The 288,358-nt window shown below is 39.7% G+C and overlaps 1 protein-coding gene and 1 non-coding gene across 10 annotated transcripts; one reads left to right on the top strand and one right to left on the bottom strand.

Moving 5' to 3' along the window:
* Positions 1-63,145: 63,145 nt before the first annotated feature.
* MITF (melanocyte inducing transcription factor) lies at positions 63,146-287,370 on the bottom strand. Of its 9 annotated transcripts, XM_060022891.1 has the most exons (11): positions 287,141-287,251; positions 163,411-163,495; positions 151,319-151,568; positions 94,942-95,169; positions 93,817-93,900; positions 91,607-91,702; positions 84,083-84,200; positions 81,305-81,379; positions 75,735-75,810; positions 72,048-72,195; positions 63,146-67,070 (listed from the first exon to the last, which is right to left on the bottom strand). In XM_060022891.1, exons 2-11 carry the CDS (start codon positions 163,464-163,466, stop codon positions 66,669-66,671), a joined length of 1,533 nt encoding a protein of 510 aa, XP_059878874.1. In that variant the 5' UTR covers positions 163,467-163,495; positions 287,141-287,251; the 3' UTR covers positions 63,146-66,668. The 9 variants fall into 9 exon arrangements, with proteins under 9 accessions (XP_059878874.1, XP_059878868.1, XP_059878870.1 ...); XM_060022885.1 differs by lacking the exon at positions 163,411-163,495 and having other exon boundaries at positions 287,141-287,370; XM_060022887.1 differs by lacking the exon at positions 163,411-163,495 and having other exon boundaries at positions 81,305-81,361; positions 287,141-287,370.
* Positions 188,774-188,880, top strand: LOC132433027 (U6 spliceosomal RNA). Its single transcript, XR_009521068.1, has one exon. It is a non-coding gene; the product is annotated as a U6 spliceosomal RNA (small nuclear RNA).
* Positions 287,371-288,358: the final 988 nt, after the last annotated feature.

Here is a 288,358-nt window from a genome sequence, read left to right as displayed (position 1 = left end):
ATACATGTATATACATATGTATATATACATATATATACACAGCACAAAAATACTTCATTGTTTGTGTGTACATAATTTACTTAGTCAATACCTCACTGCAAATATTTTATTTCCAATCTTTCATTAAAGTAAACAATGCTACTCTGAACATCTTCATTGTTAAGTCCTAGGTACCTCTTGAATTATGTTGTTAAATTGGTAGAAGAGGAATTGGAAGTCAAAGTGTAGTTCATATAGTCGTTGCCCTCCAAGAGATTTTTACTGGAAGGCAAAATTCAAGTTCACCTTTACACTTGCTCTTTTACCTTCTCTAACAACCTGATTCTACTCCTGAAAGTCATGCCCACTGCCATTTCTGGTGAGCAGGATTGTTTTCAATGACAGCAATTACTTTATGCACAGGAGATATGCCACAGACTGTCCAAAACATCCTATATTAAAGAGACTGCCAGGTTTTGATTCAACCAACTGAGTACTGATCACTGAATTACCATTCACGTAAAAGTTCACAGAGACAGACCCATAGCAAATCTGATTCAGCCACGAGAGGAGCCCTAATTAGCAGTTTGTCATTCCTTCAAACTAACCTCCTAACCTCATCCAACTGTCTATGTGTCAATTCAATTTACATAAGTAATTAATTTGTTAAATGTTGTCCCAAAGCACCACGTTCAGGTCTCCTCTTTCTGATGGGTTCTCAGCAAACACTCATGGAGATGGACATTATTTGAAGTTTCCGACCTTTCTTTTGTTGTCCCTATTGTCAAGAATTTGGTCTTTATTTTTCTTCTGAGAACTGCTCGGCTGAACTAGAAGATATCGGAAGTGGTTTCGCCAACCTGATCCAAGACACATGAGGGTCCCAACGGGGGAAAATTCAGAAATAACTACACTGTGTTTTTTAAAAGTCATTACAGCAGACTATGTTTGTGCCTGGGAATATATGCCATTTATACAAAATATTTCTAATCAAGTGAAAAGGGTTCCGCAAATGTGAAAAGCACCCCATAGTTCAATAATCTGGACCATGATATCACAGTGCTGCAGTTCTTCTCTCTGGCCACTAGGGTGTCATTTTTCTGCTCCAAAAGGCAATTGGCTAGATGGGGCCTCTAGCCTATAATACCCCCCTCCAAGTGTGAATTTATTCTTTCCCGCCTTGCTAGCAATTTTTACTTTTCCAGCTTGTCACGTAGAATCTTGCAAGTCTCCCTGGAAGGTGACTCATATTTAAATATGAACGGGGCAGCTGGCTTCTGTTATCTTAAAGGGTTACATTATGTCATTGCACATTTTCAGCTGGGGTAAAAACAAACTGTGCTCTTTCCACATATCATTCCAGTAATATATATTTGTATAAGATCACAGGGACTTATAAGCTGTCTGAAATTTTTCCAGCTCTAAAAATTAAGACCAAGGTACTCGGTTTCTTAAGAATTCAGCAACAACAACTAAAAACCTCCGTTTATTACTCGTCGCGCTGTTTAGGATTATTTCTTAAAAGAAAATGATGATGATGATGACGATGACAACTATGATATCGACAAGAACAATGGTAATAAAGGTTAACTTGTGTTGATATTCACCACACACCTGGTGCTGTGCCAACAGCCTTCCCTGTAGTCTTCACTACACTCCAAAGAAAGAGATACTCTGAGTGTTCCCAACTTTCAGATAACGACTCTAAGGGCTTAATGGGAAAAGGTCAAAGAATTAGAAAATGGAAGAGGCAGGCTGTGAAAGTAGCCAATTTTAACTCCAAAGCTTGTATTCTTAACCATTAAGATATGCATTCATCCTCATGTCTTAGTAAATAATCTTCTAAGGTTCTGGTAAGCAAATCTTAAATTTTCCTCAGGATGTACATCCTCCAGGAAACCTTTCCCGGCCACCCAAGGCTAGACGGGATGTCCTGAACTCTCCTACCACATGCACAAGGCCTCTATGAGACCAGGCAGCACACTGTGTTTACCAACCTGTCACTCCTGCCCCCACAATGGAGTGAAAAGTCCTTGGGGACACCAACTTCATCTCTTCTAAGGGCACCCAGTACTGGTAGGCACTTGGTAGGTGTTTGGTCGAAGAATGAGCATATCAGCAAATGAATTCTACCTCCTTTATCATAGAGCAGCCAAGTGGAATTTCAGCCCTACATTCCTCTAATATTTTCCAATCATCCTCCATGAAATTTATCTCACTGGAAAGTTATCCCCAAACCTGCTTCCTTCCAAAGAATGGCAGGCACTGGAGCTGGACTACCTGGGTTAGAGTACGAGGCCATCACTCCCTTGATGTAGAGCTAAGGTTTAACCCTCTTGGGTCTGTATCCTTAGCAGTGAAATGGGTTCTAAAACAGCACCTAATCTACACTACAGAGCCGGGAGGTGGTTTAAACATCAAAACACAGGTACTGTGATTAGAATACTGACCGACACAGAGCAAAAACTTAGTATACGCTAAGTACAGTAGTAACAGCAATAGTATTACTAGCTGTAGTTGTAGGTATAGGAGCACTAGTATTAGCAGGAAAAGTACTCCCTGAAAAAACTGAGCATGAGGAATCAAGGAGGAAAGATGAGGACACAGCCTCACTTTTTATTTTTTTTTTTTTTTTTTTTTTTTTTTTTTTTTTTTTTTTTTTTTTTTTTACCGTACGCGGGCCTCTCACTGTCGCGGCCTCTCCCGTTGCGGAGCACAGGCTCCAGACGCGCAGGCTCAGCGGCCATGGCTCACCGGCTCAGCCGCTCCGCGGCACGTGGGATCCTCCCGGACCGGGGCACGAACCCGTGTTCCCTGCATCGGCAGGCGGACTCTCAACCACTGCGCCACCAGGGAAGCCCCAGCCTCACTTTTTAAAAGTTTATATGCTATGTGGTGCTTTCCCTGTAAAGGACATAGCTATCTCATCAAAAACGTATCTTCTGGGCTTCCCTGGTGGTGCAGTGGTTGAGAGTCCGCCTGCCGATGCAGGGGACGCACGTTCGTGCCCTGGTCCGAGAAGATCCCACATGCCGCGGAGCTGGGCTCGTGAGCCATGGCCGCTGAGCCTGCGCATCCGGAGCCTGTGCTCCGCAGCGGGACAGGCCACAGCAGTGAGAGTCCCGTGTACCGCAAAACAAAAACAAAAACAAAACAAAACAAAAGTATCTTCTTTAAACATTCCCCCAAACCAGTTACAAAATAATAATTCTTATGTGCCAACGACTATGTTAAACATGTATGTGCGTTACGTAATTTAATCTCCATAACAACGTTTCAAGGTAAGTCCTGTTAACCTCAGTTACAGATGAGGAAGTAAAGATTCAGAGAAGTAACAGTCATCTGCCCAGAACCACACAGCTGGTAAGTTATCACACCAGGAATATGAGTTTGAATTTCTTTATTTACGTGACGGCCTGTCCCTTCCACTAGACTGAAAGCACTATGGGGCAACAGACCACAACTTCTGTTCATTGTTATAGTCACAGCCCATTGCATAATAGCAATAGGGCATTTTGGGATGTGTGGGGGGAAAAAAAAATGAATGAATAAATGGATGAATAAATCCAGAGCCTAAACTCTTAACCAAAGTGTGCCTCTTAGTTATCTGAGATGAATGACATTTTTGTATAACACATTACTAGCAAAATTAGAGGCTGGCCCAGAAATTTTATAATAATGATAATAATAATAATGCTTATTGAGTACCTACTATATTCATTGTTCCTTTGCTAAAGGCCTTGTAAAGGTCTTGCTAATCCTTACAGCAATCCACAAGGTAGATATTATTATCTCTATTTTACCGATATTTGATTACCCAGTTATGCAGGAATTTAAAGCAGGTCTTTTCCTGAAGCCCAAGGCTTTCCACTTTGGGATCTCAACTCTGAAACAGGAACAAAGACAGGTGTGTGCTCTGTTTACTCTCAAAGAGACACACGAGATTCAAGCCAGCCAAACCCCAGTAGTTAAAAGAAGCTTCATAACTCCATTGACTGTGCCCGAGAAGAATCGTCCATGATGCCAGATCACTCTAGGTGGCCTGTGTGTGCAGAACTTTATTTTGTCCCCTACTAGTATATTTCACAGGGTTGAAGGCACACTCAGAGTTGTGGACCTTCTGCTGTCTGCGTCCTTCAGGGAACAGGTATACAGATTTGTACTTTGACTTCTGACCACTAGCAGTGACTTTATTCCAGCACCTGATGCTCAGTTTTAAGTTCCTGTAGCCTCATGCCTCTGCCAAATGTTACACCAAGCAATGGATTTGCTTATACATATCAATAAATTCCTGCAAAACCTTTCCACTTCTCTGCTACTGACCAAACCTGAAGTGCCTTCTCACTTCTGCTACACGCTCCAAATAATACCATCTGATGAATAAAGACAAGAATCAATGAATCCATTCATTCACTTTCTTAACAACTACTCACTGAGTGCCTACTGTGCATCATGCATGGTCATTTTTGTAAAAAGCCAAAGGAGGCACCAAATAAAATCAATGGCAATGACTGCTATTGCTGTTGACTCTCTTCATCCTTCTTTTGCATATTGACAGAATAATGGTCCCCCAAAGATGTCTACATCCAAATCCTCAGAACCTGTGAATATATTACCTAGCCTGAGAAAAGGGACTTTGCAGATGTTAATCACCTTGAGGTGGGGTATGAGCTTGAATCATCCGGAGGAGCCCAACCTAGTCACATGAGTCAACAGAGCCCTTTCCTGCTAAGGCGACAGGCAGAGGAAGATGTGACTATGGAAGAAAAGGCAGAGGGATGCAACATGGCTGGCTTTGACGATGGAAGAAGGGACCATGAGTCAAGGAATGCCAGCGAGAGGCCTCTAGAAGCTGGAAAAGCCAAGGAAACAAATGACCAGCTACAGCCTGCCAACACCTTCATTTTAGCTCAGTGAGACCTAGAATGGTAACATAATAAATTTATATTGTTTGTATGTGATACTTCGTTACAAAAAGCAATAGGAAACTGATACACACAGCAACCGAAAAAGAAACAGCTCTCCTAGGCTTCCAAATAGCAGGGAAACCTGCTGTACAGCACAGGGAGCTCAGCTCAGTGCTCTGTGATGACCTAGATGGGTGGGACGTGGTGGGGGGGGAGGTCCAATAGGGAGGGGATATATGTATACCTATAGATGATCCACTTCATTGTACAGCAGAAACTGACACAACATTGTAAAGTGATTATACTCCAATAAAAAAAATTTTTTTAAGTATATCAAGGGTAAATATCAACTTTTGTGCCTAAAAGCTGTAAAGTACAAGAACGTAATGAATAATAAAATAAATATTAGCACTGGATATACTTGATACCAGCTGCAAAAATTCCTATTGCACGTATCACATTGCAAATCTTCCAAAATCAATACGCAACACTAGTGGATTAAAATGTGCTCTCTCACCAACTGGGTTAGATGGTCATTCCTTATACCCAGTCAGCAGAACTCCAAACTGCTCACCAAAAAGATATGCAGCAATCACTTGATTTTCATTTTTTCACTTCAAATATTTTCATTGGTTACATTCACCTGTAAATCTGTTCTTTCCAAAAAAAAAAAAAAAAAAGTGTTTTCCACTCAGATCATTTCATCCACCAGAAGAGGAAAGGAAAAAAGGATTGGAGCTGTGCCAAAGAACAAAAAAGTTAATTTTCTTGCCAGTGGAGGATCTTGTTAAAATGAAACATCTTTCCCATGAAATGGATGCTAACACAACACAACATAATACTAATAAAGCCTTTTCATAATATTTTTCCTAAAGATTACTTGCATTTTAAAAATTGCCTTTTCTATCGCCCCCAAGTGATGCTTAAAAAGATACATCACTTCTGAACAAGTGTTACTTTTTCCTTGCATTTCTGGTTAACTTACATATGCTTTTGTGAAGTTATCTTTCAACAAAAAAACTTACCAAAAGAAAAGATCCTTTAGAGCTAAAAGGAATAATTTGTAGGATTTAAAGAAGGGCTAATGAAGCCCCACATTTTTCCAAGATAACACACATGCATGGCAGACCCATACTTGTGCTTAACAACTGGGGATAAAAAGGACTTGTGTTTAACATTTCACAAACAATATATTCATTTTATGTGTATTTAATACCTGCAATTTTAAACGCAGGCTTCTAAATATTCACTAGTCACTTCATAATGAAAATTGAATGCATCATGCTTTTGGATCTTGGGGGCGGAGGGATGTATAAATTTTTAAGGAAATATGTATCTGCTCTTTCCTCCCTCAAGAAAAAGGAGGGTGGATAAAGAAAGCATTGATGGTGTCAGGGTGTGGAACCGCTGGTGAGCAGGTGTGTGCTGTTGAAGGGGCCTCTGGTGAATTGAAAGCTTTTAAAAGAGATTGATTCTCTTGCCTAACTAGTTATTTCAAACATGCTTTTAAAGGTATTAATTACTTTACGGAAAAGAGTTTCCATTTGCTTCTAAATTGTTTCTTTGGGTGATTCTTTGCTGGCAAAAATGTCTGGGGTAGAAGTTAACAATCTGTCACCATAATTTGCAGTATAACATTTAAATGTTATACTTAAAATTACAGAAAATATTTGTGTCATTCAAATTATATGTAAAATATATTTATAATATATTCAAAATATATTTAAAATTTTATAAAATATTTAAAATTATTTGTTTTATATGAAAAATTATACATTTATATGTAAAGCAGTTACATGTATTATTCTATACATACATAAATATATGTAAATGCTAGATGAACATCTCTTAAAAGAACTTCGGTTTTTGTTTTATTCATACATAGATGCATATTCTACATAAATCTATGAAAACTTCTACTACTTAGTTTATCTTGCAGGATTCTGTAAATTAAAATAAGACATTAATTGGCATTTTCGCTACCTTCAGTACCTGTCCCCAGTGCTACAAAGTTGTTTATTCAAGGATTTTTCAGTTTAATCTGCTGAAGGTATTTAAGTCTGCATCAAAACAGCATCTTTGGCCCCAAATATTTTAAAATGCATCGAATCTAGTACCACAAGGGTAGACACCACTGTAATTAAGTCCTCAGGAGGTTAAGCATGATTCCATACCTCCTTGTGACTTAACTCTTAGGTTTTAGCAGCCTGGGGCATCCAGGTTCGCATGAAAAATATTTTTGCAGCCCCTCAGGTACATTATATTCTCCAAGTGCAAAAGGAAACTTTCCAGTGACAAGAGGCCATTTTGCCAATTTGCTGCCCAGAACACAGACTAATGAGTCACAGACAGCAGAGAAAAGAAATTTAACACTCCTGGCATTAATGAGTCGGGTAAGGATTAGTCATTTTAAACGATCCTTAGTAATGCCATAAAGCAACAAAATAACACTTTGAAAAAAAAAACCCGCAGGCTCCTTGATGTTTGAGCAACTTTAACCCAGCACCTACCAAAATTTGTAGAAATATATTCCCTATGCCATGATTTCTATACCTTTTTCCACGTAAACATTTTGAAACCAAAAAAGAATACGAAAGAAAGTAACCCTATCAATTGTGTTCACTCCTCTTAGATTTTTAATAATACTAACAGAAATTCACCATCACCTATCCAGAGTCTGAAAAGCTTCACTGCTAATGTGAAATATATAGATAAGTGAAACACGGAAGGAAAAAAATCGACATCAAAAATGCATATTTCATTGGCCCAAAATACATTTCAAGACACTGAATGAATATCTAATTGTTAAAACCAACACAAAAGACTGAAGCTTTCCTCTCAATGTTCCCAACAGGATAATGCAGTGTAACAGTTTATAAACACAAGCCAGGAATTAAAATTTAAAACTACCCCAGGTCAGAAATGAGACCACTTTATAATTAGAGAAAAAACTACTGGTCCCCAGTGGAGATTAAGAAGGAGATGGTTTCTGAAAATGTACATAAGAGCGACAAAAATAAACAACTTCCACAGTCTGGTGGCACAATTCTGTTCCCTTGTGATGGAAACACAAAAAGGAGTCTCTAACAAGCTCCAAAAATATGTGGATGTGTATTTTAAGGAAAATTTAGCTTTCCAGACAACTATGTTTTTCTGCTGGAAATAATTAACTAACATAAAAATGATACACGGGTGTGTGTTAAAAGGACATTTAAGTGAAACAGGTTGAAGGGCTTCATAAATTTACCAAAGATTAAACTAAAGCTGGATGTGTAAGAGGCAGTGATAAAACAATCTGGGGCGGCTCCTTCTTGAAGCAAAGATGGTTTGGGCTTTAGCAGGAGCCAGGCTTGCATAGCTAATCAGTGGCATGACCAGCCCAGACTCCAAAGCAGGAGTCCCGGTCAGCCCCTTGCAATCCATATACGCTCAAAACTCGTTACGTTGGATATGCCTTGTTCTTGACCTAAATGCAATAGAAATTCTTCCTTGGGGTGCATGATATACATGAAAAAGTACAACTTCTTTTTAAAACACCATTAGAATATTTCATTGTGTGTGGACATACACTCTCGTTACTCCTAAATGCTATTCTATTGAGTACAGTTTATATTCACTGGCAAAGCGAAATCTCCAGGGAAGCCAGAGAGGGGAATGCAATTTCTGGTAATAACAGCTCACAACAGTGAATACTATCCACTTATCCCCACAATTTCCAGCTATTTTGGACTCCTTTCTGAATTAACCTTTCATATCAAAAGGAGCAATTCTGCACACAAGAGACTCCGGTACAATTTCATGCATAATTTATTCACTCAGTTCAACATTAAACGCACAGTCCTTGACTTTGTCAAGGTGGATTCTGTTGGCAGACTTCACAAGCAGCAAAACAGGAGAAATGAGATCTACAGCTCAACCTCTTCACCTATGCTGTCTGGTGAGAGATGGGGGGTGGGGACACGGGAAAGAGAAAAAGAAGGCAGGACTGTAACAGGCTGCGTTGTCATCTGGAGAATCACCGGCAAGCACACAGTATTTTCACATCAGTCAGCTCTCAAAGGTTTTGTTTTTTTTTTAAGTCCAGAAAAATTGAAACAAGTTTGAATTCTATTTCACCCACAGAAGTCTAGGGCAATTTGTTAACCTTCCCGACAATTCTACCATTCAAGGGAAACAATACTTTTGTCCTGAGTTGCTTAGTAGGCCTGTTGGAAGAAATGACTCAAAGCTGTTATTCAAACAAACCCACACATTAGCTTGAGGTCATATTAGGAGGGCTCGTTTTAGAAATTTAAATAACACAGACTTTCCAATGAGATCCCAAATCCCAGATGTGCACGCCCAAACTGGCCTTCGTTTTCTCTCTTCCACTACCCATTTGAACCCTCAAATGAGGGACGCGTGCAACCAGTTGTAAAAACCGAACCCTGATCCTCCATGAAACTGTTCCTTGGCCTTTTTAGTGTCAGCTGACGCTGAGGAGACAGAACATTCATTTGCTTTCCTTGAAAAGGCCCCTTCATTCAGAGCCATCCAACTACCGTCCGGATTAAAACCCACCGACTGCTCTAGTTCCCAGTCTCATGGATGACAAACTATTTTGTTCATCCTGTAACAGAGGGTTTTTCCCTGTCCCATGATTACTGTATTAGGACTTAACACATACCGGCAACTTTGCTATCATTATTGAATTTATTCCAACGAACGTCACCGCGAGATGGTGTTATTAACATCCACGAGTTGCAGAAACAGAAACTGAGGCTGAGATTCCGATCACTATGCGAACCACTTCCCCTGCAGGCCTCCCTTTGCCTCGAAAGGCAAACTGTGAAGCTAAAGCAATGACTGAATTTTAACACTGAAACAAACTAAGCGATTTCCCCAAATACGCTAGACGAAGTGAACTGCTCCCTAACTTCAGCACTTGCCCTTTAAAATGTGACGTCCCAGCAGCCAAGGCCCACTTTCCAAACCTGTGGATAATACGAGGCCTAGGAGTATACGAGACGCCCTTAGAAACTCCACAGAACGCTGGAAATTTTCACGCAGGACACTTGGCAAAAGTCTTTAAATTTCAACGTTCTTAGCCAGCTTCCCCCACAGGCTACTTTGAAGAAGCGCAAAGCACATAAATTGGAACCTTACCAAAACTGAGCCTTACTTTCTAATTTCCCTTTAAGTTTATTGCGAGACCATGAAAATTAAATACCTCTGGTACCGTCAAAGTAGCTCGCTGAGAGTTTAGCCGTGTTTCTCGGTTACCATTCAGCAGCCTTTTTATTGTCTCGAGATAGTTTCTGTATTGGAACCAAATCACTGAAATCTGTAAAAAATTCTGAGGTGCGGCAGGTTTTCTGTTTATGACCTTTTCCACCCCTGAGATGTTCGTGGATTCGCGTCCCGGCGAGAAGCTTAGAGGCGCCATTTTGCCGTGGATTCCACTGACCCGCCTCCCCAAGCCACCCGTGCAATTTGAGATGATTGGCAGGTGGGTGGGAATAGGCGGAGCCACGCCCAACGCTTTCCGCCCAACGCTTTCCACCCAACGTGAGAACGCAGCGGCTGGAGTCCCCGGTATTCCCGCCGCTCATCACCCTTGCTGCGCATGCCCAAGGGAATGTAATGTCCCTGTAATCTCAGATCCCTGGAACAGGACCTCATGCTTCCACGACAGCCAAGCCTCAAAGCTTCTAGAATTCGATTTATTAGAAGCCACACAGAGCTTTATCTCCTGATAGACACTCAGAAGAATGTCCGCTCCTTTGCTTCCCAGCCTCGTGACCTGAGGCACGTGTCTTAACCCTTCTTCACCTCAGTTTCCACATTAGGAAACCAGTGGAATAAAAGCTACTTTAGAGAACTGCTGTAGGAACTTAACCTGAAAATGATTTTAAGTTGCTTAACCCACTGCTTGGTACAAAAGTGTTCAGTGTTCATGGGTGAGATTTATTTGCTCTCCATGCATGATAACAATTTTTAATTTTAACCTTCACAACACATCTGGGAGGTAGTTGTTGTAATATCTGTCATACGCCTGTGGAATCAAAAGCCAGGAGTTAAGTTACATGTGTCAGTCAGTGTTGCTCAGCGGGTAAGTGGGGAGCTGGAATGTGACCATGTAGCTCTTTGACTTCAAGGCCCCAAAAGCTGAAATCACCATACTATGGTGCCACACTAATAAATATTGCTAAAAGGAGCTTTGCAAGAACTGACAAAGTACCAAGGAGGGACTTATAAATGGTCATAAATTTAACTTGCAACTAAATGTAATTTACTACTCTTTATTCTTGCATCATTTTTTGAAGCACCCCATAAAAGGGATGTCCAAAATCAGGCTCCTGGAAGGAGGCTGGTGCTTCACCAAGATCCCCTTTCTCAGCTGGTGCATGTGGCCACCAGCTGCTGGGAGGTCCACTGCAAAGGGCTATTTTGTGGCCTCTGCAAAAGAATCACCTTTGGCAGATGGAAGTCACTTCCCCCGAGACAGAGACTTACAGGAGGTGTTTTAGTCAGGATTCTCTGGAAAAGTAGAACAAATAGGCTGTGTGGTGTATGGAAGAAATTTATTATAAGGCATTGGCTCACACTGTTATAGAGTTAGCAAGTCCAGATCTGGAGTGTGAGCTGGAAGCCTGGAGACCCAGGAGAGCTGATGGTGCACATGAAGTCAAAGGCAGTCTGGTGGAGAATTCCTTCTCGCTTGGGAGTCCTTCAACTGATTGGACAAGGCCCACCCACAGTATGGAGGGCAATCTGCTTTACTCAAAATTCAGGGATTTAAATGTTAATCTCATCCAAAAACATTCTTGACCCATAAAATTAACCACTGCAGGAGGTTACCCCCAGGCCCTCCACTTTCAGATGGCCAGTGAGTGATATAGGATTCAAAGAGCCCAGGTAGGACATCTTTATGGACCAGACTGAGGCTAGATTTTACATGAGATCATATTCTTGCTTGGACTTTCCCCTTCCCTATTCAGCTTCCATCTCTCTCTCACAGGTTTGTCACAAGAAGATGTCCTTCAATAATCACATACAGGGGCTTCCCTGGTGGCACAGTGGTTGAGAGTCCGCCTGCCGATGCAGGGGACACGGGTTCGTGCCCTGGTCCGGGAAGATCCCACATGCCGCGGAGCGGCTAGGTCCGTGAGCCATGGCCGCTGAGCCTGCGCGTCAGGAGCCTGTGCTCCGCAATGGGAGAGGCCACAACAGTGAGAGGCCCGCGTACCGCAAAAAAAAAAAAAAAAAAAAAAAAAAAAAAAAAAATCACATACAACATAACCAAATCCCTGTCTCAGGCTTTGCTTCTGGGGAAACCATGCCAAGACAATCCCTATTAGCCCCTGATTAGCTCCTGAATCACTCCACACTTTTTCAATTTTACTCAACTCCTCTGCTTGTGTTTGTCTCACTCCACGTGTTCTCCTATTATGAATTGCGTTATTCTGACTCCACCTTCACCTGTCTGTTTGACAAATTGCCCCTACTCACTCAACCCCTTCACAAAATCTTCATCTCACTGTGGGGCCCCATGAATCCAAACTGAAAACCAGGGCTTAAGGAAATTTCATTTACTTATAAATTTCCATCACAGGTTTTTGGCATGTATTGGAACTGCAGTCATAATGAATGACAGTTACCTGGACCTTTGTTCTACAGCTGTATTTGAGGTCCAGGATGCCAGAATACCTTTTGGTATAAACTACCTTATGCTAAGACCCTAAGAAGTTTTTAAACTCCCCTTGATTGAGGTTAACAAGAAATTACCACAGATAAGAAACTTACCATATACCCATGATATATTGCCACTCAATAGCAAATTGGATTAGTATTTTAAACTGGCTAACTCATATCCTCTGACCTTTTTTCTCAACTGTAATAACCCTCAATACAGAGTGCCAGGTTATATAATCAAGCATCTTAATATGATAGTCAAATCCCTCCACACTTTGAGCTCCACAACTTTATTAACTTTACCTGACAAACCATCCTTCCACATCAAGATGGTGTCTTAATCTGTTTGGGCTGCTATAACAAAAATAATATAGATTGGGTGGCTTAAACATCGTTTATTTCTTGTAGTTCTGGAGCTGGGAATTCTGAGATCAAGTCACCAGCTGATTCAGTGTCTGGTGAGGACCAGTTTCTGGTTCCCAGGCAGCCATCTCCTCACTGTGTCTTCACATGGTGGAAGGGCTAGAGAGCTCTCTGGGGCACTAATAAGGGCACTAATACCATTCACAAGAGCTCCACCCACATGACCTAATCATCTCCCAAAGACCCCACTTTCAAATACTATCACATTGGGGCTTAGTTTTCAACATATAGAAGCATCATCATCCACCTGACCCAGCTAAAAAGCAGGGTGAAAACTTCAACTTCATCCTCTCCTTCAGCCTCCATGGAGTCACCAAGTCCCTTGAGTGAAGTGCTCTCACATCCTTCCAATCCATCCCCTCTTGCCCATTCACATCAGAGTCTCCCTTATTCATCCTCTTTCATTTTGACAGTTACAAGCATCTCCTAGCTGGTCTCCCTGCCTCCTGCCTCTCACCTCTGATCATTGTATCCCTGGAGATCATGTTCTCTGAGGTCATTTACAAGACTGAATCCCTCCTATGTATCAGAAGGCTTTTCATGAGTGATCCCAGCATACCTCTCTAGCCTCTCCCTGTTCCCAGAGTCCTCAGCCCCCATACTCTGACCTTCCCATCGTTCCCACACATCCTGCCACCTTCAGGCCCTCCAAGAATCACTCCAGGTCCTTGGTGATTTTACACCAGCTGCTCAATGTGCCCAGAAGGTAACTTGCCTCTTGGCCCACACTCACCCTCAACAAACTTCTACTCACATCATTCAACTCCCAGTCACATTCTGTCTTCATTTGGGTTCTAAAAGCAGAGCCTGAATTGAGCACTTGTATGCAGGTGATTTACTTGGAAATTATTCACAGAAAGCAGGAGAGCAGAGAGGGAAGACTGAGGAAGCAAAGGAAGCAAGGTTAATTAAGCTGCAGTATCAAGGTGGTTGCTATTGGCAATCTCAGGACTATTGAAAACCACAATGAATCCTTCTTAGAATTGTTCCTTTATTAAAGGTGGGGAGACTGGGGCTTTGATCTACTGGTTTTCCTTTCCCCAGCAGTGGGAGGTGGCCACTGGGAACGTTAACTACCTGGGCACTTCTGCACTCTACTTCCAGGTCCTGATGCTTCAGAAAAAAAAAAAAAAAAAAAACCTCAGGCAGCAAAGCTGGCCGGCACAGCTCACACCCTCAATGTGTGGGAACTCTCCACTGCCTGAGCAACGGAATCAGAGGTGGACAGAGGGGATAAAAGGCCCCCAGAGCATCTGCAACATCTTTTTTGCAAAGCTTTCCCCCGCTCCTCCAACGACAGGAATTCTTCAAAAGCCCTCTGTGTTTAGTCCTCACTGCAACACTTCTGGAGTTTATTGTGACTGGTTACTGCTCACTATCTTGCCCCCGTTAGGCTGTGAGCTCCCAGAGGGTATGTTCTCCTAGTAGAGAAGTTGCTCCATTCTAGAATTCCTCAAACATTTGTTAAATGAATCAATAACTAAAGCTTCTCCTAAGCCATTCCATGATCCTAAATGTCTAATTCTACATATTTTGAACACAGATAAAAAGATAAGCTACCACCTCATTAATAGGAAGTTTAAGATCTACAGCCCTGCTGTCAAACTATGACCAAATACTTTAGATTCAATTCAAAATGCTACAGTAAAGTTGTTTTCTTCCGGGCTTTTGTCATTTTAAAAGTAATAAGTAAAAGAGACAGAGAGCAAAATCCTCCAGGCTGAAGAAATTTAAAAATTTTATATAGATACTTTTTAAGTCACTAGTCAATACATCTTTATTATATTTTTAAATGTTGTTGCTATAAACTTAATCAATACCAAGTTGCCTTTAAAATAATTTAAGCAAGTAGCTATATTTTTCTCTATTCCAGGCTCATTCAAATGAACTCGAATGACTTTTTTTTCTGTACCCTTCTCCTCCTGTTTGCTTGATGCGCCCTGACATAAATTCAATACAAATATGGGTGGTTGTTCAGAGGGGCAGCCTAGAAATGTTAATAGGCTGATCACAATAACAGTCTCATCCTAATTCTGGGCAGCTCTCATCCCTAAAAGAATCATGCTCTCAAATTCCTATAAATTTAAAATAGAATTCCAGTGCCTTTGATTGAGCGTGCCAGTTTGCATTATTTTTCCATTTTATAAAACACATGGCTGGGGAAAATGTGCATTGCACCCAAAAATGTTCAATACACAACTCATAAATAATCCTTAAAAGTTGAATTATGATGTTGCTGTTGGCTTTTGGTAAAGTTAAACTTACCATTCAATACCTACTTGCTTAGCACATCCCATGCACTGGCATTGGGCTGGTAGATGTATTTATTATTAGGGACACAGAGCCATTCTGCCATGTCAAGCTCCAAAAGTCCACGGTGTTTTAATAGCTCATCATCAAACTCTCTTGGAACGTCAAGTAGGTTCCACTTAGCAAAGCTAACTGATATCCCACTAACAATGTGGGATACATTACATAACTCATTAATAGGAGGTTTAAGATCTACAGCCCTGCTGTCAAACTATTACATAACTAATACACCTAAAATAATTTTTTTCCCTTCAAAAATGTTTACCATCTGTTAAACCTGATAGCCACTACAATTTTAACCAAACTCTACACTTCGACTTACATTTCAGTTCTCACCTAGTCTTTTTTTTTTCCCGGAAGTATTTTACCCACTTCTGCATACGTATATACATATATATGTATATAGAATACATATACAAAAGATATATGTATGTATAAAATATGCATAACATAAAATTTATAATTTTAGCAATTTTAAGTGCACGCTTCAGTGGTATTACGTACATTCACAATGTTGAGCAGTCATCACCTCTATTTCCAGAATTTTTCCATCACCCCAAACAGAAACTCTGTACCCATTAAACAAAAACTATGCATTCCTGTCTCCCCTGGCCCCCGGTAACCTCTGTTCTATATACTTTCTGTGTCTATGGGTTTGCCTATTCCAGGTACCTCAGATAAATGGAATCACACAGTATTTGTCCTTTTGTATCTAGCTTATTTCACTTAGCATAATGTTTTCAAGGTTTATCTACATTATAGTATGTGACAGAATTGCTTTTGGGGGCTGAATAATATTGCATTTATGCATATGCTATATTTTGTTTATCCATTCATGTGTTGACAGATACTTGGGATGTATCCACCTTTTGGCTATTGGAACTAACACTGCTATGAGCACTGGTGTGTAGGTACCTTTTTGAGTTCCTGCTTTCAAGTCCTTTAGGTATACACCTAGGAGTGTAATTACTGGATCACATGGTACTTCTAGGCTAACCTTTTTGGAACTGCCAAATGTTTTCCATAGCAGCTGCACTATTTTACACTCTTACCATGAATGTTCTTGTTGTTGAGTTGTAGGAGTTCTTTATATAGTCAATATATTAATCCTTTATTAGATATATGATTTGCATATATATTTTGTGGATTGTCTTTTCACTCTCTTGATAATGTCCTTTGATGTTGAAAAGTTTTTAATCATGAAGGCCAACATATCTGTTTTCTTTTGTTGTAAGTGCTTCTGGGGTCACATCCAAGAAGTCATTGCCAAACACAAAGTCATGAAGACTTTCCCCTCTGTTTTCTTCTAAGAGTTTTATAGTTTTGGCTTTTAAATTTAGGTCTTTGATCCATTTTAAGTTAATTCTCGTATATGGTTTAAGGTAAGAGTCCAACACTTCATTCTTTTGCATTTGGATATCATTTTCCCAGCACCATATGAGATAAGACCATCCTTCGTCACTGAATGACTTTGTATCCTTGTCGAAAATCAATTAACCATATATGTGAGGGGGTCTCTTAAATGTAGTTTCAGTGAGTCAGTTGTGAATAATAACCACTGGAGAGCAATAATTCAATTAATTTCACACTCTGTAAAGAGCAACGATCTTCAACACTGCACAAAATGTGAGATTTTTAGTATAGCATTTTCCAACATTGCTTAGATTCCTTATTTTGAAAAAGTCAGAGACGATATACAAATACAATTATTATGTAGCTCCAGGTCTAAATATTTCATGCCACACACGAGCAAGAAAGGAGCATTTCCTCGCACTTTCACTTCAACGTAAGGACAGGTTTCACTGGATTCACCTGGTGCAGTGATCTCCCTCTCACAATGACTCAGGAATGAAGGTCTCAGTAGGAAGGTCTTTTAACCATACTGGATAATTTCACTAATGAACAAACCTGTTCTAGAATCTGTGGCTAGAAGTTACAAATGGCATTATCTTTCAAAAAGATGGGTCCTCACTTCTGCATTCATTGATAGCTGACTCTATAGCCCAGATGAATCCAATCCATCACTAATTAGCCAAGGGATTCTGTAAACATGCGCAGGTTCAGATTAAGTCATGCAATTCCCTGGACCCAGAATTAAAGTTAGAAAAGAAATGAAAGCATTTCAGCTATCTCAAATTTCATATTGAATATGGTGTTTTCCTTTGATCACCGTATCTGGCAACAAATATATGAACGAACAAAAACCATAAAAAGAAAAATTGTTATGAAAAGCAAAGAAAATAATCGAAGTAGTTCATGGCCAGGATTTCCTTAAGTGAAGAGACTATGAAGCCTGTGGCTCAAACAGGTACATGAAAAGATGCTCAACATTACCAATCATCAGGGAAATACAAATCAAAACCACAATAAGATACCACCACACATCTATTAAAATGGCTATTACCAAAGAGACAAGAGATCTGCATTGGTAAGGATTAAAGAAAAGGGAATCCTTGTGCAGGGTTGGTGAGAACATAAATTGGTAGCACCACTATGGAAATCATGTGGAGGTTCCCCCAAAACCAACAATAGAGCTACCAAAGGATCCAGCAATCCCACTTCTGGGTATACATTATAAGGAAATGAAATTACTAAATCAAAAAGATAGCTGCACTCTCATGTTTATTGCAGCACTATTCACAATAGCCCGACGTGGAAAGAAACTAAGTGTCCATCAGCAGATGAGGGGATAAAGAAAATGAGATATATATATATAAAAGAAGGAAATCCTGCCATTTGTGACAACAGGTATACACCTTGGGGGCATAATGCTATGTGAAATGAAAAAGCTGAACTCATGGAAACAGAAAGTAGAATGGTGGTTGCCAAGGCCTGGAGGTAGGGGAAATGGACAAATGTTGGTCAAAGGAAACAAACTTCCAATGATAAGAGGAATAAGTTCTGGGAATCTAATGTAGCACATGATGAATATAGTCAATAATACTGTATTATATACTTGAAAGTCGCTAATAGAGTAGATTTAAATGTTCTTACCACATACAAAAAATAATGTGAGGTGATGGAGACAATAACTAACCTCATGGTGGTAATCATTTTGCAATGTATTCCTGTATCAAATCATCAGGCTATACACCTTAAACTTACACAATGTAATATGTCAATGATATCTCAGTTATGCTGGGGTTGTGGGGGGAGAGAGAGAGAGAGAGAGAGAAAACAGCTCTTTAATAGTGCTTTGTGATTTGCTAGTGATTTGCTGGGGGAAGAGATACCAGGATGCCAAGTGTGGGTGGTAGGCGTAGAAAGCATGAAAAAAAGACTTTATTGTTTCTTTATAACATTTTTTTGCAATACTCTTATATGACCAACATCAACACATTAAAAAATTTTTAACTTTAATGCACTGACTGAAAACGTTTTTATTAAACATTTAAAACGTTTTATTAATAAAATGTTTAAAACATCATAAATGTAATAAAACATTTTTATTAAATGTGCATTGCAAAACAAAAGAAAAAATGAATAGAGTTTGTGCCATTATCCTTAGCTGACGTTTCTGAAACATATCTAAGAAGTTGGTAATACTGAGAAATATCATCGAGGGTTTTGGCATTAGACAAACACATGTTTGCTAGTCTATGGAGCCTACATAAAATACCCAATTCTTAGTTTCCTTGTTTGTAAAATGATGTTATTAATAACCACTTCATAGTAGTATTGTAAGAGGTAAATGAGGTAATAATGTAGAATCAGTAGAATGTGTAGCATGTGGTTAGAACTGAACAAATGTCGTTGCATTCTGAAAATATTAGTTATCTATCCTTAGGGAAATGGTGAGGCTATATATATATCTTCTCTGGTTATTCTGTAGAAAGTGTAGCAAATAATCACCCATCAGAACTAGCTGCTTTATACAGTCTCTGAAGGTGGCCGGCAGTATCCTTCCACCTTAAAAGAAATTGATAAAGACGGAAGCTAAAGTTAGAGGCTGGTTCCCAGTCCCTCAATCACTTAAGCTCCAAAAAGGAAAATCTTTTTTTTTTTTTTTTTTTGCGGTACGCGGGCCTCTCACTGTTGTGGCCTCTCCCGTTGCGGAGCACAGGCTCCGGACGCGCAGGCTCAGCGGCCATGGCTCACAGGCCCAGCCGCTCCGCGGCATGTGGGATCTTCCCGGACCGGGGCACGAACCCGTGTCCCCTTCATGGGCAGGCGGACTCCCAACCACTGTGCCACCAGGGAAGCCCCCAAAAGGAAAATCTTATTAGGACCATAAATAAATAATGTATTAAATGTAAAAAGAAAAGTTTGTAAAACACTTGACTCAGTATCTAAAACTAAGCACTCATAAGTAGTAATTTTTTTGTCTTATTCACATCTGTTCAAATTCATTGGCAAAAATATCAAATAAAACTATATTGTCATCCCATATCCCCTCTTACTGGCACTCACACAAGATAAATATTCTGTAGAGTATGAACCAAAATTAAGCTCATTTTAAAAGATTACTAAAATTGGGCTTCCCTGGTGGCGCAGTGGTTGAGAGTCCGCCTGCCCATGCAAGGGATGCGGGTTCGTGCCCCGGTCCGTGAGGATCCCACATGCCGCGGAGCGGCTGGGCCCGTGAGCCATGGCCGCTGAGCCTGCGCATCCGGAGCCTGTGCTCCGCAACCCAAGAGGTCACAGCAGAGAGAGGCCCGCGTACCGCAAAAAAAAAAAGAAAAAAAAGGAAACTCTGTCGTGTGGATGATATTTGGACCTACATTTCTTTCCTTGGAAAAATATTAGATAGCCTTATTTTGGATATGCCTAAAGAAGGACAATGATACTATCTAGAGAGGTTTCATTTCCAAGTATGGAGAAATGATTTGGTCACAGTTTTTGCTGTCTTTAGTACAAACAACACCACACTGACCAAAGGAATGACTTCTACCAAAACATTCCATTAAATCTTTCATCTTGCCTGCTCAAATTTAGGGTTGTTCCTTTCCCAACTAATGAATAACCAGACAATTTCTGGGCATGGATGTGACACAACTCTGTGGCACACACAGGAATTTTTCACCCACCCACATATCTTTGGCCAGAACAGGAATCTGCCAGCCACAAATTCTGCCAGTTAATCCCTCCCTCTGGCTGCAACCGTGGGAAAAACAGTCTTGGGAACACATCTCCTGCTCAAAATAAAGAGCTCAGAGTAAACACTACCTATACAAAAAGCACAAGACACATCATACCCACAAAGAGAGAGAGAGACAACTTCAGGTGAGAGATGTCAAAAAAAATTTTTTTAATTAAAAAATAAAAAAGCTTAACTCCCATGAAGGAAAGCATTAAATGGGTTTTAACTGAAAATGCAAAGCCATTTACATTTGCTTTGATATTGCCTAACTGTCTGCTGCAAAGGCCTTGAAATATCACCTATTTCAATATTACCTCCAAGTGAAAATGGTTTTAAGATGTCCTCTGTATTCTTTGCTGGGGACTGGAAAGAAATCACTGCATTACCTTGCATTTGCTCGGATAGTCATTAGCCTCAGACAGCACCATCATTTAAGAAATTTATCATCAGTGCTGTCCTTCGCACAATGTATTAGTGCCATACATTATAAAAGCACCTCACTCTGATGATGTATGGCTCCAAAGATGGCAACATCTGGAGACGAATGGGTCTAAGAATAGATTTGGTCTAAGAGAATAAATGTATAGATCCACCTTGGTAGTGTCAGTCTGAAATAAACCAGTATTTGTTGTTCCCAACCAACCCCTCAAACACTCATAACAATCTTTATAACTTCCCTGATTTTAAAAAAACAATTATTCATGACATTAAATTGATTTTTCATGACAAAGAAGGAAGGCTTCTAAAATTAGTGGGTTGGTACATTGAGGGATAACCTAGCCCAAGCTTGATGATAAATTTCATTCATGGCTTTCAGGAAAACTCGAATTTAGCCACCTCTCACTCACTTAAATTTTTCAGTAGATTCTCCAAAGGAGAGAGGGGAGATTAACGTCTGATGTCCTCAAGGGTATGAGAACAAAAATTGAGTTACAATTAATTCGTCTATACCAAATTCTAGCTTTCTACGTGGCTGATGATACATTTTTTTCAAAGTTCAATTCTCCCGTTTCCATTCCTCAAAGTCCAGAATGCTGTCCCCTCCATTACTCTGCCTAAATAGGACGCAAATATTTTAGCTAACTGCTGAAATAAATCATTATGAACATTCAAACTCAAAGAAAACGATGGCAAATGAAAATACCTAAATGGCTCAATCCACGCCTGCTAGAGTAACCTGCAGGGCCACAGACTTCTTTGTTAAAACGTGTTCGAAGTGCCCACTTTAAAAACTTCCCAGCACAGTTTGGAAACTGGTCCTGTTTGCCCATTTGAAGCACTGTGCCTCCAGGAATCAGTGTTAAAGCGATGCCCCAATCCAACTTGCTACTGAATCCCATCATTCAGTGATGCTTCCTTAACTGGAGTTCATCCATACTCCCTATGCTAAGAGAAAAAGAAAAGACTGAGAGGATACAGTTCCATGCATGTGGGCTCCCTGGTGGTGCAGTGATTAAGAATCCTCCTGCCAATGCAGGGGACACGGGTTCGATCCCTGCCCCGGGAAGATCCCACATGCCGCGGAGAAACTAAGCCCGTGCGCCACAGCTACTGAGCATGCGCTCTAGAGCCCGCAACAAGAGAAGCCACGACAATGAGAAGCCTGTGCACCGCAACGAAGAGCAGCCCTCCGCTCACCGCAACTAGAGAAAGCCCGCACGCAAAGACGAAGACCCAATGCAGCCGAAAATACACAGACAAATTAATTAATTTTTTTAAAAGTTCCATGTATGCACCATCTCACCATTATGTTCAATTAGTGTATTTCCTCCAACTATGTTAACATGCCAACCAGTTCAGAATCTTAGTGTGATTAACTTGGAAGAGTCCAGCTCCTTTGACTCCACGCCCAGCAACATGAATCTCGAAAGAGGGTCTCTCCACGTCTCTCAGCCTGCTGTAAGACTGTCTTATTAACTGGCCTTAACAAGCAAACTATTTTCCTCCTACAGGAAGGTGTCAGGGGGAGAAAAAACCTTAGTGTAGACCACTTGCCTGTGGTGATCAGGGACTTGATATGTTTTCCATGCTCCTGCACTCTGTCATCTTTTGTCTCTGCCAAGGCAATACCCTATGTTATTTCTGACAGATTTACTAAATCACCAGGAAATCTTGATTTTGGTGGGAAAGAAAAAGGCAAAAAGAAATACAGACAATTCAGAGAGACTAGAGAGAGAGTGGCAGAAGGGAAGAAGAAATGGATAAAAGCAATAAATTGCTCTGCCTCAAATTGGTTTATATTTAATGAGCTAACACCTATCTTAAATCAGAAGTCCTATTCTTAGAAGTTAAAAGAGAATCTATTCAATGCCTCGAGAGCAGCACTGAATATCATCTTCCAGTGACATTATTTCCTTTCGTGAAAGAGAGAACCTTGGCAAAATAAAATAGTTAATTAAGGAACATATCACTGTGTCACTGAATACTTTTCCAAAACTATTTCCTCCTTTTTCACTTTGATGAATTACTAAACTTTCACTGTTTGTCGTTTCCATTATACTAGTTTGTTCTCCTCTCTGTTTCCTGTTTTCTAAGTTCTTTTTGAGAACAGGATTTCTGATTCAAGACGGCTGTTAGCTTATTAAATACAAAAACAACTGAAGGCTCAGTATTAACATAAAACTCCATATTTATTCCAAGATCCCTTTCCTCCAGACCCTTTGAAGCAAGTATGCCTCAAAACCTTACGATGCCCACCAACCCTCAAAAACTATGGAGTTCAGCTGATTTTATTTTAAAATAACACGTCTCCTGCACCTAAGTGTAGATATTAGTCCATCATGTCCTCTGTGGGAAGCTCAAGGCCTGTTCCAGCCCCTCCTTCATCCCCTTCACCAAGAATGGGACAAGTTCATGACCACAAAAGACTTCAGGCCATCTTTCTCAAACCTCTGCCCACAACTGATCAAGCAAACCTGAGTCGTCAGATGTTCTTGAATTTATTGCCTCTCTTGCTCCTTTTCCTCTATATCTTTCTTTCTTTGCCATCAACGTTAAGATCCAAGATTTGCATGACATAGGGCAAAGCAGATGATTTGATTTAGGCTCTCATCTCTGGAAAACAAAACAGCCTGCCACTGGGACCAGTCTAAATGGCAAAGTTCTACACTGAGGTTTGGAGTCAAAGTCCCAGCCAACAAAAGAGCATTCTGATGCTTTCCTTTACCTCTTCCCCACATATATCTCTTGGGGACCTTGTGGAGAACAAGAGATTAGGACAAAGTAAAATTCAGCTGGGAGTGTAATGGCTGAGTGGTCCTCTGGCATCTGAGGCTTTACTGCTTTCTAGCTCTGTGCCTTTGGGCTAACATCCTATTTTCTCCTTTTTCCATTTCATTTGGTGGTATATGACAACTTGTGGATGAATATTTGCTAATTTTACTATTATTCTTGGGATGCTGGCCTAATATTTTCTAGCTTCTATTCTAATCAGAAAGGATATGTCTGCCTCATTTTTAATTTGAGGCAAATAGAGGTGGCTTTGAAAAACAAAGAAGATAAATCATTAAAACAATACAGCAAACTATTGTGCTTTGACCATGGTATATCAGTGAAAGTTGGACAATCATGCATTGTTTCCCTTAATCAGATACTTGTTTAATATTAAGCACCTAGTACATGTCTAAACTTTGCCAGTCACTGTCGGAATACGAAAGAGGTATGGGACCTGATTCGTTGAGTCAAAGAGCTGCAAATCTGGTGGAGGAAACAAGACAGACATAGAATAATGGAATTTGGACCTGTCAGTGATTGAAGCACATTTGAAACAAGGGACAGACTAGTGTGGGTGACAACAATTGGGAAGAGGATAGAAAAAAGGAGTTCGAACCAAGCCTGAATGGGAAGGTCAGACTGAGACAGGCAGAAGGAAAAAGTGTGGCATCCTAGAAGGAGGCCTCAATGTGAGTGGAGAGACAGAGACAGAACTGAGAATGGTGACAGCTGGAAATGGGGAGGAGACCTTGCTTCAAAAGACTGGAAATTATTTGGTAGTTTCCACTGAAATTAATAACATTTAAGGAGCCAGTTTCAGGAGAGAGATTACGAAATGAGTTGAGATTTTGCAAGTCTGATGTCATAGAGGATGTTTTAGATCCTAGTTGAATGCCACATTAAAAAGAGTTTGGATTCCTCCCCCCATTTTCTTAATCCAAGGCAATCATATGAAGATATCAGCCCAGCTTTTTCTTCACAAGAAATGTATCCATGCAATCTTTCCTCCATCTCCAGAATAAAAAATAAAGACTATTTTAAAATGACAGAAGCTATTCCATTTGAAAATGATGGTAGCTACCATTATGCTTAAAGATGAGAAAGTTAAACCAAGCTGAACTTTAAAACTCTTATAAGTCCTTTAACTGTGCACGAGATCACTCAGCATCCATGAATTCTTTAACAATATTATTGAGAAACACCCTGGGAAGACAAAGTGAAATGGTGAGATGCTGAAGTCCAAAGGGTACTTACTTCATCTGGTCAATTAGAATTCCCTTTGGAATTTATGCTGCAAGCCAGAGTACTACATAGATTTTGCAGTAAGAAATGAAATTAGTCTCATAAATGTTCCCAACTGAAAGACCAAAAATACAAAACAAAAAATGAAGACTATTGGAAATAACCAGTCGTCTATCTTCTGAGCTGGCTGTCTCACCACAGAGTTCCTTACTGAAATCGAATTATGTACATTTGGGGGCCAGTGGGGGACATCATGCTGTCATTTGAATCCTCTGAGTTTCTGTAGAGAATCGGTTTTGCAGAAAGCTTCGTATATTCCAGCCTCAACTCAAGGACAACAGATGACTGGAGGAACAGAATCTTTAAGGTTGGCAGAAACAAATGGCCCTTCTTGTTAATGTGTTGCTTTCCAGCAAGTACCACTTCTCAGTGGGCGACCTGAGACTCTGTCACCTACCATGATGGCTAAACATGTTTAGATCTCAAAGTCTTTCTTCTTGAGAGGGACTTCTTCCTTAAAAATGTTGATGAAGATTTCACAGGTTTCTTTAAAAATAATGATTAAAAAAGAAATACCTCCCAGGCTTTAACTATGCAGAGCAATAAGCCTCAGCTACAAGCAAGTTTTGGTTTTTGTTTTGTTTTGTTTTTTTGCAGCATGCGGGCCTCTCCCGTTGCAGAGCACAGGCTCCGGACGCGCAGGCTCAGCGGCCATGGCTCACGGGCCCAGCCGCTCCGTGGCATGTGAGATCTTCCCGGACCGGGGCACGAACCCGTGTCCCCTGTATCGGCAGGCGGACTCTCAACCACTGCACCACCAGGGAAGCCCCAAGCAAGTTTTTTAGGTCAAGATTTCTGCTTCCAAAAAAAACAGATTCGTAGAAATACATTTAAAAATCATATTTATTGAAGCAGGCTACAGGCCAATTACTCCAGTGGCTTGAAAACAATTCCAAAATAATGAAATATACAATAATGCTGATTTGTCCCCTGTTAATATCACCACAATCTGAGAAATCCTTTGAGACACTGCACCAAAAGTGATTTGCATCTTTAATGACAATTAATTACAGAAAATCAAAGGGAGGTTTTGAAAAGTAAAGAAAATATAATCAGGAATAGTATATATTCATTTGGCATTATTTAAATAAGCTATGTTTTTCTTAACAGCTCTTTTTTTTCTGGTTCTTTTAGTATTTTGCCACCTCTTTATTTTGTCACAGATGTTTTATTTTTTAAGTGGATAAATTTCATAGTTTTCATAGACTAACAATTTTAAATATAAGATAAACAAAAAGGCTACCTACTAAATGGGAGGAGATATTTGCAAATGCTATATCTGATAAGGAGTTAATATCCAAAATATACAAGAACTCATACAATATCAAAAAAAAAACCCACCCGGTTAGAAAATGGGCAGTGGATCTGAATAGACATTTTCCAAGGAAGATATACAGATGGCCAACAGGCACATGAAAAGACGCTCAACATCACTAATCATCAGGGAAATGCAAATCAAACTCACAATGAGGTACCACCTCACACCTGTTAGGACTGGTATCACTAAAAAGACAGCAATTAACAAGAGTTGGTAAGAATATGAAGAAAAGAGAAACCTTGTGCACTGTTGGTGAGATTGTTAATTAGTGCAGCCACTACAGAAAACAGTATAGAGAGTCCTTAAAAAACTAAAAATAGAACTACCATATGATCCAGCAATCCCACTTCTGGGTATTTATCTGAAGAAAACAAAAACACTAATTCGAAATATGTATCTCTATGTTCATTGCAGCGTTATTTACAATAGCCAAATTATGGAAGCAACCCAAGTGCCTGTCAATAGATGAATAGATTTTAAAATGCGATATATATATGTATACATTATATACACTACATATATTATATATATATAACGGAATATTACTCAAACACACACACACACAAGAAATCTTGTCGTTTGTAACAACATGGATGAACCTGGAGGGTATTACGCTAAGTGAACTACGTCAGACATAGGAAGACAAATACTGTATGATTTCACTTATATGTGGAATCTAAAAAACAAAAGAAATGAACAAACATAACAAAAGAGAAATATATTTATAGATACAGCAAATAAACAGGTGGGTACCAGAGGGAAAGAGGGTGGAAAGAGGAAAGAAATAGGTGAAGGAGATTAATAAGAGGTACAAACTTCCAGTTACAAAATCAATTACAGGTATGAAATGTACAGTGTAGGGAATAGAGTCAATAACTATATAATATTGTTTATGGTGACATATAGCAACTGGTGACATATAGCAACATACAGCACCACAACTGTCGTTGTGGTGATCATTTCAAAGTGTGTAGAAATTCCAAACCACTATGTTGTGAAACAGCAACTAACATAGTGTTGTAAGTCAATTATACTTCAAAAAACAAACAAACAAACTTATAGAAAAAGAGATCAGATATGTGGTTACCAGAGCTGGGGGCTGAGTTGAGGGGAGAATAGGAAGAAGGCGGTCAAAAAGTACAGACTTCCAATTACAAGATCAATAAGTACTAGGGATGTAATGTACAACATGATAAATATAATTAACACTTCTGTATATTATATTTGAAAATTGTTAAGAGAGTTAATCCCGAGAGTTCTCACCACAAGAAAAAAAAATATTTTCTATTCCTTTTGTTTTGTACCTATATGAGATGATGATGTTCACTAAACTCACTGTGATAGTCATTTCAGGATGTAAGTCAAATCATTAGGCTATATACCTTAAACTTATACAGTGCAGTATGTCAACTATATCTCAATAAAACTGAAAGAAAAAAGGTAAACAACTATAAAAAGAGCAAAAGATTCACAAGGCTGAAAGACAGAGGATATGCTAGCTTCTTTCTTGAAAAGTAAACATATCAAACAGAAGTAAATGAAAATTTAATACAAAAAATGCACATTTCGAACTGAAAACAAAAACTCACTATACTAACTATAAAAGCAGGAAATGTGTTTAGGTAGCCTCTTACTGAGTAAAGATTCCTCACATCCTTCCTTCCCTTCCCATCACTCCCCCCCCCCCCCGCCGCCCCACACCACACACACACACACAGGCAATTCTTTCCATGAACCGAAGATGCGGTGAAGAGAAAGGTCTCTAGTCATTTCCCATGAAAAACAAAATTCCCACTTTTAGCTCCCTCCTCGAAGCTAAGGCATCAGAATCTCCAGAATGCCCATGCTAAAATACAGATATTACCGCTGGGAGGGTAGAACACTTCACTCACCATTAACAACTCTTTCATAACTTGGTTCTGCTATTGTCTCCCTCTGTGGAACTGAGAAATTTCCATAAATGTTCTAAATCTGAATCCCTTCATTGGTAAACAATGGATATTTACACAACAATGCATGTTCCATACAGTCACTGGGGAGGTGATATGAAATGATGTCTGTAAAGGGTTTACTTTGCATCATGCCTCCTGAATTGTACAAGGGGCCCAGTAAACAGAAGCTGCTACTTCTCTGATGATTATGATTATTCCCATTAGCCAATGGGAAGGAGGGAGTCCCAAGCTGGCTCAGTCAGAGACATCGTTAGAAGGTGGAGAGAAATGCAAAGATGAAAGCAGTGGAAGAAGGGCAGTTTGAGGGCTCTCGGTTCCCCCACTACAGTGGGGGAAGGAAAAAGTCTAAGATAAACACCTCTTCCTGGTCAAGTTTGCCTGTAGACAGGCCTGACTGTTGACTCATTTGCCATCCCCACAGACGCCACAGTCTCCAGACCGGTGGGCAGGTGTCCTAGTCTGTTTGGGGTGCTAACAGAAATACAAGAGGCTGGGTGGCCTATAAGCAACGAAAATTTATTTTTCACAGTCCTGGAGGCTGGGAAGTCCAAGATCAAGGTGCTGGAAGATTCAGTGACTGATGAAAACCCACTTCCTGGTTCATAGACCTCCTTCTAGCTGTATCTTCAAATGGTGGAAAGGGCAAGGGCGCTCTTCTGGGGTCTCTTTTGTAAGTGCACCAATCCCATTCACGAGGGCTCTACCCTCATGATCCAAGCACCTCCCAAAGGCCCTACCTCCTCATACCACCATCTTGAGAATTAGGTTTAAACATAGGGATTTGTGGGGCACATAAACATCAGTCTAGAGCAGTGGAGCTATAGTAAAAGGAGACCTGTACAAATACAGAGCATCTGGATAATTTCAACTCCTTGGGCCATTTCCTGTGACATGTTAAAGTTGTACTCTTTCACCCAGGGTGCCGTTGAATCACCCTATTCCTGTTGAATTTTGTTTGCCTTTTTAATCTTTTAGCTCTTGATGGGAAAAAGAGTTGAGGGGACAGGAAGAAAGAGAAGGATAAAAGAATGAAGACAACTTTTAGACCCAAATGTTTTGTGCTTAGTGTTCACTTTTTCAAGATTCACCCAGGGATTCATCCCAGACTCACAGCTGGTGTTCAGCCCGGTACCTTGTGCTCCGCAGAAACACCAGCCTTTGGCTGTGATGGACAGAGTGCACTTTTGACTCTACCGTTACTTAAAGTCTTTGGATACTCTTTGCTTATAATCGAGGGGCCAAGTAAGAACTTCCTGACTTCCAGTTCCTGGACTTGAGGCAGCATTTCTTCACTGAGAGTGTTCCAAACTTTAATAATCATTATACAAGCTGTCAATCAGGGTAAGAAAGGCTACATCAAACAAAGCCAAACAGGTCCCTTACGGCAAGACTGCTTAGAGCCTTTAAAGTGCTCACAGAGAACAGAAATTCCCCAGAGAGGTACTTCCTTGAACGTTCAACACTTTTTGCACAGAGCATTTCACGGAATTAGCAGTCTCCTAAACATTTGGGGAAATGCTTGCAGAAGTCCCAAGATGGTTTTACATCCTGATTTGCGCTTTTTGTCTTAAATTACTTAGATTTGGTAACGCAACTTCATATTATCTACTTACAGGAGGAATTTAGAAACCCTATAACCATTCTTACATGATTAAGAATGCTGGTATGATGTTTAGGATGCAGGGCTCCAGATCTAAAGCCACAAGTCCTTGAGAGATACAGAGAGATGGACAACTCATACAAAATCATGCATTTCTGTGAAAGTCTTTTTCACAAACTCCACTGTAGACCCTTGAAGATTAAGGCCAGAAGTTACACTGGGACTTGGAAGAAAGTTAGGGTGATTGGTTCTGTCCCTAAACATATTCTCCCGAAGTGGTACCTTTCCAGACTCTGTGGAGAAGGTGATCACAGGTGGGTACCACTTCTGTGTGTTCTTTCCCACCACTATCCCACAGAGCAGAACTGATGCATCTAGATTTGGCTGGAAGGTGTGGGCTCAGGGAAAAGTTGTGGCTTTGCCTAGGTTGCTGGCTAACATATCAAAGAATAGAATAAATTTATGTCCTGAGGAATCAGGGAGCATGGTTCCCAGATGCAAGCAATTTCTCCAAAGTCTCCTCATGGTGGACAAGGGTTGATTTTGCCCACAATCCTCTCCTTCTTCAGTTATAAGAACGTGTTTTCTTTTCCTTTTAGATACCTCTGTATCTTGGGGGACAAGACACTCTAACACTATTGGAAAGCAGGTTACTTTAGCCAATATAGATTTCCTCTGTCCTGTGGATAAAATCTGGGGTCCCAGCCAACATGGGGACCTAAGAGTGGGAAGCTCTCCCTCCCCTCTGGAAAGAGTAGATGCCATGGGCCATAAGCCTGGGGAAAAGACCATCATTGCCATCAGAGCAGAGATGGCCTTCTTGCAACTGAAGCCAACACAGAGGAAAACAGACTTGGAAGATGAAAAAGTAATGATTCCTGATGACAATGTTAGGCCCCTTGGATGCAGCTATATCGCTGAAATATGGCCCCCTAAAGTTTCAGATTACAGAAGCAATAATGTCTCTTCTGCTTAAGCTAGTTTGAGTTGAGTTTCTAAAGCTTCAATAAGAAAGTGACTGAGTAATCCACTCCTATTCTTAAAAATTCATGCAGAATTTGCATTCTCCTTCATAATACATCATGTTTTTTTTTTTTTTTTATAAATTTATTTATTTAATTTTGGCTGCATCGGGTCTTCGTTGCTGCGCATGGGCTTTCTCTAGTTGCAGCGAGCGGGGGCTACTCTTCATTGAGGTGTGCGGGCTTCTCATTGTGGTGGCTTCTCTTGTTGCAGAGCACGGGCTCTAGGCGTGCGGGCTCAGTAGTTGTGGCTCGCAGGCTCTAGAGCGCAGGCTCAGTAGTTGTGGCGCACGGGCTTAGTTGCTCCGCAGCATGTGGGATCTTCCCGGACCAGGGCTCGAACCCGTGTCCCCTGCATTGCCAGGCGGACTCTCAACCACTGCACCACCAGGGAAGGCCCATCATGTTTATTTTAAAAGAAAAATATGTTAAATTATTTACCTTTGAGTAAAGTTGACTTTCCCAGAAGATGCGCCATGTTTATACAGTGTCTTCTTACCCCCTGGCCCACTGCTGAGGACCCCAGTTTTGGGTTGCCTGGTTGCGGAACAAAAACGCAGTAGTGCCTCCTTAGTTCTTTCAGTCTTAACTATCCTGAAGGCAAAGAAAGGAAAAGTCAAAGAAGATAAGTATTACATCCTAGTGAGGCTTAAGCATTGACTCCCAGCCTCCTTTGCCTGAAACCCCACTGACTGCAATATGGCAGAAGTTTACTGAGCCCTTGCCGTGTGCCACATGCTTTATATGTATTATCTTAGTTCTCATAACATTTGAGGTGGTTACAATTATTATCTCTAGTTTATAAATGAAAAAGTACTGAGATTCACTCAGGTTTAAAAACACTGTACAAGATTACAAACCTAAGAATGGAGCCAGAATCAAAACCTGGACAAATCTTCATCACCATCATCATCATCATCATATTATGTTCCAGGCACTGTTCAAGGGTTTGACAAAAATAACTCATCATTTAGATACTATTATCCTTTAATTAAAAATGGAGAGATGAAAGTTAACTGATTTGCTTAAAAAGTCACAGTGAATATGTTCCAAAACCAGATGGTCTTGCTCCAGAGTCTGCAGATTTGCCCAATGTACTATCTTCGTTACTTGGCCTGGATGAAAAGGAACAACAGTGCTTCCTTCCAAGGTAGGAGGCTCCAAGACCCTCATGCCATCTCACCCATGTAAGAAGCCAGAACTTCTAAGAAACCAAAACGATCATAACTTCCCATTGAAAACTAAAGGTGAGAAGCAGAAAACTTGCTACGCAAAACCCCAGCTGTCCCTATATCACACTCAAAGTTGTACCTTCTAAACTGTGGCCTGATACAGGCCTCTGAATTGACGGAGGCATAGCAAGCTCCTCTTGTGGGTAGAGTGGAAAGGGGCAAGGAGGTGTACTTGTTCCCAATTGCTTCTGTAACAAATTATCACTAACTTAGTGGCTTAAAACTACTCACATTTATTATCTCATAGTTCTGGAAGTCAGATATCTAAAATGGGTCAGTATGGCTGTGCTCCTTCTGGAGACTCTAGGCCAGAATCTATCTCCTTGCCTTTTCCAGCTTCTAGAGGCTGCCCGCATTCCTCGGCTTGCAGTCCCTTCCTCCATTTTCAAAGCCAGCGGTGTAGAATCTTCGAGTCACCTTGATTCACCTGCCTCTCACTTTCACTTGTAAAGACCCTTGTAATTACATTGGACCCACCTGGAGAATCCAGGCTAACATCTCAAGGTTCTTCATCACATTTGCTATGTAAGGGATCATATCCACAGGTTCCGGGGATTAGGACCTGGTTACCACAGTAGGCAGAGGAGGTTTCAGCATCCCCAGAGGCCAACAGACACTGCTTCTAGAAAATAATTTCAACTTCATGATGTCAGTGTTCAATCTAATCTCTCTACTCCAACTCTGGATTTGGGGTGGAACCAGCAGGCCCTGTGCTCAGTCTGGGAGGGAACTAAGACAAAGGGGTGGAGACAGTTCGCACAATGATCCCTGTCTCTTCTAGGCCAAAAGTCACATTGCCTTTTAACCCAGAGCATTGCCACTTACGGTTGCCAGGATGCAATCAGCTGCGGGAATTAAGTTCATCTGCTACATCCAGAATAAGTTTCCACAGGTCTCCCTTTAATAACTGTGTTTTTAAAGCACTATATGAATAGTGATTATTTCCTTGCTTAGGTCGGAGATCACTGTGCTTTCCACGCTTCATAATAGTAAGTGATTTATTTATTTGCTTGCTTTCTTGGATTCCCTCCCAGGTCATGTTGAAATGGGCATTATCAGATTTTCCCAGTCTTTGTTTTCTTTGCTATTAGAGAAATGGAACAGAAATACCCAGTTTTCTTTTCAGACACTTCTTAACCAATTGACTTCACTCCTATAATAAAAAAAAAAAAATTAAATCTATGTTCATTTCAGTCTTGCATACAATTCTGAGATCTTTTCCCTCCCTTGAATTTTGGATTAAATGAAAGCATTCATGGGCCAATTTAGGCTTTTGTTAAGATTACAGACAAATTATATACATTCTGAATGACTAACAGGAAAAAAAACAAAAACCAAAAAACTCTCCCTACCAATACATTGGGCTGGGGAGAAGAAAAACCCTACATTTAAGAATGCCATTGGGGCTTCCCTGGTGGCGCAGTGGTTGAGAGTCCACCTGCCGATGCAGGGGACACGGGTTCGTGCCCTGCTCCGGGAAGATCCCACACGCCGCGGAGCAGCTGGGCCTGTGAGCCATGGCCGCTAGGCCTGCGCATCCGGAGCCTGTGCTCTGCAGCAGGAGAGGCCACAACAGTGAGAGGCCCGCGTACCGCAAAAAAAAAAAAAAAAAAGAATGCCATTGGTTAGGGACTTCCTTGGTGGCGCAGTGGTTAAGAATCTGCCTGCCACTGCAGGGGACACTGGTTCGAGCCCTGCTTGGGGAAGATCCTACATGCCGCGGAACAACTAAGCCCGTGTGCCATAGCTACTGAGCCTGCGCGCTAGAGCCTGCGAGCCACAACTACTGAAGCCTGAGTGCCTAGACCCTGTGCTCCGCGACGAGAAGCCACCGCAAGTGAGAAGCCCACGCACCACAAAGAAAAGTAGCCCCCGCTCACTGCAACTAGAGAAAGCCCACGAGCAGCAACGAAGACCCAACGCAGACAAATAAATACATAAATAAATTAATTAATTAAATAAATTTTTAAAAAAAGAATGCCATTGGTTAGACCCTAACTGAAGGCACTTTTAAAACTTTGGTCAAATGCTTAGGTATTCAAAGGAAATCTGGAATGGAGTTTGCACGGAGAGCAAGGGAGAAGTGGGTTGCTCTTCCCATAAGAGAATGGGAGACTTGTTGGTTTTATTTTTTACCTTCTCAGAAAGCAGCTGTAGACAAGACATAAACAAATGAAAATAATGGTCTTTAAAGAAACTTTACAAAAACAGGTAATGGGCCCAAGTTAGCCTATGGGTCATAGTTTGCTAACCTCTGATCTAGTTCTTAAAGCCAATAAATTCACCCCCACTCCTGACATGTTTTTTTTCTTTTTCACTTGAGCTAACTCAAGTTGGGGTACTAAGTTAAACTGTATTTCAGTAAAGTTGGTTTCCTTTGTATTGCAATTAGAAACATTAATGTGAGGTGTCTTCGTCACACCTTCAAGGGATCTGAAACACAAAAATGGTTAAGAACCTCTGAGCAACACTTCGAAGTATAAAAACCAGTGCTCTGTATATACACCTCTCAGGAACCAGTTATTCCTGAGAGATTATATATGATGAAATTATAAATAGGTTATTAAAAGTTGGGAAGGTTTAACAGAAGCCATAAGACATGAGAATGACATCAATGAGGAAAGCATCCATCCTCTCCTTGGCGCTATGGTGAGGACATCAATAGAATCGGATGGGCCCAGAGCTGACCCCAAGTGGCACTTTTCATGATAAGGTACGATTTTATTCTAGTTGAGAGTCAGCGTGGGAGCAGGAACTCACATGGACCTTGTGAAGCACCGATGGGCTTGAATCCCACGCCCATCTCTAGGTAGCTCTGGGTCCTTGGACTACTTACTTGATCTCTGTGAGTGTCAGTTTCCATCTCTGTCAAACTGTATAGGGCTCGTAAGGATAACAAAAGAGAAAATGCAGTGGAGGAAGGGCAGGCACTCATTTGACGTCCTCTTGCTCCTCCTTTTGCTGTGTTTATTGGTTTCCTTTGGGTGACTATTTAAAGCGAGAGCCTGAAGCATTCCACGAAGGGGTAAGAGCACAGCTGCTCATTTCGCACTTCAGGTTTTTATTAAGCAAACAGATAAGACATTCTGTAATTGGCACGTGTTCTTCTTTTTGCCTAATGACACTAATCTGTTTTTATCTTAGTCATTTAACTGAGTTTCATGATTAGCACAGGCAAGGTTTTAGGGATTTAAATCATTTGTTTGATGTTTTCGCTTTTAGGCATGTTTGATTATTTATTAAAATCGATAAAATCAGCGGTGTCAACTAGTTATTAAAAGTATAATTCTTTTATTGGCTAATACCAGGAGGGCTGAAGCAAATGAAAAACTAAAGCATTACATGAATTCTTTATTATAAAGCCAAGCTTCTATAGGGGTGGCCTACATACTTTGCATTAACTGCAGCCTGTTTAGAACAAGTCTGTTCTATCTTTAGTCCATAAGGAAAGGACCAAGTGGGTAAGCATATGTGCAACTCGTGTTCTAATTTATGCTTTAAAATAAATACAAGTTTGAAAGAAGCAATGTGTTCTGGTCTTCAGAAAAGAAATATGAAATACTTGCCAAGGGAGAGTGGTGAATAGTATCCAAAGATGGCTCCCATCAATTCCTTCTCCCCGCATGCAGGCCATGTCACTCCAACCATCAAGAGGTGGATTCCATTTCCCCTCCCCTGAATCTGTACCTACCCTGTGATCTGCTTTGACCACTGGAATATGGTGGAAGTGACTCTTGCCAAGCTTTGTTCAAGGTCTTCAAGAGACCTTTAAGAGCCTCCACCTTTGATGTAGGAAGCCAGATGCCAAGCTCTAAAGATGCTGAGGCCAGAATACTAAATGATGGGACACCACATGGAGAGAGAAAGGACACATGGAGAAGCACAGAGAGGCAATGCCAGACAAGGAAGCAACATCTTCTTGTACCTTTTGGCCCAGTCCACCCCATATGGAAGAGAAGAATTGCTCAGATGAGCTCTACCAGAATTCCTGATGCAAATATTGCAAAACATAATTAATCATAATTGTTTTAAGCCACTAAGTTCTGAGTTACTCAGTTACCCAAAAATAGATAACTTAAATGAAGGCAGCAGGGATAAGGGAATGAATACAACTTTTGATGTAAGTGCTCAAAATAAAATATCTGGTTGAATGAGTGAGTTTCTGCTTACCTAGGATTATCTCAACCCTTGAAAGCTATTTCAAAAGGAAGAGCTCCTCTTCTGAAACATTGCTGGGAAGGGAGAGAAATGCCCAAAGTGTCACACAGTTGAGGAAAAGATGTCGGCCCAGGAGTTTGTTATCTGAAATCAGAATGACTGGCAAGAATGGTTGGTGGTATTAATAACGTGCTTGTCCATATAAAGAGTTAATTTATTAGTCATAGGCACCACTTAGATGGGTTTCTGTTTCTTTGTACGTGAACAGGAAGCAGATAAGTTACCCTAAGCATACGTCATACTTTAACCTCCGTTATGTGAATAATGCATCTCTTCATCTCCAGAAAAAAGAAAAAGGTGCTCCTAACCTTGTAAGAAATTAAGTACCTAAGAAAAGAAAGAGAAAGGTAGTAAATATATAATATATATGCAAATTAAAGCAATGTAATACTGTTATCACCTGTCAAACTGGCAAATTAAAAAAAAGTAATTCCCGATGAAGGCAAAATAAAGGTATTTTTATTCTAAAACACTAAAAGAATTTGTCACCAGCAGATACTCACTAAAGAATATATTAAAGAGGGTTCTTTAAATAGAAGAAAGATTATCCCAGATGAAACAACAAGATGGAGAAAAGAGTGAAAAGCAACAAAAACAGTAAATATGTGGATATGTCAAAATGTATATTAAATGTACAAAATAACACTAATGTTTCATTTGCTTTTGCAGCATATAAAATTAAAGCACACGATGTTACATTACTCAGGAGTGGATAAATAGCAGTAAAGTAGCTAACATTAAAGTCCTCAGATTATCCATAAAGAGGTTAAAAATACTAATATTTGACTTTGATAAGTCAAGGATGGATGTAATAACCATATAAATAATGAAAGAATATGAGTAAAACCTTCAAACTCCTAGAGAAAAATATGAGACATTCAAGAACTCTTTAGTTCAATTCATCCAAAGTAATACCAAAAAATAAAGGAAAAAGAAGAAAAAACAGGTTGGACAATAGAAAACATTCTGTAATATATCAGTAACTATATTAAATATAAATGTACTAAATGTTCCACTTAAATGACAAAGATCACTCAACTGGATTAAAAAACAAAATTGATTCCAAGCTGTTTACAAGGTATAAATATAATGGCTTGAAAGCAAAAGATTTTAAGGGAAAGAAAACGTTAGGCCATACAAACTAACAGAAAGGAAGCTATGAAATAACACAAAATAGATTTTAAGTAAAAAACCCTACTAGAGCTGAGGGGGCACAATTTAAATAATAAATATTTAACTCACCTGGAAAATATAACAATTCTAAATCACTATGTAACTGATGGGGCTTGGGGCAAGTTGCCTCAAAATATACCAAGGTGGCATATTGATTATTTTGAATTAAAGTTACTTAAGAAACAGCTGGTATAAGAAGAACCCTCTGACCCTCCTTTGTTCCCCTGAAAGCAGGAAACCAAGCTTCCATGGGAAGGTATCTTCCCTATTCTGGGAGGATGGAGGGCATCCTCATTGTCCTAGATGGGGAATTCAAGGCCAAGAAAGCTGTATAAACAGACTTTGTTAATTCTTCATTATTTTGCTATCTCAATCAAAAACCCCTTTGTTTTCACAAATCCTCACAAAACTTTGATTCTTGGTCTAAAAAGGTATACAGCCAGCCTGCTTCAGTCTTAGGTCCTATACCTATCAGGCCTCTGTACCTACAAAATTAAATTTGCTTTTCTCCTGTTAATCTATCTTACACAAACTTGATTATTATATCAGCTGAAAGAACCTAGAAGGGTAGAGGAACATTTCTGCTCTCCTACATACCCAACAACTGAACTTCAAAATATATGAAGCTAAAACTGACAGAATTATGAGAAGAAATAAACCCATAATCATCACAGGAAATTTTAACGTGTCTTTCTCTGTTAACTCACAGATCAAGTAAACAAAATCAGTAAGCATGTAGAAGGTTTGAACAGCACAATTAGCAAACTCAGTTTAAAGCAAGTACAAAGAATACTGCCCAAAACTAGAGAAGACATTCTTCAAAGACACACATAAATGTAACCACAATCAATCATGTACTGGTCCTTGAGACAAGTCCCAGCAAATTTCAAAGGGTTGAAACTACACAGAGTATGTTCTCTCACTACTTGCAATTAAAATAGAAATCAAAAACACAAAAAGTTAAGTAGAAAATCTCATATATTTGGAATTTAAGAAATATATTCAGTGGCCTCTATTTGCAGCTGGGATGGAATTGCTTGTTGAGAATAATCCTCTTCAAAAAACATCCCTAAAACCTGGGTAAAGAAATAATGATGAGTAAATGTAATTCTACCACCATAGGTGAGAAAATTATAAATGACTTGCTAGCTGGCTTTTCTTTGTTTATATTTATTTTCCCAGTTTCATAAATTCAGCAAGAATAACTTTTTCTAAATTCAATAAGAATTACCTTTTCACTTAGCAACCATAGAGAGTAATTACAAATAGAGTGTCACTACAGTTTTTCCATTATTTACATTCTCAATCAGTAGTTACAATAGAACAATTATTCTCATATGAGGGCCTTAGACGCTGTTTGATGTTATTAAAAGCGTACATATCCTTTGACCCAGCAGTTTCACTTACAGAAATTTATCTCCCAAAGCATATTCACACATCTGTCTAAACACAGATATACAAGAATATATATTGTGTATAGATGTATATTCTGAAGTATTTGTTGATGGAACACTAGAAATAATGTCCACTAACAGGGGATGGTCAAATAAATGGTGATGCATGGATATAAAAAAACATCTTTCAGGAATTAACAAAGAACGAGACAGGTCTATATATGCTGATGGACTGTATGCCTTGGATTAAAACTCTTTGGTTCAAGCAGCAGAAGTCAATTCTGGAGTACTCGAGCAAAAATGAAATGAACTGGAACATTAGGAGGTGGTCCACAGAATGGCCAGGAGGCTGGAGAACAGAAGAGGAACTGGCAACCCCAGACTACTCAGCACATCAGGTATCACTCCATCATCCTCTCTGGATGTTGGCAGTACCCTTCAAATAGTTTAATCCTTCAGTCACTCTGGTTGAGATTCACTCTAAAGAGAGAGAGAGAGCATGAGAGCATGGGTTGCATACCTCACCCTTGGCTACCAGAGGACAAAGGACTTCATTTACATTCCCACAAGGAGTGTGCCAAATGAGAAAGAGGTGATTCCACAAAATAAGGTCAGGGAGTTATTTGTAAGGGAGAAAGAATACTGTACAGTAAAAAAAAAAAAAAGTGTCCTCTACATAATGTTATAGGAATACAACAAAACATAAAAGTGTATGTATAGTAAGTCACCATTTGTATTTTTAAAAATGAGAGAATATATATTACATGTATATGTATAGAAGGTATTCTTAAAAACAAGCAAATGAACAAAACTAAAAACCTACTAGAAACAGCATAACACCTTTATCTTTCATTAGGCCTTCAGTTCCCTGAGAATAAGAACTGTGTCTGTCCCAGGCTGTATTTTCAACAACAAACATACGGGAGGCTCACAATAAAAAGTTGCAGAGTGAATAAAAGAATGTAGTTCTAAGGAAGAGAAGAGGAGACATAGGGGGAGAAAGAGAGAGAGACTGACTCTTCATACATTAATTTTTAAAAATCAAGTACCTGTAATCCTTTTACAATTAGAAAAGAGGGTAAAGAGAATTAGTAATTACTATATATATATATAATCTTTTTATTTGAAAATTCCTTATTCTAGGAAGTTTGGGAATTATTGTAATAAATGATCGGCCTCACCCCCTCTCCCCTGCACCATGTCATTGTGTGTGTGCCCAGAGAGACAGTCAAGCAGAAAAGGCTGCATTGTCCAGTGGAACAAACCAGCTTCAGCAGGGGAAGCTCCCTCGCGGCATGGCACACACTGCAACTCAGCTACTCCTGGGCCTCAGGAAAGAATGACTGTGGAAAGATAAATAGTCAAGGGTTATTTGGTCATCACACTGGAGCTCCAGCTCTTTAGAAGTCTGCACTGATAGCAAAAACATTGCTGAGTGTCTAAATAATTTGAATGATATTAGGAGGGAGACCCTGAAAAGAGGAAAACAATGGCTTGATGACAGCAAGCTGACAATGGAACAGAATTTTGTGGGCTGAGATGATTGTAGAGGCAAACAATGGTGATATTGTCCTTCTGGTGTTATTGTTGTGTGATGCTGTAATTTATGGATGAAGTGGGATTTCAAACAAAATAAACAGACTTGAATTTGTTAACTAATACAGTAAGCATAGAACATTCTGTTATGTGAGAAGAGAAATGGGAATGTTTTCTATACCCCTGCTATCTGCTAAACAGAAATATGTTTATATTTGGCATAAACTCTTGCTTTCCATTGTTTTTGCTAGCTTTTTGAGAATATCCTTTTTCATTTACTCCTGAAAACAGATATAAAGAGTGGGTGAAAGAGGAGTATGGTCAATATGTATCATTATACAATTATTTTTATCGTTCTAGAAGTTAAAAAAAGAGAGTATATTTCACCAGCCACAGAAAGCTCTTCTGTGAAAGTGTCAACTAATTTACTCTTTTCTTTGAAAATGTGATGCTTCTCTAATCGCAGATACTAAGGTGATGTGATGGCAATAACAACAATAACTATTTCTCTATCACAAATAGTTTATGATGTTCTGTTAAACAATTTAGTTCCAGTTACACATATAAAAGAGGAACCACTTCTCTCTAAACTATAAAAAGCAGGTTTATATCTCAGTAAGCATTGTCAGTGATACATTACTACTATTTGTGAAATTCTTGGATTAACCTTAGTAAACTGGACAGAGGGCAAATTATGCATCTTACACCTCAATGCTGGGAATAGTGCCTGACATGTAGTAAGGGGTAGATATTTGTTGAATGAGTAAATATTTGATTTTCCATGAGTAGGGTATTGCTCTAAGCTGGGGATACATCCCTCAAAGACAAAACTGAGCCTGAGACAAAATTCACAAAGATTATTTATTTATAAACTTGCAAGGGAACCTATCGGCTGTCACTTTCATTTCAGCAGGGATTCAAGGGTGTTAGAAAGGAGAGGAAGTTTTATAGCGCGAGAAAGGAAAGGCTAGGAGCCTCTGATGGGCAATGGTTCTACTAAGATGGGATTTTGGAAGCCAGGATGACTTTCTATATGTACATTTGGCAGCCCTGGGTTGGCCACCATGGGGCAAGCAAGCAAACTGGGGGTGCTCTTGAAATGGATGCTAGCAGCGGAGGATATTCCATGACAGTAATTTTCTGGAAACTGTGGTATTCAAAGGGGTGCACCGTTTACAGTAAAAATGATCACGATGGTCCTTTATGAGAAGCTGCCTGGGTCTTCTCTCTCTCATACACATAAAGAAACAAATTCTGTCTCTAAATTGGCAAAAACAAAAAACTCCTAAAAGATATAAAAATAAATAAGATGTCAAGTTCAAAATGGAAAATGCCACTACCGCCCCCAAATTCTAAACGCAATAAAAGTAAGAGTAATATCACTTCAACTGTTCCTGATAATTCATCTGATGTAAGCAAACTTGCATTTTTACTCAAGCCTTATTCAATCATAGATATGGTCTCAGGACAAAGATAAACAAATTTAATGTTTCACTGAAATCTGGATTATATCAGTGAAACATTTTCCTGCAGACTGTAGAGCCTGGTTTCCGTAGGTGTTACCATGTTTACCATGTAAAATAACCAAACATTATTTAGAAGTTAACTGCAAGGATTCACAACCTCTCAAATGGCTATGTCTTTATTAATTTATGAAACTGCCATCGGTGGGGACAGTACTAGTGACCATGTGAAATTTTAAGAAATTAAATAGACCTCTGGCTTGGTGCCCCCCAAAATGTCAGTCCCTGCACATTAAACCAGGCAAAAGATAAAAAGAATTCCATTATATCTATAATACAATCTTCTTATGGCTTTAGTACAAGTTTCTTCTCTGCTAACAGAAGTCCCTGCAGAAGGTTTAAACAATCCCAACAATTTCATTATGTGAGCATAGCTAAATCCAATAAAGTAAAAGGGCCTACAGAGCCTTCCCATATGCTCAATTCCAGACCCTTTCCTTCTCAGGGAGTCAGAGAACTCGGCTGGCTGGAAACTGATTCTATTCTGACTGCCCAGAGCACAAATCTTGCTTTGTTGACATCAATGCGAGCTCTCCTGAGGACACACAAAGAAGAGAGGAAGCTATTAGAATTTCTCGTGACCCTGCTCGGAGCCAAATCCAGCTTTGCTTAAATGAATGAAAATGCTTGTTACGTGGCCCAAGAAGCTACTTTGTCCATTTGAAAATTAATTAGACTGTAGCTAGATGAACAACCGTAAGATGCTTTCACAATGTTCGTAGATGGATGACCTTGGCTGAGTTCCCAATTTTAACAAGTTTACCCTAAAGCAAAAACACGGCCTTCTGGCTGAGCTAGTGCCTAGTTATAATGCTTTCCTGAGTGGTAGCACAATCCCACCAGGAAAGGAAGTTAAGAAGAAAGCAGTTAAAACTTTTACATGCAATTGGAATAGAAGATGTTCTTGAAGGAAATTTTTTGTCTCCAGGGGCCAATTTAGTTGCCCATGTCACAGCTGGACTGGGAGAAAATGTCAAAATCTTGTATATGTCATGATCCATTCTTGATTAAGACTCCTCAAGGGCACAGATTCTGTTGTTCCTTGTAGTGCTTTAAGTATAGAGGGACCACGGGGTTGGTAGATTGACTGAAAGAATAAAACACAGACCCACATATTAATCTGTTTTTCAAGTGTCAAGCTGATGGTGTTCCTGGATGGCTACGGATCACCTTTGGGTGTAAGATCCTGAGCCACTACACTCACAAAAAGACTAATAGTTACTTTAAAAAGTAACCTGCACATTGCTACATAGAGGCAGGTCCTTAATAAATATTAGGTATGACAATATAACTGATACTTAACTATCTGTAACATGGAGTTTAGGGCAGAGGTAATAGGAGTTGGACAGACTGTGTGGAAATAAAATTCCCCAATGTTCACAGCAGCACTATTTACAATAGCCAAGACATGGAAGCCACCCATCTGCCCATCAACAAGATTGGATTAAGAAGATATGACATATATATATATATATATATATATATATATATACACGCACACGCACGCACACACACACACACACACACACACACTGGAATATTACTCAGCCATAAAAAGAATGAAATACTGTCATTTGCAGCAACATGGATAGACCTAGAGAAAACTATGCTCAGTGAAATAAGTCAGACAGAAAAAGGCAAATACTATATGATATCACTTACATGTGGAATCTAAAAAATAGTACAAATGAATGTATACACAAAACAGTAACAGACTCAAAGACACAGAAAACAAACTTGTGTTTACCAAAGGGGAGGGGGTAAAATGGAGGGACAAACTACAGGTATGGGACTAACAGATACAAACTACTATATATAAAATAGACAAGCAACAAGGACAGAATGCATACCACAGGGAATTATACCCATTATCTTGCAATAACCTATAATGGAATATCATCTGCAAAAATACTGAATCGATATGCTATACATGTGAAACTAACACAACACTGTAAATCAACTATACTTCAATTTTTAAAAAATTCCAGAGACTACCAAAAGTAGAGAAATTTTGAAAAGGTTTCCCAAACCTCCATTTCTTTCTTGATAAAAAGTCTCAAAAGCTGACCCTGCTCCCATGATAGCCGACTGAGGCAAGGATAGACATCTGACTCCATTGCAGCCAGTTCATTGGTTGATGCTGACCAATTACATTCTTCCTCTGTCCTCACTTCAATCTCTTCTGCGTCTGCTTCCTCTTCCTGTGGCAAACAGTGGAGCATTCAAAGTCAGTAGAAGGAAAGAAATCATAAAGATCAGAGCAGAAATAAATGAAATAGAAACGAAGAAAACAATAGCAAAGATCAATACAACTAAAAGCTGGTTCTTTGAGAAGATAAATAAAATTGATAAACGCTTAGCCAGGCTCTTCAAAGAAAAAAGGGAGAGGACGCAAATCAATAAAACTAGAAATGAAAAAGCAGAAATCACAACTGACGCTGCAGAAATACAAAGGATTATAAGAGATTACTAGAAACAACTATATGCCAATAAAATGGACAACCACGAAGAAATGGACAAATTCTTGGAAAGGTACAATTTTCCAAGATTGAACCAGGAAGAATTAGAAAATATAAACAGACCTATCACAAGTAATGAAGTTAAAACCATAATTAAAAATCTTCCAACAAACAAAAGTCCAGGACCAGACGGCTTCACAGGCAAATTCTATCAAACATTTAAAGAGCTAACACCGATCTTTCTCAAACTCTTCCAAAAAATTGCAGAGGGAGAAACACTCCCAAATTCATTCTACAAAATCAGGTATCACCCTGATACCAAAACCAGAAAAAGATACCACAAAAAAAGAAAATTATACACCAATATCACTGATGAACATAGATGCAAAAATCCTCAATAAAATACTAGCAAACAGAATCCAACAGCACATTAAAAGAATCATACACCGTGATCAAGTGGGATTTATGCCAGGGATGCAAGGATTCTTCAGTATACACAAATCAATCAATGTGATACACCACATTAACAAATTAAGGAATAAAAACCATATGATCATCTCAATAGATGCAGAGAAAGCTTTTGACAAAATTCAACACCCATTTATGATAAAAACTCTCCAGAAAGTGGGTATAGAGGGAACCTACCTCAACATAATAAAGGCCATATATGACAAACCCACAGCAAGCCTCATACTCAATGGTGAAAAACTAAAATCATTTCCACTAAGATCAGGAAAAAGACAAGGATGTCCACTCTCACCACTCCTATTCAACATAGGTTTGGAAGTCCTAGCCATACCAATCAGAGAAGAAAAAGAAATAAAAGGAATAAAAATTGGAAAAGAAGTAAAACTGTCACTGTTTGCTGATGACATGATACTATACGTAGAAAATCCTAAAGATGCCACCAGAAAACTACTAGAACTAATCAATGAATTTGGTAAGGTTGCAGGATACAAAATTAATGTACAGAACTTTCTGGCATTTCTATACACCAACAATGAAAAATCAGAAAGAGAAATTAAGGAAACACTCCTATTTACCATTGCAACAAAAAGAATACAATACCTAGGAATAAACCTGCCTAAGGAGGCAAAAGATTTGTACTCAGAAAACTATAAAACACTGATGAAAGAAATCAAAGATGACATAAACAGGTGGAGAAATATACCATGTTCTTGGATTGGAAGAATCAATATTGTGAAAATGACTATACTACCCAAAGCAATCTACAGATTCAACACAATCCCTATCAAACTACCAATGGCATTCTTCACAGACATAGAACAAAAAATTTTACAGTTTGTATGGAAACACAAAAGACCCTGAACAGCCAAAGCAATCTTGAGAAAGAAAAATGGGGCTGGAGGAATCAGGCTCCCCGACTTCAAACTATACCACAAAGCTACAGTAATCAAGACAGTATGGTACTGGCACAAAAACAGAAATATAGATCAATGGTACAGGATAGAATGCCCAGAGATAAACCTACACACATATGGGCACCTAATTTATGACAAAGGAGGCAAGAACATACAATGGAGAAAAGACAGCCTCTTCAATAAGTGGTGCTGGGAAAACTGGACAGCTACATGTAAAAGAATGAAATTAGAATACTACCTAACACCATGCACAAAAATAAACTCCAAATGGATTAAAGACTTAAATGTAAGCCCAGACACTATAGAATCTTAGAGGAAAAGATAGGAAAAACACTCTTTGACATAAATCACAGCAAGATCTTTTTTGAACCACCACTTAGGGTAATGGAAATAAAAGCAAAAATAAACAAATGGGACTTAATTAAACTTAAAAGCTTTTGCACAGCAAAGGAAACCATAAACAAGACAAAAAGACAATTCTCCCTCAGAATGGGAGAAAATATGTGCAAATGAAACAACAGACAAAGGATTAATCTCCAAAATATACATACAGCTCATAGAGCTCAATACCAAAAAAACAAACAATCCAGTTTAAAAATGGGCAGAAGACCTAAATAGACATTTCACCAAGGAAGACATACAGATGGCCAAGAGGCACATGAAAAGATGCTCAACATCACTAATTATTAGAGAAATGCAAATCAAAACTACAATGAGGTATCACCTCAGGTCGGTCAGAATGGCCATTATCAAAAAAGCTAGAAACAATAAATGCTGGAAAGAGTGTGGTGAAAAGGGAAGCCTCCTGCACTGTTGGTGGGAATGTAAATTGACACAACCACTATGAAGAACAGTATGGAGGTTCCTTAAAAAACTAAAAATAGAACTACCATATGACCCAGCAATCCCACTACTGGGCATATACCCTGAGGAAACCATAATTCAAAAAGAGACATGTACCCCAGTGTTCACTGCAGCACTGTTTACAGTAGCCAGGACATGGAACCAATCTAAATGTCCATCGACAGATGAAAGGATAAAGAAGATGTGGCACATGTATACAATGGAATATTACTCAGCCATAAAAAGAAACAAAATTGAGTTATTTGTAGTGAGGTGGATAGATGTAGAGTCTGTCGTACAGAGTGAACTAAGTCAGAAAGAGAAAAACAAATACTGTATGCTAATGCATATATAGGGAATCTAAAAAAAAAAAAACAAAAAACCAAATGGTACTGATGAACTTAGTTGCAGGTCAGGAATAAAGATGTAGACATAGAGAATGGACTTGAGGACACGGGGTGGGAGGGGGAAGCTGGGCGAAGTGAGAGTAGCATTGACATATATATACTACCGAATGAAAAATAGTTGGCTGGTGGGAAGCAGCCGCATAGCACAAGGAGATCAGCTTGGTGCTTTGCGATGACCTAGAGGAGTGGGATAGGGAGGATGGGAGGGAGACGCAAGAGGGAGGGGATATGGGGACATGTGCATGCATAGGGCTGTTTCACTTTGTTTTGCAACAGAAACTAACATGGTATTGTGAAGCAATTATACTCCAATAACTATCTATTAAAAAAAGACTCTTTCCTGAAGCAAGTTATTATCTAATCAATGTTTGTGTATAAAATAAAGATACTGATTTATCCTTTAAAAAAAAAAAAAGGGTGACTAAACAGAGACAGGAGTTAGCCTGGGTGGAGGAGAAGAACTGTTTAGGTGTTGAGAGAAAGAGACAAGAGATCATGCTGCCAGCTTTAATTTCTTAAGATGTAGGAAAATTATAAAAACCTAAGAAGAAAAACAATGAAACAGGCCACCAGAACACTTAAGGAATCTTTCCTCTTGCCCACTCCCACCAAGAATTTATATAGTTTAAGTGTAGAGACATCTGCATATAAATGCACTTTTTGGGTTTTCCTAATGTAGCTAATTGTTTTAGGACAACTCTTCCTGCCTCCCCTAACTCCAGATCTCTTCTATGTCTTATATGACCTAATAGTTATCCATCATCATCCCTCCATACACTCCTCCCAAAAGAAAGTTATGTAGGTCTGGGCTCTGGAAAATCTAATACAGTCAGACATCTTTTGGTGGTGCAGTTCCATGGATGTCAGGGAATGGGTGACTCTGGTAAAGAGGGACATTAAATAACTCCTCTCAGTGCTGCATATGGAGGGAAAGGACTTGTGTTATCTCTACAAACCTGGTCAACAGGTTATCCATTGAATAGAGTTAGAGACATCACATTGTTTCCTCCCATGGAGTCACTTGGCTTCTCCAAGATGAAATATTTCCCAAGTTACATGACAGCACTGGCCACTTTTAGGTTATCTGGAACTCACAGGAGGTCACCCCTGCTAGCAAGGAGAGTAACTTGGTTTCCTTAAGGCTGGCTACTCTGGATTTGCCAAGATATCCTCTATCATTTCAATAAACTCCTCTGATAGGCTCACGTGTGTCAGATTCCATCCCCATGCTTTTTGCCAATAGTTTGAGTGTTTTTACCCTCCACCCAAACAACCAGAACTTTCACAGAATATCCAGCAAGTATCTAGAACTGTAGATGGCTTCAAGACCCTATGTTCTGTCTTTACTCTTCCATTTAGAGGAGAAATGACAGAAGGGATCATTTTCAGAAGGTGGATTGACCAACAAAGAACTCTGAGGAGACAACACAGAGCCCCCCAGGATGGCTAAAATGAGTCCTGTAATAAGCATGGGAGATTAAACAGAAAGCCTGATCTGACAAATATGCAAACAGACCCATCACAGGCAAATTTAAATGTTGAATATAAAAACACAAATCAATAGTAGTAATAATAGCAATTTGTATTTTCCCACGATGCTTTATAGTTTTCAAAGCACTTGCAAATACCTTATCATAGTTGAATCTCACAACAGGCAGTTTGCTATTACCACACCCAGACTGCAGATGAACAAACCGATCCTCCAAGAGTTTAAGGGACTTTGCTAGAAGAACAAAGCATAACTGTGGGTAAGAGCACACACTATAGAGGCAAAGAGACTTGAGTTGGAATTTTGATTCCCACTTTTTATTGGGTACATGGGAACTTGGACAAGTTGTTTAATCTCTGCATACCTCGATTTATTTATCCGTAAAATTGGAGCAATTTATAAATACAACAACTAAGCACTGTTCTAAAAGCTACAGATACATCAAATATTCTTCCAAAACTCCTGCAAGATAGAACCCCCATTTTACCGATAAGAAAACTGAGGCAAGTAAAGATTAAATCACTGGCCAGTGGGACTTCCCTGGAGGCACAGTGGTTAAGAATCCACCTGCCAATTCAGGGGACACAGGTTCCATCTCTGGTCCAGGAAGATCCCACATGCCGCAGAACAACTAAGCGCATGAGCCACAACTACTGAGCCCGCGCACCACAGCTACTGAAGCCCTCATGCCTAGAGCCCGTGCTCTGCAACAAGAGAAACCACTGCGATGAGAAGCCCGCGCACTGCAACGAAGAGTAGCCCCCGCTCGCTGCAACTAGAGAAAGCCTGTGCACAGTAACGAAGACCCAATGCAGCCAAAAATATAAATAAATAAATAAATAAATAAATTCATTCGTTCATTAAAAAAAAAAAGATTACACAACCAGCAAGCTGCAGAGGTGGGAATCACGCCCAGGCATGGCATCTCCTACCCATGCACCACCCTATCTATCCTCTGAACCTCTCTCATTAGCTGAGTGAAGAGTTAATGGCCTCACAAGACTATGCTGTGTCTGGTGTAGCAAGAGTTCAAAACGTGGCAGCCATTCATTCCTTTTCTTAAAAGAGCTTCTCTTGTTTATTGGCTGTCTTTCACCATAGAATGGAGGATCTCCAAGGGCAGAGGTGTCCATTTTGTCCATCGTGGTGGCCCCAGAACATAGAACAGTGCCTGGCACAAGATAGCGGCTCAGAAATTACTTGTTGAGTGAATGAACGAATAAACAATTGAAGGAATAAGGATCCCATTCAGAGGTCTTTGGGGGAGTTGAAGGAGGAAGGGGTCAGAGCCGAGCATGGGTTATTCCCTCTGAGCCTATTTTCAAAAGTGGGTGCATTCTCAACAACTTTAAAGAAATACTGTTAATATGAAAGTTAAGACTGATGAAAAGGCATCTCTGGAAGCAGAGAACAGTACACAGTTGAAACTTCAGAGGTCATACCTTGAGACAGATAGACAGGTAGGAGAGGGCTGTTTGGGGTACGTGTGCCCTTGGCACCTGCCGGTGGTACAAACTCTGCATCCCTCTGCCTGCCCCCTCCTCCAGGCTTATACACACCCCCAGCCCAGCCACTATTCTCCAGAGTTCCAGTGGACCAGTTTGGGAGCTGAATGGAACCTACGCCTCCTGACTCCTATCTCAGTTTTTATCACCCCTCGTGACCTCAAACGCCCCCGAAGGATTCCACAAATGGATGAGGATCCAAATGAAAGAACTAGATTGAACTTAGGCAGGAAAGTGAAAGTGTCCTTTAAATGCCAATAGGCACTGCCTTTGGCATAACAAAGGAGTTAAAACATAATTAAGATCTGAAGACTGATTACGGGAATGTGTATGATTATTTTTATTATTTTTCCTCTTTCTATCTTTGTGATAGGATGTGATCAACCTCGGCCATGCCCCGTTGCTTAGTAGCAGACAGTCAGAGTTTTAATTATATACTAAAATAAGCTAAAGAACAGAAGACTGCTTTATGTCTAATACGTATATATCAAGAAAGGCATATGACAGCATCTAAATTGCTTTAGTGCCTGATAAAGAGTGCCTCTGGTAGGGTTGTCATCAAAAGATCACGAATGGAGTAGGAAAGGATTATTAATAAAGCTGCTACTCTATTTATATGTCCTCCATTGTTTGTGATTCCTTGTTAGAAGCTAGAAATGAATTTTTATCTACCACTAATTTCATCATGGTTTTTTTTTTTCAGAGTCAGAGGGAAAAAAAAAAAAAACTTTTGTCAATTGCACTGCCAACCCTAGTCCTCCAAATAGAATTCTTTTCACTCCTCCAGATCTGCAATTCCCAAAATATTATATCTCACAATAAAAAATTAAAGAATTAGTCCATTCATTCTTTCAACATTCAACAAAGTCATGTACCAGCAGCAAACCCCAGAGGCATTCTCTGCCCTCATAGAGATTTAAGGTAAGGGAAAGATGATAAATAAGTAAAACAATGAAAAAATAATCACAGACTATAACAAGGGTTATAAAAGAAATAAAGTACATTACTTAGGATTATGTTTAGCTGCAAGTGACAGAAGATTCAAAATCATTTGGCTTTAACCAAGGCTGTGATTCAGCCCAGTAGGTACTGAGGTAGTTACAACAATTTTTTTAAATTGGCATCTATTCTGACTGATCAGTGCCTGATTCTCTTTGGTTGGTTCAGATTCATATGCTGGACAAGTTGTATATATGTTGAATATTGATTATGGTTTAAAAAGTTTATTTCTCTGTCACATTAAGGAATGTTCTTCATAACGGTTAAGGCAGCTTCATGAATTCACCAAGGACCTAGATTTGTTTTGTTTTCTTTTTAAACTTTTTTTTTTTTTTTAGTAATTTGAGAAATGGCAATTTTTAAAATTAATTAATTAATTAATTGATGGCTGCATTGGGTCTTCGTTGCTACCTGTGGGCTTTCTCTAGTTGTGGCGAGCAGGGACTACTCTTCATTGTGGTGAGCGGGCTTCTCATTGCAATGGCTTCTCGTTGCAGAGCACGGGCTCTAGGCGTGCGGACTTCAGTAGTTGTGGCACACGGGCTCAGCAGTTGTGGTTCGCAGTCTCTAGAGCGCAGGCTCAGTAGTTATGGCAGACGGTCTTAGTTGCTCCACAACATGTGGGATCTTCCCAGGCCACGGATTGAACTCGTGTCCCCTGCATTGGCAGGTGGATTCTTAACCACTGCACCACCAGGAAAGTCCAAGGACCTAGATTTGTTGTTCACCATGGCTTCCAACTCATGATCCAAGATGACTGCTTGGGTTCCAGCCATTACATCTACATGAAGAACCAAGGTAAAAAGAGAGCCATACCTCTGCCACTTGAGGATAATTTAATGTTTATCCTAATAACCAGAATATAGTCCATGGCTGCAAGGGGAGCTAGAACAGGTAGCCTTCATTCTAGGTGGTCAAATGCCCACCTGGAAATTAGGCAGTAATTCTATTACTAAAAAACCAGGGAGAGCAGATGAAGATAGATAGTAGACATTGCCACAACGGGTGATGTGACACAGAGTAACTGATACAGAGGGGGCTGCTTTAAACAGGGTAGTCAAAGAGGGTACTCAGGAGGTAACAGCTGAGGTAAAGCCGAAAGCATGCAAGTGACTTGCCATGTACACAGGAGGAAAAGGCCTTCAGGCAACAAGAATGTCTTATTTCAAAACAGATTGACTTCTGTTCAGAGAATGATTTTGACTTCATTTTATAAGTAATATTCTGCAACTATAAAGTTCTCCTGAGCTGTCTGATAATCCGTTTTCGTCCCTAATTCTTAGTTGTCCAAATCTCAAAGCATGTTACGTTATGGGAATTCTGAGCTTATTGCAACAGACAACCACTGTCACCTGTAATTGTGAACCTGGTAGGAAGATAGCTGAGAACATATTTAGTAGCAAAATACTACTTGATATATTATTTAGGGGGGTGTCTACCAGGGTGGGGATGAGGTAGCCAAGCCGAATAAGTGTGCAGCTAGTATGTCTCAGAAACCACCACGAGTGATGTAAATAACATGTTAGATTCAGACAAAACCACTTGCAAATTAGGGTATTAAATCACAACTCACATTACAATAATGTGATTTGGTTTGGTGTTCACTGGAATAGAACTGATAGTATGGAACTAATGTGATGTTTTGTGCGAGTGTCACCTTCGTTATGCATTTGTTACATGATTTCCATGCGTGCCAGAATGTAATTCTTTGGAATAAACAGAAGAGCCTCGTGGCATGAAAGCCTAAAGCTATAAAGGGGAATATGCCTTCCCATCCTGTAATTAAGGTAACATCACACCCAGTGCATTTTCTTAATGAATATCTTACACTGACATCAAACAGAAAAAAGGAATCGGTAATACTATTTATTTCTGTAGATTTCATGTGAACAAAGATCATTATAAAGCCAGTGAAGTTTGCCTAAATATATCTTTCAATGGCATCATGCCCTACTACACAATACAGAGATGGTGTGTGTGTATACGTGTGTTTTAAGCCTTCTTCTTGAGTCTGCTGACCAAACCACAGAAGAGGGGAATTGCCGTGGAGATCATTATCACACGTTTGGAAGAAGAAGCTCTAAATTGACCAGATTCCCTACACGTCTTAATGTGTCTAGCTATGAACATAAGACCTAGTCTACGGCACCAAGAAGTCATGTCTGTTCCAAAGCTGTTAGAATGTGAGCCTCATTTTCAAGTGCAAAACGATGTCCTTTTTACCTCTGTAACTTCAACACCTAACACGATGTTTGACATATAGCAGCTGCTCGGTAAGGTTTAAATGAATGAATGGTAACTCTCATTCACAACCATTTCCACTTACTCAACAGCTCGCGTAAGTCCTTACCAACGTGTCTGACAGAAACCCAGTATATAATAACATTCCAAGACCCCAGAAATTAGAATCGATTATCGAGAAACCAATACCATATGGTATTCTATTGTATACATCCCCCTGCCTCTGGAAACCTATCTCAATATGAAACGTTACATGTACGCAGCGACCGTGGATTGCAGTACACACATTTAGGTGTGCAAAAAAAAACAACTTGTTTTATTTTTCTAAAATTAGACTTCATTTCTAATTGGAGTCTACCACCTCTTATTAAGGAGGTGGAAGACTAATCTTTGAAACTGGAGGTTCTCTTGCTTCGTCCATGGGATCTGGCTTCAATTTCAGGGTAGTCTGTAGAAAAGAGGCATTAGGGGAAGCAAGGCTTCAGGTCCCCAATGTCACCGTCTCTGGTCCTTGGCGATGGGCCCATCTGGGCTACTGATGAGTCTTCCTTCATTCTTCTCTGCAAGGTCCTTCCACGACTGGGTGTTTCCACCTCTAATTCCAGGTCTTTCTAGTGAGTGATCATGCTGCCTAAGGCTCCATCCTACCTAAATACACCAGGAGTCATTTTTTTCCGCTAGATATTGCTGCCTCTCCAGGAACTTATCTGGGGAGACCTTCCTGTCCTCTCTGCTCTCAGATCCCACAAAACTACCTGAGATTTTTGCCACCTCCCCAGGCTGTGGCCTAAGTAACAGTGTGGAGGGCCTATTTCTCTGGTGCCCGTCAACACCTCTGCTCTCACTACCCTCCCTCCGACCTTCTCTTCACCCCTAACTCTGAATCTTTTCAGAGTCTGTTAAGGAAACTTTTGTATCCAAGTATTTGTCCTATGCTGTGAGTCTTTTCTATTTCACTATGAAGAGCCTCCGCTGTTTTCCACTTTCTGAAGTAACATCCCTTTTCTGGGTCTATGAGCATAGAATAAACTAACTTCATAAAGTTGTAGAGAGACCAAGGGAGCAAAGAAAGGAGGTGAGAGGCAGGGTGGGGGAGTGGGCAGTGACAGGGAATGTTGTCTGGGCTGTGGAAGGGGCAAGTGAAGGTTAACAGAGGGATGCTCTAGGGTACAAATTCTAGGGGTCAGGATTAGTCAAAGGTACACAGCCATCGAGGAAGACGAGGGACCAGTAGCCAGAAGAACTTGGGTAACAAGTGCTTAACGATGAAACTGAGCCAAATTTATAAGAAGAAAGTTTTTTTTAAAAAAGGAAAAAGACCTCAAGGATTTGACATTTCTCCCATCTAGAAGGGAGTCCATGTCCCCTCCTCTGCAATCAGAGAGGGCTGGTGATTGCTCTGATCAGTACAGCAGTGGAAGTAATGCTTTAGGACTTGTGAGGCCAGGTCATAAAAAGCCATGCAGGTGCCATCCGGGTTTTTTGAAACAGTCACTCTTGGCTTCCTCCCTCTCAGAAACCAGCCACCATGGTGAGAGAAACCCAAGCCACATGGAAAGGCCACGTGTGGGCACGGTGGTCAACAGCTGGGCCAAGTCTTTGAGTCATCCCAGCCTAGGTGCCAGACTTGTGAGCGAAGGAGCCTCCCGACGAGTCCAGCCCTCGGCTGCTCAGTCATGGCCAGCTGTCGGCGTCCTCCCAGCTGCGGCCCCAGACACCACAGAGCAGAGATAACACAAGCCATCCCAGCTAGGCCCTGTCCAAATTCCTGGTCCACAGAATCCATAAGCATAATAAGATGCCTTTTGTTTTCTGCCATGATTTCAGGCTGGTTTGTTACGCAGCAAGAGGTAAGTAGAAGAGCTGGGAAACAGAAACAAGACAAAACAGAAACAAGACAAGAAACAAGGCAGTGAGCTGCAGCTGCCCATCGCTAGACTGGAAGGCTGGTCCAAGAAAAAAAAAAAAACAGCCTCTAGGGCACAGGAAGAGCTGACATTTGAATGTTAGTCTGTGACAACGTTCTCTGACATGTATTCATTCATTTAGCCTTGCAACTGTCTGAGGTAAGGAATACTAGTTATTGACACTTTACAAAAGAAGAAAGAGAGGTAGAGAGATGTTAGGGTTCTTGCCTGAGGTTATACAATTGTAAGTGGAGGGCACTGAATTCAAACCCATTCTGCCTCTGGCATCCACGTTCTGCACGACATCGTAGAGCTTGGTGTGGCCCAGAACTTGTGTGGATCCTGCAGACCGATCTGTACACCTATCTGAGAAGATCCTATCAGCATTTTTAATAAAAGAGAAGCAACGATTGGTCTTTTCTCTCAAGGAAGTCTACTTAAAAGATAACACACAAAAAAGAAGTTTGATGTCTTTTACTACTTCAAACACCATCCATGGCCAAATGCAGTTTGGGCTTTATAGACACTAAGATATGTTGGCTAATAACAGAGTTACCTTATATGGAGAAAAGACAGCTATTGTTTGAAACAAAACTCTGTGGTATAAACACAACTGGAGAGAAAACTATTTGCCCAAGAAGTTATCACATATGCCATATCCTTAAAAAATGATGAGAAAAATGCCATTTTAGGCTTCTTTCCCCACAGTGCATCATAGCACAGACAATAGCATTTGCACTAGTTTCATTGTGTCTTGTATCATTTTTCAATCTTTGGCATTGTGTATATATATAAAACAGTCTCTATTCAGCAGTTCCTCATCTCAAACTAGGTATGATTAAAGAAAAAGTTTAGCTGACAACAGAGAGAAATAAATACTCAAGGCTGTTATCTAGTCTTTTACAATAATCCCAATAAAGAGATAAAATCTGGGGTTTCCCTGGTGGCGCAGTAGTTGAGAGTCCGCCTGCCGATGCAGGGGACACGGGTTCGTGCCCCGGTCTGGGAAGATCCCACATGCCGCAGAGCAGCTGGGCCTGTGAGCCATGGCCGCTGAGGCTGCGTGTCCGGAGCCTGTTGCTCTGCAACAGGAGAGGCCACAACAGTGAGAGGCCCGTGTACCGCAAAAAAAAGAATAAATAAATAAATAAATTGAAAAAGAGATAAAATCTGCGAAATAGTTTTCACTAACCAAAGTAAGATACACCTCTCACGTTTTGGTTTGCTTTTTTTTTTTCCTTCCTATTATTACAAAAGAACAGCTACATCTCATAAGCCTTGTTTAGGAAACATACAAAAATACTGAGATAGCTTTTAAATTCTAATTCAACTATTCTCATCCAAGCTATAAAGAGGAATTTAATCTGCTTTTGCTTAAGCAGAAAAAATGCATTGATTTAGATTATTTGAGTAGCAGGCCAGTAAGAAACAGTGAAAATCCTCAAATAACATCATTGAAGAAAAGGATAAAGAGGAGGAACAGGAAAAAGAGGAGAAGGAAGACGAGGAGAAAACATTTCTTCCCATAGGTTTGCAAGCATAGTTAAGCTGTAACAGAAGACTTCAGACTACAGACTTTAAATGAATTTCTTTCTTTTTCACATACGGTCTGGAGAGGAGAGGTGCAGGGCTGGCGGGCAGCTGTGCCACAGTCAACGTCGGGCATCTGTCTCTGGGTTCCAAGTGGCTGCTTCAGCTCTGTTTTCCAGCCCGTAGAAAGTAAGAAATACAGGGCTGCTCACATCCTATTATCCAGAATTTAATGACATGATCTCACCTAGCTGCAAGGGAGGCTGGAAAAGAAGGAAGTGAGCAATGTGCCGAGCTAAAATTCAGAGCATTCTATTATTAACAGGAAGAAGAGAAAATAGGGACACTTATCCATCTATGCCATAGTCCAGAAGTTGGAAAATTATGGCCCAAATATGACCTGTCCCCTGCTTCTGAACAGCCTGTGAGTTGACTTTTACAAATGAACATTTACAATCGATTTAATCAACATTTACAATCAGGTTAGTGTTAGGAAACACTAACTTCAAACCCCAACTAAGCCAAATGTTATTCCCCTCAAAAATAATTCCCTTCTTTTCATGAGTAGATCTGAGTTACAAACATGGTGCTCAATTATTATTATTATACTTTGAATTTCACCAATGAAAAATTTGTGGAAGTTTGTTTTCTCTCTTGTTATACAAGTACTGATATAATTTCCTTGATTTTGCCTCTTGACCTGCAAAGTCCACAGTATGAAATACCAGGCCCTTTACAGAGAAGTTTGTTGACCCCAGTCTGAGCTGAACTAAATTAGTGAAATTCCTGCAAAGAAAGAAGAATGGCTTACAAGTGGCATAGCAAAACAGAACCCCATGACCCCAAGGAGTCTGGCCTGTGTTTCTAATCATAGCAAAACCTCTTTAACTAGGTCACAAACCCAGCAACTTCTATGAGCCAAAGTCCAGTGAAAAAAACAGGAAACTAGGGGAGAAAAAAGTTTCTGTACAGCCCACATCAAAGCACTAAAGTTCATGCACTGCACGTGAGGAGAACACCCAGATCTTCACACAGGCCAGATTTTCCTCTTACAAGACGCAATTCTGTTAACTGTTAATGACTTAACTGGATTAGCAGTTTGCCCAAACCCACAGCAGAGCCGTAGCTGTAAATCTGAAGGGGTTGAGGAGGAAAGGAGATGGGGTAAGAGCACTGCTCTCTAAGTTCTCTTAAGATAAGGACCTCAACCTCCATTCCATCTCTGAAGCCCCCAAGGACACCACTGCACCACAGCTCAATGAAGTGATGGTCCTGTACCATCAAGCACAGGTAAAATTATATTCTTTATATTCTGTTTCAAGAGGCAGAGAATAATACACTTGAGAAAGTCTATCATCAAAAACAGGGAAGAGAAACTTTTGGCCATTTAGAGAGATAAATTATTCATAATTGAATTCATCTCCCAAGAACTCATGTAAATAAGATGTGATAACATGTGCTTGTAAACAGATATTTCCACAGTCCTAGCAAACAGATTCTTTTAACCTACAACTTTTTTTCCAATGTTATCTATGTTTTTTTGTTTGTTTTAAACAAGACTGTATTTTTATTGACAATATTGTGGCAAAACTTGCCAGTCTTGGTCTACTGGTCACAGATATGATTATTTTTTACACAAGTGGCAGGAAACTAGCTCAATTTGATTTAAGAAGGGAAAGGGGAGGAGAGGAGGGAGAGGGGCAAGGACAGGGGAAGAGGGATAAGCAGTAGAAGAGGAAGAAAAAATGGGGTATGAAGGAAATAAGATGGTGTGTTAAGAAAACAGAAGTGGAGCTTCCTTTCTGTGAGGTGGTCAGTGCCCTCTTCTCTGAGGAGGTAAATTTTAATCTGAAATGTAAATAGGGAGCCAACTGTTGGAAGAGCAAAAGTTAGACATTCACCAGCAGAAAGGACATCTAACAAGGACCATGGGAGGACCACCTTCCAGCTTGCAAGGCTGCCCCTTTCCCCTCCAGAAGGACTGAGTCCACCTGGCTCAAGGTGGAAATATGATTGGGCGTGGCCTGTCTATGCCCCGCCCCTGCCAACAGTGATTGGTCCAGGAGTAAGCCTACCAGCCAATTCAGGCCAAGGAAACTCTGCAAGGACAGAAACACGTTTTCCAGGCTGGTTGATAAACAGTAAGGGTGGTTTGGGGCCATCGGCCATTTTGCCACCTCACAGAGAGAGTCTGGCTAAGAATGAAGCCCACAAAGAGGAGAGCAGAGCAAAGAAAGAGAGGCACCGATTCAGGAAGTGTCATTTGAACACTCCAACTCTCAATCCTGGAGTTTTTCTATGTGAATCAGTAAATCCCCCCTTTCAGTTTAAGCCGAATGGAGTTTCGCCTCTGTCCTGTAACTGAAAACATCCTGACTACTCAGTGGGCTTTGGAAATGACAGAAGAGTCCATGTGTATTTAGAGGAACGTGTGCTTAGTGAATTCTCTAAACATCTTACTGAGAAGCTTGGGTCTTAGGATCTCCATCTGGGAGAGGATTATGTTGGGGTGCAGGGCTAAGAGTTGGAAAATAATTTATGAAAACCTAGCCATGAATGATAAGGAGGAAGGGGATACAGATGTAGGGATTTAATACCTTCTTGCCCTCCCTTTCCATCATCCTGTGGTTAAGGTAGAGGAAAGAAAAATCCTAAACGGATGCATCTGGGAGTAGCAAGAGATTGGAAAAGGTAGAACTTGCCCAGTCTTCTCCAAAGGTACAGAGATGAGTATCTGTTGTTCTGCTTTCCTGAAGTCCTCACCTCCCTGTTTTCAGAGCAGCATCACCCTTTGGAGTCTGGGTGAATCTCACCTCCCTTTCTCTTGGTCCACATAGCTTAGGTGCTGATCACTGAATCTACCGGAGTGGACCACGTGACCCAGACCTGGCCAATTGGCATGTTCCATCTTTGGGCCATGGTGGTCATGCTCAAGTTGGCCTGATCAGAACTAATACAGGGACTTGGTATTAGCAAGAGAGAAGAGGTGCTGGCTTTCAACTGGACCTTGAAACTGCCAGAGGAGTTCTCATGGAGAAGACTCACATGCAGAGAGGAGGGCAGAGTCAAGAAAACTACAGAGAGGCAGAGAGAACACCTCGTTGAAGCCCTTGAATTCAGGCACACAGGAAGTTACATTCACCATTTAGACTGTATGGTAATATGAGCCAATAAATTCCTCTTTCCCATTGTAGAGAAGTTCCTCTGTTCACCATTTATTTCCAAGCAAAGAGTGGGAACTGAACAATATGAATGAAAGAAATCTCTGATCTCATTTGTAAGGAGTGCAAAAGATGTGTTAATGTGTTTTCCCTCCGACTTTGCAATACTGGGTACTTCCATTCTAGAGCAGTCTTAATAAGTACTATAATATACTTCAGGTACATGATGATTAGCATAGCTTTTCTGGGTTGGTCTACAACCAATTAGTAACTGAACTTTTGAGATTTAAACTGCTCCTTCAGTTAGGATTTGCCTGCATTAAAAAAAGAAATCATTGACAAAACTCTCTAAATTCTGAACCTCATGCAATTCTTCCTAACTTCCTTCCACCAAAACACCAACGAGCAGGACCTAAAGTTATAAACCAATTGTATTGTGCCCAAGACCTCCACCCGACTTCCCAAATATCAGGTGTCCAGAGGCTTTTTCTTTTTTACCACTTATAGAAAAGGTACACTGAATATGAGCATAATCAGAATTTATATGTTCACTAAAAATCAAAACACAAATTACTTTTTGAATTCAGGAATAATGATCTTTTAGTGGCAACAGTTTCCTTAACCAGAGTTTTATATTTTCATTGGAAATGAAAAGCTAAGCTAAAATGCTTATTCATGAATAATGTTTTAATGACTTCATTTTCTTCCTACAGAACAATAAACAAATGTAAGCACACTTACCTTAGGAAAACAGAAGGAATTATCTTTATCAACTATATAATTTCTGAAAAATCTCCAGAATTTTCCAAACTATGTTCTGTGGAACCATTAACAGGTATTTTATACACACACACACACACGCACGCACGCACTCCTGTGGTCAAAAAGACTGGGAAACATTACATACTATTCCCAGTCCCGAAAACTCTCAATGCACACTCGCATATTTTAGAATGTGAAAAGTCTTGCAGTAGATACCTGTTTAAGTTGGATTAACCCAGTATTTCCCAAAGTTAACTCTCTGAAAATTAACTACAGCATTTTGCTTCCTACCCCAACTTCCAAAACCCCCATTCCCCAAAGCAACTTTTGGAACAGCTTGTGGAACTAGTTCCACAAAGCAAAGTTTGGGAAACAGTAGTTTAGTGGCTTCTATCTACACAGATTTTGCTGTCTGAATAATATGTAAGGAACTTTGAGTGACAATTGCACCCATTTGGATATAACTTCAGCTGACTCCATAATTAGAAATCTAAAATGCAAATTTTTCAAAAGCAAACTGCCTTTACCATTCAGACATGTTGCTGAGATTTATTTGGATTTGGGTACAGTCGTATTACTTTCCAGTATATCTGGTATAGGTAATAGGCTCCAAGGACCTATAAATATTGAACACAAATAAGATTAGCCATGCCTAAATTTTATATACAAACAAGTCTGACAATTTTAATATGGCAAATGTACTCTGTATTTGGAGGGGGTGGGGTGGGTAACGTTCCTCTTGGGAAAACTGGGAATGGAACGGAAACTTCTTCATTTATATTCTGCATAAGCTGTATATTACAGATTCATGTTAGTATGGGTGAGGACATGAAACCATTGCTATTGAGCTTCAGATGTGGCAGCAAAGAATTAAGAGATCATCACCATCTCTCTCTAAATATAATGAAAATCTAACTTTACAACACTCCTCTTAAATGAGCTTTCCTCATGCTACTTGGCTATGCATTAAATCTTGGCATACACAAAAAAATAAAAACAGGGTAGTTCTAAAGGTTCATTTATACTGGCTGGATTATGAAGATTAACTCCTCAGATGGTGTTCTAAAGAAGTCATCAAATGTAAGTCTAACTGAAAATAAAAACCTGAAAAACATTTAAATATTGATAGAAAAGTGAACAGATAGGATATAGTCAAGACACCACTCTTTAGATACATAACATCAATGTATATCATAAAGGATTACAAAATTTAACTCTCTAAGGAATATAATAGAGATTTCAGCTACAGCAAGACAAATTTTCTGGAAATAATATAATAGTTCTCATGGCAGAGGCATACATGCAGAGTATAAAGGTTTAAAACAATTTAACTTTTAGGTCATTTGTGCTGAAGATGTTTTTACAATGTAAATTGGATTTATTACTAATTCTTTAAAATATTTTAATCCTGGATCCTAGAGACAATGATGCCCTCTTCTCCAAAGTAGCCTGTGGCTTCTGTCACCTTGCCAATTCACACAGACGTTAGTCATATACTAAAATGCAGTGTTTCTCAACACGTGCACGCTTCTGTTGATACATATGATGGTTTTAGGTGGCCCAGGGAACATTCTTCTTTTTTAATAATGAAAGTGTTTATGATGATAATATACAAATAGCTACACTTACTGAGGATTTATTATGTGCTGTCAAGCAAAAATCCTAGTGTATTAATTTGAATAGTCTTCACAGGACCACTCTGTGGTAGCTGCTCTTATTATTTCCAATGAACAGAAAGAAAATGGAGACACAGAGAAGCTAAGTAAATTGCTCAAAATCACACAGCTGGAAACAGGCAGAGATGAGATTCAAAATCAGTAACTTTAGCTGAAAGTCCATGCTTTGCCATTCAGGGATATGTATGTTTGTTTTTTAAGTGGGTTTGCTTAATAAAAAATTTAAGAAAGGTAAGTCTGTGGATATGAAATAAAATCATCTAAGCTGTAGGCCAATGTCTGATGTTCAGGTAACAGTTTGGTGGGGCGGGGAGCTAGAGATTAAAGATCCTTATAGTCTGTGAAGTGAATGTTTATTAACAGGTCAGAAACCTGGGTTAAAGTCCTGGTACAGACCCCCTGAGGTGAAAAGCCCCAACTTTCAACTTACCCGCTTTCAGTGTGGCCCAGAAAATTCTCTTGTTCAGATACGAAATCTTCCTACTTGTACACGTTTTTAAGACATCACACAATCACATGTCTATGGGAAATATAAATGATTCAACTAACTCTGAAAAAGAAAAGGCTCAATTATTGTATATTACAATTTAAGGGGGAAAAAAATCATGCTTAAGAAAAAGCTGACAATCAGAACAGAAATGTTACGGGAAGTTTCTCGCTCATTTTCTCCAGAGGTTAAACCAGATGATTTTTTTTTTTTAAGGGCAGAAGTTTAAGGTCTAGCTAGGGAATAAAGACATGTTTTGTCTGACACTTCCCAATTCAAATCCAACATTTATCAAATGATTCTTAAGTACTGTATTTAAAAAAAATTTTAAAAAAAACAGCCAGAAGCTGGCAACCTGGGTATATTAAGCTTTCATTATCACAAATTTGTATTTTAAAAACCCAGTACCTTTTTCGTAAATATGCAAGAGTTTCTCTGACAATTTCTCTCTTTGTAAAGCCACCTCTCACTGAAACATTTAAAATAAAATTCCTATATCTAAAATGAATTCTTGGCATTTGGGACTTTTAAAACTCCCTAAATTCAGAGGGGGGGGAAAAGCTGCATAATTATAGTTCATCTCAGTGCAAGTCATAAAGTAATCAAAAATCTTTAAAACCAGAAAGTAGTATCTTAGAGTGGCATTTAAAACAAAAAAAGTACTTACTGGCATTTAAATTTTTTTCATGGAATTTGTTATTCATTAAGTCAGAAGAAAATGTGTGCTCCTATTTTTTGATAAAGCAAAAAATATTCAAAATTGGCATTAACTAAACACAATTGGCCACCACTATGTGAAAAACCAAATGCTTTAATGAGGCTATCAAGAACAACAGTTCAGTTATTTCATTGGATACATTAATATCGATCCATAATATACAGTGCTATGGACCATACAGAAATTATTGCTGCATCCAACAGCAGGTGACTAGTATTAACATTACAGTACCAAGCGTCCGCAAGAGACAGTCATTTGTCATTTTTTTTCAAGAAATAGGGATGTTTTTATATACTGTTATCAACATCAACGTTTCCCCAGTGCATTTAAAAAAAATATTAGTAAGTGCATTCCTTTGTGCTTTATTTTATATCTTTTAACTTCCTATGTATTTTATTTGTTCTTATTGCTTTAGTATTTTAAAACAACCAGAAAGAACTTTGTCATCCTATGTATGACCAGGTTGGTTGTATGGTTTTTGGCAAAGTCAGAAGGTTTGGTATTTCCATTGCCATACCCAGAGGCAGATGGACAAGTTTGGCATTTTGGTCACTCCATATGGAGGCCCAACCCCAAGTCACAATTCTGCACCCAGGAATGGGGGGAGTGGTGTGGACCATTCTCCTTGTCACAAACAGTGAGCTCAAACCACCGCCTCTTGGCTTAGCTAGTCTCTAAGACGCATCCACACTCTAGTTGGCAAAAAAGAAATAAATAAAACCACCCCAGAGATTGCAGCATTCTCCTGAGCTTGCTCACCTTCCCCCTCCCAGAAATTGTGTTAAGAAGGGGATGGAGAAGCAGGCAATGGTGAGCTCAGGAGCTGCGAGCGTCAGGGCAGTGGTACGAGAAGCCATGCTTTCTTTCCACAAAGCCTTCTATAAGGTGGCTTAACCCTGGCCAAATTCCCTGGGCCATGGGTGAGTCAAACTTGCTCTATTTTTAAGAACTCTCTAAATCAGCTAAGGAAAACTAGCATCATATCATCGCGATCTTCGACTTTTGCGCCCAGCTCCCCTCCCCCTATATAAATATGAAGAGAAAAAGAGACACTGCTATGATTGTATCAATGAACACTATGGTACAATTAGCTGTTCATGCAGATTTGCATCACTATTCTAGGAAAAGAGCTGTACAATTAAGGGGGTTGAAAGAATGGGAACTAATTTTCCCTACCCCCTTAAGTCATAAAGCTGTAAAACTGATAGCATCATCAATGTTTCCAAGGATTCTCATGGCCCACCGTGCATGGTAACTATGCGGTTGATTATTTTCACGTAAGCCATCCATTCATACATCTGACAGTCCTTCTGTCTGAACCCTCCAATATCCATCACCAATTCACAGTTGACATTTAAACTGTTTTTCTTTAAACACACACACACACACACACACACACACACAAAAATACCTCCTGAATAAGGTTTCCTGATGAAAGAAGTTGGCACTCTGTCACTAAAATATATTTCATATTAAAAATATATGAAGGAAAATTGGAAGCTCTTATATTGTCTACATAGGCACCATGCTACACGTTCCTCTTGATTATAGATACCATCTTGAGACTTTCTCCTACATTACAGTTCAGTCAGTGCTAGAGACTACTCTGCTATATTTAAGGCACTTCATTCTGAATGGATATGCTTTATACCACTTGCTATTCAACTGTAGGCTGCTACTGAGAAACTCCATTCAACAGCCTGCCTCTTAACACCTTTTGTCATCTGTATAGAACATCTAGGCCTGATAGAATATATGTAACACTACTGTTATTGCATAGGACTATACAAGTAGATAATGCACTGAAACTAACTTTACAACATTGCTGTTTGTTAAAACATTGTTATCAAGTAACAGTAATTGGCCAATACAGTATTTCTCTCTTTAAAAACCATTCAGCAGGTTTGCTGAAATAAACCCCAATTTAAACGACCATAACGGGCATATTAACGCTATGGTATCATTCTCCAAGGATATTGCTAGTTTTATGTCACTAAAAATAAATATGTAAGTTGTTTCTCTCTAGAAAGCCGGTTTTAGCCTATTTATACTACAGCTTAAATGTGTGGAAAATAGTTCTGAGTGAGACTGTAATATACAAAATATTCACAAAGCTCTCTTTAAACGCAAGACCTTGCATAAAAGTTTTCTTTCATGTGTGTACAAAGAATGCCGAAAACCACCAGTGAGTTGTAAAAATATTGAAAACTTGCCATTTTAAGATGCGTATTCTTACAAATTAATACAAACATATTGAAAAGAACAATGATAATAAAGAATCTGTACAGATCAAATGAACAGTAAAACATAATTTAAAAATAAAAATAGTAAAGCCAATTAGAAATGTGCCCAGTTTGGTTTTCTTATCAAAAGCGAAATTGAAGAGGAGAAAAAAAAAGGAGGAAAACTTTCAGTGCTCCTCAACATTTTACTTTGAGAGGACGTTAATTTCCATTTCAAAATAAAATATATCTTATGAAAAACTGAATCACACTCACTGATGAGGAAAACTGTAACAGAGCACAGAATGAATGAGAACAAGATGAGACCCCATGTTTCAGAGCCTTGGTCTATATCTCCCTTCAATTTCAGTTGCACCTAAGGTATCAGTTACATTTTCTAACCAGACAATACACGTGAAAATGGTTGCATTTTTTTTCTTTTATGGAATATAGTATTTCTTTAAATAGTTTGCAGTATAAAGACTAAATGATGCTAAAAGGGTACTGTATCTTTAAGGCAGTACCAATGAATCAATACATTTACAAAATGGAAAAGTGTTAGTATGGATTTCTTTTTCTTCTTCTCTTCCCCACCCTCCTCCTCTCTCTCTTTCTCTTTCTTTTCGTTGCTTTACATTCTTTCAATTAAACTTTACATTTCATTTCCAAGGAAGTCACAGGCATGCAAATAGCAAACCAAGTTTCCCCTGAATAAAAATGGACAGCAATTTCTCTGATGCAAAAATCCTCTTGCTCTGAAAGCCAAAATCTGGGGTGAATTCAGTTCACAGATACTGTACACTACCATACAGTACTTTGGAGGCATTTGTAGTTGTAAAATAGAATATACAAGTCTGTTTCACAAAATTCTAAAAATAAAATATATCCTTGGCTATTGATAAAGCATGAAAAAAAAATTTTCATATTAAAGGAAAATGATCAAGAAAACCCCTTCAGGTAAATTATTAAATCTGCTAATCAAGAAAGGAAGCAGTCTGTGGGAATGCAGAGCAGGGGGAATTTGCTAGCAAGCGTGCTCGGTTTCTTCCATGCTCATACTGCTCCTTCGGCTGCTGGTTTTGGATGCCCCAGGGGACACCGAGGAAAGAAGTGGATCAGTTATGCCAACAGGAGAAAGAGTATCGTCCATGAGGATGTCTTCCAGTTTGGATCCCATTTTCGTGGGAACGCTATAGGCTTGGCTGCTCTCGGTCCCAGCTCCAAAGTTGTTGTTGAAGGTGATGGTGCCGTCTGTGAGATCCAGGGTTGTTGTACAGGTTAGGTCTGCGTGTTGTTGGAGGAGGTCTTGGCTGCAGTTCTCAAGAGCGGGTTCCTGCTTGATGATCCGACTCACCAAATCTGGAGAGCAGAGACCCGTGGATGGAATAAGGGAAAGTCCATGAGCTCGAGCCTGCATTTCAAGTTCCTAAAAGTAAAATAAAAATCAGAAACTTAAAGAGGTGGTGCACAGAGGATTTTAAGACAGTGAAACTACTGTACGATACATGATACTATAATGACGGTTACATGTTGTTATGCATTCGTCCAAACCCAAATGGTGTGCAACGCCAACAGTGAACCCTAATGCCAAGTAGGGACTTTGGGTTATAATGATGTCTCACTATAGGTTCATCTAGTGTTGAAATGCCCCACTCTGGTGGGGATATTAATATTGGGGGAGGCTATATACTTGTGGGAGCAGGAGGTATATGGGAACTCTCCACACCTTCGGCTCAATTTTGCTCTGAACCTAAAATTGCTTTAAAAAGTATTTTTAAAAAATCAGGGACTTCCCTGGTGGCGCAGTGGTTAAGAATCCGCCTGCCAATGCAGGGGACACAGGTTCGATCCCTGGTCCGGGAAGATCCCACATGCCGCGGGGCAACTAAGCCTGTGTGCCACAGCTACTGAGTCTGCGCTCTAGAGCCCGTGAGCCACAACCACTGAGCCCGTGTGCTGCAACTACTGAAGCTCGCGCACCTACAGCCCATGCTCTGCAACAAGAGAAGCCACCGCAAGGAGCAGCCCGCACACCGCAACTAGAGAAAGCCCACACGCAGCAACAATGACCCAACACAGCCAAACATAAATAATAAATTAATTAATTTAAAAAAATCATACTTTTGCAAAAAAATAAATTGTTAAAATAAAAATGTTTTGCTCTTTCAAATGAATAAACACCATTTTCCTTAAAGTACATAGAGTATCACTGGTAATACAGTAAATGATTTTTAGGTTGTATATGGATTTTATTATGTATGAAATACAGAGACAGTTTCTCATAGATGTTAATGTTAACAGGGAGGAGAAGTTAAAAAATGTAAAAATAAAATGTCAAAATGTGAGCTGATTGAAGGAAAATAATCAGTAAACAGTACAGGTCTACGCTCCCTACACTGTGCAGAGATATCTACGGGTACTATAATGAACTCCCAGTATTAGATTGTGTTACATTGTTTCCATCACATCATATCAACACAAAGCCGGGTCTCAGGTAGTTGTTGTGATTAAAAAAAAAAAAAAATGAAAAAAAGAAAAAAACAACTCCTGCATGAAAATCAGTGTGGAATGGGAAACGAGGGTGGCAGCGTCCAATCTGACTCCAAGGTTGGAGAAGCTGTGCAGTGCCTCACAGGCACACATATCTCACTAGTAAGTAATGTGGTTACTTAAAAATAAAATTAAAATGTGATTTTTCTTTCAATTTATACGTTTTATATTTTCAAATGGCTACTAAGTTGTTAGCACCTAACAAGGAAATGGTAGGTATTTTTTTGGTCTAAGGTGCAGTGAAAAAGTAACTAAGAGATTAAGGGCACTGGGAACTAATAAAGATTGAGTAGTAACGGCCAAAGTTATGAAAATTCCATACACGTAACTGAAGTTTGGGATGCATCATTTAACCCATCTCACCAAGGCAAAGGGAGTTTTTTTGCTTTTTTAAATTCCACAAGAAAGTCCTCAATCTGTTCCTACACTTTCTTCACATCCTTCCTATTATGGACTGAATTGTGTCCCCTCCCCAAAATCCTATGTTGAAATCCTAACCTCCAGGATCTCAGAATGTGACTGTACATGGAGATAGTGTCTTTCAAGAGGTGATTAGGTTACAATGAGATCCTTAGGGTAGGTCCTCATCTGATATCGGTGAGGGGAGATGACGACGCAGAGATACACATAGGAAAAGCCACAAGAATAGGAAAACACAGGGAAAAGGTGGCCTAGGAGAGAAGCCACAGAAAAACCAACCCAGCCCACACCTTGATCTTGGATTTCTAGTCTCCAGAACTAGAAGAAAATAAATCTCTGTTGTGTAAGCTGTCTAGTCTGTGGTATTTGTAATGGCAGCCCTAGGTGCCTAATTCACTTCCTGAGTGTCAGAGACTTGCCCCAGTGCCTCATTTCAAATACCTTCCAAACAAGCTCTTTTCCTTTTCCCTTTCTGAGAATGCCTAGACCACTCCCCTACAATGAACCGTAAAGACCCCAACTGATCCTGAAGAGCAATTTGCTTCTACAAGCCAATGCCATCTTCCTATGTTTGTGATACAATAAAAATAACAGAATATACATTTGAAGCAAGTCACCTTGCGTCATGAGAGGGGGAAATGTACTCTCCAACAGGACACAACCTTTCAACCTTTGCCCACAACCTTTGCCCATGTTCCTGAAAAGTTGTGTTCAGCCTGTATTAAAGGATGTTTGATTAGCAAGGTCTTCCTCAAGATGCAGTACAAGAGATGGGAGCCTGAGATGTCACACCAGTATATGCACGTTCCTTCACACAGTCTCCAGACACACAAGTCTCCTTGGGCATCATTTCAAAGCGCTGGGCTGCTTAATAAAATTGCAGTCCCAGTGATAGTAAGGCTTCATGCTCTTCATTCTGTGAATATTTTTGCATGTATCACTTAGGGTGAAAATGAAAGGAACCCCTTAGGCCCAAGCTGAACACATGCACAACGGTAAGTCTACGCCACATAATAAGAACAGCGCTCTCACACGTGGAGTGTGTCTTAAAAAAAAAAGAGTTGGATTGAGAGAGGCATCCATCTTACTCTAATCTTTTGTTGTTTAATTTAAAATGTTTACCAGCTGAACAAAGTGTTACTTAGATTGCTAAATAATGTGATAGATCTCACCTAGAGAACTCAGGCTCATTGCGCAGCACAGCTTTCCTAATTAATAATGCTTTCCATGATACACAGAAGTTCTAAAGGCTGCTTCACCGACATTGGAAGAAACCAAAGACATCGTCACCATGCAACTTCCAATTCACATTTTTCACGGTATTTGTATTTCACACGAATATATACGTTTGAAACCTTAAAACAAAACCTAGCCTGTCTTTCAACAGTTATTATATTTTATTATTTGTATAAAGAAATGACGCATTAGTACAAGTTGCTTTTATAAATAGGTATATATACTAAGTACAAGAGAGTAAAGACCCGCGTCTGATTACTGAAGACATGGAACATAAAACAAGCAGCAAAAGCCAAAAAAAGAGAAAGCAGGGAAGGGGGATTTTCAAATGACACATAACCTCTATTTCACTACCAAGATTCCAAAAGGCACCCCCAGAGGAGAACCACCTTCTGCCTCTCTGACCCAGGGCTGAAGATCGCTGCCATGACATGAGAGATGTGACATCTAGAAATGTCAACAGTGTTGTGGGGTATTAAGCTTGGAAATCAGAAGTAAACGACTGTGTTAAATAAGTTCATCATCGGGGAATAACCACCACCAGGCAGTCTCTGAAGTGCCGTATACTCTACACTGCCGCTCCACAACCATTGCTCTATGGCGAAACTGGGTATAAGTGGGTCCATCTACTTAAGAAGAAGATACAACGTCATCGACCCTTACGGGTTGGTTGTGTTCAAAGTCAGCAAGTAAATTAAAATAACCCTAGCCAACTCCTTTAGTCATTAGCAAGGAGTCAGTTTTTCTTTCTCTTCTTCAAGACAGTTCCAGAGGAAGTTGCATCTTTATATTCAGCATGAAAAGCCAAGTGATGACGAAGCACCAGGAGCTGATATTACAGGGATCCCCCAGCTCATGGTTACGTTGGTATGTACACTCCTTAAATTGAGTGACAGGTGAATTACATGTATAATTAAAATAGTATTTCTCCCACTAAGAGTATGTAAGCTAAAGATACATATGGTATAACTTCATTATCTGTAACTATTTCTAAAATTTATACCCTGATGATAAGATCTTCTGGGTGTCCCAGGTTCCCTATAAACATGAGCTCTGACCATGGACTGCACCCCACTCAATACTAAGGTATCTTTGTATTTAACAACTACTCTCAATTCTCAAGATTTGCAGTACTTATGGCTATGGACTGAAGGCTATGCCCCCCAAAGTTCATATGCTGAAACCTAATTCCCAATGTGATGGTATTTAGAGGTAGGGCTTTGGGAGGCGATTAGGTCACAAGCGGGGGGCCTTCATGAATAGCATGAGTGTCCTTATGAAAAGAGACCCCAGAGAGGTCTCTCACCCCTTTTGCCCTGTGAACTTGCAGCAAGAAGACAGCTATCTATGAACTAAGAAGCAGGCTCTCATCACACAACAAATCTGCCGGTACCTTGATAGATTTCCCAGCCTCCAGAACTGTGAAAAATAAATGTTTGTTGTGTAAGCCACCCAGTCTACGGTGTTTTTGTCACAGGAGCATGAATGGCCAAAGACGTGCTACAGAGTTGCTATGAACACTGAATTAGTGAATGCCGAACCATTGTTCCGGGAGGGAACAGAGGATTAGGGTCCTGCAAGCATCTCCGCACAACATTTCACCAACCAATCAACATGCAACTTTGTTTTATGTATGTTCCTGTTTGAAGTCACCTTGTTTACTACATATCATTGATTCATTAATATTAAACTCAAGGCCAACAGGACCATAACTCATGCCTGAATGAAACTTCTCTCCATAAGGCACATCACAGCCTTTCTGTGCTTAGGAAGATGTGAAAGCATTTCAGGGCCATGCTCAGAGGCCACTTTAAACAGCAAATCACCCAAAACACCCACAAAAATGTGAAAAACGTGGCACTAAATAGACAGCAAAAAAGGACACTTGTTTACAGTATGAGCTGAAACAAGAAGACAGAGCATCGCCTTGCCCAACCTTAACTAGAAGCAAACGCACCAGCCAAGTCACATTTGCCATGCTGCACATGTCTGCAAATGAGCGTGAAGTGCCACAAGTGTCGATCTGGGGGTTTCAAATAAATTGTTACGAGGAAACAAAATCACAAAGCGGAATCCACAAATAATGAGTACAGACTGTACTAGGATCACATAAATCAACTCCCTCATGGCTCATTATACTTCTCCCATCTTCAAGTCACTAACATGTAGTCACCTTCACCCTGCACACGCCTGGTACCTGTATTCTGAGTAACAAGTGCCGGTTGGCGTGCTCCAGCTTCTTCTGTCTGTTTTCAAGCTCTTTAGCACGTTGCTGTTCCCGTTGCAACTTCCGGATATAGTCCACAGACGCTTTTAAAATGGTTCCCTTGTTCCAGCGCATGTCTCTGGGATGAAAATGGAAGGAAACAGACTGTTTTAGGATGGAAGGCTCCATGAAAATTCAATATTTAGAGCATTCAGTTTCTAAAGACGAGGTAACAATTAGAAGTTGAGAATCGCTATCATTCATCGGGTGCCGGCAACTCGCTGGACACCGTCCACCCGTGACTTCTACGTTATCTTCTTTCACCCGGACAGGCGCCTAGAGTCAGAGGGACGTTGTGCACATGTTGAATCAGAGACGATTCAACTTGTCTTCGGTCCCAGAGCTACATGAAGGTGGAGTCAGGACTTAAATTTAGGTCTGCTGATGACAAAGTCAATACTCTTAAACACTATATTCAATAGTTACAGATTTCTAGGACTATAAAAGTTAACCCACTCAGACAGAATAAGCTATGATTAAAAAAAAATTCTGTGAGATCTCACTACTTGATTGTATGTGGCATAAAAATGGCATCCTTGGGTTTTATCATGAATATTCCCATCAATATCAACCTCTCTCCGATCTCCACCTCCTCATCTACAAAACAACAATACCGGGCTTCCCTGGTGGCGCAGTGGTTGAGAGTCCACCTGCCGATGCAGGGGACATGGGTTTGTGCCCCGGTCCAGGAAGATCCCACATGCTGCGGAGCAGCTGGGCCCGTGAGCCATGGCCGCTGGGCCTGTGCGTCCAGAGCCTGTACTCCGCAACAGGAGAGGCCACAGCAGTGAGAGGCCCATGTACCGCAAAAGAAAACAAAACAAAACAAAAACAAAACAATGATACCATGCTTGTATGAGCAGCCTCATAGGTATGTTGTTAGAATCAAAGGAGGCACTTTATATGAATATGCTGGGAAAAGTTTAGAATGCAGTTCAAACAGTGGAGCAGGCACTGTGTTAAGGACTCAACGTGGTAATTACCATAGCTATCTTTAAACAGCATTTACTGCATGACAGGTACTTTTCAAAGTGCTTTGCAGCTCACTTAATCATAACAACCTTAATCGGTAGGCACTAATATTATCCCCATGTTACAGACTGGAAAACAAAGGCACAGAGAGGTTAAGTAATTTGCCCAAAGTCACACAGCCTGGAAGTGGTACAGCCGGGAAGCCTGGAGACTCTGGTGCCAGACCCCATGCCCTAAACTACTCTTCCTCTTATGTGACTGAGTGCTCAAAACAACTAGACTAGGTAGGAATATTCTGGTCCTCCTTCCCCCTTTTTCTTTTAACAGATGAGAAAAAAGAAATATGAGAATTCTTCCCCAAGTCAGACATCCAGTAGGGGACTGTTTTGGAATTCAAACCCAGGTAGCCTGAGTTTGGTGCCTTTCAGTTTTTAAACACTATAGCGCTACTGTATTCCTATATGAGGACATTAAGAATGCCATTAAAATGTAGCTAAAAGTGAGTTGAAAAGTTTAGAGCACCCCAGAAAACAATTAAGAATAGAATTATAACTAACAGTAATATTTTTATAGTGCTTTAAATTAACCTGAGCTCTCTTATAGAAAATATTCATGATGATAATGACAATGATGAAAACAAAAACAATTTAATGTATGGAAAACCTCCTACCCCATAATCTTTAGCTGCTAAAAGGAGATTGGAAGTATCAGCTGGGACATGTGAATGGAAGGCCATTAAAACAAGCCACCAAGTAATTGATCCTCATATGGGTTAGATGAAGAACGAAACAGAAGCTCTCCCATGGGATGCTGAATTACAGCCCCCAGAGAATTCCCAGGGGTTGATCCCTGGGGTCTGGGCACCAAAGATGGCAACCCAGGGAGGTGTACTGAGATACTCGGAGTGAGCACAAAGCCAACCCGCTTAATGTTCAGGGCTAAGAAGAAAACAACAAAAACTTCAGCCGCCAGAGAGAAATAAAATTATAATGAAAGATGCCTTCACTAGGCCAGTAAAGTGAGAGACCACTACTGAAACAGGCAAGCAGCCACTCCATTTTTAAGAAGAGACTATTCCAACCAGTTTTCTTGGGTTTTACTTCCTTGTGAGACCCAATTAATCAATTATGCTTTGGGGTTTTCAAACTTTTTTTTTTTTTTTTTGCAACGAGAGCGACCCTTTTTTTACACAGAAGTGTAAACAGATCCCTAATATAAAGTCAAAAAAAGCAGATCGACTCTAGGGCAGGAGAGGGTATGGGGCTGAGACCATGATCAGCTAGACTATGTCTCTATAGCAGTCCCAAAGTCTGTTCCAGAAACCTGGTATAGGAAAACCCCCATACAGACTGCAGTCCATTTCATCTTGAAACAATGCCTACAATTAAAGATTGTTATCAGTTCAGATTATAAACACACAAGTATTCTAATACAACAGAGAAAGAAGATATGCAAATAGAGGCTTTCACTGCAGCCCCATAATTTCATAATATGTTGCTAAAGAGATCCACGTGCTACAGTTTAAAAGAATATGCTAAAAAGTGAAAGCTGATAAAGAATAGGAAAATGGGAATTCAATTTCAACTATCATGCAAGACTGACTATAGGAAATGAAGGTCACAGCCCCTTCGTAGCATGCATTTGTGCTGCAGAACTGAGATTTTGAATGTTTTGAGTTTCAAAACAGCTTTCCTTGAAACCTGGGAAAGCAAAATGTTGACGATGGAGACTGCGCTTGAACATTCATCAAAACCACCTTAGAATGGGCAATGGTTTTATTTTATTTTGTCACAAATTCCCTGACAATAATGTGAATAGCAAATTTAATAAGCCTTGCATGAATAATGCTTGATTTCATCTTTACATTTTATTAGGTAGCTAAAAGGTCATATTCAAAGGCTAATTTCATAGACTGCCTGTGGGAGCCATTAAAATGTATACATCTTCGAGCCCCTCACTACAAATGGGCCAATTTCTAATGGATAAAAATTGTGTATTTGTTGTCCTATTTGCTGACATTGCTAGGAGGAAAATTATCTTTACAACCGTTATCTCTGAAAGAGCGGCATGAGAGACTGAAAGCTGAAATCCAAATTAGCTGACCTGTGCTTATAAGAGGATTAAAACTTACTCTTTTTCCTAGATTGGTAATACAAAGGGCATGTAATTTTTGGGGAAAAAATTGACCTTTTGTCTGCTGAATACTGTTAAACTTGAAATCTCCAATATCAGCTCTCCATGCCTACAGATATTGTACGAGTTTGTTGGCAAACAAATAGCTAACAAATCTTGCTTTATCAGCATGATCTGTCCTGCATGAACTGATAAAAAGAATTTTTTTAGTAGTTCGGTGTTTAGTTGCCAAGGATTCTCAGATTTCAGGAAGTCACTTCCTCACATCCGAAGCTGAACAGCTCATGTCCAATAATACTTTGGAACAATCCAGTTCATTTCTCTCGAGATTTCAGATTTCAATTTCAGTTCATTTCTCTCGAAATTTCAGATTTCAAAAGAAAGGCGTAAGAAGTATTCACAAATGGAACAAAGGGAGAGGGGGTACTTCTTTAGTTTTTATAACTGTGTGCTTTTTGCAACATATGAAAAAACATTAAGGTACGAAAAAATATACAATGCAATTGTACTCACGGATCATTTGACTTGGGAATCAAAGTACCTAGTTCCTTAATGCGGTCATTTATGTTAAATCTTCTTCTTCGTTCAACTTCAAGAAAAAAGCACAGGAAAGGGCTATTAGTAATGGTGACATGTACGCATTTAGCATATCTCATTAAAGGCATGCGCATGTTAATTCTGCTGAGTCAGGACAACAGAAACGAATCTGTATTTCCTGGTTATTCTCCTAGTTTTGGTACTGAGGATAAAGCCCTTTAAAAAATGAGCTAGCTTTGTATAGAGCTTTATCATTTACGAAGCCCTGAGATTGTAAATTCTCATTTGACTCTAGTAACTCCTGGAATTGGAGTTACCATCCTCAGTTACAAATGACGAAACTACCTTGGTGATATTGGGGACCTGACAAGGACACCCAGCAATAAGTGGAGAACAGCCTGTACTCAGCCCTGATCCTCCAGACCAGGGGCAGCAAGCTTTCTGCAAAGGGCCTGATAGTGAGTACTCTGTGGGCCAAAGAGCAAAATTAAGCATGTTATTAGGTACTTACACAGCAAGAGAGAAAACAGATTTCCACAAATTTTGTGCTAAGAGAATTCAAAATGTAGTAATACTAACTAGATACAATTTTTGTATCTAGTTTACTAGCAAGAAACATTGGATGCTGAAATTTGGATTTTATATAATTCTCACATATCACAAAATATTATTCGCATTTTGATATTTTAAAGCCATTTAAAAATGTAAAAAACATTCTTAGGCTACAGGTCATACAAAAACCCCTCCTCTAGCCCAGTACTGCCCAAGAGAAATATAATGCAAGTTTCATAGGTAATTTTTAGTGTTCTAGTAGTCACATTAAATAAGGAAAAAGAGAGAGGTGTAATTTAATAGTTTTATTAAACTCAGTCTATCCAAAATATTATAATTTCTACATGTAAACTATATAAAAATTTATAAACTAGATATTTAATATTCTTTTCTTTGTACTAACTTTTCAAAATCCAGTGTCTATTTTACACTGACAGCATGCCACGATTTGGACTAGTCACATTTCAAGTGCTCAATAGGCAGACGTGTCCGGGGGCGACAGTACTGACTACGATAATCCTAGAAGTCAAGCATCTTTAACTGTACCATGCATCCTAACAGCATTCTTCTTTTATAAATCCAGCTGTATGTTCAAGTAAATTATCATCTTCTCACAGGAGGGTGAAACAGTAGGCATATGAGTTAACAAATGTTTTCAATTTACCTAGCCTGACAAATAAATTCCAAATAACTTAAAGTCTAATAAATTGGATTAAAGATATTAATATTTTACTTTACACATATTAAAACCTAACATATATTTATATTTGACTCACTAATATTGTGCACACTTAGGTAAATAATATTATTCACTACTTTCTCAATATATATTGCATTTTTTCTTAGCTGAATGATTATTTCTATGATTGAATCAGTTATGTATAATACTGTCTTATTATCAGACTTTTATAAAATAGAAACAGTAAGTGATGCTAAATGGCTCTGAAGAAGAAATTTTTGGACCTCTGATCTTCTAGCTTAACTTCCCCCAAACTCTGAAGTATGCCATGTTTTCTTACTTTTTCCAAGCATATAATAATCATAAAAAAAACAAACAACACTGAAACACATGAAATGAAATAAAAATCCCCGATGATCCAGATACCACCACTGCAAAATCTGTTATATATCCTTTGTGATTATTTTTATGTTCTAAGAATAAACACACACGTGGCCTAGATGTGCGCCTAGGACACAGTTCTTAGGACTCTACTCGGTCTACATTCACTTCTGGGTGACCCCATTTAGTCTCATGCTTTTAAATACCACATATACACTGATCACTCCCATACTTGTATTTGCAGCCCAGTCATCTCCCTGGAACTCCAGACTCGTAAGTCTGACTACTAGATGTCTCCATATGGAGGTCCAACAGGCAGCCCCAGCATTCCAAACTTGAGCTCCTCTCCTGGTCTTTCCCACTCAAATAGCTCCACCGGGCTTCCCTGGTGGCGCAGTGGTTGAGAGTCTGCCTGCCGATGCAGGGGACACGGGTTCGTGCCCCGGTCCGGGAAGATCCCACATGCCGCGGAGCTGCTGGGCCCGTGAGCCACGGCCGCTGAGCCTGCGCGTCCGGAGCCTGTGCTCCGCAACGGGAGAGGCCACAACAGTAAGAGGCCTGCGTACCGCAAAAAAAAAAAAAAAAAGCTCCACCCACGGGCTTTCTCAGCTCACTTACTGTAACTCCATCCTTCCAGTTGCTTAGGCCAGAACCTTGGCATCAATTCTGTACCTCTATTTCTTTTATCAATACATCCCACACTTGATCCATCAACAAAATCTGCTCACTCTACCTTTGAAATATTGCCAGAACCTGTCCACTTCAAACCTTCACTGCTACCTGAATAGAAGTCACCACCATCTCTTGCCTGGATTATTGCAATCCTCCTGAGTGGTATCTCTGCTTCACCCATGCCCATCACTACCTACCCCCGTTAGTCTAACTACAACACAGAAGCTGTTAAAACATAAGTCAGAGCCTGTCAATCTCTTGCTGAAAACCCTCCTATCGCTTCCCCTCTCACCGAGACAAAAACCCAGTCCTCAAGGCGTCCTCCAAGGATCTGGGGGCTCCCACCTCTCTGACCTCATTTCTACTCATCTCCCACTGTGACCACACTTTCTACGGTGACTCCCCTGTGCTCTCTCCACCCTCAGCCTTATGGGCCTTGCTCTTCCTCAACCAAGCCAGACACACTCCCCACTTTAGGACCTTCTACTGCTGTTCCACCTGCCTGGAACACTCTTCCCGCAGATACGTGAATGGCTCTGCCCTCACCTCCCTCAGGTGAGGTGACTCAAATTTACCCATGAGCCTTCCCTGACTACCTATTTAGGAGTGAACCACCACTTCCCATCCTGACCTCCTTGTCTGCACTATGTCTCCTCAAAGAACTTTCTGCCACCTAACATCTACATACTTCTTTCTTCCATTCATTTATAGAGCTCTATACCAACTAATATCTGCATACTTTTGTTTGTTTATTTATTTGTATGTTTATTCATTGAGGCATTCCGAGTACCTATATGAGCCTAGCACACAGTAGGCCCCCAACAACTATGTATTGAATAAAGAATGACATTGTTAAAGCAGAATTACACTAAAAACCATTCTGCATCTATCTTTTCTCACTCAGCAGCATATTGTTGACACCTTTCATCGTCAACATTTGTATGTACTGCATTTTATTTTTAATTCAGTGCCTACCCTCCCCAATTATAAAAGTGATATGAGCTTGCAAAAATTTGCAAAACATGCAAATATGTATACAGAAAAAAGTAAAAGCAAACTCTTTACACCACCCAACATTTTTTGCCTGAGGAAACTGTCAATGATAAGGCTGACTCCTAGATCTTCTTACACACACACACACACACACACACACACCCATACAGTGTTTTCTTTTTTACATAACTGGACCCTATACATATTATTCTGCAGTTTGCTCTCTTCACTCCGTAATACATTGTAAACAAGTAAAACAGATCAACCCCATTCTTCTTAAGAGGCACTGAGTGTCCCTCATAAGGATGTACCATGATTTATGTACAAATCCTCTACTGATGAATATTTAGACTATTTCCAATTTCTCCCTCTTTTTCAAAGGTATAATGACTATTTTTGCCAATGCTCGCGTGTACTTTTTACTCCTATCACAGTACTTATCCGAAGCTGTAAAACGACCCGCGTGTATCTGACCGCTCCTCTATTCTGTCTGCCCCTGACTCTAATGTAAGCTCCTCAAGGTGGGAGACCTGTCTATCTGGTTCACTTCTGTAGAAAAGTGCCTTGTACATAATGGGGCTCAAAAAGTAGCTATGAGTGAATAAATGACTGTATTCTTTTGCCCATTTTGGCAAGGACTCTTACAAGGTAAATTCCTAGAAGAGGAAAAGCTATGCCAATGGGCAAGTGAAACTTGAGTATTAATTTCCAACAGTTCAATGAGATCTTAAGGTTGTTTTATAGCCCTCAGAGTTGATCATATTTACACTTTACGGACAACCCTGAACTTGAGAGTTTAGGTGACTAAGTAAAGGTGGATTATGTTTTTCACAACATCCAACTTAGTTTCCACATTTCAGTTAGGAGAAATTATCATTATCTCATTTCTAAGGTATTTTAAAAGAAGAAATATCTTACAGTAAAATTACTTTGAAGCCAGAGGAGACCTTAGAAATATTAGTTGAAATCTCTTGGTTAAAAGATGAGGAAAGCTTCTTCTAAGTGAAACAGGAACTGGGAAGGGCAGGATCTATTAAAAGAAGAAATGCACACACAACCTCCTTCCCCCAAGGACCTAGTGATTCCATTTCTTAGCATTTAATCTGGAGAAACAAACTCCCCTGTACACAGAGAGGCATGTCTGCAAATGTTCACTGTGGCACTGTTTATAATAGGGAGAAACTAGAAACAACATGAACACTTAGCAGTACGAGGATTATGAAATATCACAAGTTACACTGGGGAATACTACGCAACAGCTTTTTAAAAGTAGATAGATCTAGATGAGTAACAGCAGAAGGTCTTCAGGACATACTGGTGACTAAAGAAGCAAGCAGTAACAGATACAGACAATGCGATACTGTTTGTGTTAAATCATACACAAAACCATTCTATTATAACCTCTGCATGCAAGTGTAAGGGTGTATGTTCTTAAATACTTGGAAAGAGGTTGGAAAGACAAACAGCAAATTGAAAAAAACCCAACAATGATTATTTTTAGGAATCAGAGAACTCTGGCCTTATTCTATCATTTTTATAAGGACAAAGTATTTATACATAACTTATATCCTTAAAAATCAGTTTAAGAAAAAGAGGATGGGGGCAAGAGATGAGAAATTCATACACACACAAACTATTTTCTACTTCCAAGCCCAATCCCTTTTTTATTTTCAGCCTCTTTCACTTGTTTATGAAACAAAAAATCTTAACTTTTCATAGGAAAAAGCTTAAACATGTGACCAAGAGTAAATTAAGCATGTAAAAAAAAATAATTTTAAATGTTAGAAAACCTCTTTTTTAAGTCACAGGTAAAGTCAGAAATTTAGGAGGCTTCCTCATGTCACCCAATGTCTCCCCTCCAGATGTTTAATTTTTTTCTTTTAAATCTCACTGGAGAAGGTGATCCCATAATCTCCTTTTTTTAATAAGTTCCAGTGTGAGCAACTTATATTTGGGTAGGTGGGGATCAAGACTCCCTCTTACCAAAAAAAAAAAAACCCCAAAAAACAAAACAACAAACTCCTCAAGATACTGGAAACGTGTGTGTGTGCGTGCGTGCGTGTGTGTGTGTGTGTGTGTGTGTGTGATTCAACTTGATCTGAGATTAAAATACAGGGAAAATTATATACTTTGGTCTCTCCAGAAAACAATTTTCTTCCATAAAAGGTACCTTTAACAGGTGAAACCAATTTTCCTCCAAAATGTCTGGACATTTTTTGATATAACGGGAAACATGGACTCCAATATAATGAACATAAAACCAACTTACTCAAGTTGTGATTGTCCTTTTTTTGTCTCTCTTTGGCCAATGCTCTTGCTTCAGACTCTGTGGGAAAAATATGCGCTGTGCATGTGAATGAAGTCATTAGAAATTAGAATTGTTCAAGGCACACCACAGTGTAAACTACAAAACACCTATTTTCTAAAGCAATGGACACTTATATGACTTGAATAAAAATAGGGTTTTAAAATTTTTGACTTTTAAAAGGCTTGCATTTTTTTCCAAAAGCAACATATATCAAATAAATGCAAAAACTCAGCTTCTAAAGAATGGCAAAAGACCAGTAACAAAGATGTCTGACAGGCTGTAAACATACAGGTACAAATAAGAAAAAAATAAATAACTAGAAACTATGGGAATTTGCTGTTCATAGTGTATTATCAGGAGTCAAATTTTCTTTTCAGGCAATAGATCTTTTCAGTCTTTCTTTGATCTGTTACGAAGGTATGAAAACTAAGCCGAGAGGCTTCCAAATTGGATCTCTAACTGATTAATGGAAATGAACTCATTATTTAAGAACTTGGAGCCAGGTTTTGTCAGAACCTGCTAGAATGAAATGATTCAATGACTCTTAGGGGCAACTACTTACTAGTCTGAGTTTATAAAAACAAAAATAGGCATAGGGTACAGAGGCATTTAGTAGCAACTCCATTTGGAAAAGTCTATTTGCATAGCAACTCTGGTGAGATCTCTGTGATAAGGGATTACTTTCCGCCTTACAGAGAGCAAAATAAAACAAGGAAAAAAATGTTATTTCACTAATCCCGGGATTCAGGAACCTCTGTTATTTCCTTTTCAGAAGTGATATCCAAAATGTCACACTATCATTTCAGAACTTTATTTCAAAACAGAAATCTTTTCAGCATTACTTATAGCATATATTTATTATATGGCTATTATTATATGTATTTATATAGATAGATAGATAAATAATTCAGAAGCTGAATTATTTCAGTTAGGAAGATCAATCCAAATCATTTCCTTTTTTTTTACCTCTCACATAGAAGCATGACAGGCAGCTTTTATTCACACACCCTCTACTTCAGTATCTTAACTTTTTTATTGTTTTCTTTTTGCCCACCCCACCCTGTGGTTCTCTGCCTGTCACCCTCAATCCACCAACTGTGGACCAACTCTGGTCAAGGCAACCAGTGAACGCCTTTGCCATCTAGTGGCGGCAACCACATCCTTCCCACTGAGGCTGGCCTCTTGGCCTTGGGGAGGAGGGTTCTCTTCCAAGTTTGGGCACTCCCCTGCAGCCTTAGGGTATTCTTTAGTTTTTTCCTCTCTTAGTAGCTGCTTGCCTGTACTTGACTGATAATTATTTTAAAGCTTCCCTGTTCCAATCCCTGTGTGGTTTCTGCTTCCTGACTGGACCCTAATTCAGGTGGGAAAACTGGACTTCATAAAGATAATGTTTTTTCCTCTTAGGTCAGATTTGCTGACTCCCAAGCCTATTCTGTTTTGTCTACATTAGGCTACCTCCCAAACTATCAGTGGTCTGAACCTCATTTCCTGTCCCTTTTCTCCTTTTCTTGCCATTTTACCCTTGTCCAGTCTGTACTGGTCATTTTCTAAGATACCAGTGACTCTAGAAGTATATTGTCTGTTATATCTGCCTTTTAAAAAAATTTAATAAATGTATATCCCTTTCACCCATTTCCTCCTCCTACCCCCAGCTTCTGTTATTTTCTTTTCTTTTTGAAGAAACAATCATATACATAATTCAAAACTCCACTTTGCACTCAGGAACTTTACACATGTCACTCTAACCATATTTTACCATTATTTAATACAGATTTCATTTAGCTATCTTTTCTAAGACTTCATTGTACTTTTCCTTCCTGTACAGTATCTACTTGTTTGTTGGCTTTTGATGGTTTTTATGTATTAATTAATCATCTTTTTTTAAACCAAATCAATGATTTTTTTAAAAAAATTCTTTCTCCTGCCATGATTTTCTGAAGTTTTTTTTTTTTTTCAAGACACCCTTGAACAGAAGAGGAATTTTCTGCACCAAATCTATATTCCATAGTCTCAGTCTATTCACCCAATCCTGTAGGATGCAAGGATCAAATAACAAAAAGGGGGATGAGGTGAAGGCCACAAAACCCAGCATGTTGGAATACCAGTTCTAATACAGTTTCATCATGTTTTAATGGCCAAAGGCCTTCCCTAAAGTGTTAAACAAAAATGGAGAAATAGGTAATTTCACACTTGCCTCAAGAACAAATGATACCCATTGCTCCATGTGATGATTTATTTTTTCACTCCGTGTAATAACTCTTTTGCACATGATACAGCAAAAATAACAGGAGGCATCTGAAGATGTAAGAAATATATTCTTACCCTATCCCAACTGTGGGCTTGAATGTGTGTCAAAGGAAAATTCAGACCAGGGTTCTCAAACTCAAAGGTTTCTAGGGGCCGAGCAACTAAGGAAAACACCAGATGGGGAGAGACATCTCGTAACTGAGAGTGTTGCCTGCTGCCCTCACCCCAAAGGGGACAGCAGCCATAGACACAATAATGGGTGTCATGGACTTACAGCAGCCTGATTCCCAGTATCTCAAGAAATACTGGAAACAAAGATTTTCAAAGATACATCCTCTATCTTAAAATATGGCTCAATGTTTTAACAACTGCATAGACCTAAAAAAGTATGTCTGCGAGTTGGAAATACTTCTGGAGGTCACTATTTGGATAACTTTGCTTACCAGAAAATTAACAGAAAATCTCTAGTAAGAGATTTTGCTGGGTATTTACCTGAGAGCTCCCTTTTTATGTTGGGAAGGTTGGCTGGGCAGGAGTTGCTGATGGTGAGGCCCGGTGGGGGTAGGCCTTGATTCCCATAAAGGTCAATCAAGTTTCCAGAGACAGGTAACTAGAGAGAGAAAAAGAGTAACGGAAATGAATTGTTGAACGATTCCTAAGTTATTCAGCTAAAACCCATATCCTATTCCAGACTTTATTTAAAAGAAATGATGTGATGTAAAAAGATATTTTTTAACATAGGAAAAGATGAGATGTTTACCTTTTCATTCATTCACAGATATATGGTCTCCTTAGGGGGTTCCCCTTAGTGACAGGAAAGGAGGCAGAATCTCACGCCCATAAAATCACTCTGCTACCCAGCTTATAGGTTTATTTTGAGCATGGAGACAAAGGATAACGTGCGAACTCATTATTTAGCACATGTAGTAGCTTATAGAAGACACTCAGTAAATATTGTCTATTATTATAGGTAGGGTTATATGTGGCATGGCTTTGTTACCAAATCACGTTTTTCATCAAAGTCAACTTTTTTCCTTCCTTCTCTTCCTCTCTCCCTTATTTCTTTCTCTCTCTTTATAAGGGAAAGCAATTAACAGTGTTTTCTTATTTGAAAAGAAATGGTTTCCTTACTGCTAAAAAGCTATTTTCCTTGAAACTGAAATCTTTCACAAAGCCACAAGAGGGAGCCCACTGGCTTTCATAAAAGAACAAAACTTTACATTTGAAAAAACAAAAAAAAGAATGAAAGAAATATTTAGCTTTCCTAAACTATCTTATGAGTGTTTGTCTCTTGTTCTGAATTGAATATTTTCAAGTAATGAACCTGTTTTTTTCCCAACAATGAGTTCCCTTTGCAACATATGCATTTTCCTGTAACTAGTTCCCTGTCATGAGTTTGATGCACCCGTTTTTGTAGATGAAAGAGATCCAAGACATTTCCTCTTGCCACTCCCTGAAATAAAGTTCTAAATATTAATTGTTGGGAAATAGGTGGCTTCACTATTTCCACGGCAGACACTTCCCATTTCCAGCTTAACTTAAATAATTTCTGTAACTATTATTACCAGGTGAGATTTTATGTCATTCAGCCCTTCCCTTACTTGATTATACACTCCGAATCTGAGAAAAGTAAATTTAGATAACATTTAAGTATGATTAAACTGTTTAGTAATCAAGAGGTACCTGGTAAAGGCTGTACCACAATACAACACATTTCACTCTTTCAAATAACCACTAACATACAGATGAAATTACACCATGAAATATAGAATCAAATGTGTTTCCCCTCATGGGTAGCCATCAGCCATTGTATTCCTATCATGGCTTCTAAATAAATACTCTATGAACTAAACTCCTAGCTAGAGAGATGGGGGTGGGCTGTGCACAGAATAAGGTATTTTCCAACACGTTAATATGACATTTGCTCTGATATAATTGGGGTTGGGGGCAGGTAGCACAGACAGATCAGCAGGGCACATCTCTCTTCTCCACTCAGTCTTTTGCTCCTTTGTGAAGACAGCATCTAAATCCTGTACATAAAATGGATTACACATATCTTACTATACATATGCATATGAACAATGCATTGTGATAATGTAAAATGCCCTTGAACCACATTTCAAGGGCCTCTAGCTAAGGAACTGATAAAAAAAAAAGTGACTTTGATTATTAGCTGTCATTTCACTTAGTGGTTTTATACGAAATAGGTCACCTTCTCAGGGTCAGCCTTGCCCTGTGTGTGTTCAGTTTTATTCTTGTCCAACTTAATACAGCAAAGTGAAAGGTGCTCATATGTCTCAATACAGCACTGTACAGTCAGAGAGTCAAAACTTACAAAGCTGGTATGACATCTGGTAGCCCTTCTAGATTCCAAAGCTTTATCCTCCCATCCTGGAATTTTAGATTTGGGAAGAAGTACCAGGTATTAATAAACCAAGAATGTGACTTCAGATTCAATGCCACAAGCTAAAAACAATTGTTTCCACAGCTCGAGAAATATAGATCATATGTATTATGCTTCATATGCAAATTGTATGCAAAGCATGTAATTGTGTTATTATGATAATTTGTTAGAGATAAACAATAGGCAAGTGATAAATGCAACTAGCTTTTTAAAAAAAAACCCTCTAAGTCATCACTGGATCTATATTGAACAGATATCTTCTATTATAAGCTTCTCCAGGACAAGAATATATTTTCTAACCACAATGTAAAGGAAGATGTTATATGTACATATATTTAATAAATGCAGTCTCACAGAAAAAGAGGGTGAAAAACTCAAAAACTAGGAAGAAGACAGAGACAAAGACACAAGGGGCAGGATGGAAACAGGAAGAGAGAGACACAAACCCAAGAGGGGGAGAGAGATGGATGGAAAAGTGGGGTGGAAGTGGGGGAAACCCAGAAGGGAATGGATTGGGAAGGGGTTAAAAACTGCAGAGAAGATTGCCTGGACTGACAGCAGTGCTGACCAAAAAGAGAGATGAATTAAAATCTCTATAACAAGATGCCTTATCGGGCACTCCACCGAGGTCAAACCTCATTACTTCCAGTTGAAAAAGCAGCTGATAACCCTCTGGAGAGTTCTCTAAAAGACTTCCTGCTTCGGCTGCTTTTCCAATACTTGCTGGTTAGGAGTGGGCAGCGGAGAGTCTGCTGGAATATTTTGCTGGGGAAAATTTAATTTTGTGGGCGCCTACTCTGAGCCAGGCACAGAAGTAGAAAGGCACTTTGTGTAGCTTATCTTGCTGACTCTACAAAAAGGAAAGTCTCGCTGTGTCTGAGTGGAGATTTTTGATAGGAGGTTCACATTGCATGTTAATTGTAGTATTTGGGGGGCAGGATCAACCTGCTGATGATAACCAATTAGAAACTGCACTTTTCAATTAATCTCCAACTAAACCTGAGCAAATAAAAACCCAGGTGCTCACTAACCAAGTGTGGATACTCAAATTTAGAAATTCACAGTACAGTCATTTACCGCCTGGGCTTAGGAGTCAGAGACCCGGGTTAGAACCTGCCTGTCATTGACCTGCTATATGATATTAACCTCTCTGAGGTGAGACGTCCCTCTTTGAAAAGTGGCAATCATATCACCCATCTCACAGGGTTTTGTAAAATGTAAACGAGATAAAAGTAGGTGAAACAGGGCTTCCCTGGTGGCACAGTGGTTGAGAGTCCGCCTGCCGATGCAGGGGACACGGGTTCGTGCCCCGGTCCGGGAAGATCCCACATGCCGCGGAGCGGCTGGGACCATGAGCCATGGTGGCTGAGCCTGCGCGTCCGGAGCCTGTGCTCCGCAACGGGAGAGGCCACAACAGTGAGAGATCCGCGTACCACAAAAAAAAAAAGTAGGTGAAACAGAGTACCTGCTTCTTAAGTGACTGACAAACTGCTATGTGTAGGACTATAGTTTTCCGGAAAGTACCGTATACCCAGTCTACAGTTTTTGGACAGTCAAGCTAATTTTCACTTTGATCAACAAAACTGTCTGCCATATTAATTGCCAAGCATCCCGTTGAGCACTGCACCAATTTATTGGACCGCAATGCAGATCTAAGCACAGAAATAAGGGGATCTGCAGAGCTAAAGTGACCACTCACTACCCTAAATCTTCTTCATTGGGGATGATTTTGCCCCTTTCCCCAGGGGACATTCGTCAACGTCTAGAGACACTTTTGGTTGTCATAGTGGGATGGCAAGGTGCGAATGACATCCAGTGGGTAGAAGCCAGGGATTCTGCTAAACATCCTACAATGGACAGGACAGTCTCCATAACGAAGAATTATCCATCTCAAATGTCAATAGTACCAAGGTTTGAAAGACTCTGCTCTAAATGATGGCTTATGCTCTTTGTATTAATGACTGTTACTTGTTGAAGCTACTCAGAGGAAGGCTGATTAAAATAATATGGCTTTCTAATTAGAAATGAGTCTCCTAGCCATGCAAATTTAAGAAATGATTCCGTGGTTCCCCGTCTGAATTAGAAAAATCTCCTCATAAACACGGTTAACATCAAAATTAGGTCAAAATAACACCTTTGGAGCTAAGGAAGAGGAAGAGGCATCTTCTGTTAACATGGATATATTGTGTCTTTGCTGAGTTTTTATCTAGCACATTAACTTGATGGACAAGATTTCACTTCCAGTGCACAAGCTACACAATGGACAGATGAAAGCCGCAACCTAATTAGGACAAATAAAGAGAAGGTAGACACACGTGGGTATGTGCCCTAAACTTGGTCTGAATCAAGTTCTTCAGTGCTCTGCTCTACCAAAATGAATATTTTTCCAAGTAAATGATAATTGTAAAATGTTATTATTTTTCTCTCTGGATGGTCCCCTTCTCTGAATATCAATTGAGCACTGTTAGCACAAGTAAACTGGGACTTTTATTCTTTGTTTGTGATGGTACAAGAGGGCCCTTGTGCTCTCAGAATAGTTATTTCTAGACTCCAATTCCCTTAGGATAGTTTCCTCTCTAAGTGTTCCTTCCACTTTATTTTTTAAAGTAGTTTACTTGAAATAGACCATTTCAAAGAATCAAATAAAAGGAAAAATGCCCAATGTAAAGGACATTCAGTTTAAACTTCCCTGTGGGGAAAAAAAAATTAAAACATTAGTAAGTTGTAGTGGCTTTGTTATTTAATTTTGACAATTAAAACCCAAATTTATGATGAATAAGAGCTAGTAACTAACATTCAGTGAGAGCATGTCAGGCAAGACTGTCCTAAATATTTTTTTGTAGATTAACTCTTATAATTTTCACATGGTTTCTATTGTTTTCGATGCTACTGCTGTCCCCATTTTCCAGACAAGGAAAGTGAGGCAGGGAAGACAAATAACTCACTCCAGAGTATGTATTGAACTCAGATGTCTGGCTCAGAGTCTGTGTTCCAAACCTCTATGTTACAGTCTTTCTGCCCGTAGTAAAATGCTAAAATAGTTTGTTGTGGGAAAGCTCTGACGCGGGGGAACACAGAAGAGAAATGGATGCTGGGACAAAGTCAGTGACTCCTGAGCGTGGCTGCAGGTTACTCCTCTCCTGACTGGGAATTAATTAAATTCTACCTGGGGGTTCTTTCCTATCTGGGAACTCCCCTGAGATGGCCTCTCTGCTTCTGAATTATCCTTCTCCATTCAAGGTCTGAAGTGGTCTCCTTTTCTAGCCCAATGAGACCAGGAAGGAGACCTGAGTCATTTGCATCCACAGCACCTTACCCAGCACTGCTCACATATGAGGTCTTTAATAAATGCTAAATCAATCTTAAAAGGAGTTCAGGAGCAACCGGATAATGAAAGACTAGGATGTCTACTCTAATGCAGACTGACCGAGGAGACGTGGGTTATCAGCCTAAAGGTCACATCTCCAGAAGGGTTGTCACAAGGACGAGTTCTCCATGAGGCAAACTGGGACCCACATCTGGAATTCACAGAGAGACTCACTATGAGAAATATTTCCATTATCGAGTATGATATTATTCTAACGTAGAGCTTCACACATTACAGGTGTTGAGTGAATAACACCCAGAAAAAATGCTATCAAAATTATTTGAAACTATAATAAATTACATTTAATAATTTAGATATTGTTGAGTACAAGCTATGTTTCCAACGCTAAATGCTGTACATACTTTATGAGATGACCATGTGAGGTAGAAACAGTGATCAGTCCCATTTTACAGATGGGGAAATGGAGGACTTTAAGAAGCAAAGTAATGTGCCAGGTCAGACAGTAAATGGCAGACTCAGGATTTGAATCCAGGTCTGATCATAAATCTTCAACTCTCAACCATTGTGCTTTACTGCTTCACTTGTAAGTGCGTGCATATTTTTCACTGGAGGCTTTTAAGAAGCCAAATGCCTGATATTTTGGTGGGGAATACAAAGGATACGCAAGAGGAAGTTAACGCATTGAGTACTAGGTTGGATCAGGTGACACCCAAGGTCCTCACCTTTGGGGAAAAATTTAAAAAGGAATAATTTTTAAAAATCATGCCAATTCTACAGTCCTCCTGAGTGTGCTCAGGTATCCACTTGATGCCACTGGAAAAACGACCACCCTCATCAGCAAAGTTCTTTTGAGACAAGTGCAGTCTGCCTCACGGGATGCACAAAAGTTGGAAGCAAGAGGGTTCCACAGAAGCCAACCAAGGGCTCAAAGAAGTTGGGAAGAGTTTGGCACGGAAACATTTGTCAGAAAGAATATTTAGCTCTTTCAAAATGAGGGGGTGAGTTTAAATGGACAGTAAATTGACAAAACTAAGGATCCCAGAAGAAGATTAGAGGTTTCGAAGGGAGTCATCCTTAACCCTCAAGACTTCAAGTAAGTGACTTAAAGGACTGGATCAAGATAGATAAGAAAACTTAACTATAAAAAATTGGTTTTCTAGGGATTTTAGTATAAAGAAGTAAGAGCTACCACATTCCCTTCCCAAGGAAATTTACTATTGGAATTTAGTCTTTAAAACTTTTTTGTGTATATGTGGGGTAAAAAACATATGACCGAAAATTTCCCATCTTAACTATTTTTATTGGGTTGGCCAAAATGTTCGTGTGGGTTTTCCGGGAAAACCCGAACAAACTTTTTGGCCAATCCAATACGTGTACAGTTCAATTGTGTTAAGTATGTTCACATTGTTGGGCAACACATCTCCAGAACTTTTTCATCTTGCAAATCTGAATCTCTATACCCATTAATAACAACTCCCTTTTACCCCCTTACCATCATGGAAGTTAGTCTTTTAAAAACTAATTACTAAAGAATATGATAGTCTCATGGCATTGCTCGTATAGAAAACAGAAAAGGATGGGACTAGGCCTTCAAAGATGTACTGAGGAGTCCTGGCCCTGACACATCCGAGATGTGTAATCTAGCGCAACACAAGCTAACTTTTCCTAACCCTAAAACGGAGGGCAATGACCCAAGGAATTCCTGCAAGGACCAAATAAGACAAAAATGGAAGGAGTGAAAGAAAATGAACTCTACAAGCAAGGCTCCAAACTGCAGAGAGAAATAAGTAACAGAGAAGAGCAAATATGACCCCTGATTAATTAACTAAAATTGGAATAAATTTGCTGTTGAAGAAGGGTAACTTGAATGTCACTCTATCACCTGTGACTAATAAGGGATCTCCTTTAAAAAGTGCATTAACTTTTCAGGCCAACTAGAAAACCACTGTAAGTAACACAGTTCAGAGTATTTCCCTTGGCAGCAGTGTCCTAAGTTGGGCATCAGATGTCAAAGGCAACTGGAAGATCTAACGTGCTACTGAAAGTGGACTTGGAGTCCAGGGAATGCAGAGCTTCATCATGGGGTTACTGATAAACTCATGAGAAATTCTTAATTTCTGATGTCTAAGTCATTTATTTGTGATCCTGAGATACTTCTCTGCCTCATCATCAGTACATTTCTCAATGAATCACTTGCAAAGATAAACTGAAAATTCAGGAGAAGGAAGAAAACACTGGAAATAATGTCACAAGATTTTCTTTTAGAAAAAAAGATCACCGATACCGTATTTGCCATTTGCAAGGCGGGATCCATCAGGCCCAGGATTTCTTCATTATAACTTGATTCTAGGCTAATGATGTCATCGATTACATCATCCATCTGAAGGAAAAAGGCAATGGAGAACAGAGAGATATAAGCAAAAACTGTGCAAAGCAACCCAAAAAGAAATCCATGGTCTTTCCTGACCCAAAGCAATAACATTCTTTAGTTAGATTCTAAGAGGTAACTGTCCTCTTCCTCCCCAAATAAGAATATTATTGAAGACCATTAACACTAATGGGTGATGAGGATGACATATGCAACCAGCACTTAGTGAGTGATTACTAGGTGCCAGACACTGGGCGCAGGACTTTTTATGGGCTAGGTGATTTATCCTGACAATAACCCTATCAGGGTAGGTGCTATTATTATAGCAATTTTCCAGGTGAGATATATGAGAAGCAACTTGCCCGAAGTCACACTTCAGAGAAGGGTTAGAGCCACAGTTTGAACCATGCTCTGAACTTTTATGCAAAATTGCCTGCCTTAAACAAGAAAGATGAACCAGGAAATTTCATCTTGAATGACAGCTGCCTTTTCCTTTTCTCCTCTAAAGACTATGCCCTGTACCTTTCCCACACCCTCCTTGGAATAAAAAACCACAGATGGCAATTCAGCCCTTTGCTCCCACAGGGGTGTGTGGGGCACTGTGGCTCCCAGGCCACTGGGTATCCCTGCACTCATCTTACAAGGACTTGTAAAATAAGTTTCTCCTCGTACAGCTGCCAGCGTGCTTGGCACTCCCAGAGGAGTACACCAGGACGAGGTTATCATTACAGTCGTGGAGCTGACATTCCCTCTAGATCAATTTTATTCCTGTAGTACCAAAACATTAGTTATGATAATAAACAACAGTGATTACATGTGCATTGCAGCAGTTGCAAAGACAAGTCTGTGAAAACATTTCTTCGCAAACACCTTATATATTTGAGCTACTTGGTGTGCGTGTGCACACACGCTTGGGTCTTAATCGTGCTTCACGAGTACACAATGAAATCTCAGAACTCAGACGGATGCTCCTTTGTGTCTTTTTGCCATTTTCTAATTAAAGAAGACAGGCTCCAACATCATGGGGCTTGTCGGAATCCTGGTTCTCCCACTTTCTGGATTGGGGTAACACCCTTCACCTTTAAGAGGCTCAGTGTCCCAATCTGTAAAATGGGGGTAATAATACTCATGGCCTTATTGGATTCTTGGGAGATTTCAGGACAAACCATATAAAGTGCTCACAGTGCCAAGAATATAGTAAACATTCAAAAAATGAGTGGCATTAAGTGACCCCTGAGAATAATTGGAGGTCAGTTTTGAATAACTGTCACCACACTGTTTCCTTTCCAGGTACACCAGTTGTATCTGTTTCGTTTGCTTGTTTTTAAGAGATGATTTTCTAAATGAGTTGGTAAACTGGAAAATGGGCCAGAAGGCTTATGAGCAACCTTTCTTCGTAAATTTTTTATTTTATTTTTAGGGAAATGAACTTAGTGGGCTTGGTATGAGAGAATTTTTTCTCTTATGAAAAGAGTCATACATGTTGATAAAAGGCAGTAGAGAAAAGCAAAAAAAAATAAGAATTTTTTGTTTATTATTCTTCTTTCTCATATATGTATATACACATTAAAAATACATAAATATATTAATAAATGGGTATAGCATGATTTATATAGCCATTAAGTAGGATGTCACAGAAGAACTTTTCATTATTTGGGAAAATATCCATGATTTATCATTAAATGAATAAAATCTCAAAATATATTTTCCATGAGATTCCATTTTATAAAACAATATATAGATCTCACACACACACACATCTTGGTTTTACAAATATCCTGTCAAAGTCGCTAACCTATAAATTTGTACAACGTATTTTGATGATGGTATCTAAATGAAGTACAGCAGTTTACATCCTATTTTATTAAAATTTATGTATTTTAAGCACTGTTTAATGACTTACAGCAACTCAGGGAAAAATGCATTTCAAGTATCATTTCCCTAGTAATTTTTTAATCATGAGACATTATGAAGAAAATAGTTCTGTTCATAGCTTCCTCAATTAAAAAAAAAAAATCAATGGGGGAAAAAAAAAACGCTTAAGTCATCAGGAAAGTGTGATTAGCCACAAATATAGATCCTCATTACAGAGCGTTACATCTTTGGGCTGCTGAGTCATTCAGTACCTGCATGCACGACGCTCGTAAATGCGTGTTCATACTTGGGCATTCGCTCTCCGCCCTGTTTTGTTCTTCAAACTTATAAAATCCCTGCAAAAACACAAGCAAAATCAGCCTATGATCTGGATTTGCAAACGACTTTTCAATGACATATTCACACGAGGCTGATGGCGCGGCAACAAGATGAACTAAGCTTTCTGATAAAGTGTAATCTGACCGAGAAACAAAATAATGAAGGAAGAACTTCTTCCAGCAAATCAGCTTGACAGATGACAAACATGGACAGAGAAGAATAAGATGGTTGGTTTGGGCAAAAGGGAAAAGACTTAGTCCCTCTAGAAATTAAAATCAACCAAACTTCAGAAGAGTCACCTCTGAATCACATGAACATTTCAGAGGACAAACTCCACTAAAATGAAGCTCATCATCTCATATTTGGAAATAACATATTAAATCACAACCCTCCTGTTAGGTATACTTCAAATTTTGATGCAATAATTAGCTTGAGGTACATTTGAGTCTTGTCTCCAACCCAGCCTTTACAAAAAGCAGATTTCACCAGCAGTGGCAATTTTATTAGGAAACCGAATTCACCCAGCAAGGAAATCTTTGCTTTTCTGTTAGATTTTCATGTGCTATATTCTTCCAATCCAGCCATGCACACTCTGTGCTTTTTTTTTTCCTTTCCAACTCAGGGAGCAATAAAAATAACATCCCAGACGTTCACAGCAAGCGGAAATTCTAAACCGCCTGTCCAACACCTTTTCTATTTTTACTCTCCCTTTTCCACCTTTCCTTCTCTCCTTGCATTTTCACTGCTCTGTAAACGGAAAGGAATGGAAGAGAACACTCAGCTAACGAAGCAGAAACGGGGTGGAAGAAAAAGTGTCCTCGCGTCTGGGTTCTGCTCTGAGGGGGCCAGGTCCCCTGCCAGGAGCCATAACCCAATAACCCGGGGATGGTGACAGGGAGAAGAGGCTGGAGGGTGACAGCTAGAATGGGGAATCGGGGACAACGGCCAGCGAAGGTGGCCACGCGGACAGACTGGAGTCCACGGTCAAGTGCGGGAGGGAGATCCAACAGACAGTCATTCAGTGTAAGAAAAAGGAGAGGGGAGGAGACATGAATTACCTCTTTTTCACAGTTGGAGTTAAGTGTAAGCATAGCCATGGGGCTGTTGGGTGCGCTGCTCCCGGGCACTGGTGGCATGACATGATCGCCAGGCTGGTTTGGACATGGCAAGCTCAGGACTTGGTTGGCATGTTTATTTGCTAAAGTGGTAGAAAGGTACTGCTTTACCTGCTGCCTTTGGGCTTGCTGTATGTGGTACTTGGTGGGGTTTTCGAGGTGGGTCTGCACCTGAACATAGCCACGGAGGGAAGAGAAGAGAGCGCTGTTATTGGTGAGTTTCGGACAGCTCTTCTTTCAGGCACAAGCATGAGACGGGCCAGTCCACCAAGAGAATAGATTATTAAGCCCCTGTTAGGTACCAGGCACCGTGCTGATGGATTTTGATACTACTGAAGTTTAAAGGCTAACCCTTAGGATTTGGGGTAGTACTCTGCCCTATTTCCCTGCTAACTGGCGGTCCATCATCTCTTTAAAACCTTGTGCCCTTCCTCTCATGTCTGATGACTAAAAATTTGCCACTATCTGTAGGGCAAAAATTTCCCCAACACACCTGAAAGAGTTTGTTAAGATCAAAACAACAATCTAGAAGAAGGCGCATAACTTGATTCATTTCAGTTTTCTTTGGCAAACAGAACCGCTTTCTGTTTTAAAAAAACACAAAAAACCCTCCTTAAGGAACAACTATAAAACGGTTGTAGAACGGAAACAGAAACATTCGGATGATTAAATCAACTGGTTGTGGATCAGTTCCTCCCACTTGCATTTGGACATGACTGTTCAACATTTTAATTAAGATCTTAAACTCAACATAAAAAGCAATTCCCCATTAAGCAGTTTCTTTCAAACACATAGCACTTCTATGTATGTGTTTTTGAAGGCATGAATATTAAGCCACCAACATTATTTTTCCCTTCTTTCTTATAGACATTAATAGAGAATAAGAACTTTTTAAAAAAAATCAATGATACTCAATTTAGTCACTTTTTCCTTGATAAACACAATTTAATCTTAGAGCCATGAACAGGAGCTCATGGAGAGAGCACAGCCATGCACCAGGGGAAAAAAAATCCTACTAATATTTACTTCATTCGAAACTACATCGAATTACTGATTATGGTATCAAACAATAAACAGCATTAAACGGGAAGACATGTACTTATTGAAAACTGTGTCTACTACAATAACATGAAAAGGTGAAACGCTCAATTTATTGATTACATTTCAGAGACTAAATATAAGAATAAAGCTCACCTGATAGTGATTATATTCTAGCATTTCCAGCATAACCACGTTTTAGGTGGCCCCAATCCAACAAATAACGGTAGACTATTCGCTCCCTCTACTTTCTGCAACTCCGATTCGTAGACTGGCATAGAGAAAGTACTATAAACAAGGTATCCCGAGACACCACCGGAAACTTTATCACAGCAGCCCTGCTTATAATAACCTAAGCTAATTAGTTATGCATGTAAAAAAAAAAGTTCACACAAAGGGCTTTTTTTTTGGAAGCCCTACGAGTTTGCTCTTAAATATTGATATCAACGCCCCCGCACCCCACCCAGCTTGACGTCATACTTTTTTTCATAAATATAAAAGAACCTTTTTAAGGGATGAGCTATCAAAGTCAAACTCACTGTCAGATCAAGGCCAATTCACTATTCATCTTTAGTTCCAGTAGTATTAATAGACAATGGTATTTCTCTTTCAGCAATAGGTTAAGAGCTAGATGCCCCCTTTGGAGAACATTGCCTAAAAGCTACACATGAGACTCTTCTAATGGCCGAATAACTCAGCCCTTCCAAATGCAGAAAGAGTGTCTTTTAGTATGGGGGAGTCTCTGATGAACTTTCAAGTTCAACAGCCTCATCTTGCATCCTGGTCTCAATGTGCATCTTATTCTTAACTGGACAGATATATAAATCTCCTACTGACCTCGCATCAGGAAGAGGGGGAGCTATTCTAAATAGAAAAGGAAAAATACAGAGGCAGTTTTGGATATATATTTATGTGGAAAATAAGAAATACACATCTCCCCAATTTAATCCTCAAATAAGGAAGCATAAAATTTTTCACTAAAAAATCTTTTAATATAATTCTTGGAGCTAGAGAAGAATAAGAGTTACCATATACACAGCTGAGGCATTTATAGATTTCCTGATTCATTCCATTATTTACTGTTATTATGTGCTAAACACTGTGCAAGGCACAGAATACACATTGTGAGCAAGTAGATATAATTGCCAGGTTTATGACCCTGAGAGTCTGGGGGGAAGCAAAGGAAGATAAAAGGCAAACGAATATATATCTAAAAATTATGGTAACAGTTGATATGCACTGCTGAATTGGTGAGATACTTCAAGCACAAGAATTTGAAATTCAATAATTCCATCCAAATGCCCAGGATAATGAAGTCCTTTAGTTGACAACCTCAAATTGTTTCAATTGACTGATCTAACATGCACACAGAGGTTCACAGAGACATTTTAAGTTTCATAAAGGGTCCAGACACGATAATGATGAGGACAATAGACATTTCTAAAATAAACATAAAATGAGGGCAATGGGTGTAATGTGCTTATTTCACTATTACACTTTAAACACAAGGGGCTGCACATTTAAAAATAAACGTTAATTCACTGGCAGATCCTTATTTTTAATGAATCAGAATTTTAAGCTTCAGTAAGGAAAAAAGCAACTTGTTCTCTATTTGGCGTCAGTGAGGTCTTTACTACAACCAGGTTGGGGTAGTCAGAGTGGGATGTATTTTTGCCCTTTTACTGTCAGTGTCTTTTTAAGTAAGTTGAGAACAGATTGGCTGTAAACACTATGGAGAAGTCAGAACATCCCCAGATGTCTCCACTCCAAACACCTAAAACAGGTAACATAAGTGAGGTCATGATCTGTGGTGTGTAATAGGGAGTGGTGAGGCCTGTGGCAAACTAGAGGGTGGATATTTCATCTAAAAGGAAGAGCTAACATAATCTGCAACTGATTGTGGCCATATGGGAAAACTATTCCAGTCTAGCTAGATCTTCCAATTTTTCAATTTAGTTGGCAATCTGAACTTGTTTTTTAAATGAAATCTCCCAGATTACAAAAATGACACCAAATTGTTTGATTTTTCATATTGTAGAAGACAAATCAAACAAATCTGTTGGCTGGACTCAGCCCACAAGCCAGTAGAATGTGGTCTCTGCTCTATAATGCCCACAGGAGAATCTTCCTATCTACATTCCCTGGGGTGGGGGGTGGCCTAGGTTTTAAGAAGTTAGTTCCTCTTCTGAGAACTTAGCATCAAATCCAAGCACTCCTGGTGCTTCTCTGACAGGGATATCATGCCTGACAGCACAGTCAACAGAAGAATTAAGAAGTTGAAACCTGGGTTCAAATTCAGACTTTGCAGCTTACTACTTTTATGACCTTCTGCAAGTCATTAACCTTTCCAGGCCTTCATCACGTCATGTGCTCAATGGGAATGACAATAGAACCTGCCTCTTAGAGGTGTTTTCAGTATTAAATGAAATCACACCTCTACCAGGCTTAGCAACCTATCTCAAACAGCAATTCTCAAACTTTCTTTTTTGTCCTAGGACCCTTTTAAACTGTTTTAATTTCTTGTGTTTATGCAGGTTATATCTATCCATATTTCTCATCTTAGGAATTAAAAGTAAGAGATTTTTAAAACATAAGATTATCCACTAGCACACAGTCCACTGGCCCTTAGAACAATGACATTTTAACACATCATGTAGCCTCTGTAAAACTCTTCTGTATATAGATATCCCTCAGAATCCATGGGGATGGGTTTCAGGACCTCTTCAGATAGCAAAATCCACAGATGCTCAAGTCCCTAATATAAAATGGCATAGTACTGTACGCGAGAGATGAGCATGAAAAAAGGAAAATAACCTCTCGGTATTATTATGAAAGTAGTTTTGACCTGACAGAACTACAGGAGTCTTGGAGACCCCCAGGGCTCTCTGAGACACTTTGAGAAGCACTGATCTGGAACAGTTAGTACTGTTGCAGTATCTCCACCCCATCCTAGCCACGCCACCCCCACTGTGTGGTGGTGGTGTGTGACACAACCTCTGTGTGTGTTGCTTCCCTCATATCCAGAAGATGCTGGAAGGAAACACTAACTGCCCTAACTTCTCATAACATTATTATGAGGCTCTATACTACAGTCCTCGGAATATTTTCAAAGCCACATAAATATAAGGTTCTGTGTTCAGCCATCCTAAACCATAGCTTTTTAGTGAGTGATTTCCCTTGCATTAATTTTTAAATAGCCAAACAAGCATGCAACTGAAAACATATGTGGTGTTAAACATCTGCATGATTTCCTAATAATTTTTTCATGTTTTTGACCTTGAAACCAACTATACCACAGAATTCGGATACCAAAAGTTGGGTATTGCTGAGCACTAGAAGCACAGACCACAAAATAAAGCTGGAATACTTCTTACTCTATCGAAATACAGTATTTTATTGACGTAACTTATATTTCACATAAATAAAGTATGTTAGCTATCTGGATCAAGGGCAAAAATCCACTGGCTTTGAAACTTTTCTTCCTTTATTGCTACTACTATCTCCTTGCCCTTTTTCCTTTCTTCATTCAGATCCTGAATTGATAGCAAAAGAACTGGAATAAATCACATTCTAATTGTCACAGTTTAGCTTCGCCACTTCCCAGGTGACACTGACAGGTTATTTTCCAGCAGTTTCATTCTAAAGAGATCCTGGAGCACATCAGTGTAAGATGGTGCCTGCAGATACTATCAAATTGGCTGACAAAAGAATTCACTGCAGGAAAAAAGATCCCCATCTGATGTTCACTGTCCTTCTATTCCCTCTACTATTTGTAAACCAGAATAAAAATAAAATTGAGCGAAGATTCCCATAATCCTTTTAGTTTATAATTGATTTTACTTTTTTAACAAGTCAACAAAGTATTTAGATTTCTCATTTTGTGTTTAGAGAGAGAATGTGTTCTTTTGCTCAGTAAGTTGAAGAAATAGTAAAAGGATTATAATTCAATCAATTGCTATCCACTACCACTCCCAAAACACTATTCTTTTCAAACGGTTTTTTAAAGGACTATGTACAGAGATGGTCAATGATGCAATCACCATCCCTGAGAAAATGGTGAAACAAAGGAAGCTAGCTTTCTGAAATAATTTGAGCAAAGTCTTGCCCAGGGTCACATCTGAGAGGTGCCAAGATTCTTTTCAGTCCCACAATTATAACACTACCACGAAAGAAAACACCAGTCCAGAACACATGTTCTCACTCAGTCGTGTTTGCTGTACAACCTGTACAAAGGTCTCCCTAACAAAAAAGAAGGACAACAAGAATACGAATCCTGACCTAAGACAGAAGAATCAAAATCATATGCAGACAAATAATAAATGCTGGAAGAGGGTGTGGAGAAAAGGAACCCTCCTATACTTTTGGTGGGAATGTAAATTGGTGTAGACACTATGGAGAACAGTATGGAGGTTTCTCAAAAAACTAACAATAGAGTTGCCGTATGACCCAGCAATCCCACTCCTGGGCATATATCCATAAAAGACGAAAACTCTAATTTGAAAAGATACATGTACCTCTATGTTCACAGCAGCACTATTTACAACTGTCAAGACATGGAAGCAACTTCAATGTCCATCAACAGATGAATGGATAAAGAAGATGTTGTATATATACACAATGGACTATTACTCAGGCATTAAAAAGAATAAAATAATGCCATAGGTAGCAACACGGATGGACCTAGAGTTGATCATACTAAGTAAAGTAAGTCAGGCAGAGAAAGACAAATACCATATGATATCACTTGTATGCGGAATCTAAAAACATGATACAAATGAGCATATTTACAAAAAAGAAAACAGACTCTCAGACATAGAAAACAAACTTATGGTTTTCCAAAGGGAAAAGCAGGGGCGGGAGGGGAAAAATTAGGAGTTTGGGATTAACAGATACACACTGCTATATATGAAACAGGTAAACAACAAGGTCCTACTGTACAGCACAGGGAACTATAGTCAATATTTTGTAATAACCTATAATGGAAAAGAATCTGAAAAAGAACAGATATATACATATGTATAATAATCACTTTGCTGTACAACTGAAACTAATACAGCATTGTAAATCAACTATACTTCAATTTTAAAAAGTCATATGCAAATAAAAAGCAAAAACAATGAGTACTTAAATAAAAGAAAGTCAGAAGTGACCAAGGTTGATATGCCCAGGTCCTTTTCTCTATCACAGGGATCTGCCCACCTGCCCAATCAGGCCTGTTCCCTGTTTTTGTATGGCCTAGAAACTAAGAATAGATTTTATATTTTTCAATGGTTGAAAACCATCAAAAGCAGAATGATATCTCATGATACATGAGAATTCTATGACATCCAAATTTCAGTGTCCATAAATAAAGCTTCCTGGCACACAGCCCCGTCCATTCGTTTACATGTTGTCCACGCTGCGCCCACACTAGAGCAGCAGAGCCCACGTGGCCCCCAGAGCCTAAAATATCTACTGTTTACAGAAAATGTCAACCAGTGCTCTGTAAGAAAGTTTTACCAATCTAGAATTCAGCTTTCCTATTATGTTGAAGCTTTAGCAAGGTTTGAAGAATGAGGTGTTTTTTCTAAAGAGAAATAGTATATAGTATTGCTTTTCCATATAACTGGACATAAGAACACAGGATATGCTTATTACCTCCTACTTATGATATGTCATAAGTACCAAGATTTTTTAAAACACAGAAAACAATTAGCATTCATTCACTCAAAATTGTCTACCATGTACCTGATGCTGTGCACTTTATATGTTCACTCCTAGCTTAGGTCAATTCAAAATAAAACTATGAAATCACTTGGCTAGCCTACAAAGTATTCTTGAAAGCCTCTCCTCACAATTTTTAAAGATCATATGACGACAACTGATTGAATACAGAAGGAACTATGGACTCTGGATTTTCATAGTTTTAACCTCTTATTTTGAGTTGTTACCGTCAGAGAGTATACCCAGTCGTCCTCTTACCAAATACAAAAAGAACTAAAAACAGGATTGGGTGCGAGCCTTAATGTCTGTATAAATCATCTGGGATCTTGTTAAGTGCCGTGTGAATCTGTAGGTCTGGGGTGCGGCCTAAGCTCCTGCATTTCCAATAAGCTCCCAGGGGATGCCCACCCTGCTGGTCCACAAACCACACCACACCTTGAGTGCAAGGCTTTAAGACATTTCCACCTGGACTTCTGCCCCGATCAAAAGACTTTTATCTTCACATTCATTCACCAAATACTGTCTAGAGTACCAACCAGATGCCAGGCAACTGTCTTCATCTTACACAGGCTGTTTGGGGCAAGGCTCACCCAGAAGACGACATTTAAGCACAGACCTGAAGTTGGGGAAGAGAATGAGCCAGGCAGATGGGTGGCAAGAGACACCCAGCAAAGTACAAAAGTCCTCAGGTGTGAGGAAGCCTCCCAGGCTCAGGGAACTGCTAGGAGGCTCTTCACGCACATTCTTTCCTTGGCTGCTTCTTGACCGCACTCGCCCGGTTTTCTTCCTGCCTCTTTCAACATTTCTTCTCAGTGGCCTTTGCTAGTTTTCTCCTCTTCTCTCCCTCGTAAATGTCAGAACGCCTCAAGGCTCAGAGCTTGATTTCCTCTCTCTGCACGCACAGCCCTGGTGACCTAAGCCAGGCTCCTGGATTTAAACACTCTGTTTAGATGTCCTGAACTCCACACTCAGCTCCACCTGCTTACTCCATTGGGAGGACTGCAGACATCTCAAACTTAAAGTGTCCACCTTCCTCTTCCCCCTATGGTCTTCTCCATCATAGCAGATGGTACCCCCATTCTTCCATTAGCTTGAAACATATGAAATCACCAAAAAAATGACCTTCATCTCATTCAACCTTGTTGCTCATTTCCAAAACCTTGGTCATCTTTGATTCATTTCTTTCCTTCACACCCCACATCTACTCCATCAAGAAGTACTGGCTTCCTTTTCAGAATATATCCCGAATTTAACTAATTTTCACCATCTCTACTGTTACCACTTGATCCGGGCCACCATGATTTCTCACTTGGATGACTGAAAGCCTCTTGACTCTTCCACCTACTTCTGTATGTGCTCTTTTGCACCCTGTGTTCAATACACTGTGTGATTCTTGTAAAATATGTCAGATTATGTTACTCATCTGCAAAAAGAACCCCTCTGTAATGGCTCCCTATTTATGTCTGAGAGAAAACAAACTACTTACAATGGCCTACAGGTCCCTAAACCAGAACTACCTATGGGGCTTGTTAGAAATTCATATTCTTGGGCCCCATCTCAGAGCTAACGAATCAGAATCTCTGGGTGAGGATCAGAAATCTATGTTTTAACAAGTTCTCCAGGTAGATTCTTATGCACAGCAAACTTTGAAGACTCCAGCCTACTGTGCCCCCTTCCCCCTCCACCCTGGGGTCATGACCTCTCTGATCTTATCTCCCACAACCATCCTAAGAACTTAGAGACCCCAACTCCCACCCTGCCCGTGCTCTCCATCCCCATACATACCCTGCTCTACTTTGTCCAGAACATGGCCTGGCACAGAGTAGGGGCTCAGCAAATATTTGGATAATCAATGACTGAATGAAGGCAGTGTGGCTGAAATGCATGAATGAGTGGGGAGACTAGAAACTAAGGACAAAGGGTCAGATTGTGTAGGGCCTTGTACAGGTTGGAGGCCAGGATCCTGAAGCCTCTAGAAGTGTCCTGAGGAGATGGAGAAGTGGTAGACCCTCACTCTTCCTAACTAATTCAGAAATCTCTGGAGGTAATATCTCCAAGCCAGGCCGTTGATTCACAGTGCACCTCCCTAATCTGAGTTATAAAGTTTCCTTTTCTATGAGCGCAGACCCAAAGGTTGCCAACTCTTATAGCTCTCATCCACGATGCTTAGTGCCAGGATCCTGGAGATCTGTCTCCATCTCTAAACTGTAGACCCCTTGATAAGTCACAGTTAAAGCAGAATTCCTCAAGCTGGTGGCCCATGGGCACAGTCCACAGGTATGGCTTATTGCCTACAGAGTATTTAATTAAAAACTACAGAGTTATCATACTAAAATTTGGATTTCTGGTTTCTCTAGATAAAACAGAAGATCTAGCAACAATGAACCACCTTCTAGCGGGCCAGCAAGGGGCAGGGTTGAGAAGCAGCTTCCCTCTTTTGAAGGAACACTTGTTCTTCATTTTGCTACATTCCTACCACTCCTTATTCTGACACTGATAACTGGCCTGATTTACTCATTAATCTGCCTGACTCCTGAAGGCATTTAAATTGGCAAACCCTGCTTTACCTTTCACACTCCACATTCCAGGAGGTAGTTCCAAATCTGACGGAATGATGGTGGCATAAGTGGGATCAGAATAAGCCTCACTAAATAAACAATCTCATATGATGTGAGTGAGAAAAAAAATAAATTGATATAAACTTTTAAAAGGTACATACATGTTCATCCAATAATTCACACTTTCAAGAACTTTTTCTAAGGAAATCATCAGATCTAAGGGCAAAGATTTAAGAACACAGAGGTACATCAGAGCATTGCCTAAAACAGAAGTGGACAAATTACTACCCTAGTGCCCACTGCCTATTTTTGTAAATAAAGTTTTATTGGGACACAGCCACACCCATTCATTTACATATAGTATACGACTGCTTTCAAGCTATTACAATACTAGAGCAGAGTTGAGTAATAGACCTTATAATCTCCAAAGCCTAAAATATTTACTATCTGGCTCTTTACAGAAAGTGTGCCAACCATTAATCTCTAATAACAAAATATTGGAAACAAATATCTAATAGAAAGCAATGCATTCAATTAATTATGAAGGAGCCATATAAGTTCACGGTTCCTCTATCTCAGCATGACTGACCCTATTGCCAGGTACATCTTTGTTGTGGGGTTGCATGTGTATTATAGGATATTTAGCAGCATCCTTGGTCTCTGCCCAGTAGAGGCCAGTAGCACCTCCCCGCCAATGCCAGTTCTGACAACCAAAAATGTCTCCAACATTACAAATGTCCTTGGGGTGGGGAGGGGAATTGCCCCCATATAGATGGATACAATACAGTGAATGAAGTCCATATTTTATAAAACTATCAAATGAGGGGGAAAGTTCATCATGTAAGTAGGAACACAAAGCAGGTTAGAATCACTACATACACTGTGACCCTAAACTGACTTAAAAATGTTGTTTATACATATGCATACACACACACACAAAAACCAGTTACAAATCATTCATCAAAAATCTTCTCCATGACTGTCTCAGGATGATTAAATTATAGGTGGCTGCTACCTTATTGGTTCTTTTTAATATTTTCTATAATGTATATGGCACTAATTTTGTAATTTTTTTTAAAAAATCTATAAATTCCACAAAAATTAAAGTCTGTGGATCTGGACAAACAAAAATATATACAGGCAGAATTCCTCTACTGAACAATTTTGAAAACCACAAATAAACCCATGAAGTTGTTATATAATGATGAAATCTGCCTCATTTCAATTTTTTCTTTAAATATTTGATCAGATTAAGAAGACCTCTTTATTTATTAAATTTTTGGTCTAACATTCAAGCCCAGACAGTTTGAATCTGTACAATGTTTGACACATTTTTATGGTTTTATAAAGGGCTGCAATTACGTGGTTCCATGGTGCCCTTAAAATAATAGCTCATTGTAAGGACCGTCGAGTTCTCCCCCCTCCTGATGGGAGCTGCGAGTGCAGCGTTCCACGTGCTATAACTTTTTTATGTGCCCCAGTTTAGCACTGCCTCAGAATTGCAGATGCCTTTTTGTTTCAGCATCCCCCCAAAATGCCCCTATTGTTTGCAGTTTATCGGGTATTAGAGATCATTATGACACAGGCAGCAAAATCCCTTTTCATAAGGACAGACACTCTTAAGAAACTAGCAGTGGTCAAGTTTGTCAGAGATGAAAACATTGCCCTGGGCCTAAGTAAAAGGTCAGTCAGAAATCAGAGCTGAATGCTGCTGGTTTGAAGGTCAAGTCCACATGAGCCGAGAACTGGCAAAAGCAGCCACCTCATAATAACACACACTTTAGGGCCTAGATCATGAGACTGAGGGGTCCTCCTGGTTCTTGAGGAAGTGCATTGTCTTGGGCAATTCCTAAAACTTGTTGTATAGATTATGTGATCATGAAATTCCAGTCTGGAATTAACAACTCCAACAATAACACTAACAGCTCACAAGCACTTTCTGACTGAGAGTTTTACATGCAGGTACATCGTAACTTCCCCACTGAACAACCCAGCCATTCATTTAACCAGCATTTATGGAAGCACTGAGGATACAGCAGCCACTAAAGCAGAGTTCTTGAGCCCGCAAAAGCCATACTGAAGTTGGGGAAGCAGAGACAAACACGATGGCAACAAATCAACAAAGAAAGAACTTCATATGGTGACACAAGTGCAATGCAGAAAAGATAAGAAAGAAAGCCACTGGGAGAAAAGAAGGCTACTCTGAAGTAGGGACATTCCAGCTGAAACCCAAATGATGAGAAGAAGCCATGTGTGTTGAGAATCAGAGGAGCTTAAATCCTGAGCCGGAAGCAGGTTGGCATCTTTGAAAAACAAGAATGACATCAATAACCCAGCCAGCAGGGCTGGAGCAGTGACCAGGTCAGTGCATAAACTGAGAGATATGGTCAGGACCGGATATCATGGAGCTTTGTAGGCCACAGAAAGGAATGTGATTTTTCTTCTCTGCTGCTTATAAGAAGCCTTTGGGAGGTTTCAAGCACAGAAGTGACAAGACCTGATGAACATTTGTAAAATATCACTCTGGGATTGATGCTGATGGGAAAGAATGGTGGACACAGGAGAAACAATTAGGAGGCTCCCGTAGCTACATATCTGAGAGCTGCTGATGCCTTGGACTCAAATATTAAGATGCAGTTGGATATGAGATATATGCTGCTAGCTCTTGTCTCTGGCTCCTTCTTAGCTTCCATCAAAACTAATTTAAGAATAGCACATATGTTAAAGGACTTTCTTACACAATGCTCTGAAATGTCTCACACCAACACCAAGAAGTAACTATAAATGATGCACAGTGTTGTAAAATATCCCATGTATACCTGCTTGGAACACATAAGCTAAGTGTATGGCCAACTGTCAGAGTGCAATGGAGAGAGGCAGCCTTGTCTTGTTAGTATCTGGCTAGAATTTCAGAGAGATCTGACCTCAAATCCTAAGCGAGTTGCTTAAATGCTTTGAACCTCAGTTTTTTATCTGTAAAATGGGATCATGGATACTACTTACCTAGTAGTTGCTCATCTTGTTGATTAGTTTAAGTGACAGAATGCACGAAAAGTACTTAGTATGTAGTAAATGCGCAATAAATTAATAATGTTCTCTATTATTGTTAGTCCTGGATTTTTTTGTTTTCACATCCAAGTAGGTCATTGTTACACCATTTAGCTCATCCATCTCAAAAAAAAAAAAAAAAAGATCACCTTGAAGGAGTGGAGAGGGCAAAAAGGAGGGGGGCAGTTCAGCCTCTTTCGGTATCCTTTTATCTTTTTCTCTTTGGCTGACTCAAATATCACAGATGGATGCCAAAGATAAGAGTAAATGGGGAGAAACAAGAATCATAGAGCATGGGACACTTGTTAACTGGAGTATCATACAGAAGACTTTGTGAAATCTTTTTTCTCTCCCACTTCCAAAGGAGCTAGCTCAGCTACTTATTCTTAATCTGGGCCTTAGGGAAAGTGGAAACTCCTGAAAATTGTATGCAAACTTTTGACTCTGCATTTTTCTAGGAAGAGGTCTAACATATTGAAACATTTAAAGATGAAATTACATGTAGAATTTGCAGGTAAGAGAGAGGTATATACAGGAAACAAGATGAGCCATGAGTTGATAACTGTTGAAGTTTGGTGATGAGTATATGAGGGGCTCATTATATTATTCTCTCTGATTTTATTTAAGTTTGAAACAACCTATCCACATTCATACAGTGCATAGACATTTACATTCTAGATACTTCATTTATATTCATTTTCTATCTTCTTTTTCTATAAAAAGAAAAGTCCTATGGTAGCATATTTACTAAGTAAGCACTTGGTCGATCTAATAACCTACCACAAGCATAAATGTCTGCTTTTTTGTTCACTGTTCTCGGTCTTTGCCTGAAGCTTTCCTCTAAAGGAGCTGACTTTATGTTGCATGAACTGATCGCTGTATTCAATATGCTCCAGGTCATTCCTCTGTACTGTCAGCCTGAGCGCCTCTCAGAGAAACGTTTTGTTAACAAAGTAAGTTGGATCTGCCCATGTAGTGTTCACACTGATAGAATCAGGAGTGTGTAGTTTAGCTTCAAATGAAATGTTTATTTATTTATTTTTAAAATAAATTTATTTATTTATTTGTTTTTATTTTTGGCTGTGTTGGGTCTTCATTGCTGTGCTCAGGCTTTCTCTAGTTGTGGCGAGCAAGGGCTGGGCTACTCGTCGTTGCGGTGCGCGGTCTTCTCATTGTTGTGGTTTCTCTTGTTTGGGAGCACGGGCTCTAGGCACGTGGGCTTCAGTAGTTGTGGCACATGGTCTCAGTAGTTGTGGCTCGTGGGCTCTAGAGCATAGGCTTAGTAGTTGTGGCGTATGGGTTTAGTTGCTCCGCAGCATGTGGGATCTTCCTGGGACAGGGATTGAACCCGTGTCCCCAGCGTCGGCAGGCAGATTCTTAACCACTGCGCCACCAGGGAAGCCCTGAAATATTTATTAACTTGTGCAGAGGGTACAAAACTGAATTCATATGGACCTTTTTGGATCAAAATCAGGACAACCTCTTTCAGACAAAGTGGCTAATGATTTACATTTATGTCACAGAAAAAAGTACAGTCATCTGAAATTGAGCTGATGAAGACATTTAGGAGGAGTTTTGCTTTTGGTTTTCCTCACTAAAAAGAAACTGTTCATTTGCAAAAAAAAAACAGATTTATCACACTCTACAAAGCAAATTCTCAGAGGGATTTAAAATGTGCTGCAAATCTATAAAAAATGTAAAAAAGGTAGGGCACACCTATACAATATCAATATATGTAACTGAGATAGTCCCATGTGGATTTCTTTGTGTGACAAAAATAATGGATAAAATGTGTGAAGAGGAAAGGGACAAAATACTTCTTTTGAGAACACAAATGGGAACTCTGAAAGACATAAGAATATGGGAACATACTGGGGTTTCTCATAAAGAAGAAAAATAATTAAAAAGTGAAAATGAAGTAATTACTGAGAACTCATATACCAGGTAGTTTTCCTAAAAGTTTTCAATGGATTTGCTCATTTAATCTTCACTACCACCCTATGAAGTAAGGGCTGTTATTATTCCCATTTTAGGGATGAGAAATCTGAGGCTGGCTCCCAACCACTACACTAAATACTACCATGTTATGAGTTATCTGTAGAATTTATATTTCAGCATAGTATTGCTGATTGTGAAACTGTAGAAACCCTTTGTAATATGTTTTTCTCCTGAGTACTTGTTTTCACACTTTCATTATAAATAGTCTCTCCTTAATATATGATGATCGCCTGGGTGGACACTAGGCATTAATCCAAAGCATGACCCGATTCCTAAGCAAACAGAAGGAGCCCTCAGGCCAGCAGTGGGCCAATGAAGACAGAACTTTACAAAAGAGAAGTCAATGTGAACATCTGTTATGGGAAAGCTGCCTCAGGACTTTGAGTAGTTTAAGGATTGATGCTTCTTCTTACTTTCTTCCTTTTTTGGGGGGAGGCAGGGGATGTGTTGGGGGAGTGGGTGGAATCGGCAGGCAAACAGAATCTTCCTGACTCAAAAGGAATTTTTGTTAACCAAAAGCATCTATATCATGGGATTTTTAAAGGAAAGGTTAAACCATTGTACAGTATAGTAACGTCTTTTATAAGAAAGAAAATGAGCCACTGTTATCACTGAAATGCCAGTCGCCATATACCTAATGGTAAACCAATTAAAAAAAAAAGGGAAGAGGAGTGTCCAGATTACTCTTTTGTTAAGTGGCCCAATGGTTTGGAAAAAAACAAAAACAAAAGGCAGTGGTTAATCAGTCCCTAAAAGTCTTTATCTTATGTGTAGTAGATAGAAAGAGGGACCTCAGTGTGAAAGAAACCCCTCACTCCTCTCCTCAAGGAGCTTACAAATGGAGAGTTAGGATGGGGACAGAGGAAAGGGAAACTCACACACAACTTTACACGTAAGATGGTCCTACACTCTAAAACAGTGATTCTCAACCACAGGCAATTTTACTCTTTGAGGAACATGTGGGAATGTCTGGAGACATTTTTAGTTGTCACCACTGGGGGTACAGTCGGGTGGCTGCTACTGGCATCTAGTGGGTAGAGACCAGGGAGGATGCCAAACATCCTACAGTGCACAGAACAGGCACGCTCTACAAAGAATGACCCGGCCCCAATCTCGATAGTGGAGAAGCCCTACACTAAGAGATGCTGTGTCAATTCAACACCCCAAACCTCTCTGGGGTAGATTTCAGAAAAAAAGGCAACAAAACCAGTCAAGCCAAAGGAATGGCGTAGATTCCTCATCAACTCCTGATGCGCTTCCACATGTACCTGAGTTTCATAGTCAATAGTTATTTCATGCCTGGTCTTAACATGCAAAGGACACCTTTTAGTTCAATGGAAGGAGGAGGAAATGTCATCGTCACTGTGAAGAGCTTAATTCAAACTCAAAGATCTCGTATCATCTTGAGTTCTGGACAGTGATGTGGGTGGGAAACGTAAATTGAGAATTATCAGTTCTACACGATAATGATCAACTGTGCCCTAAAACTACACAGAACCAAACCAAACAATTCTAATGATTCAAAAAGCACACTGGGAACTTGCTTTGGCATCTCTGAGCGCACTGGCAACTGTGAGTGCATTGGCAATATCACTTAGAAGTCTTTTCTATCTGATAAATACTAAAGGAACATTACTGTACTTGCAAACAAAGCCAGAGTACGTCAGTTCTTAGTTTGACATTTCACATAAATCCTCCTTACTCTCACAAACTACAATAACAAAACAACAAAGTTTTCATCAATTCATTTCCTATATCTTAAAAAAGGAATTATTTTTTCAGTATATTTGAACAACTTTCAAAGCCATTAATTTATAATTTTGTATGTGACACACAGATTTTTATTTTCGAACTGCTTTAAGCAGTAGAAGTAGAAGTGAAGCAAATGCTGATGTCTGTTAAAGCTGAATGATGGGGCTCGAGGAGGGTCACTATGCTATTCTTCCTACTTCTAAGTATCTTGCAAATTTCCCATCATAAAAGTCATAAAAAAATGTTTAAACAGTTCTTAGACATACAAACACACACACACACACACACACACACGAATGTTGCCTTGGGCGTTTATATAAAATAATTTAATCCTGATCATTTCATTGGCAAATTCTTTTTGGTCTTAAAGATATTAGCTCTGGCTTTATTTTGCTGTCTGCCTCCCCATCCTCTACATTTAGGGGAAAAAAAATATGTAAACACTCAAAGGAAAAACAAACAAAAAGCTAAATTGAAAGAAATTGCACTAATTAAACAATATCATCTCAAAAAGTTTTTGTCTCAAATGATGCCTGGAGTGTGGCTCTAAATGACCATAAATGGGCTCTTAGTTTTAGCAAAATGATAAGTGAATTTCAACTGCTAAACTGAAGCTTCCTTATATTCTGTGTTTTATCTAATTAGTACTCTAAAAAATTATTGCATTGCAATAACTGAATTTGAGTGTTCTCTCCCTTTAGTATTGCAATATGCAATGATGCAGTTATAACTTTACCACTGAATATGTTTACAAAATTATCCTTTGATATAAAATGAGAGAGAGAGAGAAAAAAAAAAGAAACGATTTCTTTTTCCCTAAGGAAAAGCTTGTCACGAAAAGCCAGATAATGCAGTATTTTTGGTTGGTTTTCCTTTAGATACGACAAGATTATTTACTTAACAACAAGCCATGTAATTATCCATATTCAAAATGGTCATCAGAGGGTAGGAGACTGAGTTTTAACACAAGTTTTACCCTCTCTGTTTAAAGAAAATAAAATTACAGAAGAAAATTAACTTCTATTGAGCATCTCTTCTGTATAAGGCATAGGCTCGGGCCTTTACAGATGTGAACCTTACTTGATGCTCACAGCAATAGTGAAGTGCTATCACTAGTCTGGTTTGCAGATGAGGAAACCGAAAAGAGAGGTTAAATAACTAGTCCAATGTCACTTCCCTGCTCTCACACCATCAGAGATCTAAACGCAAGTTTGCTGGGTTCCAAACGAACCAAAATACACAGGATTCATCGAGGCTTCACTTCTCAGGAGTCACCAATGTTGTGCTACAAGTGATATGGCAAACGTGCTTATTTAAAGAACTCCAAAATTGTCACCTCAAGAAGGAATGTATCAGAGAAAAACCACTGACGGACTTTTATTGAACTTATTATTGCCCTCAAGACTAGGGAGGAAACAAAAATTTTATGACCTTTATTATTAAAAGATGTAAAGTATACGGTTGGAGAAAATTTAGAAAATAAAAATGAGAAAAGGGAAGGGAAAAAAGCCACAGAAATAATTCTATACAGAGAGAGAAATCCTGACAGCATTATAGTATTTATCTTTCTACTGATCAAAGTAGAATTTTAACGTGGACACAGGCAAGGTTAGCAGGACTGGAACAAAAGTTATCTTGTTGAAAAAGACCAGGCCTCTATCTTCCCTAAAGGGGGATTTATACACATCTCTAAAACACAAAACATACTCGCCAACTGACCCACCAAGATCTTGCAAATCACATCCAATTTAATCTCTGAGAGTAGAGCTCTGATTTGGATTATTAATTTAAATTATATTTTACTTGCCCTACTCTTTAACTATATGCTGTAAGGTCCCAATTCTAGGAAATACTTGGAGCTACAAATAGCCCTGCTCCAGGTATCAAGGGAGTAGACATGGAATCATCAATAAGAAGAATACAAGGAATATGATAGAAGGAAAGACTTAATGTGGAAAAATCCTATGCTTCCTCCTAACCCTTCCAATTTCACCACACTAATGTGTTTTACATCATGCCATACATGCAACCACCCTCACCTAAGAGCAGAATTACACCCCAGACCCTGTTGAAGGGCTAATCAACAGTGGCAAAAAAAAAAAAAAAAAAAAAAAAAAGAGGGCAGGAACTGTATCAAGTCAAATATCCCCAGATTTCAAAGTCAAAAATGATGAACAATACCTAACAATTTTCCAGACCTGAGTCCCCAGATCATGCACACTAACCTAAATGCCAACAACTTAAAAATGTACAAATGAGTTTTTTGGTCATTATTTCCCGAAACAGTCTATTGTGGTTTTTCAAAAGCACCTATTCACATTTCTTTCCAGACTATAAAACCACCTTCTTGATGCGAGCTCCTTGACAGCAGAACAGATGGCCTTCTTGTTCTTGTCCCCTAGTTCTTAGTACAGTGTCTGACTTAGTGCACTGTACTACGTTTCTATTTCTAATAAACAATACGTTGCATGAACCACAATCCTACAGGAGAGAGCAAGTCTTCTAAAGATGGCAATAGTAGGTTGACAGATTTACCACGGGAGCTGGCTAATAAACCATGGTATGTTCGTTTTATGATAATATCATTTAATTCTAAAAGAGTATACTTGTAAATACTGTAATTGATTCAGAACATCCACGAAGTAAGGAGAATTTCATTCCAAATTGTGTGATCTTGATAAACCGGAAATGTGTCACTTTAAATGTTAATAGTCATGTGACAGCCATAAGCTTATTATGATGTCTATCAAATTACCTAGTCTAGATACAGGATACTTACTATTTGGTCATAGATCGGTTTTCCTAATATTAAATTAAAAAGCAGTGCTATTTAGTAAATTTTTGCTTGACAAATATAGCTTGCCTACATAAAATGTTTTTAAAGGTTTAAACAGCCCCAAATTTAACTCACTCAATTATGAACCTATAAAATTTCACATCAAAAGGAGTCAGGAGTGTGTCTATGTTGAAATTAGAGAAAGGTGTAAGTTACATGTATTGATTTTTTTAACTAGAGAATGGAGAGTTAATAAGATTTCTCTCTGGGCTCTTCACACCTAAATCCAACATCTAGATGCCAAAGCTGCAGTTATGAACATATCCACCACATCATTTTTCATAATAACGAAAATGTATAAGCAATCTCCAACGTTAGAAGAATGACTAAGTACATTCATTTGTATTAAAAATGATACATATGGGACATATATAGCAATATAAAAACACATGATATTGAAAATAAAATGCAGATATGCAAGTATAAAAGCTATAATTGCACTGACAGAAAAACATGAACTTTTTTAAAACTAAGAAAATTGTATTTTAAAATACTTTTATATCAGAACAACAGAATATGATATTTTCATCTTCTCTACCTTTCAAACTTTCTGGTATGATTATAACAATTTGCCAAGTTCTTTTTGCTGCAGAGCCAGCCTTCTACTAGAGAAGTAGAGAATCATAGGTATTTCTTTTCCTGCCTCCCTTGCAGCTCAGGAGAGAACAAGTGACTTAGGATCCACCAATCGGATGTACTTGCATGGTACTGATGTGCTAGAGATAAGTAGTGGGCACCACTGAGGGTGGTCATGGTGCGGGAATACTGGGTTTCTGGTGCAGTAGGGGCAATAGAGCAGGCTTCAGTGGTTGTTCTACAGACCAGTTCTATGCTGTGGTTTGAGGTGTTTCAGCTTCATGGCTCCAAGCCTAGTTCTCTTAACTACCTAATAACTCTGCAGGTATCCCAACATCCTGTCAACAAATCTCTTTAAAATTAACCAATGTTGCTAGCTATTAAAAATTCTGATACAGGGCTAAGGTTTGGCTACTTTTATAAATATATATGTAGATGTGTGTATATATATATATAGATAGATAGATAGATATAGATTATAGAAATAGGTACATACCTAAATATATATGAATATGTGCATTCATGTATGCAGATATACTTATGTACATATATATAAAGGGGGTGTTCATTTATTAATTTTTAAGTATTAGGAACTTTTCACACAAACAAGAACCATATGGTATGATCCATTTTTATTATGCCTGATGGTGATGTACACTTCTTGCATTTAAACAAATACAAGCTCTGGTTTAGAAAAGAATTCTATGGTATGGAAAAACCACAAATGAATGGATTCTCGGATAATTTCTTCCCAGTGGAAACAAGTGAAATGAGCTGCTAGCATTTCTCTCTGGCTACACCTTACAATTAAATGTAGTCTGTGGAAGCGGGTAGTAAGTATCTCTATTCAACTTTGTAGAAAAGAGCAACTGATGATGTTTAAAATCCATGTTTGGATCTGTGTATTGCACAGTGATTGATCAATGGAATACAAGTGCTGTTTGTTATATAAAAAAAGGACACTTACTTTATGATGTTTCCATTCCATTAGAACCTACTAAATCAGGCTCTACATCTCCTCCTATGCTCAGTACACATTGTTCATAGCAGGTATCCAATAAATATGCAAATACTGAATGGACAGTGAACTATCCTGAACTGCTCATCATTTTTACAGGTTCAGGTCCCCTAGAGGAAGACAAGCTCAGTGTTCCTCTTCTTAGTCTCTTAGTTAAAAACAACCAGGCAACTATTACAGTCCACCCCTGCAAAAAGTCTCAGCCTTTAGCAGTCACCCTTGTTCACCTATTTACTCATCTGACACTGCGCAGTGATGGCACTGACCCAACACCCCCATGGGGTAGGTAAGTGTCCACTACTGCCACCTCACAAGTGGATGAAGCATCCCTAAGTTGGAGGAAGTAACCATTTCTGCACAGACAGACAATAAATACAGAACAGGGTCAAGTTCATCTGCTAGAGGGTGTTCACTGCATGGTCCAGTTTAAATATCTTTTGAAATGCAAACTTGTTCTTTGAAACCAAAATTGTTCCATTCTGATAGCAAGTGTTGATGAGTATGAACTGTGTGTAAGTTTCTCTAATAAAGGAGCAGGAGAAGGGGTACCACAACAGAAACAAATGAGGAAGCCCACAAAACCAACTTCTCCCAAGAATAAGCATTTTGTTAATTCACATTTCAAAAAGAGGGAGAATTCCCCTTCTTATTTAAAATGCCAAAATCCATCGTGTCACAGTCAATAAAAAGTGCAATATCAAATCTATAATGCATTCACGAAAGCCAGTTACATCTTTCTGTCATCCTGGATATGAAAAGGCTGAGTAGGTACTAGCACCAAAACAATTCAAGGGCATGCATTTTATCATGCTATTAGCACGTTTGTTATGATGATATAAAATCACTGGCTTAGTTTACATGCTGGTGACACCTGTGGAACTGCCTGGCTCTACCGTCCTGTCCAATAAGCTGTGCTATTATTTATATCCAAGAAGAGTCGACTGCATTATCATAAATGAGATGCAGTTCATCACCACGCCTGGTGCTCAAGTATCTCAGGGGCTGAAAACTGAGTCACCTTCATGCAGACTCAACTATGTCATTGCTCCATTACCTCAGCTTCTTCTTTGGAACCTCAGAAAAACCTTACATTACAAACGTAGGGCAAATGAGAGCTCTCAAGGGAGAAGATCTCCTAAAGAAAAATAATGGCATAAAACATGAAATGCAACACACAACATGCTTCCTTCATATATTTGGACAGGAATGTCACGCAAATACCAGTAACACTACTATGTTGCTCATTAAACAATGATGAAACAAGCTCATTTAAAAATCTTAAAACAAAGGAAACTACAAACAAAACAAAAAGACAACCCTCAGAATGGGAGAAAATATTTGCAAACGAATCAACGGACAAAGGATTAATCTCCAAAATATATAAACAGCTCATGCAGCTCAATATTAAAAAAACAAACAACTCAATCCAAAAATGGGCAGAAGATCTAAATAGACATCTCTCCAAAGAAGACATACAGATGGCCAAGAGGCACATGAAAAGATGCTCAACATCACTAATTATTAGAGAAATGCAAATCAAAACTACAGTGAGGTATCACCTCACACCAGTTAGAATGGGCATCATCAGAAAATCTACAAACAACAAATGTTAGAGAGGGTGTGGAGAAAAGGGAACCCTCTTGCACTGTTGATGGGAATGTAAATTGTTACAGCCACTATGAAGAACAGTATGGAGGGTCCTTAAAAAACTAAAAATAGAATTACCATATGACCCAGCAATCCCACTATTGGGCATATACCCGGAGAAAACCATAATTCAAAAAGACACATGCACCCTAACATTCACTGCTGTGCTATTTACAATAGCCAGGTCATGGAAGCAACCTAAATGCCCATCAACGGACGAATGGATAAAGAAGATGTGGTACACATATGCAATGGAATATTACTCAGCCATAACAAGGAACGAAATTGGGTCATTTGTAGAGATGTGGATGAATCTACAGACTGTCATACAGAGTGAAGTAAGTCAGGAAGAGAAAAGTCAGGAGAAAGAGAAAAACAAATATCGTATATTAACACATATATGTGGAACCTAGAAAATGGTACAGATGAACCAGTTTGCAGGGCAGAAATAGAGACACAGATGTAGAGAACAAATGTATGGACACCAAGGGGAGAAAGCTGCGGGGGGTGTGGATGGTGGTGTGATGAATTGGGTGACTGGGATTGACATGTATGCACTGACGTGTATAAAATGGATGACTAATAAGAATCTGCTGTATAAAAAAAAAAATAAAATTCAAAAAAAAATCTTAAAACAATAGAGACAAACGTAAATCTAGAACACAATGCCCCATCTCATTCCTCTTTCTGAGTTCTGCTCTTTAATCAATTTTAGAGTTGACATGTACTTTTTATATTTCTAGGCTAATTCAAATAGAATTAAATAAAAATATAATCACATATATAAAATATATGCATTTATTTATTTAATTTAACATCTTTATTGGAGTATAATTGCTTTACAGTGGTGTGTTAGTTTCTGCTTTATAACAAAGTGAATCAGTTATACATATACATATGTTCCCATATCTCTTCCCTCTTGCGTCTCCTTCCCTCCCACCCTCCCTATCCCACCCCTCTAGGTGGTCACAAAGCACCGAGCTGATCTCCCTGTGCCATGCGGCTGCTTCCCACTAGCTAGCAATTTTACATTTGGTGGTGTATAATATATGCATTTAGAACAAATATTTGGTTGTGTGATGCATATGTTTTCGTAGTTTGCTTTTTAAAAAATATGTATTATTATATTATAGACAACTAGATCTATCTCCCTTTTTAAAAGCACACACCTAGTGTTCCATTCTATTAATATATTTTTCAATAATTCCCAGATTGAAGGGCATTTAGGTGGCTCCCAATTTTTACTATAGTAAGTAATACAGAATTGGATATTGTTGCATTCATGAACACATTGCACTGTTATATGATCTTTGCGGGGGCTGGAATCTTTAAGGTGGAAGATGGTTGGGCAAAGAGAGTGCCTGTTTTACATGTTGGTAGAGGCTGCTCAAACTCTCTGCCAAAAGGCTGTTCCACTTACAGTCCCACCAAAAGAGGGTCCGAGTGGCCTCTTACCCACACCCTCCCCAATGCTGACTCCAACAGGTTTGAGAAGCTTTCTATCAATTTTTACAAGCAGCTTAAAGAATGAGTGTCACCTTTTCTTTAGGAAACTTTAAGATGCTTGACTTCAAAGAAATCACAGGTAAAGCTCCTGCCTTAAAGATAATTACAGTGTAAGCGGAAATTGCAACAAGGAAGACAGCTAAAAAACACCCAAGACCGTACCCAAGGAAGCTAAGTAAGCAAAGTGATGATACGCTTCTATGATAAAGCATTTTGGTAGTCTCTTAGGTTGCGATTGACTCATTACTTTATTTTACCTTAAAGTGATCGCTCCTTTTTTGTTTTCAATTTTTAAAATTTGGCAAGAATGATATACTAATAACCATCTTCCAGCACCCAGAGTGAAAAAAATGTAAATATCGCCATGTTGGCTTTAGATTAAATACTGGAGATAATAATAAGTCCCTTAGGTTCCCTCGTCCAGTCTTAGTCCCCTTTCTCCCTCCCCAGAGGCAACTATTACACAGAATTTGTTGTGTATCCATCCAGTCCATGTTTTATGCATTTACAACATAGCACCTATAAAGCATCTGAGTTATTTTGGATGATTTTATTTAAAGAAACACAAACGTTGACCATATGTATATCTGAACCAACTTGCTTTTATCACTTGATATTACATTGCTCAGATCTATCCACAATAACATATACACATCTAATTCATATATCTTCCTGATGCTATGATGTAACCCATTCCATTACTGATAGACATTTAGTTTGATTGTGATTTGTTGCAATCAGAAGCAATGCCACAGTGAACATTCCTGTGTCTCCTTTGTAGTTTCTTTAGGACATAAACCTTGAAATGGAATTGCTAGATGGTAGGTTCTGCATATTGAAAACTTTATTAAATGTTGCCAAATTGTTCCCAAGGTATTTGAACAATCTATGGTCCCACTAACAACATATAAGGGTTTTGATTTCTCTGTTCTGTCCAAATATGATATGGTATTATCAGGCTTTCTAATTTTTGCCAATCTGGTTGTACATAAAATAGTATATGTCATCGTTTGAATTTGCAACTAATTATAAATTGGGTTGAGTTTTTGTAAATTGTCTATCTTTCTTTGCCCTTCCTCTCAACCCACTTTTTTCTTATTGATTTTTAGAACTTCTTTATATATTGTGGCTACTAATCCTATGCCTGTCATTTATGTTATTGATACTATTTTCCTATTTACTTCTTGTCTTTTAGTTTTGTTTCCATTTAACTACTTCTACCTTCCTTGAAAATGGTTCAAGAATAAAAGCCATAGGAAGAGATCTTTCATTTTCATTTGTCCCATTTGCATTTGTGCTTCATTAATTTTCCAAAGTAAAACGAAAAAGTTAAAAAAAATAAAGTATAAACTGTTTATAAAATTATTTCAGAGAAAATTATTGTTAATACTATTATTAGGGAACTAACCCATAAACATTATAGTTAAATTGTCAATCTATAACATTGGCTTCTGAAGACTGGAAAATCTTTTTTTTTTTTTTTTTTTCCCAGTATGAGGGCCTCTCACTGCTGTGGCCTCTCCCGTTGCGGAGCACAGGCTCCGGACGCGCAGGCTCAGTGGCCATGGCTCACGGGCCCAGCCGCTCCGCGGCATGTGGGATCCTCCCAGACCGGGGCACGAACCCGCGTCCCCTGCATCGGCAGGCGGACTCCCAACCACTGCACCACCAGGGAAGCCCAACTTTTTTTAAAATGAAAACTTTTGTATACAAATAGATTCACTATAGTGATATTTAAATATCACTAACAATGATATTCATATTTAATACAGAAGATTAAAACCTTATATGATAACTAAGAATCACCTCTGTGGCCTTTCATGTTAAAAGTCAAATAATCACAGCATTAATGTCTCAACTTTTATAATATCATCTCCTGAAAGTGTGGTTTAAACTTAACAGAATTTTAGCAGCATGTAAAGAAAATCACCTTTTCCTATAATCATAATCACCAAAGATATACTTTAAGGACTTATATTAAATAAATTTTATCACATAAATAATCTCAACTTAAAAGCAAAACTGATAGTACAAAGGAACTAACTCTAATACAAATCTTCAGAAACTGTGTTTGCTCCTATAGGAAGAAAAGCTCTTAGATTGTTCCTAAGGAGAAAAATAAATCCTGGGTGGAATTACCAAATAAAAGAACATAAACAAAACACTAAAGCTTTTAATGCATTTTGCCAAATTTTCATCCAGAAAAACTGCACCAATTTGCATTATTATCAGCAGTGTATAAGGGTCCATTTCTCCACACACTGCAAGAGATTAAATAGCAATGTAGTAGGGGCTTCCCTGATGGCGCAGTGGTTGAGAGTCCGCCTGCTGATGCAGGGGACACGGGTTCGTGCCCCGGTCCGGGAAGATCCCACATGACGCGGAGCAGCTGGGCCCGTGAGCCATGGCCGCTGAGCCTGCGTGTCCGGAGCCTGCGCTCCACAACAGGAGAGGCCACAACAGTGAGAGGCCCGCGTACCGCAAAAAAAAAAAAAAAAAAAAAAAAATAGCAATGTAGTAAACAAACCACAACTACACAAATATCAATGTGGTAAAAAAAAAAAGTCTTACCATTATTTTATTTGGTATTATTTAATATTGCTATTTTAATATGATTTTTAACAATAATGATTTTGTTATGTTTCTTAAGGTGCAACTATTTTTTACTTGTCAAATTAAAAAAAATTCAACTACCTAGTAATTATTTTTAACGGGAAGAAGGTGATGAAGGGAAATACTGGTCAATTTTAAACTCAAGCCAAATAAATATTTACTATTTTTAAGCCTCTCCTGAGACAATTCTGAGAAACTCTTTTTGAGCCCAGAAGAAATATCTTGTTTCTTCTTTCTTTCAGACACTGTTTATTCTCAAGTTTTGGGGAGTTTGCTCTCATACATTTAAAGAGTATGTGGAGAGATGAGTGGTCTTGAGGAAAACTCAGTATTAGAAAGAACAGCCAATGGCCTAAGCTAAGGTAAAGCAGATGATCTACCCGACTAGATAGTGCTCAAAACTGACAGGGACAGAAGGCTGGGTGTCCTGTCTGAAATCAAAAGTAATTTCAGCTATAAGTTTTGTCACTGTAATCCAGGCCTTTAGACTGGGATTGGAGGAGAATACTACATCTACTTGTAGACTAATTTCATCTGTATAATCTCAGGGCTGTCCATGATGTCTCTCCCCAGTAGAATACAACCTTCATGAAAGAAAGACCTTCGTGGTTTTTTATTTGTTTTTCTGTGTGTTTCGCTGCTGTTTTCTCAGCACCTCTAACAGTGCCTGGCACATAAATACTTAACAGATTTGTGTTGAATTACTCAACGAATAAATGACCCATTTATTCATTCAAGCAGATTGACCCACAGGGCCCCATCTCATCTCATGAGCTTTTCTCATCCAATGCTTCCAAAGAGATCGTATACAGGAAAGTTTGGGACATAGAAAGTAAAACTTCCAGAGATAAACAGCCTATTTAAGTTATATGTCAAGTTTTAAATCCCTTTCATTCTTTAAGTATCAATACTACGGGTATTACAGCATAATGGTTAGCAACATAAGATTATCTGGGGACACAGGGAGAAGATCAAATACAAACTCCATCACTCCTATTTGTGTGGCATTCAATAAAGTGTTTAACTTCTTTCCAAGCAAAACAGTCATTAACAGCACGTCCCTCACACTGACAACATAAGTACCAAATGTGACAATTTATGTAAAGTACTTAGCACAGTGACCAGTATATGTTAAGTAGCCAACAAATAAAAGCTGCTGGTTTATTGTGTACTTGTGAGCAAAGAAGTAGAAAAGGCAGTGTGTTGAAAGCATCTATTCTAAATCACACCCAACAGTCTAACGGTTGCCAGTCTTCATTCTAGACCCTCTCCACTTAGGCATCTTATAAAATAAGCAAAAAGAAACTCAATCACAGTCCTCCTGGACAGATTCTGCAATCCACTTCGGAAGCTACCAGGGTTTAATCAGTCTTGTGACAAGCACTCTGAAGTCACTTCCTAAATGTTAAATAATTATATCATTAAAGACCATGAAAAATCAGACTTGGAAAAAATTGAAGATTAAACAAATGGACTTATACATAACTCACCCCTCTGCTATTTGGGAGAATTCTGAAATGCTTCAGTTAAAGAATCTTAAGAGAAAGACACCTAGCAGAATGCCAGATCATAGCATTCACTAACCAGAGTAATAAAGCAAAGTTTCAATTTTACCTCTCTAAAAACTGTCACCATATACACAACAATTAACCATTAAATTTTACTTTAAAAGATAACAACAGAAGAATAAACTAGAGGGCAGATACCACCTGACTTCAAGACTTACAAGCAGGCTTCCCTGGTGGAGCATGGTTAAGAATCCGCCTGCCAATGCAGGGGACAGGGGTTCGAGCCCTGGTCCAGGAAGATCCCACATGCCGCGGAGCAACTAAGCCCGTGCACCACAACTACTGAACCTGCGCTCTAGAGCCCGTGAATCACAACTACTGAACCTGCGCTCTAAAGCCCGCGAACCACAGCTACTGAGCCCGTGGTCCACAACAAGAGAAGCCACCACAATGAGAAGCCCTCACACTACAAGGAAGAGTAGCCCCCGCTCGCCGCAACTAGAGAAAGCCCGTGCACAGCAACGAAGCTCCAACACAGCCAAAAATAAATAAATAAATTTATTTTTTAAAAAAGACTTACTACCTACAGTAAGTAAGAAATTTTGATATTGGCGTCAAGACAGACAGATCACTGGAACTGAACAGAGAGTACAGAAGTAGACCGACATATACATGAACAACTGATTTCTGACAAAGATACAAAGGCAATGCAATGGAGTAAGGATAGTCTTTTCAACAAATGATACTGGAACAACTGGACATCCATATGTAAGAAAATTAACTTCAACCCATAACTTCCAATATATACAAAAATTTTTCAAAATGGATCATAAAACTTAAAGCTGTAAAACTTCTAGAATAAAAATTAGGAGGAAATCTTTATGATTTGGGGTTAGACAAAGAGTTCTTAGAAATGACACCAAATGACAGTAAAGGAATAAATTGGGCTGTATCAAAATTCAAAACTTTTGCTCTTCAACAGACACTATTAATAGGATGAAAAGACGAAACACACACTGGGTGAAAACCTGTGCGAAGCATATATCTGATAAAGGACCTCTAGATCCAGAAGAAATAAAGAACTCTCAAAATAAATAAGACAAACAACCCAGTTTTAAAATGAGCAAATGATTTGCACAGACACTTCACCAAAAGAAGGTATACAGATAACAAATAAGTACAGGAGAAGATGTTCTACATTATCAGTCATAAAGGGAAATGCAAATTAAAACCACAATGAGCTAGCATTACATGTCTATCACTATACACACCTACCAGAAAATTAAAAAGACTGACCATACCAAGTATTAGAGAGAATGCAAAAAAAAAAAAATGGAGCTCTCATACATTGCTGGTGAGAATAGAAAGTGGTGAAACCACTTTGGAAAAAAAAATTGGAAGTGTCTTAAATATATGCCTATTGTATGATTCAGCTGGTCCACTCTCAGGTATTCATGTAAGAGAAAAGAAAGGATGCATTTATACAATGACTTGTATGCAAAAGTTTATAGGAGCTTTATTTTTAATATTCCAAGACTGGAAACAACCCCAAAAGTCCATTGAAGGGTAACTGGATAAACAAATTGTGGTAAATCCATGCAAAGGAATACTACATAGCGATATAAAGGAACAAGCTATTCATACATGCCACGACACTGCTGAATCTCAAATTCATTATGGTTGAAAGAAGCCAGACCCCCTGCTCCCAAAAAAGAGTACATACTGTATAAATCCTTATTTATTAAACTCTAGAAAATGCAAACTAATCTATAATGACAGAAATCACATCAGTGGCTGCCTGGTGATGAGGGGAGAAGGGCTGAGCTGGGTGAGAAGGAGGGATGATAAAGAGGCACAAGGAAACTTTAGAGGGTAAAGGACATGTGCATTGTCTTGACGGAGGTAGTCATTTTGCAGGTGTATAATATATCAACATTTATCAAAATATATACCTTCACAATATGTGCAGTGTATCATATGTCAATTATGCCTCAATAATATGAATATGCTGTGCCAACATTCATATATATATGAATAATATTCTCACTTATCTTTACCACCCTGTAGGTAGGTATTATTTACTCCTGTTTTACAGAGCAGTGGAGAAATGTAGACTGAGATTTCTTTTTCTCTCTCAATTAACTCTGCATCATACCAACTACTTAATATGTACTAGGAACTGTCCTAAGAGCCAGGATCATGCAAAGATCTGGAGGTCATTTTCTTACTTACAGCCTATTAGGGTGAAAATAACTAATGGTAGTAGAAAGGATAAAGTGGTAATAAGTGCTGTAAGTGGAATACAAGCAAAATTCCATGAAGGAGGTGGGTGGAGAGTGGAGGAAGGGGAGGGGGAGGAGAGGGGAGGGGAGGAAAAGTCAAAGAATGTTTTACAGAGAAGGCAGTGTTTGAGCTGGGCCTTACTGGTTGGAAAAGCAGTTGGCCAAGTACAGATGGAGGCAGAGGGCAGACCAGCAGAAGATATTATGAGCACACTGTCAGCACTTCTGCTGCTATTTCTCATGCTGGTCAATGCCTGGTGTGGGCAAATACACAAAATCTAAAATTGGTTAAGTATCTCAGCCTTTCTCTTGGTCTTCAGTATGGTTAAATGGTGGGGATGTCAAATGGCAATGAAGTGTCAAATTTTAAACTATCAGTTATGTATTGTCTCCTTGTTCACTACAGGATTTCCAGTGCACAGTAACCCTGTTTGGCACATAGTCAGAACTAAGTCAGTATTTGTGAAATGAATAAAAATTCTAGAGGACAAAAGTGATGAACAATTATGAGCAATACTGCTTCAAATCAATCATGGCAAGTTGTCTGTAGAGTTTTTATTCAAAACTTGTGGTAATATTAACAGTAAAAATACCAGCCATTAACGTTTACTTAGCACTTACTTCTTTGCTTGCATAGGCATTATCTCATATCTCCAACAACCTTATCTTATTATTATTATTGCTTTATGGCGTTTATTAACCAGCGTGATAAAGCAAAGTTTCAGTTTTACCTCTCTAAAGACTGCCATCACATATTTCCCATTTTGCCAACGGGAAAACAGGAGCTCTCAGAAGTTAAAATTTTGCTGCCAAGAAAACACATATAGGACATGGCAGAGGCAGAATCCCATGCGATCTGATTCCAGGGCCATTTGCTCACACACTCCTGAAACACCTCCTACACCAAGGCAGAGGTAGAAGCTATGACGTCTAGAAGGGAGTTGAGTTTCTGAATTCCAACTCCAGTCAATTCTGGAAAGGACCACTGTGTCTCAACTAGTGGCAATTCAACAACACCCCTCCACTGACCATTGATCCAAAAAAAAAAATAAAAGAAAGAAGCTCCCAGAGACAAGCCTGCTTCTTGACGTGGTTATCAAAATGAGCTGTCTTCAGAGAAGAGGACCTTACCTGCCTCATCATCCGAGAGTTGGTCATGGTCAGAAGCAGGTCTCAGGTCATAGAAGAGAGTAAGTACAATCAATAGGACAATAGACAAATCATCCTCATTACCCTGAATTCATTGATCCAGTGTTCTAAACCGGACTTTGCTTATCATCAGAAACTATGAGGGAGTTTTTTAAAAAATAAAGATAGAAGGGGCACTTCCAAAGTATAGGTCTGTGTCTAGCTATGTTTGTTTTTAAAAGCTCACCAGGGTATCCCAATGATGAGCTAGTTTGGAAATCACTACACTCAATTGCAAACTAGACCCACTTCCTAGGGAAAAAACTGTTCTTATCATACACATCGAATTTTCATCTCTATGGCTTCATAATAATTGAAACTAAAACCCATGAAATGTGGTCAACTTAAAAGGGAAATCTAATTCCTAAACTCTTTGAAGACTAAGAGACCACAGCTTATAATCTCTACAAACAAAACTGGAAATGATGAAACTTCATAGAAAATACCATAACTGCATTATTTCAATTATTCTATATTTTTGTAAAACAAACAAAAAGTAATTTTAAAAACAAATCCCTTTGGATTGGGGTGGGTTTTTTTGGTGTTTTTTTTAACCTTGAAATATAAAGTACATATTAAAATGTTACAGATGCAATTCCAGCTGAATATGAACTGCCAATAACCAACTCAAAAGGCAAGATCTTTAAAGACAAAGACTTGAATGTGTTGCCATCTCAGTGTTCCAGAGGTTATAAGTGTAACAAAGACTGCACAGTAATTAGAAGTAGTATTTTTGTCAGAAGATCAAACCAGTGTGTCCTATGTTAAAAAAAGAAAAAAAAAAAGCCTCAGGCTGGTTTTCAAAGGGGTCTATTTTATACCAGAATAACCTATGAGCTCTCTGTTTCACCCTTCATTTGGAGGAAAATATAAATCATCCTCACAAGCCCGCTGGACAGCTAGTTCACTCAAACATAAAAATCAAGGGATGAAGAGTGAGTCATGGATTAAACTGCAATTCCTTTCAATAAACATTTATTGAGCCGACAGTATATCCCAGTACTATTTTGTTTGCTGAGGCCCCAGCAATAAGCCAAGATCCATGTCCTCATGAAGTTAAAACTGAACTTTAAGAATAAATATATTAAGTATGGAAGGCTCATAAGTTTATATAAATGGAAAGACTGAGGATGCACAAGAAATACCCTATCACTGGAGAAACAAAAGAAAAAATTAGAAAAAGGAACAACCACAAAACACGAAAGTATTTCTTCCTATTAGATATTATGACTCTGCTGTAAAAGGTTTCAATTTCACCGATGGCCACCTATCCACTTTTATTTTCACAAGCATGGGGGACAAAATCTACGAGTCTGGCCCCCTCTTCACTGCCAGCTGGATGGGGGCCACATCTCAATTTCCAATGCAAAGCAAACAGTTCTAAACCAAATGGCATTTCTACCACTTCCCCCAACCTTGCCAGACTGGCCAGGGCTCCATTTCCTTCTACTACCCCCATGCAGGCACAGAGGGGCCAACTCCAAGTCTGTAGCACGTGCATTTGCACGATAGACTCATGCTGGGATAAACAGGTCAGTTAACTGCCTACACAACGAGCTCTTAATGACATAGGATAGGAAGCTATACTCAAAACACAGTATATCTCGGAAACTCGAAGTACTGCCTAAGTTTTTCTGCAACTGTCTGAACGAGACAGGTGGGGACATGTTAAATGCCTGTTTTCACAATTTACCATCGTAATAATCAGTTTCTTCATCTGCTTACAACCTATAAAGAAGTATGGAGCAACTCATAAAATAGGACCAACTGTCCTATCTCAAAACATGGTGATTAGACCATGAGCCACTGGGAGAAAAATAATTGAGCAATAGCTAACCTCCATGGGCTCATGCACTATTCATTCTAAGTGTATGCCGACAAAGGCATTCGTAAAGAAATTTGAACTATGGGAGAGGGATGGAGGATGAATAGAAGAGTAGTTTCAATGGCATAATGGCTAAAAACTTGGGTTTGTAAACAGAAACCCATGTGCTCAAACCCATGAAATTTATCTAAACCTTCACAAAATGTAAATTGTAAAAACTGTTATAAAACCATAATTTAAAAAAAGAGCCAGAACACTTGCATTATTAATAGCAGACTATTCATATTTAGGGAAAAAATGCTCTAATTGAAGCTAAATATTACTAATTTTAACACAGAAGCAAAATATTACTGGATTTTAAAGCAAGATATACTGGATTTTAAAAAATCACTTTGATTCTCATAGCAGCATTATTTACAATTGCCAAGACACGGAAGCAACCTAAGTGTCCATCAACACATGCATTGATAAAGAGGATGTGGTTATACACACACACACACACACACACACACACACACACACACACACACTCACACAATGGAGTACTACTTAGCCATAAAAAAGAACAAAAGTTTGCCATCTGCAGCAACATGGATGGACTTGGAGGGCACTATGCTAAGTGAAACAAGTCAGACAAAGAAAGACAAATACTGTATGATACCACTTATATCTGGAATTTAAAAAATACAACACACTAGTCAATATAACAAAAAAGAAGCAGACTCACAGATATAAAAAACAAACTAATGGTTACGGGGGTGGGCAGTAGAGGGGTAGGAAGTAGGAGGTACAAACTACTGGGTGTAAGATAGGCTCAAGGATGTATGGTACAACACAGGGAATATAGCCAATATTTTTTAATAACTGTAAATAGCGTTTAAACTTTAAAAATCATATAAAAAAGAACAAAACAAAGATTAATTGACGATAAATTTTTTTTAGATCCCTTTGGTTCATATCACTGCTAACTTAGTTAAAGAGCAATTCGTTTTATCTAGCTTATCTGGGAGTATGCTGCTTGAAATTACAATCAAAACCCAAGTTATAGACATAAAGTTACACTGTAGCAACTTCATCCATCAACACATGAATCGACTCACACAAGTCATTCCATCCTCACAGATTTTTTTTTTTCCTTTTTCTTCTTCTTTTGAATTGAAACAACTTTTCTGGGGAGATGTGCAAAAGGGGACTTCCAGTGCTTAACATATGTTAAACCCACTTTTCCTATGTAGGTATTACCTTCCCAGGCAAATTCTTCTAATTTTAATAGTAACAAATACAGGACTTGCACAAAGTAATATCGCCAAAGTAGACACTGTATAATCACTTTTTATCAATCTGTCCATCTACTGCATTTTTCCCTTAGGGAGCATTGCCCCTCATCCTTTATTTGCCTTAATTATGTTACTTTTGTTCTTAAACAAATTATCTAGTCAAATATTCCCCAAATATTCACAACAGAACTTCCTCTTATATTCATATAAGCTGCTTCTTCCTTAATGAAGAAAGAGCTGGTTGCATGCCTCCATCCACTCTTTATCCTCTTCTATCAGCTTTTGTCAACTTGAGCCCAAAAAGAAGGTCACTAGTCAGTGTCACCTCATGAGTCAATCAGTATAAGCACAGAGAACAAAGTTGTGGGAGGTGTTTGGATAAACAGCACCAGGAAGGATGAAAAGAAATTCAAGTAATGGTACCGCACATATTATGCAAAACTGATTAAGGAGGAACTCTTGGAAAAAGAGAGCGAGAGAGACAGAAAGCGTTTAGAAACAGGAGAAGATAGGGAAGAACAAGACAGGGAAGTATTACATTTTTAAATTTTGGGGAGAAAGGTTATTTATCATTGAGGCAAATATAAACCAGGTGCAACAGGGCTGGGTGAGGTGAGCCTTAATTGGGAGCAGAGGAAGGGGCCACCCACCCACTGCGATCGGAAGGGTAGCAGAGAAAACCCCCATCACTGCCAGCCATTATTTTCTCTGAAAATCCATCATTTCCGCCCCACCCCCACCCCGCCCCATGCCAGCAGAAGTCAAGTCCTCTTAACATACGTTTAGACTTCTTGGGGGAAATCATGTAAGTTACTCACTCTCAGCAAGGCTTTCTTGATTCATCAGATCTAAAAACAGGAGTACAGAAGTGGGCAAGTCTCTGAAAACACGTGTCTGCTTTACTGTCATGTCCCCAGGTAGACCCCAAGGAGAGATACCACCCAGAGGTAACTCAAGTCTAAATAAAGCAAGTGGCCCTTAAAGTCATTTCTGTCCAAAGTCACCTGCATTTTTTTCTTTTTGCCTGCAATTGGCTGATCCAGAAATTCAGGTGTCCTGAATTTACAAAGTCAACAAGGACATTATTCTCCTCAGGTGAATTTTCTCCAAGTGATTTCAGGAGAAACTTTCATGCTGTCAGGCCAAAGTAGCAGAGATTGTATGGGAGCTGGTGTTTCCCTGAAGAGCTTTGGTGCACACACTCTTAGAGGATGGACTGACACCCCCTTGAGATGAGAATTCTCCGCGAGATCACCCGCCCATGATGGTTCAGAAAGGAATAACAGGCTCACGCTCTCTCGACAAACAGCAGACAACACTTCCTAAAACTTAAGTCTGGTGACCCTGGCCAATACCTTTCCATGGCTTCCCACTGCTCCTGGGATAAAGACACGAATCCTAAAGATGGTCTGCACGGACCTGGGGGCTCTGGCTCCTGCCTACCTTTTAGCCTTGGACTCTACAATTCTCACTCTCACTCTCTGCCCACAACCACCTAGACTTATTTTATTTCCTGGAGCTGCCAAACCCTCTGGCACTGCAGGGCCCTGGCCACATGCTTTTCTTTACACCCTGAAATGTCACCTCCCCACAGACTTCACAGAGTTAACACCTACGCTTCCTTCAGCTCCAGGATCACTTTCAGAGAATTCTTCCCTACAAAAACTCTTCCCCTGCCTTTTGCTGTACATTCCCACAGAACCTTCTTTTTTTCCTTCATAGCACACACTTGAGTTTTAAATTGTCCATTCACCTTTTGGGGGTGGTGCTGTGAAAACTGTGTGACTAAGCGTCCATCTCCCCCACTTTACAGTAAGCCTCCCCAAGTTGCCCTAAAGAGTCACAATGTCTCCTGGCCAACCAGGCTAGATCTAGCTGCCTAAATGTATTAATAGCAAAGAAGGAGTGGGTGTGTCGAGACAGGGGTCAGCCAACCATGGAAGCAAAGGGCAAGGGGTCTGGAGAGGAGAATCCTGGGGAGGAGAACAAGGTCTATGTCTGGTTTTAATCAACACTGGATCCCTCATACACAGATGCTCAATAACTATTTGTTCAATAAATGAATGAGTATGTACTCATTTCCCTTTCCTCTCTGTTCATTCATTCTACAGATCGGCAGCTCCAACTTTCCTCCTTCCTTCCCCTCAATCTACTCTTTCAAAGGTCACAGTGACCTCCCAATGGAACAATCTAATGGACACATTTCAATCCTTCACTTCTTGGACACACATGTCATGCCTACAATTGATCAGCTGTTCTTCCACCTCCAAACTTTTCTATCACATTATGTTCTCCAAGTTTTGTTCCTAGCTTTTGCATCTCTTCATAGGTTCTCAATACTTTGTCCTTCTCTAGTGGTGTGTTCCAGAGTTCTTCTCGAGGCCCACATCTTCTCTCACAACACCCTCTCTGGTGACCTCATACTCTCTCTGGATTAAAATACTATACTACTGAGGCCCAGATGTGTGGCTCAAGTTCAGACTTGGCTCTAGGAGCAGATGGATTCCCGTATCTTGATCACAAAACCTTTGCCCATCTCTCCAGTCTCACCCTCAGCATGGCCAGCCTTCTCTTTGTTCTTTGTTGCCTCTCCGCTGCCACAGGGCCTTTGCACAGGTAGTTCTCTCTGCCAAATTGAAATCTATACACTCTTCAGACTACGGGCCAGGTGAATATAGGAAAGCCTTCTCTGACTATATCAAATCCTCCCAGCTCCCATAGCACTCTGCCCTTATCTTATCTGATACCTGTCAACACCGCAGCTATACATCATTTCTGGGATGATCTGATTAGCACTTGCCTCCTCTGTTAGCAGTGAGATTGACAAGGGCCCATAAAAATCCTCACACCAAGAACAATGCCTGGACATTGCTGGCACTCAATAAAATATATGTTTTTTATATTAACTCCCGCTTAATATCTTTATAAGAATTAATACAGAATAATGGTGAATAGCACAAGCTATAAATCAAGTAGATTTGACTTTGCTAGTTTGTTCGTTCATTTATTCATTCAATAAGAGTTTTTTTTTTTTTTTATGAGTGCTTACTACATATTGGATACAATGTAGAATGCTCACCATCAGAGGTGAACAAAAGAGATACAATCCCCGCTCTGGAAGATTTGAAGCCTAGGTCTACCACTTACTAACCATGTACAGAGACTAGTAGTCAGCAAACTTCTTCTAGAAAGACCCAGAGAGTTAAGTATTTTCAGCTTAGTGGGCCATGAATTCTGTTGCACTACTCGACCCTCCATCATAGTGTAAAAGCAGCCACGGACCATGTGAAAATGAGTGACCATGGCCGTATTCTAATAAAATTTTACAAAATAGGCAGTGGGCAGAACATTGGCCTGTGGACATTGCTTGCCAATGCCAGGTGTAGACTGATTTCTTAATCTCTATGTTCAATTTTCTTCTACGTAAAATGGATAGAGTATTATGCTTTATTCCTTCTCCTTTTTATCTAGTAAGCTTCCATTCACTTTACCCTTTAATTTTTTTTAACTAATGCTTTCTTATGTCTCCTAAGACTTCTAGAGTCAATTCTTTCCAAATTGATTCCCCCAATTAGTTTGACACCCTCCCTGCCTCCAATCATATTCCTCCAAAACTGATAGATCTCCCACCTCCACCAGCTCCCAGAGATATCCACCTGACCATTCCTGTCCTCCTCTAAAATGAAAATAAATGAACAAACACATGGAAACAACGACACACGTCACCAGCAGCTACCCAACACCCGCTACATTGGATCCAAGCTCCTCAGGGTCACGTACAGGCCGTTTATCACCTGGCTGCTGCTCACACGACCAGCGTCACCTCCCAACACTCCCTTGGTCTCACCTTCTACTATCTTGCGTTTCACTGCTTCACACCAGAATCTAGAACGTGCACTGTGGGCTCCTTCCTCTCCTCACGCCACGCTCCCTTCTCCTAGTCCTTCTGGAATGACCCTACTTGTTCTTCACGGTTCCACTCAACAGGAACCACTCCAGGGATACTTTCCTCACCTACTGAGGCAGAACTACAGTCCCTCTATGTGCCCACAGCACCACCCCGCAAGGCAGCCCGACTGCCTTCATCGCTGGAGAAGGAAACACTGCAGCGCTCGAAGGCTTTAAGGGCACTAGCTAATATTTGTGCAGTGCTTTCCTACTTGTCCTTCAAGACTCCACGCAAAGGCAACCACCTCAGTGGCTGTGCTGTGTACTTCACATACATTAATTCATTAGATTATCACAACTCTGAAGTGGATTCAGGTGTTTCTGCTCTAACTCCATTTATACTGTCCTGAGAAAATGTCCCGTTCTGCAGAATCACACACTATGTATAACAAGGCATACAGGAAAAGAGAAGGTTAGGGGCAACCCCTCTAGACCTCTGGATCTTTGTAACCAGAGCGTGAATAACAACTATCAGTATATTCTAATTCAACACCAGCTTGTTAAATTTCTACTGGCATTTGCAGCCAGCCTCACAGTTTTCAACCCTTAGTCTCCTGCTTCCACCCTTCAAAAGGTAGATCTTGTATGGTAAGTGCTTCTAATGTAGATCATTTCTTTAAAAGTTAAAATCTGATCCTGGATATAGCCTTCATTGTGAGTGCATTGTGTTAATTCAGAGAGAAACGTCTCTACAGCTCTTCCTCTGCACTCAAATCTTCTGCAGAAGCGGAGCACCATGGAAAGGCAAGCAGTTCTTGAAGCCTAGATGCCATTAAACCTGCAGGAGGGGTGGATGCTTTGTAGATATTTGGCTTATTGTAAAGTCTTCATCTATGGCTAAGGATTTCTCTTTAAATATCATAAATCTTGCCCTTCATTGCCTCAAATGTTTATATGCTGTGGAAAAGGAACAAAAGAGGGGCTTCCCTGGTGGCGCAGTGGTTGAGAGTCTGCCTGCCGATGCAGAGGACACGGGTTTGTGCCCCGGTCCGGGAAGATCCCATGTGCCGCGGAGCGGCTGGGCCCGTGAGCCATGGCCGCTGAGCCTGTGCGTCCGGAGCCTGTGCTCCGCAACGGGAGAGGCCACAACAGTGAGAGGCCCGTTTACCACAAAACAAAACAAAACAAAACAAAAGGGAACAAAAGGAATTCCACGTTACAGCATGAGTTCTTTATTTGCCATTAAGATTGAAAGTGTTCACATTAAAGAAACACACTACACCAGAATAAGATGTACTGATACTATATCCATTTTATAGATGAGGAAACTAAGGTTTAGACTAGAGACTAAATTACCTGCCCAAGATTACCTAATGACAGAGCTGGGATTCAATGGCAAGCCGTGTAATTCCAGATTTGTGCGTTTAAGGAAAGAGAGAAGGAAAGAAGAAGGAAGGAAGGAAGGAAAGAAAGGAAGGAAGGGAGGAAGGAAACAAAGGAAGGAGGGAAGGAGGAAGGGAGGGAGGAAAGCAGGAAGCAAAGCAGGGAAGGAGACAGGGAGGGAGATTAACATCTACAAAGGTGTACTCCAAGGTGGGAAAAAAGGAAAAATTGAAGAAAAAGGAAAGCCTTTGAGAGAAAACACGTCGGTTCTCTCTCTCTCGCATTAAAATGAGTATTAGTATGTAAACTAAAGGAAAATTAACAAAAAATATATAGAAGTGAGTCATGTGCTCCTGCCTTCACACTCACTCATCAATCATAAACACCCTTAGCCTCAACCCCTTTTCTTCTTAATAAGGAAAAGAACTAAAAGCTATAGAACATTCTATGACCACAAATTATGTCAGAAATAAATTTTCCTCTTAGAGATTTAGTAAACCTGAGAATTAAATATTTAATATGGATTTTAAGATGTCTGTATAAAAAACTCATGGCAGTTTGGTCAACTTCCTCATCATCTATTCCTAATAAGTCTGTGCTCAGTCTCTGCTTAAAAGGTCTTCAGTAAAGTCTCAGAGATGCAATAAGTGATAGCCAGTATTATTATTATCATCAAAACACACAAAGACAAAATAATAAAACAACTAAATAACAATAAAAAAGGTTTTCCAAACTACCTTTTGCCACCCTCAAGGAGAAACTTAAACTACCGTGGAACTCTAAGCAATATATATGCTGGATGCTCCTTATCATGACAACTGTTCTGTGTATCTAATATTGAAAACAATCCTAACATTTCTATCAAGGGCTTCTAAAGTCCTTTGTCCTCTTTATCTTATCATGAATGAAATTTTAGTAATCTGTAGGTGGTCACCTCTCAAGGAAAAAGTAGAGACGGTTTACTAAATGTCAGTTAGGCGGGAACTCTGAGACCAGCTAGTCAGATGGGGAAACGGGGGCCCAGAAAGGCAACTTCTCCAAGGTCATACTACGGGTCCATGCCTGGGCATGGATACGATGCATGGATGCTTGATTTCAGGGCTGTAGTATCAACTGTTAAGTAGTGAACGTTGAAGGGATGTTGAAGTAGTGATAGGTTGAAGGGAATGGCCTTTTGTCTTATCTCAAGATAGTACATATCATGGAAGTAAGATAAATGGTTTAATAGAAAAAATAAGGTCAGCAAGTAGTTACTAGTGAGTACAGAATACTCAAGGTGACACGTTTCTGAAATGTAAAAACTAAAAAAAGATCAAAATTTCATATAATTTACAAGCAATAGGAGCTGGGCAGTAGGATCTTACACTAGAAAAAAAAAAAAAAGGGCAGATCACGTAAAGAAGTCAGGTAATCCCAGAGCATATGAGTCAAAGTACTTGCAGACTATATAAAAATAATTATATAGGGGCTTCCCTGGTGGCTCAGTGGTTGAGAGTCCGCCTGCCGATGCAGGGGACACGGGTTCGTGCCCCGGTCCGGGAGGATCCCACATGCCGCAGAGCGGCTGGGCCTGTGAGCCATGGCCGCTGAGCCTGCGCATCCGGAGCCTGTGCTCTGCAACGGGAGAGGCCGCAGCACTGAAAGGCCCGCGTACCGCAAAAATAATAATAATAATAAAAAAATAATTATGCCATTTGGTTAGCGATGAAAACTTTCTGAATATAGATAATGATCCCCATCACTTGACTGGCTCTACAAAGTGGGCCCTGGGGCTCGGAGATGAGAGGCTGTGATTAAATGCACTTTGAATCTCTAATTGCCTAAAAATAATAATGCTTACAAAAGTGAACAGCTAATAAAATTGTATATGGTCACTTGTTTTTAACCAGAGTTCCAGATCCAAAATTGTTGACTTCCCAACCTCTAAGGTAAGGTTTAATTTCAGAATCAGAGTATTCTGACAGCCTCTGACACCTATTAATGTTTCTTGAAAATTAGCCCCAATTTTTACCATTTTCCTCAGAGTTTTCTATAGGTAGGGATTTAATTGTTGCCTAATTTGGCTGTACATCATCAAAACAAATTCTAAGAATTGTAAGTAATGGGTATAATTTGGGGAGAAGTTAAAAACCGTGGCCAAGCATCACACTCTCCAGCTCCAAAAAAAAAAGTCACTGTTAAGGGAAACTGCATAGTCAGGTGATTTTTAAGAATAAAAATTCCTTGCTGCTGAAATGTAACTTAATAGTTATTGGTTAAATGAATCTTTACATTTTCCATACACATCTAGAGAAATTAATTCTGGATTGTATGTAGAATCAAATTCCCTCACCTTTTGCCAAAACATTAACGTTTTGATCATTTCTCAAGAACCCATCGTGTGGTTCAATCATCATGGACTTGGTGTGTGACTCTGGTTGAAATGCTGATGGCAGTGATCAACATTGGTAAGTATTGTGCTAGACACAGTGCTAAGTGCTTTGCAAGCATCATGTCACTTATTTCTCATAGTAACCCTTTGAGCTAGGGACTTTCATTATCCTTGTCATGCAGACAAGGGCACTGAGGTTCAGAAAGGATTTGGGCACTGCGCATCTTACTCTAGAGCTTATGCCCTTAAACATGTATGCTGCAACCAGAGGGCAGGTGTGACACATAATCAGACACCTAGGGGCAAGAGTTTTTTGAATGAATTTTAATTGAAAAGTGGAAACCCTAACAAAAAAGCAAAGTAGGTCTAGGAAACAAGGTTCATGATCAGTGCAGAAGTTCACAAGAGGCATCTTTTGAGTTATTTCTGATTTTCCTCTCTTACTAGGAGGGAGGTAAGAAGATAATCCATGTCTTCTGGTGGAAGAAAAGGGCACTTCATGGCTCCTATGTGAGCCATGCCTCTTCTAAGGCTGTACTTGGGTCCGCATGCTGGGTGTGCAAATTAAGGACTCCAGCATCAAAAAGAGTTGGTCTTGCCGTAGAGCTTCCAAAAATGAACATTTGTTTTATTCCAACCCGGGGGCAAGCTGGCCTCATGCACTGGATATACTGCCTTCTAGCAGAAAACTAATAATGAAAAAGAAAAAGAAAGAAAAACACTTTCTGTTGATGTCAATGCTCCAGTGTAAAAGGCCAAGCCAAGACTATGGCCACTTCATTTAAGACCTTTGATGTCAGAGACTGACCATCAAGGGTCTGCTGCTTGCAAAATGATAGATGTTAGGGTCCCTGGGACTCTGAAAAGGGCATTCTGTATTACCATTAACTAAATCCAATTTGAAAAAGAGGAAAATAGATTCTAGAAGTAGAACTGAAATAACACTTGATAGTTTAAGAAAAAGTTTCCTAAAAAGAAGTAGCTCTTAACCTTCTTTATAAGTCAAATATTTCCAGGCCCTGTTTGATTAGGATTTGTGCTTTTAGTTTTTGTTGATTAAGAAAATGTGTAAAGATAAGGAATAAAATGAAATATATGGCCTTGGTATTAATTTGTACTTTGTTCATTGCAACAGTATCAACATTTATTTGAAAAAGAGATATATATGTAAGCAAGGTGGATATTTAATTTATAAAAGTTTGCGGACAAATGGATTCATTGATCCCTCAGAGTTCCTACAAAGGCACAGTGGTTTCTGTGACTTAAAGTGGGAACTACTGTGTAAGTTTAGTTTCTTATTCTTGTTTTATCCCCAACTCATCTCCCCAAGATTTGGTAGGATTAATCTATTTTTATCAACTTTGCATAAGCATCTGCATATAACGGGATGTACCAAAAGACTCTAAAGAGCTATTGGATATTTTGCAACTTCCACTGATCAATTTTACCTGAAAGCAACATCTCCTTTGCTTGCCTTCCTCATCGCCTCTCTCCTCAAACAAAGTGCCTACCAATTGTACCACTGTTGGAGATTTCCATAACTCTTTATATGTTTACTTTAGGTCTAAGAGGTTGACCTTATTTGCACTAGCATTTCCCAATTTTACTTATGTTTCTTACAAATTAACTTCCAGGTTTCTACAACACTGATTCTCAAACATGAGCCTGCATTAGAATCTTCCAGAGGGCTGGCTAGAACAAATTAATGGGCTCCAACCCCAGGGTTTCTGGCTCAGTAGGTTTGAGGTGAACCCAGGGAATTTGCATTTGTAAAGAGCTCCCAGGTAATGCAGGGGCTGCAGGCCCCAGACCACATTTTGAGAACCACTGAGCTACAGAAAACTTTCCCAGAAACACCTTTTGGAGTTAAGTTATACACACCGAAGCTTCAGGTCAAGCTGAATGAGGATTTTACATCACGTCAGTGGTCCTAAGTGTCAGTATAAATGAGCACAATGTCTCATACTCTTAACGTTGTATTATGAATTCTATCAATGTTATGCCAATTAATGAGTTGAAAAAATTCTTTAGGTATATGATTGTAATATAAATTTGGAAAGCTACTGGGAAAATTGAAATCAAGTTTACAACGGTGTGCATATTTATTAACTTATATTATTTTTAAGATGATAATAAAATAAGTAATAAACATCGAGAAAATATGTAACTCCAAACTCAGGAAATCATAAAATCTAACAATAGAAAGATTTTTCTTTCTGGAACTTATGGCATGGTTAATATTTTTACTCCCTTGCTTTTCTCGCTTGTTGTAACTGAACAAAAATGCAACTCTATAGGCTCTTAGTGTTTATATGAAGAACACATTAAATCTTTCAAACATAGTTTACTGATTCTAGTATAATCAACTCATTGTTTGCATTAAGAATGACAAGGTATCTAATAAAATATAAATGTCATTTTAGGTGTACTATTTCTGGTTTAATAAATGGTCAAAAACTAGTATAAAACAGAAAACTTGGGTGCCTGGTAAATTATCAGCTGTGCTGAAAATTCCTAAAAATGTACTGCAAGTTAACTGAGGGAAGAAATTGCCTTAGCAACATTAGCACAAATAAAAATTATATATAAAACTCCTTTAAAAAAGTAGGTTTCAATGTCCAACATGTTCGTTCAGCTACTACTGAATACACATTTAAAGAAGAACTAGGATTAACTGATCTCCTTTTCCTTCAATGTCTTTTCTGCACCACGAACATTGATGAGATGCTTATATGTTCCTGAGGCTTTAGTCATCTTTAACACGCTGCACAGGTGCTATTTAAGTGTGATATGTGTAGGTCTGAGAAGCAACTGGATTGAGAGTATGAGTAAGATGTGTGACTAACGAGTTAAGAGCTGTCACTGCTCAGGCCTGAATGGAAGTCTGTTGGCAGAGGTGGGTCCAAATGCCACATTACCAAGGGTGACTCTGCTGTGCTCTCCTGGGAAAGGGTGTTTTGACAGGAAATATTGACCATACGTAAGATATGTCAACTAACCTGGGCTCCAAAGGGTTGTGACAAAGAAAATAATGACTAAAAACTTTTGGGTCTTCTTTGGTGGGGAGGAAGGCAGTAGGAAAGCAGTCGTGTTGGGTAGGTGTAATGGCAGCAAATGAAGATGGGAATTTGGATTTGATAACAATAATTACTATATTTATTTATATTTTTCATTATTAACATAATTACTATATTTACTTATATTTTTCATGATTAATATTCATATTTTTCATTATTAACAACAACAAAGCAGAATCCTTTACTGAGCACTTTCCATCAACCCAGCATTGTGCTAAATGCTTTTGATCTGTGCTAATATAGAGGCCACAGGCTACATGTGCTACTGAGCCCTGGAAATGTGGCCAGTGTGACTGAGGAAATGATCTTCTTACTTCATTTAAACTTGAATTTAAAGACTTATACTCAACTTAGTTATTGGAAATCTTTTAAATGTGTTTGAAACAATCTGATAGGTAGATATGAATCTACCTTTTCAACTGTAAATCTCATAATATCTAAACTCAGATTGAGTAATTCAACGAAAATTTAGAATCTAAATGGAGATGTTCCTATAGGTGTAAAATACATACCTGAGTCTGAAGACTTAGTATGAAAGACTTAATATGGAAAAAACAGAGAATGCAAAAACTTGGTAATTCTTGCATTGATTACATATTGAAATGACATTTTGGATATACTGAATTAAATAAAGTACATTGTTAAAACTGATTTCGCCTGTTTCTTTTTACTGTTTTTAATGTGACTGACTAGAAAATTTAAATTTAGATATGTGGCTCACATTCTATTTCTATTGGATAGTGCTGCTTTACATGAATTATCTCATTTAACCCTCACAAAAATTCTCCAGGCCAGACACTATTACCTCCATTTCACAGATGAGGACACTGAGAACCAGAAAGAACAGGAAATGTGCCTAAGGTCACCCAGTTAAGTATTGGAGACTATCTGCTTCATACGCTCCAATTCTGAGTCATCTAATCTAATCCCAGGTTTTTCAACAAGGATGCTGATTATGGTTGCATCTCAAAGCATAATGAAGCACATCAGTTGGCATTAAGGGGAATTTGGCATCCAAAGAATAATTTAGTGCAGTGTTTGGATACCAAGGCTACAAGGCTGAAGTCATAAGGTTCTGTACTTCTCATAAATTCAATCTTTTAAGATTAACCTGGCTGTCATTAATATCACCAAACACTTAATGCAGGAGGACCAAAGGCCATCACGACAGCCTGTCTTACCAGACGAAGGATTCAAATTAAATTCCATCAAGTCACACTGAGTCAATACACTTTGACAAGCACCTCACATCCAAAACCTCCAAGAGCTTGGAATTTTTTTTTTTCTAATTTGCTCCCCCTTTTTCTTCACCAAGAGACAAAAGAAAGCCCAAGAAAATGCTGAATGGGGTAAAAGAAAATGCAACAAAGTTAATAGGGGACTATAGATGCCCTTCAGAATTTGTAAAAACGCAAAAACAAGAGGGCGCGTTTCCATCACTGCACAATATTGCTTTTGTTTAAGAGCCAAGTCTCAGTCTTGAAACGTGTTGGTAATAAATCAGCAGGAATTATTTTAAATCAACCGGTTTTATGAAATAAGCCAAGAGTTGAAAGAGGCAGGACTAATTACCAACATTCCTTGATGAATTACTTAGCGGCGTGTGCTAAGTCAATGTGCGTCTACGTCTTGATCCCCAATTTTATCCCGTACTTATTTCCCAGGAGGTAAAAAGAACATGTGGCTAATTAAGGCACCGATTTCCACAGCCAGAAGTACTCAAGGTAAGATTCCTTTTGAAAAAAAGAAAAGGTTCTTTGCCTGGTACTTATTAATCTAATTTTTACTACTTCACTAGAAAAACAGAGCTAATCTTGTCACCTTTAGGCAGTCTGAACTACCATGCAGTGTTCTGAAAAAATGTTACATATTTGTAATTTAGCCAATAAGAATTTCTTAAGCCTTTCCTAACCAGCAGGAATGTCTCTGGTTTGTCACTTCTAATTAAGTCTCAACAAAATTTCTAGCTCCTAAATTTTAATTATACGAAACTCAGGGCCAACAGGGGAGATTACAACAAAGCTATGCCTGGTGGTAAGGTAGTAGAAATCTGAATTTTGCTTTTCACATTGGGCCTCTTAACAACTTTTAAAAGTTATTCACATAAGAACCTACTGTATAAAAAAAATAATAAAATTCAAAAAAAAAAGTTAGTCATAACCTGGTGATTCAAATCCTTTTATTCATTTTTAATTTTCAGGACCCTTACACCTTGCTATCTTTCCTTTAAGGAAGACCATTAGACTTACATAATGTGCACACATCTAGTAAACTCACCTGATGGAAGAGTTCGGCTGCTCAAAAGAGTTACAGGTGAAAAAAACTTTGCTAAGACTCCTAATAAAATGCATTAAGAGATGCCCATTTAATTATATGAAAAATGTATGCATATGCTCTCCTGGTTAAAAAAATAAAATAAAGCCTTTGACCACCACCATCTCGAATCTCCAAACCCATTCCAGAGGTAATGAGTAAGAACAGTTTGGTATAGATTCATCTAGGTCCTTTTCTAGAATATTGTCTAGTTTTTAAAACAGTGATTACAACAGTTCTTTTTCTAGGACCATTATCTACTTTAATAACCTCCTATTTTATCTGCTCCAATTTTGATTCATCTCATTTTTGCAAAGCTATAAATTAATAGGCAAAAACATCTAACTTTATAAACGAGGTCTGAAAGACTACTGTATTGTTGGGAGCTAAATTTTCCTTAAAGTTTAGACTGATGCTCAAAGAAGTCAATAACAAGAGACATATTCAGGGCAGGAGCCAATATACTAGTACTGATTGCAGCTCTAACCTTGTGCAAAGCCACTGTACTACTTTACATATTTTTAAACACAGATCCCACCCACTTATTTTAGTAGGGCAATGTTAAAATTAGATTTTGCTTACACATGTCCACAATCTCTATTGTTCAAGAGCATACCTACAGAAGGTGGTCTTTCAAATCTAAGTTCTTCTTTTAATTGTTGGGATTATGTAGGTAACATTGTGAAGAAGATTCATGACCTTTTCATACAGTAATATAAGATTTATGACAGCTGACATTATTAACTTAGAAGCAAAGAGAAAAAGAACCAGAACTAAAGTCCCAGCTTTAACTGCTAAAATACAGCAAAAGTTATAATACATACTGCAGTGGGGCAGGGGAAGAAAAACTCTAATACAACCATAATCTCAGGAGAAAATTCATATTAAAAAATATGTGCTAAGTCTACCAAAATGAGTATTTTAAAAATCATTTACAACAATACGAATGTATTATTGAAATGTACAGAACTATAAAGCATATGAATTGTAATAGCCTAGGTCAATAGGCTTTCTAGAACATAAGTCATCTTGAGTTATGATTTTTGGATGTTGTTACAGGAACTTTCACTGTAGTGCTTTTTGACCGATAATGATGACTATAACTAAACCATAATTACCATAGTGGTCAATGTGGCTAGGCGGTCTTTTTATACAGCAAGAACGCATCCAGGTTTTCCATCTGGCATATCGTGGAGACTCAGGGATATACTTTAATTATTCAGTATGGATGGCCCCTTACTAATTTCAAATGCTTAAGATCAAGTATCCTTCCATTAAGCCTGTGAGACTCCTCTGTAGTTTCTCTTCAACCTCCCACTTTGCTCTACCATAGTCTGTTACTGGTGATTTTTTAAGAAACGTTTAGAGGCTATCCTTGAGCTATGTAGAGGAAGCAGGGTATGTGGTTATAAGTAAATAAAGTAGGCTGAGGGGTCTAACTGTGTGACTTCAGTGACTTATCTCTCTCTATGCATCAGTTTCCTCCTGTGGAAGATCAGGCTTATCATACTTATCTCACAGGGCTTCTAGAGGGATACATAAGACAAAAGATATGAAGGGTTCAGCTTACAACCTAACACAGCCAGTAATTAATGTCTGTGCAGTCATCACCTGTCCTCCTCAAAGTTGCTTTAGGTAGTACCACAGTTATACCAGTAATTCCTATAAAAATTTTAAGCTATGGTCTGAAGATCTGTAATAAACATTTGCTACAGGTCCCAGGTTACCATGTCGGCTGAGAAACTAAACACTGCTACTTCTCCCTCCTAAAGTTTCTCAGGTCATTCACTGTAGGAGAGGAACTACCACCAATGGTTACGAAACTGGGGCCACGGAGTCCAACTGAGTGAGTTCAAATCCTGACTGTACCACTTGCTTCATCAACTTCTAATGAGCTACTTGACCCCTTCGCCTCAGTTCCCACATCTGTGAAATGGGGACATTAGTAATAACTGCCCAGTGGTGGACATGCCAACCATGACTACTATTCTAACAGTTTTCCAGGAGGTACAGACTAGCTGGAAGGCAGGTGGCACATCTGTAAGAGCCTAAGTATTCTCTAAACACAACACAAAGAGAGGAGTTAAGAAAGATTCAGCATAGAAACAGGAATGTTTCTCAAGTCTTTTTTTTTTCCATCATCACCTCCCCTAAGCAGTCTCTTTAGACCTTTTTTTTTTCCCCCTAACTACCTCTCCCCTCATCCCCAACCACAGGAAATTGTAACAGGTACATATACTATATATCTGCTTTTGTACTATGGCCCTTTAGAGGATCACAAACCATTATAACATCTTAGATTTTTTTTGGCCTTCAAGAGCCAATTTTTGTACCCCTGGGGGACAATAACCCCTGTTAAGAATGCATGTGCTATAGGTCACATGCATTCTTCAATGTGATGTTCTTTTCATCACACTGGAAAGAAATTACCATTCAAAGCCAGATAAAAACAGAGGCTCACTCCAATTTTCAGTCCTCACTCCTAGGCCCCAGACCTTAGTACTCTCCTTAACATGCTACCCTGACCTCCAGTTATAGCATTATGAGAACTGTGTAAATGAGAAGAGACTGCGCCTATCAGTATGGCTTCTTTTAACAACAGAAAAGGAGGAGATGAGCAGCTGCTCTTCATGTAAACCCATCAAGGTGACTTCAGTGATGGCAAAGTAGCTCTTTGAGAAGATAATAAAGATCCTCGTCCCTAAAGAGAATGTGACCCTCCTAAACCTGCATGGCTCAGGTGTCCACTGGGCACAGCAGACCCAATCCACTACCTGAGGAGATCACACCACCTCGATTCTATGGTACCCCTTGGCCACATAAAAATGGCCATGTGCTCATAGTGGGAGAAATCATTTCCAGTTTGTGTGCCAATATTAACAAGTGAACATGGAATTACAGCTGATGTTTCAATGTTTCCAGGAAAATGGAATTAATTCATAGGCTTAGCTATGTCAAGGTTGACTATTTTGTTTTAGATAGTTGCTCCCCACAGGGCTGCTCTCTCAAGTGGACCAGGCCTAAAAATCTAAGCAAAGATGACTTTCTTCAGCCAGCATTTCATTACTTGTCCCTAGTTACTAAAAGCAGTGCAGAAAGAAAAAGACGTCTGAAATTAATCAATGCACATTTACTGAGATGCGTGCCCTACTTAGCCTGGGTTGAGTTAGAGTTAGATTTCACCAATGTAAGCCAACTCTACGGAGTACTTTCTTGTGACAGCCCTGAGATGACTAACCCCTTACCCATGGAGGTATGCATTCCCATTTGCACGGGAAGCAAATGGGCTACCGGTTGCTGCCCAGGCAAACTGGCGCACACTTGTAGCACCAGAATGATCTAAGTGTTTCCAATGCACAGGGTAAGAAGTTCCCATTCTGCCTAAGGAGCAGGGAGTTTAAAGCAATATTTTCAGAAGTACAGACAACCCAGAAAGAGAAGAAACTATTTCTTTCATGGCATTTGAAAAGGTGAACAAAGAAAGATAGGGTTTACGTCCACCTGATCTAAACTGCCTAATACGTTTCTTCAGACCTAGCTCCCACAAAAGGGAACTGTAAGTTGGAAAGCAGCAGATGTCAGGAAGGCTGCACCCTAAACTGTTAACAACAGCTTCCCTCCTAGGAGCTCGAGAAAGGGAAGAGGCAGAGGAAGGGAGGAAGAGTGTCCTGCTGGATTCTCCCTCCACACTGCTTAAATCGGTCCCAAGTTAACAAGTATTGTCTATAATTTTTATTTTATTTTTTTAACTGGAGTATAGATGATTTACAATGTGTTAGTTTCAGGTGTACAGCAAAGTGAATCAGTTATACATATATCCACTCTTTTTAGATTATTTTCCCGTATAGGTCATTACAGAGTATTGAGTGGAGTTCCAATAAAAATAAGTTTTAAAGGGAAAGAAAATTACCTTATATGTGACACTGAACACATCAAAGTAATACGACCGAGAGATTCAAAGACCCTATAGGGAAACAAGGTCTCTAGGAAGATGAAAAGATGTTTGTGGAACATGGAAATTGAATCCCTTTGTCCCCAAGAGAAGATGTTCCCTTGTAAACACTGTGTTTGATTCAAAAACAAAAGGACACCGAAGTTTATAAACAATTCTGAAATCAAAGCTCACTGAATGTTTGTGTAAGTCACACTGACTGGTAACAAAAATATATGATGGCCCATGGACTATGGGATTAGAAGAATACTCAGATGTCCTTTCTTATGGGGTCAGCACCTGAAGCAAGGTTCCCTAACTAAGGGGACCAAGGCAAGCCGATCTGAGACATGCTGCATCTGTTCTTGCTTCTTTTGGCCAATGTGATGTTATCAAGGTTCTGTATTCCTGCCTAAACCAGGAAGAAAATCAAATGCATAATGGGGTGTGGGAGCCATCCCGTCTTCTAATTTGTAACTTACCAACTCACCTGTAGCTTCACGCACCTTCTTCCTATTTCTGTATTATACCTAAAGCATAACCTACACCTTGACAATTCAACATCAGGTAGATTTCATAAATTACAGAGAAAGGCCAGCAATTCAATCACCCACCCTTTCCCTCATCAGTGAAATCTCATGGAATGTTGGTTGTCGGACATGGTGACAAGAAAACAGGACATCCAACCATCCTGACTTGTTAGAATCACCATCTAAATGGGATGCCACACCATGAGACAACCACCAAATAAATGCCAACGTAAATTTAGTTTACAATATAGAGGGCCCTGGCAAAATGTGTTTCGGTATCTGATGAACAGCAAGCATCCTTTCTCACTCTGCACTAATCTGCCTAATTCCTTGGATTACCTGAGATGATTTGGAAAAAAGGAAAAATTTAAAAATAAATTCCTTCAAACTACTTAAAAGAAAATATCCTAAAATTACCAAAAATACATAATTTTTTCTTTTAAATTCATTTAACCTTTCTCCTCAGGAGAAAGAAAAATTCAATATACAATTTACTCCAGAGAAAACACCTTGCCTTTAAATTTTTAAATTCCAAGGCGAAGAAAGGAAGGAAGGCATGTAGAGAGGGAAATCCTTTGCAATTTCCTATATATTTCTAAACAAAGAAATGTTTTCAAACTATACACTAAGGTTTTCAAGGTATACACTGTCAGAGTCCATGCAGGGGGAGGAATTCTGATGAACCTGCCAGTCCAAGATTAGAGCAACCAGGTGTTTCTATAATCAGTCAGAGCTGGAGAGGTGAGACCGTGAAAATGCATGCTTGATGGCTGTGCGGACAAAAATGCAGTGGTTACTATGTGGTGCTTCTTCAGCCACGAGACCTCACATGTGTCCACAAGGCCTTTCCCTGGTTCCTCTGCTTTTGTCTGAAAGAAGCTATAGATCAAATTGCAAACCTCAGGCTTGCAAGTCAAAAACCCACCTGTGGAAGAAACCGCTTCCATTAATGGTTCTTAATGACATACTTTGTTCATTTGCAGTTTAACATACAGAGTCTGTTCACTACTGTGGAAAATGCATCATGCACTCCAGGAACTGGTTCATTAATGACAAAGAAGCATCCTTAAATTACAATACCCAATTGAATAGGGCTGTTATTAAGAAACCTAAAGGATATCTCCAATATGTAAATACATAGCAATACGATTAATCATTCCATGTCGCCTAACATAAAAATCAATAGTATGAATAAAGCCATAAATCAATTAAATCAATGTAGAAACCAGAGGCTAATCCTGCAAAGCTTCATGAATTTATAGGCTGAACGACGACCATGTGAGGAATAAGTAATGCGAATTTCCAATCCCTATGAATTCCAAAGATTAGTCCTAAATTTACTAGAAGCTGTCAACAATTTAAAACATGTTTTATAAAGCTTCACATTTTAAGCATAACTCTACAAAAGAAAAGGGATTAACCAGAAAACACTAATTTAGCTTTTCAAAATCAGTCATTCAACCCACTGGCAGCAAAATGTTGGTAACATGAGTTTGTGTGTGTGATTTTCTATCAAGTTCTTGCAAACCAGTGGGAGAAGGAGAGATTTGCCCAGGACTCTCCAGCACACGCTAGCATGTCTGACTGTACACAGCTACCTCCACTGAGAAGCAGGTATGTTCTATTTCAGCAATTTAAATCTTTAAAAATTAAATGATGAATTTACTCAGACTATACTATTAGAAAGGATATTTATTCAAAATAATCTGTATCATCATGTATAAATTAGTACACTCAGTGTTACGCCTTGAAAATGTATATTCATAGAAAAATGGGCCAAGATTAAGCAAATTAGCTGTTTTTCTATTAACCATTTACTTCATAATAATATGCTTACGATTTAAAAACTATAAAAGAGAAAAGAAAAAAACATTTCTCTCACCTTTCCGTAATAAATAATTCATAATATTTTCATACATAAAACTTTTGAAAATATGCAAAATATTTTCATAAAGTACTAAGTATTTTAAGTATTTGAAGTAATCATTTATGATACTCTCCTTTAAACTGTAATTTGAAGCTCTTAGAATGCCATCTTACACGAAATCATATATTTTTATTTGATCTTCCACCTACCTAAGGATACTAAAATCTGTCTAAATAGCTACCAAACCTATCCGCATTGCTATGCCTACACTTCTTTCTTTTCATTTATATGACACACTTCACTACTTTATATAAATGAAGTATAAAAAAGCACAAGTTAAATAGAGATTAAACTAATTCAGTATGAAATATAAATTTACCACTTGTTCATTTTTATTTAGATTAGGTCTCCCAGTTCTAACAATTTATTCATGCTTTAACTTAGGACATATTTCTGGCATAACTAAATTGAGGGTTGCAGCTAAGGCCAGTGTTACCAGGACATAGTAACATATAAGGAAACACGGGTATATTATTCAAACCAATTAGTATAGATTTAAATTTTAATCATTTCACGATTACATATTCTAAGTAATAAAAACTTTTTAAAACGATGATGTCCCTTTTAAAAATGATATGGAAATGATTTTTCAACATATTTGGGTAATTTCTCTTCCACTGGATATAACTGCCTTAATAGGAATATAGATTTCAGCTAATATATTTTAATATAATATCAAGAATTACCTTTGAATTAGACATAAACCACTACTAACACAAGTCCGTGTCATCTCTTCCAAAATTTGTCCTTCAGGTTAAAAAAACAGACTATTATAGTAAGTAAAACACACATATTTCTCCACATTTTATTTTATTATTACTTAATTCATACAAGTTTAAATAATCTAAGGTATAGGCAAAACAATTATGATTCTTGTGAACACCAGACAACTTAAATAAATCTTAGATCTGTAAAAACCTAGTGACTGTCAATTTTCACCCAAGCAGAACAGAAAGATTTAATGTAAAATCTATTTCCAAGAGAAAACCTTGCCTTTACTTGGGCGGGGAGGGGGGAGAGGGTATGCATAAAATACCTATTAATTGTGGCAATACCCAGAACTTCAATCACATTGGAGTAAAATTTTATGCTAAACCATTTGGATCTTTTCCACCCTAACAGAATTTTAATTGGTTTCTCTATGCAAGAGTTTCAGTACTTCATCACTACGTTTTAAGAGTCTCTGCAAATAAGAAAACAACTGACTTAAAATTTGTTTTTAAAGAATCCCTTTCCTACTTCCTGGTAAGAATCACAGATTGCTTCCCAATGAAAACACAGCATCCTCTCTATTTGCTTTCACAGTAAACTTTAAATAGTGGGAGATGTCCTTTTTCTGAGCACAGAAATGAATACAATGCCCAACAATCAATCACCGGCGGGTGAAGTTCACATTGTTTAATAAACAGTAATACTTGGGACACTTCCGAATGAAATACTTAGGTGATGGGGTTAAAAATATTAAAAAATAAGGAAGTCCTGTTACTTTTCTTTTAACTTTATTTGCATCAGTCACATTTAAGAGTTGGAATGTTTATCTTTTTTTTCTGTTTTTATTATTTTATTTTTCAATACTCGTTTTAAAACAAACATTTGACGTTAACATAAAACATCTAAATAATGTGCTATATCTTTCTAAATTTAAATAATAAAAAATATGTACTGCCAATTTGACTTAAGACACATTTTTCTTCATTAGTAAGATTGCTCAATTTGCTTTTTTCCTCAAATTTTAATTTTTTAAATAGCACTCTGTTGAAATGATAATGAGAAATTCAATCTAACCTAATGTCTTTTCTTTTTTTAACATCCTGGAATGTATCTTTAAACAAGGAGTAACTCCCAATGTGATGTGGAGGACCCATGTGTGAGATGGAATTCTATTCTTAGACTCCTTACAATTTCCCGTGGTAATTAGGAAGCTATATGTCCCCAGTAGAATGATGCTAACAAGCTCCTGCAGTTTCTACTCTAGCAAGAAATCAAAGGGACCCAAAACAGACAACTCACTTCAGTTAAAGGATTATGCAGTCTGGTTATTAAAGCGTAGAAAGCGTTTCTACTGTTTTATATCTGAAGAGACTTTCTAAAAGAATCAGATTCTACAGCCAAGATTATTTACTCAAGAAAGAAGAAAACTAAAGAATGGCCATGGAACGTATTTAGGGAAAAAATATATAAAAGCTATTAGAAGAAGCTCATTTCAGATAACTTGTACATTTTGAAACTTTCCCCAAGAAAGATGGGAAGATAACATAACAAACCTCTATTGCTCCTTGTAATTTCTCATGAAACATCAACACTCTTCCCCCATTTAGTGAGGGTTACTATTAAATTTACAGTTAGTTGGCATCCTTCTTTGGAAATGCAAAGCCACGTAGAAATCAATGGAGTTGACATTTATGAATATGATTCACATGGGTCAATATAACCAAATACACGATAAGATAAATAAAACACCTAGAAAATGGAAAATGTTGAAGAAGAAGAAGGCTTGGCCCAACCAACAAGAGTGACACTCACGTACCTTAAGGACTTCCATTGGCACCTGGGTGGCAGAGGGGAGGGTGGTGGGCACACTGACGTTTATGGCTGGTGTCTGACTCACGGGCACTCTCTGTTGCATGAACTGGGCCGCCTGCAGCTTCTGCTGCTGCTCCCTGCGTTCCTGTTCCTGCATCTGCTCACGCATGAGTTGCTGGCGTAGCAAGATGCGTGATGTCATACTGGAGGAGCTTATTGGAGGCTTGGAGGCCCCAGGATGCTCCTCGGAACTGCTGTGGGAAAACCAAAAAACACAAATTTAGTTCCCTAATGAAACACCTCATTTGCATTTTGGGGTATCCTAAATTGTACCACGCTATGAAATGAGCCTGGGCAAATATAATCAGATCGCAGAGCAGTATTGCACCTAATTGAAAATCAAGAGCTGACAGGATTTAAGTCATTAGTAGTTGAATTAAAAGAAGTCAGCTTGATTGCATCCAGGCATTTTTATCATACACTTACTTTTCTGACATTTTATACTGCATACTACTCATCACCACCAAATATAGTGCCACCATATGAAGCGCCAAGAAGAGAGGCGTCTTAATGGCACCCAGATTTCCACATTTAAAAATAAATGGTTTGATTTCCTTTTTTATAGCCAGATCTAACCAAATAACGACTCCTACGTGCTATCTAAATTCCTTGAAGGTATCTGAAATGTTTACTAACACAGAATAGTTTAAAGAAAAGGTGAACTTTGTCATGGGGAAATTTTTCTATGATACAGGGAAGTAAAAATTATTAACGAAAGAAGCATTTGGACCAGAATGTTAACACTGAACTCGACCCCAGTCAGGAAAGAGGGCAGAAGACAAGCTAGTTTGACAACCCAATTCTTCTTTCCCTGGTTTTCTTTATACTGTCTTTTCTTCTGATTCACCTTGGCAAGCCCTATCCTACACACACTTTGTGAGTTCCCCATGAGGCCTACCTCTAATGGCAATGGTACTTATACTACCCAAAACTATTTAAAAAGCTTAAACCCTTGTTGTAAGTCAAAAAGAAAGGACGTCCTGATTTTCCTAAATATGGTTTTCTATTGCTTATCTTGCCAGCTCTATGACATCAGCAAATAATTAAACCTCTCTGCCTTAGTTACCATATCCAAAAAAGAGGAATAACAATAATTTTTTTAATTACCCATTTATTGAAATGGGAGATGTTTTTTAAATGTCTTTTGCATCATTTATACGCTAAAGCCCTACCTCTTAGGGATTTTGTGAGGATTAAATAAAATAATGAATGAAATAAGGCACACAAATCCCTTAATGAGTGCTATGTAGTACTGCCTTAATAAATGTTTGCTGTTGCAATTATTATTATCTAGAAATTTTAATTGTTTCCAGTAATATCATTTTCTTTTTTAAAAAAATCCCTATTTAGGGCAAAGAATATAAAATCTTAATTAGCACTGGAAACAGAAAAAGAGTAACATTTGCCAAAATATTCACTCCAAAATTACTCTCCAAAAGAAGTATTTGCACCTTTAAGCTTCCTTCCTTGAGTATAAATCCCAATATTGTCCTTATCTTCTAACAAAGGCAAAATAAAGCCATTAAATCACAGACCAGCCTTATAAACTCCTTAAAGATAGGAACCTTCGAACTCTACAGGTAAAAAAACATGCTAAAGGATGAAGAAATGTTTGCATTTCACCCTCACATAGTTCCAGAAAATTACATAATAAAACTTATACTAGCAGTTAACTCATTACTCAGCACAGAAAACTGGTTCAACAAACTATGGTAAGTTAATATAATATAATACTATATATACCCACTAAAAATGGTGTAGAGATATATTTATGGTTGTGAATAAAAACTACACAATATAATAAACTTAGAAAACCCAGCTGCAGTAAAGTATTCAAGGTAGGATTCAACTTAAAAAAATGTTCACTACAAGAATAAGTGCAAAGATAATGCTACCCTGAGCCATTGCCGGTATACATTATCACAAACCTTTAAGAAAACAACAGTATTGGGCTTCTCTGGTGGCGCAGTGGTTAAGAATCTGCCTGCCAACGCAGGGGACACAGGTTCAAGCCCTGGTCCGGGGAAGATCCCACATGCCACAGAGCAACTAAGCTGGTGAGCCACAACTACTGAGCCTGCACTCTAGAGCCCGCGAGCCACAACTACTGAGCCCACGTGCCACAACTACTGAAGCCCGCACGCCTAGAGCCCGTGCTCCACAGCAAGAGAAGCCACCACAATGAGAAGCCCGCTCAGCACAACCATGAGTAGCCCCCGCTCGCCACAACTAGAGAAAGCCCGCGTGCAGCAACAAAGACCCAAGGCAGCCAAAAGTAAATTAATTAATCAAAAAAAAGAAAATAACAGTATTATCAATTTGATGCAGAAATTTCATTGATGGATAATTTTCTTAAGAAAAAAATTCAAAATGTAGAAAACCTGACATTAACAAAGCTGTTGACAAATTGCACAATATTGTGAACCACCTAAATCTGTCCCTTAATATGAACATGATTATGTAAATTATGAGGGGAGATGTGGGTCAAAGAATACAAACTTTTAGTTATAAGATGAGTAAGTTCTGGGGATCTAGTGCACAGCACGGTGACTGTAATTAATAATACTGTATTGTACACTTGAAATTTACTAAAAGAGCAGATCTTAAGTGTCCTCACCACAAAAAAGAAAATAAATAGTAACCATGTGAGGTGATGTGTTTCACAAAGCATACATGTAAAAAATCATCGCATTATACACCTTAAATAATTTTGTTAGTTATACCTCGGTAAAGTTGAGGAAACAAATAAAACCATTCAAAAGCTTTAAGAATAAAATAGGTTTAAAAAACAGTAAATTATGATACATAGATTTGATAATATACCTTTTTTTAATCGCACAACTACAAAGTGAGAAATGCATGTCCTAAGAGTAAATTAAAAAGTAGGATCAAAAGTGGATTTACATTCTAATTTAAAATAAGGAGAGAGTGTGTATGTCCACAAATACACACATGACTAGCAAGATGATCATAGTTGCCACCGTGGGAGTGGAATTATAGGTAAATTTCTTTCTCTTTACTTTTTCCCCTGCAAACCATAATAAAGCCATAGTATTTTTTCAATGGCAGAATATATGCCACTAATTGAAGAACATGAGGAACATGAACTAATTTACAAGCATGAAGAAATAACTTGAGTGATCAAAGCCACCGTTTGGCTAGAAGACACTGGATCCATCACAGACAGTATTTTGACAATAGGATGGGAAAGTACTGCCTTATATCCAGCACACTTGTTCTCTTGGAAGTCTTCAGAATCCCAGAAGACTTAATCCCTCTTTCCTTTATAGTTTCCTACAGATGTACAAGACTGAACAATGTAAATACTCTGTATTATTTTTATAGCATACATTCATCCACACCATAAAAATATCTAGCCATTCCTCAAAAATACTCCATCCTTAAGTTTCTGCTAAAAGGCCATCAAAAGAAAATGCATTTTCCCACTTTTGAGTATGTGTTCAGAGCTCAAATGTACTTTCCTAAACCCAGAAAAGAAGGCTATTTTAAAATAAATAAATAAATAGATGGTCTTACTATTCAAAGCCTGTCAGGTTAAAACATTCCCAGAGAGACTGATCCTTTTGATAAAATCAGGAGCAAACCTTTGTGCCATAGCAAATGCAGCTGTGGAAAAATCGCACTAATTAGCTGCTCAAGACGAGCCATTGGCCGTGATACAGGGGGGAAAATCCTTTCAATTAACAGTAAAGCATTCTTGCGACGTCTTAAGTTAAAGTTACTAGTTATCAACCACACTAAGGCTGCAGACTTTAAAGTCAACTACAGTATCATTTAAAGCATTTACTGAAATAGCCTAACAGGAAAAAAAATACATATTTATATGGTAGACCCCTATAAATAAATTAAAATTCCACAAAAGAAAAGCTAGCAGGGCTCAGCTAATTGACATTTTAATAAATCTTCTCAGAAAAAGGAAAAAGTAGTCACTTCACTACACACACTCCCTGCGGGATATTTCCATGTTAAAGATGACTCTCAGAGTCTCAGCCTTAATCTCGATCTTTTAAACATTGCTTTCTCTTAGAAATAATTGAATGGGCAATTATCACCTTGCTGACAAAAATGAAGATACTTACACTTCAAAATGTTACCAGGTCAAATGAGCATAATGATTTAAACTCAAAGTCGAGGTTTATGTGACAGTATTACAGGTGGCCAAAAGCTTATTTTTAAAATGAGGACCTGATGCTTAAACTACTAATAATAAGCAAGAAGAGTTGTCCCAATGCATTTAATTTTAAAAGCTAACTGAACTCATCCAGGGCCCAATCTGCATTAGATAATCCTAATTCCATCAGTCTGATTCCTTTTAATCAGATTATGTAAAGATCATTTATTCAACAAATAGTTATTGAGTGTTTCCTCTGTGCCAGGTGCTGGGAACACCTGGTTTCTAATCTCATAGAGTTTAAAGCCAGGGTCACATAATTTTTCTACGATGCCTTAAAATTAAGTCAATTATGTAGATTATCTGGCTCTTATCTAGTTCCACATGGGAAGGTGTACCTCTCACCACGAGAAATCACCCTTTGAAAGCCAAATGAAGAGGAGACAAATGCCTTTACTGGCACTTACCAAATCACTGAAGCCAGACATGCAACCTCCCTGACAAGTGGGAATTGCTCAATGGTGACTCAAGGAGGACGGCCATCAACTGGACGCAAGTTCTAGCTCAGTCACTGCTGAGCAATCTGATCTTTAACGAGCCACTCAATCTCTCTGAGCCTCTCCAAAACCCACCCCCTAAATGTACAGCAGTGATTGAGTGAGCTAAGTTAAAGTGCTCAACACAGCGGCTAGAATATGGACACTTACATAAATAGCCATAAATGTGACTCAAGTTCCTACCTCGATGGCTGAATTTACATTTTTAACCTTCAAAGTCAGCCTCTTCTCTGTGATGACAGAGGTATGTGGACATGTGCTCTGAATTATCTGGTATGTTCCTAAATTCAGAGTTAATTCCACTGCCTTGATCAACCACTTAAATGTATCAGAAATTCCATGAAATCCAATACCTTGCCATCCAAACAACACCTGCCTGACCACCCCTCACCTTTAACAGTGATGCCAAAACCCCCTCACCAGACTTTAGGAATCAGTCTTTGGTCTCCATATCATCGTCATCCAAGACATGAATCTGGTTGTCAGTTGAAACTTACCCTTCAGGAGGAAGGAGCTGATACACTTTCCCCTACATTTCCTCTCTTCAATTCCTCAGGCAGAGTACAGCCCTGACACTTACTAACCTGTGGCCATGGCCAAGTCAGTCAATCTCTTTGAGCTTCGGTTTTCCCTTATTTATAGACTGTTTAATATATCTGCCTCTGAGCATTGTTAGGAGGATTAAAATTTGTAATAGATGTAAAAAGCTTAGTACAATAACCAGAACATAGGTCACATAAACTGGAACAGAGCTCAAAAATTAGTAGTAAAATAATATGAAACCATGAACATGCTGCTTCTTTTTTGATGCAAGGAGGTGAATTTCCATAAGCCTATATGCAAGTTTGGACCATAGCAGATCTGCCTTTTAAGGTTTAGGCGATCCCTATTTAATTCAGAGAATCTGACAAAGTTTTGCTGGAGTGGAGGGAAGATAATTTACCCTGCAGTTCTCTCACCAGATATAAAGTAAAAATCCTAACATTTTTCTCCAGGAAAAACTAATCTTCTTTATAATCATTCAGGTGATAGAGCTCAAAGCCTAGCATTTGCCTGTACTGGATACAATGTAATTATGTCCAGGAAAGCACAATGGCTAATCACATACACAGTGGAGATGCAGGAAGGCATGATAATTAACCTCATGCACAGGTAAGAAAGCTATACGGAGAACACGTTAAGCTACCAGGGTTTCCAAATGCAAAAGGCTGGCTGCCACAATATCTGCTGTCTAAAGTCAAAATGCCCAGGCTCTATACCTAGAAATTCTGACTTCAGGTTAGCTAAGGCCTAGGAGTCAATGTGTCTACAAAAACTCTGCTCCTGATTTGGATGCCATGCTTAGAAACTAGAACACCTAAGATTACCCATTTGTTTAGTAGAAGAGCTGGGACATGAACCCACATCTTTGATTCTTAGACCAGAACACTTTCTTCCATGTCTGAGGAAATGCACATTCCATTCCCCACCTCCAGTAACCCTCACAAGAGCTCTGAAGAGTCCTTCTGATACTGAACCCAACATGTTGAACGGAATGAAATGGGAAGGACTACTTACTCCTGCCAAACAGGCTATAAAATCAAACAGACAAAAACATTTGTGCAGATACTGCCAATGGATCGTCATGGTTACAACACAACTACTCTATCATAAGGAAAAAATCCACAGGTTGAATCTACAAAAATGTTGTTCTGTCAGCAAAAAGAAATTTTTAAGAGTCTTTAGAAAGTAAGTCCAAGCGCATAAATCACCGAAATAAGAGTCAGTAAATGGACATATCTTTTTAAATGGCAGTCTGGGTATCTAACATTTTAGAATGATCAGCACTTCCATTATCTTAACCTTTCCATTCCTTCCAAAGTCATCGCTTTGTAAGCGTAAAGATGGCTTCTTCATCGTGAATGGTGGAAGCAAGTACCAACAAGAAAATACATTGTTACTTGTCTACATGATATATATATGAAATATATGGTATGTCTGATATATGGTATATATGATATATATGATAAATATATATCTCACTTAAAATAGCTGAGAGTATAACTCATGTAAACATGAAAGTACCAGATTTCACAGTTTGGCTTCAAAAATTGACATCTTGTGCACTTCAGGCATCACCAACCTTGGTTTTAGTGGTCAAGAAAAAAACATGAAAACATGCCAAACATCCAGCTTTTTCTGGTAACATTACCAGCTCAGACAATAAATACTACAGGTTTCTGGCATGGAGGAAATAAAAAGACTTGCAGAGTGTACCTTGTCTTCCTCCTCTTCTTTCCTTCAACAAATATTTGAATGCTTTGGCAAAGCATGTCCAAGGGCCGGGTTCTGCTAGACGTGAGGGTAGCATGGTGTCCAGAGTGGACAGAACACCTGTCCTCTGGAGCTCTTTACTCTCCAGGGTACAAAAGGAGGAAAGTATCATAAAAAGCAAGAACCAGCAATCATAGGCAAGTTAAAAATCTAAAACTGTTACTTTTCAACACCTGTACCCCAATTAGTTTGAAAACATCGGAGTCTCTCCGTATCTACTCAGGATTAGTATTCTTTAAGCTGGACCTTTGACAGATGCCAGTAAGAGTAATTTCAATAATTGATTACATCAAAATCAAAGAGGAACATAATGAGATTCCCAATATATCAATATTCTTCAAAAGAGGGTACAAAAAAATGATACCCTGGAGTGCAGGAAGAAAAGATTAAAATTTATATAAAATTTATCCATCATTTCTATTTTTGTACATGTTGTATATTATAATATAGTATTAGTATAGTGGCACATGTATAAAATTTATAAGTAAAATAAAACACATTGAGAGAGTCTGCTTGAAAAAAAACCTTACTTTAACTAGGAGGGACGGCCAAAAATGTTTGAGACCTCTGTAATATTAGACCAATGCTCTTCTAGGCAACGTTCCTCATCAGATGTTTTTTAAGTTGATTATTTTCACCCCTCCCAAAGAGAGTTTCTCACTTCTATACACTCCAACCAAGGAGAATCTCTTACTAAAAGGTATTTTCCAAGAAGGATATGAAGGTGCCATTTCCTCATTTTAAGGCCATGACTGTCCTCCATTTCCCACAGATGCCACCACGGGTTTCCATGCTCCCCTAACTCTCAATTCCCCTTGAAGAAATTATATCCGTCAGCCTACTATCAAAAAGCTATAAAGCGGATGAAGCTGAGGGTCCCACACTCACACTTCTTGTCTCTCCTATCAAGCTGCCTTTCACTAGACCATGTTGTAGAATTCTTGTTTACACTGTCCGACTATGGAATCTCATTCATATCTAGACGTCATGCTTTAAAAGGCTCTGAAAAATTCGCCTATAAGGTGTAAGTAATTGATATGGCATGACAAGATATCCCACTTAAGAGTATTTTAAAAGAAAGAACTTTTTATCCGAAACTATGACAATCTAATGACAGAATTCAGACATGAGTGTGAAAGTAATTGGAAGGATCTTTTTAAAGACAGAAAAGCCTTCTATCTCTACTCAAATAACTGCCCCCGTCACAGGGCATGCTCTGTCCACTTGTCTAGACAACGTCACAACAGGTCAGAGAAGATTCAAAAGCCTTAATCGCTTAACAATTACTGCATGTCTAGAACATATCAACCAAGATGCAAAGTCTGCAATACTGTGTGGAAATCAAGACAAAAGTACCAATTGTGACCTCAGGAGCAGTGAATGTGTGCACCTGTCATGGTTTAAAAGCCAGCCTTACAAAGAGTGGTAATGATTTATGGTGGTCACATGGTACTTGTGCCTGCCCAGCATCCTGTCCCACTTCTTTGGCAAAGGACCCTGATTTCACCTTGAAAAATCAGTCTCCTCACTTTTCATTCCCGAGGTAGGTTATGGCGGTGCTGCCAACTCCAGACATAGAAACACAACGTAAGTTGGACCAATCAGCATACCCATCGAATGTGCTTGTGCTCTAAAATGGTCCAATAACAGTCAGCCCTATGCTGAGTAGAAATAGAAATATTGACTAGAAATACTGGGGTAAAAGACCTCTATGTATACTAATGTTTGGAAAGATGCTAGGATATAAATCTGGAACTTCCTGGACCTATGTGAAAAGAAAGCCAAAGTAAATGAAACAGTGATGTGAGTTGAAAGAGGGAAAAGAAGCCTGAGAAGGCAGAATGAAGAAGGAGCCAGTGTTTAGATGACACAGAGCATCTGGATCAAACCATCCCTGAAGTCTTGATAACCCTGGACATAGGATATGGATTTACAAGGGACTCTCAATCTCCTTTTCTGTTTAAGCCAGTTGGATGTGCTCTGTTATACCATAGCTCATTTCTGTGGCATTTTAGAAAATAACAGTTATTCCAAAAAACAAAAAAAATCAATGTTTCAGCCTAAGAGCTACAACTCAAACAATCTAGTATCCATTCTATTTTCTCCTCGTTTAGGCTGGTACACTGCCACTCACAACATTTCCCAGCTTTCCAGGAGCTAGGTTGGCTTCACGCCTAAGTTTTGCCAATGAGACTTAAGCAGAAAGGTCATGTGGTACGTCCAAAAATTCTCCCTAAAGAGATACCCATCTTTGCCATCATGTCTCCTTGAATTTAGCTGTAATGGCTGCAGGACTAGCAGCCACTCTGAACCATGAGGATGAGAACCAGACTTAAGGACAGAGCTGGAATGTTCCTGGCCCTTCATGACCAGATAGAGCCAGCACTATGAGGGCAGAGATTTCTGTTTTAGTCACATATAAATTCCCCAGCACTTAAAAAATACTTAGCATATAGCAGGATGAAATAAATATCTATCCGAAGAGTAAATCTGGTGTCTCTATTCTAATACCCCACCTCCTAAAATCAGATAACACTAAAACCTTAGTGTTGGAAGACCTTTAGTCAAACCATTTGCTTGAGTCATCCAGTGGCAGAGAACACATTTTTCCCAAAAAGCTCAGTTCTAGAGACCTACTGTATTACCTTAATTCTAAGACAAACTTTCCTTCCATGTTTTAAGAGTTCTCAAGTCAGAATAGATCATATAATCATTGTATATATTCAGTAGAGTTTTCATCTCCCCTGAACAGTCACCTTATAATCAACATTGAATTGGATATAAGGAAATCCATTTGATAGACAAATACTGTGGCACTGGACTAATCATAGCCACTCAAAAGCTCAAAGGAGTTATAGTTTGGATAACCCAGAAATCTGAGCATCGGAGAAACACACTTAATTAAAAGGCAGAGGAAGAAACATCAATTCATTCAGTATCTGAAATGAGAATCCACAGAATGGAACAGAGAAAGGCACGAGACATGGGCCCAGAATACCTCTGTTGAGATCCCAGCTGTCGTTTCTCAGCTATATGACATGGGCAGGACCTTTCACCTGCCCAAACCTTAATTTTGTCATCTACAAAATGGAGGTAGGAAAAAGTACCTTTGTCACAGAGCAAGTATGAGAACTGAATGTATTAATGCAAGTAAGATTCTTAGCGTAGTGGCCAGCACACCCTGCAGACAATAAGTAATAGGCAATGGATTCTTCTGTGCTGTACTTCAATTCCTGGATTGGTACCCTCTGAGGCTCCTAGTAACTTGAAACTAGTGAAAACTGACAAGTTATTTTCTAGGAAGCCAAATCTCTTACAATGTTGCCTTCTGCTATGGTGTTTCTTTGCTTTCCTAGAGGAAAACACAAAAGAAACAATTAATTCACAGTGTGTGCCCTCCAAAAGAGCAGGCACAAAGAAGTTAATGGGCAACAGCTCAGTGAACAAGTTTTGTCAAAGATGTGTGCTAAGAATTTCATTCTGCGAGTTCATAAAGGAAGCATGTTCCTGTAGCCAGTATTTTAGTTAACCGGAAAAAAAAAAAATTCAAAATCAATTAAGCAAAAGTAGTTGAAATTAAGAATTAATTTGGGTGTAAATTCAAGGATGACACCACTACTGTCCTTAAGCTGAATGGCATGTTTGATCCAATCATGATATCCATTAATTTGCTTAAAAATATTTCAAAAATTAGTACGTTTTAGGGGACGTTGTTGTGGGGTATGAATCACAAAGAATAGCCATCATCTCCCTAACTAGTATCTGATTTACAAAGCAGAAAATTATAACATTTCTAACAGCACAACATTTTAAATACACAATTATGTATACTCTGTTCATAAAATGTTCTATCATTTTAGAGAAATGAGTAAACTGTTTTAATGACATACAATGAAAAACATCTATAAAAGCAAACAATACAGCAAAATTAGCAAATGAAAAATAATTTTAAAAGCTACTGTAAAACCTTTTAAAGATTTACCTACTGAACATTAGGAACTTTTACCACAATTACATTTATGGGAATTTTATTTTTTTCAGAATCAAATTCTCAAAATAGTTCTGCTACATTTAGTATTTTTCCATTATTCTTGCCGTCTTTAAACACACCTTCACAAGCTGCTGAACATAATGCTTTTCTGACTTAATCAGAACCTCTCTCATGACCCAGGAACGTTCAGTAAATAATTATTAAGCTCCAGAGGTGGCTTTTGCTTAAGTTGATTTGCTTGAATGCTTATTCACTTAGGGACACAGCTTTTAGTATTGTTTTCAAATCTTATCGCCTAACATTTAAAGTAAATGTTGAAGGAAATGGGGGAGTGGGAGGGGAGAGCTATGATCCATTTAGCATTTCTCCATTTTAGTATTTCTTTGAAAGTGCCAATTTCAAGCTTGTTCTACATTTCTATGCCAGACAGATGATTCTGATTTTGGATGTTTTGTTTTCCTCTCAAAGAGAAAAAAAAAATCAATATGCAGAAATGCAAATGAGATGTTTATTAATGCAACTGTTACTACTCCACAGTTGGGGGGGATGGGGGGGCAGGGGGGGAGAAAGCAAAAAATCCAAAGTGTTTGCAATGGGGCAATTTTGACCAATGTCACTAAGCACGCTCGTTTTCCTGAAGAAAACCCTTTTTTATTCATCACAAAGCTGGGCTGCAGTCTACCTAGTAATCATAAATCAAGCTCTGTTCTCACTCAGATTTTTCAAGCAGACATTTTCTGGCATGATTAATTTAAGACCAACATTCCATTTCAAAAGAGAAGGCAGAGCTAATGGGCTAGCATTTCAATCCTGCCTCCCCCCACAAATTAGTCGTTATCCTTGTCATAGCCACCTACTAGAGGTTACAGCTGAAGCCGATTAAAGCCACAGTCACAGAGTAACAGTTCCAGTATTTTTAACTCCGAATAGTACCTCCCCTTTCTCTGTCCTCCCCTTAAAAAACAAAAACAAAAAACAAAACCAGAAAACAAAACTCCTGTCAAGTGGTCCCAGGATTATTTCCAGAATAAAACTTCACTTACAGATATAAGCTTTCAAAGGAACAGGGCATGAACATCTGAACTCTAAGCGCCTCCATCTTTTTTCCTTTAAGGTGTTCTGCAAGCCCTTGGTGAAGAGTGAAAGTCAAAGTTAGTTCTGGCACTGGCTGTGTCACTAGGGGTGGCTCCTGATAAGGCCCTGGAAACTCCAATCCAAGCACAGCTCGTGCTACAACCGTGCCTGGTGTCTGTCTGAAACAGCAGACCTGTTTAATCCAGTACCTACTGTACCTGCAGGACAAAAATGCTGCCTCACCCTGCAACGGGGGCTTCGCCAGGACACAGGCACCACCAGAAATCCAACCCAGCAGCCAGGTGACACCTTGGGATGCTTACTTAGCCCTCCCGAGCACAGACAGGTACCGGTGGAGGCTTGCAGTGGCTGCGCGTTACAGAGAATGGGAAACCTGAGGTAATTTCACATACCGGTGAATTTCTAACACTTAAAAGACCCACAGAATCCAGGAGGTTGTGGGACAGCTTCTGCCCCTTCTCAACTGGGGAGACCTCTAGCATCAGCTCATCACACACCTCTAGCTGCTTTGCATCCACGCACAGGCATTTCTGGAACTGGAGCTTGATTACTGAACGTGCTCTCCTGCTGACAAGCTAGAGATCTGGACAACATTCCTTACCCTCAGATCCCAAGAATATACGGAGGGCTACCCTTGCCCAGTCCTGGTGGAAGTCAAACACAAGCTGCTTCAACTGTGGGCACTATCTTTTAGGACATCTTTAGGCCATACATCTGTGTATTCTTAGATTGTCATCTAATTAAATTCTGAACGTGCCGAAATAATAATACATGCTCTCTCAAAACATGCTTTAAAATTGTGACATGACCTCAATATTATCAAATACTGATGCAGCTCCTACAGACTCAGCACACCAAAGATGTCCTGCCCACTTATGAAAATATGTCTGTTTCTCCCTACACACAATTCAGAGGTCAGAACAAAGACATCTGACATGGACTAGCTGTGTATCCTGGGCAAGTTACTTCACCTCTCTGTGCCTAAGAGTTTGTCTCCGAAGTACATAGTTGGAAAACAATGCAGTCTCTATAAGCCATAATCCAACTTGAATTTTATAATGTAATGAAATTATCTTTCTTTAATTTCCCTTTAATAATAGCAAATATCCAGCCAGGAGTCTCCGACAAGCTATTTCTGGCTCTTTTTATTCTTTGTTCATTTTTTCTTTTGTAGAATAAATATTTATGGAACACCTACTACGTCCCAGGCACTGTGCAAACTCTTGGAGTTTACAGTCTAATGGGACACATATTAAATAATCACCCAAATATATAATGAAATGTGGTAAATGCTACAAGGAGCTGGGAAAGCTTAAAGTGTAAGGGTCAGAAAAGGTTTCCCTTAGGCAGGGGCCTCTGGGCATAGAAGTGAGTGGGGGTATCAGTCATGAGTTACGGGTGTGGAGCGGGGCATGGGAGAAGAGTCTTCTGAGCAGTGGTAATGACATGTGCAAGAATCCTGAAGTGGGGAGTTAGAAGGAAGATTCTTTGTGGCTGGAGGACAGAGAGTAAGGGAAATCCTGGCGTCCGTGAGACTAAAGCAGTGGCTAGGACCAGACCATCAGGATCTGGGAGATCAGAGAAGAGTCACTGATTTTGTTCCAAGATGAACAGGAAACCACTGAGAGGTTGGTTGTAAGCAGGGAAGTGATGGGCTCAGATCAGAGTTTTTAGAAAGGTCCCTCTGGCGGCTGCTATATCGAGAACCACCTAGAGAAGGAACAAGATTGGCTACTGCAATAGTCCTAGTAGGAGGTGATGATACTTTATGGGGGAGGGGGAGGGACAAGAGTGGAGAGAAGTGGATTAAAGTGGGTAGATTACTGGTAAAGCTAAAGACCAATAAATAGAAGGAATGGGGGTGGGGTGGGGAATCCAGGTCCCTGATGCAAATGATTGCATTCATTAACAATAGTTATTGAGGAGTTTCTACACACTTGGCATTGTGCTGGGTACTAGGGTTAACAGATGACTAAGATGCCACACTATTCCCCTTACTAACCTACTCCACACCTCACTTCTCCTGCCTCTAACACAGTTTGGCATAAAAATCAAGAACACAGGTTCTGGACTTCCCTGGCAGCGCAGTGGTTAAGAATCTGCCTGCCAATGCAGGGGACATGGGTTCAAGCCCTGGTCCAGGAAGATCCCACATGTCGCAGAGCAACTAAGCCCATGCGCCACAACTACTGAGCCTGTGCTCTAGAACCTGCGAGCCACAACTACCGAAGCCCACGTGCCTAGAGCCCATGCTCCACTACAAGAGAAGCCAATTGCAATGAGAAGCCTGTGCACTGGAACAGAGAGTAGCCCCCGCTCACCACAACTACAGAAAGCCTGCACACAGCAACGAAGACCCAACACAGCCATAAATAAATAAATAAATTAATTAATTAATTAAAAAAAAAAGAAGAACACAGGTTCTGGTGTCAACTTAACCAGGTTCAAATCCCACCACTTACTCATTCTGTGACCTTGTGCAAATTTACTAAACTTTCCATGTCCCAGTTTCTTCACTTGAGAAAGGGGAAATGATAAATGGCTATCCTGTAGGTTATTGTTAAAACGGAAGGAAACAATATATGTAACGTGTATGGCACAGTCTGACACACAGTAAGCTCTCAGTTAAAAAACAGCTCTTACAATTATGATTGTAGTTGGAACTGTCTATTCTCGATGCACACTGACCAATCTACAGAACCAATGGAAATGCAACAGAGTGAAAAAAAAACATAAAGAAACTGGAAGATCAAAGAAAACAGAGAGGGAAGGAAATTACCATATCAGGACCTTAAAGGGATGATTTTTTTAAAAGACCAAGCTGGACTCTCTCCCACCTTGGACACTATTTGAAGCTGCATTAAGTTACAATGCACCCGGGTAAGTTTTACAACTGAAACCCTGATTTATTACATGCTTACACACAGGGAAAATCTGTACCCTCTGTGGGCTCTCAAACGTTGATCACGAAACCAATGGAATCAATTCCAGCCATTCCAGCAGGGACAGAATGTGGTGGCAAATGCTCCCCTGGCGTGTCCCGCCAATGACATCGCCTGACATTTTGTCCTGGACAATCTACCACCCCAAGGAGGCTAACCGCTGACCATTTACATAAGTGTTCAAGTAAAATTACCTTTAAGGGGCACGTGTTCAACTTATTCATGGTACTTCAGAAATATCTATATTATGCTAATGTTCTTGGGGGATCTCCCTGAACCCAGCAATGTAATACCCACTGGCAAATGGAATAAAGGTTGACTTACACATCTGACACCATCTACAAAATTCATAAAACATTACATACATTTCCACGATACTGCCCCTCAAGCAGTCATGCAATTATTCAACAAATGTCTTCTGAGGGGCAGCAACCATGTCTGTTTGGTTTACTATTGTATCCCTAGAACCTAGTAGAATAAATAGTCCATGGTTCAGAAATAAAGACGCAGACGTAGAGAATGGACTTGAGGACATAGGGAGTGGGAAGGGTAAGCTGGGACGAAGTGAGAGAGTGGCATGGATATATATACACTACCAAATGTAAAATAGCTAGCTAGTGGGAAGCAGCCGCATGGCACAGGGAGATCAGCTCGGTGCTTTGTGACCACCTAGAGGGGTGGGATAGGGAGGGTGGGAGGGAGACGCAAGAGGGAGGAGATATGGGGATATACGTGTATGTATAGCTGATTCACTTCGTTATAAAGCAGAAACTAACACACCATTGTAAAGCAATTATACTCCAATAAAGATGTTTAAAAAAAAAAAGCCCATGGTTGATGTTCATACGTTTAAAATGGATTCATCTATAATGTGTAAGCAACTCTCTTGTTCACATTTGTACTATTCAGATATGTATCCTAAGTGCATATACATATATAAATCCACATGTATAAACACACACATATATACATAAATGCATATATACACCGAAACCCTAAATTTAAACACAAACTAAGAATTGGTAGCAGAGGAAAAAGAAAGATACTATTTTTTAACACGAAACGCTGAATGCAGAATAAAAATATTACCTGTACTCCAATACAATTCAAATCTTAATTACTACTCCTTGCCCCAAATTCCAGCAAATCAACTAGAGTCATCAGAATTCTTACTGACCTTTTTCAAAGACAACCTTAACTAAAATGGAACTTAAAACTATCAAACATCCAAGTGACAGCCAACTTTTCCTTTTTCTTTTTTTCTTTTTTTTTTTGGCTACATATGGGCCTCAATCTTTTTTGAAGGAAAAATTCAATCACTATGTTGAACATGTTAGAGAAGAGATAAGAGGTTTTACTTGTTATCCAGTCCAAAACTCAGCTGAAGAAAAGTAGAACCACTCTTTTATCACAGTCAGAATTCTTCTTGTTTTATTTGGGTATCAAATGTTTTATTGCCCCCAAAGCACATCATTTTCTTATATCTTTCCTTCTGATAGTTATTGCTCTTTTCAGTAAACTACTTCTACTCACCACCCTCAAAATAGTTAACATTTGAGGACTTAATACATGCCAAGGACTATACTGACCCATGAACTACGCCCCTACATACAATTTAGGAAGCACCTACCCTTCATGTTTTATTGTGATCCCAGCCAATGGTTCCCAAACGTGTATCCCTATCAGAAGCACCTGGGGACATTTCTCCCCACTCCATCTCCTTAAAATCAACTCAGGAGCATTTAAAAATACAAATGTCAAGAATCTTTCCCCAAACAAATGATTGAGACTCTCCAAAGGCATCGTTTTGGATTCTATATTTTTAAAAAAATTCTCATAAAGGACTAATGTGAAGTAAGGCCTGGGAACCACTATTATACAACATAATATACATAATTATATATAATATATTCTATGTAAATTATCTCTCCAAGAGTGACAGAAAAACACCCAAGAATGTAAGTTCCCTTTATTTGTTGAATAAAGAAGTCTTTACTTGAATAGTTCGATATATTAAAGTGTTCACTTGGAGTTTCAATGAATATGCTTTGAATGTTGAGTGAAAGCCTTGATTCACGAGTATCATGAAAGTGATTACAAAACTCACAAACTACTCTCCAGAGTAACAAACACTCTTTTCCCCACATGCCATCGTGTTCACGCTCTGGAAAAAGATGCCACCGAAAGGCCCTTTTACTCTAACATTTATTGATGCACGCAGCATTTGCGAGACATCTCTCAAGTGCTGTGGGGAAGATAAACAGGAAGATGCAAGAGGCTCTGCTTCTCTGGGGTGAGCCCCAGAGAAACCCCAAACTCACGTACACAGGCCCATGGTAAGAGGGAGGAGGAAGGACAGAATGGCTGCTCCAGGGGCTCCTTCCCAGGGGGGCTCCTTCCCACCTTTCAGATGAGGTCTCACAGGTTTTCTGTTTCTTCCCTAGGGAGGGCTTCCCCTGCCCCCTATCCTACCTAAAGCAGGAACACCCACTTCTGCTATTTACTCTCCCAGTAAATGTTTTTTTTCTTTCTTTCATAGCACTTACTCCAACTTCTAATCATTTTGTTTGTCTTTCATCCTTGAGGGCAGGGTTCTTCCTTTGTATTTATTTCATTCTCGGTGCCTGGAATAAAGTAAGTGCTCAATAAATTTTTGCTAGATGGATGGATGGGTGGGTGGGTGGATGGATGGATGGATGGATAAATGGATGGAAGAATGGATGGATGAGTGACAAAATGAAAAAGATCAGGTAATGAAGGAGCTATGAAATATAATTTGATGATGGCATTTAATTAATTAGGAAGTCAATAGGTATAAGTGGGACTCACAATTGTACACTTTTCATTTGGAAGCTTTTAGTTGCTGAACACAACTCACTTTTATGGATAAAGTATTAGGATACAAAGTTACAAGGAACTGGCAACCCAGCAGTTCTAATTTGAACCCCTCACAGCATGACTGAGGGAAATTTTTAATGACTACTTACCTGCAGAAATAAGTGTTCAGTACCACTCAATAACGTTTATCTCTTTCATCCTGTTTCTTCTTTTTTTTTTTTTTTTCCTACTACCAGGAACAGATCTCCCTGTAACAATGATGGTACAGCACCTTCTGAAAGACGGCTCATTGTACCTGGCTCACAAAGCAGCCCTTTAAGGTTGAAAAGGAAAATGCAGACAAGACCAAGATGACCCCAGGTAAACTTAATCTAGGCTCATGTCAACATTATGAAAGAAATGTTAGATGCTTATACAAATATCCAGAAGAAAAAAATAATGCTTTTTTAAAAACTGTTCAGAAAACTCTGTCCTGAGAATATAGATATAATCTACAAAGAGACATCTCAAATGCTGTCAAAGTAAATCTTTAAGCAATTAATGAAGGGAGAAATAGATGAAATAATAGCTTGGTCTTTCATAAATAATCAATACGAGACATTAGTTCCTTCCCTTGAGCTCTCTGATATTATCTGTTAGAGTTCACTTCAAAACAAATACTTGCTCTGCATTAAAGGCGATTCAGGAGCTGTCTCTTTGTTCTCTATAAATGGCAGCGGGGTATTTTCAATAAGCAGACCACAATCTACAAAATAAGCCAAGCTTGTGAGACAACACAAACTTGAGGAGGGAAACACTGATTTGAGATTATGCCACTTTGATGGCATTTCCTCAAAGGAGAAATTTAGTAAAAATGCAATTACTTTCCTTATCTAGGTAAATAAATAGGAAAAGATAATGCTGTTGTCATGGGGGGGGCACAAAGTTACTCACACTACGACTTTATAAGAAGTGAAATCTTCGCCTTCAGGACTTTTCACTTATTTAAAAAGAAAAATGTGGACTTGTCTTTTACTGTAGTAACTCCTTTTTAAAAGTAATTAAAGCCTGAAGAGCAAATAAGCACATAGGGTGTGTCTGCCATCCTCCTAACAGTGTTGAGGACATAAGCAGGAGAGTTCAACCCCATCGTCATCAACAAAGACATCAGTTTCGTTCTTCTTCCAAGCAAGAGTCAAGATATTAAAGTATTTTAAAGCAACACAATATTCAGCTATCAGAAGTGGCCTCCACAGACCACCTTAGCTGAGGGCCTGGCTACAAAGCAGGTAAATCCATCCCTCCCCAGCTTCCCTCTCCGAGACACCAAGGCATCAGCAGCTCAAAGAACCACCTAATCCTTTATTGTCCAAGGGGGAACTGGAAAAGGGATGAAAATAAAGAAGGGTACTCTGTCAGTTAGACTTTCTATTCCATTCACGTAAATCCCATATTTGTATTCCAAAAACTGAGCTGAAGGTACAGACAGACTGTTTCTCATGGAAAATCACAGTGCTATGGTGGAAGGTGCTACGAAAGTGTGTCAGGTGTGAAAGCTCTCATTTGTACAACATGTGGTAAGAATCCAGGACAGTGACTTTGGCCTGTGAGCAGCAAATCTCTGAGAGGTCCACTATTTCATAAATAAGTAAACAACTGATAAGTCTCTCTTAACAGACGTAAACTTAGCACCGTTTTTCAACTGGAGACAGCATAGTGTGGTGTACTGTAGACACACACATACCCCATGCACTATGTAAGCTCAGGAAAGGTCTAGAGATACTTGTGAATAACATATTCATTCATAGTGAAGGACTAAAAGCTAAGATGTTGATGGCGATCTGAAACTTCTTCTGATAATGGACAACTTCCAATGCTTTTTCAATGACTGTCTTAGCTACAGACAAAACTGCTAGCCCAGGGAACCTTCAGCTCTGGCTCGATGTGTCAGTTATGTTTTTAATTTGTATTTTTACTATATAAACATACTAGAAGTCAAGCAGGAAATAGTGTATTTAAATAAGCAAAAGTATAACAAATCAAACCTCTCTGTGTTCAGAAGATCACCATAGGTTAAATTTATGTCCATAATCAAGTTTCCCAAACTTCTAAAGCATCTCTATACTCACTCTTATATTAATGACATCCTCTTTCAGTTATGCTGAGCAAATAGGATTTGAAATGAGAAAAATAATATTTGCACAGAAATCCTTCCTGTCTGTTGATTAAATCTAATCAATCATCATAAGCTTGATACACATTAGCATTCTGAATCTAATTTACACGCTAGGGAGTCCTATAATCAAAGCGTATATTTATGTTGATAGTAAAATGTTAAAGTAACCAATATTTTAAATTAATAGCCTCTGTAATTTCAAGTAATACTGCTATGCAGTAACATAAAAATGAAATCTTTGCTTGAAAAAATTAAGCTATATGTTCTTAAAAAATAAAAAATAGTGCCTAACCAAAACTACCTAATTCTCACTTTGACATTTACCAAGTATTTATTACTCGCCAGCTATTACAGATGAGGCTGGTGATGGAGCTGCAGAGAATCACCACCACTCCCATTCAAGCTTATTAAGCTCCTCGTATCAAACAATGCTGGCTCATTTTTAAAAGATATGGACAAAATCATGAGTAAAAGATAGAAAAATAGAAAGATTTTTATTAAAACTCATTCATTCAACAAATATTTATTGAGCACCTACTACTTTCCAGGCACTACTCAACATGCTTGAGGTACATCAATAATATATCATAGCCCTTAAACTCTGAAGACAGAAATGTTTTGGAGTAACTCTGAATGCTCAAATCATTTATTAATTTAAACAGACAATTTGGACGCTGCATGAATTTGCCATCTTTACGTGCCATCCACAGTGATATTCCCATTAATGCGGACATCTGCTTTCTAATACTGGATTAAGGATCGACGTGTTTTCATTTCCTAGTGTGCCAGGCAGGGAATTTGAAAATCTGAAAATCGAAAAAATGAGATTGTGTCTCTGCCTCTTTAAAAAAAAAAAAGAGGGAGGAAGAGAAAAGACAGAGAATTCATCATATCATCACACTGATAACTGTACCTTTATTTTATCTCTTTTTATTTAAATAAAGAAACTGGGACAAGGAGTGAGGTAACTTGCCTAGAGTCAAGATGTTGATGAGCTGCAGATCTGGGGTTTGAAACTCCAGGGCCCACACGCCTCTCGCTAGGGTTCTCTGTGCCAAGTTTCTGTGAGCCACTCAACAATCACAGAAGCAAACTAATTCTAAAATTAGAACCTTGCATTGGAGCCACCTCTTTAGTGGTCTGTTCCCCACACCCCACACTAGAGTCTGAATTCCATGAAGGCATAAACCATGTCTGTTTAGTTCACCTCTTCATTCTTTAACCAGGCACAATTCCAGACCCAGAGAAAGAACCCAGTAACTATTTGTCAATGGGTTAAATGATTAATGAATTGACCATGGTGCTTTTTCTGGTCACTTCTGACTGTAATCTACCTTTACAAAAAAACAAAAACAGGAATGAAGCAGGCTTCCCTGAATATTTATACCAAGCATGAGTTAAATTAATGGCCACTAGAAATGTAAAAAACACACAATGTTTGTTCTCAAATAACTTAATCTAGTTGAAAAAAAGGGGAGAAAATGTGAAATATCAGCACAATTTCTACTTTTTAATGGGAGAAGTAAGGAAGTACTCAGAAAAGAAAGAATTACTCAAAAAGGCTTTCGATGGGAAACAAGGCCTTTGGAGATTGGGGTAGCATGACAAACTTCCTTTGGCAAAGATGGTAAATCGTGAGCAAAGTTTCTCAAAGTGTGGGATACAGGATGGTCTCAAATGGAGACACACAGACTCCACATTCAATGACCATGGAATTACACAGTGAGAAAGGTCCTTTCCAATGTCTTTCATCCCAGGAAAAGTGTCTTTTTGATGCTAATGTGTCTTCAATCTCGAAACACTTGCCTTTTGTAACAAAAACAGCTCAGATCTCATACTCAGGCCCTTCTAGACCACACACCTAGTCAGGATCTAAGTTTTCTTCCAATTTCATTATATTTATTTTACACATACATCCATCTGTCGTTGCCATTTACTATAGCATTTCCTTTAAATATATATTTTTAATTTATTTAAGCCTCCATATGGAATATGGGGGCAAAGGTCATGAAGTTAGTATGAGCATGGCTCAAATTTGGGAACCCTGATTGAGAGAAATGAAGAATGTGTCAGAATCCTTCAGTGGACACAAGATTAAACACAGCCCAGAAATAGTGGCTACTCTATTGCAGTGAGAAGCGAACAGCTACAAAGAATTCCAGTCTGATAAAGAAAATCATCTAGGGCTCTGAAATCATAGTACGTGGGCCTAGTCCTAATCACTTCCTAACTGTGGAAAGTGAACATGACTGACAGATATGATTCCATACAGGAAAACTAGGGGCCAGGCCAGTAGGACCGAGAATATCACAATGGAAGTGATGCCACGATTGTTGATAGTGCCTGTAAACAAGACCTCCGTCCAGAAAAAAAAAAAAGGCAAGGCTGTTAGAACAAAATGTTAGGCATGCTGTATTTCAATATATAATGACCTCTCCTCTCACACTGTGAAGGTCACTTCTGCCTGTGTTATCTCCTGGGGCACAAATATAGCTTATAGTCCAGTTTTGTTTTGGTTTGCCTTTTTTCTAATTTCATAATAAAGTACCAGAGGAGATTCCCAGTAGAGTTTTTGGGGTTTTTTTTTTTTCCCTAGCTGTATAATATTTTTATACACTAGATGGAGCCAACTTTATAATGCTTTGGGATTCACATACAGGTTTGTGCTGGACATGAAAAAAACCCATACAAAAAGTTATGGGAGAGCCATGTACCACCTAAATATATTTTAATTTAAATTTTGAAGATCAAAGTTTTAATTTTGAAGATCAAAAGGTCCCATCATTTTACCACTCTGCATATGTTCCATAACTCCTAAGCCCAAATTAATATCAAACTATCAATAATGCTGTAAAAACGTTTGAAATATGATCATCTTATAGTTCACTGGCACTTTTAACTTTGGTTTAACATGGGTTTATTATAGTGTTTTAAACTGACAATTTCAAAAAATATTTCTTTTCCTTTGCTTTGGGAGAAATGGAAGCAATTTATAAATGCAGTAAGCATGATTCTCTCATCAGACCCATGAAGTAAAGACTACCTCTAGGGTAGGTGGGATCAGAGCAAAGAGAGTGGCAAGTATAGAGAGAATACAGAAAACAGTCACCAGCATGGAGTGAAACGGCCAAGGCACTTGCAAGAGGAAATGGCTGATCTCCAGAACCAGGGAAGGTCCACTGCCCAAAGACAAGAATACACCTCTAACCTGGAGCCAGGATGGGGCAGCAGGGAAGTAAGACGAAGGTTACACTGATGATTCTCTCCTGTCAGTCATGGTAACTCAATGCCTTTTCATTGACTCCTAATCCTTTAAAATCGTGGTTCTCAAACGGCACAGTCTTGTCCTCAGAGGACATGTGACAATGTCTGGAGCCACTTCTGGTTGTTACAGACGGGGAGGCAGGTGCTACTGGCATCTACAGGCAGAGACCAGGGTGCTGTTAAATACCTTACAAGGCCTAGCACGCCCCTCACAATAAAGACTACCCAGCCCCAAATGTTTAATAGTGCTGCGTGTGAGAAACTCTATTTTAAAGTAAGCAGCTCTCCCATACAGGAGACAGAGTAGTTCTAACTCACTGTAAGTGTTAAATAAATAAGCAAAAACTTCAGTGTGTCTATCAGACAGCTTTTAAAGTCGGTGGGACACAGTACACTGGCATACTTGAGTTACATATGCCACAGTATTTTGTCAACGTGAAAAAATTATGTTGAGTGATTAAAGCCACAGCACAGAGGGTAAGGATTAAGGAGGAATAGATCAATAAATTGAAGATTATGGACACAACAGTGAAAATGAATAAACTACAGCTATATGCCTCTACATGTTTCAAATCAAAAACAATGTTGAAAAAGGCAAGTCACACAGAATACTGCCATATGGCTCCACTGTTTATATTCAAAGTCTAGTTTAGACATGCAGTCATAGATAGCAACACTGAACAGTAATGAAAAGCAAGGGAGTGATTAGCATAAAATTCAGGGTGGTGGTGAACTCAGTTGGGGGTAGGATACAGAGGAGGATGTAATCAAAGGTGAGGCTTCTAGAGTACTTTATATCTCAGGATGAATACTGGGGACACGGTTATTCATCTTATTGTTCTTTACTGATAGGTTTTAGGTGCTCTTCTATGTGTATATTTCACATTTTTTATGAAGGATTAAAAAGGAGTGTAAGGAAAGTGAAGATATAGAGATAACAAGTATAGCCCACTCATTAAGGATAATTTTGACCTATCTGGCTAAGGTACCATCAGGTCAGAGGTATCTCTCACTCTCCTTTGCCCTTAACCCTCCACTGTCTGGTCACTTATCATATGTTACCTGTCAACACCACACTGCATCTCCTCTGCCCTCACAGTTATTCTGCCATGATAAAGCTCTGGCCTGGACTGCTAAGTTGCCCTCCCCACTCCCTGCAGTACATCCTAAACCTACTACTAGATAACTCCTCCTAAAGCATGGCTTTGCTGCTTTCATGCTACTACTTTATTTTTTTTTTCTGTTTTTATTGGAGTAGAGTTGATTTATAATGCTGTGTTAGTTTCTGCTGTACAGCAACATGAATCATTTATACATATATCCACTTTTTTAGATTCTTTTCCCCTATAGGTCACTACAGAGTATTAAGAGTTCCCTGTGCTATACAGCAGGTCCGTATTAGTTATCTATTTTATATATAGTAGTGTGTATATGTCAATCCCAAATCTCCCAATTTATCCCTTCCCCACTTTTCGCCCTGGTAACCATAAGTTTGTTTTCTACATCTGTGACTCTATTTCTGTTTTGTAAATAAGTTCATTTGTACCTTTTTTTAGATTCCACATATAAGTGATTTCATAGGATATCTGTCTTTGTCTGACTTACTTCACTTAGTATGATGATCTCTAGGTTCATCCATGTTGCTGCAAAAGGTAGTATTTCATTTTCCATGCTACTAATTTACTAAAATTAATGGTTTATCAACACAGAATGAATGAATTTCAAATGTCTTATTTAGACTGGCAATCAAGGCCAACTTATCTTTCTAGTCTCAACGATTATAACTAGTGCAAACATTACAAACAACATACAGTAGTCCCCCACCTCTTATTCATGGAAGATACTTTCCAAGACCCCTAATGGATGAGTAGTACTGAACTCTATATATATTATGCTTTTTCCTATGCATACATATCTAGGATAAAGTTCAATTTATAAATTACGCACAGTAAGAGAATATCTGAATCACCCGCATCACTATTCTTGCACTCTGGGGCCATCAGTTAGTAAAATAAGGGCTACTTGAACACGACAGTCAATCTGATAACCTAGATGGCTACTAAGTTACTAACAGACTGGATATGCTGGACAAAGGGATGATTCACGTCTGGGGCAGGACGGCACAGGACAGCGCGAGATTTCATCGCACTACGCAGAATGGTGTGCAACTGAAAACTTCTGAATTGTTTATTTCTGGAATTTTCCATTTAATATTTTTGGATGGTGGTGGACTATGGATAACTGAATCTGTGGATAACAGGGAACTACTGCACTCATTCTCTAACCCCAGCTGTATACTCTTGATTAAATTGTTCCTCTTGCCTGGAATACCTGTCATGCACTCACCATCCCTTTCTACCAAGATCCTACACATTCTCCAGTAAAATGAAACAGAGGTTCGTTACTAAATGTTGGCGAGAAATAGTGCCACTGGAACACTCAGATGCTGCTGCTGTGGGTGTAAATTGGTACAAAGACTTTGGAAACGGTTTGTAGTATTCACCAAAGCTGGACACGTGCATACTTTATAACCCAATAATTCCACTCCTTGGCACATAGCACACAGAAATGTACATGCATGTTCACCAAAAAGCATATAGCAATAATGTTCATAACAGCACCGCTCATAACAGTGCAAAACTGTAGGCAAACCAAATGCCCATCAACAGTAGAAGAGATAGTGATACAGTCATACAACAGAATATTCCATGGGAATAAACTATTGCCACATATGACAACAGGGATGAATCTCACATACATAATGTTGGGCAAAGGAATCCAGACATGGCAGTACAGGCTGTACTGTTCCATTTGTATAAAGTTAAATAACACCCAGACAGCATTAATCTATGTTAGAAGTCAGGATGGTGATTATACCTGGGGAAGGGTTGACTAGCAGAACGTGCAAGGAGGCTAGTAATGGTCTGTCTCATAGACTGGATTACTCCATGAAAATTCATCAGGCAGTACACATAAGATGTGTATACTTTTCCATAGGAATGTTATACTTTGATTAAAAGTTTACTAAAAAACATTTTAATAATCGACCCATTCTTCAAAATTATATTAATACCTTGACAAACCTTCCTCACTTTAAGAAAAATCATCCATGATCCCAGCTAGATGCCTTTTTTCCTCTGTCTAGATTTCCATGATACAAATGTAATGTTCCCTTTTATTTTTTTGTGCATGTTTACCAAAGTTGACTGTTACGCCACTGAGCATACAGACCAGTACTTTCTTTTCTGATTTCCTATAAAGCACTGACTTCTAGTAGCTAATCAAAAGATACTTATGGGGGCTTCCCTGGTGGCGCAGTGGTTGGGAGTCCGCCTGCTGATGCAGGGGACGCGGGTTCGTGCCCCGGTCCGGGAGGATCCCGCATGCCGCGGAGCGGCTGGGCCCGTGAGCCATGGCCGCTGAGCCTGCGCGTCTGGAGCCTGTGCTCCGCAACGGGGGAGGCCACAGCGGTGAGAGGCCCACGTACCGCAAAAAAAAAAAAAAAAAAAAAAAAAAAAAAAGATACTTATGGGATTTTAATGACATGCATTGCCCCTTTCAAAACAAGTCCACATTTCTCTCTCAGTGTGTTGGGTACACGCTGTCATTCTTTTTTAAAAATACTGTTCTTAATTTATATAACATTAAAATTCACCTTTTTGCTGTACAGTTCTAGAGGTTTTGAAATGCATAAATTCATGTAACCACCACCACAATCAAGATACAGAACAGTTCCATCATTTCAAACACTCCTTAGGCTGCCCCTGGGGAGTCAAAACATCACCCAAACCCATCCCCCAGAAATCACCTATTTTTCTATTCCTATAGTTTTGTCTTTTCCAGAACGTCATATAAATGGGATCATTTAATACAGAGACTTTTGAGTCTGGCTCCTTTCTCTTAGCAAGTATATTTGAGATCAATCCATGTTGCAGCAGGTATCGGTACCTATTTGCAAATTAATATTCCATTGTATAGACGAACCATGGCTTATTTATCCTTTCACCAGTGGAAGGACATTTGGGCTGTCTCCAGTTTTTGATGATGGTGATTAAAGCTGCTATACTTTTTAAAGACTTTTTTTTTAAAAAAAATAGTATTTGCAAACGACTTACTAAAGGTCATACATTTACCAGTGATGAAAAGAAACGGTATACACTCGTAAAAAACTCTGGGAAAATAGGAGTCAACAATTTTTCCCCTTATGTCAATGAACCCAGCTCACAATATATTTTCTGTAAAGAGATTTCAAACTCCCTTTTCTATATTTAGTGCACAGTAATGAGCCAGAGTTCATAACTATCCAACTAAAGCACTTTTCTAGAGGCTGCTTCTTGCCAATGTGACCCTATGGCCGCACTACTATAAATAACATGTATGCCTTGATCTGTGTACAGCTATTCATCAGTGCTACGTAAATAAGTGATTATGCGCTGCCGGCCTCTGCCTTTCATCTGACCTACTGGACTTACCTGCGATGCACAGAGGGGACAGTAAGTGACAGGCCTGGCACTCAGGGGCTCCAAGACATGCAAGGAAAAGGGCTACTTCAACGATTATGCAGAAGGGTGGCTACAGCTGCACTTTTTTTCTGTTGATTTAAACACAAAAAGCATATGTCCAAATCCTCGGGGGCAGAGTGACCATATCACAAAATTTCCATTAGCTGGCATTTCAAGGTATCCATCTATGAAGCCTGAGCCACTACACGGCCAGGGTCGAGGCCACAGGGAAAGGAAATGTCCAAGAACAACTTCTCAGGGACGTCTCTGAGCTGCACCTGCCACCTTGGCTAGAGAAAACACGTTGGTTTTAAGCTTTGAAAACTCAAAGTGGCATGATAAATCTTTTTGTAGTATCTCCATGATAGTAACTAGAAAAATCATGAGACTCTCATCCTCCAGCCTCTTTCAAAAGTTCTTACTAATAATAATAGCAGCTAATTATGGGAGGTATGCTACGCACTCCTGTGCTAAGCATTTTACATACCATACCTTGATTTATTCCTCCATAACAACCCACTAACTTAAACACTATGATGATGTCCCTTTTACCAAGGAGAAGAGTGAGGCTCTGAGAGACTGCATCACTTGCTGAAGAGTTTGCAGAGAAGGAATTCAATCCAAGGCACAGTCTGATTCTAGAGCCTGTGTTCTTAACCCACAGGCTATAGCCATGGCTCTACTTATAGAGATATTTATTTATTCATTATTTACTCAAAAATATTATAGTATTATAGCCATCTAAGGAAGTAAATTGGAATGAGATATGCTCCCCACCCCCTCTAGGTGCTCATTACTTGGAGGAGGGCAGAGAATCCTATAAATAATAATACCTTAACCTTTTTGGTCACATACTTTTCTGAGACTCATATGAAAACTACGGACTGCCTCCAGAAAAAATTCACACCGGCACAGACACACAAACCTGAATGCTTACAGCCACAGCCTAGGAATCCCTGGAATACTTAACTAGCTGACTATTAGCTGCAAAGGGTTTTGATTAAGAGAGGAGCAAAGTATTGTGAGAACTCAAAGGGGAAAGCTCAGGGTACGGAAGTGTTGAAGACGGAGATGCATTAGGCAAAGAAGGAAGGAAGGGGGCCTTCGATGAAGAGGTGCATGTTTCAGAACGCTGGTGGGAGGACAAAGGTCTAAAGAGGAAAGGGGAGGGAAGCAGGGAATTAGGTAGCAGATCATTAAAATATTCCAGACAAGAGTTTCCTATTTCTAGGAAGGATGTGGTGAGAATGAGGTATGAGTCCAGGCTCTGGGGTCAGAAAGAACTGGGTTCACATCTTGTACTACATATATGTGCAATGGAATACTACTTACCCATAAAAAGATATGAAATCTTGCCATCTTCAACCACATGGATGGATATTATGGATATTATGCTAAGTAAAATAAGTCAAACAGAGGAAGACAAATACCATATGATTTCACTCATACGTGCAATTTTTTTAACATCAACAAACCAAATCAAACAAAAACAAACATATAGATACAGAGACCAGAGCAGTGTTTACCAGAGGGGAAGGGGGCAGGGGAAGGCAAAATGGGTAAAGGGGGACAACAGTATGGTGACAGATGGAAACTAAACTTGGTGGTGAGCACACTGCAGCGTATACAGAAACCGAAATACAATATTGTACATATGAAACTTACATGTTATAAACCAATAAAAAACATATAAACACAGGCAGACCTCAGAGATATTGTGGGTTTGGTTCCAGACCATCACATGAATTTTTTGGTTTCCCACTGCGTATCAAACTTATGTTTACACTATACTATAGTCTATTAAATGCGCAATAGTACTATGTCTAAAAAAGAATACATCTTAATTTTAAAATTTTTTATTGCTAAAAAATGTTAGCCATCATCTGAAGCTTCAGTAAGTTGTAATCCTTTTGCAATAGTAACATCAAAGATCACTGATCACAGACCACCATAACAAATATAATGAAAAAGTTCAAATATTAAAAGAAATACCAAATGTAACATATAGATACAAAGTGAGCAAATGCTATTGGAAAAATGGTGCTGATAGACTTGCTCGAGGCAGGTTTGCCACAAACCTTCAATTTGTAAAAAAGGCTATATCTGCAAAATGCAATAAATCGAAGCGCAATAAAACAAGATGTGCCTATTAAGTCCCCGGCAATGAGAAAGAACGAAAGAGGGAGGGAGGGAAGGAGGAAGAGAGAGACAGGAAGGAAGGAAGGAAGGAAGGAAGGAAGGAAAGAACTGAGTTCAAATCCAAGTTCTTCCCCCCCTCATTAGCTATACAGCCAGGGGAAAATTAAACCCGTCTAAGCCTGTTTCCTTGTCTGTAAAATGGGGACAAGAGCCCCAACTTCATGGATTGTTGTAAGACAATCCATGGAATAATGCATGATACCCACTTGACACACTGAATACATGTGAGCATTGAATACAGTGTAGCCATTATTATTAACAACTTCATCATTATCACCATCATTTTCACCCTGGCCTGATGCTAACATGGCTTCCCCAAAAGAACTCCTCTAAAACCACACCAGAAAAGAACTCCCTGATCCATGTTTGGGCCAACCTGCTATATTCTTAGACCCATGAGGCACTGTAGAAGGATCCTTGACCAAATAAAGTCCCAGTGCAAAAAGCCACCATTAAAATACTCTCCTTGTAAACTCCTTGTACACTCACACGCAATTATTTATTCTCGTTAATCACATAAATATGTTAGAAGCACACTCTAGAGTAGGGGGAAAACAAATTAGGACAATCGTTGGGATATGGGGGGAGGGTATTTTTTTAATATCATCAGTGTCTGCTCTTCTATTATGTGAGCACAGAGATTATCAAGAGCTAGACAGACATTACATGCTATTGTCAATACTATCATGTCCATAACAAGAATCTAAAGACATAAATTCTTGCAAAGCCTTTCTGTACCCAGTTCATCTATGTCACCATTCACGGCATTACTACGTAGAAAAGGAAAATGGTACAAAATATTATACCCAGTTCTTCTTAATCACTGTGTTTTCAGTAATATTTTATTTTAGATTCTTCACGCAGTCTAGGAGCTAACATAAAAGTAACACACTGGAACCCATCCATGAATGCTTGAGGAAATGTGCACAGAGTATTTTGTTTTGATTCCTCAGCCATGGTAATAGACAGAATATTCATGAAACCCTTGTACTTAAAAATGTTCCATGGCCAGCCAATATTTGCCAGAATGATACTGCCATATAGTCAGCAATGGAAAAATAAAGTCATGAGAAAACACAACCATTCTCATCTTTCCCAGAAAGATGGCCAGGATATCTGCTTTCCTGTGCCACAGAGGCTGACACCAGCTACGAAAATCACAACGTTCCCCTCACTTGAAAGCACATACGCACAGGAAAGGAAAACAAAGGTGTTCCAATGATCTTCCCCGAACCCAACAGACTGTTAGAAATTCACCAGGCTTCTTTCACCTTTAAATTTGTTCTCCTGCAAAAGCACAGTTAGTAAATGAGTTCATGCCATCGAAAACGCAAAAAAGTAGTAGAAAACCCAACTGTCCTAGAATAATAAAGTAGAAGAAATTGTTCGTGAGTCGGGGACAGAAGGGAGGAATCGAGGCTGACAAGAGGATAACGTTGCTAGCGCGTCATTAAACTCGAATGTGAGGGCGACAGCTGATTGGCTGTGAAGCATATGGAATGGAATCACAGCACTTAGGATTTACCCATGTCTTACCAGAACGAAACAAAGATTTATGTTAGGAAATATTCCCACATGGCTTTCAGAAAACCTGATCAATTCTCGAGAAACTGGACCAAAGCAGTCTTTGAGGCGTACATAAACTAGAGACATATAAGTTACAAATCAGACCTTTCTCTCCATCTGAAATGTGTCATATGTGAGAGAAACTTCTATCAACATTAAGGATCATCAATTACTAATGCCACAAGCACAGTCCATTTAGTGGAATTTAATTCTTTCCATACCTCTGTTTCTACACCAGCTAGTTATCCTTCTCTACAAGCAGCACACTCCAGGAGTTAAGAACACAACCCCTGGACTCAAACTTCCTGCATCTGCCATTAACTCTAATTTCTCCATCTGTAAATGAGGAACATAACTAAATGAGTTAAGGCAAGTAAGACACTCATGTTTCTGCCTGGTCTTGACACCGTTTTAATCTTTCTCATCTTCTCTAGTCCTAGTATATCTTTCTTGGGCAGAAAACAGGCAGAATGGATATCTCTGCAGAGTGATTCCAACATTGCTTTATGAAAGAAATGCAAACGTATGCCTGCTTTGATTTCATTCACTCTTTAACAAATAGTCATTAAGTTTCTACTAGGAGCTTGCTGAGCATAAAGAATGTGGAGTCACCATTAAGGAAAAATTCCTAGTACATGTGCTTCAGAGCTGGCCATGTTTACTGTCTTTAATCTGTGAACTAGTGACATGCACCTAGCTAAGACCCTGCTTTTGAGATCCTTATATGCTTCTACAACACCTTATGTGTCCATCTGTTAATTGCATATATATTTATTCAACACTTACCAAGAGCCAAAGGCCAGACTTGGCCCTGGGTAGAGACTAGTGAGAAAGGCATGGCTCTTCTCCAATGTAGAATCTTGCATTTTAGAGATGAGTGCACAGACGTGGTCCAGAGGGCAAACACAACTGACCCTAATTCATACCATTAGGAGGGGCAGCACTGAATTAAAAACCATGCCTAATGCCAAATGCAAGTACGTCCCCTCCTCAGGGATTTTACTCTTCCTGCTGTCCCCTTGGCCTATAACGCTCTTCCCCAGACGGTTGCATGGCTTACTCTTCAGTCAGTTAATTCACATCTCCATTTAAAAGGAACCTCAGAAGCGAGGTCTAACCTCTGAGCCTCAAATGAAATAGGAACTCCTCCTGGCTTTATTCCTCTTCATAGAACTTTCCACTCCTACCAGGACGTTAACTCCAATAGGGCACGTATCTTTGCCCATTTTATTCACTGCTCTATCCCCAGCACCGGGACAGCACTTGGCACAGAGTAGGTGCTCAATAAATATGTGTTGGGTGAATAAGCACAGTGTTCTTTTGACCTACCCTTAGGCACACCCATGTCACTCCTGCTGAGGAAGCTTACAACCCTGAGACTGCAGAGAAGAAGGACAATGACAAAAATTCAATTCATGAAACGTGAATGCTATGGAAAGAGCTGAGTGGCTGGGAAGCATGCGGAAGGTGACTGCGGCAGTAGGAAAATATGCCCAAGTGTGATTTATGCTAAACAGCATATGAGTTAGAGTGGTGTACCAGTGTGGCATTAAGTAACAACAGTCACATATCGAGAAATGGAGGGACACAGGGAACATGACATTCAGCCTCAATGTCATGCAGACACAGGTGGTGGGAGGGTGTGGTGAACTAGATACAAACCCATCCAAGGGCGAATGTTGGCCCATATTTGTTGAGCCTTCAGATTTTTAAAAAGAATAAGTAAATCCTGAAGAGAATATAGAAATTAATGATGCCACATTTTGATCAATTCAGAGTTGTTTTCAACACTACTCAGGCTACACTAACATCTAACAGCACCATTCAGAACAGAAGGTCCCAGACCAGCAGCAACTATTGTCTTCTCTGACCCTGTCCCCAGGAGTCACAGCAGTGCCACATGCAGGGCACTGAACAATGTCTTCTTGGGGGTCTTTGCAACTGGCATATAAACTCTAAGAAGGTTCATGTTTTCCTAATCTTCCCTCCTAGAACTGAATGAACAAATATTCCGACTTAACTTTTCAGTTCTTCTTTTTTTAATTTTATACTGGAGTACAGTTGATTAACAATGCTGTGTTAGTTTCAGGTGTACAGCAAAGTGATTCAGTTGTACATATACCTGTACCTATTCTTTTTGAAATTCTTTTCCCATTGAGGTTATTACAGGATATTAAGCAGAGTTCCCTGTGCTGCACAGTGGGTCCTTGTTGGTTATCTATTTTAAATATAGCCGTGTGTACATGTCAATCCCAGACTCCCAATCTATCCCTCCCCACCGCGACCCTTCTCCCCCGGTAACCGTAAGTTCATTCTCTAAGTCTGTGAGCAGTGTTTCTGTTTTGCAATCTAAAAATAATGATACAAATGAACTTATTTACAAAACAGAAACTTTTCAGTTCTTAATGAGAGATCATGGGATGCCAACCAATCTTAGGTACAAGACAATGTTTTCTCAGAGTCTCTATGAAGAATTACCAAAACAAAACAAAACAAAACCCCAGCAAAAAACTGCAGAGCTCTGGATGGTACTAGAATCAAGCAGACTCTAAAATAGGTCAGAGAAAGAGCTGTAATTGTTTTAAATTCTTACCAGGCAAAAAATAAAAATAAAATGATCTAAAAATCACACTCTTATTTTTCTTTTATGTATACCTTGTTTGTTCCCCCAAACAAACTTAAAGCAGCTTACGTAAAAGCACACAACACCCCAAGACGAAACAACAGAAAACTAACATGCACAGGTGAAGAAAACAGGATGAAAGACAATTCAAGAGAAAAAAGAATTAAATGACCCTAGGGATAAGATTCGTTCACAAAAGGCAAATAAGAGTCTGCACGTTTTTCTAAAGGTGAGTCACAGACTGCTTTCTAAGCCACGGGGCACAGAGTCCAAGGTCTACAAGGGCCAAGCGGTTAAAGTAAGGAGGTAAAACAAAGGGAAGAGTGCATGCTTTGTTTTAAGGAAAATGGCATTACTTTATTGGATCCCACGGTTGCCATGGAGACATGTGATCCCAGCATTGCCAGATCTGATTTTTCAATAGATGCTGGAAATTCAAACACACTTGTGCGAAATCTTCTCATTTTCCACTGTTGGCAAACTAGTTTTCTTTTGGTTAAAAAAAAAAAAAAAGTATGGGTTGAAGAAAACATGCCTGTGGCCATAAAGAGGAAGAAGACATGATCAGTTACATGACTAACTATATCCATAAAATAAAAACCCAAAGTTGAGTAGAAGTACAGTCATTTGTGGTATCAAAACCAGAGAGACACTTCTCCCAAGGATCTTCATAAAGAAGACACTGGAATATCCACAAGATAGGCACCCCATACAATCAGGATTCATGGGGCTCTATCTCATGATGACCTTCCAAGGAGACCGAGAGCATAATACTAAGTGTAATGTAATAAAACTAACTGCTGGGGTTGGGGGGAAATGGGGTGGGGGGTAGGGGCAAATTGTCAGGTTTAGAGATATCTGCTGGTCTGGATTATTTCAGGTACAGATTTTACAGATTTCCCTTAACTATTTTTTAACCAGTGAGCACTTTTGATAAATATAAAATCCTCACGCCTTTCTTTAATGTTATTTGACAAATCAGAGTAAAAGCTACCTTGGAAAATGGTTTTTCAAATGACAGTGCCTTCTGTTTCTTTGTTGTTTTTTTTTGCGGTACGCGGGCCTCTCACTGTTGTGGCCTCTCCCGTTGCGGAGCACAGGCTCCGGACGCGCAGGCTCAGCGGCCATGGCTCATGGGCCCAGCCTCTCCGCGGCATGTGGGATCTTCCCGGCCCGGGGCACGCACCCGTGTCCCCTGCATCGGCAGGCGGACTCTCAACCACTGCACCACCAGGGAAGCCCCGACATTGCCTTCTTTCCTCATTGCTTTACTACAGAATTCGGAATAACAGATAAACCTTTATCCTTCAGACTGTAATCCATAAATATTGGTTTTTCTCAGCAGCATTTGAGAAGTACTGAGTAGAACCAGATGCAAGGTTAGATCCCCTGACGAGGATCTGGAGTGAGGTATTCTATGGGACCATTAAGTTCAAAGCCATTTGCTTTACTGGACAGTCCATCTAGCAGTAGGATTGAACTTTGTGGATGTTGAAGAACCTGCCATTCACCAGCCAAGGAAGGATACAAGGGTAGGACCAAATGTCTCCACAAAAAAAAAAATTCTGTATCTGTTGCAGGTCACCAACAAAAGGCCAAGCAAGCTCTAGTCCACACGGTGACACACAGTGATGATCCCTGGAATCCCTGGGGTGCTGAAAGGGTGGCTGGGTTCCAAACTGGGCTCTTGACATACCTAGAACTAGTGCAACTTTATTTCATCTGTCTCATGTAGAGTTAGTTCTAATGCTTGTTTTGAACATGCAAATCTGTTTAAAAACATGATTGACACATCAGGGGACAATTTGAGCATAACGCACAGGAACTTGAGTTTCCTTATGTATGACTTGGTCCACAAGAAACACTAGGTGAACACAGAAAACCACACCCACCTGAGTCAGGCAGTAGAGAAATACACAAAACTTAGACACCGCAAACACCTGCCCGCTACCCTCAGTTTACCATACGTGCTGCACACCACAACCACCCACAGCTTTGCTACAACTTTCCACCCAGTTTAAGACCAGCTTCCTTCCACCACCTCACCATGGTTTACAAGCTGCCACCCTCCCCTCAGCCACCTCCCCAAGCAAACACTAGGTCATTTCAAGGCAAAGCGCCAAGTTTATGTGGTACTTGTATACTGCCTAACCATTTAGCAAGTGTAAAACTCTACTGCTTTTCTAAGGTTCCTAGCTTTCCTTTTTTTATGTTCTTGATGAAGTTTTTGAGTATTGTGCCCCAGCTCCGCTTTTCCTGTAGACTCTGTGCTATCTATTGCATGATTTTCCATCATCTAGTGATTGTTTTAGAAATGCGTACGTTGTATTAGGGAAGAACGGCCAATACTGGGATACTAAATAAAATGTTATTTGAAAGAAAATGATTTCACTAGAATGTAAGTTCTCCTCAAAGCTACCATGCTGCTCCCCCAACTCCAGGGGATACCATTCACGTCATATAAGATGTGTATCATTTTCATTATAAATTAACTAACTCGGCATTTAACAAATTGTTATGCGAAGCCTCATATGTGTCATGAAAGGACTACACTTCAAAGGATGCATGTGTTCACTTTGCAAAAGTAAAGGAAAACAAAAAAATACATAAAAAAATAAAAATCATTCATCATCTTAATACACAAGCATTTTAATGTTCTTCCTTTCAGTTTTTTCTCTTTGCACATATAACACCACTATCCCTGCCATGTGCACTATTTTGCCTGGTCTATTTATCTTATCTTGGCTTTAAATTGGTCTGCCACTTCTAAATCAAATATGCTTACATTTCTTTAAGAAAAAAAAAAAAAAAACTGTTGTCAAATTGACCCAGTCATTTAACATTAACTGAGCACGTACTATCTGTTGAGCACCATGCTCTGTGACATGCAAATTAGAATATTCAATAGACTGGGCTTAACCACCTAGAGAATTTCTTAAAGTTTCCAAATTTGGCATAGTTACAACATTTCTTGCCCTTAAGATTAATTACTATTTTCATTCTAGTTCTAAGATTGGTTAAAAATATAAATTACATAAATAGCACATTTGGAAAAGAAAATGGACTTGTATTATCAGCCGCCTGCAAAGTACAGCTTCAAGAATTGCATTCTGCCCTTTTATCTGTCACCTTTCCAAATACTGTACCACTAAAATTAACGACACAAAACAAAGCTGCATCTGAATATTTCTAAGTAGTAAATACACACATTAAAGTGTCATGGTGCTTCCTTCGACAGTACATGTACTAAAATTGGAATAATACAGAGAAGATTAGCATGGCCCCTGCACAAGGATGACACGCAAATTCATGAAGCGTTCCATATTTTGAAGGATATATGTATAGCTGATTCACTTTTTTATAAAGCAGAAACTAACACACCATTGTAAAGCAATTATACTCCAATAAAGATGTTAAAAAAAAAAAGTATTATGAAGTCTGCCTACCAATTTTCCCTCTTTATTTGTCCAGCAAGGTTATTTTAAGATTTTATTTTGTTTGTGTGTGACTATGGATTTAAGAGTTTAGTAAATTATGTGGAAGATACAGATACACATAAATATATATAGGTGTGTGTTTATGTGTATGTGTGTGTGTGTGTGTCTCTGTGTATATCAAAGACTGGGCTCAAATATATATATTCTTGAATTTTCTTTTCTACAAAATGTGAAATATACATGTAATTCTATATATTTAAGTTAAATTGGCTAACAAGAAACCAGGTGTAGAAAGCTGTTTGGGGTTGTATCTTCTCTTGCCAGTTGATGAGATGCTGGGAAACACTAAGAAATGAGGGCAATAAGGACAAAATCAAAAGAGGTGAGATAATCTAGACACATAATAGTGTGCTCTAAAATCACTGATAAATGATTTACTCTTTTCTGTAAAAATTTTTTTAAATAAAATAAATTTCAAAAAAATTTTAAATAAGCTACTTGGCTAAGTCATTATTCAGGTTCCAAACCAGGGGACGGAGGGAACACTGGCAAAGGTCACAGGGTTACATCTTCATATGCCACTCAGGTGCCAGCCTCCACCACATTTTATGCTTCTCCCTCTCTCATTGAAAAAGACCACTGTCTTATTATGATAACAATTTCCAGGTGGAAGCTAAGCCTTCAGTCAAGATTCCTGTCCCTTTCAAAGTACCTGTGTGTGTGTGACGTGGTAGATTAAGGTGTTCCAGCTCACCCTGGGCAATAGCTTTTCTCAAACCTCACAGCAATTCATCTTGGGTACCCATAGAGGCAGTCCTGGAACGGCTGAGTTTGAGAAGGGGTGAAAGTGCACCCCATAACTTTTCCACCAAAGCACATCTCAGCAGAGGAGCCACATCCTTGCAAGGAGCCCTGGAAGCAAGGCCTAGGAGCATGGTCTGAATTCACCGTCAGCAAGGGAGAGGTCTCCTGGCAGCCTCACGTTTCATCTCACATTCTACTCTCTAACATACCCTTGCTTTTATCAGCAGGAAACAGTTCCTAAATCACCGACCAGTTGAATTATTGAGACTTTTGCACCCCTGCCCCAAATAGTCAAGAACTATTGATGCTCTAAAAAACACACGAGTCACTTTAACCTCCAGCTTCATGCAGCCTTTGGCACAGGGCTTCAGACTTCCACTAAGAACGTAAGTGTTTTGACTTTTCAAAGCCCTGATGCATGTATTTTCTTTTTTAAAAACATCAACAGCAATTCCCTTACTCCTTTTTATCTATCAGTCTTTCTTGAGGAAGGACTACATTTAGAGCAGATCAATTTTCTCCCTCATGGGTACTGCACATGAATGAACGGAAATCTTGAGGCAAGTTCCCTTCTGAGCCCAGGGAGATGCCACTGCCGCTCGGAAAAGCTACCGGCCACCGACATGCCCCGTCCTCACATCACAGTGACTCCTTCAGCTTCAGAGGAAGGGAGAAGGGCAATATATCCACAAGCACGCCTGGCAGAGATGCAATTACGCCCCTCCTGCCCCTCCAGCCCCTCCAGCCCAGGCCCCTTGGCACCCTCTTCCATTTAGAGAGCTACTCAGACCCCATCATTCACCAGAGTGTCCTAAAAAGATACAAAAAAGATAAAGTCCTCAACTGTGCTAGACACCGGAAGAAAAAAAAGCAGCCACAAAATGAAAACTGCCTTTTAGAAGTAGTTATGGTTAAACATTAAAAAAAATATATCACATGATTTTGCTCCCCATACTGTAGCTAATGAAAAGGGGCATTTAGTATCCAGTGGGAAAAGCAGTGTTTTATAATTTCATCAGCAATTACTACAAAGCTCATCTGTAAGAGCTTGGCGAATCCTCACTTTTTCTGACCTCGAGAACCAACATTCTCTGAAGTCAGAAACCAGGGACTTATTCTAATGTTGAATGTTCTCCTGAGTCCCTTTAAAAGAAGAAAAAAGAAAAATGAACTTCACATTGACTGATGCATGACATTGTTTTAATCAAAAAAAAAAAAGTGCAAGTTGAAACCATTATAACATGTCATAAAGCATCAGTAATAGCCACTCAGCAAGAACTAAACCATTTTTAAGGTCATAAACAAGCACGTACAGCGCACTACACTAATTTATTAGAAACATCCTCTTTAAAAGAAAGGGTCACAGAGGGCTCTGGCTCAATCACACTGCTCTCCACACGCCAGCCGTAGAACTTATATATGACCTTTGCAATTCCCCTTGAAAATCCCTTCAGCACTCAGACATTTCACTTTAAAAATTAGGGGGAGGTGAGGTAAAGCCATAAAAATCAGTAGCAGGCACACCAGAATATGCTGGAATAAGATAAACGTCTTTCTCATAGAAGAAATGCATGCACTATTAATGAAAAGAATCCAATGCAAAAGGCAACTAGTCACATCTCCTTGACCACTTATATTTTAAACCCAGAAAAGCAAAATCAGACTTACCCTTGGAAGCCATCCTATAGGCTGACTCAGAAACGTAGCCTGTCGACAAGCCAAAAACAGCTACAAACCAGGGCTCCAAAAACTCAGTGGGTTTAATCCTCTCATCCACCTACTAACCCCTGCTAGTACGTATGCATCTGGCTTTTGTTAAAGCACTTCTGCAAATGTACAGAGGATGAGTAATCGTTCAGACTTCGTAAAACATGCCAAACCCATCACTAATAACAGTAGTTTCATTTACTCATCACATTTTTGGGTGCCTTGATTTTATTTTTTTAAGAGAAATGAGTGTTTTTGCTGATGCAAATTCCCTGCCACTAGACCATGCACACATTATCCAAAAGGCAATAGGCTGCCTGGTGTGTGTATAACTTTTTCTGGGTCCTTGTCAGCAGTCAGAAATGTTGAACTAATATGTAAAGGCATAGCCTGCTTGATAAACTGTCTTTTAACATTAATAACACCACTATTTTCCTGAATAAACCCTCCAGCCAATTCTACTCTTTCTTTCATTGAAAAAGGCAATCATTTTATTATAATAATTAGAAATACGAATAAGAAAAATAAGAGATACTCAAGCATAAATTCACCTCTCACTGTCTCCCCATCCAATCCCTTCTCTTAGAGATATTCACTGTTGACAATTTTCAATGTATCATTCCCGAAATTTCTATGTACATAGTATGCATGTATGTATACACACACACACAAACATGCTTCAGAAAAACTCCTGGGGACTGAGGAGTCTCAGACATCAGAATTTTCTAGATTTTGTAACAATAATGAAGTATATACAGAGTGTAATAACCCTAGTGAGATCAGGGCAACAGCTCATAATCAACCATATTAATTGAATATTCATGTTTTTTGGAGGAAATATTAAGCGGGATAATAAAGACTATAAATAGCCTCGTGTCATTTCAGGGCAGGTAATTCTGCCAAGTGAGACTTTTTTTTTAAAAAGTCATTCAACATTTAGAAACTTTTGAATTTTGGAATTGTGGATAAGGGATTTTAGCCCTATCGTTTTTCTCCCAGTTACTTATCAAGTTTTGAAAACTTTTTTTTATTAAAAAGGTTCATGATAAGAAATTTTTAAAATACATATGAATAAAATTAAAGTCACCTGTAAAATCCCACCACACAGAGAATCGAGCTTTTATTCACTCGTGTTGAGTGCCTCCTGAGAGTACAGATTCAATAATCCGTGACACTAAAAATTTAAAGCAAACATAAATTCTATTTTCTTTCTTTTTTTTTTTATTGGAGTATAGTTGATTTACAGTGTTGTGTGAGTTTCAGGCATACAGCAAAGTGAATCAGTTATACATATACATATATCCACTCTTCTTTTTTTTTAGATTCTTTTCCCATTACAGAGGCCATTACAGAGTATTGAGTGGAGCTCCCTGTGCTCTGCAGCAGGTTCTTATTAGTTATCTAGTTTATGTATAGTAGTGTGGATATTTCAGTCCCAATCTCCCAATTTATCCCTCCCCACATCCCCTGGTAACCATAAGTTTGTTTTCTACATTCGTGCCTCTATTGCTGTTTTGTAAATAAGTTCATTTGTACCCTTTATTTCTTAGACTCCACATATAAGCAATATGATGTGATATTTGTCTTTCTGTGTCTGACTTACTTCATTCAGTATGACAATCTCTAGGTCCATCCACGTTGCTGCAAATGGTATTATTTTGTTCTTTTTTATGGCTGAGTAATATTCCATTGTATATATGTATCACACCTTCTTTATCCATTCCTCTGTTGATGGGCATTTAGGTTGCTTCCATGACCTGGCTATTGTAAATAGTGATGCAATGAACACTGGGGTGCATGTATCTTTTTGAATTATGGTTTTCTCTGGGTATATGCCTAGGAGTGGGATTGCTGGGTCATATGGTAGTTCCATTTTTAGTTTTTTAAGGAACCTCCATACTGTTCTCCATAGTGGTTGTACCAATTTACATTCCCACCAACAGTGTAGGAGGGTTCCCTTTTCCAAATCCTATTTTCAAACAAGGTAGAAAGTTATACCTGTTTTTAACTAATAATATCCACCTGGGAAAACTGTTCCCGAAAAAGATATGAACTCTTTCATTTACTCATTCATTGATTCAAACATTCATTGAGCTTCTATTATATGCCACACAACATGCTAAATACCAGGTATTTGGGTGGCCTGGATGTAGCATATAAAACTACCAGATATCAGATTAAATCTGAGTTTCAAATAAATCAGAAATATTTCAGTATAGTAAGTCCCACATTTGAGACATACATTTTTATGGATATAGTTTTTAAGTATTTGAGATATACTTATGCTTTTTAAATGTCCCACATTTGGGACACACTTATATTAAAATACTACTTGTTTTGATCTGAAATTCAAATTTCACTGGGTGTCCTATATTTCATTGCACAAAACAGGCAGAGTCCTTGCTGTCATGAACCCTCAGTCTAGTGCTAGGGAGCAGAGGATGGTAGGTGGACAGGTAATAAATAGGCAACCAACTACGTACACAGTGTAAATAGAAAAAAGAGCTATGAAGGTGATAAACTGAGCAATTAAGATGGAAATAAAGAAGAATATTATTTAAATACAGAGTTCTTAAGGAAAGGCTTGTCTAGGAAGCTAACTCTGAGGGAAAGAGCATGCTGAAGGAAATAAAAACCTCATAATAGTAGAGCAGCTTGCACAAGACCTAGCCCATAGTATATGCTCAATAAATGTTCATTTCATTCCTTGGCAAGGCCAGGACTTCATCTCTTGGCTCACCCTAGTCTGGCCCTGTGCCTTGGGATGGAGAAAGATAATAAGAAGGGGTATAGTATATGTGGACACCAACGGCTTCCTCCTTCAGAAAGTCTGGCAGCCACCATCTGTCTACAACCTCATGACAGATATTGAGCGAGAACTTCCCAGCACAGCCCTCTGGAATGCCTGACCCACAGAAACCATGATATCAATAGATAACGAAATGATAGCTATTATTTTCAATCATTATGTTTTAGTATTATTTTTTAAGCAAAAATAGTAACCAAGTGTTGGCAAGAATGGGGACCACCCAGAACTCTCAGACACTGCTGGTGGAAATGTAAATTGAGGCAGCTGCTTTGGGAGACTGTTGGTGGTACCTAGGAAAGCCAGACATACATACATCCCGAGCACCAGCCCAGCTTCCATTCCCACTGGCACTGCTGCACTTCTGGTTCTCGCCATTTCCCACAACACAGCCCCTTCCTCCCTTCCCTGCTGGATTTGCAACACCTCCAGTACCAATTACACACACAGCCCCCAGACTGATCTTCCTAAAGCTCACCTTTCACGCTGCCATTTGGCTGCTCCAAAAGTCTTTCATATATAAACTTAATAAACAGTTGCTGATTGATTACTTGTAAGATTCAAATCTAGAGAGTTTGACTAACTTGGCACTGAGGAGGAAAAGACAGAAAGCAAATAACCCAGGCATTCAGAGACTTACAAGGCAGCTCCTTGAAATGCCCTCCAAAAAAATTAAACCACTGCCAGAAATCCTGATTGTTGTGAAATACATATGCGGAAATACATCTCAAGGACCTACTGCTATCCATTCAAATGGAATGTCTCCAAAAAAAAAAAAATTGAGTACTGTTATGATGGAGACAACCAAGATCAGATTTGCATAGTGAAGGATAAATTTCAAACCTGAAAGGTCTTCCGCTGCATGGAAAGGGAAGAGTAACAGTGTATAGAAAACAAAGAGGAAGAAAAAGAGAAAAAGGAAGGGAAGGGAAGGGAGGACAACCCTTAACCTTCTCTAGAATTTTCTGTTAATGCCCTACTCTCTGATAATTGTCTGGGACCATATCATTAGTGGTGGTAATGGGAGGGAAAACCATAATAATTGTAACTACTCTGTCATTTACTCTGTGACTGCCACGTGCAGACACTATGCTGAGCCATAAGATGCTTATATTATCATCAGCGTTAATGCAACCAATATTTATGCCAGGCACTGTGCTATCTGCTTTACAAGCATCATCTTATTTCACCCTCACAGCAATCTTGCAAGATTAGATATTATTATTATTCCCATTTTACAGATGAGGAAACTGAGGGATGGAGAGGCCAGCTAACTTGCCTTAGGTTTTATCCATGAACACTTTGAGGGTCTAGGATAAAGTAAGATTCAATAAACGGTGAAAAACAATAAGAAAAAGATTAAAATGCCTCATGGGAATACTTGAAACATGGAAAGAAAAATAAAATACTGAAAATATTGGAAGTCAATTTATGGCAACATAAGAACTGACATTCATGAAACCACAACCGATGGGATGAAATACACACAGAACAACACGAGGAATCTCAGCTAAAGTGGCAGAATTTAAGCTCCATTTTGTGCACTTTGAAAGGGAGAATCAGAGCCCATATTCATTCATTTATTCATTTATTTATTCATCAAATATCTACTGAACACCTACTATGTGTCAGACACTGTTTGAAGTGCTGGGGATACAGCAGTGAACAAAGAGACAAAAATCTCTACTTCTATGGAACATTAGGGTGAGAAAGGGAATATGGACAATAAACTTAGTAAATAACTAAGCCATCTAAGGTGTTAAAGGCAGCAAGTGCTAGGGTAAAAATAAAGCACCAAGGACCAAGATAGGGGCAGGAAGGGAATGCTATTTTAAATACAGTAGTCAGGGCAAGCCCAGAGGGTGACAATGGAGCAAAGGCTTAAAGGAGGTGAGGAGAGGAGCTCTGTGGATGGTTGTAGGTCAAGCATCCCAGACGGGGCCATGCCTGGCATGCCGGAGCAAAAGCGAGGAGGCAGGTCTAGCTGCCACAGGGAAGCCCAAGGGAGAAAACAGGAGATACAACCAGATTAAACAACAGAAGCCAAACTGCAAAAGGCTCTTTGCTCACTGGATACCCATGATTCTTCAGCTTTGAGGGTCATGAATTACTCAAAGAAGCTGATGAAAGCTAGGAGCCTTCACCCCAAAAAGTGCACACACCAAAAATGCTGTCCTAATTTCAGAGGGTTGACATCTCCCTGCTAGACTCCCAGGATCTCAACAACATCCTAGAGGAGATCATAGTCCCTCCAGCTGAACCGAAGAAACACCCTGGATCTAACTTTGTATTTAATGACATCCCAAAGGGAGACAGCAGTTCAGGACAGTGGACACCAAGATTCCTCCAGTCTCTGAGGCTTTGCTTGTTCCAACGTCCTCACCAATCAGGGAGGTCATGCTCAAACACCAACAGCCCCGAGGGAAGCCAACTACATGCGTCACCTGGGGACTCTTTGCTAGTCACAGGGTTCAGACACAAAACTACATCACTAGTGACCTTAACATCCAAAGAGTAGAGGAATGCATGCAGTCATAGCCCAAGGGGAACTGGATGCATGTGGACCCCATCTACCGCCTTGCAGTTCATACGTGTGTGTGTGTGCGCGCGTATGTAGGTACACATATATTTATATATTTTAATTCTCTTCATACAAGCTAGAAGAGAGCAGAGATTGTTTTTTGTTTTGTTTCGTTTTGTTACTGCTGAATTCCCAGTGCTTAGACCAGTATCTGGCCCACAGTTAGATGCTCATTAAATAAATAATGGTTGAATGAATGAATAAATCCAAAGAATTACTTCTTTGCAAATCACTCTAGGAAATCAGTGGATCAAGATGTCACAACTGAATAGACAGAATAGTTATGTTGGAAAGGTTCAAGGATATGGTTAACTAGGGATTAGAAAAGCTTGATGCAACATGAGCACAGTATTCCATGTCATAAAACATGCTTAGGGAAGATTAGAAATTATACCAGCTTTCTGCCTCAGTCACGCAAGTTTCTCACCAATGCTTCTCAAACCATTTGTAATTTGTGGTTTGCATCAGTTTGTCTGTTTTTTTTTTTTTTAATTTCAAATCCAACACAGACCAATACTTTTTTTTTTGGTGGTATGCAGGCCTCTCACCGTTGTGGCCTCTCCCGTTGCGGAGCACAGGCTCCGGACGCACAGGCTCAGCAGCCATGGCTCACGGGCCCAGCCACTCCGTGCCATGTGGGATCTTCCCGGACCGGGGCACGAACCCGTGTCCCCTGCATCGGCAGGCGGACTCTCAACCACTGCGCCACCAGGGAAGCCCCAGATCAATACTTTTGTAAACATAATAAAAATGAATTCTAAGACAAATGAAATGAAAAACAAAACAGACACACAAATATGCAAGCCCAAATTTGTATTAGATTCAAGAGACCTAAAAATCACTCTGTCCAATTGTTATAAAGGTTTCTGAACACTCAATATCTGTTCATACCTCACTGCTGACCGACACATAGTTCATGAAACAGTCTAGTCCATGAATCATACTTGGAGTAGCATGACTCAGATCACACGCACACACGCGCGCGCACACACACACACACACACACACACACACACACACATATATAGGAGATTCCAGCATTCACTTCAGATGCTAATGCTTTTGCTTTCCAGCTGATAATGAGAAAAAATAACGTTCTGCTTCTATTACATTTCTGTCACATACTTATTTCAACTATCTAGGAATAAAATTATCAACTCCATGATGCTCATTAATATCAAACTCCAAGAATATGTTAAAATATTGACTACACCTCACTTCAAATTATCCCAAGATTTAAACATAGAAATTAGGAACAGATTGTTCATTTTATAACAGATCCTACATTTAGTAGAATAATTATAATGAGATATATTTTAAGTATCTAAATATGATGGTGATTTTATATTACTCCATTTAAAAAATGTAGTCTTTATATATTTACCTCCTATATCTATATATCTGCAGCTTTTCAGAAATATATTTATTGTGCAAACTAGTATAAAGAGGTTTTTAAAATGCTACTAAAATGATATACGCTTGGGCCACAAGTATTTTCCTTTACCTATTCTAAGTTTGTTAACATTACCTACTTGAAAATTATCCTATATAACCTAAATAAAATTGGATTAAATATAATTTATAAACAAAACCAACATATGACTCTTCTAAGAAGTAAACAGATTATCCTTTTCTTTTTTCTTTAAATTATCCTTTATCCCAAAATACAACCTCTGAAACTATATAAACATAATCCTGAAATTTCTAGCCATTCACAAAGCTTCCTTAGGTCGGAATGAGTTAATGATTTTCCTCACAGTCCAACTAAACGTGCATTCCACAGGAAAGCCTGCTTGAGGCTGAACACAGAGTCAATACTCACTAATTCACTTCTTAGCTGGCACCCAGGCAAGTAATCCTAACTTTGGGCCAACTGTAAATAAAGGCAAAGATATTCCTGATGGTACTTATAACATGAATTTTCTAGAGGTAGAATTCAAGACTGTTGCCTTCAAGCCCCACAGAGCTTCTATCACATCATCTGGCAGAAGGAGTAAATAATATTGAATTACAGAAGGAAACTGTTGATTCCTCATTTCTTACAGGTCACTGAGGCTCAGATATACAAACCCCTTATTGCAAGGATTTTGCATCTTTGGGCAAAGCAAAGTAAAACAGCTGATTAAGGCAAAATAAGAAAAAACAATAAGCAAATGGTATTATAACGGTGCACCTATACAGCAAAAACTGAGAAGTTAACTCAAGAATGAAGTCTGGTAAAAAAAAAACAAAACTCTTCTTCAATACCTGCACCTATACCTGGATTATAATAGGCAGGTAATAAGTGCAGTATTGGAGGAAGTAAGATAAAGAAGATTCAAACAAAGCAAGTGCAAGCTCTGAAAAACATAAAAACACTGTGCACAACAACAGAATGCAGACGGTGAATTATGCTGATGCTTTGTTACAATTTAGAAAAGCTTAACTTGAAACATAATAGCAACTTCCATTCTTTGAGAACTTACTATGTATCAAGCACTGTGCAGAGCATCCACCATTCCATGCGATTTTTTCCAAAACCCTGCAAGACTGGAATTAGTACGCCCACTACAAATAAGGAGACAGGCTCAAGGATGGAAATAACTTGACTGAGATTAAAGTCAAACACATTAGATTAATGTGTTTGTCTAATTCCAAGCTTGTGCCCTTAACCTCACATCTCACTGTCTTCCAATGTCCAAACATTAAGAAATAATAATGACGATGACAAATGTTCATAGCTGCACCATTTGTAAATGCCCCAAACTAGAAAACTCCCTAAATACCTATCAACAGGAGAATGGACAAATAAATCTCAAAAAATTTATGCAATGAAATACCATATAATCATGAAAGTGAATCAGCTACAACTATCCACAGCAACACAGATGAATTCCTCAAACATAATCATGATGAATAAGTGCTAGGCACAGGTAAGTACCTATGTGTGGCTGTATGACTGAATCCATTTCTATAAAGCCCAAAACAGGCAACATTAATCTATGCTGTTAGGAGTCAGGATGGTGGCTACCATTCGGAGGGGTAATGACTAAAGGACACAGGAAGGGAGCATCTGGGGTACAGATGTCATTTGATTAATTGATCTGAGCGCTGGATAACAGGAGTCCAATTTATAAAAAACTCATCATCCTATACACTTAACAATAAGCACACTTTTCTCTACATAGATTATACTTCAATAAAATATTTTTTAATCAAAAGAAGATGCACCTACTTAAGGCATTTTCTCCTTTATCCTTTTAATGTATTTAGACTCAAATATTCTTTAATAATGTATACTATATTATATATATATATATACTATATATATACACTATATACTATATATATATATACTATATCTTCCCAAGCTTTACAAATCTTAAGTACAAATGTAAGAATTTGTAATAAATTCTTGAAATGTAAGAATTTGAAATAAAATATTTTTTAATCAAAAGAAGATGCACCTACTTAAGGCATTTTCTCCTTTATCCTTTTAATGTATTTAGACTCAAATATTCTTTAATAATATATACTATATTATATATATATATATACTATATATATATATACACTATATATATATATACTATATACTATATATATATATATACTATATCTTCCCAAGCTTTACAAATCTTAAGTACAAATGTAAGAAAATAAATCATTAGAAGAATGGAATAATGCCATTTGTAGCAAAATGGATGAAGCTAGAGATTACCATCTTAAGTGAAGTAAGTCAAAGACAAATATCACATGATATCACTTATATGTAGAGTCTTAAAAAATGATACAAATGAACTTATTTACAAAAAAGAAATAGACTCACAGACATAGAAAACAAATTGATGGTTACCAAAGGAGATAGCGGGGGAAGAGGGGAGGGTAAGTTAGGAGTTTGGGATTAACATATACACACTACTATATATAAAACAGATAAACAACAAGGACCTACTGTATAGCACAGGGAACTATACTCAATATATTATTAACCCGTAATGGAAAAGAATATGAAAAAGAATATATATATATGTATACGTATAACTGAATCACTTTGCTGTACACTTGAAACTCACACAACATTGTAAATTAACTATACTTAAATAAAAAAATAATTATAAAAAATAAAAATCATTAGAGATTTTTAAATAGACTGGAGTTGGGGGAAAACAACTGACTAGGAGTCCAAAAACTCTGTCTGGGTGTATTATTCTGTTCTCTCAATGCATACTCTTGAGAGGAAGGCATTTATCCTCACCTGTGGTCAGTATCCTCATCCAAAAACTGAAGGAATCAGACCCAATAATCCTCAAGGCACCTCACAGTCTTTTTTTCTGAGCCCTACACTTGCTCGTATCACACTGCTGCAGCATTCACACAGAAAAGGGGAACAAAAGAGCAACTGCTTGCAACTCTATCACATGATACAAGGGTAGAAGGAAACAAACTTGACATGTACATTTAATCAACCTTTGATTATCAATGTAAGATATTACAGCTCTGCAGACAATCCCCAGAAACTGAATTATATCACTCACCACTGGATCTCACAGCAGCCTTGTTCACACACAAAGGTCCCACACAAAGCAGTATGGTCAAGTTGTCAGACAAAATCTTTTATGGATTTTTTACTCTAGGGTCATCAGCACCACCAACCTCCACGTTTACCACAGATAATTGCATATTTCCAGTTTTCCCTAAGATCTGGTCATTCAATCAGAAAAACGCAGAGAAATATACAATAGCTTATGTTGCAATACATTCTGATTTCATGCTCCTTTGTACAAATCCATTAGACCCTCTTACCTTCTTGCCATGCAAGAACAGAAACCTAACGCTGCTGGTGGGACCCTGTATTAGTCAGGGCCCAATCAGGAGAGAGAAGCCACACAGTAATTTGAATGGAGGGAGTTTAATATAAGGAATTATTAACTGTAACAGGGAATTAGCTTATAAGAAGTAAACAAAACTCTAAAGAATATAGGAATGGCAGATATAAGGAGCAGTCACTACCCTTAGGGCTCAGAGTCTTCCTCCCCAGGGCTGAGATCCAGGTCCTTTGAGCTCTCTGCACGGCAGGAAACTCACTGCGGTGCTGCACCTGTGGAACTTACTGGACTCCATCCTCTAGGATGCCAGGGAAGGCTATTCACAGAGAGGTGGCCCACCAGAGGCACTCCGCTCCAAATGTCCTCAAGTAAGAACGCCAGAGGAAGCTGGTGGCTACTACATGCAGCTCTGGCCACCAGTCACTACGGGAACCAGGCACTGGAGAAACACCCATCCATTCAGGGCCACGGGCACTGCAGGAAACAAACACTGACAAAACTGATTTAGAGGGAGGAAAATTCACTTTCCAAGAGGCAGACAAGTCTGACAACAGCAGGAATAAAAGAACTACTTCCAAGTCAGGTGCAGGGTTCTTGTTTCCTGGGATACATCTCAACTGTCCTCTTTTTACTTGTATGCTGAGTTGATCCCAAATCACTTTTTAGATGGTCCTTAGCATGGCACAGCTTTGCTAATACCAGTCTCCTGACAAATGATGACAGACTTTGAATATAAAGTCACTCACTGAGCCATAAATAGCGTTGCTCATATTTTGACCTTTGCTTAGCCATTCACACGAATGTGGTAACTGTTCTGTAACAGGATAATTTCAGGCCTGTGTGTGTGTCATTAGTGGTCTTTTGCCCAAGCTCTGGTCATTCTGCTAACCAAAATGCAGGCTGGAGAGCATCTTTGGAACCAGAAAAGAAATTATATTCAACTACTTATATGCTAGGAGAGCAGGATTAATGATCAGGTAGTGTCATAAAGGATTCCAACAGCAGGAAAGATCCAAAATAAACAAGCGAACACTGGTCAATAAGTCACTTTGGTACAGATCACAAAACGCAGGCGTTCTAGAGAACATCAGATCTGGGGAAAAGGCCTTGATGCTAAAAGAAATAAAATAATCATAATCCATATTTCCAGAAAAGAGGAAAAAAGCATAAAAGACTAAGGTTCAAAACCCAACTATATGGTGCATATAAGCAACTAACCTTAAGTAGAAGGACACAGAAAAACTGACTGAAAAGGTAGAGTGAAAATAAACATTCCATGGGAATTCCCTGGCAGTCAGTGGTTAGGACTCTGCGCTTCCACTGCAGGAGGCACGAGTTTGATCTCTGGTTGTGGAACTAAGATCCCGGAAGCCATGCAGTGTGGCCAAAAATAAATAAATAAATAAAAATACCACTCTCTCACTTTGTCCCAGCAGCATTGACATATATACACTACCAAATGTAAAATAGACAGCTAATGGGAAGCAGCCGCGTAGCACAGGGAGATCAGAGGGGTGCTTTGTGACCACCTAGAGGGGTGGGATAGGGAGGGTGGGAGGGAGACGCAAGAGGGAGGGGATATGGGGATATATGTGTACATATAGCTGATTCACTTTGTTATACAGCAGAAACTAACACACCATTGTAAAGCAATTATATACCAATAAAGATGTTAAAAAAATAAATAAATAAAATAAAATAAAATGTTATTAAAAAAAAGAAAGAAAAGAAATATTCCTTGTGAACACCAACCTAATTTAGGACTCAATAAGCCTGAGTTGAATAATGAATGAATTTCAGTTGGGGCCAAAAGAGACTTTGGAAAAGAAATAAAATAGAAAAATAAGGAAATCACAGGGAAAAGCAAACACTGTTCTGTATTTGTGTGTGGGCGGGTGGGAGGGTGAATTTGAAATCTGGGAAATAACTTAGTCACCGTTTCACAGCACAGTCCAAGGAAGGAAGAATAGAGGGTGAGACGCACAGAACCCCCTCTGTTGCTCTCTATCTCACACTCAGCTGCTTTGTCTTCCTGGGACTTAACCTTCCAGTTTCTTATTTCCATTCGATTTGGTTAGGTTTGGTCTTTTTTTTTTTTTCCATAGGAAGCTAAGCTCTTTGAAGGCAGAAATGTCTCTCTTTTTTTTAACTTTATTTCCCCAGTATCTAGGACAGTGCTAGGAACAGAACAAATACTCAAGAAATATTTGTTGGGTGAACTAACAAAATCTAAGAAAGGAACTTTTATTTGATTATATATTGAGTATCACGTGTTACATAGCAAGCACATTCTAAACCACGGGCCGGTAAAAATTTTACGCTTGGTGGGCCCCACATGGTCTCTGTTGCATGTTTTTTTGTTTTTATTTTTACCTTAAGTGTTTGAAAACAACTATTAATTGTAAAAACCATTCTTAGTTCTATGGCTAATACACACATACATACATATATACATACACACATACACACACAATCAACTTAATCTGGCTTGTATTCTGCTTTCATGGACAGATTTTTTTTTTCTTTCCTATTCTAAACAGAGTATTCAGGAGCTAATATTAGCTTTGCTGCTATCTACCTATGTGTTCTTTTAATTTCTTCAGTCTAATTTGATCCTATTGAAGGAAAACAATAAATTCAAGGGCCTGAAACAATAAAACACAAGGTAAGCAAGTTCAGAACTGCAAGACAGAAGCCACCTTGAATCCAAGCGTACAGTTTCTGCCATCTCTCCTTGCTTCCCATACGTGCTACTCACTAGATTTTAAGTTTCAGCAACCTCATTAGTTTTTCAGGCTTTATGACTCAAAGCTTAGGGGGTGGGGGGAGAGGGCAGCGACCCACAAAACAAAGACTTCAATGTCTCCAGAAGCTGAGAAAATTCCAGCATTGTCAGGACAGATGCTATTAATAACCCGTTTAATGTGTACGCTCCTGAATGCATTTTCTACGGCGAATATCTGACCTACGCTTCTGAATTCCTGGCTTCCGCAATGGTGAAGGCGGCAAGCAGCTAAAAGTCTGACGACTAAAGGGGGAAAAACAATGAACTCCGCGCTATTACTATTTTATAACATCCGCCACCATGTGACAGAATTAAAAGGTTCCTGTTTTTGACTCACCTTCGACAAGAAAGTACCTCACTGCTATAAGCTTTGAGCTTAAGTTACTGGAAAAATGTAGGGTCGGAAAATATCCTACAACAAACGCTTTAAGAGAAAAAAAAAAAAGTTATGGAAAACCCCACTTAACTTTTTTCCAGAAAAACCCACACACACAGGAATAGATGCCAAGCACTCCCATTGAATGTGTGTATACATGGCCTATAACTGCAAATATATTCTACGCTTACGCTTTTCTCTATTGCACAAGAGTAGGGCTCTTCGGGAAGGAAGGTATCTTGACCTGCCTGCTGTCCAAAGGACAGCGTGCTGGGCAGCCCGGCATTGCCGCAGAACCTCTGCAGTGATGGATGACAATGGACTCTGCAAGCCCTGCACATTACCTCCATTCCATTCATGGATCCCAACCAAATTAATTTTCTCCTGTGCCAATTCTATCACATCCCCTGGGTTTACAAAGAAGTTTTACCAGGCCATCAGAACCCAAAAGGGAATGAACGTTTTCGTCCTGGCAGAAACTTAAAATAGAGCTTAAAAATAAAACAATGGGAATGAATTTTTAGCTCTGCAAAGCTCTTAGTTTCTAGAAATTTCTTGTACAACTGAAAAAATCCCACTCTTGCTTTTACTGCTCCATTTAAATGGCAAGTTATGAAGAAACTCATTTAGAAAGTTCAAGCTTTTCATTCCAGATCTGAACTGACATGTATTAAAGTAAACAGTCACGTCAAAGTATAAGTAGGACCAAGTTTCATGTAGATCCCTGGTAAAGATTCTACCCCAAACAGCACTGCCCAACAAAAATATAAAGCGAGCCACATACGTAAATTTAAATTGTCTAGTAACCATATTAAAAAAAAAATGAAGCAGGTGAAATCAATTTTATCTTATTTTACCCAGTGTGCCCAAGAGTATTTCAACATTAATCAAAATTAAAAATTATTATGAGGGCTTCCCTGGTGGCGCAGTGGTTGAGAGTCCGCCTGCCGATGCAGGGGACATGGGTTCGTGCCCCGGTCCGGGAAGATCCCACATGCCGCGCAGCGGCTGGGTCCGTGAGCCATGGCCGCTGAGCCTGCGCGTCCGGAGCCTGTGCTCCGCAACGGGAGAGGCCACAACAGTGAGAGGCCCGCATACCGGAACAAAAAAAATTATTATGAGATATTTTACATTATTTTTTTCATACAAAAACTGGTGTGCATTTTATAACTGGAGAACATCTCAACTTGGACAAGTCACACTTCAAGTGTTTAATAGCCACATGTGGCCAGGGCTACCATATTGAACAACACAGCTTAAAGGCTTCTCTTATGCTTCATTAACTTCACTCTTCCAACCCAGAAAGTTCTAGTTGGAATGACAAAGCTGTCATCGGGAAAAGAAGATATTCTGAGAAGTGTTTCAACTTCTTGGACAACTTCACACTCAGGCTCACTCTCTGAGACATCCACACTTGGGGCCATCTGTTACAACGGATCAGTGCCCACCTGAAAGAAGTTACCAGCTTCTAGAACCAGACATGCAACCGCAGCAAGAAGATTCTCCGAGCTTAAGCAGTTCCAACTGCTGAACTTCTGAACTTCATTTTTCCCAGGTGCTGCATCTGGACATTTAGCAGGGCTTAAATTAGTACCATTTTTGAGATACTGTCTTTGAAAGAGGGGAAAAAAACAAGGCTGAACCTTTTTTTAGGATGGGCCTTTGAGGAAGAAGGTTAAAGGAAACACTAGCTAACACTGGAAGAGACACTGCGCCCTTCAGATGCCATTTTTTAAAAAACAAATCGTGACTCTAAAAGTCCCTTCAGTGTGAACCTTTTATTCCCATCAGAGCCTCAACTGAACAACTGTAGTTGCTTTTCTTAAAACATTATAGTCTTCTGATGTACATATCTTTTTCTTCTTGAGGGTGAATCCTACTGAAGTTTTAACCTATTAATCAGACAGGATTAGAAACAATGTAGTTGATGAATGCTGATTTTCATTTGACACACTCACTCTTCTCTGATTTTTTTCCAAACTATGTGCTCCTTGTAAGAAAATTTAAAATCAATTTAAAAGACTATGAACCTATTTTAATGCCCACAGACTCTAACATTACTTCTGACTTTAAAATATACCTTTGACTCCAAATGCTCTTAATGTTTTATGAAAATAGTCATAAAATTCCCAAATGTTTTATTAAAATCCAGTAGTTTCCATTAAAAAACTTAATATCTACTGAGAATATGGAAGTCAAAAGCTCAAACTGTACTTCATTCACGTATTCATTCAACAAATATTTATTTAGTGCCTACATTATACCAGACGCTACACACATACTACAGAGGTGCTGGGGAAAGGAAAAGAAACATGGTCTCTCCTTAGCGGAGCTTAAAATCTAAGCTGTAAGATGAATAAGTAAGTAATAACTGTAAGAATATGAGCATTAATACTGGGGAATTGTAGAAAACAGACAGATAAGGAGAAAGAGAGAGAGAGAAGGAAAGAGGGAGGGAAGAAATGAGAGAGATAGATGATAGATACATACATACAGACAAATAAATACATACATACACACATACATATATAGGCAGGGCTGTTAAAGCTCAGATTTGATGGATGATAAGAAAGTCAGCCAAAAACACTGAGGGAAGCAGGGAGGGAGTTATAGATGAAGGGAGAAATCAAGTGGAAACACCTGGAATGAAAACCAGCGAATGAACAGGAAACCTGAGAGGAAACAAAAAAAGAAAAAAGCAAGCAAAGTATGGCTGGATGGCAAAAAGAAAGAGTAGGTGATGTTTGGGAGGAACAACAGGGGGGACTTCATAGGTCTCCTTAAGTTGTACGGACTACGTCCTAGCAGTGAGAAGCCACCTCGGAGTTTGAAGATTTGAACGGCTCAGAAGAGAGGAAATCAGATGGAGAGCATAGACTGGCCCAGGAGAAAGTACCTGCACTCTGATTCCCAAAATTCAAACTGAGGTAGACGACCCACCAAGTTTTATCCTAATGATAAATGCTGCAAATATATATACAGATGGAGAGGTATTCCTGGTCCCGAAGCATAACTTTATATTCTGCAATTGTCCTGGAGTAAGACAATAACGAATTTTATAATCACATTCCCGGAAACATCCCCCAAAGTCTTGATATAACATGAACCAAGGCACTGAAGCAAAGAGTTTTACTTCCAACTTGAACACTTGTTATTATATTTGTTTTTAAGATATATAGCAAATATACAAAGAATATAACAAGTCCCCATGTAAGCACCTTTCAGATCTTAAGATGTTATTCCAAATTTCTAATTCAATTTTTGTCAGAAATAAAATATCAGGGATTCAATTTAAGACTTTTTGTACCCCTGCCTGTTCTCCCTCCCATTCATTTCTCTCCTCACAAAGAAACTGCTTTCCTGAAATTGCTGTTTCTTTCCAAGCCAACTTTTTCATGCACGCGCACACACACACACACACACACACACACACACACACACACACAGTCATTACGAATACATGGCAATGTTCTACACATATTTTAAAACTTAACCTAAGTGACACCTATCCTACCCATCATACTGCAATTTGTATGTTTAATTCAATAGTTTTTTAAAACATGCACATCAGGATTATGTGAAGGGGTAAGACAGGTTTTTAAAATTATGGAACATTTCAGGGGTACCAAAAAGAACGAGGACAAATATAATAAACACATCCATCACACAGCCTAAGAAACAAAACATTAAAGATATAATCAGGTTGATTTTCAAAGGCATTTTGCACAGTCTTCAGGAGTTTTGCATCCCTAAAGTCTATATGAGTAGTTTCAGAACAAGCATCAACTCTTGGCTACCATGCCTGGAAGTCATTAGTGAATTTTTCTGTAACTTCTCTGACAGTTCTTCAAGCAGAGGAATGGAAAATGTCTATGTTCTCCTTGATCCTATCACACTTCGGGGACAATTAACTGTCACAAGAAATGTGGTACCTTGACTTTCTAACCCAACAGCACTTTCTTCCCATGTAACATCCTCACTTAATGCCGCAAATACAGCCAAATACCACCACCACCATCACTATCATTACCTTCATCGTCGTCATCATCAGCAGCATCATAGAACGAGCCTTAACATGTGTCAGGAGCTACACTAAGCATTTTACTTGCACTATAAAAACTAATGCTCACAAAACCCTATGACTTAGATATTACTATGTCCATTCTGCAGATAAGGCAACTAAGTCAGAGAGACGTTAACAAACTGCCAAAGATCAAAAGATAGTAAATGCTGGACGCTAAATTTGAAGTCCACGTGTCTAAATCTCAACCTCTGATCTTAACCATTACATAAAAATTACATTAGAAAAAAATTCCACTTTCAATCATGCAGAGTAACTGGTACCACATTATCTCTCCCACTGTAATTAACTAGAAAATTAGACAAAATATATGAAACAACTGTTTTCACTCATTAAACAATAGGCATTTCAGGACGGTGATCCCTGAAGGAAGAGAAACAAATGAGATGAGCAATACAGCCACCTAAGAGTTCTGCCTAGAAGTACTTTCCAGATTGTGAGGCAGAGAGGGGCAACCTAGGCAGAGCAGAGCAATCTCAGTGAGCTGAGAAGAAAAGGTTGAAATCTGGGCAGAATGAGGTAGTTAGAATATGTAAGACAGAGTACAAGAAAGGAAGGAGTTGTGCAAAAAAATAGAAATCTGAAAATCTTCCTATGGGTCTCCCTGCGCCTTTAGCTCAATAGCAATACACAAATGCAGAGGGTGAAACTCTGCAAGGCTGGGCAAAGAATAACTACCAGAGAAGAATGACTACCAGGAAGAAAACCTCTACTGGGAAGCTGTAAGCAGAACAGCTTTCAGAGCTCACAGAGCGCAGGGAGACAAAGTCCAAGCTGCCTGAGACTTCATTAAACACCTGCAGCATTCAGTGGAGACCCCAGAAAGGCCATACCTACTGTTCAGAAAGGTATGACCTTTGTGGAGAGTAGGGATAAACCAGGCCTACGATAAGACTACACAAGATCCACTCTCACAAAATATAAAAACAACCTCAACAGAATCAAGCTGATCCCCAAGTAAACTAACTGCCTGCCAGGAGAAAACTCAACCTTTCTTAAAGGAAGGCGACAAAATCCAGAGACGCAACAGCATAATATTCATAATGATTATCATTTAATAAAATATTACTAGATATGTGGGCAGGAAAGACTTATTAACTCAGCAGGCCTGGGTTGCTCAAACCCTGCACATTCCAAAGGTAGGCCTGTCTTCGGGACTGACCTTCATTGGCTTCTAGGTGATAACCTCAGAGCCCTTGGGATATTCCGCTTGACAAGAGTGTTTTTGTACGTCTGAGCTCTTGAGCCACGCTGTCTTATGGTGAACATCTCTTTCTGTATGCCTAAGGCCTTGGGCCATGCTGTACCAGTTTACCAGGAAACGTTACCCTAGAAAAGTTTTCCTAACTTTTGTTACCTTTTTAAACTCTTTTCCTCACTTTTGAGATTTAGGGTGAATACCTGTTTTTGCTGGGGGGGAAAGGGCTGGGGGGAGTGGGTGCAGTCAGAGCGGCTAAGGTCAGTCACAGGGGCATGACACGACCTCCAAAGAATCTCCAGAGCAGCAAGGCTCAGATAAACATCCTCGGTCGGCAACACTTTCCATGTGTTACTACACATTGCTGCTGGAAAATTAAGTGAACCCCAATGTGACTCCACTGGAAAGAGACACCCGAAAGTGTTGCACTTGTTTCTACATGAACCAATAAATTAACAGCTGGCACATCTCTGGATATAAAGATACCAAAATTTCAGACTACAGAGAAAAATGGCCGTAAAAATACAGACTGGGGAAAGACTTACTGAATGAATCGATGAATCAATATTTCAGTTATACTTTATAAAACGTACCACAAGCCTGGGTCATCAGACACTATGAATGCATCATTTTGGGAAGATGATCAAAAGCCTGTGGAGAAGTGATTCTTTGACAGGGAAATCAAGAAGTTGCCCTTTCACACAACTACCTGATGAATGGTATGTAGCTCTGCTCCTGGTTTCTAGGAGCCAATCATACACCATTTAACCCACCGACAGAAGGTTAAATGAAACAATACTCAATCGTAATATTGATAAGCATATAATATCTTCCAGGGACACTTAAATTAAATACTTAATAGCCCTCCATTAAGTTTCTGTAGTTAATGTGTCCCTAAAAAAGAATGGATCAGCAACCCTCTTCCAGTGCCCTATTACAGAATTTTATCTGTGATCCTTAAGTATTTTCACTTTTTGTTCATAACACCAACCAACAAAAAACAAAAGCACCCTCTGAAAATTACTGATTTTCCACTGCACTTAACTCTGTAAACTTTAATCAACTTATCAGTAAGTCTTTTTTTAAAATAATTTTATTTATTTTTGGCTGCGCTGAGTCTTCGTTGCTGCGCACGGGCTCTCTCTAGTTGTGGTGAGCAGGGGCTACTCCTCGTTGCGCTGCGCGGGCTTCTCATTGTGCTGGCTTCTCTTGTTGCGGAGCACGGGCTCTAGGTGCGTGGGCTTCAGAAGTTGTGGCATGTGGGCTCAGTAGTTGCAGCACATGGGCCCTAGAGTACACAGGCTTCAGTAGTTGTGGCACGCAGGCTCTAGGGCGTACAGGCTTCAGTAGCTGTGGCGTGTGGGCTCAGTAGTTGTGGCTCGCGGGCTCTAGAGAGCAGTCTCCGTAGTTGTGGCACATGGGTTTGGTTGCTCTATGGCACGTGGGATCTTCCCGGGATCAGGGATTGAACCTGTGTTCCCTGCATTGGCAGGCGTATTCTTAACCACTGCGCCACCAAGGTAGTCCGGTCAGTAAGTTTTTACAAAGAACAGTTTTTCATGCTCCATTCATACTTCACTGGACATAATAAACTTCATACCTTTTAAAGAAATCTTAACTATTTGGCTGCTACATAACTCCATAAAAGCAGCTAATGATTCAAGAAACCCGTGGTCCAATGTCAGATCTACGAGCAGCATTTGATAATCTTCCTTTTCTGTTAAAGCAATAGAAAACAATTTGGAACACAAGGAAAAATGGCCTAGGTCTTTCCAGTGGTAAAATCTATTTTAAAAATCCTCATGCTTGTGCCTCTGATATAAACTGAATTTGTAAGTGGCTCCAAGAAAGGGAATGATATTCATGCCCCAATACATTAGGAAATATAAGAGCACTTCCAGGAGGGAAAAATTATTCCACTCGGTGTAAATAAATGCATAAATGATAGAAATGACTGTGTACACATTCTACCTACTGACCAATCAAATTTTCCTTTTATTTTACTTTATCTTTCTTAATTACCCAACTGTGTCAATGAAAAGTTACCTTGTAGAGTAACACAGAAGGATGAGAAAATCCTGTCTGAGCCAGGCTTCCAAATGCTAAGCGTGTTCACTGCTGGGCCAATTTCCCTCAGTCCTAAACTCTGGACACCCTTACGATTCCTACCATAAACGTTTCCCATTGTCTGCCCAGCCCACTGAGTGGGAGACCACAAAGTGATTTTAGGATGTGCCAACTGAGGACAAGAAGGAAACCAATGAGCTAAATCGCTTGCACTCATGACCCAATCCTTACTCTTCACTGAAGCCAAAGAAAAACAGTAACTTTATCATTAACTCATAACACACAGAATTCTGTTGATCTTACCCATATTTGCAGCAGAACTTCATGAAAAAAAGTGAACTGTATCTAAAAATATATATCAGAAAAACCCTATGAGACAATTTAGGCAACAAATAACTAGAAGTTCTAAGAATGAAATAATAACCAGTGAAAGAAAAATCAAGCTGTGAAAATTAAAAACTGACAGAAGGAAAGAAATAGTCTATTTAGAGTTAAATCAATACTTAAAAACTTGGTCCTTCAGGCATATTTTATAATTGTGCTTCTCTTCTCTACTATCTCTGTCTCTGAGAGCAAACATCTCAAAACTTGCCTTCTCCAAATACGTTAACAAGGCGAGCCCCTCACTGACATACCCTTTTACCTTTTCAAAGCATTTCTACAACTGTTATCTAATTTTTCATTACACCATCCCTATGAGATTGCACCATTCCCATTTTAGACCAGCCTGCTAGTGTCAAGCACCTTGGATAAGGTCACTGAGCTATTTTGGGACAGAGCTAAGACTCTAACTCACTATCCTCATTCTTTCCACAATATCGCACTATTTTGCTTATTCTCCTTACCCCATTTCTATTTTTATCATTGCCCCATTTGTTTCTCCAAAGTTTCTACTAACCTAATGTTCTACTCAAAGCATATGGGGTTGCAAAGGACAGAAACCCACTGAGGGGAGTACAACGAAGGAGAAATGATAAGGACACAGCAGGCCACCTCACAGTTGCCTGAGGACAGGAATTATACAGCTGGGACCCTGGGGACTGGAACTGGGATGAGGTCAAAGACAAAGCTCTCCTTGTCGTCTCTCTCATGGGTCATCTTGCTGCATTCTCATGACATCTGTGCTTCGCCTCACACACCTACCCTAGGTAGTCTCTCTTTACACAGTCGGCCTCAGTCCAGACGTGGTCCAAGGTTATCATCAAACTCTCCTACCCCTTCCTCATTCTTCCATGCTTCACAGACTGTAATAAAGTTTGTATCTTTACTCCAACTCTCTCAAGAGTGCGTTAGCTGTCTTTTGACCAGATGACAGTCTGACAGACTGTGGTTGGATGTCCACCACTGGTTTGATTAGCTATGGGAAAGGGAGAGAACAATACAGCAGGCCAGGAAATCATCCTGGTAACAGGGTAATTCATAGACTGGGGCATTAAAATAATACATTATAACAGAGCAAAATGCTAGTACTGCCATTAACCAAATCCCTCATTTTAAAGATAAGAATTCTGAGGTCTGCATGGTAAAGTGACTTACCTAAGCTGACACAGATGCACCATGGCAGTCATACCTACAGTCCACATATCTGATTCTTTGAAGCCACATATTTTATTCTGAAACCTATCATTGAAACTGGTCAATCCATAGTTAATGATAGAGCTCCTCTCTCACATCAAGCTAAACATCCTGGTATGTCAATAGCAAATCTACCATTAACCACAATGTGTAAATACTCATGAAATATTACTACCTTTAAAGCAGTACACCTCAACCATAGATGCCCATTAAAATCACCTGAGGAGCTTCTTAAAGCTCCTCAATGGCCAGTACCCATGTCCCGCCCTAAACCAACTGTATTGGAATCCCTGAGGGCAGCCTCCTGACACTGGTACTGTAGTTTCTTAAAAGCTCCCCAGGTCATTCTAATGTGCAGTCAGAGTTCAGAATCACTGCTTTAGAATCTTAAAATTAATGTGCGAATATATCTATAGAAATTCTTTAACACCTCTAATTCAAATTCAAAATCAGGAAAATTCTCAAATAATTTAACATCTTTTAGATCACAAGTTTTAAATTTTGGACAGCAACAATTAGCGCTGCCATATACTGCTCATCTATGTGCTTTACAACTATGAAGCAGATCATAAGCTCCATGAAGGTAAGGACCTCATGCTGTTCTCTGTCATATCCCAGTGTCTAGTACAGTGCTTTGTACATTGTAGATGCTTAACAAATGTTTGTTAATCAAACAAATGAATGAATATTCTTATTTATCTCTCATAATGGCTCTTGAAGGTAGGCATTATTATTTCCTTGTCACTAATGAGGATTTTTAAGCTAAGAAAAACTCTAATAAACTTAGAGTAATGCATGTGCTCCACTTATCATATAGAGAATGTTGACATTACATGTCTTTTCAGAGAATTAATCAAAACTGATCTTTTGATCAAAGATCAAAACTGGTATTTTATACAGATGGCCAACAGGCACATGAAAAGATGCTCAACATCACTAATTATCAGAGAAATGCAAATCCAAACTACAATGAGGTATCACCTCACAATGGTCAGGATGGCCATTATTAAAAACCTACAAATTATAAATGCTGGAGAGGCTAAAGAGAAAAGGGGACCCTCCTACCCTGTTCGTGGGAATGTAAATTGGTGCAGTCACTATGGAATACAATATGGAGGTTCCTTAAAAAAACTAGAGTTGCCATATGATCCAGCAATCCCACTCCTCAACATATACCTGGACAAAGCTATAATTCAAAAAGATACACGCACCCCAATGTGTAGCATTACCCACAATAGCCAAGACACGGAAGCAACCTAAATGTCCACCAAAAGAAGAATGGATAAAGAAGATGTGGTATATGTATGCAACGGAATATTACCCAGCCATAAAAAAGAATGAAACAATGCGTGAATGGACCTAGAGATGATCATACTAAGTGAAGTAAGTCAGACAGAGAAAGACAGATATCACATGATATCACTTAGATGTGAAATCTAAAATATGATACAAATGAACTTATTTATAAAGCAGAAACAGACTCACAGATATAGAAACCAAATTTATGGTTACCAAGGGGAAAGGGGGTGGGGGAGGATAAATCAGGAGTTTGGGATTAGCAGATACAAACTACTACATATAAAATAAACAACAGGGATGTCTCTGGTGGCGCAGTGGTTTAGAATTCGCCTGCCAATGCAGGGGACAAGGGTTCCGGCCCTGGTCCGGGAAGATCCCACATGCTGTGGAGCAACTAAGCCCGTGCGCCACAACTACTGAGCCTGCGCTCTAGAGCCCGCGAGCCACAACTACTGAAGCCTGTGCGCCTAGAGCCCGTGCTCTGCAACAAGAGAAGCCACCACAACGAGAAGCCTGTGCAGCAACGAAGACCCAACGCAGCCAAAAATACATAAATAAATAAATTTATAAAAAATAAACAACAAGGTTCTACCGTATAGTACAGGGAACTATATTCAATATCCTGTAATACCATAATGGAAAAGAATATGAAAAAGAATCACTTTGCTATACACCAGAAACTAACACAACATTGTAAATCAATTATACTTCAATAAAAATTTTTTTAAAAAAACTGGTGTGTTAAAAAAAGTTGTTTTGAATATTAGTTCTATTATTTAATTCTAAAATCTGAGCATATTGCCACCAAATAAATCTTTGGACTGTTCAAATTCACACTGGACAGTAATCTAGGAACCCCACTTACGGCAAACACACTTTAAACTTAAGCCACATATCTAACTCAGTGTGTAGAGTTTTAAGAATTGAACGGAAAAAGTTAACCACGTTTAACCCAAAATATGACTCAAAGCTTAGTAAAGCAATGAGTTGGCAAGCAATATTCAAAGCCACCTGAATTATTTCTGAACACTGGCCTTGGTCAGTCTCAGTCTCAAATCCTTCAAGAAGCTATCAAAATCTGTACTAAGCTTTTGAAAAACAACATCCAATTCTCCTAGCTAGCCAATGCCAGGCTCAGGACCAAAGGTAGATGAGCCTGCTTAAAATACTAAGCTTTACAAATAAAAGAAAAACAAAAAGGAAGAGACAGTAGAAGAAAATGAAAATTCTCAACAACATCTTTCCTCACCTCCAATCAAGCCAAAAAAAAAAAAAAAAAAGACTGCTAATGCAAACTGGATCTCTATGTATAAACTGGGTTAGAATTTCATAATTCACCGAGATTAAAGAGCTAAAAGCAAAAGAAGTGAAGAGAAACCCATGAAAGAACCTGTGCTTCTTCTTATCTAATTGAAACAATATTTTTGGAAGAACACTTAAGAATTTCAGAATGCCATAAAACTGGTATTTAATATCTAAAGAGTAAACAGAATGTCTCTTATGTTAATATAAATGTTGGTGTTCTTAGTACAGTATCTGAGCTAAGATTGCAAGACAGCCCCAGAAACAGGCCTGGTTCAACTGGTGCTAAAAAGTACGCCCACATGTCAGCAAGAAGGCAGAATGAATGAGACATAATCCAGACTACAGGGAAAAAGCAAACTGCTACTAACATCTACTATTTCATCATCAGGCAAATACATAAATACTAATGTCGGCCTGACGTTATGGCACGTGCAAAAGCAAGTCTTCTACCCACAACACTATGTTCTACAAAGAGAGATATACTTAGTTCCCTAGTGTTTATCCACACTCACGTGACCCTGTGGGTTTTTATTTTTAATTCAAAAGTTCTATTACATCACATTTTAATATGAGCAACAGCCTTGTGAAAGAACCATGTGATAAACTAGTTGGGTCCAATGTCTAAGATGCACCCTGATCACAGATGAAGCATCTGGGCATCCTTACCTTAACCCCTTCAATGCACCAGGGTATTATTTAGAAAATTATTGTTTTACCACCCTAAGTGAGACCTTAGTCATGCTGTCCTACAGGTTACTTGAGGAGAGATCAGGGTAAGAAATCAATCACACAGCAATACTGGTTGGGATCATACTATAGTTCAACTCTTGCATAAGAATGTAAGGAGCTGTAGTCTCCCCCCGACACAGCTCATTCTTTGTGCCATATTTCCACCACACACTACAGGGTATGCTGATGATGCCAAATAGTTAAGATGTTTTCTGAGTCTCTGACTTCTCAGGAACCATCTCCAGTCACTTCTCAGAAGTCAGTGAACCTAGTTCTATCTGTTCTGTGGTTTCTGCTCAGTGCTGCTGTTTTTAATTTATGCAACAGGCTGAGTGTATACAAGAGAACTGCGTATCATCACAGGTGGGCACAAAAGAATTCCGAACACCCTTCATTCCCCACAGACCCTGTTTCCAAGTCCTTTTGAGTTTTGCTCTTAAATACCTCTCAGATCCAGTCATTTGCTCTAACTCCACCATAAGTTACCATCCTAGTTAAAGTCACCGTTGTCTCTTGGTTGGACTAACACAAAAACTATCTCACCACTCTCCCCAGATTTCCTCTTGCCCCCAGTCCTGTCTTACCCCACTCACCCCTGCTCAATCTCTTCTTCACACTGCAGCCCACACAATCTTTCAAAAACCAAACGTGCTCATGTGACCCTTCCACCTACTTGACACCCTCCCCCTTTAAATTCTATAATACCTTGCCATTTTTCTTGGGGTAAAGATCTAAATCCTTCCAGGGCAGTCAAGGCTCTGCGTGGTGTGGCTTCCTAGCCTCAGCCCGCACATGCTCTACACTGAGGGCTATGCTTGTGTCACTCCCGTCTTACTGTTTCTGGAACACATCATACTCCCTTCCCACCCTAAAACTTTTTGCATATGTTTTTTCCTTCTGAAATATTCTACCAAAAGTCAGCATAAAATTTACCTCCTTGGGAAGGCCTTCCCTAACCCCATGGCCAGGTCAAATTCCCTTATTCTATGGACTTTTATAATTTTTTTTTTTTTTTTAATTGCGGTAGGCGGGCCTCTCGCTGTTGTGGCCTCTCCCGTTGCGGAGCACAGGCTCCGTACGCGGAGGCTCAGCAGCCATGGCTCACGGGCCCAGCCGCTCCGCGGCATGTGGGATCTTCCTGGACCGGGGCACTAACCCGTGTCCCCTGCATCGGCAGGCGGACTTTCAACCACTGCGCAACCAGGGAAGCCCTATCTTATTATTCTTTATATATTTATTTGTTTGTTTGTTTATGTTTGGCTGTGTTGGGTCTTCATTGCTGCACACGGGCTTTCTCTAGTTGCGGCGAGCGGGGGCTACTCTTCGTTGCGGTACACGGGCTTCTCATTGCGGGGGCTTCTCTTGTTGCGGAGCATGGGCTCTAGGCGCGAGGGCTTCAGTAGTTGTGGCACACGGGCTCAGTAGTTGTGGCTCATAGGCTCTAGAGCACAGGATCCGTAGTTGTGGCGCACGGGCTTATTTGCTCCACGGCATGTGCGATCTTCCCAGACCAGGGCTCGAACCCGTGTCCCCTGCATTGGCAGGTGGATTCTTAACCACTGCACCACCAGGGAAGTCTGATTATCTGATTATTGGATTAACTTCCATCTCCTCCATTGACTACAAGCTCCATGAGGACAGAGACCCTGCCTGTGTTAATTAAAGTGACCCATTAGTCCCAATTTTCATGGAATAATCCCAGTTTACACTTGTTATCATAGAATAATTACTGAGCGTACCACCTTTGCCTTCCAAAAGGTACCGAGTTACACTAAAACCTATATGGTTCTCCTGGTTTTGATTCATCATTGAATCCTGGTAACTACTGCTAGAGCAGCTATATAAAGTAATCAATAAATACTGACTGAACTATTGATGAGTATAAAATCTAATATAATCTCGATATGTATTCATATCAAGAAAAAAAAAAGATCTACCAAGTAGCTTTCCAATATACCAAACTGCTAAACAGGGAGAACCATCAAATATATAGCCAAGTCTTAATAGTCTTTGGCACTGAGAATAACTTTGCTTAGTTACTAAATACACAATACTTTAGATCAACTCTAGAGAAGCACCATTGTGTCCATATTATTCCAAAATGGGTCACTGGAAGATCAACTGCTTTGATAAGGTCAGTACCTCAAAGGCTGTATAAAGAACACTTTGACCCAAATAAAGGTATCGAAGTGGTTTATCCACCACACAGGTGCAGCAAAAAATGTTCTGCCTTAATTATTGCACTTAGTAAATGAAGGTGTTACCTGTATATATGTCATTGTAGGCAATCAAGACTCATCACATTCAACCATAGGTGAGGAACAAATTAAATTACATTTCCATTTATTAATTGGTTTTAATCAATATAAAAGGCTTTTGTAGGGACTTCCCTGGTGGCGCAGTGGTTAAGAATCTGCCTGCCAATACAGGGGACACGGGTTCGATCCCTGGTCCAGGAAGATCCCACAGGCCACGGAGCAATTAAGCCAGTGTGCCACAACTACTGAGCCTGCGCTCTAGAGCCCACGAGTCACAACTACTGAAGCCCACGCACCTAGAGCCCGTGCTCCGCAACAAGAGAAGCCACTGCAATGAGGCGCCCGCGCACTGCAACCAAGAGTAGCCCCCACTCACCGCAACTACAGAAAGCACCCGTGCAGCAACGAAGATGCAGCCAAAAATCAATTAATTAATAAAAACCACCAGTTATAAAATATATATATATATATATATATGGCATTTGTTGCATAACTGCTTTTGACAAGGCAAATGTAAAATTGAGCACAGTTCATGTATCTGCTTTGGGCACTAGCCAACATTTTATCATTCAATCCATCAAAGCAGTAATAGTTTAGGTGAACTATCTCCTAACTATAGCTCTGAATTCCCCATTAGACAGAGAGAAGTAAGAAATCCACTGACTGCCAAAGGCCATAAAATAACATCCAAGCATTCCTCAGGTCTGAGGTGTGCTAGGTCATCCCTAATATAGCTCCAGAACGCTACAACGGCACACAGGAATTTTAAATAAAAGAGAAATCGGGCAATAAGACCACCAACCAACACGCTCGGGGAAATCATATAAAGTTAAGAGAGAATCTGGCCCAGCTAGAAATACTTTCTTGGAGAGCTTCCCCAAGAAAAGGCAGGCCACTTCAACTGTTTTCCTTTATGATGAAAATTCTGAACAATTTAGGCATCCAAGATAAGGATCTTCAACAGAGAACTAGACAGGGATGAATGTGTAAAAACCTCTTCAAAAGGAAGCAGTGCATCAGAATTTCCTTGCATTACTCATTTTACTGGCTTGTATTTTTTCCTGTCTTAATTACACATGGAACCAATCTAACAATAACTGCGGTTTTAATTACAAGTCCATAGGCTCACAGAGTTTTAAGTAAAAAAGTTCCATCTTTAAACTCTCAGAGATTTTTTTTTTCTAACATCTTTATTGGAGTATAATTGCTTTACAATTGTCTGTTAGTTTCCGCTTTATAACAAAGTAAATCAGTTATACATATACATATATTCCTCTTGGGTCTCCCACCCTTCCTATCCCACCCCTCTAGGTGGTCACAAAGCACCGAGCTGATCATGCTGTGCTATGCAGCTTCTTCCCACTAGCTAGCTATTTTATTTGGTAGTGTGTATATGTCCATGCAACTCTCTCACTCCGTCCCAGCTTACCCTTCCCCCTCCCCATGTCCTCAGGTCCATTCTCTATGTCTGCATCTTTATTCCTGTCCTGCCCCTAGGTTCTTCAGAACTTTTTTTTTTTTTTTTAGATTCCATATATATGTGTTAGCATACAGTATTTGTTTTTCTCTTTCTGACTTACTTCACTCTGTATGACAGCCTCTAGGTCCATCCACCTCACTACAAATAACTCAGTTTCGTTTCTTTTTATGGCTGAGTAATATTCCATTGTATATATGTGCCACATCTTCTTTATCCATTCATCTGTCGATGGACACTTAGGTTGCTTCCATGTCCTGGCTATTGTAAATAGAGCTGCAGTGAACACTGTGGTACATGACTTTTTTTGAATTATGGTTTTCTCAGGGTATATGCCCAGTAGTGGGATTCAGAGATTTGTTCTTTATACAAAGCTTCAGAGAGAACAGCCTGAATTCTTAGCATATGGGTTCAAGGGCCTACCTATAAAGGTCCATAAATCTTATTGTTACATGCATAAATTGAAAATGAGCTAAATATATTTTTCCAGAAAAGAATCCTTAGCTTCAAATTATAAATTGGCCCTTGACCCTCAATGTTAAGAACATTTTATTATGAAATGAATTCCTCATTTCTAAAAACACTCTCAGTTAAGACAATAGTAAAATCCCTCAGTTAAAAAAAAAATAAGTTTATTACTTCAAACAGATACCCTGAACCCCAAATTTGCTTTTGTAAGGTAGTTTTTCACATAACTAGTTCACATTAAATGGACTAAATTATAATAACTCTATATCCATTCGTCTAAAAATGCATTTATCCATTCACCAACTATTTGAGTGTCTATTATATATCATGAATGTTTTCAGTATTGAGGTATAGTGAACAAAATGGACATTCTTCTTGCCCTTATAGCATGTATTGTCTAGTGGAAAAGATGACAATAAACAAGCAAATAAGCAAATGATGAAAATACGTGCTCACGGATGTTCTTAATCACTATGAAAGAAACCAACAGGTAGCTATGATTTAGTATAACATCAGGTAGTCAGGGAAGGCCTCACTCTTTTTCCCTCCCCCCCAGAAAAAGAGAACAAATCTTTAAATAATCAGAGCTAGTGGGGACTGTAGAGAGCTTTTGTTCTTAGCTGAAGTGCCTTTAAAATATCAAGTTATCTTCAAAATCTTAGGTAAAATAGTGAATATTTGTTAAAATATTACTTTAAAATTCTAGTTTCTATCTAACAAGAACAAAATATCTCAAATCGGGAAAAAATGGAGAGGATGTTAAGACACATGTGGCAATAGAGGAATTATTTTTCTAATTTGAACTGGTTAGCTAAGACTGCAAAAGGAAATTATCAGGTGAGAAAAAGGTACAAGACAAAATTATGTCATTTTATAGACTCAGTTTCTTGTTAGCTTAAATACAACAAGCGTGAAAGTCAGAGAGTGATTCCTGTAACATCTGTCTCTATAAGACATCCAGAAATTGGCAAGCTTTATTTAAAAACTAGATTTAGAATCACTAGCAGTACACGTGTACTACAGCTGTAAGACCTCCACATATACCCCACCGTGGTTTCACTCTTCTAATGAGTAGAACAAAATTGTTTCACAGCTTTTCAAATTCAAGGGACAAGATTTGCATTGTGAAGTCTTAGGACTACATCGTGCTGGGCTTACCACAAGACAACCAACACCCGTGGTTCTCCTTGGACTCAGAACTCCCTCCCTCAGGATGGTCTCTGCCCCTCGGGGCCCCTCTGACAGCCTTCAGAGGCTCTAGAAAAGCAGAAGAAAACGAATTCGCAAGGAAACACATTAGTGCCAAATGAAAAATCCTGCTCTCGTATACTACAAACACAAACCACATTTTGAAACCATCAACTCTTTCTTTTCTTTTCTTTTTTTTTTTAATTTATTTTTGGCCGTGCTGGGTCTTCGTTGCTGTGCGCAGGCTTTCTGTAGTTGCAGTGAGCGGAGCTTCTCATTGCGGTGGCTTCTCTTGCTGCGGAGCACGGGCTCTAGGCGTGCAGGCTTCAGTAGTTGTGGCTCACGGGCCCTAGAGTGCAGGCTCAGTAGTTGTGGCATACGGGCTTGGCTGCTCCGCGGCATGTGGGATCTTCCCGGAGCAGGGCTCGAACCTGTGTCTCCTGCATTGGCAGGTGGATTCTTAACCACTGCGCCACCAGGGAAGCCCTGAAACTATCAACTCTTAAGCGCTTGTGTACGTAAACTTTCCAAAATTTCAGTTAAAAAATAAACACAAAAATACCAAGTGCTAATGTGTATTTTTTAAAGAGATTTAAACATAAAAAACGTTTTCAATGTTGGACATGGAAGAATCATACAGAAAAAAGGTAAGTGGTAAACAATGGGGAAAGGGTTGAGGGGAGCCAGAATAAAAAGGGGGGCCTCAACCCCGAAAGTGTGCAGAGGGTTCAGAGAGATTAATTGTTGATGTGAGGGGCAGGGGAGACAAACCAAACTGGCAAAAATTGATCAAGGAACAAAATCTAATACTATCTGTCATGACAAATGGTTATATATATTTTTAGAACTTCAGAAAGATCGTAGAGTTGGCTGTCTCATAGTAAAGAATTAAGCCTCTCAGTGCATGTGCTTTTAAACTGTTTAAACGGCTCGGACTACACAAGAGGGACCGATGAAACCGATCCGTGGTGCTGACTCAGTCCTTCCTTCTGGATAGCACAGGGTATATCTGCCTCACAAACTCGTTCTTCTATTTCAATTAGAACACAAACAAACAAACCAAAAAAAAAATTAGCCTAGCTCATCCATGATGAATATACATTTTTAAGAAAGGGACTTCCCAGCATCAAGGAAACTGTTTGCCTCTTCCTCACTATGGGGAAATTTGTGGTTACTTAAAAAAAAAAAAAAAAAAAAAAAGAGCTATTAGGTCAATGAAATTCGTAATAACAATAATATGAGTAGTAATTCTTGCTTTTTCATGGGATAAAATTGCAAACTGTTAAGAATCAAGGCCTTTGATATACCTTTTTGGGGGGGGGGTGTGTGTATACGTGCACACATGCTTTCTGTCACTAAAGGAATTTCTATCAGAATAGAGACTTTTTAAAAAAGCAGAATTGCTGTATTCCAATCCTTTTTTATAAGTCAAGCACTTTTTTTTGAGGAAAATTAGGTATTTTGTGATACTTCCCACAAAACCCAGCAAACTCTTTCATACTAAAATAATTATTAAGAGTAAACCACAAGGCTCAGTCAATAGCCAAGGAAGATTCTTTCTTTTCCAAGCATTAACCTCATTTCAGGACTCATCTGAAACACAGACCAATATAGCCCCTGTTTCTAAAAAGATTTTTACTGGTAATGAGAATGATAAAACTGCAATTTCTTTCTGAAGGCTATATAAGGATTTATGCAAAGTCCAACAGAAGACAGATTTCCTTGAGTATACAGTACCAGGACCTAACACATTTCCCAGCAAGAGGATACCATGCATACATACATTTGAGCAGTCAACAAATAAACGAACAAAGATTAATGTGAGAATTCAAATGAGACAACTTCATAAACTGGATTTTCTTATAGTGAATCTTTTTTTTTTTTCCACTTCTTATGCTACATTTCAGAAATGTTCTCTTCCATTTCTGAGAGTTGTCTGGCTACGGGAATAGAAGTTTCATGAGAATACAGACCATTAGCACAGAGTCGGTGCTCACTAAGTGTGTGGAGAATTTACTGATCAACACATGAATTAAAACATGAAGAGCAAATCAATACATGAATGAATCAATGATGAAAGAAAAAATCACCTCAGTTTCTCTGGACTTGGTTTGTCACCCTCTCCATGAAGCCATATTTGAGTCCCAAGCCACAAGACTATCTTAAAGGGACTTGTCAAAACTTACTTTATTTCACTCCTTGGATTCTCATGAAGAAATGGAGTGGTTTCAAGGGGAAAATATAAACATATGATTGAGAAAAGTTGGTTCAAATCCTACTCCTCTTCCTAGAAGGTCCAAGACTCTTGGCCAGGGTTTCTTAACCTTGGCACTACGGACCTTTTGGTCTGGATAATTCTTCGTCGTACAGGCTGTCCTGTGCATTGCAGAATGTTCTGCAGCATCCTCGGCCTCTACTCACTAGATGTCAGTATCACCGTGTACCCCAGATGTGACAACTAAAGCCATCTCTCTAGATGTTGCCAAATGTCTCTTGGGGGGTCAAAATCATCCCCAGGTGAGAACCATTGCTATAGGCAAATTTCTTGATTATTTAAGCCTCATCTTCTCATTTAAAAATGTATGTAGGGCTTCCCTGGTGGCGCAGTGGTTGAGAGTCCGCCTGCTCATGCAGGGGACACGGGTTCGTGCCCCGGTCCGGGAAGATCCCACATGCCGCGGAGCGGCTGGGCCCATGAGCCATGGCCACTGAGCCTGCGCGTCCAGAGCCTGTGCTCCGCAACGGGAGAGGCCACAGCAGTGAGAGGCCCGTGTACCGCAAAAAAAAAAAAAGAAAAAAAAAAAGTATGTAATACCACTTTTCATAAGTAATGGTTGTAATAAGTAAATTTAAAGTAACTGTAATTACAAAAAATTCTGACAAGTCTATAAACATTATTTGAGTGCCCATTATGTGCCAGGCACTGAATAGAGGAGTCATTTAACTTGATTCCTTCCAATCCTTACAACGCCCTTATGGATTGTGGGCACTCACCCCCATTTTCACAATAATCACACAAATGAGAGTTGTCACAGCCAAGATTCAAACTGAAGCCATCTGATTTCAAGAGCCCGAGCTCTCACCCACCATACTGTACATAATCAGTCTCCAAACACAGCTTGTCGTTCAGTAGGTCGTCAACAAATATTTGTCTCCTTCCAACATTTTTCCTAATTTTCTTTCCCTGGAAGAATCAGAGTTCAGTGTGTTTCCCTACTGCATGAAATCTGGAAATGATATCTTAAAATCCCCATGTCAATCATGTCACGTTGCCTCTTCCATCAAAGAGGAAATGCTTTACATCCATAATATCTACTGGCATCAACGTTCTCTGTATTCAACTGTAAGTTCCTAAAGATCAGAGATCAGTTTCCACACATAATAGAAGTGCTCATGACATGTTTATGGGTGATAGTGTTCATCTTATACTAGAGAGTAACAAAAATATATTGATGTTGATTTGACATGTTCAGGGTTTACAATGAAAAGCTATATAGAGAATATTAGAAAGGGTTATGACAGCTAAACTTCAACTGAAATTGAGCAATTTTATTTTTTTAAATACTAAATTATATCTAATGAACAGGAAGATAGAGTCTATAATTGTTCAAGCTTCTTAATGCTGGGCCCTTAGCCATGATGTTTCCACTTGAAACAACAGAATAAAAATGGGGTTGGCTAATGTCAACAGAGCTTTTTCTACAGGATTTAAAAGATCTTACAAGATTAGTCTATAAATGAATTTATTAATCATCATGGAAATAGCATATGACGGCCGAAAAAGTATTTAAAGTTTAAAACAAAAAAAAAGGAAAAGGAAAGAAAGGAAAGCAAAGGAAAAGAAACCAAACCATAGAGGGACACAAATTTTTATTACCAAATTTCTTTTTTAACTTTTTTTGTATAATGATAGGTTTCTATAATTTACACATGAGAATATTTACTTGAGGCTTAGTTTGGTAGAATAAGTCCTAATTTGTAGGCCATAACTTCTATTTTCTGGTCCAGTTACTTTCTCGAAGCATGTTGTTTCCCAACCATAAAGTAGTATTTCAAATACTATTCAAGATTCCCTCAGTCTTAGCAAAGGCTCATTTCAAAATCTAATAAAAATGACAAGAACAATATCCATTTTTTAAAATGAAAGAGGCAGTGGTGGAGGTGGGGGGAAGGATCGAGTCCCACCATTTAAAAAGTCAGACATAAAGACCCTTCACACACTCTAAAATGACTATAATTTTAAAAAACTGAAAATAATAAGTGTTGGCAAGAATATGGAGAAACTGGGAACTAGAACCTTAGTACATTGCTAGTGGGAATGTAAAATGGTATAGCTGCTATGGAAAACAGTCTAAAAGTTCTTCAAAAGGTTTAACATCGAGTTACAATATGACCCAGCAATTCCACTTGTAGGTAACTAACTGAGAAAAATGAAAATATATTACAACACAAAAACTTACACACAAATGTTCAGAGCAGCGTTACTCGTAACAGCCAAAAAGTGGAAGCAACTCAAATGTCCATCGACTGAGGAATGAATAAACAAAATGTGGAATAGCACGACAATGGAATATTACTGGGCCATAGAAAGGAATGAAGTACTGACACACGCTACAACAAAGATGAACCTTGACAACTTCATGCTAAGTGAAAGAAGCCAAACCCAAAAAAGGTCATATGTTGCATAATGCCATTTATATGAAATGTCCAGTAAGGAAATCCATAAAGACAGAAAGTAGATTAACGGTTGCCAGGGGACAGGAGAAAGGAGAGTTGGAACTAACTACTGAAAGGTACAGGGCTTCTTTTGGAGATAATGGAAGTGTTCTGGAATTAGATAATAGTGATGACTGAACAAGAAAGTCAAACTAAAAACCACTGAAGTATATACTTCAAAATGGTGAATTTGATGTTCTGTGAGTTACATCTTAATTTAACATAATGCTAGAAGAAAAGGTTAGAGACTAAAAAAGAAAAACACTCAACTTAGAGATGTGCGGTTAGTTCTTCACCCCCTGCAACCACCCAGCACCTGACAGTGGTCTCAAAGAGCTTTCTGCCCTGAAAAATCCACCACCCCCCTTCATTATGGTGACATGAACAGCTGAAATGAGATGCCGATGTTGAATCTTTAAACATTATAAATGGTAAGGGGAGCAGGGGAAGGAGATTTAAATCCATTTCAGAGTAGAGGACCACAAGAAAATAAAAGAACTTTTGACAGAAGAACTACTAAGACAGGGAAAGAAACGGACAAAGGGGAGGAAGAGTTTGTCCTAGGAAGAGAAAACAATGTGGAAGCTACATTGCCATTGTCTGTTTGCTCATTTTTGGTGTATCAGCTTGTGTAAATAAATGGACATGGCATCCTAGGAGGGAAAAAAAGAGAATACTACAAATCAGACTCAAAAAAAAAAAAAAAATACCGAAGGTGTCAAATGTGTACACCAGAAAAATAAGAGCTACAGCAGAGGAAATAAATGCACAATTTTCTATCAAGTCACTTCTCAGTTATTTCCTCTTTCCAATCCTCCACAACTATTTCCTGCTAAGCTTCTTCCTTCCTCCCTGCATTTCTTCATTTGCACAGTTTCTCCTCCTGCGCAAACACACCATTCTTCCTCTGCGGCATGCCAGACCATGAGCTAATATGCCTGTTTCTGCATTCCCCAGCGATGAGCCTCACACCCCACTACCTCGTCTATTTCCTCAACTGTTACCCAGTTATTTTCTATTCCCATCTCAGTCATGCATCCAGTCATTCCCTCCCTCCCATAACAAACGAGTGTGGAGGGGAACTAAATGAAGGCCCAGTGGTGATCCGAATCTGACAGTACCTCTACTCTTTCAGAACCTATAGTCTGGGGGGTGGGGGGGCATGGAATTCATTAAGTGAGCACAAAAAAATTTAACATGACAAGTGACTTAAAGAATTAAGCACAAGGACCTATGAGGGTATTTAATAAGGGGATAGGGAGGGAAGCGAAGAAGTAGAAGGGAAAGGAAAAAGACGTCAGGCCTATTTCATGGAGTAAAAAAACAGCATATGCAAAGGCCCTGTGCAAAGAAGTAGCATAACATACTGGAAGAAATGAACAAAGTCCATGGTGGCCAAAGCACAGAAAGATTTACGGGAAAGCAATGTGAGAAAATGGGGGCGGGAGGTAGGGGGGTAGGCAAAGGACAGATCATGATCTAGGGTCTTTATCCCAACATTGAGAGAAGGGTTAAAGGGCTATTACAATAATCCAGAGAGAGATAACAGTAGCTGGGCTATGGAAATGGCAGCAGAAATTTTGCGATGTAGACACATCATCAAATAATAATAAAAATGATAATACCAAAAACCATAATGACAACAGCAACCATCATTTGCTAAAAGCTTATGACGTGCCAAGACCTAAGCTATGCACTACAAATATACTATCATTTTTCTTCACAACTGTGAATGGTAAATATTAGGATTCCTATTTTACAATCGAGGAAACTGAGACTCAGAGTCAGTTAAGTGACCTGGCCGAGATCCCATGCAGCTGATACGTGATACAACAGGAACTGAATAAAGTCTGCCTCGCTTCCACTAATACAACACAGTGTTCTTAGCATAAAAATAATAAAAGTATCAACTATTATGGAGCCAGGAACTGGGCTAGTATGTTGAAAATTAGTTGGGCTTTTAATCTTCCCAACAACTGGGTCATATGGGCAGCAGTATCCCCACTTTACAGATGGGGAAACTGAGGCAGAGCCAGGTCAACTAGAGGCATAAACTGGGCCCATTAACAGTTCCCGACTCAGTAAGTCATAGAACTGGGATTCGAATGCAATGAAGACAATAAAGTTCTGGAAGGTCTTTCCTTTTCAATCAAGATACAGATCGATTAAAAACTAAAACTATGAGTCAACACTTTACCTATAATCTGTTTAACGCCTTCTGGAAAATCTAAAATGCATGTTGCTTCTGAAATTCACTTTTGTATTTTTATTGTAATCTCTAACCCACAGCATTGGGAGTCGCAGATTTGCATCACTACATATGTCACCACACCACTGATAGCTCAGAAAGATAAAGATAACCCTGGTTATAGATGAAAAAATACTAAGTATTTCCACGAAGATGGGCAGAAGAAATGACTTTGACAATCAAGTCATCTATGGGGAATTATATTATTTTTCACAATATATATAATTAAAGTAACAGCATTTCAAAATCAAGACTGAAAATAAATGTCACTTACAGCCAGAGAGGATGATGTTAGATCATGAGAATTCATGGAAACAGAAAAGGATGAAAGAGGCTCCCTGAATTCCTAATTTCTCAACTATCATGACCTGTACCCCTTCAAATACATAAATCTGCAACAGGATTTTTTTTTCCTCCCACTGAGTCCAACAAAATAGAAAATCCTTCCTGTTTGGCCAAAAGAATTCTTTTTTTTTTCCTATAACCTATTCACTCCCCAAAATTATGTAATGAATGATCCTTAGTATAATAGCAGATGCTATAACAAATATTCCTTTATATGATTTGTAGATATCACCACCCAGACAACAAATACCTCTGTGAATATGAGGGACTTCCCTGGTGGTCCAGTGGTAAAGAATCCACCTTCCAATGCAGGGGACGTGGGTTCAATCCCTGGTTGGGGAACTAAGATCCCACATGCCGCGAGGCAACTAAGCCCGCATGCCACAACTACTGAGCTCGGGCCCCTCAATGAGAGAGCCCGTGTGCTGCAAACTACCGAGCCCACACACTCTGGAGCCCGCGCATCACAACTAGAGAGAGAAAACCCGCGTGCCACAACTAGAGAGAAGCTCACGCACTCCAACGAAGAGCCCACGAGCCGCCAACAAAAGATCCCGCATGCCTCAGCGAAGATTCTGTGTTCCACAACTAAGAGCCGACATAGCCAAAAACTTAAATAAATAAAGGGGGAAAACATCGATGTGTTATGTTATACATTAAAAAAAACCAAGTAAAGCCCTCTTACCATTAGTAAGAGGAAAAGCAGTAAAAATTAATGTCAAAAAAAAAAAAAGAATGTGAGAACATAGGTTAAAAAAAAAACAGGCACAAAGATTGGCATTTTATGTTTCCCTGTGTCACCCTAACCTTCAGCTACTACGACAGATCTAACCCAGTTTTCATTCACATGTGGCACTAAATTGCTTTGATGAAAGCCAAATAATAAGGGGTATACCCTTTAGACCAAAATACAATGCAAATTGCTGAATATTGCAAGTAAAAATAATTTCTAAACTTAGAGTACAAGACTTTCTTTTTGCTAATGCATTTACCATATATTAGACTCAGAAAACCTACAATAAAAATCTCCTCCTAAGTGGATATTGTTTCTGCAACCTTTATCATCTAAATGTGGTCTTGGTGCTTCTGCTTTCATAGTGTAATCCCCAGGCATCAATTGCTTGTGGCATTTGCCCAAGTATTTTGAAATGTTTAGTTTTTGTCTAGGCAACAGATGTGAACTAAGTAACAAGTCAATCTGTCCCAGGATTTGTTTCACAACCACTCCAAAGAGATGTTGCTTGTCAGCTTCACAAACTACAGTGCATCCAAATGGCATTAAACGTTTTACTACCTGGAAAACTATTTCAAAATATTCTTTACAGGCACTGAAAGAAAAAATCCTGTCAGATCATATCCCCTTTTTCCATCAAAAAGAATTACTGCCATACTCCTTGAAGGAATACCAACTAAACCCAGCCTTCAAAAATAACAACAGAAAATTAAAATTGTGTTTCAAAACAAAGGATTTTATGTGATTTATGATGTAAGGGACCCCTGTTCTATATAATTTGGTATGGTATGCACATGAGCAAAACTAAAGAGAAATCACTTCTCCAAAGAAGACGTACAGATGGCCAACAGCACATGAAAATATGCTCAACGTCGTTAATTATTAGAGACATGCAAATCAAAACTACAATGAGGTACCACCTCACACCAGTCAGAACAGCCATCATTAAAAAATCTACAAATAAATGCTGGGGAGGGTATGGAGAAAAGGGAACCCTCCTACTTTGTTGGTGGGAATGTAAATTGATACAGCCACTATAGAAAACAGTACGGAAGTTCCTTAAAAAACTAAAAATAGAGCTACCATTTGATCCAGCAATCCCACTCCTGGGCATATATCCACAAAAAACCATAATTCGAAAAGACACACGCACCCCAATGTTCACTGCAGCACTATTTACAATAAGCAAGACTTGGAAGCAACCTAAATGTCCACTGACAGATGAATGGATAAAGAAGATGTGGTACATATACAGTGCAATATTACTCAGCCATAAGAAAGAATGAAATAATGCCATTTGCAGCAACATGGATGGACCCAGAGATTGTCATACTAAGTGAAGTAAGTCAGACAGAGAAAGACAAATATCATCTGATATCACTTCTATGTGGAATCTAAAAATTGATACAAATGAACTAATTTACAAAACAGAAGTAGACTCACAGACTTAGAAAACAAACTATGGTTACCAGGGGGAAAGGTGGTGGGGAGGATAAATTAGGAGGTTGGGATTAACAGATACACACTACTTTATATAAAATAGATAATCAACAACCTACCGTACAGCACAGGGAACTATACCCAATACTCTGTAATAACATATATGGGAAAAGAATCTGAAAAAGAATAGATATATGAATATGTATAACTAAATCACTTTGCTGTATCCCTGAAACTGACACAACACTGTAAATCAACTATACCCCAATATGAAATTTAAAATTTTTTAATAAATATAAAAAGCATACTTGATATTAAGAGAAATCACAGATAACCTAAAAATGTGTATCACATCCTTATAATTTTATGTGTATCTGAAATATGTAAGATTGATTTAACATACTTGCTATGTACATACATTTGAATTTTATGAACAGATTGATTTTTTAAACAAGAAAGGAAAATTCATTATTTTTTTAAAACCAAAGGTGATCTTTTTATAATATGAAGGTGATTACAGAGTATTTTTTTTTAATTGAAGTGTTCTATATCACGCTTTCTTAAGAAGAGGCAAAAGAAGAAATACAAATGATTCCATTTACATGAAGTTCAAGAATAGGTAAAACTAAGTCAGAGAGACAGAGGTCAGACTGATGGTTTTTCTTCTGGGGGGTGGTTATTGGCTGAGAAGGACACGGGAGTACCTTCCACAGTTCTGGAATCGTTCTAATTCTTGATCTGGGTAATAGCCACAAGGGTGTGTGTGGGTGTGGGCAGTTATAGGCGTGTGTATAAATAAATCACGACGCAAAGCAGTCTGGATGACATTACAACTTCTTAAAATGCACATAAATTTTAATGTTTGTCTATTACCTTGACCAAAAAAAGCTAGCACAACTAAAATGCCAACCAAGGACGAGAGAATCAAATCTCAGTCATCTTAGCTCATTACTAAGGCAAAAGAAGGGAGACGCACATGGCTTATTCTCCAGTGCACAGAAACATCAGTAATCCTCATAATCACCTATCTGAAAAAGGCACTAAGTCAAACTAACACAGGCCATCTGACTTTTTGTAAAAAAAAAAAAAACAAGCACACGAAAAACAATACTTCACACTAAGGGGCCACATTTCTGATTAAGGGCCTGATGCCCAGCCTTGTTCAGGTATAGTGACAGACACCCTGTTAATTAAATAAATCATCCATAAATAGTCACTTCTAAAATGGGAAGCTACTTAGAGCACTACACAATGCATCTTTTTGCAGAGAAAAATTATAGAATATGTGGGAAATAGGGAGCTCCCCCATGATCCTCCCAATTGGGGCTATTTTGCCCAAGGTGAGAAGTTAGGGAGACTCTGTAGAAGATGGACAAGGGGGGGCAGCTTGTGATTGGCTCCATGGGTGCCACTGCCTCCTACACACTTAAAATATCTGGAGGGCCATGGGCAGGACCTTGTGCACCACAAGAAGTACCTAAATCCTACTGGAATAAAATGATGTAAGACTCAAATGGCATTCCCGTCTCGTTCCCATGCTTCCCTAATTTGAGTAGGTGTCACCCCAACCGCAGCCAAGAAATACTCAAACTATCTGATTAAGATAGCGTGGCTCATATATGCAGTGGAATATTACTCAGCCATAAAAAGAAACGAAATTGAGTTATTTGTAGTGAGGTGGATGGACCTACAGTCTGTCATACAGAGTGAAGTAAGTCAAAAGAGAAAAACAAATACCGTATGCTAACATATATATATGCAATCTTCAAAGAAAAAAAAAACGCTTCTGAAGAACCTAGGGGCAGGACAGGAATAAAGATGCAGATGTAGAGAACGGACTTGAGGACACAGGGCGGGGGAAGGGTAAGCTGGGACGAAGTGAGAGAGTGGCATGGACATATATACACAACAAATGTAAAATAGATAGTTAGTGGGAAGCAGCTGCATAGCACAGGGAGATCAGCTCGGTGCTTTGTGACCACCTAGAGGGGTGGGATAGGGAGGGTGGGAGGGAGACGCAAGAGGGAGGGGATGTGGGGTTATATGTATATGTATAGCTGATTCACTTTATTATACAGCAGAAACTAACACACCATAGTAAAGCAATTATACCGCAATAACGATGTTAAAAAAAAAAATAGCGTGGCTTACAAGCGAGGGCCCTATGTCAACGCACCACAGTACGACACCAAAATGGCATAAGCTAAAGAAGAGTCCAAGGCTGTCTTGTATACATGAGCCAACTGAGGTTCATTCCAAATTACTTGGAACCCAAGATAGAAATTAATTTCCCCTTTTTTTTGGTCCACGCCACACAGCATACGGGATCTTCCCTGACTGGGAATCGAACCCATGGCCCCTGCATTGGGAGCGCAGAGACTTAACCACTGGACCCCCACCCCCACCCCGGGAAGTCCTGAAAGTAATTTCTAACAATACTATGTAACACGAGACTCATGTTGTCAAGTACAGATGAACCTATAAGGAAAATAAAGCTCTGCCACATACTTTATATACACTCTACATTACAGCAGTGGTTCTCGCCCTGTTGCCACTTGGGGAACATTTAGCAGTACCTGGAGGCATTTTTCACAACTTGAGAGGGGTTTGGCATGCTACTGGAATCTGAGGGGTCGAGGCCAGAGATGCTGTTAAATAGCCTATGGTGCACAGGAAGGCACCCCCAACAAAGAACTACGTGGCCCCAAATGACAAGAGTGCTGAGGGTGAGAAACTCAGCACTGTAACACAGGTAACCAAAATGCAAAGATTCTGAGAGGTAAATTAGCAAATTAGAAAAGCTGAAGACTTAAACTCATAAAACCAGATGAAGCTGTATAGAAAATAAATAGATGCACAACGAAAAATAAAAAGCCCTTTAAGCTTCCTCTTCAAATATCACACAGCGTAAAGGCTTTTCAAAAAAATATGCAGTTAAAATAAGCAAAACTATTTGTTTTAGTGGGGGCGTGGGGAGGAATCTGTAAACAGAATCAATCAACAGGGGATTATGTGAAGAAATGATAAAATCATACTATGAAATATCTCCTCATTAAAAATAACGATTTTTAGCTTAATGTATTGATTTGGAGAGATGGCCAGAAAATAGTGTCAGGGGAATAAAGAAAGTAACAGTATACAACATGAGTCCATTTTTGTAAAAATTCGAACAAATAAATTTCTCTGTCTATAGATCTTGTTTGTGTGAGCAAGGGAGTGATTGTTGATCCAAAACAAATTATTAATATTGATTTCTTTAATAGGGCAAGACTCGGGATGGCGAGGAGGAAAATTAACAAGTTTTTCTTTATGTTATTATTCCTTTGGAATTAAAAAAATTTTTATAAAGAAAATTGAACTTAGGAACGGAGGGAGGGCGAGAAGGATCAAAGAAAGGAAGGAGGAGGAGAAGAGAGGGGCAAGATAAAAGAGAGAATGTCACTGTAACAGCTGACAGCAAAACTTGAGTCTGTTGTTCCTGGTTTTACCAGTGAGTGCTGCTGTTGACCAATTTAATGGATAAAAGCAGCGAAACCAAATTTGGGAAAGCAACTCCAAGTGTCTGTCACTTTGTTCACTTTCAGGTCCCTTCAGCTAGCAAAGCACAGTTCAGTTCAAATGGCTTGTTTTGTTTGATTTCTCTGATCCGCTGCTCATCTTGAAAAATTCTGCACCAGATAGTGATGGGATCAACTACAGTCATATCTCATTTCAGACACCAACTTCGCTAGATGACAGCCTCAACTTCTGGCAAGTGAAGATAAGGACTCAGAGCATCAGGCTTCCCTTTAAGGAGTAACTCTCAGGGCACAGCAACTTAATTACCCAAGTCTCATTACCAGAAACTTCTCCAAATACCTCTACTCGACCAGTACTGGAAACTAAGCCCTCCTCTACTGTTGGTCACTATTATTCAATGCATGAAAATGCATTTTCCAAGTTCTACTACACAAATGAAATAGACCCATCATGAAACATACAGGCATTTCTAATAATGCCTCATACATACACACTCACACATGAATGTCATGCACTGTGTAGCTTTGAAAATGTTTTGAAACTGCTGCTTCTCCAGTATGTTGCCACTACTTACAATGGACAGCACTAGCCCTACCTGGAAAGAGTAAATAATTAGATTTAAAAGATACAAGATAAAACATTGGGCCAGTCTGAACTTTCAAATAGCCAAGATTTTTACATTTTGCACAAGTAACTATTTTTAACTTCATATGAAAAGGCAGGCCCTGGGGTCTCTGGATTTCTTTCTATAGACAGGCATTTACTTACTGATGGCACATAAAAAAACTCAGAAAAAAATGGTTTGTTTTTGCTTGCAAAAATGATTTATCACTGTACTGTTAATCCAGCATTAGTAAAATGAACTAAGGAACATGTATTTTTCTTTTCTAAGTTATGACATTCAACAAACCACCACACTGTTAAAAAGAAAAACAACTTAGGGAACTGTTCAGGGGTCAAGGAGCTTCTTTCCACCCCAGAGCTGAATCACAGTATCCAGGGTGGATTTCACAATACTCCCAGGGTCTGTAAACACTGGCACCAATCATAGCATTTGCCCTAATTAGCAAACTGGCTTCAGACCCATCAAAAACTTTCACATTTGAAATTTAACACATCTATATTTAGAACATGACTTGTAGGACATTTGCTGCAAGTGAAACAGCAAAAGAAAAAAAGAAAAAAAAGCACTGAGTCTATATTGTTCCTACAGATCAGAACTCTCAGACCTAAAAGACAATAGGCTACTTAGAGATGATAGACCCTAATTAGTTAGTATAGGACCAGCAGAGCACCCACAGGGCAATATCAGTACTAATAAGGCATTAGGAATTAAGGCGTTTAATATTTGAAACCTACAAATAGACCAGGAAGTTAGTATATGTACAGTTGACCTTTGAACAACATGGGTTTGAACTGTATGGGTTCAGTTATACGCAGATTTTTTTTCAACAGTAAATACTACTGTACTACACCATCTGTGGTTGGATGAATCCACGGATGCAGAGAGGCAGTTATATGTGGATATTCCATGGATTGAGAAGCGTGGGTTCCCCTAATCCCTGTAGTGTTCAAGGATCAACTGTACATGAGGGCCTTGGACCTGATATAAGAAAATAGGGGATGAGAGAAATGTAGTCTGTTTCATGCCCTGTCTAAAAAGAGGTTGGCTACTCCTCAGTTCCAGTCATTTGTTGACTGGACAAGGCCCAGTTTTCCAAGAGAAGCTAGAAGTAGAGATTTTTATGTGAAATTTCCTATTTTTTTAAAAATGTTGACCACTAATTCATATTTTGTCAAAAAAAGATTATGAATCCATCTGAATATGTCTGTGGTCCATATTCAGCCTGTAGGCTCATGGTTTACAACTTGAAGTAAGATGTTCAAATAACTCAATTAAGTAGTTAAATTAGTACCAGGAGACAAATACAATTTTTTTTCAATTCTGGTTAAAAAAACATATGCTAAAATTTACCATCTTTTACTTGTTCAGTTCAGTGGTGTTAATTACATTCACATTGCTATGCAATCTCCAAAGCTTTTTCATCTTGCAAAACTGAAACCCAATACCCACTAAAAAATTCCCCTTCCCCCCTCCCCAGCCCCTGGCAACCACCCTTCTACTTTCTGTTTCTATGAATTTGACTACTCTAGGGACCTCATATAAGTGGAACCATATGATATTTGCCTTTTTCTGACTGGCTCACTTCACATACCATAATGTCCATTAAGGTTGTAGCATGCAACAGACTTCCTTCAGTTTTAAGGCTAAATAATATTCCATTCTATGTTTATCCATTCATCCATTAATAGATATTTGTGAGTTGCTTCCACCTCTTGGCTGTTGTGAATAAAGGGTGTGAAAATACCTCTTCGAGACCTTGCTTTCAGTTATTTTAGATACGTACCCAGAAGTGGAACTGCTGAATCATATGGTAGTTCTATTTTTAATTTTTTGAGGAACCACCATATTGTTTTCCACAGCACTTGCACCATATTACAATCCCTTCTAACAGTGCACAAGGTTTCCAATTTCTTCACATCCTTGCCAACACTCATTATTTTCTGAGTTTTTTTTTTTTTTTTTTTGGCCGGGTTGGCTGGTTGGTTGGTTGTTGTTGTTTAATAATAGCCATCCTAATAGGTGAGAGGTGATATCTCATTGTGGCTTTCATTTGCATTTCTCTTATGACTAGTGATGCTGAACATCTGTTCCCATCCTTGTTGGTCATTTGTATGTCATCTTCGGAGAAATGTCTATTCAAGTCCTTTGCCCATTTTTTACAAATATTTATTAATTAATTTATTTATTTGGCTACACCGGGTCTTAGTTGCAGCATGTGGGATCTTCATTGCTGTGTGCGGGATCTTCATTGCTGTGTGCGGGATCTTCGTTGCGGCACACAGGATCTTTAGTCGCAGCATGCAGGATCTAGTTCTTTGATCAGGGATCGAACCCAGGCCCCCTGCATTGGGAGGGCAGAGTCTTAACCACTGGACCACCAGGGAAGCCCCTGCCCATTTTTTAACTGGGTTGATTTTTTGTTGTTGAGGCGTTCTTTATGTATTCTGGATTAACCCCTATCAGATATATGATTTGCTAATATTTTCTATTATTCCACAGCTTACCTTTTCACTCTATTGATTAAGTCCTTTGATCCACAGAAGTTTTTAGGTTTGATATAGTCCCACTAGTCTATCATTCCTTTTCTTACCTGTGCTTTTGGTGTCATATTCAAGAAATCATTGCCAAGTCCAATGTCATGAAGCTTTTCCACCATGTTCCTTTAGGAGTTTTATAGTTTTGGATCTTATATTTTGATCTTAATCCATTTTGAGTTAATTTTTGTATACGGTGTAAGATAAGGGCCCAATTCATTCTTTTGTATATGGATATCTCCCAACACCATTGGTTAAAGAGACTGTCCTTTCCCCATTTTGTGGTTTTGGCACCCCTGTCAAAGATCATCTGACCATATATGTGAGGATTTACTTCTGAGCTCTCTATTCTATTCCACTGGTCTATTTCTGTGTCTTAATGTCAGTACCATACTGTTTAAATTACTGTAGCTTTGTAATAAGCTTTGAAATCAGGAAGTGTGAGTCCTCCAACTCTGTCCTTTTTCAAAACTGTTCTGGCTATCAGGGAAAATGCACATTTTTCATGAAAGACTCTTAGGTCAGGTTTTTCCAAGATCCATGCTAGTAAATGCTCTTTTCCAATCCTCTACCAGTACTAGAATATAGAAGCACTAACTTCAGAAGGATTTAAAGACATGATGCAACTTCCCAGGAATTCCAAACTTAACATTAGATGGAGCAGATACATCTAAATATCCTGGATTTGATAGTGGAGGGAATAGTGATTAAGAGGACAAGACTCAAAGGGATCTGTGTTTTGGTTCCACAATTTCCTCTTTATGTGACCTTGTGTGTATTATTTAATCTCAGTTTCCCCATCTATAAAATGGAAGTAATGATAGCACCTCCCAGGGCTGTTGTGATGAAAAAACAGAACAATGCAGATAAAGCACTTAGCACAGTGCTTTCCTGTCACACAGTCAGCACTCAATCCATTTCTGACTACTACATCAATCTTGGAATTTATGCCTCTCAACATTAATGATTTTCTTTTTATCAGTGGCATAATTTTTACGGAATAAAATGTAACGCCAGGCATCTAGGACACCAATGTGGAAACAGATATCCTTTACTTAGTAAAACAGGAGTTCAATGTCAGAAGCAAGGAGCAGTCATGCTGAGATTAATACAAAGAAGAAAGTAATAAAGCTAGGGTAATTTATATTTCCCTAATGAAACCTCAGATTCACTCATCCAAAATACATCTGGTATAGAAAACCACTGGCCAAACAGAAACTGAATTTAATGCCATTTAATAAACAAATTCAAAACTAAAACACCAACACTTTCCAACAAGCTAAAAGGAAGAAAATCCGTCAGTTTTGTCTGGTGTAGCCTGTGCTACTAAGAAAGAGAGGAGCTTGAAACTAAATCCTTTAGAAGTTAAATCTTGATCTAGGTCTTTTATTCATTAACTGGCCAGTTTTACATGTAACTGCCCACATGAGTGTATAAGAGAAAACAGTCAGGTAAATTGTCCCATGAGTCTCAAAAGTTTAAATCTGTATCCATTCTCACTTACTCTGGAAACCATCTGATTTTCCATACCTCCTTGGCAAAGCTCACGCCACCTTAGAATCTAGGAGTAGAATACGGCGCCATTGTCTACACCAATCAGCCTAAACCCATTCCCTCATCAGAGGCACTGGCTCATGAACGGGAACATGATTTAAGTCTGGCTAATAAGAAAGGTTTGATCTTCTTCCTTGCTGTTCTGAAAGAGCCTCCAGAAATATATCTAATCTCTCCATCTCTCTCACTCTCTCTCTCTGGATGTGGAAGGGACAAGTAGCCTCAGGAATATCTGGTAGACATCTGGACATGAGGTAGAACCAAAAACAGACTAAAGGTGACATGTCACCGTAAAGGCACAGTGGACGGTATCAGAAACAAGACCCATGATACTAACACCAGGCCTCTCAGTCAAAACAATCCTGAAGTTCAAACCAACCCTGAAAGGACCTGCATTCTTCATATCAAGGAACCAGTAAATCTCCTTTCTTGCTCAAGCTGGATTTTATGTCATTTACACCTGAAAGGATTTTTACCTGATATACCGATCAAACTCTAATGCTAAAGCAAAACTTTTAAAATAGTGTACACTTCCAATCATGTATGCCCAGATGTATGCATTTGGGTCTCTGGCCTCAGATATTTGTACCTCAAAAGAGTAAGACAACACAAACAATTCTATGGCTCCCACAGTCTTACAGGGAACTCAACATCAATGTTACTCAAGTGTCGTGAGCAATCATCTCCGTGCCGCCTAGAAGAGCCTGAACATTTGACTCCAGGGAGCAGTAAACATTTTCCAGATATATCTCCTTCCCTCCCCTGAGTAAACTAACACTACTTAATCTGTGCTGCTAGGACATACATTCATTTTTCCATGTTAACCAAAATGAAGGAACCCTGGATATTTGATATGACATTACAAAGACCTTGGACTTCAATAGCTTCTTTCTTCTAAAGAGCTCAAAGAGCTTCACAGTCATTTACTGTCAACATTCCCATAAAGTAGACAGAAGCAGGTATTCATGCCCCGGGGTCAGCAAGATGGAGCCCTGATGAAGGTCACCAGACACTGGGCAGTTATAGAATGAGGCCAGACTCTCAGGGAATCTGCTCTGTTTTGAAAATAAATCATGTCTCAAACCTGCGTTTGGGGGGAAGCAAAGTCCGAATAAAATGATTCTCTTGTTCATCATTTCCCCAAGTGCACATAGGCAGATATTCTCCTGTCACTCCTCCTCCCCTCCAAAGACAGGAGAATTCTGTAGTCAAGTAAATCTGAGAAAAACAGGACAAAGATAAACAAGTGTGTTTGCTGGACATTTCAGAACCTTTAATACGTTGATGCACACCATGATGCTTGAGAAGGTTAAAAAGTAAGCATAAATAAGAACTAAGACTGGGGCCTGGCACATATATGCATGCTCAGTAGATGTCACGAAAGAGGCACTAGTAGGTAGGAGTCCAGTATCTGAGGCCATACCGCCTTGGTTAGGATCCCAGCTCTGCCACACAATAGCAGGATAACCTTTCTTCATCTGTGAAATTGGGATCAAAATAATACCTACCTTATAGCATTGGTATATATAAAGTGCTTAAGGTGCACATAGGAAGCACTCAATAAGTGTTAGGTGCTATGGGTGCTTTGGTGGTTGACGCCCTCCAATTGGATGTTAGAAGGTAGTTTACCAAATTTACTGGATTACACAACTTTTTTTTTACATAAAGCATCCTACGGCATTATTACCTGGCTGACCTCTGAACTCTAGCTCTTAAACTGTATTTAATATCCCTCTTGCTCCTCTAAGAAGATAAAAATCACCCTGGATGTGTCCACCTATCTCTTTCTCTCTTACCCAACCCTCCCAACCCTTACCCCCCCCCAAAAAAAATTCCTTTTATCCCAGCATTCAGTAAATGGACATGGTCTCAGGTTGAATGTCCATGCTCAAGCTCAGTTTCCCAAGGTTGAACTTTCTCACTCACTCAAAACCTCAACTCATGAAAAATAAGGAAAGAGAGTCTTCAGGTTCCTAGATTACTAAGTACGAATTACTTAGTAAAAACTATGATGTGATTCAAGGCGAGGAAAAAAAAAAAAGCCGGTAACAATGTGTACTTCAGTCAGAGAGAATGTAATGTGGTTGTTAAATGCACACATGTGGGCATGCAAGAGATCAGAGTTCAAGTTCCACTTCTACTTCTTAGTAGTCTCCTGTCTTTGAGATGATTATCTGTAAAATGGAGATTAAAGATGGTGCCTAGCTGATGGGACTATTGCCAATTTAAATACGATAATGCATGGAAGGCACTTACAGTGCCTGGCACAGTGGAAGCATCAATAAATGATCAGCCAGCTACTGCTGTTAAATTGTTGCTGCTGCCGCTGCTGTTATTTCAGGACACAAGTGTCCCAGCACATTACTGCCACTCAGCCAGCCAGCCTCAGCCCTCATGAAGAACGCTCAAGCCCCTCTCAGAATAACCCGAATTATACTCAGTGCCACGTCTGTCAGCCCAGCTCTGCAGCCAGGGGTTCTCTGCCAGTGCAAAGCTTTCATGGAAGAGACACAGCGGGAAGATAAGAGATTTGTACCACTCGGGGAAAAAAAAAAAAAAAAATCCAACCACAGCACGTAGGCAAAAGTAACAGACTCTCACTTGTATTAACCAATCCAAATGAACAAAAAACGGTTAGCTGCTGGAGCCCACAATCCAGGCCAACCTTTCCAGATTGGAATATAGGACGCTTGAGATTGACCTGAGGGTCTCCAAGAGAAAACATACCTTGGATCTGACACTTCAGAAGAAATCACCACCACATGTTCTTAACTTTATAATACTTAAGTTATGATTTTCCTAGGCTAAAAAAATCCTTTTATAAAGAAGAATCTGTCTCTAAAATCATTGTCTGGACTAATATACCTTTGGAAGCATCCATCCAAGTCACCTGGAAAATTCCTAATCTCTTGAAATCCAACTAGTTATTTACCATGGATTAAAGTGGAGACAATCTTGCAAGTTCAGCTACTCAACAAAGGAATTTCTCTAATATGGGGGAGGAAGGGAGGCAATTCACCTGTCAGGAATACTTCTGTTTTAAAACTTCCTATTTCTAAAAATCCATTAAAACCTCTAGTTTTATGACTGTTTCCTATACTTAGAGACCTCAAAGTCCTCGACACTATACACTGAGGGAGTCTTCACTGCCTATTCTGAGATCCCAGAAAATCCTCGAAATGATTGCTCAAACAATTCTGATTCCCTTCACCCGCCCCAAAAAGTAGCCTCTAGAAACTTTTTAAATATCTGCCCTAAATTCTGGAATTTATAAAAAGGAAGGATCATAAGTTGCTGAAAAGCACTGATGACAATACCCACTTTTGCAAAGAAAGCCATGGTTCCTCCTGAGAAAAGAACAAACAGCATGTTGTTCCTTCCTGGAGATTTGCTATGAAGAATAGTGGGTATTTAAACACACACAACACACACACACACACACACACACACACACACACACACTCTTCCCCAATGGCTCCTTTTATATAGACCACAAAGGAAAAGATGTAATTGTGATATTGCTAAAATTAACAAAAGGCTTTCATGAACAATAAAAAATATATGCCATTAGAATAACTCTTGAAACAGTTTTAATATATTTGAGGGAAGGGGAGGAGGAGAAAAGACAGACAAGAGGAAAGTAAACCAAAAAGGAGAAAATTAAATTGAATCTTTATTCTCCTGTTGATACATATCAGACCATCGTTCTCAAAGGATGGTGTGGCAAAGAATCACAAAGGAGATGAGCAAAATGCAGTTTCCTGGAAACCTCGAAATCAGTAGGGCTGGAGTCCCAGGACCCAGAAATTCATATCTAATGTGCTCCCAGATGATTCTGACACAGGTGACCCTCGGACTACACTTTGCGAAACACTGCTTTTAGACACATGGGGAGACAAAACATGTTCTGGATTATTCAAAATATCCTTTATAGAACCTTACAAATAAGTATAATAAATTATCCCATAGCGTAGGGAAATCCTCAATTTTTATTGTGCTGAAAGCAACATAAGCTGACACGCCATTTTAACAAAGGCTCTATGTGGATGTGTGTGTGTGTATATATGCGCACATGTGTGTGTCTGTATACACATATATGTATGTGTTTCTGTATACATATTTGACTAAGTATACTACAGTCAAATAAAGCACCTTATCTTTCTTTTTTCTACCTGCCCAAAATAAACGAATAGTCAAGAATAACCAGAATTCTTAAAAAGATGACTCTAGGGGCTTCCCTGGTGGCGCAGTGGTTGGGAGTCCGTCTGCCGATGCGGGTGGCACGGGTTCGTGCCCCGGCCCGGGAGGATCCCGCGTGCTGTGGGGCGGCTGTGCCCATGGGCCGTGGCCGCTGGGCCTGCACGTCCCGAGCCTGTGCTCTGCGGTGGGAGAGGCCGCAGCAGTGGGAGGCCCACATACCACAAAAAAAAAAAAACCAAAAAACTTAAAAAGATGACTCTATCATACTGTCTGCAATTTAATACTGTACAGATGGGCAAGAGAGACAAGACGCATCCAAGCAAAATATAATTTCTGGCAGGTGAACTTACCCATAATCCGTCAGAGGATACCCAGTCTCTGCTTCCAAACCAGCACTGTTCACACACCTGCAAAAGAACCTATCTATTCACCTGCATGAATTTAATTGGACTATCACTCTGATGGAGAAAGAGAATTCTAGTTGCTACCTGGGCAAGAAGGAACAAAGCAAAAAGGTGTTTTTCGAGAGAATTGGTCTCCTCACTCTTATCATATAGCACACTATACTGAAAGCAGTATACATTAGATGCGAGTAAACTTCCTTATCACTACTAGGAAATTCTCTGGCGATGCTTAAAGCTCTATTCTTACCTGTGTCAAGGAAATTAATTTCTATGTTCTCTTAAGGATCTGTAAAACACACAACTTGAACATAATCCCATTTACCATTTGTAATTTCAATTAATTCAGATGAACATTCCTAGATTTATTGAAGTGGATAGCAATAAAACCTATGGAAAGCCTGGTGGTTACTTTGAAAAAGGTTAAGAATCCTGAGAGAAATAAATATAGGTGGAGAATATTTAATCAGGGAATGATATAGAAAAAATGAAAAGGCCCATGATAAAACAGGCTTTGAATGGTGAACCGTCATATGCAAACATTCCTCTAAAAACACAGGGCACATCCAATGTAATGTTGCTTGGGTTTGAAAATCAAACAGAACTGGATTTGAATCTCAGCTTGCCACTTTATCAGCTATGTGACTATGGGCATGTCATACAACCATACGTGATCTCAGTGTCCGCACCTGTTAAATGGAAGATAAACAGCAACTATATAATAGAACTGTTGTGAAGATAAAATTAGATAATGCATGCAGAGTTCTTAGCACATAATAAGCATTCAATAAATGTTAGCTTATTATTATTCTGTTATAAGTGTCAGGCATGTAGGCGTGACAGTAATTTGACCTTGGCATCTACTGACTGACAGGGATGATTAAAAAAATAATTTAAGAGCTTATGATGCTACAGGTCAAGGGTCCAAACAAGTAATTCAAAGTAGCTCACGTATTATTAAAAAACCAGCTCCAGGGGCTTCCCTGGTGGCACAGTGGTTAAGAATCCACCTGCCAATGCAGGGGACACAGGTTTGTGCCCTGGTCTGGGAAGATCCCACACGCCGCGGGGCAACTAAGCCCATGCGCCACAACTACTGAGCCTGCGCTCTAGAGCCCGCGAGCCACAGCTACTGAAGCCCACGTGCCTAGAGCCCGTGCTCCGCAACAGGAGAAGCCCCCGCAATGAGAAGCCCGCCCACCACAATGAAGAGCAGCCCCGGCTCGCCGCAACTAGAGAAAGCCCACGTGCAGCAACGAAGACCTAATGCAGCCAAAAATAAATAAATAAATAAATAACCAGCTCCACAAACACCTCTCTAAATTATTATAGCAGGCTGAGGTCCTTACAGGGCAAGTCCTCTGTGTAGGGCCACTTGGGCTGAGCGGTACACAATGCCAGGACCTGCCATTCCTAAACCACGATCTGAAAATAACCCTTATATGGGTTGAATTGTGTGCCCCCCGAATTTTTATGTTGAAGTCTCAACCCCCAATACCTCAGAATGGGACCTTATTTGGAAATAGGATCATTACAGATACAATTAGTTAAGGTGAAGACATACTGGAGTAGAACAGGCCCCTAATCCAATATGACTGGTGTCCTTATAAAAAGGGGAAATTTGAACAGAGAGAAGCCGTGTGAAGACTGGAGTTATGTCGCCACAGGCTAAGGAACCACCAGAAGACAGGAGGGAGGCCTGGAATAGATCCCTCCCTAGATCTTTCAGAGGAAGCACAGCCCTACTGACACCTTGATTCCAGACTTACAGCCTCTAGAACTGTAAGACAATACATTTCTGTTGTTCAAGCCACTCCATTTGTGGTACTTTGTTTTGGCAGCCCTCACAAACTAATAAACCCCGTGAAGTCGGGCAATGCGGCAGACCTATCTGAAGTCCACCAACTGCCTTCCAGAAATGTTGATTCCCAAATCTCCAGCATAACGAACAGTGCTACTGTCTGTTCCAAATGAACTTAAATGCCCATCAATTGGACAGGCAATCTATTCTGTATGTTTCAGAAACAGAGCTCAGTAAAAAGGGAGCAAGTACATTCCGGAGACGACCCATCAAACACTCAGCAACATATACCATCCCTTCTGTGTTGCTGCCGCTGGAATTCAGGAGGATAAACAACAGAATGCGCAGCCTAATGTGTGCCAAGACCAGTTGCTGTGGCCAAGAGGTATACTGCTTGCTTGGGAGCAGAGGACTGTTCAGACACAAAGCTTCCACCTTTTCTGATTTGTCTAAGCCGTGCTTCTAAAACTTTTCTGGGTGTCAAAATCGAATGAGAATTCGATTAGAGCCAATGGCCCTCAACTGGAAAAACATACTTTACCCCAACATGTGCACACATGTTCAAGGGTCTAAACGGGGCCAGCGTGGTGGGCGTGTGACATGCAGTGCATTGGGCCTGGGCTTGGTTTCATGCTCTGCTGTCAGCATCTTGAAATTCTTACTTTTTAAATAAGGGGCCCCACATTTTCATTTTGTACTGGGCCCTGAAAATTATGTAGCTGGTTCTAGGAATACTCAGGAATACAAAAGTGCCATAATAATGGACAGCTGCACCTATGTGGGGCCAGTAGAGACTTGGGATTCTTATTCGACAGAGTTTATTTGAGGGCTTCCTTCTTGAAAGGATACATGATTAGGGATCCAGCATTAATTAATAACCCGGTCACATATTTGAAAAACACACACTCACCAAAACCAGAATCAATCTGTCTCATCACTTAATAGTAGTATTATTTTTAAAGGACTAGAAAGCAAATAACTACAAATGAGTTATGTTTCCAAAGGACATCATTGTACTGAAAATTAAATTCTCTCCAGAATCACAGACAGCATAAAAAAACTTAGCATCAGACACTTCTCAAAAACTTCAGAGTAACATGGGCTGGTAAGAATTTGCCCTGCCTTCCCAACTTATCTTGATCAACAATGTCACCAATATCTGGACACCTAGACTTCAGTTGTAGGTAGTCTCCAAAGATCGTAGTCAATGAAACAAACAGGCCTCCCAGTACTCATGCCCTTGCGTAGTTTTCTCCCACAATGAATCTGGGCTGGCCTGTGACTTGCATTAACCAACAGAAGGTGGCAAGAGTGATGCTTTGGCAATTCTGGACCCAGTTTCAAGGAGACTGTTAGCTTCCTTCCACCTACTTCCTCCTGGAACATTCACTCTGGAGATCTCTGAGCCACCATATAAGAAACCAAGTTAGCCTGCTAGAGAGACCACAGGGAGATGCCATCAGAGCCCTGAAACTACATGGAGGAAGACAAAATCCCAGTTGTATCAGGGCCCACGACAGATCTCCAGAGTTCTCCAGCCCTGGCCATCATCTACCTACAACTCTACCTTTATGAGGGACCCCAAGCAAGACCAGCAGAAGAACTGCCCAGGTGAGCCCAGTCAACCCTGAGAACAGAGAGAATTAATAAAACAGTTATTTTTTTTTAACTTTTTATTTTATATTGGGGTATAGCCAATGAACAATGTTGTGCTAATTTCAGGTACACAGCAAAGCAACTCAGCCATAAATATACATGTAAAAACAGTTATGGTTTTAAGCTACTAAGTTTGGGGTGATTTTGTTACACAGCAGTGGATAACTGAAATAAACCCTAAACATTCCTGAAATAAGCTCTAAACATTCCACTGAGAAAAGAGAGCCTAGAAACTGGCAATAATGAAGTGAACCAAGCCCACAGATGAGTGCTAATTAGCGTGCATCTTTTTTTTTTTTTAAGTTGTACTACGTAACGTTTAAAAATTGGCAGATCTCACATAAAAATCTAGATTGCTGGCTTCTGAGAAACCAGAACACGGACCACACTGGATCTACATTCCCACATGGTCATAACCAGCAGCAACAGAATAGCACTTACCCCCTCTTAAAAGGGCTCACTGTCCTGTCCAGGGCAACACAGCTTCACCGGGCCCACCTCCCCTCAATCACAGTGCCTGGTCTGTGTCAGATCATCTTTTAACCTGAGGTTTAACAGAGTGATAGACACACAACTGGTGCTCAATACCTATTTACTGAGCAATTGCACCAAGCATCAAATGCTCTTATCACTTCCACATGATTGCCAAATCCTGTATTGACTACCTTGACTATCCTTTCCCATCCAATCCTATCACCATGGTCTTCATGTCCTCTCTTAGATCATTGCAAGAAGCTCCAAAGGGTCTCCTAGCCTCCAGGTGGTACCTCCAATCCATTCCAGTCCATCCCCACTAGGATCACCCATGTAAAACACAGATTCGGGCATACTGTGGACTCCTCTCAAAACTCTTCAGTGGATTTCTGGCTATGATATTGTACTAGATGGTACCATTGGGGAAAACGGGGCAAGTACTTGGGATCTCTGGGTATTATTTCTTAAAACCATGTGTTTTAGGAATCTACCATTATCTCAAATACAAAGTTCAATTTTTAAAATCTATGAAAGTTTTAAATGTACATATTCGTTGACCCATAATTATATCCACTTCTATCAAAATTGAATTTGTACAAATTTTTTAAGTGTCTTCAGTTGCTCCCCGTCACCTGTGAAACAAAGTCCACACTCAGCCAGACTTTCAAGGCTCTCCTCATTTGGTCCTCTATTAAAAACAATAAATCTCTGAAATCCTCAAACATACCCTGGCATGTGCTCAGCCTGGGGCCATCCTCCATCACCCTAAACCCTCACGGGTTTACAGCATTCTCCAACATGGGGTTCAAACCCTCTCTTCCCAAAAGCCTTCTTAAAGTCTCCCAGCAGAAATTAATCTCTCCTTATCCTACACCCCCTTGGATTTTACTTGCATCTTCAGTGTGCCCCAGCCACCCTTGTTGCAGAGGTATTTTCCTGTATGTATGTGATAGGGACCATAAAACTATCGCCTGCTCTCATCCCAATTTCATAGAATCAACCAGTTCAGAGAGGTTAAATTATATTCCCAAGATCGCACAGCATAGTGGTAGGCTTGAGACGCCTCTTTCCAAAATCTCTGCTCCTCTGCTCTACCTCAGGGGCTGAAAAATTATTTATCTTCAGAACCACTCTTAGCTAAAACAGTCACTGAGAGAATTCTGCATATATTAAGTGGGGAGACTCTCTTGAATTAAACTGGAATAGAGGACAAATATTTGCATCTTACGATACCCTGAATAACATTACCTTCAAAAACAGTGAACAAATATTTCCTCTCTCCAGTTTTAAACACAGAATAATTATATCCTTCACAGATACAAAAGTCATAGTAAAGGGGATGACATTTTCCATCCCTGCTTTTACGTGCATATCAGTAAGTGAACACCAAATCGAATTCTCCTCATTTGCTCTAATCCCAAAGGGATCCACTGAGAGAAAGCTTATGGATACGGAGGATTTGGAATGAATTTGAAAAAAAAGTCTTCTGCAGGTTGAGAATTTTAATCAGACGGGGGAAACGCTGGGTTTAATATATTTTAAAGACAATTCAGAGTTATATGTGTTTGAAGGCAACAAACAAAAATACGGTTGAAGTTTAAACACACCTCATAATTTACATGTTAATAGGAAATGATAGCTTGGGGCTGACTACAGAGTTAAGAGAAAACATATCCATTGAAAGCTCTCATCCATGTGATTAAACACCTCTATGCCCTCAAACATTTCATACCCCTTCATCCCTTACCAGAAACCTGGCTGAGGCAAACCAGGCGACTACTTGCATACACAAGTTCCACTTCCTTTGCTTCCCACTAACAGAACCATAATTTGCTCAGGACAGCAACGTGCCCAGTGAAGAGCTGCCATCTGACACAGTTCTAGCCAATGAGATGCAAGGAGACACCTACAGGGGGTTTCTAGAAAGACTTTGTGTTTTCCTGCTACAGGTCTTACCCTCTAATTTTTCCCCTCCTCTTAAAGCAGATGTAATGCCTGGAGGAGCAGCAGCCGCCTTGCAGCCACAAGGTAAAAAGCATCAGAAATAAGCCAAGACAAATCACTGCAAGGACGGTTCTGACATCACGGAACCACTAAGAGAATGCCAGTGGTCACGTAGCCCTGTGCTTCTTGTATGGGAGACAAATGGATCCCCATCTATTTAGGCAACTGTTAGTTGGCTATTGAGTTTCATGCGTGAAAATGTAAACCTGACTGAAACACAAACTCTACCCCCAGAATCGTGCCTGCCCTAAAGCTCTCTCAGGTGACAGCTGTTCCACCTCACACCACCATGTACAAAGAAGAACTAATATCCACCATCTCCAACCTGTTTCCCTCCCAAGCGCTCCATCTCTGTGAACAGCACTATTGTTCTACCACCTGCTCACGTGAGAAATCTAAAAGCCATCCTTCCCGCCTCACTATCTCTCCACTTTAAGTCCAACCAATCACCCAGGGCTGTGCTTCCTCATCCCCAGTATTTCTCAGTCCCATCCATCTCTACAACCACTGTGCAGTCCAGGAGGGCATCATCTCCTACCTGCACTGCTCCTCATTGGTCTTCTTTGCCACCACCTTCTGCAATCCATTTTCCGTGCCCCTGCCACAGTGATCTTTCAGAAACACAAACAGGATCCTCTGGCTCCTATTTAAAACTTTTCCATCCTTCTTATTGGCCTTTGAATAAAGCCCACCCTCCTAATCATGGCTGAAAAGGTCCTCCATTGACACTGAGCTCAAATTAACCTTCTCTCCAAGCTCCAGCCTTCAAACCAACCCACATCTCAGCAGATATCTGCACATGCCTGGAGGAAGTTCTCCCACATATTTTTGATTGAATAGCTTTACTCATCCTTCCAGAACATATAATCTAGGAATTCCATCAGCACTTCCATATTTTGAATTGTGAGTTTCTACAACCTAGGTACGACCATTTGCAGTTCTCTACACACCCAGTGGCTCAGTGCAAGTTCCCACCTTCCATTAAAACACAGGGGATTCCCGGGTCAATCACAAGACAAAACCCTGCTTTTCTCAAACGCCATTTATAGCTCTGGATTACAATCGCTGTTGTTGCTTCCCTAACCTGTTTGGGTTCTTTCTCTTTTTAAAAAAGGGAAGTTGAACTTAAAGATATATTGCAAAACAACATAAAGGTTTAAATAGGGATACTGTAGACCCAGTGACCCAGATGACTGAAGTGGAAAATGTTACTAACACTGGAATCAGTGCTTACCCATTTCTGGTGATGTGTGCTTATGATGCATGGTTGTTAGTCCTAAATGAGATTTAACAGCAGAAATTCAAACAATGTCAAAACTTCATGAACACAATGCCAGTTAAGATATGAAATAGACACAGACTTGATTTAAACATGTTCATGTGACGGCTTTTTATTTTTTTATTTTGGAAAGTTTAGCTCCTGACGTTTCCTATGAGTCATTTTCCATGAATATAAAACTGTCCACCTAACATTGACCCTGACTAACTTTGATCTTTTGTAACACAGAAAATTGTAAATGCATGATTATAAGGCTTTTACTGAGTATTTTCAATTTGCTGAAATAGCTCCATTTATATAAATATATCAACTGTAACAACGGACCTCAACATCAATTTCCACACATTAATCATGTTGATTTCCAAAGAGGGTTTGTGGAATCCATCTTAGAATATACATTCTATATAAGACAGAGACATATTATCAGTAAAATTTTTTAAATGGAAACAATCCTAGTGATGGTAATAACAATGACAACAAGTCTTTGCTGTAGCTATGACTTACTGAGTATTTTCCATGGTCCAGGCCCTATGCTAAGCACTACACATATGCATTATCTCACTGAACTCTCACAGAACCTGGCACGACAACTAGAATCATCCCCATATTACAAAAAGAAGAAACTGAGGCTAAAAGAAGTTAGCAATTTCTTCATGGTCATACATCCCGTACATGATGGAAACTGATTTATGATCGCAGACCATCCCTCTGCAGAACCCAGGCTTCTTAATCACAAGTGCAAACATCCACACAGCATTTCTCATGTACCAGGATCTGACAAACACTCAGTTAATCTTCACAACAACCCTACATAGCAGGTATTATTACTATTCTTATTTTACATATGAGGAAACTCCAACATGGAAAAGTCAAGTTACTAGATCAAAATGGTCCAGAGGATAAGCAGCAGATCCAGGATGTACCCCCAGGCCAGCACCTCCAGAGTATGTACCTTTAAACTACCGCCCTATCCACTGTACTATCCCCCAAGTAATAACGTCTCTAGGGCATTTATCATGTGCTGGGCATTGTGAAACTTTCCATACATTACCTCATGAAATCCTCCAATAACTCTGAGGTAGGTGGTATTTTTATCTCCACTTTACAGATGAAGGGTCTGTGGCTCAGAGAAGTTAAGTCAGTTGCCCAGGGTCACACAGCCAAGTGCCACATTGGAAAATATAAAGAGCAACAGTTGGGTTTCGCTCCCTACCTCCCCAATTCTTTTCCTGAGGCATGAGTGGCTGGGAAACAATATGCATCAGACTTTCCACCTCTGTAAAACCACTCAGTTCGTGTAATTTAGGGTATGACTATTCATAGATACCTTTCAGCTAATCTACTGGGAGCCAGTGCAACCACAATGCACACTTCAGAACAATGTATGCTTTCTCTATAAGAAACACACCAACCCATCTGTGCAATATGAACACTTAGGACAATTTAGTTTTAAAAAGAAAGTCCACTGTTGTTGCTTTTCTTTTTCATACACAGTATGGAACTTTACTCTTTCTTCTAGAGAAAGTACCTCTCAGTTTTCTACTCCTATCCACTTAAAAGTCCCATTATTTAAACCCAAACAAATCTCTCCAAAAAGGCATTATGAATCTTGTTAAGAAAAAGCAATTGTTTCTTTATTCATTTTTAATAAAAAGAAAGGAGTACGATCTAAAAAAGAATTAAAGCTCATTTCTGGAAACAGTATTAAGAAATAAAAAATGCAACTACAGCAAAATAAATTGATAAATCAAAGCCTAACATGTCAGGCCCACACCAACTAAAGAATGCTGATTGGTGTGTGTCACTGGGTTTTGGTTTTTGCAGAGACAACTTTAATAGAATTCCACAAGGCCACAGAGTCACATGGAGACAAAAATCACATCTTCAGTATCCACAATAATATACAAAGTCAGTAACAGTTGTTACCCTTGGCCAGGATAGGCACAGACATTTAATATAAATAGACAATAGAAAATGCAGAGTCTGCCTTTTAATCATTCTTTCATTGACAGACTCATTTAATCAACAAATATTTATACAGTGTCTATCCATAGGCTAATCTCTGGGAACACAATGATGAAAGAAAGAGCCACACTCTCTGACCTCATGGAGCTGGGAGACAGACAGTGAAGACATAGATGCATATAGGATAATTATGTAAGTAATTGAGTATGTAAGTAACTAGTATGAAGGAAAAGATCAGGAAACCATAAAAGAATAGCACAGCAAGCTAATTCAGATGAGGGGGCAAGGAGCAACCTTTAAATTGAGACTGAAAGATGGAGTAGATAGTAGACAAAAGAGTGCTCAGAAAGCGTCCAAGATGGCAGAAAGAATGTGTGCAAAGGCCTGAGGTAGAAAAGAATTAAAAGGAGGCAATGCCATGGGAGTCAAGAACTCCTGGCTCTACTTCCAGCTCAACCACTAACCTGGGAATGTCCTTCACCTTTCTAGGCCTCAGTTTCCCCTCCAGCTCCAACAGCGTTCACTGGCACAGTCAATGGCCTCCTACGTGTTGCCACAAGGACAGCTTAGGTGCTAAAGGGCTGGCCTCATTCTTCTCAGAGTCGTGGGAGCGGGAACCATAGTAACTCCCACTAGCAGCAGTGCCTCCAGCACCCCACTCCCCACAACATGCCAGGAGACTCAGTGGAAGAGCCAGTCTAGCCAAGGGACAGCCCTGCTACCTCCTGGGAAGCTGTGTCCAGAATCATCAACCTGGAAACTTACGACATCTCTAGGCTGCCCAAGACAAGGTCAGTTAATAGAACATGAAGAATACATTATGTCAGTGGGTAAAATGACTGGAGCTCCAACTGACACCTGACAAAAGAGTTCACATGGAAGGCCTGAGATAAGGCAAAGGTAGGGCAATACTTCTCCACAAGTGAGACAGAGGAACTGACCAGCCGTGCACCTCCCAGGGGCACCAGTCTGTGTGGGGCACTGAAACATCAAAAGAAGCAGAAGAAATATTCTGATGGAAGGGAGAGGATTGAGATGCCCAAAGGACATTCTCAAGTAATAAAAGATGGTCCCTACACTGCCTCCTAAAGAGGGTTAATTGCAGGACCTTGATGTACTAAACAGTGTGATGCAAGTTTGGGGCAGAGCCCAATTGCTCCGGGCTGTAGAAGAGAGGCTGCCACGCTCCTGACACCTCACACCTTGCATAGCACTAGGTCTAAATGGATGGTGCAAACATACTTAAAGAATACTGGTGTGAAAGTTCACCTGATTAATCTGCCTAGGACTCCCATGGGCCTCAGGCTGGCCATGACTTCCTGCTCTATTTCCTGCCATGAACACTGCCTTGTGTGGTACTTTCTTAACCAGACCTGTCTCCTCCTACTCAACTCCTTGAGGGCAGAAGCTGTTTCTTGTTTACCACTCTACCCCAGTTGATAGCTCACTGTAGCAGTGAGCTATCGATAAATTAGCTCTATGTTATATAATCAAAAACTAGTATTAAGGCTATAAGACAAAAGCTTTATAATCTGTGTTGATCTAGACCAATAAATCTGCGAGCAACCTTTAACATCAATACATAAAATTACTTCATAGTTCGCAAGGTTTTCAGTGTGAGATGTTTATGGAAAATTACAAAAAATTAAAGTGCAGTATGAGACTTCATACACCTGAGGTCCTGCTCTGAATACACACAGAAATGAAATCAGCCCCAAATATGAAATACTCAAACACATTGAGACTTGGTGGGGGGGAAATCAGTGAATGCGGAGAGGCCGTATCAAACCCTGGAAGGTCATTTAAAATTATCTACTCCACTAGCTTTGCTTTATAAGGTGGAAAAAAATTGAAGCTCAGAATGCTGAACTAATATGCCTCTACCTGGTGACAAAACCATGACTTAAATGATCTCCAAGTTTTAGATCATTGTTTTCCCCACCACACTGGGCTGCCACCTGAATTAATCACGTCATGTTACTCCTGTAATTGGAAATCCGCAAAGGCTCTCCATTTTTCAAGAGTAAACGGCAAAGTGTGTACAAACCCCTACAGGGTTTTCCTCCACTTGGATCCCATTTCTTTTCATGCCTTTTCTACCACTTATCCCTTTGCTCAGCCTGTCCCAGCCGCTGTGGCAATTGTGCTGTTCTTGAATCAGGCACACTCCTGCCCAGGGCCTATGTCCTAATCCTTCCCTCTGTCTGCTGAGCCCTTCCCCCCAATACTGGCATGATCCACTCTCTCATCTCCTTCAGATTTTTCCTCCAATGTCATTTTCTCAGTGAGGCCTTCCTTGTCCACTCAATTTTAAGTTACATGTCACCCCAAACCCATCCATGCTTTATTTTCTCTATAGCACGCATTGCCATTTAACATACTGTATATTTTACTTATTTATATATTTATTTCTACAACTCTCTCCTTCCCCCCCATGTAAGCTCCATGAATACAAGGATTTTCAACCATCTGGCTCACTGCTCTGTTCTTCGAACCCAGATGAATGCCTGGCCCACAGTAAAACCTCGTAAATATAAGTTGAATAACTGGTTATATGGATTGATGGATGGAGTTCAAAAGTGGCTCAAATCCAGAGAATTTAAGAGCTGTGAAATGTCTGACAGAGTCTGGCAGCCCCTGGGAAACAGCCTGTGGCCTGGGTGTCATCTACCATCACTATGTGCCCACTCCAGAACTGGCACTCACTGACACTCTGGGTGAAAGACAGTAAACTAAGGAATGAAGTGACATGAAGACTTGTCAAAGCAATCCTGTTTGAGGCTTCATGACTCTCGGTTAGAGAGGCAACTAGCAAGCCAATATTTTTTATCAGCAACAAGATGCCTCTTACATGTCCAGATGCAGAATCACTTCTGAATTGCTTCCCTGTGCCCTTCAGCTTAAGTAGAAGGGGAGGGTTTGCTCAGATTGGACATCCCAAAAAAGAGACAAGATTTCAAAAACTTTTCAAAAACTGGCATGAACCCACATTTGCTATGAAGCCTGAATGGCTGGCACAGCTGAACCTCCATGCATCATTCTAAACATAAAACACCAAGCTTCAATTATATCTTAATGACAGACACATAAAGGAAGATACTAAGAATAGCCAAAGACAAGGCAGTAGGAACCAAGGGCAGATATTAAAACTATGTAATATTTGGCCCAGTCATCAAGGAAAAAAAAACAACAACAACATTCAGACAGACCCAAACTAACATAAGCAGTTTATGGTCTTTCAGGTCTAAGAACCCAATGAAGGTTTGCATCCAGGTTATATCTCACCCCACCAGCACCTGAAATAGCAAAAACATCCACAAAGAGCTACCTGTCTGAACTTGAAAGACACAAGCTATTCCTAATTTACAAACACGAAATACCAGGGACCTCTAAATGCCTTGCTAATTTCTAGTCTAATTTAGACCTTGACAGCCCAACAAATAGACAAATTGAAAACTAGAGTTTTCCATTCCCACTATCAGTGGTCCCTCCCATGCAATGGACATGCTACTCAATCCAGTGCTCCTCATGACACACCTTATTATCCGTTGACCAATGTGAACTCCCTGTTACATTTTAATTCATTTCCTGGAGAATTTGGGGTGATCTCTACAAGTTCCAAATGCTGGGGCCAAATGCTGTTGAAAAATATTCTAGCATTTACTGCAATGGCAACTCTTACTTTCCAGTACTCCACATTTCCATAGCTAAATCTAAGATGGGGATAGCTCTTCTCTTAAACCTACAACGGCTGAAGCAGATGTTTGTGTATTATATGCCATCTGTAGGAACCTCCCCATTTGCTAATAGCACCCAGCTGGAGAATCATTTGGGACCATTCAAAACTATTAAGGCTATAAACTCTGACTTGGGTCAAGTCTAATAAACAAGTGTCATCCCAAAAGGAAATGAGTTAAGCTAGCCTTCAAAGTCATTTAAGCAAATATTCCCATGGTCTGAGTACCTCACAAAAAGCCTCTCATTAAATTCTTCTGCTGTTGATTTTGCCCAATTTAAATCAGAGATCACTGGAAATGTTCATTTCAGGAAAAACTCACATTTCAATGGAGTGGCTTTCAGTGGGTTTGAAGTGACTAAGGAAGAGTCTCTGAAGGTTGCCCAGGTCTCTTGGGCTGCCTCACACATAGCAACAGCAGGTGCATGAAAAAATATTTAGGAAGCCAGCATGGAATGAGCCCAGCTCCTCCTATATAAAGTCAAGCTCCTGATCTGGAAATTCCGGAACCATGAACAGTCACACAGGAGAGAAGAGGTCACAGCCAGTGATGGTGCTATGTATATTTTTGTCAGGTCTAAATAACATATTCATTTCAAAATGTGGCCACCTTCAGGCTAAGACTACACCTAGAACACTTCATTTCCCCAATGAAATCATTCTCATCTTTGAAAAATTCTCTCCAATACGACCCTTCAAGAAGCCCTTCTTAACAGTTTTTTTTTTTTTTTTTGCAGTACGCGGGCCTCTCACTGTTGTGGCCTCTCCCGTTGCGGAGCACGGGCTCCGGACGCGCAGGCTCAGTGGCCATGGCTCACGGGCCCAGCCGCTCCGCGGCATGCGGGATCTTCCCAGACCGGGGCACGAACCCGTGTCCCCTGCATCGGCAGGCGGACTCTCAACCACTGCGCCACCAGGGAAACCCAAGAAGCCCTTCTAAATACAGTGTAATCCATTCCTACTCCATCTGTTCTTCAGACTTAATCACTTCCTACATTCAGCCATCTGGGACCTGGCTTTACTTGCCTTAGACCCTGACTTATTTATTTTGTCTTGTGTCATAATGGTTTCTTGCTTTACTGTTCCACTTAACACTAAGGATGTGGGGGACCAGAACTATCCTTTCAATTCCTCTCTACCTCTATGCAGTTGCTTCACACCCAAGAGATACTCTAAATAAATACTGGTTGAATGGAAAGAATCTCAGTCTTGGATTTAATTCTCTCAACGTCTACAACTAGTCTAACAGCTTAAGAACCAAACCTACTTAAAAATTAACTTAAGTTTTAAGTACAGTGAAATCACTCTAAGTAATTAACCTAACCACTGGATGTGTTTATTTTCCTAGTTTGGAAAAACAGGCCAGCCACTGGGTATGACCATCCCTAAATAGGCAACTCTAAGAATAATGAGGTAATTTCCTTCAAAGATGATGAGATTTTAAGGATTCTCTGGAATGCACACCTCCCCATTAATGTGTCATTATTAATACCCAGTTCACTTTGGGTAGAAATGAGACTAGAGCACTTCAGAATTTTCAAGCAACTCCTCATTACATAGTACTCAAGTGTCAACATAATCTCAGTGTGACGGTCCCACTGCTCACAATGAATTAGGAGACATATTTACTAGAGATACTAGGAAATGTCCCATCAAATTTGTGTAACTATGTCTATGCTCATGTTCCAAGGATTTCATTCACTGTGTTTGCATAAGCATCCACATACCTCTCAGTGATTAAAAAAAAAAAAAAAGGATCAGAGGGTAAAGGGGTATTACCCCAAAACTAGGATTGCCAGATCTAACAAATAAAAATATAGAATGCCCAGTTAAATGTAAATTCAGATGATCAAAGAATAATTTTTTTAGTATAAGCACCCCATGAAATATTTGAGACATGTATTTTCTAGTATAACTAAAAAATTATTCTTTGTGTGCAATTCAAACTTACCTGGACATCCAGTATTTTATCTGGCAACCCTACTCCAAACCCAGAAATTGTATTTAAAAAAAAAAAAAAAAAGAAAGCACAGAGCAATGAATGCATTTTGTGAAGGTTTAATTTTCAGAAAGAATACAATAAGTCATCTATAGCATTATAGAACACTTCAGAAAGCTCGATATAATGACTGCAAGAAAAACAGAAAGTGAAGTCCACTGAGTACTAAACTAACTATGTGCTGGGTACTATTCCAAACCCTTATCTCATTTAATTCTTACTCCATCCTCATGAGGTAGGAACTATTATTATTATTATTACTATTATTATTATTATCAAAGATACAAGGTGAACACGTTGCGCAATGTCACAGACTAGTAGAGTAGGGAGTCAAACCCAGGCAGGTTTAACAAAAGGGCTTAACATGCTTAATGGCTACCACATTTTACAAGTGAAGAAATTGAGAATCTTAGCATTTTTGCCCAGACAGACAGCTGCTCATCAGTGCAGCTGGGATTCAAACCTAGGAGAGTCTGAATCCAGAGTCTTGGTCCCAACAATACACCACCTCTCCAAGTCATGCAAAATGGGGAAGGTCCCTTTCCCACCTAAACCAGCTGCGATTACCATGGTCATAAGTCAGAATGCTTCATCTTCAAAGAACAGTGCTTGAACCTAGAATGGCCTCCTCGGAATTCTTATCAGATCCATCCAGCTGAATTTTGACTCCTTGTAATCTAAAGGTTATCCTGAGTTAGATGGGGAATGTGGAGAAGAGTTCTATTTGGGGGAAGAATTTGTTGTTGCTGTCATTTCTGTACCAAAACATCTCTTTCAAACAAGCCACTTATCTGATGCCTACCAGTCTTGCTGCCTGGAGACAAATTCTTCTTCCTGCACATGAATCCCAAACACTGGCTATAACCTGGAACACAGACAGGAAGGCCAATTTGAACCAGCCACCAAAGCCACCTTCAAGATCCAATTATGTGTGAAAAGATCACAAGAGCTAAGATTTTTCTGCTTGGATCTGGAACTAAACAACCAGCATTACTGCATGTAAAACATCAGAGTTCAGAAAACATCAGAAGCTATCCAGAACTTTACCTGGAGCAGACTTGCCTATGGGAACCCCCATGTGCGTTATTTTAGGTGTTTGTCTACCTCTGGAATGAAGACAGATGCCTTTAATCAGAGAGTGAGAGAGAGTGAGAGAGAGAGAGAGAAAGAATGAGAGGGAGTATGTGTTTAAGCATGTGCAATACAGGGCATATACAATATAATGCTTACCTAACTTTCCCCTGAAAATTTCCTATAGGGAGCAGAGAGCATGTTGCTCAGAACATGAGTTAGCTGCAAGAAAAGGAGGGGGTTGTCTGTGGATAGAATGGACACGAAGAATTTTTCTCATGTAACTTATAACTATGTAGTAATCTATAACTGTCTGAATACTTGACTGTGTCTCCCATGAGAATATAGGCTTCTTGAGAGCAGGGGCCGTATCTGTTGTATTCACCATTGTGCTTCCCAGGTGTATGGTACAAAACAGGCACCCAGTGATAGGATGAATGAATGAATGAGCAAACACTACTGCCACCAGTAAGCAGTGTGCACACAATCTTACTTTTGGCCTCACTGCCCTTAAAATCTGTAACCAAGACTTGTACCCTCTTGCAATCCCAACCTCCCTTCAGGGCTGAATAGTGCATGTGTATCATCATTTCTCACAAAGACTATTAAGCTGGCACCCTCCTAACTGGCCTCTGTGACACTAGACCTTGGCCATCTTCCAACCTGTTCTTCATTTGGCAGCCAGAGTACTATTCCTCTGCTTAAATCCAGCCACGCTCCCTGGTGCTCCAGCCACATTCAAAAGCTTACACTGTCCCAAAGGCACCATACTTGTGCTGTACTTCCAAGGCTCCCGTCTACCCCGAAGGCTCTCCTCTCATTTGCTTGGCAATCATCTTTCGATAATGAACTCAAACAGTATTTTTCTATGAGACTTTACTCTTCCCTTCTCCCCTCAGAGGAACCAACCCCTCCATCTTTTGTCCCTAAAGGTATAACTACAGACCTAGCATCACATTCATGTCACTGTGAGTTACAAGAAGGCAGAGCCCATGTATTATGGACTGGCCATTTTATCACTAGCACAGTGTCTGGCATGTAGTAGGTGTGGAATAATCCCTTCCTTGATGGACAAGTGGGTTTTGGAAAATAAAAGTGGAAAACTTTGGTAAGCTAATCATTTCTGGATCTCTTACTGTGCTAGAGGAATATTGTCTATATTTATCTGCTAAGTCTACCAGAAAAATTAATGAAAGGAGGGACAATGGTGTGACCTGTTGTTGTTGCTATTGTGAACACCTGCTGAGCAACACACTTCATAGAATATTGCCTACTTGTAATTGGGATTGAGGTATCAAAAACAAAAGGACCCAAAATCAAGGAACCATGGTAAGGGACCTCAGAAAGAAGATACTTCTGAGATAGCAAATAAGTTTTGCCTCTATTGTCCGTGGTGAGACGTGGAAGCCTGGAGCAATGAATTCAGAAGGGCCCAAGGCTCCTCCCGGGTTTACACAACAAAGGGAGATGACTGTAGACAATATCCACAGTGGTGTAGCCGGGGGAAGAAGCAGTAGATACTACCACACAGTCACCTTGATCTAGTCCTTCCCCTTCACTGGACATAAGAGGAGACAGAGACCTCAGAAATGTCTAGCTGAGGGTCACATGATTAGTGAGTGGCAGAGCTGGCCAATACGTGCATTCATTCAACATTTACTTAGTGAGTATTAGGTCCTGCATGGTGCCATCTGCTGAGATAAAATGATGAACAAAAATATTCATGGTCATCAACCTAGTGAAATTCAGTTTCCTCGATGCCTAACCCATAGCCCCTCCTACTACCTCAATAACGTCTCCAACTCCCACCTCCCCACTATAAAACTCCCATTTTATTATATGTAGTGACATTGCCCAGAAAAATATAAAAACTCTTTTTAAAAAAATACCTAATTCCAGGCTTCCCTTGTGGCGCAGTGGTTGCGAGTCCACCTGCCAATGCAGGGGACACGGGTTCGTGCCCCGGTCCGGGAAGATCCCACATGCCGCGAAGCGGCTGGGCCCATGAGCCATGGCCACTGAGCCTGCGCGTCCAGAGCCTGTGCTCCGCAACGGCAGAGGCCACAACAGTGAGAGGCCCACATACCGCAAAAAAAAAAAACCTAATTCCAAACAATTCAACCAATTCATAACTATTCTTTCTCCCCCCCATTTTATTTATCCAAACTTTTAAAAACTCACATTTAAGCAATAACTCCACAGTGATATTTGAAATTTTTTTCAGATAGCTATATCATTCCCAAATCTTATCATCAAAGAATTTATCACAATGTTAGAAGGAAGTGTTAGCTAAGCTTATAGAGACCCTATAGTTCACATTTTCCAGAGGTTGAACAATCATCTTTATACTGAGGAACTCAAACGAGTGCTTAATAGTTCTTACAGCAAGGAAATTCTACTTTTAAACCTAATCCGAATCTTGCCACTAAAAGTTAAACTAAATCCACTGTATCATCAAAGACAACAGAAAAGAATCAGTCACCATCTTACATCAAATAGTGGAGTACATATGCTTTCGGTCTGCAATTCTTCAGTTTCATCTTTTTCTCTTTAAAAATGAGAAAAAGGTTTTCTGTGGTGGCGCAGGGGTTGGGAGTCCGCCTGCCGATGCAGGGGACACAGGTTCGAGCCCTGGTCAGGGAAGATCCCACATGCCGCGGAGCAACTAAGCCCGTGCGCCACAGCTGCTGAGCCTGCGCTCTAGAGCCCGTGCTCCACAACAGGAGAGGCCACCGCAATGAGCACCACAGCGAAGAGAGGCCCCTGCTCGCCTCAACTAGAGAAAAGCCCGGGTGCAGCAACAAAGACCCAGTGCAGCCAAAAATAAAATAAATAATTTTTTTTAAATGAGAAAAAATAATTTGTGGGAAAAGTTAGCAGGAAAAGGGACTGCTCTGAAATCTTAAATAATTTAGCCAAAAAAAAATTTTTTTTCAAAGAAAGTAACTGACCCAAAAAGATATATTTATGTACCTATAATTTTCACTAAGGAGTTTCCACTTTGACTCTGGAGTAAACACATGATTTTTCAAATTCATGGTCTGCAAAATCCCGAGGCACCAAGGAACACTTATTTCCATAGAGTAAAAAGACACATTCTGGCCTTATTCTGAAGAGGACACCAGAAAACAAAACTAATACTGTGAACAAACAAATCTTAGCTAAAACTCATTGAAATAATCCAAATGGTTTCCATTCCAGGGAAAATAGTAAGTCAGCAGTTTGCATACGGCTGCCTTTTCCAAATACACAAAATAAGCAAAAACACCACCAGAGGAAAGTGCAAATGCTGAACCCTTTCTATTTCTGTTTCCATGGACTGCAATTCAATCAATACCGCCGCCTGCAGTGCTCTGCCGCCATTTATGCACACTTCCAGGTGGCCTCCAATGTCCCACCCAGAGAGTCCAGAGGACTCCCAGACAAGGTTCAGGGAGCCATCGATCAAGCCACACAGAGAATGACAAGAAAGTCTGGACCCGAGACTCCAACTGCTAGCACAAGCACTGGAAATCCAGAAAAATTAATCTTTGAAGGTGTCGAGCAACCAGAACTCTCAGCAAGAACATTCAGATTCTAAACAAGAAAACAATGGGGACAGAGGGGCATTCCTTAGAGAACAAAAGGCTCTGGAGAAAAACGTAAATGAATCACAACCCTTCACCTACTACCATTAACAGCCTGGAGCTGGCAAAGGGCTGCTGAGTAAAAATATTCTACATAAGGAAGCTTAAGGGAAGTATTCAAAACCGTTCACCCAGGATAGAAGACAACTCCATGTGCAAAATCCTAAGTGGGGAAAGTATATCTGAGGTTATTAAACAGCATTAATAACTCTTAATGATTAGGGTAGCATCGTAAAAACCAAATTATTTTTGAAGAATAACATGAACAGAAAAGTGCTGTTTTAACTTCAAGACAGAGAACTTACTTCCAAACCCCCATCCTCCTACAGAACTTGAAAGGACAATAATTAGTCAAGAAAACAGCAAAATGAGGAAGTGGTATTCTCTTACAATTTCTGTTAATCCCCACCAGCTGTAATTTAAGAAATTCAGTGACATCAGCATTTATACTGGATCCAGCAAGAATGACAGAACTACGAATGCAGAATCATATGAGAGGGGGGGAAAAGCAACTTGGGGGCAACTGGAAAATACATCTGAAGACGTGGAAAATTAATTCACTTTGCAGTGAATCACTTCAACAGCTTCCAACACCAACACTGCCAAAAAAAAAAAAAAAAAAAACAGAAAAAGTGGAAAAGGAAGGATAAGCACCCCAAACCTAATCAAATGATCCAGTGGAACATCTGAAAAAAAGAATGTCACTGAAATAAGTGAAGTAAACATTTCTGAAAACAGACAGAAAGCAATCTAACCATTTGTAAATGACAAGAACCAAAGATTCAATATTATACAAAGATTGTCACTCTTCAAAAAAACATATGCTATACGAGAACCTGTAAAAACTGAGTTACTTTGGTTATTACTTGCATTACCTTCTTGAAGACAGAGTCAATTCCATGGTCTCCTTTTCCCCAGAGAGAGAAAACAGCTCGTGAAAAACCCATTGCAGTAATTTCAAGGTGTCCCACCTGAGTTCACAGATGGACCTGGAACAGGTCTGAACTCCCAATATAAAGGCCAACCATTACCTTTTACTCACGTCAGAGTCCGAGGGAGAAGAAAACCACACCAAACCTGACTGACCAAACAACCTACAGAGGAGTTGAAAAGACTCACCATGGCTGCCTCAGCCCTTTGGCTGAACATTGAGTCCACTGAACCGTCTCAGAAAGGAGAGGATTACAAAGGTGCGATTGTAGCTGCTCTGCCACACGCGTACATGCACCTTCTCTCAACACTAGGAAGACTAAATGAGAGATGGAGTGATAATTAATAGGATTCTTGGCAGCAGGAGCCAGCTTCTTGAACAAACCAGTAATTGCTGCCTACTTAAAATGACAGAGAATCCAGCCAGCAAAGAGGGAGGTGCTAACAATGGGAATCATAAAAGGTAAAAAAGACTTACATCAACAGGTTACTTGGCTCCCATTCAAAACTACCTCCTTATCTACACATTCAGTTAATAATGAGAGCAAATAAATTGAAAATCACATACAGGAGGACTAGAGATCAATAATCCTTCCAGAAGTATTACCACAGATTTCCCTTCCACACACTCTCCAACACCCAAAATGTCATACATTGATCATGAAGATAACTATCAACTTGTACATGACGTCATACTAGAAAAGAACATTTTTCCCATAAGTGATATATTTGACTTGGACATCCTTTGAAAATAACCAGGCTGTTAAGAAACTTTTAACAGCAGCCACAGACACAGTTTACATTCTCTAGTCTGAAATTAAAACAATTTCTTGGTTGTAACCTCTCTAGGAAAGAAAAGGTATTTAGCTCAGAAGTTTTTTACCGGTATGACTGAAGATTTCTGGCAAGGTAGAGGACAGTTAGCACCCAGTATCTCCAGTTTAGACCTCCCAACCCCAAGAAATAATAGTACTGATTACCAAACACTCAACTAGACAATATTCCCTCAGAGAAGACCAGTATCTACTGAACACTCCGTAGCAAGAAATAGAGCAATGAACCTCTAACATCTTTAGATGCCCAGAGACATGGAGAGATGAGGATTCCATCTTCTGCCATGGGGAGATGTCTAGAGAGATAAACCAGGCCAGCAGGCACATAGTTTCATAACGACTAATGCTGACCAAAACTCTTCATAAAATCAACTCCACAAGTAAAGACCCACTTCGTTCATTCCCTCAGGAGATCCCTGGCTCTCTGATGGTATTGCAGAGGATGACCTGATGCTCTACAAAAAACAGATCATTGAAAGACTAAGGGCTTCCTGACAAGATGCAGCCCAGGAGTCCCTATTGATAATATCTCATGGAAATCTCCAACTTTTCTCGTGGCAGTTAAAGATGCATGTGAGGTAGTACATCAGGAGCAGAAGCACTGAAAACTCAAATGGTTTACATTTTTCTTAGTATGCATGAGAATTAAGTGGTTGTTTTTTTTCAGTGTTGGTCTTTCTCCTTTCCCACTAATAAAAAGTAAGAATGCCTTTACATTCATTCGGTGAATGTCTAACCTATCACTGCTGGAACCCACTGAGTATATATACGGCTCATCGTTAAAGCCACCATCTAGTATTTTTATAACTTCTCCCTCTCTATTAGATCATTATATCCTATTATTGAAAATATTTAACTCAATATTTTGCGATGACTAATGTTCTTAACGCCCAAATGTCAAGGCAGAAGTTATGTTCATTACACAACATTATGATGTTTCAAGACCTTTGGCATTCAAAGATAAACAGTCCAGAATGTAATAGACTGGCTACGACTTCATAAAGACATACAGGAAAAGCAATTAACAACTCAGGTTAGAGGGGAAAAATAGAGAGATGAATGGAAAACATCAAGATGTTAGGAGCTACATGTTCAATGGTAGCCCACAAGGATGGGTATGTAGACAAGACTTGATGTCACCAACTAGGGCCATTCAAAGATCTATAATGAGGAATGAAGAAAATCTATAACTTAATACCACACGCTTGTGAATGATTAAGCATCCACCGTCCCACCTTTTGCTACCTCTCTTGAAGTCTTCACAGCCTATCTCCTTTAAATCATCAGAAACAGCTTTGAAAACAAAGGACTATTCAGCCAAGCACTCTGTGAGCACCTTTAATAGATCTATTTATCTTGGATTAAGATGTTCAACCGTACCCAGAGTCTCCCTTTACTTCATCAGACACCTAGTCCTCTTTCTATTCCAAAATCAACATGAGCTGTTGCCCCTGATCTCTTCCTATCCTGCCTCCCCACTCCATGCCCCAATATATACAGTAACCACTTCAGTAGGGCAGATAAGAGGGTAAGCTTTGAAGTTAGACAGTCCTCCAGTTTAAGTCTTGGTTCCACCCTTATTTGAATGACCTTCGGCAAGTGACTTATGATGGCGCAGCCTCAGTTTCTTTTAAAATGGGATCCTACCTACCTCACAGAATTAAATATACAAAGCATTTGAAATGTACCTAGTACGCGTCTTAATATGTTTGTAATTCAACTAGATCTGGTTATTCATTCCTGCTGTTTCAGCTTCTTGACTTTTCTAACAGGAAAAATCTGAAAAAAAAAATTACATAGGTACCCTCCTTATCCCAGGACTAAGACAGATGGACAGACAGACACACACACACACACACATACACAAACACACGCACGCATATATACATATACATACAAAGAAGCCATTCTTTTTATTTTTTTTAACTTTTTATTTTATATTGGAGTATAGCTGATTAACAACATTGTGATAGTTTCAGGTGCACAGCAAAGCGACTCAGCCATACATATACATGTATCCATTCTCCCCCAGACTTCCCTCCCATCCAGGCTGCCACATAACATTAAGCAGAGTTCCCCATGCCATACAGTAGGTCCTTGTTGGTTATCCTTTTTAAATATAATAGTGTGTACATGTCAATCCCAAACTCCATAACTATCCCTTCCGTCTACCCTTCCCCACTGGTAACCATAAATTTGTTCTCTAAGTCTGTGAGTCTGTTTCTGTTTTGTAAATATGTTCATTTGTATCATTTCTTTTTAGATTCCACATATAAGAGATATCATACAATATTTCTCCTTTCTCTGTCTGACTTACATCATTCAGTATGACAATCTCTAGGGTACATCCATGTTGCTTCAAATGAAGAAGCCATTCTTTTTATAATACACAAGGATACGTTATGAAAATGCAAAAGGTACAGATGCAAGGCAGAAAAAGACGCAACTTTCAATACTTTAACTCCAATGTTCTGTAATTTTCATCACTTTAACCCCAGTGGGTTTCGGTTTCCAAACTGCAGAAGAAATTAAAGCACTAACACAAGACACAGCCTGTAGTAAGGACTCTGAAATGCTAGGTGTTGCTGTTATTACTGTTGCTGTTTGTGTTTCTTTGTTGTTATTAAATTGTAGGATGTATCTGCTATGTCACTCGAAACTACTGGACCTACTGAAAACAATTCTTTTCTTCCTTCCTTCCTAAAAGAATTCCAAGCACTCTAAACAAGTACTCAGTTAATGTTTACAATAATGACTAGGCTTATAATTATAATATGCTAATTTTCAATACACTGAGAAGTCAAAAACATCACCTTTATCTTCTAGGCCATGAGTAAGTTGAGCCTGGTTACTTCAGAAACTCCCTGCACCAGAATTCCTAAGCCATTTTACTGCTTTCTGCTGGATTCTTCAGCAGTGATCCCCACAATTTCTCTGTGCTCTTTTCCCAGGTCCCCATTCTCACTCTCCACCTTCTAAAGAACAGTAGAAATTACGCCAAAATAAAGAGTAACATATCTGAACAGCCCCATTCAACTTTAAAGATCTGGAAATGATGGGCCTTTTTTTTTTTGATGGGTCATTTTTATTGGCAAATAAACTCGTAAAAATAGAAGATTGGGTATCTGGAAAAGCTTGATTATTGTGGCTTCATGTATAGTCCACAACAATGTTGCCGCAGACAATGCTTAAAAATGTTTTCCCGGGCTTCCCTGGTGGCGCAGTGGTTGGGAGTCCGCCTGCCGATGCAGGGGACACGGGTTCATGCCGCGGGGCGGCTGGGCCCGTGAGCCATGGCCGCTGAGCCTGCGCGTCCGGAGCCTGTGCTCCGCAACGGGAGAGGAAATGTTTTCCCCAGTGAGCATGTTTTTTAGCTCAGACAAATAACTGCCAGAGAAAGACAGGCACAAGAAAACAATTTTGAAGACAGTCAACCCTCATTATTCGTGGATTCCCTATTTTCAAATTTACCTATCACCAAAATTTATTTGTAACCCCAAAATTAATATATGCAGCATTTTTACAGTCATTTGTGGACAGAGAAGTGAGAAATCTGAGCCACCCACAATATGCATTCCCAACTGAGGTCAAACAAGGCGATGCTCTGTCTCCTTGTTTCAGTTTTCACATGGCAAACAAGTGTCCTTTGGGGGGGGGGGGTCCATTTCGTGCTATGCGTTTTGCATTTTTGTATTTTTTTGTTGGTGACTTTACTGATGACCTCCAAGCCTACCTAGTGCAGATGTGCAGTCTAGTGTTGCTGAGCATGAGACGGCTGTGAGGTGCCTTACGGAGAAAAGCGCAAGTGCCAGATAAGCTCCCTCAGACATGACTTACAGTGCTGTTGGCCATGAGTTCAATGTTAATGAGTCAATAAAGTGTCTTTATACAGAAACACACATAAAACAAGGTTATGTATCAATCGGGTGACAAATACGCTGTGACCACAGGCTCGCAGGAACCTAACCCTGTTCCAAATTAAATGTTCATCGTGACTGCATAGAACAGAACTACTACCACAAACAACAGAAATTGACTGTATGCTTATTTCATCTCCTAGCACCAATAGTAGTAACAACAATTAGTGCCCCTACTAACTTACTGTACTGAGCATTTTATATTTACCAGGCGTACGCACATGATCTTCCATCATCTTCACGGCTATTCCGAGAAGAAAATGCTATTACCCTCATATTTCAGGTGAGAAAACTGAGGTTCAAAAAACCTGTACAAGGGTCCACAGTTAGTAAGAAAAAAGGTCAAGATATTTTCATACACATTTTCCTGACACAGTTTAACAGAATTCCCCAAAGTTATTGATCCCTTCTGGCACACCAGAAACACTTCATTCATTTTGGCCTCTCTTTATTCAAGAAACATATATAGACACTATACTGGATCCTAGAGATGCCCAGGGAACTAACAACTTCCCTGTTCTCGTAGGGCCTCTTTCAAGTGAGGAATGACAGACAATCAAATAAATATTACCTATCAAACTATGTATTGGGCTGGCCAAAAAGTTCATTCGGGCCTTTCCGTAAGATGTTATGGAACGTTTTGGCCAACCCAATATAAGTAAAAGATGCTTGATTTCTTAAAATATACATTATTTTTTAAATAAGTCTTCAAACAAGGTAAGAGCTAAAGGCTGTATTCAGTGAATATCAGTTTAAAATATATTCTCCCTTATACTATACATGATCTCTTACATTATATACGATCTCACTTATACGTGGAATCTAAAAAAAAAAAGGAGCTCATAGATTCATAGATACTGAAAACAGAATGGTGATTGCCAGAGGCAGGGATTGGGGGTGGGCAAAAGACTGAAGGCACTCAAATGATACAAAATTCCAGTTATAAGATAAATAAGTCATGAGAATGTAATCAGCATGGTGACTATAGTTAATAACAGTGTATTGCAGTAAGCAACAAGGATATACTGCATAGCACAGGGAATTATAGCCATTTTCTTGCAGTAACTTTTAATGGAGTATAATCTGTAGAAATACTGAATCTCAATACTATACACCTGAAATTAATATAATATTGTAAATCACCTATACTTCAATTTTTTTAAATAATTTTTTAAATAAAAATCAGAAGAAAACAAAAAATCCTGTTTTGCATATTTGAAAGGTGCCAAGAGAATAAATCTTTAAAAAGTTCTCATCACAAGAAGAAAAAATTTTGTAACTATGTATGGTGATAGATATTAACTAGATTTATTGTAGTGATCATCTCCCAACATACATGACAATATATACAGTATACAAATACAGTATACAAATATTGAATCACTATATTGTGTACCTGAAACTAATATAATGTTATAAGTCAATTACACCTCCATAAAAATAATAATTTTTATACTGATTACATTTTGACTTGGAATTATTTTGGATGTATTGGATTAAATAACATACTACTCTTATTTAATAAATAAATAAATAAATCACTTAATGTATTTCTTTCACTGATGTGACAACCAAGTGGGCTCTTTTCTTCCCCCAGAAAGAGCTCCTCTAGCCCTTGATGACCTGATCTGGGTTCCGTGCCAGCCCTTGGGCAGCCACCCATCTGCCAAAAGCAATGGCAGTTTACGGTTGACCCTTTTCGTTCACCATTATCTCCTGACTCCACAGTAGACTCAATAAATATTTACTGAATATTTTACCTCATAGGCAAGGAAAATTTACCGAAAGATCTTCCAAATAGTTCCCAAACCATGACTCTGAAAAAATAAGAGGGAGAGTTAGGGGCTTCCCTGGTGGCGCAGTGATTGAGAGTCCGCCTGCCGATGCAGGGGACACGGGTTCGTGCCCCGGTCCGGGAAGATCCCACATGCCGCGGAGCGGCTGGGCCCGTGAGCCATGGCCGCTGAGCCTGCGCATCCGGAGCCTGTGCTCCACAACGGGAGAGGCCACAACAGTGAGAGACCCGCGTACCGCAAAAAACAAAGAGGGAGAGTTAGATCTCTTCACGTCCACCTCTTGAGACATCCAAGAAATAAATCTACTCTGAAAACTCCCCAAACTGCCTTGTCCATTTCCTCTTCCCTGAGCTATGGGTATCTTCAGTCTAACTCCAGCCTGCACAGCTGATTGATCCTCTTCTCTCACAAAAACACGGAGCTCACAAACCCATCCCACTGGGTGGTGTGAAGCCTGAGAAGGATGGTCAGTCAGAAGACTTCATTCTGTCCTGTGCTCCTGAGTTCCCCAAGCACACTGGATCTCACCCTAAAGCATCTAACTCTATGCGTCTTTCACCTCTGTGTGTGTGGGGGGGGGCGGCGGTTACGCGGGTGTGGAGGAGGCAGGGGTGTTTCAATTACATGGAAAGAGGGAAACTGTCATTTTCCCTGTTTTGTTATAAAACTCAGGAAAGGAACTGTTTAGCCAAGAACCAAATTTCAATTAGTCAGGACAATACCAGAGAAAAGCTGAAGATACTCTGAAAAACACCCTTTTGAGAATCCTGTATGTGCTTGTATGAATATATGTATGGTTTCTGGTAGAAAATGTCTCCCATTAATTGGTAATCAAACTAGTTCCCACCCCTCTGCACACAACAGCTGAGAGGTGGCGGAAGTGGTCCAGAAGAATGCTGGGTGACAGCCAAGTCCAACTCCAGGTTTGAAAACTCACTGCATAAATCCCAAACGTGTGAGAACTGACTATATGGTTGGTTGTGACAACTGACTACATGTACTTAACAGTGACAAAACAATGGTAGAGTCAGCAGCACCTACACAGATGAACCACTTCTTTCATTCTTATGTAAACCCCTGAATTCTAATGGCAATGACACCAGGAGTAGCCCTTGGGTACAGTAGCAGGCAGAGAGCAGCAGTAATGCAGGTACAGCAGCAGGTGGAGCGGTAATTGGGGCAGCAGCATCTACTGCGCCCTTACTACAGGTAGTACTCTCACTACCTTACTGAATCTTCCCAGCCAGCCAATGAGGGAGGGACCCTCGTTACCCAGGTAATGCGTCTTAAGCTGTAACTGATGAAGACATCCACTTATGTGTGCAAGACAATGGGAATTTTCCTTCTAAGAAAGATGGTGGCTCTTCAAACTAACCCCCTTTCTGCTTTCTAGGGATCAGTTTAGCCACAGGTTTGGGGGAGAAATTTTGTGAGGCTCAAGCAAAGCATGTCATCTGATTGCGGTGATCGTTTCACAATGTATATGTATACCAAAGCATCAAGTTATACACCTGAAATATACACAGCTCTTATCTGTCAATCATACCTCAATAAAGCTGGAAAAAAGAAAAGAAAAGCAAGCTATCATGTTGGTGTGGGTACCTAGCCTCGCTACGCAGTGCTACTAGGAGGGATAAATCCTAGAAGAGTGAAAGATTTTGCGATTCAAGAATACAGGGGGGCTTCCCTGGTGGCGCAGTGGTTGAGAGTCCGCCTGCTCATGCAGGGGACACGGGTTCGTGCCCCGGTCCGGGAGGATCCCACATGCCGCGGAGCGGCTGGGCCCGTGAGCCATGGCCGCTGGGCCTGCACGTCCGGAGCCTGTGCTCCGCAACGGGAGAGGCCACAACGGTGAGAGGCCCGCGTATCGCAAAAAAAAAAAAAAAAAAGAATACAGGGTATTATGGCTTATACTGGATAGAGATAACTGTATAATGAGGCTGTCTTGTGAAATGTGAAAAGATAAAGCAGGAACTCACTACAGGCCAAGTTTAAATGTGACAGGAATGACAGATACACGTGTGGACACAGCCGTGGAGCCTGGCTTCTACCCTGCATGGTGTTGTGAAACCCCAATTCGTGCATCTTATTATTTATTCCTCTACCTAGCTATAGTCTATCATTACGATGAAAGGAAACATGTTGATAAAGACAAAGACTGTTCTGGCAACAAAAGTAATGCCCTACCTGTAAATAGCATGTGCTGTCTTTAAATACCTCCCTGTTAGGCATCCCAAAGTTCACCACTATCTGATCTGCATCCACTCCCAAAGGTCCTGATGTTGATCATCCAACCGAGGGATGATCTGGCCCTACTTCCCTTCTCTTCTGTGGACCCTCTTATTTCCTGCTGATTGCCTTTGAGTCGTTTTCTCTTAATGACAGCGTCTGAAACTAAAAAGTCATTTCAAGTCAAAAAACCTTGTTGGTGCTGTGGGCAAAGATGGAACCAGAATGAGGGCCCGGTTACGAGCACAAGAACCAAGGCTTCGGCCTGAGGATTTTACTCAAGTATTTCCTTTAATCCGCACAATTAACTACAACTTAGATCATACTATTATCCACTCACCCCACTTAGTCCTCTGTTGAAATAGAGGCTACAAGAATCACTTGCCCAAAGAGAGAAAAGCTAGTAAGTGGTCAAATTGAAATTTAAGTTAAAAATCCTTCTTCTCTCTGAAGGTTAAACCCAAAACTCTAGACTTCTTCGACTGGTTAGAGCTCTTAACCCGTTTACAATAAGAGCAGATTCCTTGCCAAAAAGCATCAGGGCTTTTTGTCTGGAGAAGGTCAGCATGCAGCAAAAGGAAAAAAATAAAAATAAAAATGCTTGGGTTTTAGTGGATTAAAAATAAGAGTAGGCTGAATCCCCTGGTAAGTAAGGAGTCCAGAACTGCCCTATAGGTCCTACTTGTCTGATACAACATTGACCCTGCCCTTCCCTCTCCGCCTGAAATGAGGATGGCCTGGTGAGATTCAGGATGAGGGAGACGATCTGTTATGTCAGGACACCCTAACATGTGACAAAACAGAGGCTGCCTGGTCGCAGTCACCCCGCCCCTCTGTTTTGGAAGCTCCCACACTCTACAAACTGTCTGGAATTCATTAAGAAGGGAAAACAGGCTGACAGTCGTATTTCAAATTTTATTCAGCAGAAATTTTGTGAAAAACAATTCGGTCATGTGGGCACACTCATAACCACCATTACCCTGTTTCTCCACCAAATCATTCAGTCAAGTGACTGCCGTGTGCTTCAAGTTTCACACTTTGTGAGTCTCCATTAAACTACAACCCTCCAAGATCTGGGCCAGGGCTCCTTATGGTAGTACAGCTAGCTTAACTCCAAGTCTCTTATTTAGAGATCACATCTGGACAACCAAGCATCCTACCTGGTTTCATTAACCTAAATCTGATAGCTAACTTTCTAGAGGGGATTTTCCTTTTTTTTTTTTTTTTTTTAATCAGTGAGTGATTATTATCAATGATCATCTCTAGCCTGACCATAACAAGCAACATGGCGTTTTTTACGAAATGCACTCCAATCCAGGATATTTTTCATTCCAAAACAGGAACGATTTAATGTGGAGACAAAGGATTTATGGTAAAAGCATTAGGGAAGTAGTTTGCAAACTTGAGTGTGCATCAGCATCTCCTGGAGGACTTGCTAAAAGACACAGACTGCTGGGACTCCCCACCAACAGTTTCCAATTCAGGAGGCATTGGAGTAGGGTCCGAGAACGTGCATTTCAAACAAGTTTTTAAGTGACACTGAAGCTGCTGGTCTGCGGGCCACATTTTGAAAACCATTGCTCTAAGGTGGTGGTGGTAGTGACGGATGTACTGTTGCTGTTGGAAAGTGGGGCAGTGATTTAATCCATGAACTTGGAATAGGAAGCACTGCATAGAGGTGGGATTCTGAGAACGGATCAGCTCGGGCAGCCCCCACTCAGGTGGCAGGAAATCCAAATTAACCGTCTTTACTCAGAAAAAGAATTTATTGATAAAATAACAGAAAATTCCAAGGATAAACCTAACCAAAGATAGGCACAACTTGATCCAGAAGCCAAAATCCTACTACTAGGGCCATGGCAATGAAGGTTAGCTATCCATGGGAAGGGTGTTCTCTTTTCTAGGACAGTGGTGTTGACACCCAGCTGGGGTCTCTATTCCCCAGTTCCCACCCCTGCATCCAGATCTCGGTATGAACCTGGTCCTTGCCAAAAGAATATGAGCAAGAGTGATGCCTGTCACTTTGGGACCCTAGTTGTGCCTTCTCCTCTTCCTTTCCACCACCAGACACAAAAGATGCCAGGGTTCTAGGCAATGGCAGAACCAGAAGATAGACGGAGACTGGGTTCTTGATTTGTCATACGGAGGAAAGCTGTCTGCCAACCAGGAACTACTACCTATGTGACTATCGCCTGCCACTTCCTTATAGCAACTAACATTAACCCAATACAAGGGCTTTGTTTTTCTCTGCCTCGGAGATAAGGCTTTATTCTCGAGCACAACACCTTCCCAAGTTCAAGATCAACAGAAATAAAGGGAGACTCTCTTTCTGTTAGCACCCAAGCAAATCCCTGGGATGCGTGACATCAGTCAACGTGTAACTCCCTGAAAGCAATCCCTGTGATACAGAAGAGTGCCTAAGTCTGTGTCGAATTCTCCACCCCAAAGCCATGACACTCAAGCACGTGGGCTAAGCATGTGGGAAGGGGTTGTTATAAGAATTTGGAAAAGTGACTACAGGCAGGCAAAATACATTTCCTCTACTGTCCACTAGGGGAAATGCATAAGCAAAGGGAAGCTGGCTGCCAGTGAGATCTGATCAGAAAGATGTCAGGTATATGAACCCAAGAGTAAGCAAGAGGGATACCCTAAGCCAGCAGTGACCTGTGCATCGCTGACCCCAGAAACAAATCCCAATTAATTGTACTTGCCACTCAGCCCCCTACCATTAAAGCATGCATCTTAGTGACTATGCTACTATGACCAAGCGAGCACCATCAAATCCTCTCTCTCATTCATTTCTGAATCAACAAGGATTTAAAACAACCACACACAATCAGTATCATTAGAACTGCATTCCAAGACCCCATCGTTTAGCATTTATACATCTAGCCTTTATCTAGATAACACATGATTAGTGTTTATCTACCTAAAGACCAGTGGATTAATGACCATGCCAAGGTGATGCAAGATGTGGTTCCAAAAAGTCTACCCACCGATTGTCAATACACCACAAGCCAGTGGCCAACCTCTCCAAGTTACTCTCCAAGCACACTTCTTTGCAGCAAACGGGCCAACTTTTATTTGGAATGTCACCAGGAATAGTGCCAATTGCTTATATTTTTAGAGACTGTTTTACATAAGCTACTGTAAACTCTACCTTGAAAAATAAATAGAATTTTCAAGAATGCATAGTTGATGTCATCCTTTTCCCTTGAAAGTAAATGACCCTAACTGGCCAATACTATTTTAATGTTTATTCATAGTCATTCTCTGCCCCAAGTATTATAAATTTGTTGCAAAGTGTTCTATTGGCTGAGGTGCTAATATTCTAAATTTAGGTGGTGTGATTATGCAGGCTTAGTAATACCACAGAGCAAAGCTGACCCTGAAATAATACCTTTTCATCATTGGTGAAAAACTTCAAATGCAAAAAAATAGAACAAAAATATACCCAGTCCTTTTGATGGAGAAGGGATTGTTACAGTATTGGTGTGTCTGTGAATACTATCTCCAGCTGTTTGGGACAGACTCACTCAAGAGGAACAAGGTGGCCACATCTCACTGAGGTGCCCAGGTAGACTATATGGGGACTGTACTAGATTCCAAATTAAACAGGAAAATCATCTTTAGGATTTCTGTGTGCTCTTCCCTAAACCAAGTTTCAAATCACCAGTTATAAAAATAAAATGTATGTTTTGAAAAACATGGTTTTTAGAACCAGTTAATATTTAGGAACATATCACAATAAAGGTACCGAAGTAAATATAGCATTCCTGTCTGTCTATTTTATCCTAATCTCACATACAACCTTAACCACCGGGCTTAATAAATCTTCTCTGCCTCAAATCTTCTTCCCATGGAAGCAAGTTAAGCTTCCCAGAAGGAAAACCTATCCTACAAACAACAGCTACACATGCTCCCACCAGTGGCGACAACACCTTTCCCATCTGCCCTTGACCATGTGGGAAAATAGGGGAATGTGTGTGAATGAGTCAGCAAGTTACCCCACTCTGGGGAGGGGGCGGGGAGGGCCCAGGCCACAGATGCCTTCCTGAAATTGCTCAATAACCCACAATTTTCTTATAGAAAGACATGATTCTACCACTGCCTTCCCTAAACCTACAACTCACTATGGTTGGATTTAAAATATTTGTTCCCACACGACCCAGGATTTTTTCCTTTTGAAAGTTACCACTCCGTGGGCACTTCAATTAAAGAACACAGCTACTGAAATTCGAATGCTTTGAAGATTTCTTTCATAAAGGGTCGAATTAAAAACACACCATTGCCTGTGGATGTCAATGTTAATGAAAGGTCGAAGTGGTGTGTGGGAGAAGAGGCTTCTTTTCCTTTCTGCACCAACGCTGACATTTTCACATCAGTGTAGACAGGAAGCGTGTGATCTAGGGGCTGAAACACAGGACTGGGAGTCAGGAGTTCTACATGGGTCATTTGTTTGTGGTGTGCGTCTTTGGTGAAATCAATCTCAGGTTTTACTGTTTAATCCTAGATGACTTGGACCTCTCCTTTGTGCCAAAAAGTAATTCAAAATGCAGCCAAAAATCATTCCTAAACTAAACATAAGGGAAGTATGCTCAGACCTGAATGATCTCAGTGCAACAACAGTGAGATGAGCAAGAGGACAATTCAAGTAAGATGATCCTGGAGGAAAGAAAGGATAACAAAAATAACAAGGCCCATCTCCACGTTTAGTCCAGGGGTAGATTTATGAAGACAAGTATACATCTCTGACTCACTTGACATTAGGAAAACACTTAAGACCAAGTTATAAACACTTATGGGGAAGATTAATGTCTGCATTTCTTCTTCTACGATTCATATATTACCTTACAATTACCTTAAACCAGTCCTATGTGTCTTCCTGAGCAACTATAAAGGTCAAGCCTACTGTTAACTCTTTACACACATTACCTTTCATCTTCACAGCACCCTTCCAAGGTAGCTATTGCTCCATTTTACAGAGGAGGGAACCCAGGTTCAGAGAGGTTGGCGAACTTGTCCAAAGTCACACAGCTAATGAGTGACAGCACCAAGATCTGCACATTTAACTCAGACATTCAGTGCCTCAAAATCACCTCCTCCATGAGGTCATTCTTAAAGACCCACCCAATAAAGCCCCTTCTTTCCCAGTCACACTCTATCAATAACATTCTATTTAGTTTTCATAGCACCAAAACTTATCTTGTTCATCTATTTAGTTCATTATTAGCTATGCCCCCACCTCCAAGACAGGAGCACCATACTAGCAGGAACCTAGTCTGTCTGGTTCTACTTTTGATTCCCTACAGCTGGCGAAAAGCTGTCACACGATAGGCACTTAATAAATAAGTGTTGTAAGGAGGGAAAGGAGGAAGGGAAGGAAGAGAAGAAAAACAAACAAATCCAGGTCCTTCTGACCCCAAAGTAATACTGCCTTTGCTGAAAGTGAGTGAGGGATGTTTTAGAAATGACTTAGGGAAGACAACAGGAGCTCACGACTTTGAGGTACCATTTATATCTTTGTGTGCCTTTCTCTCACCGGTATCACCACTCTCCAAAGCACTGCATCCCTCTCAGCCTGCCCTGGTTCAACTTCTGTGTAAACACTCCAAAGGTGTACGTCTTTATTCTTCATGATGTGCAAGAAAGGTCACGGAAGAAAAGACGCAGCAAAGAAAGAAGGAGGCCATGTTTAAGACCCAACCTAGGGCTTCCCTGGTGGCGCAGTGGTTGGGAGTCCGCCTGCCGATGCAGGGGACACGGGTTCGTGCCCCGGTCCGGGAAGATCCCACATGCCGCGCAGCGGCTGGGCCCGTGAGCCATGGCCGCTGAGCCTGCGCGTCCGGAGCCTGTGCTCCGCAACGGGAGAGGCCACAACAGTGAGAGGCCCGCGTACCACCAAAAAAAAAAAAAAAAAGACCCAACCTAGAGAAACGAGGAGCGTGGTCCTCCTCCCCAAGTCCTCAGGAACAGAAAGAGGTGTGCGAGTTTCAACAGAGATCCCAGACCTGCCTGCAGGTCCTCTCACCCTCAGCCCTCAGCTGCCTCAGGAAAGATGCAGACTTCATGGCTTGCTTTAATTCCTTGCCCTCAAGTACACAGTGTTCACCAGACTCATAAAATCCTCCTTATAAACTTCACATTTGTCTTTACAATTTCAAAAGCCTGTGGTGACTACATTAACTATCTTTGACCCATCTTCTGGACTATTTTCTTCAAATAATGCATATTTGGAGATGAGTCAAACATATTTTTATAATTTAGTTTGATGAGATGGACCTAACAGCAAAGTACGTTTCATACGTAAAACACACACACAAAATAAATGAAACTCTTGCTTACTGTCCTTGAAAAATGACAAAAAAACATTTAGCCAGAGTTTTTCCCCCCCTATTATTTATCCTAATACTGCCAGTTCTGAAACAAAGCAGTTGGAAGCAGAAATTTAGTAACTTTGATTTGTCCCAAGATACATTTTTTTACACTGAGGTCCTATTCCTGACAGTAAGCACATGTGACCTGTTCTAAAAAAAGGATATTTTCCACTTCTTGCACAACTGGAGCAGATATAAACATCAGCCTGTGCAAACTGCCCTGCAGAACTCAAAAGGGAATTAAAAACACACACACATACATACACTTAAATAATTCTATAAATAGCAGTACTCAGGAAAAGGAAATCTCCAATAACACACAAAACCAACACTTAGAATTCCACTTTAATCAAGTTTTCCATCTAATCATATCACACAAGCAATTTGCATAATAAGATCTGAACACCTGCCAGGTTAAGGCACCCCAATCTTGTCTATTTTGCTTCAGATACGTAATTCTGTACATGCTTTATTGTTGTTATAAGGAGGGGGAAAATTGCAATCATGGTAAAGTAGAAGAGAAGGAACTGATATTACCTACTAACATGTGCTAGGCACCCTGCAAAGCACTTTTACATGTGTTTTCTCACTTTTAAAACTTCACCAACCCTAAGAGGACGGTTCTACTGATCCCACTTTACAGGTAAAGAAATCGAGACTCCAAGAGGCTAAGCATCTTGTCTTGAACGCAGACACGGGTGTTAAGTGGCAAAGCCATGGGCACAGCACTTAAGCACAGCTACTTCTGAACCTGTCCACATGCATCCAGTCTCTGCCACCCCAGGTGCCCAAAGACCACAAGGAAGAGCTGGGATTCTGGTTAGAAATATAAAAGGCAATCAGAAATCCTAAAAGTCTGTTTTAAGCTTATGCCTTCCAAGGCGTCTAACATTTTATTTAATGTTATAAAGAAATATATTTGAGTATTGCTCGACCTTCAAGGCCAAATCGAATATGCTTATTCAGTGACAAAACTGAGCCTCAATTTCCCTTCCTCTATTAAATTCCCATTGCTGATGCCCACGCCCCACGGTGATCACACTCCATCCTGTTTGTCGGGCTGGATCTACATGTTCTCTTTCCCTCACCCCACTGAGGCAAGTTTTGGAGAAGGTGCAGCATGATTCCCCATGGGCAGGCCCCGCGCCTTGCACGTGGCAGCACAGACCAGCGCATGAGAGCACGGGCCCAGAGCCAGATCCAGGCCCATCTACTTACTACGCCTTAGTTTTCTTCTCTGTAAAATGAGAATAATAAAAATACATACACCAAAGGTTGAAGTGAGAATTAACTGCGTTAATTCAAGTAAAATATTCAGAAGCATTCCTGGCATGTAGTAAGCACTGCATAAGTTTTACCTGTTTTCAAAATTATAATTAACACTATTTTTCTCATTTATTATTATCATTTTATGTGGGTTTTGCAAGATAAAGTTAACACACATAAAAACACTTAGAACAGAGGCTGGCACACAGTGTGGCCTCAGTTAACGTTAGCTGGGTTTATTGGTATTAATTTGCATGTACGCAACAGATATATGTTGCATATGAATTTGTATGTATGTGCTGACACCACAACTGTTTTTTTTTTAAACCAGCGTAAAGAAACTGTTAAGGACTCGATCAAAATTATAAAATGTGAAAGATTTATCTGCAGCACCTCATTCGGAGGAAAGCAAAAAGGGTTTTACCAAACGTGGGGTAATTTTATGGCATAAAAACACTGGCCTTAGAGAAGAAAGCCAGAGTCAACCAAACGCGAACCCTTTCTGGAAGGTCAGGACTCTCTGCTAAGTAATAAAGAAATAACAACAAGAACAACATCTGCTAACATTTACGGAGCACTTACCATGTGCCCAGCACCATGCTAATACTTTTCCATAGCCAATATCACAGTTAATGTCCTTAAGACTCCTACTAGGAGGCAGGCCCCCCCACTTGCCAGATGAAGAAACTGAGGTTAAAGGTCACCCAGCCTCCCCAAGGTCACCCAGCTTCTTAGGGACAGACAGAAATGCCAGAACAATGCTCTTAATCTCCATGCAAAGTAGCTCCCTGCGGATTGGACAGATAAAAAAATCAAGAAAACTTTCAGAAATCAATAAAAGATGGACAGTTGTCTTGCCAAGAATGGATTATCATTTCATAAACGAAAGGGTATGTTTAGTAGGAAGACAGGAGGGAAAAATCTCAGAATAAGTCCAAGAAATGACAGTAGCCTTGCATAGAAATACGTGTGTGTGAGCGTGCATGTGACACAACAGCTTTTTTCTTTATCATTTCGACACAAACCTGTGACTGCTTCACACACACCTCTTTGAATCAGCATTTGAGAAACACTGCTGTATCTCGTCCTGCCATTATAAACCTAATACTTTCATTCCCATTTCTTATTTGTGGGAAGTTAAATAACCATTATCTAAACCGTTATTAAAACTTTGAGTAGAGGAGAAACTGGAATTAGATTAAGCCAATTCTGAAGTCTGCCCAGGAAAAGGGCATTAGCAGCTACAAAATCACAGAATTTAGCACCGCGTAAATGAAACAAAAGAACCATGAACCTGAAAGATGCTACCATAGTTTTTAATGCTTTTTTTTCAGGACCCAAAGCCCTACAGAGTCCCTTCCCTGCTAGGAGCCCATTCAACAGTTCCACATCTGACCCTGACCCGACTGTGCCAACGTGTGAACTCTGGGTTCACCCCCTCATATTCGGCACTCTTCCTCTGCCACTCACCATTCAGGGCTCATTCCCAGGAGAACACACAAATGTTTCAAAAACCTTTGGGGAGGAACCAAACTGCAAACAGTTCTTCATGAGAACCTTTTCTCATAGTGTGTGTCTTCCACCGTACGACACAGCTTTGCCCGTCCCTGTGAACAACACGGGGTTCCCATCATGTAAATCCATCAGCTTCACACTCCTAAAGGCCAGGAGGTCTGGGTTAGGAATGAAACTGTCTCTCCTCATCAAACACCTGCACATCTGAGCTTAGCCCAAATGAAGAATATAAAACTCCTCTTTGGACAGACCCTGGTGGATACCTATTTTAAAAGAAACCAGAACCAAACCCCCCATCCTGAGTGGGATGCAAAGGGACAAAGCAACACATATTCAAACGACAAAACACTATTGGGCCAGGCATTGTCCTAGGCCAGTCAACCTGCAACAGGGGTGAGTCTGTCCCCCGTGGACATTGGTGGTGTCTGCAGACAAATTTGGTTGTCACAGCTGAGGGAGGGGAGCTACTGGCCTCTAGCAGGTGGAGGCCTGGGATGCTGTTAAATATCCTGCAATGCCCAGGATAGCCCCACATCAAAGAGCTATCCGGTCCAAAGTGTCAACAGCACTGAGGTTGAGAAACTCTGTTCTAGGCTCTGGGGACACCACAGTAAACAAGGAAGAGACAGAAGTCCCTGCCCCCTTGGACCCTGCAGTCTAGTGCGGAGAAACATATCATAAATGTAACACATTAGAAAAGTATAGACTATGTTATAATGTAAGTACTATGGAAAAAAACAGAGCAGGGCGAGGAAGACTGAGAGTTTGGAGGGAGAGCTACTGCATAGAGCGTGGTCAAGTAGGCTCGGTGGGAATGACATTTAAAGGAAGATGTGAAGTTGGTTGGGGAAGGAACGAATGCTATTGCTCTCTGGACAAAGACAGAAAGAGGGGTCAGCAAGTACAACATACAAAGGCCCAGAGGTGGAAGGGTCTGGAGTATTCCGGGAATGGTGAGGACACTGGCTGGAGCAGAGGGAGCCAGGAGAGTGGCAGCAGGAGATACAGTGAGAGCAGACAGGAAGCTTTCCCATACAATCTGCCTGGTACCATTTTAAGGGTCTCGAGTTTTACTGATATTAGGAGCTACTGGAGTGTTTTGAGGGTTCTGAGGAGAGAATGACATGATGTAACACATTTTAACACGGGGTTTCTCAACCTCAGCAGTGACAATTTGGGGTCAGATAATTCTTCATTGTGGGGCTGTCCTGTGTACTCGAGAATGTTTAGCAGCATCTCTGGCCTCTACTTAGTAGAGGCCAGTAGCAACCCCCATCCATTGTGGCAACCAAAAATGTCTCCAGACATTGCCAAATGACACCTGGGGGGCAAATCACTCCTAGGTTGAACACCAGTTTTAACAGGAACATTTTGGCTCCTGTGTGAAAAAACCACTGAAAGCGGGTAAGGACGAAGGCAGGAGACCAGGTAAGGGACAGTCACCCAGGTGAGGGCGGGTGGCAGTTTGAACCAAAGTGGAGGCAGAGGAGTTGGTGACAAGTGGGCAGATTCTAGACATATTTTCAACTCCAAGAGACAATCCAGAAAATAAAACTGAGAGACAAAATAGTTGCAGCAGTCTTCACCTTCCAATTTCAACTTTTTCTAAGCAAAATTAAAAAAAGGGAGGTGCCCCGGCAAAGACTTAACGACAAAAAGCCACGAGGAGGCCCTGAACGTGCAGCCCTTGTAGAGTCATACAACAGATGTTGATGACAGTACATTAGACAACTGTGGAAAACAGTACTATACGGAAATTTTGCCAACCCCATATATTTATTCACAGATTTTATTTCACTGGTTTATTTCAAAGAGCATGTGTCTGCTCCACAGACAAGTTTTACAGCGTTTTTAATTTAGCCTTCCTCTGCACACCAGTTCTGTCCCGCACCTGTTTCCAGCTTCAACGTGTGAAGCCAGAGCTTCCCACATCCCCGAATTTTTCTTTACACGTGCAAGCTAGCTCCTGAGGACGTTCAACCCTTGCAAGCCTTTTTCTTCTTTTTTTTTTTTTTTTTTTGCCGACTCTGAAAAAGAACAGGCCCCAAATCCTCCAACATGAGTTTCATGACATTCACTTGGGTTTTTCCAGATGGTATTTTCCTCGCTCTCTCAAACTCATTTATATTATTTATCAGCTACCATCAAAAAGGTTCCAAACAGTCCGGTTATTTCTTTCAGGACCACACACACACACACACACACACACACACACACACACCCTCATTCTGGCCATGTAAGCATTTGCTTATAGAAGCAAAAGCAGAGACTGCTCGGTAAAACACTGGTCCCTTCAGCCGAATGCAGATAAAGCCCCAATGAGCATAACCAACAATACCCTTTACACACTATTACTCCACACCCCCAACCCCCAATGCACACAATCTAGGCTCACACACAAAACAGCCATTATGAAGAGAAACCATCAACTAAAGGCTGGTTTTAGGCAACTAACTGCACAGGAGGTTTCCTTCCAATCTCTGTTAAGCATCTGCCAAGAGGCTGCTTCAGCCACCCAGTCAGTGGGTGCGCTGTTCCCACATTTTCTTCCCTGAAGTGGATTCAGACTCTCACACAGCCCCGAAAGAAGCAAACCTGGCTACACTTTCCACTAGATCAAGTACCAGAGCCATGTGCCCCAGCAGCTAAGATCACACCACCTCACTCCTGATTCAGCTGTCTCTCTTGATTCACCCTGATTTCTGGACCCTCCTCCCCTCGGCCAGCCAGGGCCCTTCACCCAGGCCCTACCCACCGAGAGGGGCGGGAAGGAAGGTCTGAGAAGGGTGCAGAAGCACTGCAGAACCTTCCAGTTTCAGCCTCATCTTACCTCACACTGAGAGAGGTGGAACTAAACCCTCTCTACTCACGGCCTCAAATGACCATCTCCCTCTTAGTAAACATTGGAAATGTCCTGAGTAGCCACAGGGCAGAGAAAAAGGAAGACACCCAACCCGTTCCGATGGACGAGTGGGAACGGAGCCAGCATAGGAAGTGGGCACTAGGGGTGGGCGCCAGAACAGCAGATGTCTTCATTCCTCTCCCAAAAAGTTTTTTAAATCCCCAGAGAATTAAACACTTGTCGCTGCCCAACAGGGGACACTCCCCAAACCCTCCATCTGAAAGCTTCTTCCCCTCCAGGGAAGGCCTGCATTTGAACGGAACCCTATAGCCCGAGGAGTTCAAGCTGGACGAGGAGACACGCCCCCCCGCTCCCGCCACCCCCCTCCGGCTGCTCGCCACCCCCCGCCCCTCCCGCGCTGGGGTGCAGCGGCCGGGAAGGTGAGGGGCGGGCCTTGGGAAACCTCACCTGGAGGCCGCCTGGGGCGGGTTTTCCCAGAGGGGTGGTCGGACTCCTAAGAGGCAACAACACAGGAACTAATTGCTTCCCTCTAACATCGCGCTCGATCCACCCCAAGCTCTCCCTCTCCAAGTGTTCAGCCCGCTGGGATATTCAGGAAAAGGATTCACTCGAAACTCTTTTTCCTCCTTCCCATCCGGACAGCGTCCGGGCCCGGCGCTCCTCCTCCCCCACCTCCGCGCCGCGGCACTCCCCAGCCCCCAACAGCTCTCAGCAGCTGGTATCCCCAACCGAGGGTCCCCTCGTCCGCGCGGCCCGTCCCGGGCTGCCCGCCGCGCCCCCAAAGTGCGCCTGGGCGGAGAAGCCCGTTAGCGCACCGGCCCAGCGGTCACGGCCCCCAACTGCGGGGGATCAGTTCGCCCTCTGCCCCGGGGCAAGGGCACGGGGTCCTTGTCCCAGAGCCCCGGCGAGCGGCTTTCCTCGCCCCAGGGTGGGAGGCGCGGGGTTCCCTAGCCGCCGGCCGCGCCTCCCTCCAGCTGTCACCACTCACCTGCTCTTCAGAGGTTGACTCTTGAGTTCGTAATAGGTTTTGGGCTCTTCGTGAAACTCCTCCCCGACTTCGAAATCCGGCACGATCCCCGATTCCGACTGCATGGCTCCCGCTTCCCGTCCTCCCACTGCTCCAAAGTGAGAAGCGAGCCTGGGGCCGGAGGGGAGGTGGCGGGGCCTGGGTCCCCCGAGCGGTGCGCCCCCGCGCAGTGCAGAGCTCAGCCCGCTGGCCCGCGGCGGCCGCCAACCCAGGCGCCCGGAGTTTACACTCGCACCCAGGCGGGAGGGGCGGCTGCCCGGCGCCGCCTGGGATCTGTAGTCCCTGCCGGGCGGGGTACTCCCGGCTTGCCAGGAAAGCCGCTGCCCCTAAAACTACAATTCCCAGAAGGCCAAGCGAGGGCAGAGGCAACGTGGTAGACACCGCTAGTGCAACTCCTGTTTGGATTCATTGTCAATGTCAGCAGCTCCTGTCCCTCCTCTCTCGCCACTTGCTTCAACGGTACAGACGTGGCTATTTAATATTAATAAGAACGGACTCAGCCCTGCTCTCCTACCATCACTCCTCCTCCCAGCTCACACATTCGCGAGGGCACGCCAAGTCCTTATTTTTTTAAAAAAAGGGTTTTGACACTGAAAAGTTTCAGCCTTCAAGCCTCCCTTAAAATAAGACTTTCTGTCAGGCTACATGCTTCCCAGCGCTGCTGCGACAAATCCACTTGTCCTCGGTTTGGAACTGAGTGGAGGAACTTTCCTTCACTTTGTAAGTAAAACAGTACTGTAGCAAGTGTTCTTGTGCGTTCCTTTTCCGTAACTAACTCAATCTGGGCTTTTACAATACTGTTCAGCCATCTGGATGACTCTCCCCTTTATCCAATTAGCCACTTCTAATCTAAAGCGGTACTTGAAAGGTGCGGTTAATTTTAAAACGCACGAAGTTACAAAACAGCGTCGTCACTTTCTGCTTTTAATTTCTCAGTTGGCTGGGAGTTCAAATGAGATTGTCCTGACATTTCAGACGTGCAGTTGTGGGGATCGTGAAATGTACAAGCGTCAACCCCCCACCCCCACCCCACCTTCCCGGCACTCATTTAGGTAACAGATTAACAGGCTCTGTTATGGCTCGTTTGAACTTCCAGTCTTTCCCTCTGATTAGTTTCAGTAGAGTGTTTTCCTCCTTTTAAAAGTGTTTTGAGGCATCAGGGAGGAAGTAGAGAGTTAG

Source organism: Delphinus delphis, chromosome 10, assembly GCF_949987515.2.
Source record: "Delphinus delphis chromosome 10, mDelDel1.2, whole genome shotgun sequence".
In the NCBI taxonomy this organism is placed as follows: domain Eukaryota; kingdom Metazoa; phylum Chordata; class Mammalia; order Artiodactyla; family Delphinidae; genus Delphinus; species Delphinus delphis.
The sequence above is the reverse complement of the archived record's forward strand: the minus strand, read 5'-3'. Positions and strand labels throughout refer to the sequence as shown.

Bases quoted from the DNA above. Each gene is read 5' to 3' on its own strand.
- MITF (XM_060022885.1), bottom strand. From the start codon at position 287,244: ATGCAGTCGGAATCGGGGATCGTGCCGGATTTCGAAGTCGGGGAGGAG. The intron at 151,569-287,140 runs GTGAGTGGTGAC...GTTTTCCCACAG, and splicing joins AGTCAACCTCTGAAGAGCAG to CAGTTCCGAGGAGCATCCTG. The intron at 81,380-84,082 runs GTAAATACCCAG...TCACATGCACAG, and splicing joins CATAAAAAGGGAGCTCTCAG to CGCATATTTTTCCCACAGAG.